The sequence below is a fragment of the Megascapheus bottae genome, chromosome 25 (assembly GCF_031878675.1).
Source record: "Megascapheus bottae isolate mThoBot1 chromosome 25, mThoBot2.hap1, whole genome shotgun sequence".
NCBI lineage: Eukaryota > Metazoa > Chordata > Mammalia > Rodentia > Geomyidae > Megascapheus > Megascapheus bottae.
Genome location: NC_143533.1, coordinates 12,900,357 through 13,117,305, shown reverse-complemented (window position 1 = coordinate 13,117,305; position 216,949 = coordinate 12,900,357). Strand labels below are relative to the sequence as shown.

Here is a 216,949-nt window from a genome sequence, read left to right as displayed (position 1 = left end):
TCTGGTAATGGTGACCCTTGGAATTCCTTTTCCTGATGTCCTGCTTTGGCTATGGGAGGTTTAAATGTGGAGTGTGGTGGCGGGCTGAGGAGTGTATGTGGACGTGAATCACTTGATGATTTATCATCTGCTAGGCAAGCACCCAACCATACCCCTCAACCCTTCAATATTTTTCCCAAGGGGAAATATATAACCTCAGCTTCCAAGCACAAAGATAAGTGCACAGAGAAAACTACGTAGCCAAGGCTTTCAAAACTTTTCAACAGTGCTAAGAGAAAACAGTTGAATAAATTTGGCAAACATTACTTAAAAATGTTTTTAAAATAGTTAATGGAGTACAATGGAACCTCAATGTATTTGTTGTTGTTTATTTTGTGCCAGTTTGTAGACTTGAACCCAGGACCTGCAGGTTGCCGCTTGAGCTCACTTACCACTTGTGAACCACAGTTCCACTTTAGCCTTTTTGGTGATTTTGATTGCAGATCAGAGTTTCATGGTATTTCCTATCTGGGCTGGAACCTGAATCCTTAGGTCTCAGCTTCCTGGGTAGCTAGGATTATAGGTATGAGCTACCTGTTCCTGGCTCTTAATGCTTTGATTTGCATTTCCTTTATGACCAAAGATGGTATTTCCTCATGTGTGTATTGGCTATTCCTGCTGCTTCTGTAAGTCTCAAGTTAGTTCGTTAAGCTCCTTGGATATTTTGCATATTAGGCCTTTGTCTGATGTATAGCTGGTAAAGATCTCCTTTTTTTTTTTGGCTAGTCTTGGGGCTTGAACTCAGGGCCTGAACACTGTCCTTGGACTTTCTTCAAGGCTAGTGCTCTACCACTTAGCCACAGCACCACTTCCGGGGGTTTTTTTTGTTTTGTTTTTTTAATGTATGTGGTACTCAGGAACCCAACCTGGGTCTTTGTGCATGCTAGGCAAGCACTCTACCACTAGGCTAGGCCAAACTCCCAGCTCAAGATTTCCCATTCTGGAAACTGTCTTTTTAGTTTAGGAACTATGTCCTTAGCTCTGAAAACACTTTTTAGTTGGATGTAATCTCACTTGTTCATTTTTCTCCAATTTGCGGGGACCCTGGAGTTATTATACTCAGTGAATTCCTGCTGTGTCAATAAGTTCTTACGTTTCTCCTACTCCTTCCTGTAATAGTCATGTCTGAGGTGGAGGTCTTTGATTCATTCTGAGTTGATGCTAGTGCAAAGTGACAGATATGGATCCAATTTGTCTTGTGTATATGGACATCGTTTTCCCAGCACCATTTGTTGAGAGGCTATCTTTTTTTCCAGTGTATCTATTTTTCTTCTATTTGTCTATTTATTTGGGGTCTATTTGTCTATTTATCTGTTAGTCTTTAGGCTGTTTGTGCCAGTACCGAGCTAATTTTTTTGTTAATATCACTGTAGTTAATTTTGAGGTATGGGATTGTGATACCTCCAGCATGGCTTTTGTATGTATGTGTGTATGTCCGTCCACGTCTGTGTGTCCATCCATCCGTCCGTCCCAGATTTTCTTAGGCTATTCAGGGTCTTTTGTGGTTTCATCTAAATTTTGGGATTGGTTTCTCTAGCTCAATGAAGAATGACTTTAGAATTTGGCTGGGTATTGCACTGAATTTTTAGATTACCTTTGGCAGTGTGGCCATTTTCACATATTCATTCTGCCAGTCTATGAATATAGGTCATCTTTCCACTAGGCCAAACTCCCAGCTGCTGATCCACATTTAAAAAAGCACCCTTGAGTCTCTGAGATTAAGCTGACTTGACTAGAGTGAATTTTTTTGTTTAGCCATTGAATTTGGTTCATTGGGGTGGGAATTTGCCTAATAGGCTTGCCTAATGTGCACAAAGTCCTGGGTTCAATTCCTCAGTACCACATTAATAGAAAAAGCCAGAAGTGGTGCTATGACTCAAGTGGTAGAATGCTAGCTAGCCTTGAGCAAAAATAAACCCTTAGGGACAGTGCCCAGACTGAGTTCAAATCCCAGGACTAGCAAAAAAACAAAACAAAACATAAAAACTTACTTGAATGATTTCTACTTGAATAACTTGAATGATTTCTGTTTTTATGTAGGTGCTTAGAGCTATGGATTTTGATCTCATACTACATTTGCTATATCCCAAAGGTTCTGGATGTACTTCTTATTTTCATTCATTTGCAGGAACTGTTTGATTTCTCCTTTTATTTCTTCAGTGAGCCAGCTGTTATTCAACAGTGTGTTGTTCATTCTCCTCCGCATGACTGAATATATTTTGTTTTATTTTTAGTGATTATAAAGATGATGTACCATTTCATAAGTAATACATACATTTCACTTTGCACAGTTTTCCCTCCCATCCCACCACAAGTTGTATCATTCATTTTCCAGAGTCTCCTGAGTCCTCTTCTGCATTTGTTCACCCTTTGTCCCTGTTTCTGTGCCCCCTTGACACTCCAAAGACAGATAAATGAACAAAAGAAAAACCACAACAAAGAAATAACCTCTTGTTTTCATTTCCAAGAGGTTTTTTTTTGCTATTTTTTTCACTTTATTAAAGAAATTATTAACATTGATCTTTACAACATATTTCAAATGATGTGTTTAACACGTATTCAAGAAGGGAATCTATATACAATCACTGGCACTTAGATTTTAGAATATAACTAAAATTAGGCTGAGGGTTTGTATGTCATAGATACATATTAATCTATGTAATAAAACATTATGTCTATAGAGTCATAGGTTTTTATGTCTATGTAGTTGTATTTATATTTCCAATTCTTTGTCCATAGCATTGAGTATGCAAATATTGAGTCCTCGCTCTTGTACTGTTTGGATCTAATAGCCACACACTAAGGATATCATGCGCGTTTTGTTCCTTTGGTCTTGACTTGTTTCACTCAACATGATTCGCTCTAGATTCATCCACTTCCCAGCAAATGGTATTATTTTATCTATGTAGAATCCATCTGCAGTAGGGCATCTGGATTGTTTCCATTGCCTGGCTATTGTGAATAGTGCAGAGATGAACATAGCTGAGCAGGTGTCCTTAACATATCTTGGGTTAGATGTGGTATGGTGGGATTGTAGGGAAAGTCAATTCTCAGTTCTTTAAGAAACCTCCACACTGTTTTACAGAGTGGCTGAACTAGTTTACAATCCCACTAGCAGTGCAGTACGGTTCCTTTTTCTCCACAACCCCGCCAGCATCTGTCATTGTTTGAGTTCAAAATCTTGGCCGTTCTACCTGGGGTAAGGTGGTATCTTTAGGGTTGTTTTTATTTGCATTTCCTTTATGACTACGGATGATGAGCATTTTCTCATATGGTTTTTTGCCATTTTAACCTCTTCTTTTGATAAGTCTCTCATAAGTTCCCTTGCCCATTTAGTGATTAGTTTGTGGGGTTTGGGGGTATTAGTTTATTGAGTATCTACAGATACTGGATATTCAGCATTTGTCTGATGTATCACTGGTAAATATCTTTTCCCAGTTGGTTGGCTGTCTTTCTACTTTAGCGGCTATGCTTTTTTTTTTTTTTTTTTTTTTTTGCGCCAGTCCTGGGCTTGAGCTCAGGGCCTGAGCACTGTCCTTGGACTTTCTCAAGGCTAGAGCTCTACCACTTGAGCCTCAGCAGCACTTCTGGCTTTTTTCTATGTATGTGGTACTGAGGAATCGAACCCAGGTCTTCATGCATGCTAGGCAAGCACTTTAACCACTAGGCCAAACTCCCGGCCCAGCGGCTATGCTTTTATCTGTGCAGAAACTTATTTTTAGGTAGTCCCATGTATCAAGTCTCTCTCCAATCTGTTGTGACCCTGGGATTCTGTTCAGGAAGGTTTTGCCCGTGCCTATAAGTTCCAGTGTCTCTCCAGCTCTATTGTGTAACAGTTTCAAGTTTTCCGGTGTGACATTGAGGTCTTTGATTCATTTTGAGTTAATGCTTGTACATGGCGAAAGGCTAGGGTCGATTTTTAGTGTTCTGCATATGGCTGCCCAGTTTTGCCAGCACCAATAATGAGTAGGCTGTGTTTGTTCCACTGTATATCTTTGCTCCTTTGTCAGATACAAGTTGACTATAGGTATGTGGTTCGATTTCTGGATTTTCTGTTGTTTTCCATTGACTTTCTGGTCTATTTTTGTGCCAATACCATGCTCTTTTTGTTATTATAGTAGAGTTGAAGTCTGGTACTGTAATACCACCTGCATTGCTCTTTTTGCCTAGAATAGTTTTGGCTATTCTAGGTCTTTTCTTGTTCCATATGAGTCTTTGGATTATATCTTCTGTTTCAGTGAAGAATGCCTTTGAGATTTTGATGGGGATTGCATTGAATTTATATATCAATTTTGGCAGTATGGCCATTTTCACTATATTGGTTCTCTCTACGTATGAGCATGGGATGTCTTTCCATTTCCTGGTGTCCTCTTTAATTTCTTTCGTTAGGCTTTTATAGTTTTCATTAAATAATTCCTTTCCATCTTTGGTTAATTCCTAAGTATTTTATTCTTTTGGGGGCTATTGCAAATGGGATCATTTTCTTGATTTGGCCTTCTGTTTGTGTTTTGTTGGCATGCAGGAAGGCTACTGACTTTTGCAGGTTAATTTTGTATCCTGTCACTTTCCTAAAGTGGTTTATTAGTTCTAGGAGTTTGGGAGTGGAGTTTATTGGGTCATTCAGGTATAGTATTATGTCTTCTTTCCCTATGTAGATCCCTTTGATGTCCTTTTCTTGCCTTATTGCTCAGCGCTATGTTGAAGTGGAGAGAATGGGCATCCCTGTCTAGTTCCTGATTTTAAGGTAAATGCTTCTAGTCTTTCTCTAATAATGGCAAAAGGAATTTTTATGTTGTACAGGTCTGTGGGGTCACTTGGTTCCTCATCAGGCTTTCCCCCCAGCTCTCTGTTGCTAGTGCCTGTTGTAGTTCCTTACTAGGATGTCATTTATTTGATTATAATTCTTCTGTTGCCTTAATAAAGGTAAAGATATGGTAAGGTGGTGAGGTTGCTACAGGATGGGTTTTGAATGTCCCTAAAGACCCAAAGGTTGAAGAGTGCTTCTGATATGTCCAAAAGCAACCATGGGTTAGAGAAGCATCTGAAATGGAGGCAGAAGGAACCTTTTTAAACTTGGTATGACCCAGGTATTGTGTGTCAGCAAGAAAAGGGTGGTACCGAGAAATAAACAGAACAGTGTGCTAAGTGGCCCCATGGTTAGTTTAACGCCTTTTGGAATTGGCTCTTGAGAGCACACATGGAATTAAAAGTTAAATGATCTTAGAGTCTGATGGGTGGTTCTGGCGAGGGTTCAGAAAAGCAAGGAAGCTTAGCGGAAGAGCCCTTGCCTGGCAAGTGCAAGGCCCTGAGTTCAGTCCCCTGCTGGGGGGGGGGGGGGGGGGAGGAAGCAAGGAGGCTGCTGGAATGTGTAAGAAAGGTATCACTGTGGAGGTTTCCCATGTAGAAAGGCTTCTGTCAGGTATTAGATGAGAAGCCAGTTCTTTACACCTTGACCAAGAACTTGCATGCTTTTTATCCTTACCCTGAGACTTTGTGTGGGAGGCTCACTGTGCAAGGTGACAGAGGGCTGGGGCTGTGGCTATCACCAATTGCTTGGTGTCTAGTTTGCTGTGAGAAACAGGAACAAAATGAAATGAGAAGCAATGCAAAAAAAAGTCACTGGGCCAGAAAAGGATCATAAAGGTTTGGTTGCTAAGGAAATTGCTATCGAACTAAAGCTCTGGCTTTGAGGATGTGTGGCCCCAGTGGTTAAGGTGCTTGCCTGGCAGGTTAGAAAAGTGTACAAGGAAAGGTATAAAAGCAAGCTGGTTAGCACCTATAATTCTAGCTACTTAGGAGGCTGAGATCTGAGGATCATGGTTCAAAGTGAGACAGTGCACAAAAGGTGTGGAGCTATGGCCTTTTATGTTTTACCTTTCTGGGTTTTGGTCTTACTTCAGTTTGATCTCCACTTGGTGCAGCCTTATTCTCTCCTGAAATTGGGACGTTTTTCTTATGCCACTGTATGCTGGAAAGTGTGTACTGTAATTTCCTTTTTGATTCTTCTAGGGGTTCACAGCCTAAGGGTTTGTCCTGAGTTGTAGGACTTCTGCACAGTGTAACAGTTAGGGGATTTTGGAGAAAGGTGCTGAATGCATTTCTTTTTACTTTGTGAGGCCTGAGCCTTAGGCATTGTCCCTGAGCTTCTTTGTACTCAACGCTAGCGCTCTACCATTTGAACCCCAGAGCCACTTCCACTTTTTTTTTTTCTTCTTTTTTTTTTGCCAGTCCTGGGCTTGAGCACTGTCCTTGGACTTTCTCAAGGCTAGAGCTCTACCACTTGAGCCTCAGCACCACTTCCAGCTTTTTCTCTATGTATGTGGTACCGAGGAATCGAACCCAGGTCTTCATGCATGCTAGGCAAACACTTTAACCACTAGGCCAAACTCCTGGCCCATACCTTTGACTAGTTTATAAAAATCTCTGGGGCTTTTTGGCCAGGGCAGGCTGGGATTAAAGGCGTGAGCCACTGGTGCCCAGCCTGAATGCATTTCTTAATGTGAGGGACGTGTTCAGGGCTAGTTTAGCTTGGTTCCTCATCTCTGGCACCTTTAGGAGGAAGTTTGGTCATTTGTGGTGGTGGTTTTCCTGTCTATAAAAAGCTCCCTAGCCATCAGTAAGCGAGCAGCTTTTCTTACTCTCTGGCTGCTGGCCCTGGTGTACTGCACTGCCATAGGCCCCTAAGCCTCTGAAACTAGGTCTCAAAATGTTTTTCCGTCTTGACACTTGTAACAGTCAGAGAAAACAGTCTTCACACACAGGGAGTTATGGACAGTCACCACCACAACAAACATCTTGGCAGAAGTGGATGGTTCACTGATGTCTTTATTCACATAGGAGGTAGGGGACGGTCACAGGAAAACAAACAAAAAAAAACTCCAGGGAATGGATTTGTTGGGATCAAGGAGGAAAGCAGTAAGTACCTGGTAGGAGATTTGGAATAAAGCCTTACCTTTTGGAATGAGTACAGTGGAATACTGAATACATTCATACACATTTCTATCATCTGGTTTTTTTATATTTATATATATATACATATACAGTATAATTTTTTTTATAAATGTACAGTTTGAGCAAAGAAAGATCCTTCTTGTAATAAGTACAACGTGACACACACACAATACCAACATGGACCAGCCACATTCCAATGGAAGACCCAGAAGAAAGGCAAAGCCCCACCTCCTAGCACAGGTAAGCCCGCCTGTCCTGGACCTTGAGAGAGTGCGTGTCCACTCACACCCAGCACACACACCCTGAGGGAAGATGGCAGACAGGAATGTGATCAGGTAGGAGAGGGAAGAAGGGAGGAAAGGAAATTTGCTCTTCCAGCAAAAGCACTGGCCAGAGAGCACTCCCTCTCGTCCCATTCACCAGGTTTAAATACAAATAAATAAATCTTAGGAAACCCCTGTGCTGCTTTTGCCCTCCTGGATTCCTTATAAACAGGCTTTTTAACCTTTTAGGGTCACTTACGGAGTGACAGCTCCCTATCCCATAAGCTATAGGTGTCAGTGTTGGGGAATGTGGCACAATAGCTCCAGGCCTTGGAAAAGTAATTGCTCACTGTGGATCAGAAAATTGTTGTGGGGGGCAGGGGGGAGTCCTCCAAAGTCTGTGCCCGGAGCACTTCTGTCTCTTGGAGTTTCTGGGTACCTCAGATCTTGCTCACGTAGTTGTTGGGGAACAGGCCTTGCTTGCCCCGCAGTCGGCCTGTCCACCAGCCTGAAGGATCTGCCAGGGAGAAGGTTCGCGCTGGTGAGCCCACACATTCCACTCTAGCCACCCCCCCCTTCTGGATTTGGTTAGTGGACAAGGTCTTGGTAAGGAGAGCCCATCACCAGGGCAGAGCTCGCTGCAGTGCAGGTCCAGGCTGCCAGGGATTTTCTGTGTGACCCAGGCTAGCCCTGAACATCTGCCTTACAGGATATGCACTCCCATCCTGCATTTCCTCTGAAGGCTGTATGTGTGGGAGGTAGAGAGATACCTGTGTCTGGGATCTCAGTTCAAATTTTGAGTCTTACCTCCAGTTAATCAGCCAAAAGCTCATAGCACCCAGGCTCAGAGTTCAAGTCCCAAGATTGGCACAAAAAAAGTAGTTCTTTCCCATTTGAATTAACAACCGTCTCTATGTGCAGCCATGCCCCAGTTTGAAGTTCTAGTGGTCATCTTTGGATAAAGTTTTTGTGAGTACCAACATAAACTGTTTTATTTCTAGGAAAATGGAAAAGTAATACTTAGAGGAGCTCTAGGCAAGGAGAATGGTGGTCACAAGATGGCAGAAAAAAGTATAATGGAGCCGAGAGTTTGGCCTAGTGGTAAGAGTACTGGCCTAGCATCTACAAAGCCTCGGTACCACATACTTAGAAAAGTCAGAACTAGTTCTGTGGCTCAAGTGGTAGAGTGCTAGCCTGGAGGAAAACCCAAGGACCCAGTTCAGGCCCAGAACTGGCAAAAAAAAAAAAAAAGGTACAAGCTGGCACTGGTGGCTTACACTTGTAATCGTAGCTACTCAGAAAGCTCAGTGCCAGCCTGGGCAGGAAAGTCTCCTGATCACCCAAAAAAAGCAGTAAGAATTTCAAGTGAGAGGGTGAGGCCTTGTTCACCGCCCTAGTACTGGCCATACACATGTCTTTCTGAAGAAACTGAACTTGAAGTGGAAAGACTTCCCATGTGCATGGATTGGCAGAAACAACTGCACACAAATAGCCGTATAGCTACCAGTTCAATGCAATACAAAAGGCCCCCTGAATAGCTACAGCAAGGGTGGAGGTATCGCAACTCCCGACTTCACATTTGAGTACACAACTAGAGGAACAAAAGCAAAACAAAGATTCAGAAATACCTCCAGTCATCTGATTGAACAAGGGAGCTGAAAATCTATTGGAAAAAGGATAGCCTCTTGAACAAATGATGCTGGGAAGTTGCGTCCCTGTCATCTTGCACTAACACCAGAATGGTATTGGTGAGACCTTGAACCTACTACGGGAAGGAATGGGAGAAACATGAGAACTGAGGCACAGTCTGTGAATCAAGTTCCCTGTGCTCAGCGAATTGGAAAGAATTGCCAACACAGGATCTCAAACTAAAGTCTACAAAATGGGAGATGGTCGTTTGCCAGCTCTGACAAAGGCCAAATAGCCAATAAGCACATGTCATATTTAACATCTGTCCATATAAGATAGAAATGCAAATCCAAACAGCAGATGCTGGAACAGATGTGGGGAAAAGGAACTGTTACCCTGTTGGAAGGAATCTAAACTCATACAACTACTTAGGAAGTCAGGAGATGATTCAACGATCCCAGAACATTAAAAATTGGGATGCAAAAAGACACTTGCATATGTGTGTTGACCACAGCCAAGTGTCCAGATGCCCCACCAGGGACGAACAGATTAAGAAAATGTGCTACCATGGAAATGGATGGACCTAGAAAAATTGACAAGTCAGCTCAGTGAGACAAATGGCACATTTTCTCTCATTTGTGGGAGATCTACAAGTCTTAAATGTGAAAATATGGACAGGATTGTATGTACACAGACAACAGGGAAGATTCCTAAACGAAAGCCAAGAAATGCAGATGGCTGAATTCACCTACCTTTCCTCTGGACATGATATTCAAATTCTATGTGGGAAAATGGGGCTGGGAAAGATGGAAAAATAAGCTGTACTGTATTCCTAACCTCACGTGCCTAACCCAAACCTCCTCGAACAATCATTTTTTAGAAGATGTATTCCAGTTGAGTAGTGGACTAACCCTCTTGAAACTTGTAGCTGGCATTGAAGGAAACTGCAGGTAAAGATTTGAGAAGTAGTTTGCTGTGTTGCCGTGGACCCCCTGCAGCCATTTGCCACCATGAAGGCAAAAAGCTGGAGATGACAACACCCAGGTGGCACTGGTAAGAGCGCGCGTGTCCGCGTGTGTGTGGAGGCTGCCTGGCTACGCACTCACCTTCCTTGATGATGTCGATGATGTCGTTGGCATTGAAGCTGAGCTCATCCGTGTCTTGAGCGTCGTAGGCATACAAAGCCTTGCACTGGGGCACCTGAGGTTTGGGCTTGGGCTGGGGCTTGGGCCTGCCCCCTGCTGGGGCGGGCCGACTGGTGGTTTGTCTCCGGACCCTGTGGAGAGAAAGCAGATGAGATGGGTTTCAGCCCTGTCCTCATGAGGTTAAAATCCACTTCCACCCTTAGAGGTGCAGGATTCCCTCCCTAAACTTTGCCAGTTACAGGATTAGAACTCAGGGCCGGGCTGTTGTCCCTGAACCCTTCTGCTCAAAGTTAGCACTCTATCACGCTGAGTGACAGCACTGCTTCTGCTTTTCTGGTGTTTCATTGCAGGTTAGTCGCATGGACTTTTCGTGCCCAGACTGGCTTGAACTGTGATCCTCAGATCTCAGCCTCCTGAGTAGCTAGGAGCTAGTGGCTGCCTGGAAATGTAATTTTTACTAATGTTCCTCCCTCCCACACCTCCTACAAGGGAACAAGCTCCACCTGTCCTCTCGCTCTGCGTCCCCACTGGGGCGAGCACACCCTGTGGATTATGAGGGTGATGTCATTTCCTGCCCCTTCTCTGCCAGAGGTATGATTAAATCCCTATAGATCAGGAACCTGTCAATATTTGGTTAAGGAGTATGAGCTGGATACCAGAAGTCATGTGACTTCCCAGCTAGGGGGGAAAAAACTGGGCGTTAGTGGGTCTGAGAGTGCTGAATGTATCCTGCTAGGAGGGAAAGAGGGCGACGCCCACTGGGCAGAGGAGGAAATGCATCCCAGAAGGAAGACATCATACCCCTAGGCCCAGACTCAACCTTCACTAGCTTCCATCTTCCTCCGTCATCCTTCACCTGCACCTGTTCAAGACCCTGCGCCATCAGTGTAGCTCAGCCTCCAGACAGTTCACCTTGTACCTGACCATCCTCTTAACACTTCTGTGCTCAAAACCATGATGTTTAATCAAGTTGTTCTCCCCGCTGCTTCACTAGCTCTGGCTAAGGGAGAGAACCGGTTACCAAAAGATGAAATGCTCTTGTCCTGTCATTGCTATGGTGGAAAAATGGGGCTAGACACAAAGCAAAAAAATCTACAGAGTGAAGAAGAGAGAAGGACTTCTGTGAAATGACCCTGCAAAGACACCATTGGTAAAAATATACCCTAGGGCCAGGAGTTTGGCCTAGTGGTAGAGTGCTTGTCTAGCATGCACGAAGACCCAGGTTCAATTCCTTGGTTCAACATACATAGAAAAAAGCCAGAAATGGTGCTGAGGCTCAAGTGGTAGAGCTCTAGCCTTGAGAAAGCCCAAGGACAGTGCTCAAGCCCAGGACTGGCAAGAAAAAATATATATACCCAAAGAGATTAACAAGCCACTTCTATATGACAATATATGACAGCATACAGATAATTTCTATGCACTAGACATGAGAAGCACAAGAGAAATCAGGAAATTCAAAAATCAAGAAAACCCCAACCCCTTATAACACATTCTATAGCATGCATGCATGCATGGCTCTCACCTGTACCCTCTAGCTGCCTGTAATCCCTAGCTATGCAGAAGGCTGAGATCTGAAAATCATGGTTTGAAGCCATGCAGGCCAGGAAAGGTCCATGACAGTCACCAAAAAGGTAGATTGGGGCTGTGACTCATGTGGTAGAGTTGCCAATGTTGAGCAAAAAATGCTCTGGGACAGTGCCCAGGCCCTGCCCAGGACTGTCATTCATAGACGGTGGAGTGGTGCAGTGTACCACTGAGTGGTACACTGCTTCTGGGGAAGATTCCAGGAAGTGGCTCAGAAGAGGCAGAGCCAGAGCCCAGCACAGCCAATCAAAATGCAGAGGGAATTCCCCAGGGAGAGTTCCCGTGCAGACCAATGGCAACTGCTGCTTTTGATGTCTTAGACCCAGGGCAAGTTTTTGGCTACAAATGGTCATAATTCTCGGTTCTATGGAGGGGGAAGAGATGGTTGCAGCACTGTGCAGCTGGAGAGCTTTAGACGGAGTGGGTTGGGGCTGAGGACAGCCAGGGACTGGTTTGATGCAGGTGGCAAGAGTTCTGCCAACTGCACCAGAACTGGGTTCCCATGGTGCCATCATTAATTGTGGAGGGGATTGTGGAGTCAAAAATCTGTTCTTTTTGCTGGGCATGGTGGCTCACGCCTATAACCCTAGCTACTCAGGAGGTTGAGATCTGAGGATCACAGTTCAAAGCCAGTCCAAGTACTAAAGACTGTGAGAGTCTAATCTCCAGTTAATCACCAGAAAACCAGAAGTGGCATTTGGCTCAAGATGTGGGGAGGTAACCTTAAGCTGAAGAGCTCAGGCCCAGAGTTCAAGCCCCACAACACCGCCCCCCCCCAAAAAAAAAAGAAAATCTGTTCTATCTCCGGGCCACCCTTCCTCTCTTCTTGTGTGTATCTTCTGGGAGTCCCTGCCTATGCCTGGATGACATGACAGCCACTCCTCAGCTAGGCCAGCTATGTACCAGATTTACTTTTGCAACTTCTGGGGAAGTGGCAAACATGGTAAGCAATGCAGTCTTCCTCTCTGCCACTAGGTGGCGATCCTGTGTCACGAGTGAACCCAGAATGACTCAGTGACAGGCCAGGAATGAGTGAGGTCTTTGAGCCCTGTGGAGCACAGCCCATGTAGCTGGTCCACTTGGCCTGATAGAAGGGGAATTATGTGCCCATGGATGAGAACTAGCTTGCCAGGTGGTGAGGTGATGGTTCAAAGTTGTAGCAAGTTTATGAGCTGTTTGTGAAACCCCTGTGATTAAACATGAAGTCGATAGACTGGTGGAGGGGGTGAAATTATTTAGAGTTCTAAGCATAGATGTAAATGTAGAGCGCTTGCTTAGCATGCATGAAGCCCTGGGTTCAGCTCCTCAGTACCACATACACAGAAAAAATGAGAAGTGGTGATAGAGCACGAGCCTTGAGCAAAAGAAGCTTAAGGACAGTGGCCAGGCCCTGAGTTCAAGGCCCAGGACTGGCAAATTTTTTTTAAATGCACTAAATATTCATATTTTATCCTTACCTAATTAAAAAAAGTTTTGGCAGCACTGGGGTTCAAATCACAGGCCTCATGTTCACCCAGTTTACATGCTCATGGCTGGTGTTCAGCCACTTGAGCCATCCATACACACTTCCACTTGTGAGTGTCATGGTGTGTATCTGCCATCCCAAGCTGCTGTGGAAGACTGAGAATCAGGAGGATTGAGGTTCCAGCCTGGGCAGAAAAGTTTGAAAAATTCCATCTCAGTAGAGGGAGGGTGGACATACTGACACACACCTGTCTTCCTGATAACTCTGGGAAGTCTAAAACAGGCGGAATAAGGTCCACACATGTGCTCACATCCAGATCAATGAAAAATAGATCTGGAATCAGGTTTCAACAATCAAATATCTGCCTAGCAAGCATGAATTTAAATTCTGGAACGCCTCCTAACACTCAGCTTCCACCCCCACCCCCACACACAATTTGTAGTGTACCGCGGTAAGTCCTGAATTACTACAAGATGATCAAGAAATTTCTTTGGAATACTGGAGGTTTTCAATTGACATTTGAGACCTCCTGGCAGCTGCTGAATCTCACAAGATGCCAAAAGCCAGAAAGAAAAGGGGAGTAGACACCTGGTTATATACATGGTATTCTACCACTTGATCCACATCTCCAGTCTGCCATTTTATTCATAATAATGCTTGTAAGCCAAGCTAGTCCGGAGGCTGAAATCTGAGCTTCAAAGTCAGCCAAGCAGGAAAGTCTGTGAGACTTTTATAATGAACCACCAGAAAACTGGAAGTGGTGCTGTGACTCAAAGTGGTAGAGTGCTAGCCTTGAGCAGGGACAGTGCCCAGTCCCTGAGTTTAAGTCCTAGAACCAAACAAAGAAAACAGGACCCCAGTGGCATCAAACGCTACCCTGGTCATTCATGTTCCTGGCTTCCCAGGGTTTGGGCAGCTGCAGCGATAAGAGGTAAGATATTCATGGGAAGTTGGAGGGGGGGATTGTCCTGCCTTATCATGCTGTCTCAAGGTTGCCCATCCTCATTACAGCTTAGCAAGGCCCACTTCTGTTAGTATTGGCAGGTCGTCATCCAGGATGGCAAGGGGAAAAATGAGACCCTATCTCAGAGCTGCTGAAATCCTAGCTATTCAGGAGGCTGGATCTGCAGAATCAAGGTTTGAAGCCAGTTCAGGCAGAAAAATGTACGAAACTATCTCCAATCTGTCAGCAAAAAGCTGCAAGTGGAGATGTAGCTTAAGTGTTACGCTTCTCCAGCCTAGGGCAGAAAATGCTCAGTGAAAACACAGGATCTTAAATTCAAGGCCTGTACCAGCATATGTCAGCACAAAGCACACACACCAAAAAAATCAAAAAGGGCTGGAGCCACCGGTCAAGTGGTGGAGTGCCTGTCTAGCAGTGTCAAAGCCCTGAGTTCAAACAATAGCACTGTTGCCCACCCCATTCCCCCCCAAAAAAAATTCTGGGTGGTTTATAGTTCATTAATGGGTACAGTATTGCCGGGTACATGAAATATCCTGAATTTTCTCTCTAGCCCTTCAAAAAGAAGAAAGCAATTCAAATTGCATTTTGACTCATTGGAAATGAGTGCTTTTCTTGGTGGGGGGGTGGAAGGGGAGGTCCTAGTACCAGGGCTTGAACTCAAGGCTGTCATATAGTACTCTACCACTTGATCCACATCTCCAGTCTGGCTTCAGATCTCAGCCTCCTGAGTGGTTTCTGGGATTACAGGCGTGAGCCAAACGCACCTGGCTATTATGTTATTCTTCTTATTCCTACGATCTATGTGAGGACACAGAGGGCAAGGTCATTAAGGGGAAAGCTGGATGAGTAAAACAGAAGGCCTAAGCAGCACAGCAGACCCACACCCAGTTTGCTAACTTCTGGACTGTTCTCCTGGCTCCTGTGGCCGTGTGGAATCTATGCCTGGGAGACCAGAGAATGAAGTTTTCAAATATCACTGCTTTGTTCAGCAGCCGGGAAATGTATGCCTTGAGATTCCAAGAAGGAAAATAATGGCATTTTCTTTCACTGGCTTTGGAAAAATATGCTGGGTTCCAAAAGACTCCCTGTCTAAACATTACTGGAAATGGGGGAAAATGCATGCCAGCAATTCCAAAACGTTGGCTTCAGTCTGGGCCAGGTTATGGCTGCCTGTTCGTGTAGAAATATTACTATTGGATATTTGCTGGACATTTTAAGCCTTCTGAAAATTTGCCTCCATTCGAAGAATCTCACCATGGGCCACAGACAGCATTTAAGTGTTGTATCCACTTATGCTTCTGGACATGGGGAAAGAAATCATGCTACTAGGTATTGCCATACATGTCTTGGTCCCTGGCTGGATTTGTTTAGATTTAGTGCTAGTCCCCGAGCTTTTTCACACTCAAGACTAACACTCTACTATTTGAACCACAATTCTGGCTTTTTAGTAGTTCATTGGATATGAGTCTCATAGACTTTCCTGCCTGAGCTGGCTTTGAATTGTGAATCTCAGATCTTTAACCTGAGTCTGTGTGTGTGTTTGGGATTTGAACTTCCTGATGCTTTCCCTGTTGGCTTGACTGCTCAGTTGGCATTCTACCACCTGAGCCATACCCCAGAGCCTTGTTGGTTAACTAGAGGTGAGCGCTCAAGGATTTTTCTGCCTGGGCTGGCTTTGAACCTTGATCCCCCAGACTGCAGCCTCCTGAGTAGCTAGGAATACAAGAAGAGCACCTAATGTGTCAATATCTTTTATTTCTCTGGGCTGGCTTCAAATCCCTATCGTATTTCTGCGTTTCCTAAGTAGTGTGAATCAGTGTTCCAGGCCCTGGATTTGACTTATCAAAAGCTTTGGTAGATTGAAGGCCAATTCTCCCCACCCCCCACATCTCTTAGTGCCATTTGAAGAGTGGTATTGAAATCATCAACAGCTACCATGGGCACAAACACCTTAATACAAGGGTAGCGCCTATGGATGGACAGCGGTTCATTTAGCAATGACTTCGTGCTCTCTCCACAACAACATCGGCTGAACCTAAAATCCACTGATCACCCTTCCTGAATTAACTTGAAGTGCTAATTATACTGTTTGATTCTTACCCATATTACATGATCCAAAAAGAAAAAAAACAAAACCTGATTGCTGCCGCTAACTACATCTATAAAGACCAATCCTTTGAGAGAAGGGAGAAAGAAAGGAAAAGATTAAAACCCAGGGTTTAAAAAAGCCCAGGAAGTAAAGGCTGGGAATGCTTTTTATAGATTTGTACATTCTCCAGGTGACAATTTAAACTTTGATCAAAATAGGGGCCTTCATGTTTATGGAAACTATAGATGAGCTCAGGATATCTAAAATGTCTGGCTTCTTCCAAAACCTCCCATGAAGGAAATGCAAATCTATTTCTTTGGCAAAAAGGAGAAGCTATTAAATTCACATCACTACAGGGGCTCATGAAATGAGACATCCAAGGTCTCTGGCCACATTTGAAACCTTTTATTTTTCTTTCACCTTTATGTGTTTTAGAAAGTAAATAGTTAGCTGGGCACTTGCTCATGCCTGTAATCCTAGCCACTCAGGAGGCTGAGATCTCAGGATCACAGTTCAAAGCCAGCCTAAGGAAGCAAGGTCCCTAAGACTCATCTCCAATAAACCACCAGAAAAACCAGAAATGGAGCTGTGGCTCAAAGTATTAGGACTCTAGTCTTGAGTAAAAGACCTCAAGGACAGCATCCAGGCCCTGAGTTCAAGCCCCACGACTGGCACAACAAGAAAATTAGGAAAAAGAAAATCATCCCTTTGGTATAACTTTTTTTTTTCCTTGGCAGTTACTGGGCTTTGAACTTGGGTCCTCACACTTTCTAGGCAGACACTCTGCCACTTAAGCCATGCTCCTAGTCCTTTTTGTGTTCGAGACAGGATCTCACTTTTGATTTTTGCTGAGGTTGGCCTCCAACTGCAGTCCTCAAGTAGCCAGGATTGCAAGCAGGACTGACCGTGCTTGCCTAAGCCTCTTTTTAAGGCAGAGCTGCCACAAGAGTATGGCCGTATGTGGGGCTCTCACTATTACACACACACACACACACACACACACACACACATATGCGTGCAGCAGTTGTTCAGGTACCCCCTCACAGCCCCCCTCTCCATCTCTAAGGGTGTTGGGGAGACAACTAGGGAAGCGTGCACTGTGGGGCTGGAAGCGAATAGTCGGGGGTGAGACGGTGCTCTCCAATTGCTACTTTGGGCTGCCAGCTGCTCCCATCTGGCCTGTGTGCAAATCTGCAGCGCAGGCTTGCAAAGCTGGGCTTGCTAACCCAAAGCAAAGCAGGCAGGAAGCTGGCAGACAGGGCAAAGGGGCTGGGTGGGATTTCTAGATTGCTTTTATATCTCCTGTCCAGGCCTGGGCATCAAATGGAGCCTCAGAGCAGGCGTGTGACATCTGCCCATCTAAGCAGTGTGGACACGCATGGGCCTGGGCACTGCACGACAGGTGCCTTTATATTACAGGCTCATCTTTCAAATGTGCTCAACACGGGCTGAGCTCAGGAAGAGAAATGTGAATTCTGGGCTGGGTCTCTCACCCTGTTGCCCTGCGCGCCTCGGGTGGATCTGGTGGGCATTATGGTTAGAGAGCTATTGACAGAGTAGGAGGCATGGGTCACATGGTAGAGCACCAGGAAAGAAGCAAGCTGAGAGCAAGGGTCAGACCACGATCTTCAATCCCAGTACCACTGGGAGAGGGGAAAGAGAGGGAATCATTGCTGGAGGTGGAGTTGCCATTGTCATTACAGTGGAAGGGACGGGGAGGGGAAAGAACAGACCTCCAGTGCCTGCAGTGTGAGGCTTGAGTTGTAAAACAGAAAAAGGACTGGAGGGAGAGAGACAGACAGACAGACAAGGAACCAAACAAGTGGCATGTGCTCTGCTGATGGCTACTCATATGAGAAAGCCAGTGGCCCGCGGGAGATGCAGGTAGATTTGTTAGGGGAAGAGAAGAGAAAAACATGGCGACGTTCTTCCAGGCCCTATGGCTGCCCCCAAACCCAGCGCAAAGCCGTTGTTTCACTACAGATCTCATGTGCACACAAGCAGAGAGAGCAGAGAGAAAGAAGGATGCAGAGGGAGGGAGGGAGGAAGAGGGTGCGGAAGATGAGCCAGCACTGTTGGGTTCACCACACCTGCAACCGCACACAGTACGAGGGGTTTCATTTTTGGTCAGTTGTGGGGCTTGAACTCAGAGCCTGTGGGTGGTTAATTGGAGTCTCACACGCTGGCTTTGAATGGCGATCCTCAGATCTCAGCTATGGAGTAGCTCTTTGCTTTCTTAGGCTACAAAGCATGGTTGCTTTTACCATTCCCTTCCTATTTTCTAGAAAGGCAAAGGCTCTCTCTCGTGTGGAAGCTATCAAGGGTCATGCCACAGACTACTGGGGTGCTCCATTAACGTAACCCAGGCATGGGTATATACACCGACACAAAGCACCCCTCACTTTCCTCCCGCAAACTATCATTATTCCTCAATCATGTCACCCAGCAACAAAGGCCCCAGCGTCACGGATTATCAGGGCCCAGGGGAATTTCCACGAGAAACCCTCTCTGGAGAATGATATGTGTTGTGTGGCATGCAGTTGGCTGCACCATTATAAACGCCAGCCACAGCCCCACAGGCTTGGGGGGGGGCGGGGAATCCGGAATCAATAGCCATGTCACCCCTGAACCATCAACACCCCGTGTAACTGAAGGAGTTGGAGCATGATTTTACCCACTCAAGTCTTATCTTACCCGGCAACACCCTGATCTGGCACCTTGAGGAAATCCAGGCTCTCCAGTGTGTGGGACACGCGGTCTGCCCCTGTGGACTGTTGTCGTGGCAGGGGAGGGCGGGCCATGGAGGTATACAGGCTTTTCTGACTGGATCTTTGGTTCCCAGGGGCGTGGGGTTGTGGCATAAATTGGTTTTTGATGATGCCATTCTGGTGGTATCCTGGACAGAGCAAAAAAGAGAAACACAGCTTCAGTTCTATGAGCCCAGGCCAAAGCGCCTTGGGCAAGTCATTTAACTTCTCTGGTTCTCAGTTTCCCCATCTGAAAAATAGAAGGGACCATATCGAATATACAGTAATGGAGCTGTAGTACTACTTTATTTTCTCACCAACTTTCCTAGGGTGAGAAATCAGACTGTATGCACTTCCAAGCTTGAATCTTGGACTCAGAAATACAACAACAACAACTCGAGGGGTTGCTGTGGCTCAGGTGGCAGATTGCTAGCCAATGAAGAAGTGTTAGATAACTGAATTTGAGTCCTGGGGGAAAAAAAAGATATGTGCACCTATGAGGTAAGTGCACAGAGGTGGTGGTGGTGGTGGTGATGATGATGATGATGATGATGGTGATGATGGTGATGATGGTGATAGAGCTAATATCATCATCATACATTTCCTAGGAAGTGGCCCCAGGGCACGGTTAAATTTGACAATAGGATCCTCAAATGTCTGGCTTTCAAAGCCCCCAGTCAAGGGCAGGGAGCTTATAGCCAACTGATAGGCATGCTTCCTATTTGGGGCGTTAACTCAAGTGGGCAGGCAGGCAGCTGTTGAAACAGCTGCACATTTAATTTTCTTTTTTCTTTGGCAGTCATGAACTCAGGGTCTGGGCACTGTCCATGAGCTTTCTTGCTCAAGGCTAGCACTCTACCACTGGAAGCCATAGCACTTGGAAAGGTAAGAGTCTCGTGGACTTTTGTGCCTCAGCTGGCTTTGAACCTTGATCCTCAGATCTCCACCTCTTGAGTAGCTAGGATAATAAGTGTGGAGCCACTGGCACCCAACTTCCTCTATATCCTTTATATTCACTCTTTCTCTCTCCCCCGACCTTCCATCTCTCCTTTCCTCTCCTTTCCTTTTACTGTCTTTAACCCTCTACCTCTGTGTCTGTCTCTGTCTGTGTCTGTCTCTCTGTCTTTCTCTCTCCCCACTTCTACCCATGATCCCTGAGGTCATCAGAGCTAAACAGTTGAAACAAATGTTGCCATCGGGCAAGTGAGATCTGATTGGCTCAGCTCAGCATCTGGAGACAGGGATCATTGAGGCCCACTCATTCCTAAGGTGCCGGGGAAAGGAGGGGCTTCCAAGTGGGGTTCACAGACAGGCCACGCCATGCACTGTTGGAAACTTGCTTGTCCAAATGAGTTAAGAAATGAAAAAGAAGTGAGCTTGTAGAAATGTCCGTGGCAGCTGGACAGATATATTTTATGCCTCTTGACTCTACCAATAGAAGTTATTGGCTCGTGTTTTGTATGCTTTTGCAATTTCATTGTTCTGCAAATTCTTTTTAAAATTTTCATTATAGTTTTGCAAAAGCGTGGTTTGGGAATGAACTAAGATTTTCTTTTCTCTTTTTTAAAATCAAAGAGATTAAAAATCCTGGTCTTTCACTTTTGGTCATTTATACAGATTTGGGACCATGTTCAAGGAAAGATGTGCCATGGTCTAACTTGGCCTGAGATGACTTTGGTCAAAATAGCTGAGAGCAAGGAATGTTCCATCCAGGTAGTCCTGGCCAGCACCAAGAAATTACATAACACAAACTGCATCTCCCAGCTTCCACTGGCTTTTTTTTTTTTTTTTTCCCTCTCACAGATAAAAGGAGAAAGGGAAGAAGCCATTTACTGGTGTCTTATCCCTAGCTAAGTGAGATTAACTACTCAGAAGGCTGTGATCAGGAAAATCAAAGTGTACAGGCAGCCCTGGCAGAAAAAGTTGCTGAGACCATGTCCAATTAACCAGCAAAAAGCCAGGCTGGAGGTCTGACTCAAGTGGTAGAGCACCAGGTGAACAGTACTGGCAAAAGAAAAAAGAAAGGAAGGAAAACAGGAAGGAAAAGAAAGAGAAAAAAGAAACTAAAGCAAAATTGGTTGGGTATCTCATGTACTTAGCAAGTGCAAGGCCCTAAGTACTACCAAAAAGGAAAATTAAAATGAGTGCCCCCCCAAAATATGCTTTTGAGGCATTTTTCTAATTCTCACAAGTATAGTTTTATTTGGGCAGGTCTCCTGGATCTTATCTTCCTTGAGTAGGTAGGTATCTTCATACTCATTTGAGAAACAATTACCTAGCTGCAAATCACCATCATGGTATTTGGCTAGAGCTTAGGTTAAGATTTTTGCGGGTATTGGGAGGATGGGACCCCAGAAACATGCGAACATCCTGCATCTGAAAGCTGACAGCCTTTGTCCTGATGAAGGGGGGCCCCAACAAAATCCCAGCGCAGGTCCTTTCTGCACAACAGTGCCCTGTGGGGGTTGACATGTGGCTGATTGACATGAATGCCCTTATTGGCTAGTGCACTGCTTCCCCAAGGAAGTGATCCCAGCCTAGGGCACATGTGCGGCTCACCTGGAGGAGGAGGCGCGGCTCTCATTGGGTAGTTGGTGTTTTGAGTTCCGCCACGCCCTCGGCATTGAATGGTGTTCCTTCTCGTAGGACCTGAAATAGGCAGAAGTGAGCATTAGGACAGCTGCTGGGTTTGATGGGCTGCTCCAGTCCCAACATCAACTTAGGCACATGCACACTAATTGAACAAAATAAGTAACTGAAAGCTTATTTTTAAAAAAAGGGGTGTGGGGGGGCAGGCACTGTGGCTCACACCTGTAATCCTATTCAGGAGGCTGAGATCTGAGGATTGTAGTTCAAAGCCAGGCCAGGCACTGAAATCCGTGAGACTCTTATCTCTAATGAACCACTAGGCTCAAGGGGTAGGGCAGTAGCCTTGGGCTGAAGAGCTCAGGGACATCGCCCAGGCCCAGTGATCAAGCCCTGTGACTGACATGAAATAAATAATAAATAAATCAAGGGAAGCGAGGGGTCTTGGAAATGTGGCTTAGTGGGAGAATGCTTGCCTCGCTTTCATGAGGCCCTGGGTTCCATTCTTTAGTATCCCATAAATAAAAGGCAAATAAATAAAATGAAAAAAAAAAAGTAAGAGACTCAAGCCCTTGGTTTTGACCTTGTGTGTCTAATTACTTATTATTTTGCCAGTCCTAGGTCTTGAAATCAGAGCCTGGGCACTGTTCCTGAGCCTCTCTGTCCTCAAGGCTACCACTCTACACTCTACCACTTGAGCGACAGTGCCAGTTCTGGTTTTTCCTGTTTATGTGGTCCTGAGGAATTGAACCCAGGGATTCTTGCATGCTAAGCAAACACTACCACCAAGCCACATTCCCAGCACCTTTTTTTTTTTTTTTTTGACATGGTTTCAATGCACAGGCTAAGTTGGCCTTGAATTCCTGACTCTCCTGTCTGGATCTTCCAAGTAAAAAGATTAGCGGTATGCACCACCAGCTTGTAAGTGCATCTTCACCCCGCCCCTAGTCCTAAGACCAGAACTCATGGCCTGGGCACTCTCCCTGGGCTTTTGTGCTCAATGCCTGTACTCTACCACTTGAGACACAGCTCCACTTTTGGCTTTTTGATGGTTAGTTGGAGACAAGAGTCTCACAGACTTTCTTGCCTGGGCTGGCTTTGAACTGCGATCCTCAGATCACAGGCTCCCGAGTAGCCAAGATTACAGGTGTGAGCCATGCACGGGTGCCTGGCTTTGCCTGTTTCCTTTGATGCTGCCTTAGTGTGAAAGTTCCCACATAGGATGAAACCACACCTGCAGCACACCACGCATCCCCACTTCCGATGCCGGAGTCGGACGCTCTGCTTGAGTAACCTGGTCCAAGGGGCAGTGGCCCCGCTGAATACTTACGGGAGTTTTTGGGCAGCCCAGGTCCGATGCTGACCTGTAGCACTTTGTTACTGGGCTTCAGGATGGCCAGGTCGCCGAAGCCTTGGTGGAACTGCACTTGCCGGGAGCCCCCTGCACTCCAGGGACCCCAATTCTCCTTTTTCAACTTTAATTCAAGCCTGCAACAAGCGCATGTATTGACATTAAGTTGGGGGTGGGGAAGGAACCAAACACTGAGAAAACAGTTCACAGAGCCCTGCTACAAGGACACTATTAAATGGACCCAGACCAGACAACCGAGGCAGATGTGGTAGTACATGCCTGTAACCCCAGCTACTTGGGGCAGTAGAAATAGGAGGACCACGGTTCAAATACAGCATGTACACAAACAAAATAATAAAAAAGGGGGCATAGAGGGATAGCTCGATAGTACAACTCCTGGCCTTGCAAGTACCAGACCACGAGTTCAAACCCTACTGTTGCCCAAATAGCTTGTCCCCTGAATCCCAGTTCCCCTTCCTTGTTTGCCTTTGTGTAAAGGATAAAATATATTACTTCACAGAAACGTAAATGTGACTGCCCAAGGCCCTAGACAACCACCCAGACAGTCTTCAGCAAGCTCTAAGATTCCACTTGGGCAACTGAGGCACCCACGACAGGGTTTATGGAAACCGTAAGAGTCAGTGAGACCTACGGTCCTTCCCACGAGCACCTCCCCTCCCCCCAGACGGCGCCAGGAGCAGGCACAATGTCCCTCTCATCCCTGACTTACGTATTGCTGAATTTCAGAGGTAGCTGCTTCTGAGTTTTCTCCTCGTAACGCTTTGCTAAAAGGCTTAAGAATTCAGTTTTGAAGACAGACTCAAGCAAACTGTCGTATTCTTGCTCATGGAGAATAAAAATGTCATCTTGCATGGTGCTGTAAAGAGAGCAGACAAACGGTGAGACCAGCACTGAGTTATTCCACCACCACTATCACCATGTCATCATTATTTGGTGCTGGGAATTGAACCCAGGACCTCATGCATGCTAGGAACATATTCCAGGCATACCATGGCACATGATGGCAGCTGTTCTTTAGTCCTTATTAAAACCTACACTGCACAGCTAGCTTGCCTTTCCCTGGCTTTTCTGTCCTTTCCCCCTCCCTCCTCAGATTGTTTTATCATCAAATCCAAAACACAATGAGCTGCATAATCAATTGGATGAAATCAGTTTTCAAAGGATTGGCCTACAGCCGAGTCAAAATCCTTCTTTGAGGAGATCTTTTTCAAATCAAGAACTGAAGGCAGCGGGCACCGTGGCTCATGCCTGTAATCCTAGCTGCTCAAGAGGCTGAGATCTGTGGACTGTGCTTCAGAGCCAGACAGGGCAGGAAAGGCGCCGAGACTCATCTCCTCTGAACCACCAGAAAACCAGAAGTGGAGCTATGGCTCATGTGGTAGAGCACAAGCCTCAAGTGAGAAAGCTCAGGGATAGAACCCAGGCCCTGACTTCAAGACTTAGGACCTGCATTACAAAAATAAAAATTAGATGAAATTTAAAAACATACAAGAAACCTGGAAAGACAAGACCTCACTGTCTCCTGGCTCCTAGACCCTTTGTTACTATTATGATTTGCCAGTCCTGGGCCTGGGGCTCAGGGCCTGAGCACTATCCTTGGGCTTTGTCAAGGCTGGAGCCATAGCACCACTTCTAGCTTTTTTTCTATGTATACGGTACCGAGGACTGGAACCCAGGTCTTCATGCACGTAGGCAAGCACTCTACCATTAGGCCAAACTCCCAGCCCCCCTTTATTATTTATTTGTGGGTCGTGGGGCCTGGACTCTGGGCCTGGACACTGTCTTGAGCTCTTCAGCCCAAGGCTGCTGCTCTACCACTTGAGCCCCAGTGCCACGTCTGGTTTTCTGGTGGTTTACTGGCATCTCGTGGGCTTTCATGTCTGGGCTGGCTTTGAACCTCAATCCTTACATCTCAGCCTCCTGAGTAGCTAGGATTACAGGCGTGAGCCACCAGAGCCCAGTTCCTCCAAGCTTTTCTAACAGTCCTTTCTCTAATCCTTTCGCTTCCAGCTGACTCAGCTTAGACAATAAATAAAATGTTCATTTCCACTGTGTGTTTTTTGGATCTATTTTTTAGTCATCTCCTCCTGACCATTTGGGCTGCATAGAAATGAGGCGGTTCAGGGCGGTTCTACCTCCTCACCAAATTACCAAGAGGAAAATAGTCTTTGCCTATTCTCTTTGCTAAACTCGCCACTTCTTGTCCTAACATCTTGTGACCTTCAGTATTTTTGTCAGATTGAGATGATGAACCCTTGGTCATCGAGCAACATCTGGATGCTTAGCTTTCCATCATCTATTTCCAAACCCCACCCTTCGGTGAGTGACCCAGGCATGCAGAAGCCAATCTCAGCCAAGCCAGGGTTCCAGCTCAACCCTGTACCCGCAGCTCAAGCTTCTAGATGGATGGATACAAAGCGTGTAGATTGATTCATCAGGGAAAAAAAAAATCAGATTTATCTTCGGCCTCTACCTCTGTCTTATTCATAGGACCAAACTACAATCCCTCCCAGACGTGTGACAATGCCCTCTGTGTTGAAAAATTCCTTCACTGGCCTCTGGTTTTGGCTCTGAATTTGCATTTGAGTCAGTGTCTTTGTGGTTTGTTGTGGTATGGACCGACCACACTAGAAAAATCTCCCTTTACTCTTGTCACCAAGAATAGATCAGCTTCACAAAAGCGTTTGTTACAAAACACTGAGTACATGCTGGTGGGGGTGGGGAGTGGTGAGAGAAGCTGAAAGGCAATGTGGAAATATAACTGCCTTGATTAAAACGTTCATAAAAAAATTGTTTTTTCCCTGTAGTCACCAGTGGCACATTGTCTGTAATCCTAACTACTCAGGAAGCTGAGACCTGAGGATGACAGTTCAAAGTCAAGGTAGACAGGAAAGTCCCAGGGAGATTTCTCTCCAATAAACTACTCCAAAATAGCTGGAAGTGGTGCTAAGGCCCAAGTGCTAACGCTACCTAGTCTTGAGCAAAAGCAGCTCAGGGGAGCATCTCCAGGCCCTGAGTTCAAGCCCCAGTGACCATCACAAAACCAAACCAAACCAGTAGCCCAGGAGAAGGAACAGTCACATTCCAGCAGGTTCTGTGAATTCTCTGTGCTCTCCCTTCCGAAGCCCTTCACTCTTCTCCACACCATACACTCACTGGGTTATTTTTAAAGTAGTGTAAAATATTTTTATGCTTCAATATTTCAGTGTGCACCATTAAAACACAGTCTCTGGCTGTACACAAAAATAACCACAATGTCATTATCACGTTTAAATAAGCCACCGATAAATCCTTCAAGTATTTAGCACTGTGCACATTTCCCCCTTGCTGTCTAATTGCTTCTGCAAGGTTCCATCATGAAAATCAGGAACTGGGGGAGGGGCCGTGCTGGGCGCTGACAATTATTGGGTGGGGAGGCGGGGAGAGTTCGAGGACCAGGCTGGGGGGATTTCGCTGTAAGATTTGATTAGGTGAAAGCAACCCAGCCAGTCAGCAACTGGGACATCAGATAAATTCTTGGAAACCTCTGCAGATGTTGTGACTTTCTTTCCTGGAGGGCAAGACAGCTGAGAAAACCCAGGTAGGTGGCAGGAGTGGGGCGTGGAGACACAGTCACCCTTCCACTGAGCTGTGCCCACTCAGTCACTGGTAGCCACAATGCATTGTACAAGCTCCATTCTGCGCCCATCAGCCCTCTTCTGGTGGCTTTCCTTATGTGCATTCCTTGGCAGGAGGCAGTCCTGAGGTTTACATGGCTAAATGCTTGCAAGGCAGATGCTCAACCACTTGAGCCATGCCTTCAGCCCTTTTTCATTCAGGATATTGCTTTTCTACATAGGATTTGGTGCCTTTTTGCTTTCTATCTCCCTCTCCCCACCCCATGGACTGCAACCTTCTTGCCTATGCTTCATGGGAGGAGTGAGGATTCATGTTCAAACTCATGCCTAGTAGTTTATTGAAATGGGCTCTTGTTAACTTTTTGACTTGGCCAGCCTTGAACCATGATTCTCCAGATCTGGGCTTCCTGAGTAGCTAAGCCATCATGCTCAGTGTCTTACTTGGATTCTAATAATTGGCCTAACCCTACATTTAAGGGAGGAAATAATTATTATAATTTTGGTTAATATGCGTCATACATAACTACCGTATGCAAAATTACAAGTTGTTTTTTTTTTTTTTTTAGGGTGTGTGTGTGTGTTGGTACTAGGGTTTACATTTAAGGCCTAGGCACTGTCCCTTTGCTTTTTTGTTCAAGGCTGGTGCTTCGCCACTGAAGCCATACCTCCAGTTCCAGCCTTTTGACAGTTAATTGGAAGTAAGAATTTCATGAATTTCCCGCTGTGGCTGGCTTCAAACCTTGATCTTCAGATCTTAGCCTCTTGAGTAGCAAGGATGACAGATCTGAGCCCCTGGTGCCTGGCTCTTAGTTGACATGTTTGAAATACATCAAACATTTCAGACACTGCCTGGCCCTTTATGCAACATAACTAGGAGCATATAAAAATGTGTCATCATAGAGACACAGACAAGAATGGACATGCTGAAATATCCTTTTCATTAGGCACTAACCACAGCAAGAATTCCAGCCTGGTGGGTCAGATGGCTGAGCACTGGAGATTCCTGCTTCCTCCTGAGCCTAGAACTTTTTTTTTGGTCAGCAGTTGGGCTTGAATTCAGGGTCTGGGTGCTGTCCCTGGGCTTTTCTGCTTGAGGCTAGTGCTCTACCACCTTGAGCCATAGCTGTGCTTCCAGCTTTCAGGTGGTTAATTTGGCTTAAGAATCTCATGGACTTTGCTGCCTGGGCTGCCTTTGAACTATGATATTCAGATCTCAGCCTCCTGAGCAGCTAGGATGACAACAGAGTCACCAGCGTCTAGCTGGGACTTCTAATTTTGTGAAGACGCTGAAATGTTCATAAGAGATCAGAACATCTCCACTTTTCTTCTTTTTGTGGTGGTGGGGTTTGAACTCTAGGTTTGGTACTTGCTAAGGAGATGCTCTACTACTTGAGCCAGCCCTCCAGATACATGGGGGATAGGTTTTTGGTGGTGGTTTTTTCCCAAGGCAACCTACCTAACATGATCCTCCTTTATGGAATGCCAGCGTTTTCTGGTAAGATGGGAGTTCTTCTCACTGCAGAAAGTGAGCTCTTAGCCCAAAGTCCTCTACAGGATTTCCCAAGCAGAGGAGCCCATGTGCCTAGGGAAGGAGTTCTGGCAGGAAAGAGCCAGGCTCTTAGGAGACTGGAGGATTTCAGAAACAAGCATTATGTCCAACCCCAGTGCACTGGACCTGACCGGGGATAAGGAAGAGCCCCGGGGGGTGGGGAGGACTCCAGGCCTCAAGATTCGGAGACCTATCCTACAGAGGGGACAGAGAAACTTCCTCTCCGGGACATCCCTGCCTGGCTTTGCTGTTCAATAGGTAGACTTTAGACTGGGCTCTGAATCTTTTGCTTCCCCTTCAGTAAGAGCAAGGATCTTCCAATCCTATTCACACAGGTCCATTTCTAGAATATCAGGCAAACATCAACTCTTGATTGGAAGGGCAGGCCAGTCAGATGGAAGCTTGTTTCTTTTTTGGTGGAAGAGATGGTCGTAGGGTTTGAACTCCAGGGCCTTATACTTTGCAAGGGAAACACTCTACCACTTGAGCCAGGCCCCTGGCTGTTTTTGCTTTATTTTCTTTGAATAGGGTCTCACATTTTTGCCCAAACTGACTTTGAATTGTGATCTCCTTACCAACGCTCTCAGTAGCCAGGATTATAAAGCATAAGCCACCCCACCAAGCCATGACTTGTTCTGGGTATCCTACTCTGGTGCTCATGGGGGAGCCCCAGGAATTTTGACATCATTCAAAGCTTCCATGAGGAGGGAATTCCATCCTCTTCCATCATGATTTTGACAAGTGTGCATGTTGGGGGGATGGACTGTGTTGGGAACAGAAACACTGAGGACAGCAAGCCGTACCACCACCTCCACCCCGCCCCTGCTCACCTAAGGGACACAGACAGAATTCTCTCCATCTCCATCTTCCGCTTTAGGACCTCCTTCACCAGGCCTTTGTCTGGGCCCTGCTTGACCTTTTCTCGTCCGATCAAGTACAAGCACTTGGGGGTGAGGAGCAGGTCTCTCTTGACACCCTGGAATGATAGGAACTGTAAGAAGGTAGCTCAGGGGGGCCTCTGCTGGCTCATGCCTGTCATCCCAGCTATTCAGGAGGCTGAGATCTGAGGCTCATGGTTCAAAGCCAACGTAGGCAGGAAAGTCTGTGAGAGTCTTATCTCCAATTACCCACTCAAAAGTTGGTAGTGGTGCTGTGGCTTAAAATGGTAGAGCATTAGCCTTGAGCAAAAGAGCTCAGAGACAGTGCCCAGGCCCTGAGTTCAAACCCTATTACTTTTTTTTTAATTGCCTATGCAGCAATTAAATAAATATTTATCCCTTTTATTCTGATAAAAAAGAAAAAGGAGAGTGAAGGATATCAAATTACAACTGGCTAAAATGAGAAATTGTTTTAAAAAATAAAGCATTCACTGAATGGAATACTGTACGGATATAGTAAGTAGCTTACAGTGATATATTAATATAGGAAGTTCAGGGGAAAATGAAGAATTCAATATATATTCTACAAAATTAAGGAGGAGGGAGGGACGAGTGAGAATGTTGAAGAGCAAAGGACTGATCAAGATCCATTGTAGTCAGAAACTACTTTGATGAATGACAACTCCTTTGTACCACAAAACAATTTTTAAAAAATTGATATACATAGGCCAGGTGCTGGTGGCTTACACCTGTAATCCTAGCTGCTCCAGTTCCCGATTCAAAGCCAACTCAGACAAGAAAGTCTGTGAGACCCTCATCGCCAATTAACCACAGAAAACTGGAAGTGAAGACCTCAGGGACAGCACCCAGGCCAGAGTTCAATCCCTACAACCAACAAAAATAAAATTAAATAAGGGGCCGGGAGTTTGGCCTAGTGGTTAAAGTGCTTGCCTAGCATGCACGAAGACCCGGGTTCGATTCCTCGGTACCACATACATAGAAAAAAGCCGGAAGTGGTGCTGAGGCTCAAGTGGTAGAGCTCTAGCCTTGAGAAAGTCCAAGGACAGTGCTCAGGCCCTGAGCTCAAGCCCAGGACTGGCAAAAAAAAAAAAAATAATAAAAAAAATAAAATTAAATAAAAATAATTACACGTGTGTGTTTGTGTGACTGTGTTTTTCCTGATATAAACAAATCCAGGATATCCAAGAATGTGATGAAATCATACTTTTTGTAAAACTAAGTTTGCAAACATATGAATACGTGAGTTAAAAAAATCTGCAGGATAAACACAAAATGTTCACAGTTGATTCTTTCTGCTTTCCTTTGGCTTACCTGTTTGTTTCTTTTATCTAATTTGCATGATCTGCTTTGACAATCAGAACAATAAACTCACAAGTTAAGAGTTTTTCTTGTCAATTTTCTTACAATACTGTTTTGCTTTGTTCAGTTTAACTACAAAAGCAAAGCGGTTTCAGTGTGGTATTTCAACAATGACTTCAGGACCCTGCATTTCTAGGCAGGGACTATATCACTTGAATCACACACACACACACACTGATCTCCTATCTTCTCCTTTGTGGCAGGGACGGTATGCATCTTGAAGCCTGGGCCTAGGCTCTGTCTCTTAGTTTTTCCTGGAGGCTAGCGATCTAACATTGACTCATGAGAGAGGAGAATCTCCTGCCTGGACTGACCTTGAACTGTGGTCCTCAAATCTCAGCTTCCTGAGTAGCTAGGATTTCAGGCATGAGCCACAGGTGCCCAGCTCTGTTTTTTTTGTTCTTGGTTTTTTTCCCCCCCCAGATCTGGGTAAATGCTCTGGGTCTGATTTTGCTGATCTCTGCCTCCAGAGTAGCTGGGATGCCAGGCAGGAGACCTGGCAAGTTATGTACGGTTCTTTCAAAAAATAAGATAAATGAGGAACGCGTATGGTGAGGCTCAGAGCGAGTGGCTGCACCTACCTTGAACCGCCTGTCGTACTTGGTGACCGTGTCGGCAAAGTCAATCTTCTCCCTCTTGCCCACAAACTGCTGGAGCTCTGGGTGCTCCTCCATTCCAATGTAGTCCCCCATGAAGTTCCGGTTAATGCTGTTTCTCCTCCTCTCCTTCTTGTTCAACAACAGGTCTGAGGCTGCAGTTCCCAGGAGAGTGGGCAAGGGCAGCAGAGAGAAAACACACAAAGAAACACCAGTGGATGTGAGATATTCATCACATGACTTCATACATGTGCGTGTGTGTATATGAGCATCGTGCATATGTACACCGTGTGTGTGTCTGTGTGTGGGTGTGGGTGTGGGTGTGTGTATGGGCACCCATGTCATTCTTGTGGCTTAAACTCAGGGTCTGGGTAAAGTCCCTGAGCGTTTATGCTCAAGGCTAGTGTCTACTACTTGTGCCACAGCTCCACTTTCACTTTTTTTTTTTTTTTTTTTGGTGGTTTACTGGAGATAAGGAGTCTCATAAACTTTCCTGCTCAAGTTGGCTGTGAAGTGCCATCCTTCAGATCTCAGTAGCTAGGATTACAGGAGTGAGCCCCCAGCACCTGGCACAAGCATATGACTCCATACATCCAATAAAATGGACAGTGAAAAGCTCAGTTAAGCAACAACTTATTCCTAAGATTCATTAAATGGATGAAACAAAATTACAAACATACCTTCTTCCCTCATTTGGACATATTTCTTCCGGGCCACAAATTTTCTCCAGGATTTCTGTATGACCCGGGCATACCCATCATACTTTCTCTCCCTCGTCTCTTCTAGAAGAAATAACTGTGAATGCAGAGAAGAGGCGTTAGCCAGGCTAGCAGACTTGACATAACTACCGAACACTGTCATCGTTTCAAGGACAGACAAGGACATGTATGAGAAGTAGCTTGTCAGACTCATGAATGAACATGAAAGCCTGATTACTATGACATATAACTTATGATCACTGTAAATCTCCTCTCAACCTCATACTTTCGCATACCCTGGGATGACAGGAATATGCCATTGTGCCCTGTGCTGGGTTGAAAAGGGGATCTTTTGAACTTTCCTGCCCCAGCTAATATTTGATTTACAATCTTCCTGATTTCAGTCTCTTAAGCAATTAGGATTAGAGCCACCAGCATCTGACTCTATACATTTACTTTTTTAATGAGAAGCAAGGATAAATGACTGAATCTGAATGGGCTATAATAGTCCATTACCAGGTGCTAGTGGCTCCTTCCTGTAATCCTAGCTGAATTCCTGAGGATGGTGGTTCAAAGCCAGCCTGGACAGGAAATTTGACGAGACTCTTACATTTAATTAACCACCAAAGAAGCCAGCAGTGGGGCTGGGGCTCAGAATAGTAGAGTACCAGCCTTGAGCAGAAAAGCTCAGGGACAGCACCCAGACCCTGAGTTCAAGCCCTAGGACAGATGAAAGGACACAGACAGACACAGACACACAGACACAGACACAGACACACAGACACAGACAGACAGACAGACACACACACACAGACACACACCCCCTACAAAACTCAGTAGGTGTTAGCTATAAATCTCCAAAGCACAAGTGAATCAGGACCAGGACAAAAACAAAAACAAAACAAAAACTAGAGGTCATTTTAATTTATACATGGGAAATTAGCAAGTCAAAAAGGAAAAGCAACAAAAAATATGCCAGGGTGCTTTCACAGTGTGCCGACACATCACTGTCCCAGTTTAGAAAGAACAGGAACTTTTCTGTGGGTTGCTTAATGGCGTATGACACAACATTTTCATTTTATATTTGGAAATGAAATGGCTGTGGAGCTACAAATAACTCCAGAGTGGAGAGGAAGAAAAAAAAAAGCCACCACAAACTTTTCCTAAATGGGTTCAAGCAATGCAGGCTGCGTATTTATTTAATCATCTTTATGGGCAGCCAAGCCATTCAGCTATAGCCTCAGACTCATCCCACAAAAAAGGCAGACAGAGTAATAATGAAGATAAGATGGATGGAAGACCAAGAAGTGCCTATTTTCCCCCAATATTCTGAGTTCTTACATTGTTCTCTCTTGGTCCAATGACTACATTTACCAGTGTCTAACTTTGAAACAGGAAGCTCATGACAGAACGGCTGCTGAATTCCACTCCAGCAGGTGCCCAATTCAGAAAGAGAGGAGGGAGCAGAATCACTAAGGGGCGCGATCAAATTCCTCCCCAGGTGCCCAAATTTCCACAGGTAGCACTACAACCAGTGGCAAAGATCAGCATGCTTCCTTCAGACAAGGCAGGGGAGGTAGCTCATGCCTGTAATCCCAGCTACTCGAGAGGCTGAGATAGGATGATGGCAGTGCCAAGTCAGCCTGGGCAGGGAAAGTCTGGGAGACTCACCTCCAATGAACACCCCCTGCCGAAAAAAAAGAAAAAAAGCCAGAAGCGGAGCTGTGGCTCCAGGTGCCTTGAGCCCAAAATTCTGGGGACAGCGCCCAGGCCCTGAGTGCAAGCCTCAAGACTGGCGCACACGCAGAGAAGCCCAGCCGGAGAGGAGATGGGGGAATGGGTATCTTGCACTCACAGATTCCGGGGCTTTGATGAACACCTTGCTTCTCCCCAGCTGGAACTGGTCGCTGTCCATGTTGACAGACTGCAGCAGGTGGAGCACGCCTTGTTTCTCGTCCCCTCGCCACATGGGCCAAGTGGCTTTGGTCAGAATGGCATACCTAACAGGACGAATCACACGGGCTGAGCTCGGGGATTTTCCACAAGAACATTGTTCCTAACGGTGAAAACAGTGAGCACAACCTAGCAGTGCACTAAATGATCAGGAACCATGCTGTGGAATATTATTCACCACCCAGAAGGCGTGGAATGCAGGCAGGCTATGATATGGATGCATGCTGACAACCCTGTTATTGGTAGAATTCAGTCACCAAAGAGATACTTGACTGTTTATACAAACAGCCCAACACAAGTGAACTATAGTAACAGAGAAATTAGAGATGGCTGAGGACAGGGCAGGGAGACAGAGAGTTGATATTTCAGGGGAGCTGAACATCTATTCAGAGTAAGAATATGTTTTAAGGTTCAAAGTCACCCCAGGCAGCAAAGTCTGTGAGACTCTATCTTTAGTTAACCACCAGAAAACTGGAATTATAGAGCACTAGTCATGACCTGAAGAGCTCAGGCGCAGAGTTCAAGCCCCATAACTGACCAAAAAAAATTAACTGGTGACAGGTGCATAGCTTTGGAAATATTGAGAGTTGCTGCAAGCTGGGCACTGGTGGCTCATGCGTACCATCCTACAATCTCAAGAGACTGGCATCACAGGATTGTGGCTCAAAACCAGTCCCAGTCAGGAAAGTCTTTGAAGACTCTTATCTCCAATTAACCACCAAAAGATCAAGGATGGAGGCACAGCTCAAATGGTAGAGCACCAGCCTTGAGCAATAAAGATAAGAGACAGTGCCCAGGCCCTGAGTTCAAGTTCTAGTATAGGCACAAAATCAAAGTTGTTGAATACCCAGGCCCTGGTAGCTTATGTCTGTCTTCCTCGTTACTCAGGAAGCTGAGATCTGAGGATCAAGATTGAAAGTCAACCAGGGCAGGAAAGGCCATGAAACTCTCATCTCCAATGAACCACCAGAAAACTGGAAGTGGTGCTGGGGCTCAAAGTGGTAACAGTGCCAGCCTGAGCAAAAGAGCTCAGGGACGGTGCTGAGGTCCTGAGTTTCAACTCCCCGACCAAAACCAACACCAACAATATATAAAAATAAACTGTGGAATAAGTATGTATGGTACGCGGTTATCTTAAAATGTGTATGTTTGTCTCACTGGTTCCTTACCTCTGTAAAAATTTCTGGAAGACGCGCCGATAAGCATAGCCAGCTCTTCTCACTCGGATATTTTCTTTTAGACCTAGGTATTCTACTTGATGTTTTACCCTAGAAAGAAGAAAGTGGATCTTGAGTATTCCTGGACAATCATTCCACATGGCTTTCTTACCATTCCCCAAACCCCAACGCTAAGCTGGAGAGAAACATATTAAAAAAGACTACAATATCTTATTGTGTACACACTATACCATAACGAAGTATCATTAAGTTAAATAACATTAATTTCCATAATATTATGAGTTACTACAAGTATCTAAGATGACATCTCTTATCGATTTCAAAGAATAGTAAATCAAAACCCAAAGCCAGACTTGGCAGTACACACCTATAATCCCAGCTATTTGGGAGGCTCAGGCAAGAGGAACTCTTGATCCCAGGAGTTTTATGCCAGCCTGGGCAACACAGATTCCTCCATCTCAAAATAATAAGCTGGATGCGGTCGCTCACGCCTGTAATCCTAGCTACTCAGGAGGCTGAGATCTGAGGATCTAGGTTCAAAGCCAGCCCAGGCACTGAAGACCATGAAACTCTTATCTCCAATCAACCTCTAGAAAACTGGAAGTGGTGCTGTGGCTCAAGGGGTAGGATGGTAGCCTTGAGCTGAAGAGCTCAGGGACAGCACCCAGGCCCAGAGTTCAAGTCCCACAACCGACAAAATAAACAAACACATCTACCTATTGTTACTGAAATTAAAAGAGTTATCTTTTTCTCCAAATGTTAAATCTAATATAGCAACTGAATTGAATCCAATTTAAAGTTAATATTGATTCCTCCACATTTAACAAAACCCTATACATCTAGGACTTGTTTTTTTCCTAATGCAAGTGAACACAGGTATACAAGGCAATTAATTTGAAATGGCCACGTCCATAGTCATGATCTCAAAAATGTCTAACAACTGTTTGAGTTGGTTTCTTTCACATATCTTCCGGAAGGGAGGTGCTAGGGACTCCAAGAAAAGCCAACACACTGGTGTTGGGTTTACTGGGCTTCTGGGATTGGGCAGCACTGGACCTGTGTATTGATTTCTTCTGTAAGGGAGGCAGACAGTTTACTTCCTTTCCTGAATCTTCCCTGGACAGCCCTGACTTCCTGTGGATGTTGTACCGCTGGTTTCCTGTAATCCAGTCCCAGAAGAAAAGTGTGGTAACTGCAGAAGGGGTGGCTTCGCCTCCATGGGAAAGATGTGGAATGGGGAATCCATTAAGTGGAATGGGGAATCCATTAAGTGTGACAGACAGCTGACATCCGGAAACATTGATTCAGGGCCTGGGCACTGTCCCTAAGCTTCTTTTGCTCGAGGCTAGCACTCTACCACTTTAGCCACAGCACCACTTCTGGCTTTTTCTGTGTATGTGGTACTGAGGAATTGAACCCAAGGCTTCATGAATACTAGGCAAGCACTCTACCACTAAGCCACACTCCTGGTCCACTTCTGTGTGTGTGTGTGTGTGTGTGTGTGTGTGTGTGTGTGTGTGTCACTGGATTTTCAACTGAGGGCCTTACACTTGTTAGGTAGATGCTTTAGCATTTGAAGCACACCCCTTCTGTCCTTTATGCTTTAGTTATTTTTTAGATTAAAGTCTTACAGTTTTCAGGGTGTGTGTGTGTGTGTGTGTGTGTGTGTGTGTGTGTGCGATCCTATTCATACCTGTCTAGTAGCAGGGCGGGGAAGTGGGCAGATCCACCTGTGCAAATCACCTCACCCAACTTGTATGTTGAGGTCTTGCCAACATTTTTGCCCTGGACTGACTTCCAACCAAGATGACCCTGACTGATCTCTGTCTCCCAAACAGCTGGGCTCACGGTAAGAGAGAGGAGGAGGAGAGAGGGAGGGAGGAAAAGAGGGAAAGGGAAGGGAGTCAAAAGTTTCCTTTTTCTCATCCTTCAAATCCCCAACTCTTCCTTCCACCTAATAAAGAAAGTCCACGTCAAGTGTACCCCCTATAGTTGTTCATTTTAACACCCATCCCCAAATTCCAGCTCACTCCAGGCCTGTGGGGCGGGTGTCAAATACTCAGGCCACTGTCGCATGCACGACATAGGCAAGAAGAGCACGCCCGTTACACCACGATGTTCACTATTGCTTCCCCCACCAGGGCATCTTCTTCCAGAAATTTCCCTCTTGGGGACAATTGGTCTCACAAACCCTTGTAATGTGTCAACATTTCTGGCTTCTAATACCTCCAGCTGCTTTTTGCATATTCCTGGAGGCCGTCCATCACCTGCTTGGTAGGCCAACACAACTGTTAACCCACACATGCCCTCTAGTGTGTGCCTCTCATGCCCCCTGGACAGGGGTGTCACAGGAAACCATCTCACCAGAAACAGAAACCAAACATTGGCTCTCATATCCTGAGCTCTTGAAACCCGTAAAGGCTTATTGTGTTCTTGCTGAAGTCACTGAAGAAGGGAAAGGAGAGAGACACAGAGAGGAGGGCAGGGAGAGATGGGGAGCAGGAAGCAGAAGGGGAGAGAAAAGGGAAGAAAAGGGGACAAGGAAGAAGGCTGAGATCTGAGCATCAAAGCTAGCCTGAGCAAAATGTCTGTGCGATTTATCATCTCCAACTAGCCAGCAAAAAGCTGCAGGGGGAAGCTGTGGCCCAAATGATCGAGGGCTAACCTTGAATGAAAAGGCCAAGGAAGAGAGTGAGGCCCTGAATTCAAATCTCAGTGCGTGCGTGCGCACACACCTTTAGACCTTCAGAGAGATTGTTGGACCTAAGTGTTCAGTTTTAGGGGACTGGTTTTTTCCCTCTCTTTTTATTCAACTTCGGTTCCTCCTCTAAGAGATCAAGTATATTTATTGCCTGGATTGAGCAAGGAACTTGCTGGCAGCATGGAAAGGGAAGAAATTCATGGGGAACCTTCAGCCTTCTCATCTCGTGGTCCCCCTTTGAGTCACCTGACAGCCTCAAATAGCCTGTTGTTTTTCCGCAAGCAAAGAGAACATCGTGGGACTGTGCTTATCTGGTATGCCAATGAGTCACCCCAGCACGGGATCTGTCTCCAGCCCTCCTTTTAGGATCTGGGAGTGGTGATGTCATACCAGGAATGGTGACGTCATGCCACCCATCTCTCAGGGCACATCTCATCAGCACACCCCTAAGTCAGCACTCATGTGAAACCCCAGCTTTCCGGCCTGTGTCAGTATTTCATGAACTCCCTTCTCAGAGCATCCTGCACCACATCCTGCAGTGGCGAGTCAGCAGCCCAGGAAACTTACACAGCATTTCTACAGAGCCTCAGACTAATTTTAAATCCATCTCTTCTCTTGGTCTTTAGACTTTGCTTTTCTTTCTTTTCTGTTCTTCCCTTGCCCCCCCCCCCCCATCTGTTTCCACACTAGCCAAGATCAACATTATAAATTGATAATTCTGCTAGGCAAGCACTCTGGCTCCTTAAGCCTCAGCCTCAAAGCAATAGCTAATTCTCAGCAGAGTAATGCTGCTAAGAATTGTAAGGGATCAGGGAAAATCCTGAAGACTTTTTACCTGGGAAAATGAATAGGACACTCGACGTGGAAAGCATGGATGAGCAATTGAACATGGCCCCTGCCTGTGAAGCAAGATGGCTTGACAGAGCTTCAAGTGTGTTATGGTCCATCAAACTTGATCTTGATCTTCACCCCCCACCCACTTGCTTGCCAGTTTCCTTACCTGCTCTCTTCCCAGTCTTTGGGCTTCTTGGTTTCATTTGGTTTTATGCAGCGAATATAGTGGGGTGTGCATTTCATCAGCGTGCTGACCAGGTCATTGGCTTGTTTCTAGACGGGAAGAATGAGGTCTGTCAGAGACCATGACTTTCCCAAAAGCATATCAACTTTCAAAAGCAGCGACTTGTGAAACTCTAGGATGGGTTTGTTCAGCAGGCCTACATGAGGGTTCCCAAACTTTAATTTAAAGATCTACTGACTTTCATGGCAATTTAACCACACTTTCGGGGGGGCGGGGTGAAGGTGGGGGAGGAAGACCGCAGAGAGAAATTGTCTCTCAGCTTATTTACACCTTCCACGCTATCACCGGAGTCACCACCCGTACGTTGGTATTTTGCCGCTTACTTAGAGATGGAGTCTCTCTGATTTGGAAATTTGATTGTTGAAAGAAATTAGGTGGGCTAGGACTTTGGCCTAGTGGTAGAGTGCTTGCCTAGCATGCATGAAGCCCCGAGTTTGATTCCTTGATGCTACGTACACAGAAAAAGCTAGACGTGGTGCCGTGGCTCAAATGGTAGAACACTCGCCTTGAGAAAGCCCAAGGACAGTGCTCAGGCCCTGAGGCCCTAAGTTCAAGACCTAGAACTGACCAAAAAAAAAAAAGGGGGGGAATTAGGCATTTTTAGTACTGTTAACAACCACGGAACAAAACAAACAAGTCAATTTTTATTTAAAATTCTTATCATGGGGAACAAGAGAACAGGTTATTTACTGAGGAGCTAAGTTCAACTTCTGAAGACATTTGCAAAAACATTGTTTTTGTTCATTTTATTTGCAAACTCGGAGCAAGATTAAAAAATATAAACCTCTCAAAATCCCCTCTATTCTCTTTCCTGGAAATATAACAAAAAAATCATCTCATTTAAAATGATGGAAATTGCTAGTTGCCATAACTAGCAATTGCTAGAAATTGCTAGTGGCTCATAACTATAATCCTAGCTACTCAGCAGGCTGAGATCTGAGGATTGCAATTCAAAGCCAGCTAGGTCAGGAAAAGTCCAGGAGACTCTGAGGTCCAACGAACCACCAAAGAGCCAGAAGAGGAGCAATGTGACTCAAGTGACAGAGCACTAGCCTTGAGCAAAAAAGCTGAGGGGCAGCACTCAAGCCCTGAGTTCAAACTCAAAGACTGGCATGTAAACACATACATGATGGAAATTCACAATTAAGGAATGAGAGACCCATCAATATTTCAGATGAAAGCATCACTCCTTACCTAGGTCTGGACTACCAAACCGAACTAAGTTCAGAATTGCTTAGGATGTATTTCAAATTGTGAGAATCTTCGACTTGGTTGGAAGAAAAATAGTAGAGTTCCCATGGGCACAACACACACACACACACACACACACACACACACACAGAGCCATACACTCTGTGGGTCCAAGGATGTGGCACAAATGCAAACTTGCTTTCTAAGCAAACCAGAGTGCAGGGAGAAAAACTTCCAAAAGAAAAATAGCCCAAAGAATCTCTCAGACCAGAAAAACCATCACGCAGTCAGCGGAAGGGACTCTGCTGGCAAGATACAACCCTTCCCTCTGTCAATTAAGGCTTTTCTGCTTTCATGCATTTAGGAAATCTGAAACCCTTGAGAAAACATTTGCATCGACTCAGGTCAAGATGTTCGTGGATGAATACAGTTCTCTGTTGAGCCATGCAGAAAAACAGCTTGCTCGGCACAGCCTGGCGTGGAAGCCAGAGTGTCAGAGGCCCCGCATCAAAGCAAAGGCCTCTGCTGAGAAAGAAGCAAATTGTCTCTTGTCTTCTTTGATGATGGAGATTGCAATCAAAAATTGATTCTGATGATCGTTGTAATAGAGAGGTGAAAAGCTGATGCAGAAAGGCATCATGGAGAGTGGTTAGGAACGAAGTTTGTTTTTTTCCCTTAAAGTCTCCAAAAGTATTTTTAACTATTTGTGCTGGTCGTAGGGCTTGAATTCCCAGCTTGCGCTGTCCCTGAGCTTGTTTCAATTTAGCCCTCCATCACTTGGAGCTCCAGCTCTACTTCTGGTTTGGGGGTGATTAATTGGAGGCAAGAATTTCCACGGAGCCAGGCACAATGACTCACGCCTGTAATCCTTGCTTCTTAGGAGACTGAGATCTGAGGACTGTGGTTCAAAGCCAGCCTGGGCACTAAAGAGCATGAGACTTATCTCCAATTAACCACTAGAAAATGGGAAGTGGCACTGTGTCTCAAGGGCTAGGGCGGTAGCATTGAGCTGCAGAGCTCAGGGATAGCACCTAGGTCCAGAGTTCAAGCCCCATGATGGACAGAAAATTAAAAAAAAAAAAAGAATCTCCATGGAGGGGCTGGGAGCATGGGCTAGTGGTAGAGTGCTTGCCTAGCATGCACAAAGCCCTGGGTTTGATTCCTTAGTACCACAAACACAGACAAGGCCAGAAGTGGTGTTGTGGGTCAAGTGGTAGAGCACCAGCCCTGAAAAAGCCCAAGGACAATGTTCAGGTCCCAGGATAGGTGGGGGAAAAAAAAGGAATCTCCATGGATGTTCCTGCCTGAATTCAAACTATGATCCTCAGATCTCAGTTTCCTGAGTTGCTAGGATAACAGGCATGAAACACCAGTTCCTCACTGGTTCATTCTCATTTTACTACTACTCTCTTCCAGCCACAGATTTAGTAAGATTTAGGGAACATCAGCATTGTTACTAAATGAAACATACATGCATTTAAAATAAATTGATGAGTGTTCCTACCAAAGGAATATTAAACATATATATATATATAGTGTGTGTGTGTGTACACTTGACTTGTACTGGGAATTGAACTCAGGACCTTGAGCTTGCAAGGCAGGCAGGATCCCACTTGAGCCATGCCTCTAGTCTTTTTGCATGGGTTGTTTTCACACACTTAAACTGCTCTAGCTGCCCAGGCTGCAATCCTTCTACTTACTGGGGGTGCCAGGTGTGGGCCATCTCACCCCACCATTGATTAAGATGGAGTTTCATGACCCTTCCACCTGGGTTAGTCTCGCATCTTCTGATCTCTGCCTTCTAAGTAGGCAAGTGTTACAGGCTTTAGCTACCACACCCAGTCCAGTTCAGATTTTTTTCAAGAATTAGAACACAGTAACACATTCACTGGGACAACTACTTTGAGTATAGATTTTACTGTCCAGAGCACAGGGGCCCTTTCAGCAATCAGCATTAAGATGACAATGATTATAACCCTAGCTATTCAACAGGCTGAGATTTGAGGATCATGGTTCAAAAGCAGCCTGGACAGAAAAGTCCCTGTGAGACTATCTCCAATGAACTGCTCACAAATAGGAAGTGGAGCTATGGCTTAAAGTGGTAAAACACAGGCGTGGTGGCTCACGAAATGCAGGAGGCTGAGATCGGAGGATTGGGGTTCAAAGCCAGCCTCGGGCACTGAAGACCGAGAGACTTTTATCTTCAGTTAACTAGAAAACCAGAAGTGGCACTGTGGCTCAAGGGATGGACAGTAGCCTTGAGCTGAAGAGCTCAGAGACAGCGCCCGGGCCCAGAGTCCAAACCCTGTGACCAACCCCTCCTCACCCCCCCACCCCCCATTCCCCCCAAAAGTGGTAGAGCACTAGCAGAAGAGCTCAGGGATAGTGCCCAGGCCCCAAGTTCAAAACAGACAACACTTACTGTCATTACAAATACTTAGGCTATAGAGGGAAGAAGAGACAGGCAATGGCTGGGTCTCTAAGAGGTTCTTAGAGGAGACAGACATGAAGAGCAGGGAGACTCACTCGTGGGAGAACACCAGCCAGACAGGGGTCACACAGGAGTTATCTCCGGGGAGGTGAGACTACAATTCCTTATTTATTGTTTTCAGCAGAACAAGAGTTTGGACTCAGAGCCTGGAGCTTGCTAAGGCAGGTACACTTCAGCCACATTTCTAGTCTTTTTTGCTTTAGACATACAGACACACACACACACACACACTAGTATTTTTTGTGCTGGTCCCGGGGCTTGATCTCAGGGTCTGGGTGCTGTCCCTGAGCTTTTGCACTCAAGGCTAGTGCTCTAACACTGAACCACAGTGCCTCTTCCAGTTTTTTGGCGGTTCATTGGAAGTAAGCGTCTCAGAGGCTTTCCTGCCCAGGCCGACTCTGAAGTCCAGAGGCTGACATCTCAACCTCTTGAGCAGCTAGGACTACAGGCCTGAGCCACGGATGCCTGGCCAGCTTTGAGTATGTTTCCAACAGAGTTCTGTTGTTTACCAGATACATGCCAGGTGCATGACACTACACACATTTTTTTTTTTTTCTGTTCACATGGAGTCTTGAGAATATTTTTTGCCCTGCATGCCGAGAACCACAATCCTCCTGATCTCAGGCTCCTGGGTAGTGAGAATGATAGACGTGTGCCACCACACACAGTGTAAGACCCCTGTAGAGCAATGTGTTCACATCATCTTTTCCAGACAATGGCCTGAAATCTAGCAACCTGCCCGTTTTGAGCTCAGCTCAGTGAGGAGGCATTTAACTAGACATGAATACATGAGAGAGAGACAGAGTGCAAAAATGAGAGACAGATGAAATCTTCAAAGGAGACAAAAAAAAAATCTCTGTTCCCTTTTAACAGAGAATAATCCAGACCACTTGAAAATGAGTCACCATGACCTTGATTCTCTGGGCCCTTGGATCTGAATGTGACAATCTCATGACTAGCTTTTCCAGCCCAGAGCCAAACCTTATCCAAGACCTGGAAGTAAAGACATGAGTCAGAAACTTCATGCAGACTTTACCATCTGGGGCCTTGTGAAAACTGAGACCAACCTGGGCAATCTAACAAGACTGCCCTTATTTTTGTTTTGGAGTTTTATTTTTGAAGTTTTTTTTTTTTTGGGTGGGGGGAGGTTGCAGTCTTGAGGCCTCAACTCAGACACTGTCCTACATTTCTTTTGCTCAAGGCTAGTGCTCTACACTTGCGCCACAGTTCCATTTGTGGCTTTTGTGTGACTACGACAAGTAGGAGTCTCATGGACAAATTTTCTGCCTAGACTGACTTAGATCTCGGCTTCCTGACTATAGGCATGAGCCACCAGTGCCTAGCTAGTTTGTTTTTAATTCTTGTTTGCTTTATATTGTATCACAATATAGGTCAGGCTGGTCTTGAACTTGTCATTCTCGTGCCTCAGCCTCCCCAGTGCTGGTAAGTACTAATTGTAATCCTGTCCAGGGTACTATGCAAAGTCAACTACCACAAATATGCCACCAGCTTTCGTGTCTGGCTTTCACTGTAACATCTGGAGGCTGCTGTGGCTAGGATTCCCTTGGAGAATCCTCTACTGCAACCAGGCCATGCACAGCTGCGGTGTTCATGGGGCGGGGTGTATGAAGGCACACATGGTGGAGGGTGTCTAGAATGGCCCCCAGAGTCAGGGAGAATGGATGGCAGGGCTCAGTACAGGCAGAGCTGGTAATGTTTTGGGATTAGGCAGAGACAAGGAGCATGGGAGATGGGGGCCAGTGCAAACCAGGGAGGATGTAAGAGGCACCTGCAGGTATCCAGTGCAGACAATGTCTCAGGTTGGCCAGACACTGGTGACTTACACCTGTCATCCCAGCTACTCAAAAAGCTGAGATTTGACAATCAACTAGGTCAGGAAAGCCAATGGAGATTTCTATCTCCAACTAACCACCAGGAACTTGGAAGTGGCACTAAGATGCAAAATGGTAGAGCGCTAGCCTTGAGGAAAAGAGCCAGGGACAGTGCCCAGGCTCTGAGTTCAAGTTCCATGACAAACAAAAGAAAGAAGCAAAGAAAATGTCTCAGGCACTATGTAAAATGCCTTAGATAAATTATTCAATGGAGACATCATAACAACCCCCTTAAGATGGTCCTATATTGTCCTTCACTTTACAGATAAGCAAAACAGACACCAAGAGTGCCATGACAAAGGCACACACGTGCACACACACGTGCACACACACGTGCACACACGTGCACACACACACACACACACACACACACACACACACACACACACACCCCAAGAGTCACTCTTGGAGTTTGAGATAGGCAGCTAAACTCCAAGTCCCTACTCAACTCTGAACTCCTCTGAATCTTTGACCTTTTTTAATTATAAAATTGGCTATCACTAATAGGATTAAAAAAACATTAACTGATTATAGGTCTTCATGGAAAAAAACCACAATGTGGCTGGACCTTGGTAGTTCATACCTGTAATCCTTGCTACCCAGCAGTGTGAGATCTGAGGATCCTGGTTCAAAGCTAGCCTGTGACACTCTTATTTCCAGTTAACCACCAAAAAGCTGGAAGTGGAGCTGAGGCTCAAGTGGGAAAGCGCTAGCCTTGCGCAAAAAAGCTAAGCAAGACTGAGAAGCAAAGTTCAAGTTCCATTACCAGCATACACATTTGCAGGCGTGCGTGTGCGTGCACACACACTGTATCAATGGGAAGTTCTTAGAGCTACGTGGCCCAGTGTGTTTAACACTACCCCACAACCCAGAGCATACTTAGGTCCCACAAATTTGCCACCCATCCCCAGGGCTCAGACAACCCCAAGCACACAAGGGACTCCAGAGAAGCAAGAAAGACTTCCTCATGCTGTTGAGCCCCATCCTGAGGGTACATCTGCAAGTGGCAGCTCGACTCGACGGGACCCAGATACCTAGCAAAGGATGGAGGTATAAAATGCACCTCCCCAAAAAAACTCACTCTGAATTTCAGACACATCATGTTCTCCACTTGATGATTTTAAAGGCCTCACCTGAAAAATCCATCAAGACCCCCAACATGGCTCTGAACCACAGAACGGTGCCAAGGAGATGAACATGGTTTAAAGTCATTTCCTCTTAGGAGGTACTTGTCACCTGTGGACTGGAAGACTCCAGGTACTTAATAACCACTAGGGATTTCATGAGAGGCCACTCAAACTCAGCTCCATCTTACAAGCTTTCCACGACAGTGACATTTGCTCCTGGGAGTGTTGCAACTCTTCTAGAAACTTTCCCCAGGAAAACTAACCTTTATTTTGCTTCCAGCAGTTGTTGGGCGTCCTTTCTTGTCGGCTTGCAGATTTTCAGGAAATAAAGACTTTATAAAAGGCCTGGGGGAAAAATGAGAAAGAGAATGGTTCAGCCACTGTGAAGTCTGAAAAGCAGAGAGCCTGTTTTCATAGACAATGGGGAGGTCACCTGACTCTCGGTGCAAGGCTAGCAAGCCAGGGAAATGAATGGCAGGCAGAAAGATGTCTAAGATACAGACATCGAAGTCTCAGCCACAAAGATTGGTTTGAAGACAGTGCCTTTGTCTGGACACTGGTGGCTTGAACCTGTAATCAAAGCTACTGAGGATATTGATATATGAGGATCACTGTTCAAAGCCAGCCCTGACAGACAAATCTGAGAGACTCATATCTCCAGTTAACCAGTGGGAAACGTTGGATGTTGAGCTATAGTGGTAAACTGTCGGTCAGGACCGAAAAAGCTAAGCAAGAGTGCAAGGCCCTAAGTTTAAGCCTCAGGTGACAGATAGACGATGAAAATAATAAAAGCAGGATGCCTGTAATTCTAGCTAGCTATTCAGGAAGCCGAGATCTGAGGATCATGGTTCAAAGCCAGCCAGTATAAGAAAATATGAGACTCAGGGCCAGGAGTTTGGCCTAGTGGTTAAAGTGCTTGCCTAGCATGCAGGAAGACCCGGGTTTGATTCCTCGGTACCACATACCTAGCGAAAAGCCAGAAGTGGTGCTGAGGCTCAAATGGTAGAGCTCTAGCCTTGAGAAAGTCCAAGGACAGTGCTCAGGCCCTGAGCTCAAGCCCAGGACTGGGAAAAAAAAAAAAATATGAGACTCATCTCCAATTAACTACAAAACTGAAAGTGGAGCTGTTGCTCAAAATGACAGAGTACCAGCCTTGAGCAAAAGCTCAGGGACAGCACGCAGGCCTTGAGTTCAAGGCTCAAACAGGTGGTAAGACCTAACAGAGGGAAAGGACAAAGGGCGTGGTAAGACAAGCTATGAAGACAAGCTTGAGGAATGACCTGCCATACCTGGGTTCAGGGAACCCACTGCTTTGCTCAAGAGCATCATTTCTTCACCTGGGTCCAGTGGTCACTGGATGATTGTTGGAGGAGGGACTTCCTCCACATAGTTTCTGCTCACTAGAGCCAGTGGTATATAGACCCCTCCGCCTGGAGAAAACCCTGCCAAAATTGCTTTGGAATATGAGTAATTCGGAGAGAAGCAGTTACAAATCACTAAGCTTTTACGTGTGGAGTGTTCTTCTTATAATTCCAGCACTGCGGCTTACACTTGGAGGCACTTTTCACTTTTCCCCCCCATGCTGGTGCTCTACTACTTGAGCCACAGCTCTACTTTTGGCTTTTTGGTGCTTAATCTGAGGTAAGAATCTCATGGACCTTTCTGCCTGGGCTGGCTTGCACACTAGGATCCTCAGATCTCAGCCTGCTAAGTAGCTAGGATGACAGGCATGAGCACCAGCACCCAGCATCACTACTGTTGAAACTTACAGTAAATAAAGAAATCCATCTAAGCTGGCGGTCTGATGATTCAACCCAAACTCATTATCCTTCCAAAGGTCTTTCTTGGGCCTCTTGGATTTTCCAGGAAGTTGCCCCAGCCATGCACTTTTATCCTGACCAGACATACTTAATGGATTTTTTGCTGCGAATACATTTATAAAAGAGTATGTCATGTCTAGATCACAGGAGTTTATATAGAACCTCCATCAACAGCTTTTGAACTTGGCAGGAACTTTAATCATTAAAGACAATCTCTGAAAAGTTCATGGTCACCGTGAAACCCACAAGCCAGGGTTTAGGGCTTGCCTGACTTTTGCAGCGAAGAGAAAATGGACTTAAATGTGTTTTGAGTGAAAAGAAATCTGATGTCTTCCAAGTGGTGGTGTGAGGGCTGGGAGGAGAGGCAGGGTAGGGGAGGGTGGAGATCGGGGCAGAGATTTAAATGCAGTTCAGTAACTTCCCATCGGGATTTTATTTGTTTTTTTGTTTTTTTGTTTTTGCTTTCAATGTAATTTTTTTTTTTGTAGAAAGTTATAAGGGTTGCTGATGCTAAATAAAACCAAGCATTGGTAGCTCATACCTATTAATTCATCAAGAGACTGAGATCTGAGGATCAAGGTTTGAAGCCAGCCCAGGCAGGAAAGCCCCTGTGAGATTCTTATCTCCAATGAAGCACCAGAAAACTGGAAGTGGATCTATGGCTCCACTTTTTGCCAGCTGTGGGGCTTGAACTCAAGGTCTAAGCACAGTCTTTGAGCTCTTCAGCTCAAGACTAGCACTCCTTGAGCCACAGCATCACTGTCAGTTTTCTGGTGGTTCACTGGAGATAAGAGCCTCACAGGCTTTTCTATCTAGGCTGGCTTTGAACTGAGATCCTCAGATCTCAGACTCCTGAGTAGCTAGGATTACAGAAGTCAGCCACCAGTGGCTGGCTGCAGAGAATTTTTTGAGATGCCCCTCTTTTTCTACCTTGGCAGCTTAGGGTATTTAAAATACCCAACCCAAAAAAACGAAGTAATCACGGGAAAATTCTTTGGCTGCTGTTGCAAGGGTGAAATATCACAAAACCAGACTATCTTCCCCCCACCCCCCGCCCCCCCCCAAAAAAATAGTGATACAGGATTGTGAGCTCAAGAGTCCCAGGCTTGCGAAGCAAATGCTCCTTACCACATGAGCCACATCCAGCCTGGACCACAATCCTCCTATCTGCATCCCCTGCATAATTAGGAGGACACACGTGGCCCATGATGTTCGGCTTTTGCTTGGCTGACATGGGATCTCCATCATTATTTCCCCCGGGGGAACCCTCACCCTGGTCTTCCCGACCTCCACGGCCTGACTAGCTGGGGTTGGAACCAGGAGCTACCGTGACTGCTTTGCTCCTCGTGGTCAGAAATGGTTCTCCCCATCCACACCTAGCATGGCAACTCCTCTTCATAATCACAGCGGAACTAATGATCCTGGTACGCACACGGCTCATGTAACTGGCAGCGTGGAGTGTTAGGGATACAAGGAGAGGCCTGATTGGAGAAAAGCTTGGGACTTTTCTTTTTCAGGTGAGAGGGCTTGGACTCAGGGCTTGAGTGCTGTCCCTGGGATATTTTGCTCAAGGCTAGCATTCTACCACGTTCAGTCATAGCTTTACTTCCAGTTTTCTGGTGGTGAATTAAAGGTAAGTGTCTCATAGACTTTCCTGCCCGGGCTGGCTTTGAACTGTAATGCAGAGATCTCAGCCTCTTGAGTGCCAGGGTTACAGGTGTGAACCACCGGAGCTTGGGTGTTCGCTTTTGGTGTGTCTGTGTGTGCATGCACGCATTAGGGCCTGGGATACCATCCCTTAGTTTATTTTGCTCAAAGCTAGTACACTACCACTTGAGCCATAGCTCTACCTTTTTCTGTCTTTCTCTCTTTTTTTCTCTCTCATCCTTTCTTTCTTTCCTGGTTATTTGGAACTAAGAGTCTCTGGAATTTATCTGCCCAGGCTGGCTTTGAATCATGGGCTACTTACATCGCAGCCTCCCAAAGAGCTAGAATTTGTAGGTATGAGCCCCCACCCACCCCTGTCCACGCTTGTTTTAAAGAAAACAAGGCAAATTCTAGTTCAGCCTCAACAACCCAAGAAAGTAAGCCAATAGGCGCTCAAAGGTCTCCATTGGTTTGTTCTAATGCCAGAAGTTTCCGGTGGCCTCGACCCTACGTCAAGAAAGGAAGACTTCACTCACAGCTCACTGCTCTGCATGAGCTCAATGAGATCCATGAAAAGCACATCACGGTTCCGTTCACAGAAGCCATCCATGTCGTATGACACCTGGGCAAGAAGGAAAAGAAATCTGGGTTTATCCCGTCAGTATTGTTTAGGATGTAAAAAATCCCACTTATTGTGAGAATGTGTATATATCTTTTTTTTGGGTCCATTGTGGGGCTTGAACTCAGAGCCCGGACATTGTCTCCTGAGCTCTTCAGCTCAAGACTAGCGCTCTATCACAGCACCACTTCAGGTTTTCTGGTGGTGAATTGGAGATAACAGTCTCATGGACTTTCCTGCCCAGGCTGAACTATAATCCTCAGCAGCTAGGACTACAGGTGTGAGGCAGCAGCGGCCAGCACTCTGTCTTCCTCCTTGAACTTGTCGAAGGCCCCAATTCTTGGAGGAATGAACCATACGAGATCTTAGGTGCCCGGGAGAAACCACCACAGCCCTGAGGGCTCCAGTTAGGGAGCCATTCACGGGAAGATGGCTTCCCCTCTCCGGCCCTACCTTGCCAGCATAGTGGTGAATAATGAAGCCCTGGTTCCAGCTGTTGAAGTGCTCATGGCTCCCGATCTGCATCTGGAGCTTCTGGAGCAGAGTCTGATCGGCCCCCTCGCCCACGGCGTGCATGGTGGCACACACGTCGTCCAGAATACTCATGATCCCTGGAGGGTTCTAGGGGGACCAAGAAGACAAGGCACCTGTCACTGATTCTTCTACAACATTCAGGGCCTACTGGGCCCTTTCTTAAGCCAAGAAGCCACTTCCTAGATCTAGATAGCTCTTTGTGTGTTTGCCCCAGACTAGCCTGGACCTCGATCCTCCTAGCCCACCACCAGGCCTGGCTTGTTTGTCGAGATGGGGTCTCACTACCTTTTTTTGGCCTGTTATCTTCTAGGTGTTTACTTCCCAGGTAGCTGAGATGACAAGCATGTACTACCATACCAAGCCCTAGATAGCATCTCAACAGTCAGCTATTCCCTTTTAGACAAGAATGCCAAGTTCCAAAGGAGCGCTGGGGATGAAAAGATGGGATAAGGGCAAGCCCATTTCAAAGAAACAATTTCGCTCCTTCATATTTGATTCAAAGTCATGAACAGACTGTTATCTCCTACTTGTAACTAAGCCGACTTCCAAACTCCAGAACAAACGAGCACATTCTTCTTTGACCCGAACTCATTGCTGAACGTTTTCTTATGCATGTAGATCTGGCTTACGTACCCTACAGCTTCTATTATTCATTCCTTGTTTTTTTTGGGTTTTGTTTTTTGTTTTTTGTTTTTTTTGCCAGTCCTGGGCTTGAGCTCAGGGCCTGAGCACTGTCCTTGGACTTTCTCAAGGCTAGAGCTCTACCACTTGAGCCTCAGCACCACTTCCGGCTTTTTTCTATGTATGTGGTACCAAGGAATCGAACCCGGGTCTTCATGCATGCTAGGCAAGCACTTTAACCACTAGGCCAAACTCCCGGCCCCATTCCTTGTTTTCATATTCATAGATTTTATATATTTCTTATTCTTATTCCATTCCTGCTCTGAAATGCTTATTTATTGCCAGTCCTGGGACTTGAACTCTGGGCCTGGCACTGTCCCTGAGCCTCTTTTGCCCAAGGCTAGAGGCTCTACCACTTGAGCCACAGTGCCCTTCCTTCTGGTTTTCTGTGGTTCACTGGAGATCAGAGTCTCATCAACTTTCTTGCCCAGGCTAGCTTTGTACCTCGATCCTCAGACTCCCGAATGATTAGAGCTATAAGCATGAGCCACTGGCACCTGTTCTATTTTGATGCCCAGACATTGATACAAAGCTCATGTAACAGCTGCATGTCTCAACAGAGCAGACTTTACGGAGAACAAGATCTCCAGCGTAAGCACGTACCACTTTATTCTCTATGAGGTCGCATACAACTTTATTGTTGAAGTACTCAATGGGTGTCCATCGTATCCCTTCTTGAACATATTCTTCCTGTAAGACAGAAGGGAGGGGATGGCATCTGTCACCACACGGGGGAAACTCAAACGCTGTCTACAAAGAAAAGTTTACAGGTTTTTTTTCTTCATTCTTCCCAGGAGGTTCCAGGAAACGAGTATTTCATGGCTTGGGGATTTTTTTTTTTCAGGGCAGATGTGGGGCTTGAACTCAGGGGGTATTGTCCCTGAGCCCTTTTGCTCAAGGCTAGCACTCTACTACTTAACCACAAGAAACCCAGAAGTGGTGCAGTGGCTCAACTGGAGATAAGAGTCTCATAGACTTTCCTGCCCTGGCTGGCTTTTGAACCATGCTCCTCAGATCTCAGCCTTCTGAATAGCTAGGATGACAGGAACGAGTCACCAGCCCCTGGTTATAGTTGGGGGAGAGAGGGTTGTTGTTTTGCTTGAACCCTATGGTGTGGCTTACCATGCAGTTTTTCTTGACTAATCAAATGAATGATGCAATATGATTTAATCTATCAAGTTCAGTTTTTTTCCCCTCCTCCCCCCCCCCCAAAAAAAAATCTCTCATGGAACAGAACCTCTAGTTGGTTAGGGAACATTTTTTTCATGCAAATTAGTTGCTTATTTAAATGAGATGCTCACTATCCTGGTTTTTCTCCTTCCATGCTGATCTTGCTTCATTGTTTTTCCTTGCTAGATCTTCCTTCTTTCCAGACCTTTCAGTGGGATGGGAGAACCTTGGGACTCAATCTTTTAACAACCTTCTATCTGTAAGTGGTTTCAGTAAGTGCTGGGCACTTACTTAGTTGCCAACTAAGGACCATGAGCTTATTTCTCTAGTATTGGTTGTGCCACCAAGTTCTTGATTCTATCTATTTTGGTCATCCTGGCATCTCCATGGTGGGTTCATAGCCAGAGCACTGTTGCAGGAGCTTCCGGAAGCTGGGAAAGGAAGAATGCCAGGATTCTTTTTTTTTTTTTTTTTTAAACAAAGGAGACTTAGTCAAGAATGTGGCTCTCAAGCTCCGAGACTGGAGCCCCAACTGCAAGAAGCAATGTCTGCACATGGAAGCCACCCCAGTTTGCTTTCTGCTTCGAGAGTCCCTGGAATCAAAAGCAATATGGCATCTGGGGAAAAGATCAAGCATGCACTGAGCTTTTAGAAGAACTATAAACAAGCCATGGGAGCTCAAATGAGAATCAAAAATCCATGCTCTTTGAGGCGAGATGGGTAGTGTGGCAAATCTGAGCAAACCAAATTTTTCCTCTGGAATAAATTGCCTGCGTAGACCAAAGGGGCTGGAATGAGGGTGGCCATGAGTCAGACTGGAGAAAAACAGCTTGTCATTTGACCAAGCGCCCAGCACCACTGCTGGAGGAGAAAGGAAACGTAGCAGATGGCATTTATATCTTTCGAGACTAAAATGTTGCATGGCATATGTTTTTTTTTCTTCCCAGTATGAATTTAAAAGATATATTTCCCAATATAAGACTTAAACCTGAAGCTATTATCTGGAGAGAAATCTGTAACCCATCAAGTCAAATCAGCAATAACAGGGAATGCAGAAAGGAAGAGGCACTGCTTACCTGTTCTGCTTTTAATGTCAGCTCAATAAATATCTGCTGTAGTTTTTCATTCACGAAATTGATGCAAAATTGTTCGAAGCCATTTTTCTGAGGAAAGAGAGGGGGGAAAAAAAGATTATTGCCTGTAATCATCTTGCAACATCATCCCCATTTCTTTTTTTTTTTCTTTTGTCAGTCTGGGCCTAGGCATTGTCCCTGAGCTCTTCAGCTCAAGGCAAGGATTCTACCACTTTGAGGCACCGCACCACTTTCAGTTTTCTGGTGGTTAATTGGAGATAAGAGTCTCACCATCTTTTGTGCTTGGGCTGGCTTTGAATCATGATCCTCAGATCTCAGCCTCCTGGGTAGCTAGGATTACAGGTGTGAGCCACTGGCACCCAGCTTCCCCTAGTCATTTTTAAGGAATTTACTCAAATGGTTGCATGTGCAAAGCTTCCACAGTAATATTTGTCAGTATAGTGACACCATGGGTGCTGGTGGCTCACACCTGTAATCCCAGCTACTCAAGGGGCTGGAATCTGAGAATCTAAGATTGAAACCAACTTTGGGCAAACAAATCTGAGAGACCTATCTTCAAATTAAGCAGCAAAATGCTGGAAGTGGAGGGGTGTGGCAGAAGTGGTAAAGCAAAACATCTTGGAGCAAACAAAATAAAACAAAACAAAACACCTAAGCAAGAGTGTGAGGCACTGAGAAGCCAGATGAAATAGGCCACCCGCTCCCCCAGCCCCCAATGTGGATTATGCCTCACCTGGAAGATTTCAAAGCCATAGATGTCCAGAACGCCTATGTTATATTCTTCGTGGTCCTTCTCCATGGCTTTATTAATGGACTAGAAGAGAGTCAAGGGCAAGTCCATCAGCTCCTATGCATTCCTTCACATCAACAAAAGGCATGTGGGCAGGGGTCATGCCTGGGACAAAGCAAGCACTGAGGCCTCTTGGAAACTAGAGCAACTTGGATACAGGGGAATTGAAGCTTTCAAAGATACACGCCTGTAATCCTAGCTACTCAGGAGGCTGAGATCTGAGGATCACAGCTCAAAACCAGTCCCAGCAGCAAAGTCCACGACACTCTCCATCTGCAAAATACCAGCAAACAGGCCTGCGAATGTGGCTTAGTGATAGAGTGCTTGCCTAGCATGCATGATGCCCTGGGTTTGATTCCTCCACACCACATATACACAGAAGGCCAGAAATGGTGCTGTGGCTTGAGTGATAGAGTGCTAGCCTTGAACAAAAGCAGCTCAGGGACAGTGCCCACGCCCTGAGTTCAGGCCCCAGAGCTGTGGGGAAAAAAATACCAGCAAACAGCTGGAAGTGGAGCTGTGGCTCAAAGCAGTACAGCAGCAGTGTTGAGTGAAAAAGCTAAGGGAACATCACCCAGGCCAAGTTGAGGCCCAAATTCCAACACACACACACACACACACACACAAAGTTGCAGTGCAATGTCAAATATTTTAGGAAACTATTACAGTATTAAAAAAAAAAGACTCTGGTAGGAGAAAAAAATGTTTGTTTCATGATGGAAACCATTAATTTTTGGCAGGGTTTGCTTTTCTCAGGAAGCTTTGACAAGAAGAAAATAACATTAGAGGATCGATGTTAAAAACCGCTTTTTCATGAAAAACCAATTTTACATCATTTGTAACGATCATTTTTGCTGCTCGTGATTTGGCAATTCTCTAATGATTGCCTCACGCAGTGTGTGACAGGGCCAGGCCATGAGGGCCTGGGAAACTGTGGGGAAAAAAGAGCTGTTTGTGGATGGTACCCGTGAGGATTTGTATTTGTGTGTATGCCGGTCCTGGGGCTTCACCTCAGGGCCTGGATACTGTTCCTTAGCTTTTTCTGTTTTTGCTCAAGGCTTGTGCTCCATCACCTGACCCACAGCTCCACTTTGGCCTTTTTGATGGTTCAATGAAGGTAAGAGTCTCCTGGACTTTCTTACCTGGGCTGGTTTTCAATTGTGATCCTCAGAGCTGAGCCTCCTGTGTAATCAGGATTACAGGCGGGAGCCGCTGGTGGCCCAGCTCTATTATTTTTTAATTGCTACTAGAGCAATATGCACGGATCCACCCTGCACGCTTGGTCACTCTGCCTGGAAACTCCCCAAGATTTATTGCAATGCGAGTTCATTCCATTCTCATAATTGCTAACCCCCATTTCCAGATGGATCCCTAAAATGACACTGGGCAACGAGGAGGCTTTGGGATTAAATATAAGCAGTAGGAAGCTGAAATCTGGCTCTTAGTTGACGAGAAGGATAGCACAATTCCATGTCTGAATGGGGTGAAGGAGGAAGAATTAGCAAAGGAGGCAGAATGGGAAGGAATATAACAGAGCTAAAAATTCCTAGAAGTGGTGAATTCTCACATTATGAATTACCAAGGGGATTTTCCCAGCAAAGAAAATGGCTCATTGCTAGGTAGGAAACACTTAATGTATGAATGGGCATTTACGATGTGCCAGACATCAGCAGAAGTTACTGTCAATCAGGTTACCATAAAGGAACTGAAGGACTGATGGCAAGAAGAAGAGTCCTTGATACTCAGCACTAAACAAGAGCTTAGGGTCTGGTCCAGGTTCTGTGCACTCATTCCCTCAATGCAGCAAAACCTCGCCAACAAGTCAGGTGCCAGTTGCTGGCTCTGGCGTTCTTGTTCTCTCTCTCTCTCTCTCTCTCTCTCTCTCTCTCTCTCTCTCTCTCTCTCTCTCTCTCTCTCTCTCTCTCTCTCTTCCTCCCTCCCTCCCTCCCTCCCCTACTATTTTTCCATGTGTGTACCTATCTCTGGTTATTCACTCTGGGGAAAGCCAAGTGTGAAGTTGTAGGCATTTTCAAACTGCCCTAAGGAGAGACTTACGTAGGAAAAAACTGAGTCTCTTGACCAGAGTCATAGGAAAGATCCACCATACCCAGCCCCAGTACATCCTGTGACAAGCAAGACCTCTGTGTTAGCATGATAGCTTCAGCCCCATCCTTGAACCAGAACCTAAGCAAACCTGATCTCAAATACCTAATCCACAGACACCATGAGAAAAAGCTTAGCTGGGGCCAGTAGCTCATGCCTGCAATCCCAGCTACTCAGAAGGCTGAGATCAGAGGATCTTGGTGCCAAGTCAGCCTAAGAGGAAAAAGTCTGTGAGATTCCATACACTCACACAGACATACTCACAGTAAAGCTTCTAACTGCAAATAGCTGTGCATGGGATCCATTTGTTACACAGCAATGTGTGACAAATACAACAGTCCCAAATCTTTAGGCTCGAAAAAACCCACAGCTCCAAAAGTCACTCATCCTGGCTCAACTGAAACATTTTTTTTTTTTTTTTAGTGCAGAAGGAACTTCACCTTATTAGATTTAGCTCATGGTTCTAGTAGCACAGAATACTGGAAGTGAAAGCCAGAGACATGTAGAAAAAAAAGCTGGAAGAGACACAGAGGAGAGGAGGGGGCGGGGTTCAGGGTTAGAAGGGCTGATCTCAAGTATGATAACAAACTTCCACTAACTTCCTTTGCTTTGTAGCAGAACATTTGAAGCCTTCCCCAATCAACCTACATTTACTTACATCCACCAAGAAATCAAACACTCGTGCGTGGAGGGCCTTGGCGAGCGCGTCCCGGGTATAGCAGGCCTGCTCCACGTTGAGGGTCACGTGGATGGACTCAGACTTTCCGCCCCACTTGCTGTCCATCTGTCGACTCGTCAGCTTCTCTTTTAGCCGCTCCTGGTTAATGCCCAGCAGGTAAGCCGGAAAAGCCAGAACTGCACAAGGAAGACAGGATCACATTTAGAACCCATCTCCCAAACCTACAGAGCCGCTGATGAGCACGTGTGTGCACAGATACACAGACTGTGGATAACCCCCAAACCCTTCCCCCCAAAAAAGTCCTTACCAGCAAGAAGAGATTCCTACCTACGCACGTTTTGTTTTCTCTGTGTGTGTGTGTGTGTGTGTGTACACTAGTACTGGATCTTGAACTCAGGGCCTGCTGCACTTGTTTGGACTTTTCACTCAAAGCTGGTACTTTACCAGTTGAGCCACACCTCCACTTCTGGTTTTTGGCTGGTTAACTGAAGAACCTCATGGACTTTGGGGCCTAGGTTGTTTTTTTTCCTGGTTTGGGTGTGGGTTTTTTTTCTTTGTTTCTTTTTATGCTGGTCCTAGACCTTAAACTCAGGGCCTGGGTGCTGAACTTAAGGGGAGTTTCATTTGGTTCTTTTTGCAGTCAGTGGCTTGAGCTCAGGGCCTGGGCACTGTTCCTGAGGTCTTTGGTTCAAGGCTAATGCTCTACCACTGAGTCACCAGTGCCACTTCTTTGTTGTTTTCCTGGTGGTTAATTGTAGGAGTCTCACAGTGTTTCCTGCCTGGGCTGGCTTTGAACCTTGGTCCTCAGATCTCTCTCTCCTGAGTAGCTAGGATTACAGGTATGAGCCACAGGTACTTGACTCAATGACATAAAGCCACTTCTAATAATGCCTTCCAGTCATATTACTTGGTAGTCTAAGAAGGCCAGCAGGCAATGCTTGCCACAGAGATGACAGTGATATGACTGAGACAGACACTTCCCCCAGCTGCAGCAATACCCTGGAAGGAAGTCAATCAAAACACATTTCCTTGGTTTCAAAAATTGTTTTCATGGGGGGGGGAGGGAGAGACTGACAATGCTTTCATGTTTTCAAAGATCCTGAAGAACCTGTTACCAGCAAATCATAACTACAGTTGATTGTCTCAAGTGTTCTTGTGTAGAATTATCAAGATGAGAGGTAAAGGATGAGAGGTAGAAGGTGCAAAATATTTAATCAATCTTCAAGACAATCTAGATGAGGTAAATATTGGTGGTTGTGCTAGTCCAATACTGGGGCTTGAACTCAGGGTCTGTCCCAAAGCATTTTTGCTCCAGATTGGTACTCTATCACTTGAGCCACAGCTCCACTTCTGCCTTTTTGCTGGGTAACAGGAAATAACTAAATTAACTGTCGTCTATATTGTATGGACCAGCATGGGTGGTGACTGATGAAAGGTTCAAAAATCAGGATGTAATGTTGGAGGTTTCTGACAGAGTAGTAGACATCAGGGCAGAAGGCAGAAGTAAGATGGGAGCTGGTGGCTCACGCCTGTAACCCTAGCTACTCAGGAGGCTGAGATCTGAGGATCATGGATGGAAGCCAGCCAGGGAAGGAAAGGCCACGAGACTCATCTCCAAATAATCACCAGAACATGGGAAGTGGCACTGTGGTTCAAAGTGGTAGAGCGCTAGCCTTGAGCACACCCACAAGAAAAGCTCAGGGACAGTGCCCAGTCCTGAGTTCAAGCCCAAGGACTGCCACAAAAACAAAGCAAGCCAATAAACAAGAAATGAAACGAGACTCAGACTCACGTCTAGAGAACATGTTTCAGGACTTGATACCAAGAAGAAGGTTGTGTTTTTTCTTAATGTCTGATCAATGTGCTCTACTGTGAATAAATAGCATTCTCAGGCCTGAGACAAAGTTCAGGATGAATGAAAGACTTCTATAGATACAAATGAAAATGGTGAATTTGGGTCTGTGCTTTCTTTTTCAGTATAAAGCTAGACCACATTTCTCTGATCGAGGGTTGTATGCAAGACCTAATGACAATACTGGGTACAGTGGTACATGAGGTCCTGAGGAGGCAGACATCAGGGGGACTGAGAGTCAAGACCAGTCCAAGCTTGTTTGTTTTTAGGGAGACTGAGAATGTGGCTTAGTGGTAGAGTGCTTGTCTAGACTGCATGAAGATCTGGGTTCCATTCTTTAGTATAGAAAAAGCCAGAAGTGGCATTGTGGTTCAAGTGGTAGAGTGCTAACTTTGAGCAAACAAAACTCAGGGACAGTTCCCAGGCTCTGAGTTAAAGCCCCAGGAGTGGGGGAAAAAAAAAAGTTAATGAGACTGTCTAAAGCAACAAAATAAATGCTGGTGGGGGGCCAGGAGTTTGGCCTAGTGGTTAGAGTGCTTGCCTGGCATGCACGAAGACCCGGGTTCGATTCCTCGGTACCACATACATAGCAAAAAGCCGGAAGTGGTGCTGAGGCTCTAGTGGTAGAGCTCTAGCCTTGAGAAAATCCAAGGACAGGACTCAGGCCCTGAGCTCAAGCCCAGGACTGGCAAAAATAAATAAATAAATGCTGGTGGTCCTGGTGTCTGCCTGTCATGCAACTACATGGCAAGCATAAATAGGAGGGTTGTTGGCCTGAATACAAAATCAACTAAGGAAAAATGGCAAGGCGCCTGGCTCAAGTGGCAGAGTACTTGCCTAACAAGCACCAGGCTCTTGTATGACCACAATTACAGATATATATATATGTGTATATGTGTATGTATATATATATATATGGACAGATGCTAATGGTAACAAAGCACAAGCTTCCCCATCAAGTCTGGGTTGTTGGAATGGCACAGGTGGTGTTGGGGTGTATTGAGCTGACATTTCTCAGCATTTAATTGCCAAAGAGATTCAGTCGGCGAACAGATTGGAAAATAATAGAATGCCAGAAAAAGGATTTATCAATTTGAATGCTTCTCCAAAATACTCTGAACAAGGTGGACACACTTGTAATCCTAGCTACTCAGGAGTTTTAGATCTGAGGATCAAAGTTCAAAACCAGTCTGGTCAGGAAAGTCCAAGAGACTCGTCACCAATGAACCACCAGAAAACCAAAAGTGGAGCTGTGGCTTGAAGTGGCAGAGTGTTAACCTTCAGCAAAAAAGCTCAGGGACTGCACCTAGGCCTTAAGTTCAAGCCACAGGACAGATGGACAGGGATGGACAGACAGATGTACACAGACACATGTACACAACACAGAAGAGTCAAGACATGCTCTATAGAACAGGGAGGGACCTGAGGGTGATGGGTGGGTACCTCCAAAAACAAGACCTGGAATTTGGCTAGGAATCAGAGCCACAAGCTTAGCAAAACAGCCAAGCAGACTAGGGAGGAAATGAGAGTTCTTGGTTTGGACAAACTCCATGCCGGGTTTTCCAAGCACAGGCTTTTATGGCCTCATATTTTCTTCAGTGGCCGGCCTGGTGCTGAAATTATAGGGCTGTTTCTCCTGACTTCCTTTAGGCTGGGAATTTCCATGAGGGTGTGTGAGTGAGAGAGAGGTCCCAGAGGCTTGGGGGAAGTGAAGGAGGAAAGAAAAGACGAATTCTTATTCAGAGTTATATAAAACAACAAGTACAGCCATTCCTAAAGAGGAATGCTTCAATGGAGATAGGTAGCTATTATCTCATGGAAGTAGAAAACAAAGTTGGATTTGATTTTTCCCCCCCATTTAAATCTCAGGTGTAGAAAAGAGAAGAGCCTCCAACGATGTGGAAAAATTCCCCTATGACATATTTAAAAGAAAAAACAGATGAGGAAATGGGGTTTTTCTGTATTCAGGTGGATTAGTGGCTCATATTCACAGCTACCATCTCCTCAAGAGGCTGGGACCTGACGAGTGAGGTTCTGACGATTGTGGTTCCAAGCCAGACCTGGCAGGAAAGCCTGTGAGTCCCTCATCTCCAATGAACCAGCAGAAAACCAGAACGTGGTACTGTCGCTCAAAGCAGCAGAGCACTAACCTTTAGCAAAAGAGCTCAGGGACAACGCCCAGGACCTGAGTTCAAGTTGCTTCTATTTGTACTCATTCCTCAGTGTTAGTAGTTTCTTCTTTCATCGAAGTTCTTAATTTGTATTTAATAAAGTTTTCTAGCAAAATATACAACCCAATACACACCATTTTTTATATTTCTGTGGCAAGTGTGGGTGGCTTCTCAGCATAAGGCTTGGCTGTGGAAATTCTGCCCCTCCATTAGCGATAGGTTAAATATGGCTATTTTGCTTTAGGAAGGTGATTGTGATTTTTTTAATCCCTCTCCTACCTCTCATAATAGCTAGGAAGAGCTATTTTCTGAAATCATAAATGTGGGCATTACTTCCCATTATAAAGTGATGTCACTGGAGCCCAGCACCTGTGGCTCACAGCTATCATCCCACCTACTTGGGTGGCTGAGATTTGGAGGACTGTGGTTTGAGGTTAGCCTAGAAAGAAAGCTCATGAGATGAACCCCCCCCCCCATTTCCTCAAAACCAAGACCTAGGCACAATGGCCAAGCTCTAAATTAGGTGGATTGTGGTTCAAGTACATGCCTGGATAGGAAGTACAATCCTCTTAAAAATAACCTGTGCAAAAATGGGCTGTAGGTCTAACTCATCATGACAGTGCCAGTCTAGCAAGCAAAAAGGCCCTGAGTTCCAATCCCAATACCACCAAAAACAAACAACAAGCAAACAAATGCCACATGATACAGTTTCTAGGTTCGCGTCCAAGATTATCCACTCTAGAATGTTCATTCTGGAGATCTAAAAACCATCTTGCAACAGGTGGTGAGTTCAGTCAATCCAAGTCAAGCAACAGAATAATACTCAGCTAACACAAGGGATCAAGCCCCTTTATGAATTGATCTAGAATCATCTCCAAGACAATAATGTCCTACGAGAAAGCAACTACACACAACACTGAGTTACCAACCTCCATCGTAACAAGGTGAGTGCAGTTGTTCTAATATCCTCGGAAACTCTGGGAAGAATAAGGCTGCGAATGTCCAGGGGTACATGGAGAGACTTCACTCAACAACCCCCTTCACCAGGTTAGTAGAGAACCCACCCTGAGAACAAAATCCAGAACTGGCTTGAATGCAGGGGCCTGGCTGCTGTCTCTGAGCTTTTGGACTCGAGGCTTAGTGGTGTACCACTTGAGTCACAGCTCTGCTTCCAGCTTTTAGGGTGGCTCATTGGAGAGCCTCAGAATTAGAGTTTCATACTTTCCTGCCCCAGTGGGCTTCAAACCATGATCTTCACATCTCAGCTTCCTGACTAATTAGGATTACAGGCACAATCCACTGGCACTTGGCAGTGGAGAATTTTGCTATTCAAGAGGTAAAGAGAGCCAATGTGTTTCCTCACATACCACCACCCACTGTGGGTTTGGTGGGAAAGCTAAGTGGAAAAGGCCTTCTATGCAATGGGGTGCATGTCTCAGCCCAAGGATGTCTGCAGACATAGCACTCCCATCAAAATACTCCTATTGCTTAGCTTTATGGACAGACACCCTGTTCTTATTTTTGTTAATTTATTGTTTTACCTCCGACTTCCTGGTGAACACAATTCATCATACTCAGATAGACATCAGAAGTTAGCAGAATTTCCCTCTTTTATGAGAAAAGCAAATAAAATCGCATCAAAGCCACCCTTATTTGGGATGGAAATATACTCAGTGCCCAGTCAGCAATGAGTGGGACACTATTTATTACTCAGGGTCTAAATTTATCATCTTGCAAGAATGCTGAGAAAGGAAGAAATGCCTTCCTGGGTGGGTTCAGGCCTGGGGTGGGGGGAGGAGAGGTGCCGGGGAGGGGGAGGGAGGGGGAGCCAAGGAGGTCACAGATGCCACGGTACATGGGGCAGTTCATAAGCAAAGGGAGTTCAAGCAAACAACGTGGAAAGAGGAACCTTGTTTTCTCAGCATGAAGGACTGGATTTCTTCCCACAGCACCACAAGAGCAAATCTCATGCCGAAATCTCAACACAATGAACAGTCAAAGTCAACTTCTTTCTGCATTCAGAAGTTGAATTCAATCCAACCTCAGGACAAAGTGGAAACCTGGTGGCTTTTCACAGCAGCCCACATTCATCCTATCTCCCTTTTAAAAAAAAATTTATCTTTTTGGTTTCCATCCTGGGGCTTGAACTCATGGCCTTGGGTGTGCTCCTGAGCTGCTCTCAAGGCTAGAGCTCTACCACTGGAACCATAGCTCCACTTCTAGCTTTTTAGTAGTTCACTGGAGATCCGAGTCTCACAGACTTTCCTGCCACGCTGACATGATCCTCAATCTCGGCCTCCTGAGTAGCTAGGATGACAGGTATGAGCCACTGTCTCCTGGGATTCACTTTTTAGATGGATGGGGACAAGTAAAAGCCAGAGGGGGGACAAGTTTAAATGATTCAGCTTTTCACTCAGCCACAAATCTAATAAAAGACATTCATGTGTATTTTTATACCCAGAAGTGAAATTCTCAGACTTCTGCAAGATTGTAACAATTGAAATTACTTCATAAGGTGTGGCTCCAGTGGTAGAGCACTTGCAGAGCAAGTACAATGTCCAGAGTTCAAATTCTGCCATGGTTCAAAAGAGGGATGGAGGAAGGTATTTTTAAAAGAAAAATAAAAATGCTAGCTAGGCACCAGTGGCTTATGCCTATAATCCTAGATACTTACGGGTCTGAGATCTGTGGATCATAATTTGAAGCCAGACTGGTCAGGAAAGTTTTTGAGACTCTTCTCTCCAATTAACCATCAAGTGAAGTGAACTATGGCTTACATGGTAGAGTGCTATCCTTGAACACAAAAAATCTCAGGGACAGTACCTAGGCCTCGAGTTCAAGTGCCAAGATTGGCACATGCACACACACATAAACAATTATTTTATTAATCATCCATAATGTGAGACATAAAGAGGCTGGAGGGGGAGAGAGCAGGTAGAGGGAAAAAGTTGAGTCTCTCTGTTGATCATTATGCCCTGCCATATTGGGACATCAAAAACATTTTGTGTGTGTATGTGTGTGTCTGGAGTTTGAATTTAGGGCCTGGGGGGAGGGGTGTGTGTATTAGAGAGAGAGAGAGAGAGAGCGAGAGAGAGAGAGAGAGAGAGAGAGAGAGAGAGAGAGAGAGAGAGAGAGAGAGAGAGAGAGAGAGAGAGAGAGAGAGAGAATATGTGTGCATGCATGCAAGTGTGCATATCCTTTGAATTTAAGGCCTGGGCCTTTCTTTTACTCAAAGCTTACCCTCTACTACTTCGGGCCACAGCTACATGTCCGGTTTTCTGGTGGTTCATTGGCGATAAAAATCTCATGAACTGTATTGCCTGGGTTGGCCTTGAAACACAAGCCTCAGATCTCAGCCTCCTGAGAGCTCCAGAGGCACCAGGCCCACTTGTCACCTTTGGCCAAGAGCTATTCCCCAGGTGGACTAGCGTGGAGCAGAGGGCAGGGCTCGGGGGCTCTCCCCCCGCCCCGCCCCGCCCTTACATACGTACACTCCTCGCTCTCCACCGCCGCGTAGTTGCCCACTTCCTTGAAGCTGATGTTCCCCAGGTGCAGGACGCCGGCCACGATCTGCAGCACCAGCGTCTGCTCTTCGGCGAAGATGCCGATGACATTCATGGCGTGCTGGGTGAGACAAGCAGAACCGCTGGGTCACCACGGCCGGGCTGGAGTCCCATCTCTGTCAACCTGCTCCCTGCCCAGGCACTCACACGCCATTCTGGGGAAGTCAGGCTGTCTTTCCAAACAACCCAGGCGCCCTGAAGAGTGTGCAGTGACAGCTGTGGACAAGCCTGCACATCTGTCACGGACACTTTCCGTCCACTCTGAGGAGACACCACCCAGCTGTGCGCTGCGTGGGGAGATCACAAAAGAATACTGTCTGGCTTGGCACCAGTGGCTCATGCTTGCAACCCTAGCTCTTCAGGAGGCTGAGATCTGAGGACCGTGGTTTGAGGGCAGCCTGGGCAGTTAAGTCCATGAGACTCTGATCTCCAAGGAACCACCAAAAAAAGGCATAAGTAGAGAGCTGTGGCTCAAATGGTACAGCACCAGCCTGGCACAAAAGCAGCTGAGAGTGCCTAAGCCTTTGAGTATAAGCCTCAGTACCAGTGTGAAACAATGACCCCAAACCAAAACCATCAAGATACAGAGTGGAAGAAAGATCGAATGCATGCTACACGTCTCCCTCTGGCCAAGTTCATGCACAAACCCTGTCTCTGGGAGGAATCGCTCACCAATGGTGCATGCTGGCCATTGGAAGGTGTTGAGAGACAGGTTTGAATGTAAGGAGTGCTTGCTGGGGCAGATCAAGCGTACTTACCAGAGTTTCCTGGAACTCTCGTCTGTCATCAATGTCATCAACCTTGTAGGACCCAGACAGGCTCAGATAATAGTAGTAGTCCATGCTGGTGATGCCCAGGCTGTGTTTCTGCTCATCAGAGGCGCCTTCAATGAGCTGCAGCGACATAGCAAGGCTCAGAGAGCCAGTGTGCGGCCTACAAGAACCCAGCCACCTCCCCCCAGCCTGGGGAGGGAGGGCTCTCCACACAAGAGGTCCTTGTCCCAAAGCACTGGGGGGTGGGGTTCACTACCTGTTCTGGTGTAGCCAATTGTTCTGTTCTATTCCTTTATTCTATTTCTATTCATTCTATTCTATTTGTTTTTATTGTATTCTATTCCTTTTTCTATTCCGATTTATTCTATCCTGTCCCATTCCATTTTAATTCTATTACTTCTATTCTAGTTATTCAATCTATTCTATGATTTATTCTATTTCTACTCATTCACCCTAATCATTCTATTCTATTCCATTCTATTTCTTTTCTATTCATTTATTCTATCTGTATTCATTCTATGTTAATCACTGTATTCATTTTTTCTTTTCAATTCTGTTTCTACTTAATTCTATTTGTATTGATTCTAGTCTGTTCTAGTCATTCTGTTTATTTTTTTCTCTTCTATTCCATTCCTTTTTTTTTTGGTCTGTCATGGACTTGAACTCTGGACCTGGGCATTGTCCCTGATCTCTTCGCTCAAGACTACCGCCCTACCCCTGGAGCCTCAGTGCCACTTTATTTTCTGGTGATTAATTGGAGAGAAGGGTCTCCCAAGCTTTGTAGTGCCCGGGCTGGCTTTGAACCGCAATCATCAGATCTCAGCCTCCTGAGTAGCTAGGATTTCAGGCATGAGCCACCACGCCTGGCCATTCCATTCCACTCTTATTTGTTTTTATTTTTATATTCTTTCTAATAATTCTGCTCATTTTTCTATTCTAATCCCATTCTCTTTCTATTTATGTATTCTATCTCTATTCATTCTGTTCTAATCACTACTTCTAGTCATTCATCCTACTCATTCTATCCAATTTTTCTATGCTATTCTGTTCTATTCCATTCTATATTTATATTCATTTCCATTCTATTTTATTCATTCTAATAATATGTACTATTCATGTTTTCTATTCAAATATACATACATGTATGCATGATGTATTTAGCAAACCCTAATTTACCAGATGCTGGTCCTTGTACTACTAATTAATTTATTGTGTATGTTATTTACTCATTTGTTGGAAGCCCTAGGGTTTGAACTCAGAGCCTCATACTTCCTAGGCAAGGGCTTTATCACTTGAGCCTCACCCTGGTCCTTAGGCTTCATTTACTTACAAGGGGCAGGTTGTACGTTTTTCTCTGGTCTGGTGTGGACCATGGCTCTCCTACCCACTGACGCCCTCGCAGGCTGGGCTCACAGATGTGTGCCATCAGACTTGGATCATGGTTGTGAACAACTATGCCCTGCCCTGGCTCTGTAAATTCTCTTTTGGGGGGGGGGGGGGCAGTCCTGGGCTTAACTCAGGGCTTGAGCACTATCCTTTGACACTTTGGCTAAAGGCTAGTGCTCTACCACTTGAGCCATAGCACCACTTCTGGCTTTTCCTATGTATGTGGTACCAAGGAATCAAGCCCAGGACCTAGTGGCAAGCACTCCACCCACTAGGCCAAACTTCCAGCCCCTGGAAATTCTAATTCTTAACTCCAATTTTTCTCAAATGATAACCAAGGAATTCCTGCCTGACTAGTTTTTGACTCTGTGTTGTGTGTGTGTTAAAGGGCATTTAGAAAGGAAGTGTGTCAGAGCTGGGGACTGAACCGAGGTCCTTGTGAATACTGGGGAAGTGCTCCACCACCGAGCTCAGGACTTCTCAAACTTGAGACGGCTGCTCCGCTCTCCAAACCCCGCACTGCATAGGTGTGTTTCTTTTGGAGCCCACTCATCCACTGCTGTGTCTTGAGGCCTACTCTATGTCTGCACGAGACATAGGGCTTCTAACCACAGAACAGATCAATTCTTGGAAGGGCAAGAAATTACTGTGCAGTGTTTTGTCAATTGCATGGCAGACATTCTGTCAGTAGGATGGATTCTAAACTTGCAAAGAACTACCACAGAAGGAAGAGGCGGGGAGAGACAGCCGTAGCCCATCAGAGACCCAATGGGCATGCCATGTGACAACCAACCGTCTTTACCAAAGAGAGGCCACATTCTGTTACATGTTTCATCTGTGTCAACCTTGTCCTGCTATCAGAGCTCATATGCCCTGAGATCTAACTTGAGCCTCGCACATGCTGGGCAAGCACTCTCACCACTGAACTACACCCATGGCTCTAAAACACATTTTCTGTCTACTCCAGAGGCTGAGATCTGAAGAGCAAAGAGATCTGAGGACCCAGCTCAGGCAGCCAAGTCAATAAGACTTTTATCTCCAATTAACTACCAAAGTGCTAGAATTGGAGTTGTGGCTCAAGTGGTAAAGCAATTGTCCTTTAGCAAAAAAGCTCAGGGACAGCAGCCAGAACCCTGAGTTCAAGTCCCAGGACCAGCACAACAAATAAAATTTACAAAACTGAATCATGTGATTGCTAAACCTCAGAATGCTAAACCCCAGATAGCTATTTTATCCACATCCTGCACACACCTCCGGGGTCTGAGTGGCAAATGCCAGGCAGGATGTCTCAGTACCTAACACTGCTGGGGACACTGGCACTGCCAACTGGCCAAGTCCTGCCTCACAGAATGGCTTTGGTTCTGGTCACCCAACTTCCCTGATGACTGTCCCTTCCACACCATACTCAGATCTGTCCCCCTCAGCACAGACCTTTCATCATCCTGGCCCAATCTCCTCACCCCCCATCCCCAGTGAGTTCCTATCTAGCTGTGAATCAAACACAGGTTCTTATTTTGAAATGACATCAACCCTTCCCTGATTATTATAAGAGACTGGTGCTTCGTCTTATTCTCTAGCAGTCAGTAGTCTAAGGCAGAGGATTGAGAACAACAACAAAGATTCTTTAAGATAAGAGAAGTGATTAGAAAAAAGAAAAATTTTAAAAGGAAAGAAACCTGGTAAAAGATGTGGAAACTTCTCTCTCCAGGGTTCCTCATAACCACTCTGGATTTTTCTAGAAGGAAGTTGGAGATCTTTCCGCCATCTGGTTCCCCACCTGGGCTGAACTGGATTTCAAAGTATTTCCCCTGCAAGCAAGGTAAGGATGTCCTGTAAGGGTCAGCAAACACCGCCTGCAGGCTCCAAGCGCTGCACATAATACAAGGAAATTCACCCGAGTGCCTCGTCCGGAACTCATGCCCAACTCTGGGCTACACTTCCCCTGGCCTTCATCTCAAACAATCAGCCCATCTGTTTGGTCCACTCCCTCTGGTCTGTATTCAAAGTGGGAAGTCTAGGGGCTCAAGGCAGACTAAATAAGGTATGGAAGATCCTGGGCCCATTTTCTTCCTGTGCAAGGCTGAGGGAAAGGGCCAGAAAAATCTCTGGGCACAAGCAGTGAACTCTGCTCTTCTGATGGAAGCAAGCTTTTCCCCTGCACACTTCATTTCAAAGCTCTGGGAAAAATTAGCCCAAAGGCAGTCCATCCTTTGTACCTCAAAGCTGCTGGAACTCACACTCAATAAAAATATTTTATTAAAAGTTGAATTATTCTTTTCTCTTGCTGTGTGTGTGTGTCCTCAAGCTTGAATTCAGGGCCTGTGCAGAGTCCCACAGCTTTTGTGCTCAAGGCTGGGACTCTACCACTTGAACCACAGCTCCACATCTGACTTTCTGGTGGTTCATTGGAGACAAGAGTCTCACAGACTTTCTTGCCTGGACTGGCTTCAAATTGTGATCCTCAGAGTTCAGCCTCCTGAGTAACTAGGCTGACGGGTGCTCTGTTATCCAGTTTTAAAAATAGCTGTGGAAGAAGTAGAAAATAATATATGGTTTGACATGCACATTTCTCTCAATGTGAAGGCATCTTTTGTTGCCTTCAGATATGGCATGGGAGGGGGAGGGAGTGGGAGGGAGGGGGAGGGTGGCACAGTGTACAAACTGCCTGCCCATTAATTCTCTTTCCCATCTATCCATCATGGGAGTATGAAGCTTTATAACCAAATAAATAATAAATGCTGGGCTTTTGCTATTTATAAAAATTGACTGAAGTACCCTCCAAGGGAAAAAAAATAAAAGAAAAATGACTTTTTTTTTGGTTTACTCTGTAAGGCAGATGAGGTTGGCTAGCTAGCAGGTTAAATTTAACAAGAAGGCTGAGATCTGAGGATCATGGTTTGAATCTAGCCTGGGCAGAAAAGTTCATGAGACTCTTATCACCAATAAATTACAAAAAACAAAAAAAAACACCAGAAGTATGAAAGCCAAGAGAAACGGGGCGGGGGCTGCACCCTCCACATTAACTAGAGAGATTTCTTTTGGAAACAGAAATTTCCTTGCAAAATAGAGCATGAGGGGCTGTGAGTTTAGCCTAGTGGTAGTGTGCTTGCCTAGCATGCATGAAGATCCAGGTTCGATTCCTCTGTACCACATACATAGAAAAAAAGCCGGAAGTGGCGCTGAGGCTCAAGTGGTAGAGTGCTAAAATTGAGTAAAAAAGTCCAAGGACAGCGCTTAAGCCCAGGACTGGCATTAACAAAAAAAAAAAAAAAAAGAGCATGAAATGGTTTTTCTTTGAAATTTCCTGTTTATTTCTCCTGCAGCCCAGAACCAGCCTCCCAGTGACTGCTCGTCCACTTTAGTGCTGGACGGGATAAATGGATGAAATAAAAATGCCTAATTCACACAAGTCAAGGCTACCGAGGGAGCATAGGTTTCTTTGGAAAGCTGGGCCAGCTTGGACCACGATCCCCGTATTTACACTTGTTACCACAGTGGAGATGGCAGACATGCGTCGTCATGCCCAGTTATTGAACTTTAATGCTTAGGCTGGCCTTGAACTGGAACACTAAGGAAGGGGTGATACTGTCATAAGCGTAGGACATTTAAGCGGCATTCTGTGACTACAGCTGTTTTTTTTTTTTTTCTCTTTTTTTTTTTTTTTTTTTGCCAGTCCTGGGCTTGAGCTCAGGGCCTGAGCACTGTCCTTGGACTTTCTCAAGGCTAGAGCTCTACCACTTGAGCCTCAGCACCACTTCTGGCTTTTTTTTCTATATGTGGTACCGAGGAATCGAACCCGGGTCTTCATGCATGCTAGGCAAGCACTTTAACCACAAGGCCAAACTCCCGGCCCATCTTTTTTCTTTTTTCTTGGTCCTGGGGCCTGAACTCAGGGCCCGAGTGCTGTCCCTAACCTCTTCTTGTTTGAGATGAGTGCTCTACCACTTGGGCCATAGCACTAGTTCTGGTTTTTGAGAGGTTAATTGGAGATAAGAGTCTCATGAATACTTTCCTGCCTGGGCTTTGAACCACTATCCTCAGATCTCCATCTGCTGAGTAGCTAGGATTACAGGCGTGAGCCACCAGTGACCAGCTAAAATTATGTTGATTGCGTTGCTGAGCTTTAAGATTAAACTTCAGCCTAGGACAAGCCAAAGGCTGACCTGCAAGCCTGCTGCTTCACAAACTGCCTTGAGGACGTGGGAAACCCCCCATTCCACTTAACCTGGGACCTAGACATCAGGGGACTGGCTGGCTAGGAGGTGGGGGGGGAGAAGGGAGAGGGCTGGGATGGGGGGCAGTGAGGACACGTACAAAGCGGCTGGAGTTGTTGTTGCGGACCGTCTTGGCATTTCCAAAGGCCTCGAGCAGTGGGTTGGACTGTAAGATGATATCCTTCACGTGCTGTGGGAGAAAACGAAAACACGAACACACACACACACACACACACACACACACACACACACACACACACACACACACACACACACGGTCAGTAAGGGCAGCTGCCACTGTTCCCTATGCTCTTGGTTCTTCAAGGCCTCTGTGTCCCCTGGGATTTGGGCACAATGTCACTTTCCCTGGTGACAGGTCTCCTTCACCCTGCATGGGTCTCCTGGTTTGATTCAAGATTCCAGAACAAAGAACTTTTTTTTTTTTTAAATGAGAATCTACCAAGATTCCTGGATTGTCTGTCTGTCCAGGCTGCTGGAGTTTGGACTCAGAACTTGATGCTTGCTAGGCAGGTGCTCTGCCACTTTGAGCCATGCCTCCAGCCCTGCTTTTGCTTTCATTCTATTTTCCAGATAGGGTTTCGTGTTTGGCTCTGACTCATCTGGATTGAAATTCTCATCCCCAACCTAGCTGGATTAAAGGCTCATGCCAGCACGCCACGCTTGTTGGTTGAGATGGGGGCTCCTTCACTTTTTCTCAGGGCTGACCTCCAATGGCAATCCTTCTCATCACTGCCTGCTACACCACCTGCCTCTCAGTCGCTGGTATTACAGACATATCACAGGACCTGGCCACTTCCTTGTTGTTCTAAGCACTGTACTTCCCAGTTACTTCCCAGGCTCCAGGACAGGCGAAAAGAGTTCAAAGAAAATGAATCCTTTTTCTCCTCTTCAGATCAGGTTATGAAAGTATAATCTAGCCATTTTTCATACTTTCCTAGGCACAAATCATCTGGAGAATGTTAAAACATAGATTTTTTTTCTGTTTTCTGGGGTTTTTTTTGTTGTTGTTATTGTTTTCAGCCAGTACTGAGGCTTAGACTCAGAGACTGATTCGTCTTCACTTGACTTTTTTTTTATTCAAGGCTAGTGCTCTACTATTTGAACCACAGATTCACTTCCAGATTTTTGCTGCTTCATTTGAGATTAAGGGTCTCAGACATTTCTGCCCAGACTGGCTTCAAACCGCCATCCTCAGATCTCAGTCTCTTGAGTCGCTAGGAATTCAGGCATGAGTCTCGAAGACTAGACTTATGTAGCCTGAATCAGCAACCTTCTTCATTATTGTGACAAGCATCATGTTGTGTTTAATAACAGATTTCACATACTTTACTATAAGCTGTCTATTTCCCTTTTGTACAGCCTTTTTTTTGTCACTCCTGAGACTTGAACTCAGAGCCTGGGTGCTATTCCTGAGCTCCTTTTGCTCAAGGCCACTGCTCCATCACTCTGAGCCTTGTATTCCACTTGTATTCCACTTTTTAGGTGGTTAATTGGAGATAAGATTCTTACAGACTTTTTCTGCTGGGGCTGGCTTTGAACCGTGATCCTCAGATCTCAGCCTCCTGAGTAGCTAGGATGATAGGGCGACCCACTAGCACTGGGCCGTATGGCTCTTCTATTCACTCGCAGAAACTCATTCTATGGGAGGCATGCCTAGCTCAAAGCACCCTATTCCTTTGTACATTCTTTGATTCTTGGCTGCAGCCTCTGAACGGTGGATAGAAAATCCTGGAAGGCAGAAGGTCCCACATGGGAGGGGGATGACTCACCTGGACCTTGGGGCCCCCTCCAGACACCCTGGAGACATAGCTCATAATGTATTTGGCAGCCACTGTCTTCCCGGCACCACTCTCTCCACTGGGGAAAGAAGGAAAAATGGCCATCATGAGAGTGATAAGAGTCAGTTCCTCCTCCACTCCATGGACCAAGAAATCCACAGAACATGCAGACACGAAGCAGGCAGGGAGAGAAGGCAGTGGCTGGGAAAGGTAGATACTGGAGGCAGGAGCTCCTGCAGGAGCTGGGGCGGTGAAGGAGACAAGAGTCGGGTACTCCGTTGCCCACCACAGAACAGACAAGAATGCCGGGATGGCCAAATGACACAGGATGGGAGGGGACGTCATGGCCAAAGGGTTGTGGAATTCCAGACTGTACACACAGAAAGGAGGCCGGATCCATGGAAATATCTTCAAAGTGCATGCTCTCAACATACAAAATCCCTGGTATCCTATGTCCTGTGGCAGGAAGAAAGGAAGGAAGGAGGGAGAGAGTGAGGGAGCAAGCAAGTGAGCAAGTAAGCGAGGGAGGGAGGGAGAAGGGAGGGAGGAAGAAGGGAGGGAAGGAAGGGAGGAGGAAGTGAATGAAGGAAGGAGGGAGGGAAGAAAGGAGGGATGGAGGGAATGAAGGAGAGAGAAAATGAAAGGAAAGGAAAATGAAGTGAAGAGAAAGGGGAAGAAGGGAGGAAGGGAAGAAAGAATCAAAGAAGGGAGGGAAGGAGGAATGGAGAGAGGGAGAGAAGAAAGGGAGTGAGGAAAAAGGTAAGACATCTTTAAGGGAAACCAGTCTGAAACTATTCATTGAAAGTATTAGAAGAAATTTGGATCAAGATAAGAAGCCCAGAGAAGCTTAGGGTTCAGTATTTGCCCAACTTGCAGTAATGCTACATTACTTCGGGGGGGGGTGGGAACAAGAGAGGAGAAGGGGGGCCTTTCTGAGATTTTAAATTGTGCCCCCTGAGCAGTGCACACTTCCTTCTATTGGCGGTTCTAAAATTAAACAATGAGGCAGTCAGCATTAATCACATCCTGAGAACTAAGCTGCCTTCCGTCACCAGTTGTGGCACAGGACCAGCCTTTTGTGTGTGTGTGTGCGCGTGCTTGCATGCATCGGTCCTGCTACTTGAGCCACAGCACCACTTCTGGCTTTTTCCGTATATATGGTACCCAGGAATCAAACCCAGGGCTTCGTGCATGCTCGACGAGCACTCTATCACTGGCTACACTCCAGGCCCAGGCATTAGGTTTTTGACTCAAGGCTGGTACTCTATCACTTAAACCACAGCTGCACTTCTAGCTTTTTACTGGTTAATTGGAGATGAGAATCACACCCACGTTCTTGCTCAGACTGGCTTCAAACAGACAAGTTAACAGCCTTATCATTCAAGTCACAAGAATTATTTGAGAATGAGAAACTACATCAAAGAATGTTCTGGCGGGGTGTTGGTGGCTCACACCTGTAATCCTAACTACTCAGGAGGCTGAGATCTAAGGATCATGGTTTGAAGCCAGCTCAGGCAGAAATATCTAAGCCTTATCTCCAATTAGTCACCCCAAAAGCCAGAAGTGGACCTGTATGTAGCTCAAGTTGCATCGCACGCTAGCCTTGAGTGGACAAAGTTCAAAGATAATCTCTTAGGACTAGGACCATACAAATAAATAAGTAAAAGCATTACAATCTTAAAAGTGAACTTTAAACAATATGGAAACACGTCTCAATTTTTCTGACAATACTCAAGATTCTTAGAACTGGCCTCTAGAAAGACCTACCAGCACTGATGGCACAGGGCAGAGAGCAGTGTAGGAGAGTTGATTCATGATCTCTAAATACTATGTCCCCTTAAAATGAAATAGTGATGCCCCTTGATGAAAAAGGGCTGAAATCTTAAACAAGAAATGTCACCAACTGACCTAGGAGATCTCCAGGAGCTCCTAAAGACCCATCAAAAGGCCCTTTAGCCAAGACAAGTGTCCTCATTCATCCAAGATAAGAACATCCCCTCAAAAATAAATACATAAATAAAAATAATCATGAACACAAACCTAGTTCAATAGGTAAGACATTTCAAATTCACTAGCTTGAGATGATACTGGCAATAAAAACACATTAGCTAGGGAAGTTGCTAGGGCAACAACCCGTGGCTTTGAAAAATGAGAGGTAATGACAATGAATCATAAATTTTATCCTCATCAAAATGGTATTTTAAGACAGTAAAATAAAAGAACTCCATCGAACACACGTAGCACGAAGCATAACATTAGAAAGTAACGATTATTTCGTTTTTCAGCCCCTAATTAAGGGAACAGATGAGTCCACCAACAATCTGCCCATCACATCAGCAACGAAAGTTCACTCAGCATAACTGATCAAGAGTTTTGGCTTACAAGTTGAATGTGAATTTGCAATTTCCAGGAAGCAAAGGGAACAGAGAAGAAAACTTAAGCTTCATCACGGGGTACAGTGCCAGACTGTAGAAAGCGAGTTATAGGACAAAGAATTCTTTCTTTCACAAATAAAATGCCCAGAAAACAAAGACAAGAAAAGAGGCTTAAAGAGACGCAGCCACCAGGGTCCATGGGTCAGCTTTATTTGGATTCTAAATTAAAAACAAAACAAACCAGCTACAAAGAAGAATGTATAAGCTAGGCCTGAAAGCAGAATACTGATGATGTTAAGTGGCGATAAAAGATTTCCTTCTGGTGTTGGTGATCAAACCTAGAGCCTTTCACATATTAAGTATGCACTCTAACACTGAGCGCTACCCATCGACAAAGGATTCACTCTCAAGGCACAGATTATTAATTCTCATTGTACAAGGTACAAAACCATCTTTTGATGGTTTTAATTATTGACAAATGAAAAGGGGTATTATTTGGAATTTGCTTTGAAGGATCATGTAGTTTAGGAAAGAAGGACTAAGAAAAACAGGATTAGTCACTGTCATCGTGTGTGTGTATGTGTGTGTGTGTGTCTGTCTGTGTGTCTGTCTGTCTGTGTGTCTGTCTGCCTGCCTGCCTGCTGTGTGCACCAGTACTGGAGCTTGTATTCAGGGCCCTTTATTCTATTTTGGGGTCAAGGTTGGCATTCTAGTGCTTGAACCATACTTCTACCTCCATGTTTGACCATATTTTGATCATGATCGATATGTACAGGAGAGCATATTATAATATTTTCAATTTCAATACATGGTTGGGGATATCAGTAATAAAAGGGTTTTTTTTTGCAAAATGCTTCAGATTAAAAAACAAAAATTAAAAAGAGGAACACTAATATACTCAACAAAATGATTGGATTGAGGTTGTGTGTGTGTGTGTGTGTGTGTGTTGGGGGGGTGGAGACACCAAACTGTTAACTGTCAGTCCACGTGGCAGTGCATCTGGACAGAAAAATCTGGGTGTGGTGGTACACACCTGTCATCCCAACTACACAGGGAAGCATAAACAGGGGAGGACTGATGCCAGGCTGGCCTGGAAAACACATAGGCACTCTATCTTATTATGAAGAGTGACTCCAGTGCTAGATCAAGGAGCGGCCTCCAAAGTACAAGGCCACAGTTCAGCCACAGTGCCACCAAAAAAAAAAAGTGATTGGCAAATTCTCAGTGATGAAAACATGCATATTTATTTGCACTGTTTACACCTACAAGACTGCAAATGCTCGTAGGAGGAAATCAATGAAAAAGTGTTTCACCCACCAACACCCAGCTTCAGGCATGGACCAGGTTAATTGAATTATGAAATCCACTTGTAGATCCCAACAGCTGACACTAGCTGCATCCTCAAAAGTCAAGGCAAATGACAAGAATATACGTGCAGCCAATTGCACCTCGAATCCCAGCTAAAGAATGGGAAGATGGCACCCTATCTCAATCACCAAGCTGCGCTTGGCAGTATATACCTGTAATCCCAGCTACATAGGACCAGCATAGGAGTGATTGTTGTCCAGTGCTGGCCCTACATCTGTGAAGCTATGAGAATTTAGGCAACAAATAACTGGAATAACAACAAAAAGGACTGTGGCATGGCTCAAGTGGCAAAGTCTTTTGCCAAACCAAGACACCAAACTCCAATCTAAAGTACTACATTGGAAACAAAGGAAAACAGTAGGATCCAGGAAAGCCTTCCCTGTGAGGATCCAGTGAGCCACCATTATTAAACTGAGGACAGAAAAGGAACTTCCAATTTCTGAGTCAAGTGGAAACAAGAAGTCTTCCACCTTTCAACATGGCATCATTTACCTTGGTAACCAGAAATGCACAACCATGAGTCCTAAAACCTGACACCCTGAGCAACAGGGGCCCAACCGGAAACCCCTGTGGCCAGGAGCAGTGGCTCACGAACATAATCCAAGCTACTCAGGAGGCTAAGATCTGAGGATCGCAGTTCTAAGCCAGCCATGGTTGGAAAATCAGTGAGACTCTTACCTCCAATTAAACACCAAAGAAGCCACAAGTGGAGGCGTGATTTAAGTGGTAGAATGTAGCTTTGAGTTAAAAAAAAAAAAAAGCCATTGAAACACACACACACACTCACTCACACACTCACTCACACACGCGTGCACGTGCGCGCACATGCACAGGAAACACCACTATCACGGAATCATAAGGATGTGGCAGGGATTCACCAGCCTGTTTACTACTTGGTCATATTAGGCAGCTTTGGACGTAAGTGGCTGATGGAAACCTGTTGCTGGTGACAGGGTGCTGAGAGGCCTGCGGGCACCAGCCCATCGTACCTGATTATGACACACTGGTTCTCTCTGTCGATGATCATGTTTCTGTACATACTGTCTGCGAGGGCGTAGATATGAGGTGGATTTTCATACTGGGCCTGGAAAGGCAAAGAACCACAATTAGATGGAGCCTGCTCTGGACTTCCTTTCCCAGAAGTCTATTTCTTAGAAATTGATCTCTCTTCATTCAGTTCTGATGGCTATTAATCTTAGCCTTATTAATATTAGTTTTAGCTGTGGCTATGCACACTGGTTCACACTTGTTATCCTAGCTACCCAGGAGGCTGAGATCTGAGGGTCGAGGTTCAAAGCCTACCTGGGCAAGAAAATCTGCGAGATTTCTTTTTCTTTTTTCTAGTTGGTTATGGGGTTTGAATTCAGGGCCTGGGCCCCCTGTTCATGAGGTTTGGAGTGATAGTGGGTCCCAAAACCTGGGTCTGATAGCAACTGTAAGTTCTCAATTCATCTTGGCACCATTATTTTCTAAAAGGCAGGAAGATGTGCCACAAAATCCAAATAGCATTACCAATGGATGAAGAGATGAAGTTAAACGTTTCTCTAAGAGGGTGGAGGTGGGATTCTAGAAAGACATGAACGGGTTCTGGAGATTGGTGTCATCCGTTTGGGAATTAGAATCCTGCTAAGCTACGCATAATTATAAAACAAACATCTCCAGCCAGATCAACACCCCATTTCCCATTCAATTCCTGCTGTCCTGGCTTTGCTACTACCTCAAAAATTACCAAAACGAGCCAGGCGCTGGTGGTGGCTCACGCCTATAGTCCTAGCTAGTCCTAGAAGTGAAGCTGGGGTTCGTGTGATAGAACGCTAGCCTTGAGTGCAAAAGCTCAAGGAAAAGCCAGGCACTGGGGGACCAGGCCTGTTAGTCCAGCTACTTAAGAGACTGAGATCTGAGAATCCTGCTTCAAAGCCAGCCCAGGCACTAAACTCCATGATACTCTTGTCTCCAATTAACCACCAGAAAACCAGAAATGGCACAGTGGCTCAAGTGGTAAAGTGCTAGCCTTGAGCTGAAGAGCTCAGGGACAGTGCCCAGGCCCACAGTTCAAGCCCCAAGACAGATCAAAAAAAAAAAAAAAAAAAAAGCTCAGGGACAGTATCTCGGCCTGAGTTTGAACTCTAGGACTGGCACCACACCCCCTCAAAGAAAGAAAATTATTCAAAGGCAAATGCAACTATATTCTCAATTACAAGAAAGAAAATTTTTCTCATTACTTACCGCTCCCTGGTACATTTCAATCTCCTTCTCGCCAAAGTATGGCATCTGCTTAAAAGGGTTGACTGAGATTAGCACAGAACCTATGTAGGTCTGGATTTAAAGCTAGTTAAGGATAATCATTCGTCTTCCTAGTAACCCATTTGCCTAGAGCGTTAGGATGTTATCAAGAATTCAAACAAAGATGGGGCCCAATGTACATCCTAGAGGTAGAGTGCTTGCCTAGCATGCATACATGGAAAATGCTAGAAGTGGTTCTGTGCCTCAAATGGTAGAGTGCTAGCCTTGAGAAAGCCCAAGGATAGTGCTCAGGCCCTGAGTTCAAGCCCCAGGACTGGCAAAAAAAAAAAATCACAGAGCTGGGAGCCAGTAGATCACATCTCTAATCCTAGCTACTCAGGAAGCTAAAATCTAAGGATCATGGTTTGAAGAAAGCTCTGGCAGAAAAGTTCCATGAGACATTTATTTTCAATTAACTACTCAAAAACCAGAAGTGGTACTGTGGCCCAAGTCGGAGAGAGCATAAGAGCTCAGGGAAGTGCCCAAACCCTAAGTTCAAACCTCATGAAAAAAATAAACAGGGGCCGGGAGATTGGCCTAGTGGTTAAAGTGCTTGCCTAGCATGCACGAAGACCAGGGTTCGATTCCTCGGTACCACATACATAGAAAAAAGCCGGAAGTGGTGCTGAGGCTCAAGTGGTAGTGCTCTAGCCTTGAGAAAGTCCAAGGACAGTGCTCAGGCCCTGAGCTCAAACCCAGGACTGGCAAAAAAAAATTTAAAAAAATAAACAGGAATTCACACACATTGTCCAATATGGATGAAAGCTCCTGTCTACAGTATGAATCCAAAGACAAAAGCAATTACACAATGAGCCCAGCCCCTGCTTCTTTCCAGAAACAATAATAAATCGAATTATCAAGGTTCTACAGGAAAGCAATTATTATTCTAAATAAACCAAAGCATATTCTTTCCAGACTGGTGATAGGTCTAGTTAGGATAAAAGCAAAACAGAAGAGAAATGCCACAAAATGGGAGGACAATGATTGTTTCTGTTCTCAAATGATGTATTTTTTTCTTTTTCTCTTTTTTTTTTTTTTTTTTTTTGTGGGTCATGGGGCTTGACCTCAGCCTGGGCTCTGTCCCTGGGCTCTTCAGCTCAAGGCTACCACCCTACCCTTGAGCCAAGCCCCACTTTCCGTTTTCTAGAGGTTAATTGGAGATAAAAGTCTCAGATCCTTTTGTGCCCAGGCTGGCTTTGAACCTTGATCCTCAGATCTCAGCCTCCTGAGTAGCTAGGATTACAGGCATGAGCCACTATGCCCAGCTTCAAATGATATATATTTTTTCTTTGCATGAATTTCCACTTTTAAAATGACTGCAATAAACTACAATTTATTTAGACTACTCATTATTCCTTGTTAAGCGTGTGTGTGCAAGTGCACATGTGCCTGCCAGTCCTGAGGCTTGAACTCAGAGCCTGGATGCTGTCCCTGGGCTTTGGGGTTAAAGACAAGCACTCTACCATTTGGGGCACAGCTCCACTTGTGGCTTTTTGGTGATTAATTGGAGAGATGAGTTTCACAGCCGTTCCTGCCTGGGCTGGCTTTGAACCAAGATCCTCAGATCTCAGCCTGCTGAATAGCTAGGATTGCAGGTGTGACACCAAGCAGCATTTGGCATTATTTGTTGTTTGTTTTGTTTTTCTCTAGGGAATTAAAAAAATATTTAAGCAGTTGTACAAAGGAGTTGCCCTTTAGCTAAAGAGTTTATGATGCTTTTTAAAAGCTGTATAAATATGTCATCTGAAAGGCTAACATTGAAACTGAAAGGAAAAACTCCAGAACGTCAGGCGTTTTCCCATGGCTGACCTTCATTTCTTATGCTTCGTTTAGGAAGCAGAAAGCTGCAGGGCAAACTGGCTAAATTGCTTTTACAATTTACATGAGGCAATTTTATGTGTCTGTGCTGGTCCTGGGGCTTGCGCTCAGGTTCCACACTGTCCTTGGGCTTTTGTGCTCAAGGCTAGCATTGTACCCCTTTGATCCACAGCTCCACGTCCAGTTTTCTGGTGGTTAATTGGAGGAAAGAGTCCCTGGACTTTCCTGCCTGGGCTGGCTTTATCCATGATCCTCAGATCTCAGTCTTTTTTGAGTAGCTAGGATTGCAGGCATGAGCTACAGGCGCCTGGCCCCTAGGTGATCTTGTTTAAGCCTGTTCCAATCTGGACTGGAAAACCTGTGTTTGTGAAATCAATGGGACTGGAAGCTCTGTAAGCCAGGTGTGTGCAGAACAATGGCAAAGATTTTAAGCTGCTAGTCACAGGCAATGCCACATCAAGGGAGCAAAGTGACAGAAGGAAAAGTTCTCTGCCAATGACCCTGAGAAATGACCCTCAGCATCATCTTGAGTCTGAACCCTGTGACACATCAAGTGCAGAACGTGAGCCTTCATCTGTCATCCTAGCTACTCAGGAGGGTGAGATTTATCACACTTGAAACACAGCCTGGGCAGAATAGTCTTGGAGACTCAGGCTCCAATAAACCAGCAAAAAAAAAAAGCTGGATTGGAGGCATGGCTCAGGTGGTAGAGCATCAGTCATAAGTACAACAAAGCAGAGCAGAACCGAGGTTCAAGTCCAGGCCCAGGAAGACGCACAAAGGATACGAAGATGTAATCATCCATGTATCTCTTCTTCAGGTTTTCCACGATGGAGCTCTCTGTGATCTTTGACAAAAGGACCATGTCGTCCACACCGCTGTGTTTGACATTGTGACTCTGCCAGTGGTACCGGAAGGCACCTTTGCTTCCCTGTGGACCAAAGCACATGACAGTGAGATGAGCGCATGGTGATTTCATAGACCTGGAATCAAGTTTCCATTCTCATTGCCTTTACAGTAGAGTCACTGACTCTCATCTTACAAATGAACAAAAGAGAAGTGTGTGTGTGTGTGTGTGTGTGTGTGTGTGTGTGTGTGTGTGAGAGAGAGAGAGAGAGAGAGAGAGAGAGAGAGAGAGAGAGAGAGAGAGAGAGAGAGAGAGAGAGAGAGAGGTCCACTTCAGAATTGGCAGAGGCTGGGCATGGGAGATCCTGCCTGTATTCCTAGCTACATGGGAGGCTGAGATGGGAGGATCCTGGTTTGAGGCCAACCAAGGCAAAGTGGGACCAACCCTCCATCTCAACATAAAATCTCTGCTCCTGTCACCCCAGCTAGATGGGAGATACAAATATGAAGATCGTGGTCCAGGCTGGTCTGAGGCCAAAAAAAAAAAAAGAAAAATACAGCCCAAAAAATATTTGGAGGGGTGGTTGTAGCTCAGGAGGTAGAGCACCTGTCACCAGACCCCGAATTCCAGCCCTACTGCTGCCAAACAGGAACAACAAAAAAACCACACGTGAACTCTGGCTGAGGATGGGAATGCAGCACAAACTGGTCTCTGATCTGTTCCATCCAATTTGACTGTGGAATGTCCCCAAGGTCAATACTGCTTGAGCCATCTAGAACACATCTAGAACATCTTTCTTCCCTGAAGTCACCATGGGCACTCTATCAAAAGCCTTTGGGATGCCAGGGGCTGGTGGCCCATGCCTGTAATCTTAGCTACTCAGGAGGCTGAGATATGAGGATTGTGGTTCAAAGCCAGCCCAACAGACAAATCCATGAGATTCTTACCACCAGTTAACTAACAAAGCCAAAAGCAGAGGTGTATGCCCTAACCTTGAGCAGAAAAAGTTGCATGCAAGGTTCTGAGTTCAAGACCCAGTGCCAACATAAAAGATAGTTATTTTGTTTTCTCTGAAGAAGATACTGTCATTTTGTGAAGCACAAATTCTAAGATCTAGGGAAGGCAGTTCTTCAAAATCCAGCCAAAACACAGCCAGGAAGCCATCCTAGAAAAAACGGTGCCATGCCACTGGGCCCGAGCTATAAAAAGAGGTTTTAGAAGATTCTACCATCATGTTCTCTTGAAGAAGAAACCTTCAGTTTGATGTGCCTGGCTTTCCCAGAACCACCCACAGCTTCAGTTCCACAAAGTGACCACAGATCTTCTGATCCTCCTCTCCCTTTCCCCAAGCAAGCCAAGAGAAACAGTTCTCCCTACAGCCTGAGCCTCCAGCTCCCACAGCACCCACAGTCCTTTCCAGGCCCCCATAGCTCATCCTCTACCTTCCTTCTCCTTTTCTGCTGTAACCCATGAAGTTAAGTCTACAGGGAAAGCCAAATCCCAGAGAACAAATCTGGAATTGCTTATATTTTTTTCTTCTCTGTTTTGGTGTCAGTCCTAGCCCTTGAACTCAGGACCTGGGCACTGTCCCTGAGCAAATACTCTACCACTTGAACCACAGCACCACGCTGCCCAGAGCCCACATGATCTTTGAATATGACTTTTCCTCCTACCACTGGGGTTTATTGGTTTTATTGGGTTTGACACTGTGGGTTTTTGTTTTTGTGTTTGTTTTTCAGTACTGAGGCTTGAACTGAAGACTTCGCTTACTAGGCAGGCATTCTACTGCTGAGCCACACCTCCAAGTCCTTTCTTCTACCAGTTATCTGAGTATGTGCGTACACACACACACACCTGTTATGAGGCTTGCATTCAATCAAGGCCTGGGGGCTGGCCCTTAGCTTTTCTTTCAATCAAGACTGGCACTCTTACACTTGAATCACGGCACCTCTTCTGGTTTTTGCTTTCCCAGTACATGTCACCTCACCAGAAAAGCTCTTTTCTTTTTCTCTTTCCTTTCTCTCCCCTGCCCTCCCCTCCTTGCTGAGGAAACTCCTTCTTTGGCCAAATCGGAAGGACACTGGGCAGGATGGAGAGGCCAGTGCTGTGGCCAGCAGCACACTGAAACTAAGAATGGCCATGCCAACACCACATGCCACTCGTCACCCCGAGGGTGGCTGGCAGTTCTGACAAGAGAAATTGCCCATTTGCTGGGGGTTGAGGACAGACTTTCTCTGGGCCTACACTTAGTTTCTACGGATGAATCAACTTAGAAAAAATGCATTTGATTCATTCAAAAGTTCTAAAAGGAGGCACACCCACACCCACACAATGGCCTAGTGTGTTGCTCATTCATAGGAGGTGTCACCAGGCCACCAGAGTCTCCCTCACATGAAGGTGGAGCTGGGGGCGGGGGGGAGAAAGGGGGCACAGGGACCTCACAGGTGACCCTCAAAAAATGGGGGTTCTTGCCAGGTACCAGGAGACTGAGATTTCATGATTGAGGTTCAAAGCTAGCCTGGAAAGAAAATTCTATTGGACTTTTAACTCCAATGAACCAGAAAACAAAAAGTTGAAGTGGAGCTGTGGCTCAAAGGGTAGGGCACTAGCCTCGAGAGAAAACGGCAATTAAGAATGTGAGGCCCTGAATCCGAGCCCACGACTTACTTTGATTTTTCTCTGCCTGAAATGCCAAACGGCACAAGATTATTTCCTAGCTCAGTCAGAGCAGTTCTAATCCAAGATGTCAAAAGAGTTAACACAGTCCATCAATGCTAAGACGTAGCTCTTCACACTTGGACATGGTGCTTTGGAGTCTGCCATGGTCGGTGGTTTGTGGTGGCTTGGCTGGCGGCTGTTTTGAATCAATACATAAGGATGGCTCTTTTCCAGCCATGGGAGATATGGGACCCAACAATATTCACTCATGAACGGATGCTGCCATGAATGCTTTACAAATCCCAACCATTGCTCAATACCACTATAAATACAAGGCATATCGTGCTACTGTTCTCAATCCAGGAGTGTGGGAGGCAACATCCCCTCCCCCACCCCCGCCAAAGATGGGGATAGCTGTGTGCATCACCCCACCATCTACCTAAGGGGGAGACAAACTTGACCACATCATGATCATGTTTCAAGCCACATTTGAGCCCCTTTAGAATGGTTGCAATCTATTTTTAGGACAAATACACCCCATTTATTTCTGTCTCCATCTTGCCACCAAGCTCCTGACAGAAGCCACACCCACGTTGATGTCTTTTCTCATCAGTGGCTGTGCCAGCCTGGAAAACTGAGCAATCCTCCGATTCACCATTATCTGCCTGACAGTGGATTTGAGTTGACAGATGTGGGTATAATCCTGCCTGCCAGTTTGCATGGCATTCTCTTCTTTACCATGACTGCAATCTAATGCATCTCTAAATGTGATTTAGGTTTTTGCACCTCTAGGGAACCGAGCTGTGTTATTAACAGTCAGGAGTCCAAGTTTTTATCAGACTATGTACCCTAATTGTTCGTTGGCTTGTGTGGCTGTGGTTCCTATTCTCACTCCTTCCCTGGCAAATCCATAGCAGTGATCAGGGCCCCTTATCCACTGGCTTGGACCTCAACGTGGCCTGAAAGAGCACAAGTTTATTTGCACAACAATTTGTATGGTTTCTGGTTGCAAAGGTGCTTCTGGATTTGTGCTTTTCAATTCTGTTTCCAAGTACACAAATGCCTTTTTTTTTTTTTTTTAACCTGAGTCCCAAAATAGGAAGAGATGCAGAACCAGGCACCCTGATGGAATTCAAGCCAACAGCACAATATTACTTACTAATTAAATAAGTAACTCCCCAGGAACACCTGCCAGTGACTACATAAACATTAAGCTTTGCTGCAATTGAAGACTCCTATGTTTGTTTGATGAAGATCACCCCATACATATAGCAAATGAGCTCATTTCAATTTATTAATTTAATGTAGCAAGGAAGAGACCAAAAGTCAGAAAAGAGGGGAAAAAATAGATCCATATGTTAAAATATAGAAGCAAATGACTTAGAGGGAAGTGGGGACAAAAACATGAGAAGGGGTATCAGTGTATGAGAAGTAATGCACCTACTACCTGGCGAATGTAACTGTAACCCCTCTATACATTATCCTGACAAGAAAGAAAAGCAGCAAATGGGGTGGGGGGAGGGAAATGGGGACCAAGACATGAAAAAGGGTATCAATGTTTGTGAAGTAATGTACCTTTTATCTGGTGAATATAATGTAACTCTTCAATTAATTACAATAAAAATATATGAAAAATCATGAGAAAATAAAAAACTGAATGCTACAATGTAAAAATATATAGACAATATAGAAAGAAATATGGATAATATTAAAAGCATTGAACATGGCTATGTTCTAATAAAACTTTATTGACAAAAAAGAAGCAAATGGTGGCCGGGAGTTTGGCCTAGTGGTAGAGTGCTTGCCTAGCATGCACATAGACCCAGGTTCAATTCCTCGGTACCACGTATCCAGAAAAAAAGTCAGAAGTGGTGCTGAGGCTCAAGTGGTAGAGCTCTAGCCTTGAGAAAGTCCAAGAGCAGTGCTCAGGCCCTGAGCTCAAGCCCAGGACTGGCAAAAAAAATGACTTAAACATGAGAAAAATGTTAAAACAGTGAAGGAAATAACCCATGATATGAACATACAACTAAGAAAAGTTGCTTGATCACAGAGCAAGCTATATGAATAAATACCATAAATGCTCTAAACAATACATTTTTTAAAAAGTTTCTTTCCAATCTCCATTCTACAGAAACCACAGCTTTTTGTGTGTGGGGGGGTAGGGGTGGTATGATTGCAGTATACATGCTATGTAATAAACTTAGCTGTATATAAAAAAATAAAAACAAAAGAACCTATTGGTACTCTCTGGATTAAGAAATGTACATGAGCTAGATGTAATGATGCATACCTGTAACCGCAGGAGGCTGAGACAGGAGCAGGCAGGTCAGCTAAGGCTATCTGACACTCTGTAGCCAAGGGGGTGGGGGAGAAAAAATAGCAAACAAAAAGAAAATCAGACAAAGGAAGAAATGGAGGGAAGAGGGGAAAGGAAGGGAGAAAAAAAGAGGGAGGGAGGGAAGAAGAAAGGAAGCAAAGAAAGAAGGCAGGCAGGAAGGTGAGAGAGCAGGAAGAAGCAAGGAAGGCAAAGAAGGGAGGGAGGGAGGAAGCAAGGAAGGAAGAGGAAAGACAGACAGGAGGGAGAAAGAAGGAAGAGAGGAAGCCAGGAAGAAGGGAGGGAGAGAGGAAAGGAGGAAAAGAAATGTATGTGAACTAGACATCCCTACTGGTGGGTACTTTTGCAGGGTAGGTGGGTTTGCTTTAATAATGGTGGGTAAAGGGATGATTTCATTTTGACTCATTTCATGGTCATATCTATTTTATTTGACTTTTTTGGTCATTTAAAATGTCTGCCCTTATCTCTGTCTAGCTTCATTCCACAATAAGACAGAGAGGCTTGGTCTCACACATTAATATAAATAAACAATAAGATAAAACTTCTGCATGGTTGTTTGACAGGAGTGCAAGGCAAAAAAAAAAAATCACTGGTGTTGCGCAAGTGCTTTAGATCTTTTCTAAACACATCCTGCTAATCCAACCCTGCCTCTGGTTCCCGTTTCCTTTTCCTCACTGAGCATCTTCTGTAGCCACCTGTTGCCCACCACGAGAGAGTGCCTGCAGCTGAAGTGTCTGCGAACCACACTTCAACTGAAGTTGCAACAGGTGAGCTGCGAATTTGAAAGTCTACTGGGGCAGCTGGGTTCAAGAGGCTTGGACAACCACCAGGACTCTGCCACAGACAGCAAGAGGAGGCAGGAAACAATGTGGAGTTACTCTCTGTTCTGTTTCACCCATTATGCTCCCAAGAGACGAAATCACCCCAGGGGACAGGGCCCCAGCTCTGAAAGGTTCCATTGTCAAGGACCAAGCTATGCAGAGCAGAGCTCAGGTTGCCTTAGTAACATTGGGGATGAATTTCCTGACCAGCGCGATGAAAATCTCAACCCAACTCTGACATTCCTTGTGCTGCACACAGGAATGCAAAATAATCAGGGCAGGGAATGGGGAATGACTCAGTGTGTGTGTGTTTGCCAGTTGTGGGGCTTGAACTTGGGGCCTAGGCACTAGCCTTGAGCTTTTTTTGCTCAGAGCTAGTACTCTACTACTTCCAACTTTTGGGGGTTATTTGGAGACAAAAGTCTCAGGACTTTCCTGCCAGGGCTGTCTTTGAACGGTGACCCTCAGATCTCACCTCCCTGAGTAACTAGGATTACAAGGTATGAGCCATTGGCACCCAGATTTTTTTTCTCCAAACCATCTTGATTATGTACCTTATGAGGAAGGCCTCAAGCTTATAATCCTCCAGACTCAGACTCCTGACTGCTGGGATTATAGGCTTGTATCACACCCTCCTCCCAATTTCTCTTGTAATAAAGAGCCCTGCACACAAATAGTTTGACAAATGCCCATTCAATGAAATAATGGCTGAAAGAAATCATTAGGGGTTGAGTCACCCTAAGAGGTTTCATTGAGGTCAGATTTGAATTTAGGATAATAAATCCAGGCAGCGAATTGGAAGAAAGGAAGTGGGGATGGGGGGGAGGAAAGGAAGGGTCATTTCTGACAAGCAAAGGCTAATGATGAGAGGCTAATGAAGCATTGCTTGGGTTTGCAATGAACTTTTCACAAGACTTGAGGACATGACTGGACTAGAAGAGGAGACGTGTATGGAAGAAATAGAAATCCTAGACCAAGTTCCCTCAGAAAAGTCCAGCCTGCACAGGAAAGCCAGGAAGGCATGGCTGAATACTTGGCATTGGGGACAGGAAGCAGGCAGCCAAGATGGAATCTCCATCAGAGAGTGCAGCCCAGGTCACACTGAAAAACTCTCCTCCTTCTAAAGGGAAGGGCCCAGAGGGAAGGGGCAGATTCCCCAGAAATTTAGTGGCATACACCACCTAGCAAGCCTGTACTGCTGCCGTGATCTTGCTAGTATTGTTCATAATTCCATGCTTGAAAGGAATACAAATAAGGGGTGGGCCTGGGGCGGGGTGGGGGAGGGAGCCAAGTTCTCCTTTGGGGGAAAGGAAGCTCTTCCTTTTAGAGAAAAGTACTTGTGAGTGGGGTGCTAAGTGGCTCACACTTATAATCCTAGCTACTCAGAAAGCTGAACTCTGAGGATCACAGTTCAGAGTCAGCCTGCAGGGGCTCAGGAGTTTGGCCTAGCGGTAGAGTGCTTGCCTAGCATGCACGAATACCCGGGTTCGATTCCTCGGTACCACATACATAGACAAAAGCCAGAAGTGGTGCTGAGGCTCAAGTGGTAGAGCTCTAGCCTTGAGAAAGTCCAAGGACAGTGCTCAGGCCCTGAGCTCAAGACCAAGACTGGCAAAAAAAAAAAAAAAAAAAGTCAGCCTGGGCAGGAAATGTCCAGGAGACTCTTACCACCAATTAATTATCAGAACACTGGGAGTTGCACTGTGGCTCCAAGTGGAAGGGGGGTGGAGGGAGAGAAAAAGGGGAGAGAGGAGAAAGAAAGAGGAGAGAGAAAAGTGCCTGTGTTTACCTATCTTCTATGTATATGCTTGCTCTGTCAGTCCTTTTATATAGGATGAGACTTGTGCGTTTATTTTTCTCGGCCCCCCTCTTTTGTGTGTGTGTGTGGGGGGGGCTTAAACTCAGGGTCCTGAGCTCTTTTGCTCAAGGTTACCACTCTGACACTTGGAGCCACAGAGCCACTTCTGGTTTCCAGGGGTTTGATTAGAGATAGGAGTCTCATGGACTTTCTAGTCCAGGCTGGCTTTGAGCCGTGATACTCACATCTCAGCCTCCTGAGTAACTAGGATTACAGGCGTGAGCCATTGGTGCGTGGCTGTGTGCTCCATCTTGCCTACTTAGAAGCAGGAAGGGGATAACAAGAAGGAATCTGAAGGAACCATGACGCTAGAATGTCTTTAACCACCAACCACAGCAGCCCTTGAAGAACGCAACTGCAGAAAAGTGTAAAGTTCTCCAAGTGCAAAAGCCTCTGTGCTTCATAATGAACCTCTACTCTCTCCCCAAACAAAGGGCAAAATTACCAAGGCATAGAAATCCAGAGCCCTCACCCTGTGGATGGTAGAATCTGTGCCAACCTCTCAGCAAGATGAGGAATTACAGTAATTCAGCCCACAGCCGTTTCCCATTTTAACTGATGTTTCCTGTTTTCTACCACTGGGCATCACAAGGATTTTCAGAGCCCAGCCCCGGGTTCATAAACCATCCCTTCACTGGGGTACATTCTTTTCTGTTCACTCAGCACGTTGTGTGTGCGATGGGAATAAACCCCAGCCAGATCTGTTTTCCTACTGACCTCAATTTGTGGCCACCAGTACCGTGAGGGAATTCCTGGCTCTGCAAGGAAGAGCAAGGGCCCTGGTGAATGAGAAGACATTGAGAGCTGGATACATGGGCAGCAGATCCCATGTCAGAGGTTCTGACAGTCAAAATGTGCTTGCTGGGCCAGGAGTGTGACCCAGTGGTAGGGTGCTTGCCTAAAATGCACAAAGCGCTGGGTTCCATTCCTCAGTGCCACACATACAGAAAAATGGTGCTGTGGCTCAAGTAGCAAAAGTGCTCTAGGACAATGCCCAGGCCCTGAGTTCAAGCACCAGGATTGGCAAAAAAAAAAAAAAAAAACAAAGGCTGGTGCTGGTGGCTCACAGCTGTAATCCTAATTCCAGGCCCTGAGTTCAAGCACCACGATTGACCAAAAATTTTTAAAAAATCTGGGCTGGTTGACAGTCTCTACAGGCACCAGACCTCTTTTTCCAGTCTCTTCAATTTATTTCATGATCAATTCTAAAATAGACAACTGTTTTTTGTTTTTGTTTTTTTTTTTGTCAGTCCTGGGCTTGAGCTCAGGGCCTGAGCACTGTCCTTGGATTTTCTCAAGGCTAGAGCTCTACCACTTGAGCCTCAGCACCACTTCTGGCTTTTTTCTATGTATGTGGTACCGAGGAATCGAACCCGGGTCTTCATGCATGCTAGGCAAGCACTTTAACCACTAGGCCAAACTCCCGGCCCCTGTTTTTTGTTTTTTCTTGGCTGTCATTTGGGTTTGCCTACAGGTTAGTGAATGTGTGAAGAATTTAGGCCTCTATTTTGAAATAGTTTCAAAAATACAAGAAAGTACACAAGAGAATCCTTAGACTCTTGACCAGGTTGTAGCATTTGTAACACTGGCTTCTGATCCTCTCCCAGGTTTTCTCTGTCTTTGTCTGATAAGATGTATCTGGAATTTTGTTCCCCTCTCCCACCCCATAACATCAGCTATAAATAGATGACTACATCATGCCTTCTTGGTGGCGGTGGTGGTCATGGGGTTTGAACTGTGGGCCTGGGTGCTGTCTTTGAGCTCTTCAACTCTAGGCTAGCACTCTACCACTTGGTGGTTAATTGGGGAGAAGAGTCTCACAGACTTTCCTGTCTGGGCTAGATTTGAACCTCAATCCTCAGATCTGTCTCCTGAGTAGCTAGAATTACAGGCGTGAGCCATCAGCACCTGGCTTATGCTTTCTTCTTTTCTTTTTTAAAAAAATACATTAATAATTCAGTGTATATTTTCCACAAAGGGAATTTTTTTCATTAACCATCATAGAGTAAACAGTGCCAGGAAACTTAACATTGATGCAAGTCAATCTCGTCAATTATCCTGAGTAATGTCCTTGATGACAATTATTTTTTTCCCATATAGCATCACATTAGTGTTGCATTAAGCGGTCAGGTTGCTTTCAGCTCCCTTCATCTGTAACCATTGCTCAGCTTTAGCTTTTGTAATACTGACATTTGAAAGGATTCAGGCCAGTTATTATATAGTCTTTCCTCTCCATGGGGTTTCTGATTATTTCAACATAATTAGATTCAGTTCTGTATTGGGAGTGAGAGTTCTAGGAAAACGACTTCAGGTTCCTCTTAAGGAATATAGGGGTATAAGATGTTGGCTGGTAACAGAGGTACATCATTTTCCCCCATACCAAAGTTTTGAATTCAGAGCTTGCCTCAGTTCTCAGTCTCCTGACCAGAAATTCTTGTGCATCCTTCTCCCCTCCTTTTTTCCCCCTTGTGATGATAGTAGGGTTTCAACTGAGGATCTTGCACTTGCACATCTTGCTTGTTCAGATGGCACTCTACCATTTGATCCTTATCTGTAGCCCTGCTTTTTGCTGGTTATGTGAACAATGGAATCTTGCAGATTTTTCTGTCAGGACTGGCTTCAACAGGGGTTCTCCAGATCTCAGCCTTCAGAATCGCTAGGATTATAGATGTGAGGTAGGATTACAGGCCGTGGTATCCATTCTTATCACTTGGGCAAGTTTGGGCCCATTTCTCCACTGCACAATTTCTTTTTTCTTTCCCCCTGTTACATCTGGCAAGGTTTTCTGTGTGTGGTGATACTTTGAGACTATATAAATATCCTGTTCCTCAAACTTTAACAACTGACTTTGATCAAATTAAAAGTTTAAATTCATGTATTTATCATTCTAAGCTTCATTGGTCCCAGTCTGACTTTTGTAGATAGAATGGGGGCATCAAGTATCTACTTGAGCTTCTTGAGGCGGGGCCTCTGAGAGGCAAACACTGCCGGGTTGCTGTTCTCCTCATGTAAAGCTATTTCCCACCTCCACAGGTCATTAAACAGGGCGATAAAGAGACTGCAGTGAGCCAGGGGCTGGTGGCTCCCACCTGCAATCCTCGCTCCTCGGGAGGCTGAGATCTGAGAAACACAGTTTGAAGCTATTCCTGGGCAGGAAAGGTTGTGAGATTTTTTTTTATGTCCCATGAACCACCAATAAGCAAGAAGTGGAGCTGTGGCTCAAAGGGTGGAGCTTTCGTCTTAGCAAAAGCTAAGGGACAGCATCCAGACTCTGAATTCAAGCCCTAGGAATGGCACAGAGAAGGAGGAAAGGGAGGAGGAGGAAGAGAAGGAAAAAGAGGAGAAGGAGGAGAAGAGGAAGAAGAGGAAGAGGAGGAGGAAGAAGAGGAGGAAGAAGAGGAGGAGGAAGAGGAGGAGGAAGAGGAGGAGGAAGAGGAGGAAAAGGAGAAGTAGGAGGAGAAGGAAGAGGAGAAGGAGGAGAAGGAGGAGGAGGAGGAGGAGGAGGAGGAGGAGGAGGAAGCAGCAGCAGCAATGAAACCAAAATGATGAGTCAAAAATGTTTCTTAATGGCCAGATAACATTGTGGAAAGGAGTAAGCAAGCCAGACCAAGCTATTATGTAAAACATTTATCTCTTGCAGCCTTCATCAGCACGCTCAGACTCTCATCCCTTTCCATTCCTTCTCTCTTCCTGAGCCACAGTGTTGACTGAGGGCTGATTTGCTTTAAGTCTGATGGTGACAAGGAGAAGAAAGCCAAGATGCAGATGAGTGAAAAGGATGCAGTCTCACCAGTTGACTCAAAGGGATTGCCAACCCAATAAATACATGGACAAATGCTCAACATCTGTGAGTATAAAGGAAACGCTAATCAAAACAACACCAAGATTCCATCTCAACCCAGTAAAGAATAGTCATCGTCAAGAATACAAACACCAGCAAACACTGGTGGGGATGTGGGGGGAAAGGAACTGTATTGCACTGTTGGTGGAAATGTAAATTAATATAACCACTATGGAAAGCAATTTGGAGGCTCATCAAAACCTAAACATAGAACTACCCTGCGATGCAGCCATACCACTTTTGGGCATTTATCTAAGATTACAAGTCTGGATACTGTAAAGATACTTGCACACCCATGTGCCTTGCTGCACTATTTACCACAGCCAATGCATACAAATAGCCTAGATCCCTACCACCAGTGAATGGATCAAGAAAATAGAATTTTAAGCCAGGCCCCAGTGGCTCCCACCTGAAATTCTAGTGACTCAGGAGGTTGAGATCTGAGGACTGTGGTTCAAAGGCACCCTGGACAGCAAACTCCATGAGACTCTTATCTCACAATAAATCACCAAAATACTACAAATGGGACTGTGGCTAACATGGTAGAGCACTAGCTTGAACCATGATCCTAAGATCTCAGCCTTCTGAGTAGCTGAGTCACCAGCACCCAGCAACAATAATTTATTTTTTTAGCAAACAGAAAATGATGGATGGCTACTCCAATTACCTACCAGAAAACGAAGTGGAGTTATGGCTCTAAGGTGGTAGAATGCTGGCCACAACCAGAAAAGTTGTGCCCAGGCCCTGAGTTCAAGCCTCACTTCCAACCAAGGGAAAAAAAAAAAGACACAAAGATTTACAAATGAATTACTTAAATCTGCATCTAGAGTTCCAGTGGGATACATGGATTTGGTTGACATAAGACTCTTAAGTACAAGTGAAATTTATACCTAACCGTGAAATGTTAACACCAGTTGCCAGGTAAGCTAAGATGACCTGAGTTCACTCAAGTAATTGATTGCCTTCTTACAGATTCCCAGCCCAATGACCTCATTTAAAGAATTCTTGCTCATTTCATTCTGGACCAACCAGCCAGCCCAAGCTTTGACCACCAGACAAACAAGAATCATTTCTCCCATTTCAACCAGGGTGAGATTTTCTTTCCTCTAAAGACATTTTTATTTTCTTTTTCTTACTTGAAAGTTGTTACCAGCCACATCTCAATACCCAGCAGAAACTTGGTGTGAAGAATCTGACACTCCTTCTCACCAGTCAGGGGTTTTAAATATCCTAATTGGAATCCAGATATCATTAACGTAATGCAAGATCTTTCTAAGAGATACACTGTGACCCAGAGAACCTAAAAGGAGTTTTCAATCCAGAATTTTCCACACACTCGTGAGCTAGCTGCTTTGGAATATATCAAGTAAAATGTTAACTAGACGGGTTAAATGTTCTGGCTTTGGGTCCTCTTGAGTTTCTTCTCGATGTAAATGTAAAGTATTTCTGTCCAACCAGTATGTCCAGCAAGACTGGCTGGTCCCTGCACAGAGGCTGTGGGTGGATGGGGTTTTCCTGTCCCATGGCTCTGCCTGTGTGGCACACACTGAAGCCACCCCACTTCCTGTCAAACATCTACCTCAGGCTCTGAACCTCTGCACCGTTCCCGCCCACCTTGACTGCCCAGCTGGCCCCCCACCCCGCCTCCCTGACATTAGCCACCAGTGGAAGTGGCTCGGTCCCCACTGCTACCACACTCAGATCTGAAGGGGCCACAGGACAGAAAAAGGAAGTGGAAAGCTGAAGATAATGAATTGGTTTGCTGATCTAGAATATTCTGTGCTTGCCTCCTAGTTCTAAAACTTCCAGGCTTCTAATTTTAAGAAAGACATCCCCAAACTGCCCCTCTTTGGTGGTTGGAAGTATGATTGTGAAGACTTTTTTTTGGTTCATAATAGGACTTGAACTCAGGGCCTGATCACTGTCCCTGAGCTTCTTTTGCTCAAAGCTAGTGCTCTAGCACTTCAGCCACAGGGCCCAACTTCTGTCTTTTCCTGTATATGTGGTACTGAGGAATCAAATTCAGGGCTTCATGCATGCTAGGTAGCGCTCTACCACTAAGCCACATTCCCAGCCCTATGAAGACTCGAGATATTCATGAAGGGGTCAGAGGTTCCCCAATGATAAAACCATAATCACAGCAACAGTTATGAAGACAAACTTTGGGGAGGGGCTTATAGTGTTGGTGTGTATGCATGCCGGTGCACACACACACGCTTGCACTTGCATGCTTACACACTAGACCCTAGAGCTTAAACTCAGGGTCTAGGTACTGTCCCTGAAGTCTTGTGCCGATGGCTAGTGCTCTACCTCAGCTCCACTCTGTCTTTTTGATGGTTGGAGGTAAGAGTCTTTCCTGCCCAGGCTGACTCTGAACCACAATCCTCAGATCTCTGCCTCCTGGTTAGCTAAGGTACAGGCAACAGTCACCCATGCCAGCGTATTTTTCTTTCTTTTTAAACGTCAGTAGTGCCAGCCAGGAAGTATTTGGGATTTATTTTTAAAGGCTTTTTATTTAATCTTATTTATCGGGAGTCAAGAGATCCACCTTGGAAACACAGTGAAGATTCAGAATCTGTTTCATAAATGCTAATACACCCATGCACACATGTACATGTACACACATTCAAGTGCACACAAACACTATCTAAACAACTAAATAAAGCTTCTTTAATTGGTAACAGCAAAAAAACAGCTTTTGTGAGGGAAAGGGCAGGGAGGAATCCATCATGGAAAACATATATTTTCTTCCAAGTACTTTGAAATAAGATAGAATTTCCCCACTTAGAATACAAGTTTTCCCTTTCCTCAGAAATATCTTCATTCCCAAGAAATATCTCCCCAGTGTGTTGGGAGCAGGTATGTCTCAGTCTCCTCCAGGGAGTTCTAAAAATCAGCCTTCAGGCTACCCTACATAATGGCCTCATCTCTCCCCCCCAATGCCCAGGGGCTTACACTAGGTAAAAGCACTCAGGACTTTTCCTGCAGTGCAGATGAAAGGCCTCTTGGAAATGGCAGCACTTCCCTTCTTGCTGGGGGCAGTGATGTGATTCCTAAAGGGGACACTCCTCCAGGACCTAGCAGGCAGCAACTGCTGACATGTGGAGAAGACAGGAATTTCCTCTTGGCCTAGCAGAATGACTGGCTGCACCTTCCCTGGACAGAGAAAACCTATGGGTGGGGGAGGGGGAGAGAGAGAGAAAGAGAGAGACAGAGAGACAGAGAGAGAGAGAGACAGAGAGAGAGAGAGACAGAGAGAGAGAGAGACAGAGAGAGAGAGAGACAGAGAGAGAGAGAGACAGAGAGAGAGAGAGACAGAGAGAGAGAGAGACAGAGAGAGAGAGACAGAGAGAGAGAGAGACAGAGAGAGAGACAGAGAGAGAGACAGAGAGAGACAGAGAGAGACAGAGAGAAGGAAAGAATCTAAGATAACATTGCATTGATTATCTTCATATTAATTACCTCACATTTCAAGGGAAACCTCAAATCTATTAAAAATAATCTTAGCAAGCCAGGCCTGTAATCCTAGCTACTCAGGAGGCTGAGATCTGAGGATCAAGGTTCAAAGCCAGCCTGGGCACAAAAGGACCTGTGACTCTCCAATTAACCTCTAGAAAATGGGAAGTAGGGCTTGGCTCAGGGGTAGGGTGGTAGCCTTGAGCTGAAGAGCTCAGGGACAGCGCCCAGGCCTAGTTCAAGCCCAGTGATCCACAAAGGAAAACAACAACAACAACAACAATCTTAGCAGACCATCTCTATAAAAGTACTGGGCAAAACAACACAGACCAGGCAAGAGTAAGGGATAGGCATGTGTTAGGGCAGAAATTGCCAGGATGGCAGAGAAAGTCAGGCCACTGCTGATATGTAGCTGGTTGACCACTGCTGTCATTTCAAGCCACTTGGTCTGAGCTTTCAAAGTCAGTCATAATCTAACTCATAGGGCCACTAAGAGAGAGGAACTTAGCCAAGCTCTCATCTCTAGCTCACCCCTGTAATCCCAGCTACTAAGGGGGCTGAGATACCAGCATCATGGTTCAAAGCTAGCCTAGACAGGAGAATCCTTGAGATTTATCATTAGCTACAAACAAGCCAGAAGTAAAGCAGTGGCTCAAGTGATAAGGCACCAGCCTTGAGCACAAAAGTTCAGACAGTGTATACACACACACACACCCACAATTTATTGGAGCAATCGGCCAGGCCACCAGGCCAAAGGAGAAACTTGTTGAAGCAACCATTTGGAGAGAAAAGACTCAAATTCCTACAACATCACAAATCATCTGACACAAGGCCAAGACCCCAAAGCTGCTTGCATGGACCTTTTCCACTAAAATAAGACCACAGCTGTAGGCCACCATGGTTCCACTCTGTGAATGTCACCTTAATTGTCCCACACCTTATCTTACTAGAGTGAGGCCCATTTTCACTTTCTTCCAGGAGGCGGCAAAGGTCAGGAATCTAGTCAAGATCACAAACAAAGCAAAAGGCTGACGTGATCTTCACTCCACAGTAGCCCTTCGGTGAGTGGTGATCACACTGAGAATACCTGTAGTTGAGCCAGGCCCTGGGGACTCACACCTAATCTAGAAGGTGAGATATGAGAATCATGGTTTGAAGCCAGACTGGGCAGGAAGGTACATGAGATCTTTATCTCCAATAAACTCAAAAAAGGGGGAAAAAAAAAAAAAGCCTGAAGTGATGCTTTGGCTCAAGTGGTGAAACCCTAGCCTTGAACCCAAGGAGGCCCAGGGACGGCACCCAGGCCCTGGGCTGGGGGTGTGGCCAAAATCACCTGCCTGTCCAATGAAAGGCCAAGTTTAAAATCTAGTATCAAAAAAAAAAAAAGGAACAAAATAACCAACCCATGGGGTTGGAGGCATGGCTCAGTTAGTAGCATGCTTGCCAATTAGTGAAACCATCAGGTTAACTGAATTTCAGTTTCATAATCTAGGGGGGGGGGGAGACAAATCCTAGGACAATGTAACTGAGGCTATAAAATGAGCTACTCATTGACTTTGCCCCACATTAAATCCTAGAAAAATAAAATTATTGTTCTTCCTGCCATAAATAGAATTAAATGCCTAAATTTTGTCAAGTGTTTCTGTATTTTTTTTCTGTGTGCCTGTGTGTATTAGTCCTAGGACTTGATTTCAGGGCTTCAAGCATTTGCTCAGCTTTTCCTATTCATAGCTGGCACTCTACCCCTTGACTGTATTTTTTTTTTTTGCTAGTTAATTGGAGTCTCACCAACTCTACCTGCCCTTGTTTTATATCTTAATCATCAGATCTCAGACTTCAGGGTGGCTAAGATGATAGAGGTGAGCTACCCAACTCCAGCTACCAGTTCAGAGCCAAAGCCAGAGCCTAGCCATGTCAGACCACTTGTGGGGTGCTGAAGGTTTGTCCTTTCCTGTTCTAGCCCAGAATCTACAAAGATCATTCAATAATGTCAGTGAAACACCCCTTCATGAGAACAAAATCCATCCTTCCCTCTCCCTAACAGATTAGGCAAATTTGGGCCTGCCTTTTCCTCCAGGCAGGTTTCCTCCTTCTGAGCACCTGGCTTGTGAATGGAACTTCCATTCCTTCAGTCCTACAGTCTCTGGCTCTCTCCTGGATACCTGGCTGCTCAGAATCAAGTGTGCTTTCTCCGGCATCCAGGTGTACTATGGGATGTTTTAACTAGTGTGTGTGTGTGTGTGTGTGTGTGTGTGTGTGTGTGTGTGTGTGTGTGTGTGTGTGTGTGTGTGTATGTATGTATGTGTGTATGTTGTATGTGTAGTTTCAGACTTATCATGATCTGGGGAGAGTGAGGTGGGGCCTTGATTTCCTCTTCCTTGCTCCATCCTGGATCTGTAAGGTCAAGGACCACACCCTATATAAGCTGAGCAGAAAATAGGATCAGCCTGTACCCAGAAACCTGCAGAGCTCCTCATCAGTCTTGCCCTGTGGACATCCAGTGCTAGGCAGGAGAAAAATAGATACAGACCCCCAGAGCAAGAAATAAAACCTTCTTTGAGCACTGGTGGTTCACACCTGTAATTCAAGTTACTTAGAAGGCCGAGATCTGAGGATCAAAATTCAAGGCCAGCCTAGACAGGAAATTCCATGAGACCCCCTTAATCAACATAAAGCCACCAAGTGGAGCTGTGGCTCAAAGTGGTAGAGCATCAGCTTTGAGAGGAAAATGCTCAGGGACAGTGCCCAGGCCCTGAGTTTAAGACCAGCATTCACATTCATTCACACACACACACACACACACACACACACACACACACACACACACTCACTCTCTCTCACTCTCTCTCTCTCTCACTCTCTCTCTCACTCTCTCTCTCTCTCACTCTCTCTCTCTCTCACTCTCTCTCTCATTCTCTCTCTCTCTCACTCTCTCTCTCTCTCTCACTCTCTCTCTCTCTTTCTCGCTCTCTCTCGCTCTCCTGGGGCCAGCATACACATACATGTACACACATACCTCAGAAGAGCCCTAAGTTATTTATCCTTGGGGAAACTTGTATGGGGGGGGAGTCTGAAATAGAACTGCTGGTTGGGGATTTGAGAATGGGAAAGAAGCAGGCAGAGATAGACTCCAGGAAACAATTCTCTGCAAGGAAATAAAAAGAGCACCAAGCTATCACATAGCTTTTTCTTTCAAGGCTGCTATTCTACCACTTGAGCCACAGCTCTATTTCTACCTTTTTTTTTTGCCAGTCCTGGGCTTGAGCTCAGGGCCTGAGCCCTGTCCTTGGACTTTCTCAAGGCTAGAGCTCTACCACTTGAGCCTCAGCACCATTCCAGCTTTTTTGTACGGATGTGGTACCGAGGAATTGAACCCGGGCCTTTGTGCATGCTAGGCAAGCACCCTACCACTAGGCCAAACTCCCGGCCCCTACTTCTACCTTTTTGCTGGTTAATTGGAGTTAAGCATCCCCGAGGTTAACTTTGAACTGCAATCCTCAGATCTCTGCCTCTTGATTAGCTAGGGTGTCTGGCACCAGCCCCTGCCACCATGCCCATGCCCCACTTCATTTCAGCATTGCTAGAGCTGAAAATGTAGGCCAGTTCTTTTTCAACCTCAGAGTGACATTGATCTGAAGTGGACAACACCCAAGAGAGTGGCCAGTGAAGGCTGTGAGTTGGCCAGCAGCAGGAGAATGTGGCTTCCTTGCCCAGATCTACCAGCTTCTGCCTGGGCACCTGAGCTTCTGGGATTGGCTACGAGGGACAGAAAGCAACAGCTGGGTAGCTAGAACCCCAGCTGGATGGCCCCCGTGGGAAAACCAGCCAGAGCAACACCCATCTGCCTCTCAAGTTCCCACTGCATGCATTCTGATAATCTCGCCCTGGTCCTTCTCCCCTTCTTGCTCCAAGTCCATTTTCTACTCCTCAAAACCCCTCATCTACTGTTGAAGTATGGATGCCTTTTGTCATCAGGTCCAATGAGTTCAATAGTACCCCTTGGGGGCCAGGCATGAGTAGCTCACGCCTGCAGTCCCAGCTACTCAGGCGGAGGCTGAGATCTGAAGATTGCAGCTTGAAGCCATGGGGACTTAACATTGGGTCTGGCAGATACAGAAGAGTTGGTCAACCCTTGGGAGAGAGAGGACTTCCCCAAGGATACAGTCACAGAATCAGAAAAAGTCAGGTGTTTATGGGGGTGGGGGAGAGAGGAACCTATGCCCACAACACCAGTTTTAGTTTTATTATCTCCCGGCAGTACTGGAGTTTGAACTCCAGAGCTTCATGCTTACTAGGCAATCACTAGGCATACAAGTCTATGACTTGAGCCACACCCCCAGCCCTTGCAATTATTTTAATGTTTTGCTCTGGTGTGCATTTTAGGTAGAGCCTTGGATTCTTTCTCTTTCCGCCACCCTCACCTCCAGCTAGCCTCAAAACAGTCCTCCTCTGTCTACCTCTCCAAGAGCAGGGTCTGTAGGCGTGTACTACCACGCTCAGGCTTACCACTATTGACTTCATTTGTTTTTATGGTGTTTGGGGTGGAACTGTCCCTTGGTACATAAGCATTCCATCACAGAGACTGACACACCCTCCGCTTCCCAGCACTATTGCTCCATGGGTCTGTCACTAGATTAAGAGTTTCTGGGAGCTGAGAGGGTGGCCTCGTGGTAGAGTACTTGTCTAGCATGCACAAAGACCTGCCTGGGTTTGAGTCCTTGGTAGCACATACACAGAAAAAACCAGAAGTGGTGTTGTGGCTCAAGTGGTAGAGCTCTAGCCTTGAGGAATGCCCAAGGACAGTTGTCAGGCCCCGAGTCCAAGCCCCAGGACTGGTTTAAAAAAAAAAGTTTCTGCAAGGCTGGGAATGTGGCTTGGTGGTAGAGTGCTTGCCTACCATGCATGAAGCCCTGGGTTCGATTCCTCAGTACCACATAAACAGAAAAGTCCAGAAATGACACTGTAGCTAATAGTAGAGTGCTAGCCTTGATCAAAAAGCATCCAAGGATAGTGCCCAGGCCCTGAGTTCAAGCCCCAGGACTGACCAAAAGAAAAGTTTCTGCCACGTTTAGACCCTTATTACAAATGAAGTCTTAGGGCCCCCCCACCCTGCGGAAAGGGGAGAGGTGTTGTTTTGTTTTTGTGCTGGCCATGAAATCTCATTCCTGTCTGCCACTGACTTACAAGGGCTGAGATTACAGACATGCCCCATCAAGCCTTGTTTGGTACCACTTAATTGGCAAGACAAATGAAGACAGACAAGTATGTGCCATCTGACCACCACGAAGTAATTAGGATACATCTAAGAGAGATCTACAAAAGTTCTTTATGCCAAGTACCAGTGGTTTATGACTGTAATCCTAGCTACTTAAGGAGCTGAGATCCGGGGATGGTGGTTCAGTCATTCAGAGCAGGAAAGTCTATGAGCCTCTTATTTCCAACAAACTACCAAAAAGAAAGAAAGAAAAAGCCAGAAATGGAGCTGTGGTTCAAGTGGTAGAGCACTAGACTTGAGCAAAAGGAAGCTCATGGACAGTGCCCAAGCTGAGTTCAAATCCCAAGACTCGCGTGTGTGTGTGTGTGTGTGTGTGTGTGTGTGTGTGTGTGCACAGGTGAGTGCACGTGCACGCGCACACACACACACATGCACACAAACACACGTGTGCACACGCACACACACAGTTATTTAAGGCAGCAACACGGGATGTTGTCTTATGGGGCAGAGCTTGTCCTAGGAGACAAGAAATTATACATACTGAGATAATTGTGGTTACCTAGGCACCAGAAATAATCAAAGGAGGATAGACACAGTTACTGGCAGAGAGATGACACCCTTGCTGGGGTTCTCATTCTGCACATGAAGGCCTCCTCCCTCCATGTCCGCCCAATCCATTTCCATCTGCATTGGCTCCTCAGCCCCTTGTTAGATAAAGCAGCACTGTATGGCTCGCCAGTACATTCAAGAGAGAAACCCAGAAGGAATGGAGATGGAATTTTCAAGAAGAAGACGGGGAGAGGGAAGGGAGTACCCTGAAACTGTCTAAAAGTAGGAACCAAGGATGGTTATTTTTGTCTTGGGGACTTTTCTGCAGCACACAAAATAAGGAGAATGACATAATTGCTCCTGTATATTTAAAACCAAAAATGGCTGGGTTATAATCCGCACCCACTAGAGCCAAGAGTTAAGGCAGGATAAATTCCTGCCAGCCCAACCTGCGCTGACTTCTTGCTCAGTCTCCCTAGCATAGACAGGATGGGTGTGACAAGCCACTGAAGCTGAGGTGGGCTAGCCTGAGGACAGGTGAGCTGTTCAGAACACAGGAAACTCAGCTGGGTAGCAATCTTTACATTTGTCAAAATTCCTTACCTAACTTACTCCAGGACAAGAGCCCAAGCCTTAAGTATCCACTGAGGAAAGGCAGAAACAGAAGGAAAAAAAGCAAATGCAGAGATAGATACAAAGTAGCAAAATACAAAGTAACTACAGAAACAGATGTGAAATACAAAGTAACTAAATAGGAAGTAACTACAGAGATAAATACAGAGTCTAGAGATACAAAGTATCTATTCCTATATTCTTATATTTACTCAAAGTATCTATTCCTATGTTTACTTAGTATAAATAGGAAAAGGAAAGAAATGTAATCAGTTCTAGTTCTTCTAGGCTCTATTTTTTTTTTTTATTTTGGGGGGGGGGGGGCTAGGGACTGTTTGAATCAAGACCTAAGCTCTGTTTCTCAGTTTTTTTTCACTCAAGGCTGGTGTGCTACCACTTGAGTCACAGCTTCAATTCCAGCATCCTGTTGGATAGAGATAAGCATCACACAGACTTTCCTGCAGAGGCTGGCTTTCAACCATGGTCCTCAGATCTCAGCCTATAGAGTAGCTAGGATTACAGGTATGAGCCTCAAGAATCAGGCTTCTTTCACTATCCTTTCAATCATTTCCCCGCCCCCTCATATTCTATATCAGATCCTTACTGATGACACAGCAGGTCCCTCCTGGACCTTGGGTGAAAGGTGGCATTTATGAGTGTCAGTATCACCCAAGCACTTGGCCACAAGACACGAATCCTGGCCCAAACCAGGTCGGTCGAATTGCACTCCAGAGATTCATAAAGCAGACACTGCACCTGGGCTGTCAGATGGTGGTTTCTACATTCCCTAGTGCTTTGTACCCAAGGATGGTTTTGTCCTTTTGGCAAAATACAAAACTTTTGATTCACTTTTGAGTGTCACACGGATCAAGGACTATATAATAAATACTTCCTCCAATAAGCACCACAGAGACCCACTCACATGACAAAGAATGACTTAATCCAATAAGACCAGTTGTGTGCACTGGGTACTGGTGGCTCACGCCTGTAATCCTAACTACTCAGGAGGCTGAGATCTGAGGATCACAGTTCAAAGCCAGCCCAGGCAGGAAAGTCTCTGAGACTCTTATCTCCCAAGAACCACCAGAAAACTGGAAGTAAAGCTGTGACTCAAGTGATAGAGTATTAGCCTTGAGTGAAAAAGCTAAGGGACAGAGTTCAGGCCCTGGGTTCCAGACCCAGCACCAACGCATACCCACACAGTAAAAATGATAGTAATAATAGTGTCAGCACAAATAGAAACAACAATGTACAGGTCAAACGTGGGTGTTAACTCAAACTTTCTCAGTAACAAGCAAGCTGGGCATCATCTATCCCTTTGACTCCTTATTTTGGAGCATTTTGTGGACAGTTAAGAAATACTTCGAAGCCAGGTCCTGAGGGCTCATGCCTGTAGCTACTCAGGAGGCTGAGATCTGAGGGTTGTGGTTCGGAGCCAGGCTAAGCAGGAAAGTTCATGAGACTCTAATCACAGAAAAACCTGGAAGGGGTGTTGTGGCTCAAGTGGTAGAGTACTAGCCTTGAACACAAAGAGGCCCAGGGACAGTGCCCCAGAGATCTAGCCCCAAGACCAGAAAGAAAAAAAAAGGAAGGAAGGAAACAAAATGAAATTTCAGTTCATTGAGGCACCACTGGTGCATTATGTGCCAAGATAGGCTGGTTCATGATTGATTTGTAAAAAAAGGCCTAAGCAGTAGGAAAGCCAGGCAGGGCAGAACTGTCAAACCATCAAACCCCTAGTTTCAAGAAAGAAAATCCATACAAGAAATTCTTGGGCCAGCATACAAGCTGTCACTATCTCAAGAATTCTGTGCATGCTGATTTGTGGCTGATCTAACCCGTCACACGGGGTGGCTGTGGCATTCTTTACCAAAGCCAAGTCTTTTTGGCCTGAATCCTTGCTGGAGCGAGATGACCCTCATAAAAGTCCTTGAGCCGAGTGGCTGCCACTTTCCTCTCTGCTTTCAAAAGCTGCCTGCCCATCACTCCATTCCAAAGAGAATAGACTCTTGAGCTTCAGACAAGAGGCTAAAATGCTAGTTAACTTGTCCCCCAAGTCTGCCAAAAAAAAAAAAAAGAAATTGTGGGCAGCACTCTTTCTTGTCAGTATTAGAGGGAGAAGAGAAAGAAATGCAGAGGAATAAATGCCCGAAAGAATTCTGATCACAGTTTTTATTTTGAACATTCATTCCTTCCCATTCCCTGACCATTTCTGTTAGTATGAACTGTCCTTTAATTACAGAATCTGAATTCCTTAGGTAGGGGTTTGTTCTGGAGCTCATTCTGCATGGGAGGATTCACTTTCAGCTCCTCTACCATGTTGCTTTTACGATTTCTATGAAAGCATGGTGCTAAGTAAGGAAGATCACATACAGAGCACGCACAAGTTGGAAACTACATAGGGGATTCATAAACTCCAAGTCCTCATGAAAGGTGTTATCATAAAGATGTGGCTCCCACGGGCTGGGAGTTTGGCCTAGTGGTTAAAGTGCTTGCCTTGCATGCACGAAGACCCGGGTTCAATTCCTTGGTACCACATACATACAAAAAGCTGGAAGTGGTGCTGAGGCTCAAGTGGTAGAGCTCTAGCCTTGAGAAAGTCCAAGGACAGTGCTCAGGCCCTGAGCTCAAGCCCAGGACTGACAAAAAAAAAAAAAAAAAAAAAAGATGTGGCAAAGATGTGGCTCCCAGCTTGTTACTCATGCCTCATGCCTATAAGCCTAGCTACTCAAGAGTCTAAGACCTGAGGATCACAGGTCAAAGTTAGCCTGGGCTGAAAAGTCCATGAGATTCTTCATTCCAATTACCATCAATAAGCTGGAAGTGACAGTGTGGCTCAAGTGGTTGAGTGCCAATCTTGAGCAATGAAGCCTAGTAGGAGTGCAAGGCCCCGAGTTCAAACCCCAGTTGCAGCACACATGTATGTATGCATGCACATACACATACATATGTGTGCAACACACACACACACAATCTGGCTTCCAAATGCTAAGAATTAACTTCATAGTTTTACCAACAGCTCAGTCAAATGAATAATTCCAATAGCCTACTGCCACTTCCAGTTTATTGGTGATAATTGGAATGAAGAGTCTCTTGATTGCCCAGTGTCTTTGAAGGTCACCTTTCCAATGTCAGAAACTACCACCAGGATGGGAAATCTCTACCCAAGAAATTGCCTTGATAATTTTTTCTGAATGCCAGTTCTTCACACTGAAAAGTGAAGCTAAAGGAGAAATGGAAATGGATGGCATTTGTTAAAGATACAAAAGCCCAAATCTTTTATGATGAACAATGCAGACCACATGAACGTTTAGTCAAATGTGTCTGAAGTTCAAAGTGCTTACCCAGCAGGGGTGAAAAGGACGAAGAAACAGAGATGAGAGATGGGCTGAGAGGAAATTACCTTGCTATTTTAAAAACATAAGCAGTTCTGAACAAGAGAAAGTGAAATCTAATCAAGTCATGACCTAGATTTGATTGATTTTTTTTTTTAAAAAAGCACATTTGTCTTTTTGTTATTTCTGCATCGTATATATCTTAAATCAGGATGTACCTTAGAACTGATGCAATCCCTAAATTTAGTTCCCAATGCCTTTTTTCCTCAGTGGCATTATGAAGGCGCTGGTGGCTCATGCCTACAGTGCTAGCTATTTGGGAGGCTGAGATCTGAGGATCAGAGTTCAGAGAAGCTAACCAGTCAGGCAAAGGCTCTGAGTCTCATCACCACCTAAACACGAAAAAGCCAGAATGCTGTGGCTCCAATGGTAGAGCCCTAGCCTTGAACTTGAGTACTACAGGACAGCAGCACCCAGGCCCTGAGCTCCAAATCCCAGCACTGGCACCAGCACAGGTATTCAAGCACGTGCACGTGCATACGTGTGTACGTGCATGTGCATAGATACACGTGCATGCACATACACACACAACCCACTTCATTTTTCATTTGTCAGATGTGGGATATAGAAACATCTGGACTCTTCTAGAAGCAGAGGCAACACCTAACCACCCCACCCCTCCCCCGCAACAATGGAGACAAATGTGCAGCACTCATTCCTCTCTTTTTTTTTTTTTGCCAGTCCTGGGCTTGAGCTCAGGGCCTGAGCACTGTCCTTGGGCTTTCTCAAGGCTAGAGCTCTACCACTTGAGCCTCAGCACCACTTTCGGCTTTTTTCTATGTATGTGGTACTGAGGAATCGAACCCTGGTCTTCATGCATGCTAGTCAAGCACTCTACCACTAGGCCAAACTCCCAGCCCCAAAGTCCTTATTTTCTTTAGACACCAAATACAAATCAAGCTCAAGGGATTGGTTCCTCTTGTACAGAGGTACATTTTTCTTAGCAGGTGTTTAAAAAGAATAGAAAGAAAGAAAAAACCCACAAATACACAAATTTCACTTCCCTTGGAAAATTGCACAGTAGAATTCATTGGGGTGTTTTTTTGGGGGGCAGAGGGGCGGAGGCGATGAAGTAGAACTAAGTTCTCTTAGTTATATTCTAAATCATGAGTTATTTCTCAAGGTCACAAACAGCTTCACATTGATGTTTAGTATTTTGAGCCTGACTCCCACACAATGGATTTACATTTCCATGATTATATCATCCTATTTTTGTCTACAGACCTTCCTTTTGTGTTCAAAGAAGATATTGCTACTTGTGTATTTTATAGCTCTGCTTTAACTAAAGATGATGTCATCACCACCACCCCCACACACAAATCCCTCCCATGGTCAGAATCTGTCCTTTACACACTGAGAGACTAGGACCCACCCTCCTCCCTAACCAATGTAAACCAGGTACCCAGGGAACAAAGGGCAAAGGGCAATGTGAATGTCAAGCTTCAGGCAAGCTTGGCTGCCTTCTCCTAGGAATGTGAAACTGGGTGGGGCTTATAAGGTGGGGTCTGAGTTGGTAGAGAAATAACATCATCTTTGTTTTGTGGGGGTGGGGGGTTCTCCCTTACCCCTTCTTTCCTGAGGATTGAACCTGATTCTAGGGCAGAGTGTACTCCATCATTAAGCTGCCCTACTTTTGTTGTGGTTATTGTTTTTAGCACTGGGGTTTGAACTCAGGGCCTTGTGCCTGCTACCAGTGAGCCCTTCCATCCAAGCATATTTGTTTTGCACTGGTTATATGGGATAGGGTCTCACTTTCTCCCCCATGGCCCCCACCCCCAGATATGCATCTAGAACTCAGTCGCCAACTTTAGGCTTTATTATCTCCTTTGAGATGAAGTCTTGTGAACTATTTTTGACCAGACTAGCCTGAATCTTGGATCCTTCCCATCTCAGTCTCCCAAGCATCTAAGATTATAGGCTTGAACAACTGGCACCCGGCTTTCATACATGGGACCTTAAAAATATATACTTTGTAAAACTTTCAGGAAATTTAGTTCTAAATACCCCTTGCTAGGCTGACACTGAGTGCACATTATGTAAATATTTGCATTGATTTACTTTAAAAATAGCGCTGAAGTGGAATAAGCCTGTAATCTTAGCATGAAGGGGCAGAGGTAGGAAGACAGAGTTTGGGGGCAAGCTGTAATACATACTAAGAGCCTGTCTCAAAATAATAATAATAATAATGTCAGACACTGGTGTCTCATGCCTGTAATCCTGGCAACTCAGGAGGCTGAGATCTGAGGATCGCAGTTTGAAGCCATCCCAGACAGGAAAGTCTATGAGATTTTTATCTCCAATTAACCATCTAAAAACTCAAAGTGGAGCTGTGGCTCAGGTGGTACAGCATCAGCCTTGAGCAAAAAAGATTGGGAACAGTACCAAAGCACTGAGTTTAAGTTCTAGGACCAGCACAAAAAGAAAGAAAAGTAGTAAGAAGCCAGGTGCTGCTGGCTCACGCCTGTAACCCTAGTCACTCAGGAGTTCAAAGCCAGCCCAGGCAGGAAAATCTGTGAGTCTTACCTCCAATTAACTACCCCAAAACTATAAGTGGAACTGAGGCTCAAAGTGGTAGAGCACTAGCCTTGAGCAAAAAGACTCAGGGACAGCACCCAGGCCCTGAGTTCAAGCCCCATGACCAACAATCAATAGACAAATAAAACCAAACACTACAAAAAAGCAGGAGTGGAGGGCCAGCTGAGAATAGTCTGCGCCACTATTGCAAGAATCACTAGAAGACAATTTTTTAAGAGACAGCGGCTATATTGATGCAACACTGTTTCTATGCATCGCTATATAAGAATAAGACAGGCTGACATCTTGAGCATGGGGGTGGGGAAAGGAGGGAAGACAATGCTGCCATTTCCTTTTCCAGAACCATCTCTTGCAAGGCTAAGAGGTGAGGCCCCTACGTCTTTGCTAGAACCTCGGTATCAGGACTTGAGGCAGGAATGCTGCTGGCTTGCCCTCTTCCCATAAAGAGCCGGTCAAGATGACGATAGGGACATCACTATATTTCATAGCACATGACATAAGATGTAGGATCAGTAGGATTTTATGACATCATCATAGAAAACTCAAGGATACAACTCCAGCCATTCAGATCTGAGCTTGATCACTGAAACTGCTGTGTTAGGTTGGAGGTAAAGCTCAGTGGTAGAGAACCTGCCTCTGGCATGTGTAAGGACCTGGGTTTGACTTCTGGTGCCACAAAATCATGAACCCAAAAATACAGAAGTGATCTTAATATTGTTGGAGTTTTTATTTGTGTTGTTTCTGGGGCTTGAACTCAGGGTTTGGGCATTGTCCTTCATCTTTGTGCCCATCCCTTGAGTCACAGCTCTACTTCTGACTTTTTGATGGTTAACTGGTGATAAGATTCTCATGGACTTTCCCGCCTGGGCTGGCTTTGAACTTCAGATTCTCAGATCTTACCATCCTGAGTAGACAGGATTACAGGAATGACCTTCTGGTGGTTGGCTGACATACAGCTTTTATTGATATTGAGGGAACAGCTAACCACTATGACAAAAACAAAACAACAACAACAAAAGGCTGTCCTGTGTGGAGGGGACATCACGTACTGAGCAGTCCGCAATGAGCTATGTACAATATACAATTATTTGTAGTTATACATGTAAAAATCCAAGAAATTTGGGCTTTGTTGGTTGGTTTTTGGTGGCAGTGAGAACTGGATTCAGATCCCCACACTTGCTAGGCAAGGAAATCTATCAACTTCAGCCACACACAGATCCTCAGTTCTTTTGCATTTAGTTTAGTTTTTGTTTGTTTCCATATAGGGTCTTGTGCTTTTGCCCAGTCAGCCTACGATTTTCCTGCCTCCACCTCCAGAGTATCTGAGATGATATGCATAATCCATCATGTCTGGTTGTTAAGGATAGATTCAAGAAAATGCAGGATAGATTCAAGAAAATGAAGGACTATTACCTACTTCAACTTTTTGACCAGGTCTTACTCTCTACACTTAACTGCAGAGGAAACCAGCTTAGAGAAGTTCAGCAACTGTGCACATAGCTCAACAGGAAGGGATCAGAACTTGAACCTACTACCCTGCTGCAATCAGTGATTGATTGCTTTCTTGATTAGAAGGTAAGACTCCAGGTGGACCAAGCTCACTTCCTGAGCTCTAGGCACTGTTGAGACAGAGTCTCAGCATAACTGGCCTTCTAATGCATAAGACTCGAGGCCAAAATGACTCACTCTTGTGTCAAGCAACAATAGGATGGATAAGCTCGTGTCATCCCACAAGATAATAGCCAGGTGCCAGTGGCTCATACCTGAAATCCTAGCTACTTAGGAGGCTCAGATATGAGGATTGCAGTTCAAAGTCAGCCCAGGCTGACTACCCAGAAAGAAGCCGAAAGTGGAGCTGTGGTTGAAGTGGTAGAACACTAGCCTGGGGCAAAGAAAAAAACATTCAGGAACAAAGCCCAGGCCCTGAGTTCAAGCCCCAGGACTAGCACAGAAACATGAAGAAAAAAAAAGAGAGAGAGAAAAAGAACAGCAAGTGACTCACCTAATAAGGGACCAAATCTGGATAAAGGTACACATCCAGGGCCAGAGATCCTGAAAGCTTTAGAAAGCAGTCAAATTCACCAGATGCCCAAATAGTCAACCTAACATACATACTGTTGGGTGAAAAAATGGACCCAGAAACTTAGAATATAAACATTTGGCCTGCACCAAATGCAAGAAAGAATTTTGACATCTGTGCCAGAGAGCTGCAGTGAAAAGTGCAAAGTGAGAGGATATTCTAGAACCTCTCAAAGTTGGGGGTGAGGGGTAGGGAAGGGGGAGGAAGCAGAAGCCCACCCAAACTTTCCCACGATGTCATGTTCCTTCCAAGTTCATGACAGACATCATGTGACCAGATCTGGACCCTACCAGTTATCTAACACCCAGCAAGCCCACGTCCTGTGTAACCACAGTTGCTTTTGATTCTCTCTTATGGTCTTGAGAAGAGCAAAAGCCCAGCTTATTCTAGCTTTCCAGAACTCTCTGCTGATTACAGCCTGAGATCAAATCCCCACAGAGAGGGTGGATTGGTATTTCAAACAGGAAACATTGCAATGAAGATTAATAATTTACCAACGACCTTAAAGAAATATTGTTCACAGAGGATGGAGAGGGGAGGACAGCAGGCCATTTTTCAGTGGGAAAGTGAATCTGATTGCCCTAACATGTTAGGGAACAAATTATAAAATCTTTCTCAAATCCAATCTTTAATGCTGATGGTTCCTTCATTAAAAAAAAGAAAAGGAAAAAGGATTAATCATTTCCACCTTCAGAATATTCATGTGCATATTCTCTGCTCAGGAATACATTAGCCAGCCAGAGGCCAAGATCAATGAAAAACCACAACACATTCCTAAGCAGTAATAGATATTTTGCATGGCTTGAAATACTTCAAGAAGTTTTTTTCTTTTTCTTTTAAAGGTTAAGAACCAAAGTACTGAAATTAAAGATCCCAGAAATCAAGCAGCTGGGTTTCTCAGAGTATTCAATGTTGACTTGAAGGATCATTTAAGGTAAACCTCCTTGCCCTCTTGAATCCACTGGTTCGAGCTCTGAGAGTCATTTTGTATTAAGTTAAACTGACGGTGTCATGTCAAAAATGGCAGGCTAAACATACAGACTAAATTATTCATAAAATACAAGAATCTGCAAATGGTCCCAAACTCTGCCTTACTCAACTTCAACTACAGGTATACAGGGCATGAAAGTACTGAAAATTGTGAATATCTGATCGCTTTTTCCCCCAACAAGATTCTTAAGCATGTGGTTTAAAAAAATATCTAGGCCTGGAATGTGGCTTAGTGGTAGAATGCTTGCCTAGTATGCACGAAGCCCTGGGTTCAATTCTTCAGTATCACATACACAGAAAAGAGCCAGAAGTTGTATTGTAGCTCAAGTGGCAGAGTGCTAGCCTTGAGCAAAAGAAGCTCAGGGAGAGTTCCCATGCCCTGAGTTCAAGCCTTCAGACAGGCAAGAAAAAAGAGAAAAAGAAAATAATGCAGAACTGGAATCAAACTATAGCCCAGGGTTCAGATTGCTTATTTTTGGTAAAGTCTTGTACTGTTTTACTGAACTATAAGCACACTTTGTGTAGTTTCCAGTTAATTTTGCGGGATCATAGAGGGCTGAAGTAGTTGCAACTTGACACTGTGTGGTCCACAAAGCCCAGAACATTAAGTACCAGCCTTTTACTGAAGAAGTCTGCTCATCTCATCTCATGTATTCACACATTGAGGGGAATCAGTAGGTAGAGATGGGCTTTGGGGCAGAGGGAGGGTGGGGAGAGGGGATCCTGGTACCAAAGCTTGAGCTCAGAGCCTTGAGTTTACTTGTTTGCTTGGCTGGTGCTCTGTCATCTGAGTCATGCTTCCAGTCTAGCATTTTGCTGGATAATTCAAGATGGTGTCGTATGGACTCTTCTTGGGCTGGCTTTGAATAGCCATCCTGAAGGTCTCAGACTCCTGAAAAGCTAGAATTACAAGTGTGACCCACCAGCCCCCAACTAGAAACCCCATCATTAAACTAAGGCCACAGCCCTGACTCGTGCAGTTAACAGCACCCAATGTCACAAGACAGAAACCCTTGGGAATCAAATACCTGCGACTATTTTAGGGCTAGAAAGAGGTAAAATAATGCATACATTGTAGGAAGAGAAAAACCACCACACACCTCTCATCTTCAGATTGTAGATTAGCATCAGCCCCAACCTCTTTAGCTTCCCTCCTTTTCTGTTCTTTTTTCTTTTTTTTTTTTTTTTTTTGCTAGCCCTGGGGCTTGAACTCAGGGCTTGAGTGCTGTCCGTGGGCTTTCAAGGCTAGAGCTCTACAGCACTATTTCCAGCTTTTTTCTATGTATGTGGCACTGAGGAATCAAACCTAGGGCTTCTTGCATGCTAGGCAAGCACTCTACCACTAGGCCAAACTCCCAGCCAAGAGTTTGCAACTTTCTTATTATTGCAGGGTAGGTGCAGGTAATGTTCAAAGGACAGAAGAATCAAAAGGCTAATTTTTTTTAAAGTAAGGATAATGTAGCACTAATTAAGATCCAAGGAGCTCCAAAGCTCTTTGTTAGCTTAAAATCTAGGCACTAGATTAAAACTGACATCTAAGTATACATTAAATTTGAAAGCAAGAGGTACCCTACAATTTTGCAATGTGGTAGTACTGCACCTTTCTTGTGACCTCAAAGCATCCTGGGAGCAAAGCAGACAAAGCAGCCATTATTTCTAGTTGGTAGGTGGGGTTGGTAGGTGGGGTCCTGGAGTTCCCAGCTCAGATTATCTATTCAAGCCCTTCACAATGTGAAGTCTTGGAATTGCTGGTTCAAGAATCCAATCCCTTTAGTGGAATTGAACTCTGGATTTCTTACACTAACAAATACCCTGACCTAGTCAAAATTAAAAGTAAATCCAGCTGAGTACTCAAGAGGCTGAAATCTAAGGATCCCAATTCAAAGCCAGCCTGGGCAGCAAAGTCTCTAAGGTTCTTATCACCAATTAACCAGCACAAAGTTGTAAGTAGAGCTGTGGCTCAACTGGTAGAGCACCAGCTTTGAGCACAAAAGCTCAGGAACAGTTCCTGGGCCCTGAGCTCAAGCCCCATGGCATGCATGTGTACACATACACACCCTACAAAGGTAGGTAGCTGTGACAAAAACCAACTTCATTTAACCAAGGTGAACTTGACCATGAGTTTTCTAAATACAAACATACATCCAACAAAGCTTTTCATAATGCAAAGCACATGGTTTGGATTGGGTTCTACTATTTCAAGTTTGGCAGAAAACTGCCTTAGCCTACAGTACCAGACTTAAAAGAACATTCACACTCTAGAAGTCTAAAATATCTTCTTCATAAAGTTCTTACAGGACAAAATAAAACCCAAGCTTAGAAACATTCTCACTCAAGTACTCGCTTAGACATGCTCTCTGCCTTTGGCCTTCTGTGATGGTTTGAATGTGGTCAAATGAATCTCTTATTCCCTTCCTTCTCAACTGAGAAGTGTCACCCAAGAGTGCATGAAAATTAATCAAACTAAGCCCTTGTGAAGTGACTTCTCTGAGATCTGTAGATGCAGCTACTAGAATCAACTGAAGTAGCCCCTGGCCATAACTGCATGGTGGAAGAGGAGGAGGAAGAGGAAGAGGAAGGGGAGGCGGAGAAGGAGGAAGAAAGGAGGGAGGAGGAAAAAGGAGGGGGAAGGAAGGAGGAAGGAAGGAGGGGGAAGGAGGAAAAAGGAAGAAAAGGAGAAAGAGGAGGAGTGGCCGGGCGCTAATGGCTCACACCTATAATCCTAGCTACTCAGAAGGCTGAGATCTGAGGATCACAGTACAGAGCCATGCTCAACAGAATGGTCTGAGACTCTTTAACTAGACCAAAGATCCTAAAGCAGAGCTATGGTTCAAGTGGTAGAGCATCAAAAAGGGAGGGGAAGGAAGGAAGGAAGGAAGGAAGGAAGGAAGGAAGGAAGGAAGGAAGGAAGGAAGGAAGGAAGGAAAAGCTAAGCTAAGATAATTGGGGCTGAAGTATGCATCACTGGACATTAGGCCCCTGCCAGTAGTCTGCTCAGAAATTGAGCAGCAAGCTGGGCGCTGGGGGCTAGCTACTTATCTAGCTACTTAGGAGGCTGAGATCTGAGGATTGCACTTCGAAGCCAGCCCAGGCACTGAAGACTGGGAGCCTCCTGTCCTCAATAAACTACTCAGAAAAAGCCAGACATGGAGCTGGGGCTCACTGGTGGTGGAGTGCTAGCCTTAAGCAGAAGCAGCCCAGGGACAGAGTTCAAGCCCCAGGACTGGCCAATAAAAAAAGAAATGGAAACGACAAAAAGAAAGGAAATGGAGCATCAGAGTGGGCCCTGCTCCCACTGCTCCATCTACCCAGAGCCTGCACAATAAAACACCATGGCTCCTCTTTTTCCCTGGGAGCATGAGAGCCTCATGCTCACTCAAGCTTACTTGGCTTGGTGCTCCACTCTTTGAGCCATGCCTCCAGCCCTGCTTTTAAAAAAAAATTCCAGAAATGTATTTGACATTGGCTGGAATACATTTTATATAGAAAGTCTGGGATTGCTAGTGTTTTGGGAGCCCTCATAAATCTCATGGAGGCACTAAAATACGAAGGGCGTCAATCTTGTGACATAAGAAATGGACACCACAAGCCCACTTTTAAGAACGGTTTTAGCTTAATTGTTTGTCTCTAGTCAAATTCAGCCTTGTTTTTTGTTGGTTAGTTTGGAGATAGAATCTCTTGGACATGTCTGCTGGGCTGAGACGATTCAGATGACAGCCTCTTGAGTAATTAGGATTGCAGGCCTGAACCAGCAGCATCCTCATTCATGTTTGTCGTACTGGGAAATCAAAAGCAGAATATTGCACATGCTAAGCACAAACATAGGGTAGCATCCCCAGACTCCACATTTCTAAAGACACTTTGCTTCACAACCTGGTCACTCTGACACTGTTTTTACTGGAAGAGAAAAGCAAAAGGAATTGCCCAAGAAACATAATGAGGGATGTCTTGTCTATATAAAAATATAAGGATGTATTCTCAAACTAGAGTAATTACATAGCTACAGTACTACTAACCGATTTAAGATTAGAGGAAAGCATTTATGGAATAGAAGCAACTGGAAACAAAGTATAGGTGTGAGTTCAACATATGCTGAAGATGATACTTCAGAGACAAAAATATCTTTTTTTTTTTTTTACTTTATTGTGGGAGAGGGCAGAAGTCAGGGTCTCACACTCGCTAGGCTGAGGAGGCTCAACCCTTGTTACTTTTGCTATTGCTCACCATCCCTGGCCTGTCTCTGCCAACCAGCATAGCCGGGATCACAGGCATGTACCTCTACCCTGCTCAAGAAATGTATTGAGTTTTTTTGCCAGTCCTGGGCTTGAGCTTAGGGCCTGAGCACTGTCCTTGGACTTTCTCAAGGCTAGAGCTCTACCACTTGAGCCTCAGTACCACTTCCGGCTGTTTTTCTATATATGTGGTACCGAGGAATCGAACCTGGGTCTTCATGCATGTTAGGCAAGCATTCTACCACTAGGCCAAACTCCTGGCCCCAAGAAATATATTCTTTAATAAATTATTATTATTATTACTTAAAACAAGTAGCTATCCATTGGGAAAAAGTTTTGTCTCACACATCATAAAAGTAAACTTCAGATGCCATAAAGAGGTTTTTTTTTTTTTTTGGTCAGTCATGGGACTTGAGCTGAAGAGCTCAGAGACAGTGCCCAGGCCCAGAGTTCAAGGCCACTGTCCTACCCTTTGAGCTACAGCACCACTTCTGGTTTTCTAGTGGCTAATTTGAAATAAGGGTCTCATTGACTTTAGTATCCAGCTGGCTTTGAACCATGATCCTCAGATCTGAGTAGCTAGGATTATATGCTTGAGCTACCATATCCAGCAAGAGGTAAATTTTATTTTAGTATTTTTATTGTAATTAATAGAAGGATTATATTATATTCACCAGATAGAAGGTAGAAGGTACATTACTTAATAATCATTGCTAGCTCTTCTCATGTTTTTGTCCCCATTTCCCTCTCCCATCCCTCCCCTCCTCTTGTTTGAGCTAAATTTTTAATAGACCTCAAAGACCTGAAGCAAATATAATTTAGTTGTATAATTTGGGGGATTATAAAAGATTATTTAGAAGACGGGCATGGCAAGATGAGAGTAGGCAGGAGTGGGGGTGGGGAGGAATAATAGTTTCATCTGAAACCTTTTTTTTTTTGGCCAGTCCTGGGCTTGAGCTCAGGGCCTGGCACTGTCCTTGGACTTTCTCAAGGATAGAGATCTACCACTTGAGCTTTAGTACCACTTCCGGCTTTTTTGTTTTCTGTGTATGTGGTACCAAGGAATCGACCTGGGCCTTCATGCATGCTAGGCAAGCACTCTACCACTAGGCCAAACTCCTGGCCCCTGAAACCTTATTTATTATATTTAGTAACTTACTTTCCTTCTATAGTTTTTCTTATGTCCCCTCCCCGTCCCCGCGCCCCATCACCTTAATATTAAGGCAGTAAAGGGGGTTTTTACCCTCTTAGTAATGCATGAAGAATTCTCTATCAGACATGGAAAGGTGAACTGAAATCTGTATTTAGGAAATGTCAATTCAAAAGCTTTCTTGAAATTACTCAAGTGGGGGGAGGTGGGGAGGGTGGATGGATTTGGTCCAGAATTTTCTAAATAGCTGGGCACCTGTGGCTCATGCCTGCAATTCTAACTACTTACAAGACTGAAACCTGGAGAACCTCCCTTCATATCCTAGAGAAGTTTGCCATTTCATTCCAATTAGCCAGCAAAATGCCAGGCTGGGAGCATGGTTTACCCTTAGGCCCACCAGGCTATCCCATCCCATCCCCAGTTGCTTTGGTTTATGTTCACTGTCATCTTATTGACAGCCCCAATAACTGAGCAAGAGAGAAGGAAAAGAATGCAGATACAAACACAAAGGACAATGTTTATAACACACCAAGAAAGCAAAGCCAAGGGTAGGGCACTTGTCTGGTACTGGATTATATCCCTGGGTGATAGGGGGCGAAAGATGCAAAGACAGAAATACCAGATGATACACTCAGAGAGGAGGGGAGGGGAGGGGAAGGATAGAACGAAAGAGAGGAGAGAGGAAAGAAAGGAAGGGGAGAGAGCAAGGCAGTAAGGGAGGGAGGGGAGAGAGGGAGAGAGACACCAGGTGATACATTCTCTGCCTCGGGGGTCACTTGAATGCCTAGAGGGAACTTAATGCCCCCACTGAGGTATTGGAAGAACAGGAAATGAGGCTGAATTCTAGAAAATACCAAAACAGGTCATTCATTTCTCCCCTCAGGAGCTCATCTAGGTCCAGAGCAAATAACCATTCAAGATTCCCCATCAAGGCCTGGAGTGTGGACTAATGGTAAAGTGTTTGCCTGGCAAGCAGGAAGCCCTGGGTTCAATTCCTGAGTACCATACACAGAAAAGGCCTGAAGTGGTACTGTGGCTCAAGTGGTAGAGTGCTAGCCTTGAGAAAGCCCAAAGACAGCGCCCAGGCCCTGAGTTCAAGCTCCAGGACTGGCAAAAAGATTAAGAAAGATTCCCTTGTCATTTTGTCTCACCCAAATAACCACAGCAAAGAACACAATGGACCCATTCTTTGATGTAAATTATTCAATGTGCCTGGACTGTGAGTCTTTTCCTGTTCCTCTTAAGGATTCAGCCAAGTGGCAGGTACAGGAAAACTGGTTCTGGAAATTCCAGTATAGGCTCCCAATAGGGCCTATCCTATAGTCAGGGCCCATCCTGTAGCCAGCCCTAAACCTTCACAGGAGATTCAGCTCATTCATTTAGTCAACCAAAATGGATTGAGTACCTATTGTATGCAAGCCAGTAAAGGAGCAGGATATCTTGGCTGCATTTTACACATTCCAGAAAGATTACTGCAACCCACTAGCAGTTTTGAGACTGTGATGCCATTTTGGTTCCTGGTACCTGGTTTGGGAAATTGAGTCTCACCTACTAAACATACTAAGCATGAATCCTACCACTGAGCTTTAGCTCTATGAAGCTTTAGCCATTCTTTTTTGACCCCTTGTAACACAGAAGTTTATGAGTGACATGTAGCCTGGCCTCAGTGGATCACTCCTATAATCTCAGCTACTCAGGAAGCTGAGATCTGAGGATCATAGGTTCAAAGCCAGCCAGGGTAGGAAAAGTCAGACTCATCTCCAATTAACCAGGAAAAAAAATAAAAATAAAACAAGTGGAGTTGTGGCTCAGGTGAGCACTAGAGGCTCAGATGAGCACTAGTATTAAGAGAAAAGGCTGAGACAGGCGTCCCCACTCCTCCACCCTGGCCCCTAAATAAGACGACATTTAACACATTAACCAGCATAGCTTTATACTTGGAACTCTGTCACAGGTAAGAAAGTAATCTTCACTACATTTACTATGTGTGTTGTGGACATAGTATCTATAGTTTTGTTATTTTTCTTAAGTCTCCTCTCTGCCTCCAGGTCTCTTACTTTTTCTCCAACACACTCTCAGGAAAACACCTATTGAGAGAAAACCACACCTAAGTTTAAGTACTCTAACTACCAGACCAGAAACTTAAGAGCAAACACTAGGCCATTCAACACCAAAGGAAAAAGCAGCAACTGCAGGGAAACCTGCAAGGAAACGTTCTCTAGATGCAAATTAAGGTGACAGGAACTTTCTACAGGGCAGAATCAACAGAACAATTAAGCTATTAGCTTCACTCCAGGGAGACAACTGCCCTTAGGAGGTGAAGGGCCCCAGGTTCCGCCCCGCAGGTGAGGGCTCAGCTTGCTGGTGGAAAAGTAAGGACAGTAAATTCCTTTTTCTTCTTCAATTCCTGGGGCTTGAACTCAGGGTCTCTTAGCTGTCTCTAAGCTCTCTAAGCTGTCTCTAAGCTCTTCAGCTCAGGGCTAGTGCTCTAGCCCTTGAGTCACAACACCACTTCCGGCTTTCTGGGGGTTAATTGGAGATAAGAGTCTCACAGATCTCAACCTTCTGAGTAGCTAGGATGACAGGTATGAGTGACCAGTCCTGAGCTTGATCTCCAGGCCCGAGCCCTGTCCTTGGGCTTTCTCAAGGATAGTACTACCACCACTTGAACCACAGCACCATTTCCAGCTTTTTTCTGTATATGTGGTACTGAGGAATTGAGCCTGGGTCTTCGTGTATGCTAGGCAAGCACTCTGCTTGCTTAGGCCAAACTCCCAGCCCCCAGAGTGACTTTTATTTTTCCTCCTGCAAAGCAACAAAGGGCAGCTCCACCCCTCGAGAGAAGACCGAGAGGGAATGGGACAGCCCCAGGACAGGTTGGGTGACTTTGGGCCATTACTTGGCTCTCATTGGAAGGGCTGAAAAGACAGGAGGAAAAGTCAGACTCAAAGCCTTCTCCCACCACAGAGCTTCCTCCCTCAGCCCCACGCATCCTGGTTCTATTAAAAGAAAACTGAAAGGAAGCCCCGAGTGGTTTTATTTGAGGGGTTTATTTTTATCTCGGAAAAAAAACATTTCCAGTTTACAATCAGATGACCCCCCAACCCCCACCACCAGCCTATCATCCATCATCTACTCAATGGAGATACAGTTGCTGGGTGGGGGGAAAAAGCAAATCAAGCCACCAGGACCACTGACTATCAAAGTAGGACAGAATAAGTAGATACTTAAATAGCTTAATTAAATATGGACTGGAGGGCCCCAGGCTGTCTTGCAACCCTCCATTGCTGAGCTCTGAGTACTCAAAATGCCTCATCCTCTTCCTGTGGCTCCTGCCTAATCCTAGCTACTCAGAAGGCCGAGATCTGAAGATGCAGGTTCAAAGTCAGGCAAGGCAGAAAAGTCTGGGAGACTCTTTGCTCCAATTAGCTAGCAAAAAGCAAACATGGAGGTATGGTTCAAGTGGTAGAGGGCTAGTCTTAAGCAGAAAAAAAAAAACCCTGGAAGGGACAGGAAGTGATCCACACTGGTGATCCTAGATAAGAAGGAAGTCACATGCTAATGGTGGTGGAATCCACCAAAGTTGACAACTGGTAGAATTGTTCAGCTCCCAGCATCTTATATTCCTCGTATAGAAAACACATCCTTATAGCTGGGCCCTAGTGGCTCACACTTGTAACCCTAGCTGCTCCAGAGGCTGACAGGTGAGAATTGTGGTCCGAAGCCAGCCTTGGACCAAACAATCATGTGACTGTTACCTTCAGTTAGCCACCAAAAGGCCAGAGTGGAGCTGTGTGCTCAAGTGGTAGAGGGCTAGTTATGTAGGGGTGGGGGAAGCTCTCAGGGACCACACTCAGGTACTGAGTTTAAGCCCCAGGACTGGCAGAAGAGAAAGGGAAAGAAGGAAGGAAGGGGGAAGGGGGAGAAAGAGGGGAGAGAGAAAGAGAGGGGGGATATACACTGTTACCAACTGCCAACTACAACTGCTATAAGATACTGGAGCCTCTGATTCATAGCCTTATGAAGAGGACAGGGATTCCTTGTCTCCAAACAATGCCTGTCACACACACTGGGCTGAACAGGAGAGTCTTTTGTTATGATGGCCTCGATTGGTTCCCTTGTGAGCAGGTACAGACTGCATCCAGTCCTCTTCCATTCCAAGATACAGGTACTAATGGAGAGACATAAATAGCCATGCATTCTTTCCACTAATTGTACCTAAAGGTGGAGGAGGTATGACTCAAGTGGTAGGGCTCGTACTTGAGCTGAAAAAGCAAGGCAAGAGTGCAAGGCCCCAAGTTCAAGTCTCGGTACTGACACGTGCATGTGTATCTCTCACTCACACACACACATAATGGAGGTATTTGTGGATGAAACAATGATATCTATCTCTGCCTCAGTGATTAATGAATAATTCTGGAAGTCCTGTGCCCAAAGCAAAATTAATTCTATTCACTTTGCATCTTCTACAGGAGCCCACAGATGGTTTGGGGCCCACACACTATGGAATTGACATGGGGTTATTTTCAGAATCATCTTACAGCCCAAAAGATATGACTTTCAATCAAGAGAAAAGAAACATTTTTTTGACTATGTAGAGAAATATCTTTTCCCACCTAGTTGGCTTGATGCTGGCTAAAAAAGCAGAATTAAGCCAGGCACTGTGGCTCACATCTGTAATCCTTGCTACTTATCTCCAGTTAATCATCAAAAAGCCAGAAGTAGAGCTCAGGCTCAAGTGGTAGAAGCTAGCTCTGAACAGAAAAATCTCAGGACTGTGCTCAGAATCTGAGCACTGCCCCAGAATGGGCCTCCCCCCACCCAAAAAGAGGCAGAATTAGGGTAGCAAAGTCTTCTCCCTACCTAGGGACTCATGAGTTCCATGGTCCACTTCAAAAAAAAAAAAAACCAACTAATCCAGTCTAGTTTGGCATTACTTGTGTCTCTTAAATCTGAGTTTGAAATATTTCCAGAAAGCTTCACTAACAGAGGGTAAATGATTGCTTTCTGTTTTTAGGTTTTGCTTTTCCTTTTTTCTCTTTGTTTCTTCAGCAAATTTGGAATCCAATTGATTTTCCATCAACACAAAACAAGTGTAGCTGTAATCCTCAGGACTTGGGAAAACAACTGAGGATGTACCAGGAACAAGGCTGGCTCTTGTGTCATAACAAAAGCTTTGAAAGATCAGCCAGGGGTAAACTGGCTACTGGTGAATTTTTTCTTTCCTCCATGTATTCACCCAATTAGGAAAGCTAAACACGGTGCTATGACTCATGCCTGTAATCCAAGCTACTCAGGAGGCAGACATCTGAGGATCACAAATCAATGCCAAGTCATGCAGAGAAATTTGAGTCTTATCTCCAATCACCCCCCCCCAAAAAAAAAAAGCTGATTGTGGAGCAGTGGCTCAAGCCTTGGGCAAGAGAAGCTCAGCAAGAATGTGAGGCCCTGAGTTCAAGCCCCACTACTGGCACACAAATAAACAATGACCAAAAAAAAAAAAAGCTGAAAGAAGAAAAGTGGAATCCTCCCAGGATTCCTTTCTCATACTGACCTTCGATTTAGCCGTGCTCCTTTCCCCAATGAGGACAGTAGCAAATATAAACCAACATTTTAGAAATTCCTGTTATAAAAGCTCACCATCTTTTGCTGTGCAGCGTAATGCTGCCGTGGTTCCGCTATTACTACATAAACAAGCTGCACCCAGCCTGTTGTGACAGGCTTCAGAAATCTCCATTGCCCCAACAGGGAGCCAGCCAACTCCCAGACCTGTGGGCCAGGCCACCCTGGCTCAGCTTAGTCCCAGCTAAGCCACCAGCTGACCACAGACATCAAATGAGACAGTCTACTGGGAAATTGGCCAGCCAGTACACAAAATCAGGAGAAAAAGGAGAAATATAAAAGCCACAAGGTTTGGAACCATCTGGTAAACCCAAGGATGATAAGCTGTATTTAGGGAATGTCTTAGGATGATGGCTCTTTATATACATTCAGTGAGATTTGATTGCTTTGATGGCATGTTGGTAGTTATTAATATTCCATGACACACTATGTGCTGGTGGTTCATGCCTATAACCTAAGCTACTCAGGAGACTGAGATCTGAGAATCACAGCTCAACGTCAGCCCAGGCAGGAAACTCTTGAGACTCCAGTGAATCACCGGAAAACTGGAAGTGGAGCTGTGGCTCAAAGTGATAGAGCACTAGCCTTGAGCAGAAGTGCTCAGGGACAGCACGCAGGCCTTGAGTTCAAGCCCCAGGTACTACTAATGTGTTTTAATACACAGCAGATAGGTCTCTTAAGTATGGCTGTAACAAAGATGCATTTGAAAAACAAAAACAACAAAAAACCCCTCTGCTAGGATGCCCCAGAACCTTTTCTGTCAAAGTAAATTCTGAGGTTGAAATTCAAAACACACTCTGTGCACCGTTACTACAGAATGTGCTTACTAAGGCTGAGATGTTTATTTTTAATACCTTTGGAATTAAAAAATGTTAAGCTTCTGGTGTCTCACACCTGTAATCCAAGGTATTCAGGAGACTGAGCTATGAGCAGAGTTCTGAAGCCAGTCTGGGCATGGAAGTTAAAGAGACTCCTATCCCAATTAACCACCAAAACCCTGGAAGTAGAGCTGGAGCCTAGGGGTAGAATGCCAGCTTTGAGTAGAAAAGCTCAAAGAATGTGAGGTCCTGAGTTCACCAGTACATGTACACACAAACACACAACAGACGACAAGCATCCTCCAAAAAGGATTGTACTCTTTATGTCATTGTAACCCCTTGCACATCACCTATAGCTCAGTCATTTTTTTTCAAATCACACTGAAGCTGGGCACCAGTGGCTCATGCTTGTAATACTAGTTCTTCAGGAGGTTGAGATCTGAGGATCATGGTTCAAAGACAGCCCAGGCAGCAAAGTCCATGAAACTCTTATCTCCAGTTAATCACTAGAAAACCAGAAGTAACACTGTGGTTCAAACAATAGGACTGGCGAGAGAGAGAGAGAGAGAGAGAGAGAGAGAGAGAGAGAGAGAGAGAGAGAGAGAGAGGGAGGGAGGGAGGGAGGGAGGGAGGGAGGGAGGGAGGGAGGGAGGGAGGGAGGGAGGGAGAGGGAGGGAGAGAGGGAGGGAGGGAGAGGGAGGGAGAGGGAGGGAGAGGGAGGGAGAGGGAGGGAGAGGGAGGGAGAGGGAGGGAGGGAGGGAGGGGGAGGGGGGAGAGGGAGGGGGAAGGGGAGAGGGAGAGGGAGAGGGAGAGGGAGAGGGAGAGGGAGAGGGAGAGGGAGAGGGAGAGGGACAGGGAGAGGGAGAGGGACAGGGAGAGGGACAGGGAGAGGGACAGGGAGAGGGACAGGGAGAGGGACAGGGAGAGGGACAGGGAGAGGGACAGGGAGAGGGAGAGGGACAGGGAGAGAAACCCAGTCCTAGGGCTGGAACTCAGGGTCTGAGCACTGTCCTTGGGTTTTCTCAAGGGTAGAGTTCTACCACTTGAGTCATAGCACTACTTCTGGCTTTTTCTATGTATGTAGTATGGAAGAATCAAGCACTCTACCACTAGGCTAAACTCCTGGCCCCTAGATATCTAATATAAAGTACATTATTAAAAGATATATGTAATTTATAATATACTATACTATATGAAAATCATATACTACAGATGATATAATATACTGTAATATAGAGTTTCATGGCTGTACACATTGGTAAATACCACTATGAAATGCATAATACCTTGCAGTTGTCTGAGGTTTCCAATATATTTGTGCATGTTGACTGTAAAATCCCAGCTACTCTAGAGGCTGAGATCTGAGAATTGCAGTTGCAAGTCAGGCAGTCAAGTCCAGGACACTCTCCAATTAACCACAAAAAAGGCCCGAAGTGGAGCTGTGGCTCAGGTGATGAAGTGCTAGCTAGTCTTGAGCACAAATACTCAGGGACAGAGCCTAGGCTCTGAGTTTAAGCCCCAGGACTGGCACAAAAAAATTTTGAATGCTTTGTCTTTTTCAGTTTTGGTTGGTTGGATTATGTTGTTTTTGGCTAGGAGACTTCCAGCAATGTGATAAACAAATCAGGAGACATGAACTACGTTACCTTCCCAGAAAACATTTGAAATGGATTTCACACTCCCTAAATACATGCCAGCAATCATCCTCAAGGAGCTTGCCTACCTCAAGTCAGCACTCCCACATCAGAGTCCTGTGTTCCCATGCCTTGTGCTATGTATCTGCATGCATAATACCTGTAACTTATTCTCAGGAATATTCAAGTAAGGGGAAAAAAATAACATTGATATTTTCTGAAGCAGTGGCCAGTTCATATTTATTCAAATGTTTCTACATATTGTTCACAGAAACCATATGAATTTGACTATTTCTGAAGTAAAAGCAGACGTGAACTTTGTATCTATCAGTCCAAATTTCTACTGCTCATGTCCACAAAAGTTCCTTTGCATGCCACTTAAAAAAAGGGGGTGGAGGGTGGCTGGGAATTTGGCCGAGTGGTAGAATGCTTGCCTAGCATGCATGAAGACCTGGGTTCGATTCCTTGGTACCACATACACAGAAAAAGCCAGAAGTGGTGCTGTGGCTCAAGTGGTAGAGCACTAACTTTGAGGAAAGCCCAAGCATAGTGCTTAGGCCCTGAGTTCAAGCCCCAGGACTGGCCAAAAAAAAAAGATGGGGGGAGGGAATGTGGACAAAAACATGAGAAGGGGTATCAAGGTTTGAGAAGTCATATACCTACTATCTGGCAAATGTAACTGTAATCCCTCTATACATTATCCCGACAATACAATTTTTTAAAAAAGCCACAGTTAGCTGGGTGGTAGTGGCTTACATCTGTAATCCTAGCTACTCAGGAGGCTAAAATCTAAGGATTGCAGCTTGAAGCCAGGCCAGGCAGGAAAATCAGGGAGACACTTCCCTCTAATAAGCTACCAAAAAGCTGGAAGTGGTGTTGTAGCTCAAATGGTAGAGCTCTAGCCTCAAGCAAAAAAGCTCTAGGGGACAGCATCTAGGATCTTAATTCAAGCCCTAGGACTGGCACACAGAAAAGAAAAGGATACCAGTAACTATTGTCTAGAAGTGTTCTTGGTTTGACCAAGACAGCCAAGGCCCTACAGTGAGTTTTCCAGAGGGAGATAAGAACTGGAAACTGGGCCTTGTGTTCATGAATCATAATGCCTTCCTTGTGAGTCACAACTGAACCACTGTCTGTAGGGCTTTGGGCGCAGGTGGAGAAGTTTTCTAATGGGCTACCAGGCCTCCTAAAATATGTGTGTGTGTGTGTGTGTGTGTGTGTGTGAGAGAGAGAGAGAGAGAGAGAGAGAGAGAGAGAGAGAGAGAGAGAAAGAGAAGTGAGAGGGAGGGGAGAGAGATGACAGCAGCATACAGGTGCTCTTCTAAGGGCTGTTGTTCTCCATGCCAGTTCCCGGCCACACCCACTGACATAATGTCCCTTCCCTTCCGGTTCTCAGTTAGGCAGCTGAGGACATTCCCTAGCTAGGCAGGCCCAGACAAGGACTAGAACAACAAATGAAGCTACCTGTGGCTCGACTCTGTCTTAAAGAAACATACCACGAACAGGGATTGCTAATCACATAAGATGTTAGTACTATCTTTAAGGCAATGTCACATTAGAATATTCTAATAAACAGACTTAAATTTTTCTTTTCTCAAAATCAAGGAAGAAATGATTCATTTCATCCAAATGACTCTGGATGTCCAGGAGATTCACCCATGGTTACTTCTTCTATTTCAAGCCAGCCAGCAGTTTCCTTTGTGTTTTTCACCGGTGAATGGTGGCCTCAGAAAGTGCATCTGATAGTCTCCTGGGAGCCCACACACATGCCCATCTGCACTAATGGCTGGAAGCCCAGCAACAGGTAAGTCACACCTCGCCCCGCCATTCAGTCCCTCCACCTTCCTACAATGCTTCCTTCAGATTCACTAGATCAACCATCCATCTACAGCAACAGCAATCAACTAAGCAATGGCATTCCCAGATCTCAATTTAAAAAGGGAGGGGGGAAAGGTCAGGTGCTGCTGGCTCACTCCTGTAAACCTAGCTACTCAGGAGGCTGAGATCCGAAGATTGATTCAAAACCAGTCTGGGCAGAGAAGTCTGAGAGACACTTGCCTTCAATTTAAACATCGAAAAGCTGGAGGCAGAGCTGTGGTTTAAGTGGTAGAGCCATAGCCTTGAGCTTAAAAAGGGGGGTGGGGTAGGAGTGTGGCCTAGTGGTAGAGAGCTTGCTTAGCATGCGCAAAGTCCTGGATTCAATTCCTCAGTGCCACATACACAGAAAAAGCCACAAGTGGTGCTGTGGCTCAAGTGGTACAGCACTAGCTTTGAGAAAGCCCAAGGACAATGTCCAGGCCCTGAGTTCAAGCGCCAGGATTGGCAAGAAAAAAAAAAAAAACGGAGGGAGGGAAGGAGGGAGAACCACTTGTTGGTCTGTCCTAAAGAAAAAAGACCAATGGAAGAAATTCAGTCTCGTTGTGATTGTGATTATCATCCAAGTAGTTAAATTCTGTAAGATCCTTTAAACTCTTCACATAAACACATTGATTTTTAATTTTTTTTTAGAAATATTGAACCATGGAAAATAATTACAGCCCTTCTAAAGTGCCAGGCACACCATGAATCACATTGTTCAAGTTTAAGTGGTCAGATGCCCAATTTAGTAGTTCCCAAATGCATGGTTGGTATGATTTTTCTTTTTTTTTTTTGGTAGGGATTCCAAAAATATTCGATGATAGTCTGACTTTCTAATCACCAGGGGTGGAAGTTTATTTATAGCTCAAGTATTCTCTTAGGGGCAAAGGTGATACAAATTTGGACTGTGTAAAATATATAAAAGCTTTGGTCAAACATGCCATTTAAGGATGTTGTTGTTGTGATTGAAGTTGATATATTTGTCTTATCTTTAAGTATTTGTACAAAGGATTTAGTTTCTTAAAAAATCACTTTTGAATGAATAGGGGAGGTCACGAGAGCTGAAGACATTTTTAAAGAATTGCTGTGGGGAGGGAAGTGTCTCTTGTGACTTACTTTCCCCCTTAAAGCCATTAAGCCACAAGGAATCAGAGCCCCTGATCATAGAATAATAATCAGGATTTTTTTTTTTAAGAAGGAAGTATGGAAAGCCCAAAGTCTTGTAGAACTTTTTTCTGTCTTTTGGCGGGACTGTGACTCTCTCAAAAATAGCATCTTCACTTTCAGGAGGAAAAATGACCCCGCAGCACCAAAGCTCAAGGGGATGTAGCTAAGGTTATTGAGGAGGGGGGCGGGGTACGGCTGGCAGTCAGCGCCATACATTCCCAAAGTGTCGGAGTTAAAAGAGCAATGAGCAGTGGTACCAGGGGCTCACTGCCTGTAACTACTGCTGAGGCTGAGATCTGAAGGTCAAAGCCAGACTAGACAGGAAAGTCCACGAGACTTATCGCCAATGAAACAACAGAAAGCTAGAAGTGAGGCTGTAGCTCAAGTGGCAGAGGGGAAAGAACTCAGGGACAGCACCCTGGCCCTGAGTTCAAGTCCCAGGATTCACACATTCACACACATTCACACACACACACACACACACACGCAACAACTATCGTGAAGTTGAGAACTTATTGCATATAATCCAAATAGCAATCGCCTCACCCTGCAAGTCCAGGCCGAGTGACTCCAACCTGCACCCAGGTCACTTGCTCAGTGGCTGTCACCAGGTACTCGCCCTACCTGCGTCCCTGCCTGCCTTTGTGTGGGAGGCGCCGGGCTCCCAGCCAGGGCCGCCGGGCCGCCCCGCTGGGCGATGCCAGGAAGAACAGCTGGGGGCTCTGCCCAGCCTCCGACCCTGCACAAGGCAGGAGATCACAGGGCAGGGAGGCGATGCCAAGCACAGGGCCAGTCTTCGCAGCTGGGGCTGACGGGAAGGTGGGGTGCACAGCGACTCCCCTGCCACCCCCCAAACTTCCCAGCAAGAGCAAAGGCTCCTCCTGGCATGGTTGTGCCCCCTCTACACATGGATCCACACTCCGGCTCCCCACAGCTGGCAGCCATAGCAACCCGGCCACAAAAAGTTACGCGACGCAGAAAGCAACTTGAAAAAGTTTTCCTTGCTCTCCCTCCCCCTCGATTTCTAACTTTCCCCTCTCCCCGCCCCCCCCCAACCACCCAGCATTGAAAGAAAGCCACAGGCAACCCGAGCCCAAAGACGTGCAGATTCCTGCGTCCACCTTTCTCCACCCGGGGCCTGGGCAGCGTGCCCAAGGTGGGTGCCCCCCAAGACTGGGGTTTCCTGTCCCCTCCCTTCCCGACTCATTCCCCGGGTTGGGTCAGGCGTCCTGGGACGCGGAGCGGCCAACTCACCATGGTGACTCGATGGGCAGGGCTGGCTGCCTGGGAGCTGGGACTGGAGCGCGCTCTCCGGGGGGACTTCAAAAGTTGGTTCCCTTGGTCCAAAAAAAAAAAAAAAAAATCCCCAAACCACACCAGGCTCGGGACAGCCAAGCACTCACACGAGCCAATGGGAGCCCAGGGGTGACTCCATCCAGGCTGGATCCGCCGCCGCCCAGCGCGCTAGGTGAGGGCGAAACCCGGGGCGCCGCGGCGAGGAGGGGCGCGCGCGCGCGCACGGAGACCGTGGGAGCCGGGGACCCACTCGAATCTCAGGAGCGTCCAGAGGCGCCCCCAGGTGCTCCGCGTCGGCCCCGAGCCCTCGCTTCTCTTTCTTCCAGCCACTTTAGTTAAGTCGGTTAAGTCCGCTCTGCCTCAGCCTGCGCTCGGGCCGGGCAATCTGTCCATAAATGGAGAATTCAGCTCCGGCCTGGCCAATCAGGGTTGGTGTTCCGCGCGTCACTCCTCGGGGAAACCGCGGCTGGCCAACCAGACCGAGGTGGGGGGAGTTTCCAAAGGCCTCTGGATCCTGTAGTCCTCCCGTCCGGCCTCGCCCGCTCGCCGGCTACTCCGGAGGCCGGAGTGACGCGGGCGCGCCAAGACTCACAGGTGAGGCCCGCTCGCCTGCTCGCCTCCATCGACCACTTTGTTGATGGGAAAGAATAGATCTAAGCCGAGCGCCGGTGGCTCACGCCTGTCGTCCTAGCTGCTGAGAGCAGAGGAATCGCGGTTCGAAGTCATCCGGGGCAGGAAAAGTTCACAGTCAATAAACCACACACACACAAAAAAAAGTGGAGCTGTGGTAGAGCGCCAGCTTTGAGGGAGGGAAATGAAATCTAGCTTCCAAACTGAAGTCCCATGATCTTCCTAGAAAGTTAAAAAAAAAAAAAAGGAAATATTTTAGATCAGAGTGGTGGCAAAGTGCCCAAAGGAAATCTTTTCCTTTCCTATGTCTGGATTGTAAGGAAAGTCAAAAATGTCAATGTCATCCTTCCTTCTTTACCTAGTTTCCTTTAGAAAAACAAAAGGAAACTTTTTTTTTTTTCCACTGCTAGGGGCAAGGTGCAAGGAGCAGTGGAGTTAAGGAGGGAGGAGAAAAAGAGGAGGGGAGGAGGGTGGAGAAAAAGGACGGAGAGGAAGCTAAAGAGAGAAGGAGCAAAAGCCTGGAGCTGGTGACTCACACCTGTAATCCTGAGATCGGAGGATCACAGGTTCAAAGTCAACTGGGGCAGGAAAGTCAGTGAAAAACTGTAATCTCAAAAACAAAAAAACAAAAAACCAGAAGTGATGCTATGCCTCAAAGTGGTAGACTGCTAGCCTTGAGCAGAACAAGGGCCAGCATTCAGTCCCTGAGTTCAAACTTCATGACACAAAAAGGGGAGAGAGGGGAAAAGGGGAGGGGAGAGAAAAGATAGGAAGGGAGGGGAGAGACTGTGGGAAAAAGCCATCACCAGCCTCTGGCCACACACCTATGAAAAGCAGTCAGGAATGCAGGCAGAGCTGTGAGTGAACTTTGTACTCCTTTCAGGAACTCTGCAGAGAGGAAGGGAGAGCTAAAAAGGAGGCAGAGGGAAATGAAAAGAGGGAAGGGAAGGAGTGGGGGGAAGATTAGTTTAGGAACCTCAATTCTCTAGGGAGCTGAGGAAATAAACTCAGGAGTGGAGAGTGGATTATCACCAGATCACTCTGCACTCTCTGCAGGTGAGATCTGAACACAGGACTTCAAAAGACTTACAAATGCTTACTTGAATTCTGCATGATGGGCTGTGACTAGGGGATCATGGTTGAGAAAGAGACATCAAAACACATTTTAGGGGCCAGGAGTTTGGCCTAGTGGGAGATTGCTTGACTAACATGCACAAAGCCCTAGGTTCAATTCCTCAGTACCACATACACTGAAAAAGCAAGAAGTGGTGTTGTGGCTCATGTGGTAGGGTGCTAGCCTTGAGAAATCTCAGGACTGGCTCCAGGACTGGCAAACACACACACACACACACACACACACACACACACACACACAAAATGCATATATGTGAATGACATGATGAAAACAGAGTGCAAAAAAATTATGCTAATAAAATCTGTGGAGTTTTTTTTGTTTGTTTAAACCAGTCCTGGGGCTTGAACTCAAGGCCTGGGCCCTGTGTACCTGTAGTCCCAGCTTCCCAGGAGGCAGAGGCAGGAAGATGGCTTATATCCAGAAATTCAAGGCCAGCCTGGGCAAAAGGGAAGTTCTACCCCCAATAATATGAACAAGAACAATAATTACAGCAAAGAAATACAAATGAGAAGCACCAGCAGTTCTGTACAAAGAGATACCCCTCAGGGTAGAAAATCAGCCAACCAGGCACTGGTGGCTCACACCTAAAAACAAAAAATCCTAGGTACTCAGGAGGCTGAGATCTGAGGGTTGTGGTTTGAAGCAGCCTGGACAGGAAAGTTTATCTCTAACTCATCACAGAAAAACCTGGAAGTAGAGCTGGGCTAGACTTGAGCACAAAAGCTCAGGGACAGAGCCCAGGCTCTGAGTTCAAGCCCCAGAACTAGTACAAAAATAAACCATACATAGAACATGCAGAAAGGACAGCTGGGCTCTAAAGCATCTCCTTGCAGTAGACAAAGGAGGGCACGCACACGTAACATTTTGTATGTTCTCACGAAAGTCTGGCTTCTCTCTTGCAGACATGCCAATGTTATAACAATAAGTTGCTGTTGATTTGGGGAAGAAATGGAGGGGAGAGGCACTGAAGAAAGTTTCCATGGACATGGATAGTGAAATATGATGCCACTGCTAATTACTATAAAATTTCCCATACTAATTACTTGATTGCAATAAATGAAATTAGTTCAATGTGTGCTTAAATCGCATATTAAAAGCACATTGATACAGATCGGTTATTAGTCTTCTGATTTGAATCCGTATTTTCTTTCATGCAGTTGAATTTGATTTGACCTTTTTCCATATTCAAGAATGAATTCTAAGCCAGGAGCCAGTAACTCAGGACTGTGATCCTAGCTGCTCAGAAGGCTGAGATCTGAGAATGGAGGTTGAGGCTAGCCGAGGCACAACAGACTCTGAGACAGACTCAAAGACTCTTAGCTCCAATTAATTACCAAAACACCACAAATAAGAGCTACTGCTCAAGTGGCAGAGCTCCAGCCTTAACCAAAAAAACCTCAGAGATGGCACCCAGTCCCAGAGTTCAAGCCCTAAGACCAGCATGCACACACACACACACACACACACACACACACACACACATAAATCCACACAATATAAAAACAAAAAATAAAAAGCATAAAACAAAATGCTATCACACAATCCTTGCTTTAAAACTCAGGTCATTGCCATAATACACTAATTTCCTGCACAGGGTTGCATACAGAACTGAGAAGCTTGGTGCCATCCAGTGAAATGACTGGCATTATACTTTGTATCCTGAGATGCTTTTTTTTTTTTTGCCAGTCCTGGGCTTGAGCTCAGGGCCTGAACACTGTCCTTGGACTTTCTCAAGGCTAGAGCTCTACCACTTGAGCCTCAGCACCACTTCTGGCTTTTTTTCTATGTATGTGGTACCGAGGAATCGAACCCGGGTCTTCATGCATGCTAGGCAAGCACTCAACCACTAGGCCAAACTCCCGGCCCCTGAGATGCTTTAATTTAAGAATAACCCCCATTGGGTCAGGAGTGTGGTTTAGTAGTAGAGCGTTTGCCTAGCATGCATGAAGTCCTGGATTCAATTCCTCAGTACAGGAAAAGCTGGAAGTGGCATTGTGGCTCAAGTGATAGGAGTGCTAGCCTTGAGCAAAAAAAGTACAGGACAGCACCCAGGTCCCAAGTTCTGGCCCCAGGATTGGTATAAATAATAATAATATGATATTAACCCCGATGCTTTGAAAATAGCTTTAGGAAAGACAACCAATTAAAATTGCTTTCACGCTTTGTCTTTGTTTTTTGAAAAACAGCAAACAAGCTTTGAAGAAAATAATACAAATATTTACCTTGCTGGGATTTGGATGGTCAGGCCTTAGAGAATTTCTTCTTTCAGATGCTACTTAATAGAAACGAAGTATCTTTGATCATAAAGACTGAAAAACGCACGTATTTCAAAGCTTTATGGATGTAGCTTGAGTCCGGCCTGGATCAATTTGCAAGCAGTCCTGGAACTTTACTGTAGCTGACCTGTTTCCAGAGACATGAGCATTCACCCAGAGGTTTCTACCTTCTCAGTGCTAAGGAGGGGGAAATAATAAGGCAAGCCTCCAATTCCACTTAATTAGATCACCTGAAAACACCCAGGCCCTCTGTAGCTTTGGCTCTTACCCTAACATCATCCTCAGGTGTGTATGAGAACGCCCTCCCTCCCTCGCCTTCTTCTAAAACAAATCCAACTCCATTCCGAGTTTTCTGTGAGGAAAGTTAACCATAGTCCTTCGGGTATACCAGCGTTTCGAAAAATTCCTACCTAAGCTGGGCATGGTGGCACATACCTGTAGTCACAGTAGTCAAGAAACTAAGGCGGGAGGAGCATGATTTCAAGGCCAGCCTACATTGCATATGATAACCCTGTCTCAAACCACCAACCAATCTGAGTATATTCTGTTTTCTTTAAACTCTGTCCTAGCACTTACTACATGACTTTCTTCTATAAAATAATTTCTCCGAGTCTCATGAGTCTGACATGGGTCCTTAATTTCCCTCTCCTGGCTCACACCAACATTAGCACAAACAAAATGCACTGGCAAAGCGCGATCTCTATCTCTACCTGTTTTTCCCGCAAGTCTGTAACTGAAGTTCCATGGTTGTTGCTGAGGGCTGGGCAAAGCCTGCTATTCAATGTAATGACCTCTGCAGTGCAGTCCCCACAACTAAGCCACATATTACTGGGAGTCCCTAACAGTGCTCAGGGACTCAGTGTTCCTGAGTACTTACAGCAGACAAACAGGGCAGAGGGGAGTGATGTGACACTGTGCAAGCAAGAGGGGTCAGCCAGACGCTCTGAGTCAAGCAAGCAAAAATTTAGCAGGATGAGACAGGCCAGGTGTGGGAGTGCACACCTGGAATCTTCACACTCAGGATGTGGGGATAGAAAGATAAGGAGTTCAAGACTACCTTGGTTATATAGCAAGACCTTATGTCAAAACAACAACACAAACACAAAACAACAAAAATCAACCGGAATGCAAATGGAAGCTTACAAACCTGAGATGGCTTCCTTTTGTGTAGGTATTGAAGCTTGAATTTAGGACCTTGAGCTCTTGCTTGGCTTTTTCAGCTCAAAGCCAGTGCCAGAGCAGCAGGGCCATACCTCCACTTCCAGCTTTTTGTTGGTTCATTGGAGATAAGAGTCTGGAAGATTCGTTTGTCAGGGCCGATTTAGAACACAGCTCCTCAGACTCCAGACTCCTGAGTGCTTAGTATTACAGGCAGGAGACAGGCACTCCGCTTCAGACCTCATTTCTAAATATTTTAAAGTTCTAAACTGAGCTAACCAATAATATCAAAATAGGTTCTGCTGGTGGAGCTTGCCCTGCGACTCCTGGAGTTGATTTGTTGCAGCAACAGGTGAGTTTTCTTCGGTGCCTTCAAGATTATAAGTGGGCCAGGTGCTGGTAGCTCTCACCTATCATCCTAGCCACTCAAGTGGCTGAGACCTGAGCATCAGAGTTGGAAGCCAGCCCAGGCTAGAAAGTCCATGAGACTCTTTTCTCCCCCCCCCCAAAAAAAAAGCCAGAAGTGGTGCTATGGCTCAAAGTGGTAGAGCCTTGAGCAAAAGAAGCTCAGCGATGGTGCCCAGGCTCTGAGTTCAAACCTCAGGAGGAGAGAGAGAATAAAAAGATTATAAATGGTAGGACTGATCAAGTGTCAGTAAGGCCCAATCAGCAGAGGCTGTCAGCTGACAATGGACAGATGTGCCTGTGACTGGAAATAAGCCATCCCGGCTCCATCTACATGGAAAAAAGTATCAGGGACAGATGGGAGCAGAAAAGGAGGGTTGGGGTGGCAAGCAGGCTTGAGTGAAGGAGGAAGCACGTCTTTAATGTCCAGTCTTCGGGCTTGCTGAGTCCATGAGATCATTTGGTAGATGATCATCACGGCTGGACACATTCCTCTCCTCTTCCTCCTGCCCTTCCTTCTCCTTCTCCCTCTCCCTCCCCCCCTCTCCCCTCTCCCCCCCTCTCCCTCTCCCCCCCTCCCTCCCCCTCCCTCTCTGTTGGTACTGGAGCTTGAACTCAGAGCCTCACACTCTTACTTGGCTTTTTTTTTTTTTTTTGCTCAAAGCTGATGCTCTATCACTTGAGCCACAGCCCAATTTCCAGCTTTTTGGTAGTTAGTTGGAGATAGTCTCATGGATGTTTTCTGTCTGGGCTAGTTTTCAACCTCCTGAGTAGCTAGGGTGATAGGCGTGTGCCTCTTGAATGCTTCTTGTCAGCTCCCTGCAGCCCTCTGCTGGTACTGATAATGTCCAAATGCCAAATGGTCCTCAATGGGAAAGACTCCCATTTGCTGGGTACTGGTGGCTCAGGAACCACGAGAACTGAGGCTCTGGGTTTGAGGCCAGCTTGAGCAGAAAGCTTTAAGACTCTTATCTCTAAGTAAGCACCCCAACAGCCAGAAGTAGAGGTATGGCTCAAGTGGTAGAATACTAGCCTAGAACAAAAATTCAGGCCCTCAGTTCAAGCCCCAACACACACACACACATGGTTCCCCACTCACTCCTGTGCCAGGCTTGGGGCACATACACTCCCTGGCCTTAGAGCCTAGCATGTTTTGGGGTGAGGCAGACAGAGAATTTCAGGAAAGGGTTCAGGTGTGCTGAGGGCCCTCTCCTCACTTGGCTTGTCCTGGTCGAGGCGTGTTATCCCTGTCCCTCCTGCTGATCGTGAGGGACCAGGGAAGAAAAACCCTGACATTCTGGCGCCCCACGTTGGCCCACTGACCACCTGCACCCAGCCCTCCTTCTCTGGAGGACATCAGATGCATCAGGGAGGTTCGTCAAGGCAGGAATCTCTAACCCCCAAAACCCTCTTGAGGAAGTCCCTCTAGCTAATGTACCCTCACTATAGGTCTCAGCAGAAAGTGATAAAGCAGTAACACATTTGTAACCAATGGTAATCAAGTCTTGCACCCTGCCCCTTGCCTCTTGCGTGTTACCTTGCCTCTGAGCAGGAAGTTATACACCATACCGATGCTATAGCTCAAAGTTAGACATGGCATTACTTGGCTCCCAGCATACCCTCTGTTCCAAGGCATGGAATAGCTCAGAATATGCTTCAGAAGGTCCCTGAAAAGTATACAGAATTAGGCCAGGGCCAGATCTGGAGTGTTATTTCCTAGGCAGAGGCCTGGACTTCTCATTAGACTCAGAGAGCATCTCATGTCAGTGAAGGAAATACAGGGCGTACCTGGGATTCCCCGGGTTTCTCTGGGGAAACGGGTATAGTACATGGGAGGTGAACAGTAGAAAGCTAGTCTATAGAATCACCCACAGGCATGGCTGATTGCCTCTGCTCACCTACCCCTATCTCTACCTTAATCCGATCATTTGAAATCTTAAGCTTTTGAAAATTGGTACTCATCTACCTCTCAAGGCCTGAGAGACTGCCCTGTGCCTTCTGCTGTGACTGTAAGGCCAAGGCAGCTCTTCTGTGGTGGCCTACATGATGACTGACATCCTGAGTTTACTGTCTCACGTTAGGCCTGTACCCACCCACTTAAGTCTACATGTAGCTCTGTGGTGGGCACAGGCTGGGCTCGTGGGCAGATCTGACAAAAAGGTTCCAGCCCTGGCCTAGAGCTTCAAGCCTGAGATGGTCTCTACAGACAGCCTACCCTGCTTCTTCCTCTCCCTTCCATCCTAGGGAGGGCAGGTACCTCAGTTTCCCCATGTAACTGTCCCCTGCTCGAGACAAGTCTGTTGAGGTAATTGGAAGTTTCCCCTCACTATAGGTCTCAGCAGAGAGTGATAAAGCAATAACACATTTGTAATCAATGGTAATCAAGTGTTGCGCCTCCCCTCGTGCGCCTCGCCTCTTGCGCCTTGTCTTGTTGCCCCTTGCCTCAAAGCAGTAACACTTGCGTGTTACCTTGCCTCTCAGCAGAAAGTTATAGCTCAAAGTTGGACATGGCGTTACTGGGCCCCCAGCAATGAATACAGCCACAGAATTCTTCCTGGAGTCTCCCCTCTGTCCTCCATTTTGCTTCTACTCATGGCTAACTGGACTTAAGGAGAAGATGCTCCCCATCAGCTCCTGCCCTGAGAATTGAACCTGCCTTCTCTGCTTCCCTGCTAGGGATGCAGTCAGTCTCATACCTGCGGCCCAGGACTCTGCGCCCTCACCACTCCTCCAGTCACAACTCCAGTTCCACAGCACCTCCCCACTTCCTTTCTTGCTATTCCTTCTTTGCTCTTTCTCCCTCCTCTTCCTCCTCCTCTTCTTCCTCTCTCCCTCCTCCTCCCCTTTCTCCTTTTTGCTCTCCTCTTTTTCTTCATTTCCCCTTCTTCCTTTCTTTTGTTCTTTTTCTTCTCTCTCTCCACCCTTTCCTTCCTCCTCCTCATCTTTCTCCTTCTCCTCATTTTTCTTTGTTTCTCTCCTCGTCTTCCTCTCTCTTAAAATTATATTCTACAACACGACAAAGGCAGAAGGGACAAGTCAAACTGTAGCTTCTTTGTTGTTATTGGTGTTTCTGTTTTACTTTTCTCCTTCCTTTCCCCCCTCCTCCCTATCTCCCTCCCTCCCTTCATTCCTTCCTTCTTTTTTCTTCTTTCTCTTTTTCTTTCCTTCCTTCCTTCCCTCCCTCCCTTTCTCCCTCCCTCCCTCCCTCCCTTCCTTCCTTCCTTCCTTCCTTCCTTCCTTCCTTCCTTCCTTCCTTCCCTCCCTCCCTCTCTCCCTCCTTCCTTCCTTTCCTTTTCTTGTCCTGGGGCTTGAATTCAGGGCTTCAGTGCTATCCCTGAGCTTCTTTTCCTCAAGGCTAGTGCTCTACCACTTGAGTCACAGCACCATTTCCAGCTTTTTCTGAGTAGATTATTGGAGATGAGAGTTTCATAGCCTTGGACCGGGAGTTTGGCCTAGTGGTAGCGTGCTTGCCTAGCATGCACGAAGACTGGGGTTCAATTCCTCGGTACCCCACATACATAACAAAAAGCTGGAAGTGGTGCTGAGGCTCAAGTGGTAGAATGCTAGCCTTGAGAAAGTCCAAGGACAGTGCTCAAACCCTGAGCCCAAGCCCAGGACTGGCAAAAAAAAAAGTTTCATAGCATTTACTGCTTCAGTTGCCTTCAAACTGCCTAAGTACCTATGTAAGAGCCATTGGCATCTGTTTTTTTTTTCTTTTTTTTTTTTTTTAAAGAATCTCATAATGTGCCCCACAACAAACTGCAACTCATGTAGCCCAGGCTAGATTGGAAGTAGCAATTTTTTTTTTGCCTCATCATCCTGTGGCAGCATGTGCCATGCCTAAGTAAGCCTGAGGTTTGTTTCTCTTTTTGTTTTTCATTGCTTACTTATTTTTTCACTACTGGGATTTGAACTCAGGACCTTGTGTTTGCAAGGCAGGTGCTCTACTACATGAGCTGAGTTTCAAGCCCCCTACACCTGAGTTCTATAAGAAGATAAACTGACATCCATGTAGGATTGACAAATAAAATGTAAGATACCTTTATTTTTGTTTGCTAAACCTAGCAAGCTTGTATTTGTGTCATTAAATCTTCAGTCTCCTTTGATTTCTTTAGTAAAAACTCTTAACTGTATAGAATTGTTAATTCAGAGACATCTGAGATCATAGGGAAATGTCCACAAGATCATACAGAAAAAATGAGACAAGAAATGGTTATCAAAATCCAGAGAGCCTAGCCTTGAGAAAGTCCAAGGACAGTGCTCAGGCCCTGAGCTCAAGCCCAGGACAGGCAAAAAAAAACAAACAAAACAAAATCCAGAGAGCCTCAAGAATAAGTTTCTGCCACCCATGACAAAATGCAAGTACCTGAGGAACATGGTATGAACTGAAATAAGTTAGATACAGAAGGACTAATGCATATGATAAAAGAGGTCTTCCAGGATCCAAGTATGAAAGTGGTCCCCAGAGGTGGTGAAGGTGGAGAGGAGAGGAGTCATGGGCAGAAGATGATTAATGGAAAGACAGGCTTGTGTGGTACCTGCCTGAAATCCCAGCATGAGGGAGGCTGAGATAGGAGGATCATGAGTTTGAGAACAGATTGGGTTACATAGTGAGATCCTGTCTGAAAAAAAATAGGAGGAAGATCAGAAGGGAGGGGAAGAAAGAGGAAGATAAGGAGAGGAAGGAGAAGGAAGAGGAAAAGGTTAATGAGTGCAGGCAAATAGAAATAATTTCTAATGATAACCATTGATTATGTATTGCAAAATACCATTAGAATTTTGAATGGTCCTCAATACCACACCAAAATGACAACAATCTAAGATGATAGATATAGGCCTTTGTACCTATTCTAGTTGCTACATATTTTATAAATTGTTTGAAATATTCCACTATACACATAAAATATATACAACCATTATGTGCAAACTGTTTCTTTTTCCAGTCCTGGAACTTGAACTCAGGACCTGAGCACTGTTCTTGGTCCTTCTTAAGGCTAGTGCTCTACCACTTGAGCCACACAGCACCACTTCTGTCTTTTTCTGTGCATGTGGTACTGAGGACTTGAACCCAGAGCTTCATGCATGCTAGGCAAGTACTCTGTCACTAAGTCATGCTCCTGGCCCCCAAGCAGACTCTAAAATTTTTTATTGTATTTTATTTTATGGGTCAGTTGTAAGGCTTGAATTCTAGACCTGGAGCAAAAGAGCTCTACCACTTTGAGCCATAGCTCCACTTTTGGGTTTCTGGTGGTTAATTGGAGATAAGAATCTCATAGACTTTCCTGCTTGGCCTGGCTTTGAGCTGTGAGTCTCAGATCTCAGCACCCAGCTCCAAGCAAAGATTTTGAAAGAAAACTGGAGAATGTCATACCACAACACTTTGGTGTTTTACTTCCTTGTCATATAATAGGCCTGTATCAGAACACTTGTTTTGACTGCCAATCAACATGGAACGTTCTTGACACCAGTAGAGAATGACACCCACTCAGTGAACTGCAAAGCATTCCATGAGTTCTATATTATCTTCTTCTTCCATCCTTCCTGTATTCTTGAACATAATGATTTCTCACTCTTCAAAACAGAGATAAAGAAATCTGAGGCTTATAAACGTTAGGTAACATCCCAGATGAAAGGGCTTATTTTAACTTTATTTCAGATGTTGTTTAGGTTATGTCTCTACCTCTTCAGTATTTTTACTGTGTGTGTGTGTGTGTGTGTGTGTGTGTGTGTGTGTGTGTGTGTCTATAGATACTGAGGGTTGAACTCACAGCCTGGGTGTTGTCCGTTAGTGTTTGTTTGCACAAGGCTAGTACTCTACCACTTGAGTCACATTGCCACTTGTGGCCTTTTGCTGGTTAATTGGTGATCGGAGTCTCACATACTTTTCTACCTGGGCTTGACTTCAAATTATGATCCTCGGGTCTCAGCCTCCTGAGAAGCTATGATTATAGGTATGTGCCATCAGCACCCGGCTATTATTACCTTTTGCTTGTACTGATTTTTCTTAGTGCCTTCATGCATTACAGATAAGCCAATGAACTCACAGCTGTAAGGCTGTGAATCCCATCCCACAAGATCTGACCTCCGGTAGTCTATGGGAGAAAAGTGAATTAATTGGTATAGACTCACCGCTACATTCTGCTACAGGGCAGGGCCTCAGAGCTCATTAAAGCCGCTTTAAGTGAGCTTATCCTGCAGACAGATACTCGTGCTCCTGTGATCCTCATAACTCGTCCTGACCATCTGTTTCTGCAGCTAATGATGGAGACACAAATATGGGGTTCTCATGATTTCCCAGATTGCTTTCAATATTCCAAATGCCAAACCATCAGTGTTAAAAATTACTTTTTAAGCCATAGATGTCAATTGGAAGATGTATTGTGTGTGTGTGTGTGTGTGTTTGCTTCGCTATTTGTTGTCACTTTATTGGTGGTATTAACTGATGATTCAATGGGGGGGAAATGGTGCTGTAGGAGAAATGGATGCAGTTTTTGCTATAAGAGCACCAGAGACTGAAAAGCATTGCTTTTGGATAATTGAGTGAGCTTTCCTGGGCTTGGTGGAAATTAATTTTTGGCCAGGTGCTCGTGGCTGGTGCCTGTAAACCTAGCTAATCAGAAAGCTGAGATTTGAGGATTGAGGTTCAAAACCAGCCTGAGCAAGAAAATCCATGAGACTCTTATCTCCAATTAGCCAGAAAAAAAGCTAGAAATGGAGCTGTGATGCAAGTGATAGAGCACTAATCTTGGTTAAAAAAAAAAATCTAAGAGACAGCGCACAGGCCTTAAGTTCAAGCCCCAGTACCAGTATACAGTGTGTAGACACACACATGTGTACAAGCATGCTTTTGAACACACACACCACCATCACCACCACCACCACCACCACCAAACACATAGAATAACTTCAATAATCTCTATCTAACAAAAAAATCTTTCAAGATTAGGGATTACAGTTTAAATACATTTCAATATTTTTGACTCCCGCCCTCCTCAGCCCTCTTTTTCTTTATACTCCATAGCCCAGGACTGACTCAGATGGTCTAGTGTCTTGTGTATTCTTGATTGATCCGTGGAGAGTTTACCTGAAGTGATGGTTGAGAAAATACATTGTAGGATGAAAACAGAGAAGCAATCCTTATGGAGTAATCATCATCATCATCATCATCACTGAGGGCAAAAATCTTCCTACTGGGAAACAGAGAGGCAAAAAGCAAGCACAAGCAAGAAACACATTGCCATGTGCAACCTTTTCATTTTGTTTGTGCCAATACTGGGTCTGGAAATCAGGGCTTTGCACTCTAGTTTGGCTTTTCTTACTCAGTGCTAGTACTCTAGTACTTAAATCACATCTCTACTTCTGGCTTTTAGATGGTTGATTGGAGATAATACTCTCACAGCCTGGGCTGGCTTTGAACTGTGATCCTCAGATCTCAACTTGCTAAATGGTTAGGATCACAGGCATAAGCTACCAGCGTCTGGCTCCTTCCTCTCCTCCTCCTCCTCTTCCTCCTTCTCCACTTCTACTTCCCCTTCCTCTTAGTTCTTTATCTTCTCCTCCTCCTCCTCTTCCTATACTGTCTCCAGGTCCTCTTCTCTTCCTTCTCCCCTTCCTTCCTTCTTTCCTTTTTTCCTCCTCCCCCCCCCCAAGATTTACTTTAGTGTAACAGAATAAATAGGGAGAAATGGCAAGAACATGAGATGAACATCACATCCTGCCTGTATCTTAGGGACAGGAGACATTCCGAAATGGTTGCCTGTAGGTGGGTTTTGTGCATTCTAAGCTGGAATGATACACGTTATGCCATCAAGGAACTCATCGTAACTCATCGTGAGGAACAGTGTTCTTTCTGGCTGAAGTAACTATTGTTCATTATTCACAAATGGAGGTGTGAGATAGGCCTAGGCCAATATTTTTACAGGGAATCTTACTAAAATGCAGGTCCGGATTGTGTAGGCCCACAGTGAAAGTCCTGTTTCTTCCTTCCTACTCCAGAAGTGGGGCCCAGGCTCAGGATGAGAAATGACACCTCTGGAGCCATTATGCTCTCCAAGGAACTGGAGCTCAGTAAACCAACCAAGAGTCCCTGAGACTGTGGCTACACCTGCGAGGGGGACCATCACAGAACATCACAAAGGCTCTGAACTTGTCCTTGATGCTTACAACACGCTGGGGAAAGAAGCCATAAGGCAGATAGGTTCCCTGGGAGTAGTGGCCGGCTGGGAACTCTCCTTGGTACGGCTTCTGCTTCTGCCATCTTCGTCTTCCTTATGGGACCTCTCCTGAGTTTCTATTTTCTTTTTTTTTTTTTTTTTGCCGGTCCTGGGCTTGGGCTCAGGGCCTGAGCACTGTCCTTGGACTTTCTCAAGGCTAGCACTCTACCACTTAAGCCTCAGCACCACTCCCGGCTTTTTTCTATGTATGTGGCACTGAGGAATCGAACCTGGGTCTTCGTGCATGCTAGGCAAGCATTCTACCACCAGGCCAAACTCCCAGCCCCTTGTTCTATTTTCTTTTCTTCTTTCTTTTTAATGCCAGTCTGGTGACTTGAACTCCAAGTCTGGGCACTGTTCCTGAGCTTTATTTGGCTCAAGATTCAGTGCTCTCCCACTTGAGCCACAGCTATTCTTCCAGCTTTTTGGTAGTTAATTTGAGACAAGAGCCTACCTGACTTTCCAGCCCAGGGCTGACTTTGAACTGAGATCCTCACATCTCAGCCTTCCAAGTAGCTGGGATTTCAGCTGTGAGCCACTGGCCTCCAGCTTGGAGTTTAGGTTTTGAGATAAGAAACCACAGGGAGGTTTAAGCAGATGCTTGGGTTTTAAACACTTCCAACCAATTTTGGCAATAACTTATATGTCACCCAGACCTCTTTGAAAGAGAATTCACAGACTGTTAAGTACCAAATTCAACAAATTCTATTTCCAAGTATAAAATAAAGTCATTGAGCCAGGATTCATTAGGCTCTCATGCTTCTGACTGAATTTAGAAAAAAAAAAAAAAAAACAGGGTAGGAAGCGCTAAACTTCATGTTTTTTTTGTTTTTTGTTTTTTTTTTTTGCCAGTCCTGGGCTTGAGCTCAGGGCCTGAGCACTGTCCTTGGACTTTCTCAAGGCTAGAGCTCTACCACTTGAGCCTCAGCACCACTTGCAGCTTTTTTCTATGTATGTGGTACCGAGGAATCGAACCAGGGTCTTCATGCATGCTAGGCAAGCACTTTAACCACTAGGCCAAACTCCTGGCCCTAAACTTCATGTTTTGATGTAAGATATTTGGGCAGAGGTCCTTAGCCAGGACCTGGCCCACCCCTGAGGCTGAGAATCGGGTAGGCAGGTAGCAGGAGAACTTGGCAGTTGATGAAGGGCTGAGGATTCTGCACAGTGCAGAAGCATTTGCCTCCCATGCACAAAATCTCTGATTTGAACCCCTGTACCACAAAGAAATAAAAGAAAATAAATAGAAAAGAACTGGGGCTCATGCCTATAATCCTAGCTACTCAGGAAGATGAGATCTGAGAAGGCAAGCCAGCCTGGACAGGAAAGTCTAGGAGATGCTTATCTCCAACCAACTATCAAAAAGCCAGAGGTGGAGCTGTGGCTCAAGTAGTAGAGTGCTAGTCTTAGGCAAAAGGGTTCAGGGACAGTGCCCAGAGTTCACACACTAGACAGAATCTGGCTTTCACGTCCCCAAAACACAGAGGAGTTGATCTTTTGGGTTGTGGTGATGCTTTAGAATCTTCCTTTATTAAGAACCAGCCAGAGGCCGGGAATGAGGCTTAGTGGGAGAGTGCTTGCCTGACATGCATGAAGCTGTGGATTTGAATCATCAGTACCAAATACAACAGAAGAAGCAGGAAGTAGCACTGTGGTTCAAGTGGTAGAGTGATAACTTTGAGCAAAAGAAGCTCAAGAATAGTGCCTAGGCCCTAAGTTCAAGCCTCAGAACTGACAAAGAAGGAGGAGGAGGAGGAGAAAGGGGAGGAAGAGGAGGAGGAGGAGGAAGAGGAGAAAGAGGAGGAGGAAGAAGAGGAGGAGAAGGAAGATGATGAGGAGGAGGAAGAAGAAGAGGAGAAGAGGAAGAGGAGGAGGAGGAGGAGGAAGAGGAGGAGGAGGAGGAGGAGGAGGAGGAGGAGGAGGAGGAATAAGAAGCAGCTGCTACCAAAATACTGAAAGCAGGGACTAAGCTTCAATCTTGAGGTGGCAAACACTGATCGCATGGCTGGTGACATTCTTCCTCAGCCATGGCCCTAGGAGGATGAACATTTCACTTCACAGTGCAAGTAGGGAGGCTGGAACCCGGATTCATCAAGTACATAGCTTCTGTGGCCTCTTTCTTTCTTTCTTTCTTTCTTTCTTTCTTTCTTTCTTTCTTTCTTTCTTTTCTCTCTTTCATTTTTGTGCGAGTGCTAGGGCTTGAACTCATAGCCAAGGCATGTTCCTTAGCATTTTCACTTAAGGCTGGCACTTGACCAATTGAGCCACAGCTCCACTTTCAGCTTTTTGGTACTTGATTGGACATAAAAGTCACAGAGTTTCCTGACAGCTTCAAATCCAGATGTCAGCCTTCTCCTCGATGTGCCCTGTTTACTCTCTGCCATTTTGCTGGTGGACTGAAGATATATAATTAACTTTGTTTGCAACTGGAGATACAATTTCATAGACTTTACTGCCTTGTCTGTCTTTGAACCTTTGGTCCTTAAATCTCAGCTTCCTGAGTAGCTAGGACTATAGGTGTGATGCATTGGTGCCTTGCTGTAATTTTTTAGAAAGGAAGTAAAAGCTTAAATAGAAGGGTGTATGCATGTGATCAGAGCCTCTTACCTTCTAGATCTTCCTCTTCCTTACCTGTGAGTAGGAAATAAAATATCCAATCTGCTGGGAACTGGTGACTCATGCCTAAAATCCTAGCTACTCAGAAGGCTGGGATTTAAGTTCAAAGTCCATGAGAGTCTCATTATCAGTTAACCACCAAAATGCCAGAAGTACTGCTGAGGCTAAAGAGCTGGCCTTGAGTGAAAATTCTCAGGGACAGTGCCCAGGCAAATCCTAGTCCCTGCACTTGCACACACACACACACACACACACACACACACACACACACACACACACACACAGTACCTAAGCTATGCTTTAGGGATGAACAGAATAGGAAGAGAGAGGAGCATAAAGAGTCACCTTTCTGGGAAGCCAAGAGTACATATGCATCTTGCTTTTGACCCAAAGGGCTGCTGTCAGGATGGACCCAGGGTTAGAATGTGGAGTAGAAAGGAGAGAGAAATGAGTCACAGAGGTCTGTCAGGTGTCCATCTGAAATGTATAAGCCTATGTGAAAACAGGAAATGGTAGCAATTTAAACCTTTTAAGGAACTTTGCATGATAGGCCAACGTTTTGGATGAGTGCTTTCTGCTTACCTGTGTGCTCCCAGACAATGCTTCTTTTTCAAATGTGTTTTGAGTGGCAGAAAGTCATGGAGAAACTCAGTGAGCCTGTCATTACTGAGACAGAAAATGCAATTGAGTATATTGCAGAGCACACATCATGTGTCAGGCCATGGAAATCTAATGGAGAGTAGAGGGGAAAACTCAATCATGGCATTATTTTATGCAGGGAAAAGGGGTGTGTCAGGCCACATCTCCAGATCACAGGATGTAAGACCTTGACTGTTGGTCACAGCAGGCAGTATGACATGCTTTCATCATCAAATAGATTAACATATGTCAGTCTGTAAGTTCCCAGGGGAGAAGAGTGGTGTGTGTGTGTGTGTGTGTGTGTGTGTGTGTGTGCGCGCGCGTGCGCGCGCACTGGTCCTAGGGCTGGAACTCAGGGCCTGGGCTCTGTCTCTGAGCTTTTTCACTCTAGGCTGGTACTCTACCACTTGAGCCACGGGTCCACCTCCAGCAGTTTTGGTGGTTCATTGGAGGTAAAGATCTCACAGACTTTCCTGTCTATGTGCTGGCTTCAAAGGGTCATCCTCCTATCTCAGCCTCCTGAGGAGCTAGGATTATAGATTTTGAGCTAACAGTGCCTGGCTGGTTGTTGGTGCGTGTGTGTGTGTGTGTGTGTGCGTGCGCGCGCGTTTCATTGTGTCTGAGAGCTAATCCCTTGGCAGGCATAAGAGAGATACTTACCCGTACACACAGTAAGGACATATGCATTCGCCCTTTGTGGGAGGAGATATTATTTGAAGCTACACTGGAGGAATCGCCACTGAATGCCGCACACAGAAGACTGCCGGGGTGAGGACCGCAACCCTGACTCCATAGCCCCCCCCCCCCCACCTTCTTACCGCGTCACGTTTCTTTCCCTGGGTTGGAGGGACGCAGGCAGATGGGGAACCAGACCACAACTTGCCCTGCACCGGATTGTGAGGTATGAGCCAGATCCAGGAGGCGGGCCAAGGTGGGGTGCTCCCCAACTCCCCTTAAATCCCGCCCACAGAGAGGAAGCAAAATTCTAGGTGACTTCACACACGGGGAGAGCGAGGTGGAGAGGGGAAACTGAGGGCTGACTCCCGGGGAGGCGGGAGGGGCGCGGGAAGGGCTGGGGAAGAAGTGGGGTGCAGCAGCGTCCTTTCTGGGCGCCCTGTCTGTCGCTCAAGCCCCGTCTTGGGGGCCCCCGGGGCAGGGGTGATGGGCGAGGGGATGCTTGGCGCCCTTCACCTGCACAGGTGCTGCGTCCGCACCCTCAGGGGGACGGGGGTGGGTGGGGAGGAGGCGCCTTGCTTTAGTAAATTAGGGGGTGCTAGGGATACTGGGAGGGAGGTCAAGGGCAAACCTCCCCGCCCCAGCCCCTCTGGCGACGACCCTTCCCAGGCATCATCTCCACCCTTCCCTCGGCCATCCAGTCACCCAGACTTACGACAGGATTTATTTTTCCAATAAAAGCGAAATCCCCGCCCACCAACTCCGGGGTGCAGAGGGTAGGAGGGAGGGAGCGAGGCGGCGGTGGGGCGGGGCGGGGGGGGAGGACGCGAGCTGTGCGGGGAACCAGCAGCGTTGCCTCCGCCGCCGAGAGGCTATTTTTGGGGTGTGGGAACGCGGTGGAGGCTGGGGCGGCGCCGGGCCGGGCGCCGGAGCGCGGGGAAAGCCTCCAGCTCCGCTGCCACGGCAACCGCGTCCAGGCAACGCGCCCGGAAGACGGGCGGCCCGAGACCCTTCCCCTCCCCCGCCGCCCCCTCCCACCTTTCCCCCTCCATTCCCCTCCCTCCTTCCCTCCCCTCTGGTCTTCTTTCTCCCCCCCCACACTTCGTCTCCCCTCCCCCTCCCCGCCCTTTCCCCTCCCTCCCCTTCTCCCTCCTCCCCCTCCCCTCTTCCCGCCTCCCCCCTCCCTTCCTGGAGGAGCCGGGAACCCAGACGCGCGCTGATTGGACGGAGCTCCCCGCGGCGCGGGCACCGCACCCGGGTGCCCCGCACAGCCCGCCCGCCCGCCCGCGCCAGCCCGGCCAACGCACCCAGAGCCGCGGGGCGAGGACATGGGTACCCCAAGTGCGCCCACCCCTGGGGCCGGTGAGTGCTGCGCCCTGCGCCCCTCGACTGGGCATCCTGCCGACGGCTGGTGACCTTGGAGCCGCCCCTCCGTAGATAGATGGGCGCGGGGTTGTCGGGGTGGGGTGGGGAGGTGGACGGGGAACGGGGACGGGGCCCACGCGGGGCTCCCCGGGTCCCGCGTGACATCGGCTGCCCACGAGAGGGTTAACCGCACGCTGACGCCGCCGCCGAGGGCTGAAGTTGGGCCGGGAGCGCACCTGGCGTCGCGTGGTGGCGGGGGCGGCGTGGCGTGCCAGCAGAAGCGGGGAGCCCACCCCCCGGGGGGGCTGCCGAGAAAGGGGGAGTCAGCCTGGGCGCCCACCACACGCTGACCTTGGGCAGGTGAACCCTTCTGCTCCTCGCGTTCTTCGCAGTTGCTTTTGCGTGTTTTCTTCTTTTGTATTGCAAGTGGGGAAAGCCCCCCCCCCCTTGTGCGGGAAGTGGAGATAAGGAAGACTTACCCATGTTTGTTTATTCTGCAAGGTGCTTCCATTAACTGGCGTGCAAAGTAGCAAGAAAGGTTACTATGGGCCGGGGGCGGGGGGGTGGGTAACGGAGAGAAGGAGGCTGGGTGGATGGTCAAGAGTGGCTTCTGAAGATGCAAACGTTGGTGCCCTAAAGTCCTGAACAAAATCAGGGCGACTGTTCTTGAAGTGCTTGTTTCCTGCCGCTGATCTCATAGGAAACTTTGTGTCTGAACAGGTAAAAATCGAAACCCCGTAGTGGCAGGCAGCAGCAAATTAAGTGAGTCATTTCTTCAATGTGCCTGAGGGTGTGTGTGTGTGTGTGTGTGTGTGTGTGTGTGCGCGCGCGCGCGCACGCATATATGTGCACACATGCGCACTCTGAAGTCTGCCTGCAAGGGCTGGAAATTACTTCATAGGCATAATCTAAAAGGATACTGGACATGAAATCTGTAGGAGCTCTCTTTCTAAGCAGCTTGCTCTTGAAGTAAGAAATCAATTTTAAGGCCCAGAGCTGGTGGTTCACACCTGTGATCCTAGGCACTCAAGAGGTTGAGATCTGAGGGCTGTGGTTAGAAGCCATCAGAGGCAGGGAAGTCCATGAAACACTTACCGCCAGTTAACCAGCAAAAAGCTAGACGTAGATCTGTGGCTCAAGTGGTAGAACCCAAGCTTTGGTGCGTGTGAGTGCATGCACTCGTGCACACGCACAAACACACGGTGGGGGGGGGGCGAGATCTTAAAAAAAAATTCTTATTTAAAAAACAAATCCCCAAAAGAAGAAATAGCAAGGCAGACAGGAAGACAGGAGGAAGAGAGAAAAAATGGCTCCTTGGGTAATTTTTTTTTTTTTTTTTTATGGTCAGTGTTGAGGTTTAAGGTCAGGGCCTCACACTTGCTCAGCTTGCTTGGCTGGTGCTTTACTCCTTGGGCCATGCTTCCAACCTGTTTTTGGCTGGTTAATTGAAGGTGGGAATCTTGCAAGTTTTTCTGCCTAGAATGGCTTTGACACTCCATTCTTCAGGTCTCCGCTTCCTGAGCAGCTAGATCTGTAGGTATTGGCACCTGTGCCCAGCGCCCACAGGCCATTCTGATGCTTGCCTCTTGCTAGCAACATTGGAGTTTCTGTCCCTGCTCTCTTCGTTCCCTGACCTTGAAAATGGTCGACATCTGCTCCGATGGCTCCATTTTCATTTTACGTCAACCACGAAGATCTCCCATGAGCTCAGCGTGGGATGGAGATGTTTCCACTCTTGAGATAGAGAGCTTGGACGTCTGCCTGTTTGGTTGAGTCTTTCCATCTTACTGTGGCTTATTTTCACCATCACTAAGGACTGGAGTCTCTTACCCACAGAGCCCTTTCCTGCTCCGGGTCTGTACTTGGAGCGTACAGAATCTGGAATCTTTGTTGTAACACATTAGCTTCTTAGCCCTATAGCCAAACTCACCCTCATCATCTCCACATGCTGCCTCCATGGCTCAAGAAAGTCTTTCAACATCTTCCAACTGGTCCCACTGCAAATTTGTTCTGTCTTTAATTTCTCTGGGGGCTCTGTGTGTGGAGGTGTGTGTGTGGTTCTGGGGGAACTTTAGCTTTTTCACTCAAGGTTCGTGCTCTATAACTTGAGTCACAGCTCCACTTCTGGCTTTTTGCTGGTTAACTGGAGATAAAAGTTTCACAGAGGGGGCCGGGAGTTTGGCCTAATGGTAGAGTGCTTGCCTAGCATGAAGACCCAGGTTCCATTCCTTGGTACCACACACTTAGAAAAAGCCGGAAGTGGTGCTGAGGCTCAAGTGGTAGAGGTCTAGCCAAGGACAGTGCTCAGGACCTGAGCTCAAGCCCAGGAATGGCAAAAAAAAAAAAGTTTCACAGAAGGACTGGGAGTTTGGCCTAGTGGTAGAGTGCTTGCTTAGCATCCACAAAGACCCAGGTGTGATTCCTCCATACCACATACACAGAAAAAGCTGGAAGTGGTGTTGTGGCTCAAGTGGTAGATCTCTATCTAGCCTTGAGAAAGCCCAAGGACAGTGCTCAGGTCCTGAGTTCAAGTCCCAGGACTGGCAAAGAAAAGTTTCATAGATATGTTTCTGCTTGGGCTGGCGTTGAACTGCCGTCCTCAGACTTCAGCCTCCCGAGCAGCTAGAATTATGGGCATGAGCTACTGGTGCTCCGCTTGAGGGCTGTTACTTATGGTGAAGAGACTGAAGTTGAGGGAAGATAGAATGATTTAGGGGAGTTGTTGTTTGTATGGAGTGAAGTTGAGAAAGGATTCTGGCTGCCCATCTGACCTTGGAGAGCCTTCAACTCTGGTTTGCTTGGCTTCCTCCTAACTTCTTCCCAGATTTCATTCAGTGTACAACTGGGAATCTTGACTTTCTTTTCACCTGGGCTGCCTTCATCAGTGTGTCTCCCTTTCTTAACTATCAGCTCTCAAAGAATGAGGATTTGCAGAAGTTTTAGAAATAACTTGAATAATTCTAACATGTCTTTCCACTTAATTCTCTATATAATTTTTTATCTTTCTCACTCTATCAATATGGGAAGAGTATATACATATATCAATGTATGCATATATATGTGTAATGTACACACATATATAAATGTGTGTACATATATATAGTAATTTTTCTGAACTATTTCAGAATAATGAAGACATAATATACTCTTACTCTAAATGATTAAGTATACATCTCCTTCCTAAAAGTACTTGCTTTTGTACAATAGATGTCAAAAGCATTAAATTAACATTGAATCAATGCTATCGCAGAGGCTATAGTCTTTATTCAGGTGTCACCAATTGTCCTAATAACATCCTTTATATGTTTAAAAACAAAACAAAGCTTTTCTTCTGGATCCAACATTGCTTTAGCTTTGTGACCCTTTCCCTTTCTTCTTTCGTTCCTTCATTCCTTCCTTCAACCTATTTATTTATTGGTCCCGGGGCTTGAACTCAGGGCTTAGGCATTATCCCTTAGCTTTTTTGCTCCGGGCTGGTGCTTTCCACCCCTTGAGGCAGGTGCAGGTCTTTATTTCCAGGATTTGTTGGTAAACTGGAGATAAGAGTCCTCTGAACTTTCTTGCCTGGGCTGACTTTGAATCCTCATACTCAGATCTCAGCGTGTTGAGTAGCTAGGATTTACAGGCATGAACCACCAAGGCCTGGCTGTCCACTTATTTACGAGATGAGGACTTACTATGAAGCCCACACTGTCAACTCCCAGTCCTCCTGCCCTCTGCTTCCCAGCTCACTCTCTTTCACCTCTGTTCCTTTGGGAGTGGCTCCTTCGTTGATCTGTCTCTCTTGACTGGAATGCTTTGGAAGGCTGCCCTCTGGGCTGGCTGGCATGTCCTCTACTTGGCAGTTCCTGGGTTCAGGGCTGTCACCCCGGTTCTCTGCAGCCCACGCTTCCACGCGGTGGGTTGTGCTGATGACTGCTCTTCACACACCCACATCCCTTGGTCACTGAGTGCTGAGGCTCTTCCTGCATGTTCTCAATTTCTTCCTTCTTTCTCTTGCCTCCTGTTTCTCCTGCTTGTGTGTGTGTGTGTGTGTGTGTGTGTGTGTGTGTGTGTGTTGTGTTTTTCAGTATTGAGGATGTAGTTTGGGGCCTTGTGCCTGCCAAGCCAGTGCTCTACTGCAGGGTACCATTGCCATCCCTCTTCCTCTGTTTTTCTTTTTCCTGGGGGTGGGGGTGGGGTGTCTGTGGTGGGGCTTGAACTCATGCCCTGGGCATAGTCCCTGAGCTCTTTTGCTCAAAGGTAGTGTTCTACCACATTAAGCCCCAGCACCACTTCTGGTTTTCTAGTGGTTAATTGAAGATGAGAGTCTCATGGATTTCCCTGCCCAGGCTGGGTTTTGAACTGAGATTCTCAGCTCTCAGCCTCCTGAGTAGCTAGGATGACAGGCATGAGCCACAGCACCTTACTTGCTGGCTCCTTGTCACTTGGCTCTGCTTCCTGTCCCCCTCTGTTGTTCCTCATGCTGCTCTAGCTTCCCTTAGTCCACATTCTGGCAGATTTGATGCAAATATCTGCTCTTCAAATGTTGTTTTTCCTGATGGCCAAGTGCAAATGGACTCTGTGTTCTGCCTGGTACCCTGCAGGCTTGGTTCTTTCCCAGCCTCTCCACTCCTGCATGGTGCCTGGCTGATGTTGTTTGTTGATGAAGTTGGATCTCCTCTGATGCGGGGGCTGTGTATTGCTCAGCACTGGAGAGACTCTGAATATTTGCTCTCTGGATTCAAGGATTTGGTTAAATCACTCAGCCAGTGTACAGGATGACCTAGCACTACCTGCGAGCTTCCTGAGATCCAGGCTGAAAACAGGACCTTTTAGTAAAGCAGTGGATATTGTTAAAAGGCTGATTTCAATGTTGTAAGGGCAAGAGATGATTTTTCCTAATAGCATCTTCATTTTGTGTAGATATCCAGACATAAAAATGAACTTATTTAATTGAAAAAAATAGAGTAAGCTTGGCACTGATGGCTCATGTCTGTAATCCTAGATACTCAGGGGGCTGAGATGTGAGGATTTTGGTTCAAAGCTACACCCAGGCAGGAAAGTCTAACCTCCAAAAAGCTAGAAGTAGAGCTGTGGCTCAAGTGGTAGGACACCAGCCTTGAGCTAAGGAAGTTTAAGGACAGAGCCCAGGCCCTGAGTTCAAGCGTCAGTACTGGCACACACACACATACATGGAGAAAAGAAAATCTAACAGTGTATTAAAAATGGCCTGTCTAGTTTTTCACACCCCAAGTGAGCAGCTCAATGTAAGAAAAGTCTTTCTGCAAGCTCACTTCTTCCTGCAGAGTCCCTAACCACCAGTTCTACTTATTGTCTGACCTCTTTCTCCTCTGGGCTGTGCTGTACTGCCTCCCCTTCCTCTACCCACCACCTGCTGGCCTGCTGTCATTTCCCTTCACCTGCCTGGTGCTGCCTTTTTTTTCCTTAAAAATTTAAAATTGTTATTATAAAGGTGATGTATAGTTACATAAGTCAGATAAAGAGTACATCTCTTTTTGGGCAATGTCACTCCTTCCCTCACTCTCTCCCAGTTGGTCCTGTCTTTTTATCACTCTTCACTTTTTAAACAATGATATCTTTTCATTATCTTGAAGTAGTTGTACAAAGGCAGGTTAACCATTCAGTGTGTCAGTCTATGAGGACAATGCATCTGGATCAGTGTTGCCCTTTCCATTGTTCTCCCCATCTCTCCCAATCCCACACACTCATAATTCTTCTAGACCCTCTGTCTACTTATTTATTTATTTAGCCAGTCCTGGGGCTTGAACTCAGGGCTTGGGCATATCCTGGAGCATCTTTTGCTCAAGGCTAGCACTCTACCACTTGTGCCACAGCACCACTTCTGGCTTTTTCTGTGTATGTGGTACTGAGGAATCGAAACCAGGGCTTGGTGCATGCTAGGCAAGCACTCTACCACTAGGCCACACTCCTAGACTCCAAATCCTTTTTTATTTTTTTTATTTTAAATATATTTATTTATTTTTCCATATATTTTTTATTGTAATTAATAAAAGGGTTACATGATATTTGCCAGATAGAAGGTGCATTAATTCACATATCCAAATCCTTTTTTAAAAAATAAAATATTTTATTAACATTTTTTGTTGTTGTTTTTGATGATAGACGTATGACTGGGCTGATACGGACTCTCAGGTTATTGTTTGTTTATGTTAGGGGTTTTTTTGGCTCCCATTTTATTTATTTTTGTGGGTCATGGGGCTTGAACTCTGGGCCTAGGCTCTGTCCCTGAGCTGTTTTTTTGTTTTTTTGCCAGTCCTGGGCTTGAGCTCAGGGCCTGAGCACTGTCCTTGGTCTTTCTCAAGGCTAGAGCTCTACCACTTGAGCCTCAGCACCACTTCCAGCTTTTTTTTATGTATGTGGTACCGAGGAATCAAGCCTGGGTCTTCATGCATGCTAGGCAAGCAGTCCACCACTAGGCCAAACTCCCGGTCCTGCCCTTTAGCTTTTTATTATTATTTTTTGCTCTGCCACTTGATCCACAGTTCTACTTTTGGCACTTTACTGATTAATTGGAGGTAAGGGTCCTCAGAATTTCCTGCCATCGGCTGACTTTGAATCTGGATCTAGATCTCAGCCTCTTGAGTAGCTAGGATTCCAAGCCACTGATGCCTGGAACATCCTGACTTCCTTCTGTAATAACAGGTTGAAGGTCACTGAGAATGTCCTGCTAGACAGGACATCCAGATAGCCCAGAGTTCTTAGTCCTTGCTCATCTATCACTGGGTCTTGCTGTCACACATCAGATCTTTGGGAATTTTATTAAGCTAGATGATTGGGATATACAGGATATGTGTACCTTTGCTGGTTAGTGGTCAGCTGTCTGCTCCTTGATGCTTTGGTCAAATGATGTCTTGTCTGAGTGATGTCACTAGCGAGGGAAAGGCAGACTGCAGCTCTTCAGAGTGGCTTAAATAATGAGCATGTTTGTGTGGGAGAGAATGTGTGGGGGTTGCATTCGCATTATGGAATTCTTAAAATTGTTTAACCGGGAAGATGCTATTCACAAACCCCTGCTGCCTTCAGCTTGTTCTATTTGTTTATTTCAGATGTCTTTCCCCCCCCCCTTTCTCTCTCATTTTTAATTATCTCTGGAAGGGCTCAGAAGTCCTCCCCTGATCTTTTAAAATAGCTATAAAATTAATGTACTGAACTCCCAAGTTGTTGTTCCAAATAAAAGAGTATCTCTGAGACTCCCAGGGTGGGCAGAGGAGTCCAGCTTCCCCTGTGTGGATGAGGAAAAGGCAGTGGGTAGGGGCTGACACTTTCCTCCATGCCCTCATTTTCCTAACTTTTCAACTGGACATATATTCAGGATATGCCCTCCAAGGCTCACAGCTAGCCTTGCCTCTATGTGGGCCCTAAGAATATCTGGGAGTATATGTAGAGTTTGTGATAGTGTGTGTGTGTGCATGTGCATGCCAGTCCTGAGATTTTAACCCGGGGCCTGAGCACTGTCCCTGAGCTTTTATGCACAAGGCTAGCACTCTACTACTTGAACCTCAATTCCATTTCCAGCTTTTCTGGTGGTTAATTGGAGATAAATGTCAAGGACTTTCCTACCCAAGTTGGCTTTAAACTGAGATCCTCAGATTTTATCCTCCTGAATAGCTAGGATTACAGCCCTGAGAATACATACATACAAACGCATGTGTGTATATATATACATATATATGTTCATACATTTACATGTGTTGTTCTGTGCTTGCCATTGCATTTGGTAGATTCACTTTTTAACATTTGGTGATGTGTTCTCTCTCATGTTAAAAAGAGAAGTTGGCAAATATAGATGTTAATAAAAGTAATATTAAGTGCCTATAATCCCAACCACTCAAGAGTCTGAGATATGAAGGTTGAAATTCAAAGCCAGCCTGGCAGGAAAACCTTAGACTTTATGTCCCACTAACCAGCAAGTAGCCAGAAGTGGAGCTGTGGCTCACGTGGTTAGGCTTGAGCATAAAAGCTCAGGGACAGCACCCAGGCTCTGAGTTCAAGGAAAAAAAATGTAATATTAGGATGTGTGTCTTCTGCTGTGGATGAATGGATGTGTGAGTACCCCTGCCTGCCCTGCAGGGATGACCTGGGATAGTCTTTCAAGCCAGCGCCAGAGTGGCACTTTGGATTACCCACCAATATGTCATTGATCCAAACAACTTGATAATTAAGGAAAGGAGACTTTCCAAACCAGACAAATAAAAGGCAAATGAGCCAGGCTGGTGACTTGCACCTGTAATCCTAACTACTCAGGGGGCTGAGATCTGAGCATTGTAGTTCAAAACCAACCTGGGCAGAAAAGTTCATGAGACTATCATCTAGAATGAACTACCAAAAAATGGGAAGTGACGTTGTGGCTCAAAGTGGCAGAGCACTAGTCTTGGGGAAAAAACAAAACAAAACAACAAAAGCTCATGTAGGATGTAGTTCCTGTGCAGCCACCCCAGAGAAGCTCAGCTGGGCAGACATAATCCACCAAAAGTTCAAATAACAATAGAAGATTTAAATAGCATTTCAAACTAGCTGTTACTAATAGGCAGAGAAGAAAAACTGATCTGTTTTTCCAGGGGTTCTCCAAAAAGACATGAACGTTCCACACTCTGGAGAAAGTGGGGGGTGGGGGATATGAAGTGTGAGTCCTTCAGCCCTGAGGGTTTGTTTGTGAGTTTCCATGGACCAACAGAGGACAGGTGTAAGACTGCAGGACGACAGGGTCTTGTGAGGTGTGTAAGCAATCACTGCCCTGATGGGAAGATCACTGGGCGTGGTATGCGCTTTTGGACACTCATTTCTTAGGAATCAAACAAAATCACCCAACCCGTGGCGCCCACATGGTGGAGTTCCTATAGTGAACATAATAGGAGCAAAGGAAAGACATGAGCCTTGCTATATGGGATCAAAGCCAGGGTCCTAAGGACAGTAGAGCAGATGTGGGGCCTTGTGGAAGGAAGTAAGGCATTGCCTCTGTGCTGGTGTCACTGTATCTATGCTACTGGCCTGGTCTCTGGGGACAGGTAATTCAGGCCATCGTCCTAGCTTTGAAGAACACACAAGATCCAAGCCTCATTATGTGCCCACAGGGGGAGTGGGAGAGAAGGTTAAAAATCCACAGTACATTTGTTTTAATTGAACCAACCATGCAGTCTTTTAAACTCAGAGGCAGCCTTGTTTCTTTCGTCTTTTCTTTTTTTTTTTTCTTTTTTGCTTTTATGCCAGTCCTGGGGCTTGAACCCAGGACCAAGGTGCTGTCCCCAAGCTTTTGTGCTCAAGACTAGTGCTGTGCCACTTAAAAGCCAGTTCCTCTTCTAGCTTTTGGGTAGCAAATTGGATATGCGAGGCTAGCAGACTTTCCTGCTCAGGCTAGCTTTGAATTATGATCCTCAGCTCTCATCCTCCTGAATAGCTAGGATTATAGGTATGAGCCACCATGTCTGGTCTTTTTGCTCTTTCAATGCATGAGTAAGTCAAAGGAGATCCAGTGGCTGGGAGTTTGGCTTAGTGGAAGAGTGCTTGACTAGCATGCACAAAGACCTGGGTTCAAAGAAGGAGACCCACCCCACTTGCTTATAATGATGTTCACTGTCCCATACTTTCTGTGCCACTCAAAACAATGCTGCTTTAAATATTCTTGCAAATATCACTTTATGAACACATTTGGAAATATTTGTGAGTACTTCTCAGCAGTAGAATTATTGGGCTGTGGGATTTGTACACCATCGTCTTTATTAGCTATTGAACATTGTGTTACAAAGCATACCATCCCCACTGGTCTCTCTCTTCTTATAGATCATGTAAATTCTTTGTTTTTGTGCTAGTCCTTGGGCTTGAATTCTGGGCCTAAGCTTGTTCCTGAGATTTTTTTGCTCAAGGATAGCATTCTGCCTTGAATACTTAAGCCACAGCACTGCATCTGGCTTTTTGGCAGTTAACCAAAGATAAGAGTCTCATGAAGGGCTGCGAATGTGGCTTAATGGTAGAGTGCCTACAAAGCCCTGGTTCAATTCCTCAGTACCACATAAGCAGAAAAGGCAAGAAGCGGTCTTGTGGCTGCAATAGTAGGGTGCTAGCCTTGAGGAAAAGAAACGCAGAGACAGTGCCCAGGCCCTGAGTTCAAGCCCAAGGACCTGCACACACACACACACACACACACACACACACACACACGTGCGTGATCCTCAGATCTCAGCCTTCTGAATAGCTAGGATTACTGGCATGAGCCACCAGCACCCATCTTATGTGTGAATTCTTGTCGGTGGTTCATCTTACCATATTTGAGGTATTTGGTGGGATGAAATAGCATCTCATGATTTCTCCTGTGGCAAATTAGATTTGTTTTTATAATTTGCTTTTCCTGCCAGAACAGAACCAATGAAAAAGGCAAACAATTCTTTCTTCAACATCCTTTTGAGATATTTCTAAGCAAGGCAACCATTTGGAAATCTTTGAAATGACTTAGAAGTTGGATTATAAAATAACTATTCTGAACAACAACAACAACAACTACTACTACTATTCTAATCAGGTGCTAGTGACTCATGCCAGTGATCCTAACTACTCAGGTGGCTGAGATCTGAGGATCATAGTTCAAAGCCAGCCCTGGCAGGAAAATCAGTGAGATTCTTCTCTCCAGTGAACTACAAAAACAAAACAAGCTGGGCAAGGCGGCTCCCACCGGTAATCCTAGCTACTCAGGAGGCTGAGATCTAAGGATCTCTGTTCAAAGCCAGCCCAGGCATTAAAAAGCCTGTGAGACTCATAATTAACCACCAAAAAGCTAGAAGTGGCACTGTGGCTCAAGAGGTAGGGCAGTAGCCTTGAGCTGAAGAGCTTAGGGATAACTCCCAGGCCCAGAGTTCAAGTCCCATGACTGAAAAAAAAAATTAACAAAACAAAACAAAAACAGAAGTGAAGCTGTGGCTTGAGCAGAAAAGCCCAGGGACAATGAATGCCCAGCCCTGAGTTCAAGCCCAAGGACCATAAAAAAAAACAAAACAAAACAAAACAACAACAAAAAAACCCACCAGTCACAAGAAAGGCTGTTCTAATCCTCATAATCAGAAGCACATTTGGTGTGATCTGGTATCTGAACCGTAGCTTTCTACAATTGGCCATAGAGCACAAGGGATTGTGACATTTCTGGTCTCTGGGTGTGTGCTCTGATGGTCACAAGCAAGCCACAAGTCCACAGGGAGAGGGTGATGGGAAGAGTGAATGCCATGAGGCAGTGGTGACATGACCACTTGGTAATCATATCGCCACCCTGTCAGGTACATATTGTAGCCACTATATTGGGTCTCTATATCTCAGCATCCTGCCGGAGATTGTGTAAGCACTCATTGTTTAGACCTCTGAGCACTCCCAGGAACACTTCCATACAATGCTTTGATTGTGTGTTTGTGCCAGTCCTGGGCTTGAACTCAGGGCTTGAATGCTGTCCCTGAGTTTCTATGATCAAGACTATCGTTCCGCCCCTTGAGTCACAGCCTTACTTCCAGAGTTTTGGTTTTATAATTAATTGGAGTAAGACTGTCACAGACTTTCTTCCTGGGCTGGCTTTGGATCACAATCCTCAGATCCCAGCCTCCTGAGTACTAGGATTACAGGTGTGAACCACCCGCACCCAGCTAGGGACTACTCTTACTGCTCTATCATCTGCTAAGAGGCCAGGAAGGAACAGAGAGTGGATACCTCCCCCTCATCCACAGGGAGATGATGGCGAATGGAGAAGTATATCTGGTCTTGTAGCTATAGGTGCCTTTCCCTTCCCTGGCTAACCTGGCTAATGTTTTCTTCACATCCATTTCATTAAAAAAAAAAAAAGAAAAAGCCAGGCACCAGTGGCTCATGTCTGTAATCCTAGCTGCTGAGGAAGCTGAGAGCTCAGGATCAGAATTCAAAGCCAGCCCAGGCAAGAAAGTCTGTGAACCTCCTGGCATGAACAACGTGGAAGCTGTTTGGTGGCTCAAATGGTAGAGCCCTAACCTTGAGCAAAAGGAGTCTAGGGAGTGTCCAGGCCCCGAGTTCAAGCCTCAGGACTGGCAAAAAACAACAAAAAAGTATATGTAGGGCTGGGCTAGTAGTTGAATGCTTGCCTAGCATTCACAAAGACGCAGGTTCAATTCCTCAATACCATATACATAGAAAAAGCCAATACTGGTGCTGTGGCTCAAGTAATAGAGCTCTGGCTTTGAGTTCAAGCCCAGGGACTGGCAAAAAAAGTCTCTCTCTCTCTCTCTCTCTCTCTCTCTCTCTCTGTATATATATATATATATATATATATATATATATATATATATACATATATATGGTTCTAGTAGTCATGCTTTTTGCTTTTTATTTATTTATTTATTTTTGATTCAAGGTAGAGACTCACACTCTCACATTCATACTTGGTGTTTTTGCACATTGGCTAGCTTTCTACCAGTTGAGCCACATCCCCAACCCTGTCCTTGATTTTAGAGAGATATTACATCATTTACTGCTTGGGATCTATGGAAAGTCATGTCATATCTTCTCTAGCCATTCCATCTATCTGTCCCCTCCAGGACAGTGAGGATCAAGGTTATACTGGATTGAATCAGGTGTTTCTGGTGGCAGATGGCTTTCCAAACCAGAGTTCACATATGAAAAGAATGATTTGTAACATATTTTGCTAAACACAGTGGGATATTTTATGAAATGCCTTTTCTTTCTAGAAATATAAAAAATAAATAGTAATGGGGTTTGAACTCATAAACTTGTTCTTTCTAGGCAAGTGCTCTGCTACTTGAACCACAACCCTAACAGTAAGAAACACCTTTTCTTTGGTGAGTGTAGTGGTATACATATATAATCCCAGCACTCTGGAGGCTTAGGCAAGAAGCTTGTGAGTTCAAGGCCAGCCAGGGCTACGTAATGAGACCAGTCTTAGTAAAACCACAAGAGAAGAGGGGAGGGTAGAAGGGAGAGGAGTAAAGGGGAGGAGAGGCTATCTTCTCTCATCTCTGTTTAACTATAAGGACCTAGGCATTTCCTTCCCACTGTCAAATTGTAACGACTTTAGTCATAAATGTTTTTCCTGTTTTGTTTCTGTTTTTGTTTTTTTGGTCATGGGGCTTGAACTTATGACCTGGGTGCTGTCCCTGAGCTTTTTCATTCAAGGCTAGTGCTCTACCACTTTGAGCCACAGGGCTGGTTCCGGATTTTTAGTGGTTAATTGGAGGTAAGAGTCTCTCAGACTTTCCTGCCAGAGCTCGTATCTGCAATCTTTACATCTCAGTCTCCCGAATATCTGGGATGACAGATGTGCCTGGTTCGCTACCTTCCTTCCTTTCCTCCCTCCCTCCTTCCTTCCTTCCTTTCTTTTTCTTTTTTTGCGAGTCCTGGGGCTTGAACTCAGGGCCTGAGCACTGTCCTTGGGTTTTGTTCAAGGCTAGTGCTCTACCACTTGAGCCACAGCACCACTTTTGGCTTTTTCTATGTATGTGGTACCGTACCGAGGAGTTGAACCTGGGTCTTCGTACATGCTAGCCAAGCACTCTACTAGCCAAACTCTTGGCCCCTTCTTTTTTTTTTTTTAACTTTTTGCCAGTCTGGGGGCTTTAACTCAAGAGTCTGAGCATTGTCTCTAAGCTTCTTTTGCTAAAGGCTAGCACTCTACCACTTGAGCCACAGCACCACTTCTGGCCTTTTCTGTTTATGTGGTACTGAGGAACTGAACCAAGGGTTTCATGCATGCTAGACAAACACTCTACCACTAAGCCACATTCCCAGCCCCAAGTTTTGTTTTGCCTTGTTGGACATAGAGCTTGAACTCAGGGCCTGGCCATTGATCAAGTTTGGCACTCTACTATTTTGAGCCATAGTTCACTTCCCTTTCTTTCTTTTTAAAATAGTCAAACACTCAGTACAGTATATCAGTGCTATACTTTAACAGTGAAGTGAAAAATGTTTTTACATGACTGATTCTTGGTTTTATTTAATAGAAATTGTCATTTTGGTTGGTTAACTTTATCTGTCATTTTACACTAAAATGGTACTCTAGAATTCATTCCTACCCAGTGTCACATTAGTTATAAAAACATACTTATTGGCATTAATGTCTCTATATGTCATTAAAGTGTTAAAAATACTTGTGTCTTACCTGTCAGATTCCTCAAAATCACAAATATTTTATTTATTTATTTAGTTGGTGCCAGTCCTAGGACTTGAACTTAGGACCTGGGCATTGTCTGTGCTTTTTTTGCTCAAAGATAGTGCTCTGCCACTTGAGCCACAGTTCCAGTTATTGTTTTTTTGGGGGGCAATTTATTGCAATCCCATGGGGTTTCCTGCCTGGGCTGGCTTTGAACTGTGATCCTCAGATCTCAGATTCCTGAGTAGCCAGGATTACAGGTATGAACCACTGGTGCCCAGCTTACTACAATGAAGTATGAAGCACCTATGTTTCAAATACCATTTTTCACATTTGGCTTAATTTTATTTACTGTCACTGGTAGAAATTCTTTGACACTTAAATATTCTTTGGGCATTGTACCTTATTTGGTATGAATTATTCTTTCTTTCTTTTTTTAAAATGTAATTTGTTTAAATCTTGAAATTCTTTGTCTAGGAAAGTGAAATGTTCACACTTTGAAACTCTAAAAATAAAACACCAGAGAGACAATGATGCCAAAACAATGGTGTCAATCAGAAAGCTCAGTGAAGTCAGTATAGAATGGAGAGCTAATTACTGAGCACAATCACTGTTTCTAGGCATTTATTATTGTAAGCTTGTTAGCTGCTGGATTGAAAAACTAAGTCATGAAATCTTTAAAATTTTCTCCAGTTTTCAAATGAGTTAGGGGAATTGAATGGTGCCCCTCATACAGAAGAGGCAATAAAAATGATTGCATCATATAATAAAGTGTATCTTTTGTGTGCAGGGAAGAGGCTTGAACTCATAAGTTAGAAATATTAGGTGTGAGCCTTAAGGATCTGTAGACATTCAGTAAATGCAGGTATGGATACAAAGTAAATGAAGAAAGAAATACAAAGCATTGAAATAAAGTACAGAAGTAGATACAAAGTAAACAGAAAAGTAGATAAAACATATCAAGATGCAAAGTAAACTCAGTAGATGGATACAAAGTATATATACATATATAAATAAATAGATACAAAGTATCAAGATGCAGATTATATATTTACTTAGTATAAATAAATACAAAGAATCTGCTTTGGAAATGGAGGAAATGAGATATCTTCTAGTTCTTCCTAGGGTTTCTCTTTTGCTCTTTTGAATCTCTTTTTTTTTTTTTGCCAATCCTGGGCTTGAGCTCAGGGCCTGAGCACTGTCCTTGGACTTTCTCAAGGCTAGAGCTCTACCACTTGAGCCTCAGCACCACTTCTGGCTTTTATCTATGTATGTGGTACCGAGGAATCGAACCCGGGTCTTCATGCATGCTAGGCAAGCACTTTAACCACTAGGCCAAACTCCCGGCCCATCTTTTGAATCTCTTAATATCTTTTGAGAGTATGTGCTAGCCCTGGGGCCTAAACTCAAGGCCTGGGTGCTTTCTCTGAAGTTTTGTACTCAAGGCCAACATTCTACCACTACCACTCTACTACAGTACCAGTTCTGGCTTTTCGGTAGTTAACTGGAGATAAGCATCTCATGTACTTTTTTTCTGTAGACTGGCTTTGAACCTGGCTCCTCAGATCTCACCTTCTTGTATAGTTAGAATTACAGGCATGAGCCACCAGCAACCAGCTTGTAATGAAGTGTTCAGGAAGAAAATGATTCTCATAGATACATTCTGCTAAATCAAATCTTAATGGTCATGTGCTGTTTTTATTTTTAGATTAATTTAGAAATAAGTGTTCTTAATTGCCATGGAAGTCACTAAAATGAAATTTACTGATATAGTTTACTGAAAATTTCTACAGAGAAGCTGAAGAGACCACCTTGTCCTCTGAGGATGTTATATAGCTCAGTGGCAGAATACTTGCCTACCCTGGGGAACAGCTTGGGTTCTATCCCAAGACTAGGGGAAAACAAAGAGGAGGGGAAAGAAGCAAGGGCAGGAGGGAAGAAAGAGTAGGAAGGAAAGAAAAGAGGGAAGGAAAAAAGACACTACAGGAAGAAAGGAAGGAAAGAAAGAAGGAGGGAAGGAAGGAAGGAAATCTTGTTTGTGGAAAATTGATTCTTTTTCCCAAGTGTGGTATGTAGATGGGATATAAGGAAACTTTATTTCACTATCCTTGTTGATCTGTCTAGGGAGGATTAGCAGTATTCATTTCAGGCAAATTTGGTTTCTGCAAGATTCTCTTCTCCTTTTTGGGCCCATTTGCTGTTGATTGCCACTTTAGGAACTCCACACTAAGCTTTGGAGGTCATTGGAGCTTGAGGTGTGAATTGTTCCATGCTTTTAATGCTTGTGTGTCCCAACAGATGTGAATTCATAAAAATGGCCAGACGGAGCGCTGCATTTCCCACTCGAGTCACTGAGGAAAGGTAGAATATTTGGAAAATATGCATCTAAGGTATAGTTCCACTTCCCAGCACCCCAGTGGGCTCATGGGGTGTGGTACCCATGGGAGAGGAAACCACGTGGCTGCCACATATACCAAGAATAGTGTGTGTGTGTGTGTGTGTGTGTGTGTGTGTGTGTGTGTGTGTACGTGCCAGTCCTGGGACTTTAACTCATGGCCTGATCTTGAAGTTCATGGTTGAGCCACACACAGTTCCACTTCTAGCTTTTTGATGGTTACTTGAGAGTCTCCCATGAGACTCTTTCCTGCCAGGTCTGGCTTCAAACCAGGATCCTCAGATCTCAACCTCCTGAGTAGCTGGGATTGCAGACAGGAGCCACCAGCATCTGGCTGAATGGTGAAAAATGAGATGACTTCACTTACAAGTCTGAGTCTCCTTTCTTTCCTTTCCTGCCCTTCCTCTCTCTTTCTAATTGTGAGATGATGAACATTTAAGACTGAATTCCAGATGGCCATTCAAGGGACGGGCATTGTTGTAACTCCCTTTAGTTGGGGGAATGCTCCTTCCACTTTCCCAAGGCCCCTACAGCTTCCCACTGCCTTGTGCATGGAGTGCTTCACTCATTTCTGTCCCCTTTGTAAGCATGGCTGCAAGAAAGGATGGAAGAGAAGTCCGCTTCTACTGAGGAGATAGCTCCATGTGCCCAATTTTGCTGGCCTCTGGCTCCTAGAGATCATGGACTCTCATCAAGATCTTGGACACAATTATCTGCATATCCTGTCAGGCACACACACACACACGCCAGAAATACTGGGATAGATAATTTGTATTTCCTTCTTTGGGAACTCAGTCTCTGTGTGTGTGTGTGTGTGTGTGTGTGTGTGTGTGTGTGTGTGTGTGTGTGTGTGTGTGTATACACCACACACATATGCACACATGCACATGTGCACATGCATACATTCACAGACATGCACACAAGTCCCAGGGCTTAAACTCAGGACCTGAATACTGTCCGTTAGCCTTTTAGCTCAAGGCTGGTGTTCTACCACTTGGGCCACATTCCACTTTCAACTTATTTTTGCTGGTTCACTGGAGATGAGTCTCATAGACTTTCCTGCATGGACTGGCTTCAAGCCATGATCCTCAGATCTCAACTACTGCCACTTTTGGTTCTTTTTGGTAGTTAATTGGAGATAAGATATGTTACAGACTTTTCTGCCCGGACTGGTTTTAAAGCACGATCCCCAGATCTCAGCCTGCTGAGCAGCTAAGATTGCAGGCATGAGCCACTGTGCCAGGCGTGTGTCGGAAGTCTTCTATGTGGCTTTACATGTGTTTTGTTTTCCACATTGACCAGCCCTGTCCCATGGCTTCCCATGCAGGCGTGTGAGAACCATGCCAAGACACAGCCAGTCCCTCAGCATGGCTCCCTACCCATCGGTGAGCCTGGTGGAGCAGCTCGAGGACCGGATCCTCTGCCATGAGAAGACCACAGCTGCCCTGGTGGAGCACGCCTTTCGGATTAAAGATGACATCGTCAGCAGTCTGCAGAAGATGCAGAACAAGGGTGGTGGGGACCGCCTGGCCAGGCTTTTCCTGGAGGAACACATCAGAAACATAACCGCCATTGTGAAGCAACTGAACCGGGATATTGAGGTACGGTGGGTGCCAGTCACAGGATTGCGGTGCACTCCCAGAAGTGCCTGTCCAAATCCCCTCACCATCTGATTTGTATGTGTCAGTCCTGGGGCTTGAACAGGGCCTGGCTGCTGTCCTTAACTTTTTCCACTTGAGACTAATAATGCTCTTCCAGACTTTTGCTGGTTCACTGGAGATGAGAGTCTCACAGACTTTTCTGTCCTGGCTGATTTTGAACCTTGATCCTCAGATCTGAGCCTCCTGAGTAGCTGGGATTACAGGTGTGAGCCACCACGCCTGGCTTCATCTGATCTTGTTTTAGATTTTTTTTTGCCAGTCTGGGGCTTGAGCTCTGGGTTGAGCACTGTCCTTGGACTTTTTCAAGGCTAGAGCTCTATCACTTGAGCCTCAGCACAACTTCTGGCTTTTTTTCCCTATGTATGTGGTACCAAGGAATTGAACCTGGGTCTTCGTGCATGCTAGGCAAGCACACTACTACTAGGCCAAACTCTTGGCCTCTTCATCTGTTCTTAATGATCACCAAGGAAATGACTTTACTTCAGCAATGGAGAACAGTTCCTGTCAGTTATATTTCTGGTTATTCCACATTTCCCTCACTGATTAGGAAAATGGAGAGAAAGAAATAGATGAGAAAGTTTAATAGCTGTCTCATGCTTTGAAGACAGCTATTCAATGAATTACTAGGTCAGCCTTCACTGTTCTGGATGAAGTGTTTCTAGCCTGTAATTATTAGGTATAATTATTAGACATTATACAGTTTCATCTCCAAACAGCTTAGGTGTTTCTTGGTCTGTGCAGTAGCACACTGGTACAGCATACCTGTAGCATGGGCAAAGATGCAGGTTTGGCTCCAGCCTTAGTAGGGGGAAAGGAAAGGAAAAGAAGGGAGGGGAGGGAAGGGAAGTAAAGGCCAAGATAGTCTATGAATTTGTAGTTTACTGTGACTTTTATTTGAGCAATATATATTTGCTTGTTTATTTAGAAATTTAATTTAGGCTGGGCACTAGTGGTTCATGCCTGTAATCCTAGCTACTCAGAAGGTTGAAATCTGAGGATTGGGGTGCAAGGCCAGCCCAGGCAAGAAAGTCCATGAGGATATATGTGTAATATAAATATATACTATGTTTTTAAAATATATAATATATATATGTATGTGTTTTTGTCAGTTGTGGGCCTGGGTGCTGTCCTTGGGTTTTTCAGCTTAAGCCACCACCTTATCCCTGCACCTGGGCATTTGTCCCTGAGCTCTTCAGCCCAAAGCTGCCACCCTACCCCTTGATCCACGGCCCTACTTCCCATTTTCTAGTGGTTAATTGGAAATAAGAGTCTCATGACTTTCTTGCCTGGGCTGGCTTTGAACCTCGATCTTCAGATCTCAGCCTCTTGAGTAGCTATGATTACAGGTGTGAGCACCATCATGCCTGCCCAGCTTGAGACTTATATTTTCAATCACGCTAGAAAAGCCAAAAGTGGAGATCCGGCTCAAGTGATAGAGCGTAGGTGTTAAGCTCAGGGACAGCACTCAGGTTCTAACACCAAAAAGAAAAAGATGGAGATAGACAGATGGCTGTGGGCAGCCAATGAGAATACATATCTGTTGATCATGTCTTTAGTGATTTCTTAGGTGCAATGTCTCAGGTTTTCCAAAGGCCAAAGACATAGCAAGAACCAAAGACTCCAGGGGAGTCCAAGTCTGTAGACTAGCAGGCAAAAGAACTATCACCATCTACTCACCACCCACTACTGGCCAGGGTTGGTCTTCTGGGAGAGTGGTAATGACTTTAGCCAGCCACTATCGATAATCCATAATTTATCATTGCTTATGTGACAGCTCTTTTAAATTTATAATGATATGCTTTATGGACAGTTTCTGAGGACTAAATATTTAATGATACATTCTACATCAAAAACCAACCGCTAACTAGGCATTGGTAGCTCCTGCCTATAATCCTAGCTGCTCCAGAGGCTGAGATCTACGCACCGCTGTTTGAAGCCAGCCTGGGCAGGAAACTCCATGAGACTCTTGAGCAAAAGAAGATTGGGGACAATGCCCAGGCCCTGAGTTCAAGCCCCCATGTCTGGCAAAGAAAAACAAAATAAAACAAAACAAAATGACTCCTATACATACAAAATAAACATTCAGATACCCAAAGTAAACATTTTTTGCCCAAATTAGATTTTACTCAGTTTTCTCTCTCTACAATAGAAATAATCTTTTTCATCTCAAAAATTTGCATACTCCAAAAATATATGTAAATGGAAAGGAGGGCTGTCTGCCTAGACAAGAATAATCATTACATAAAATGCATTTCAGATGTTGAAAAACAACAAAGCTGCAATTTAAAACATACTGCACTGTAAACTGTTCAAACAGTGTCTTTAAAAGGGCTGGGGATTTTGGCTCCAGCGATAGAGCATTTGTCTAGCAAGCTCCGGATTCCATTCCCCGCTCCACAGAAACCAAAACGAGGGCTGGGAATGTGGCTTAGTGGTAGAGTGCCTGCCTAGCATGCATAAAGTCCTGGGTTCAATTCCTCAATACCACAGTAAAAGCCAGAAGTGGTGCTGTGACTCAAGTGGTAGAGTGCTAGCCATGAGCGAGAAATGCTTAGGGACAGTGCCCAGGCCCTGAGTTCAAACCTCAGGACTGGCAAAAAGAAAGGAAAGAGGGAAGGAAAGAAGGGAGGGAAGAAAGGAAGGAAGGAAGGAAGAAAGAAAGAAAAAAGAAAAGAAAAACGAAAGAGGAATGTGCACAGCATCACTGAGTTGGCTCTGGTGAAGCTCAAGGAAGGAACTGAGAGAGGCAGGGGAGGAAGTGGGTGGATTTGGGGGTGAGGAAGAATGGATGACTGGACTTCCTGTGTGTTGGAGGGCCACACTTCTATTTGGGGATGCAGCTCTGCAAACCCAGGTGGGAACAAATGCCATCCATAAGGCTGGAGCTCTGGGGAACTTGCAGCTCCCATGTAGAACTGCGGAGGCAGGAGGGCCACTCCCTATGAGGAGCTGCACGGTGCAGGTGGGCCTGTCTGTGCCATATTGGAATTATGCTATCCCAAGTCCTCGCCAGTCCAGGAAGAACTAGAAGGAGAGCTCCTTCTTTCTCTGGTTGTTTCTACGCACTGATGCCCTGCCTGAGGGGTTGGGGAGGGCAGGGGGAGATCCTCACCATGGTGGCTGACACATCATCTTTGACCATGGCAACTTTGAGAAGGAAAGCTCTTTAGGGAGAGGTTAGATCTTAGAAAAATATAAAGATGTCTGCTAAGATAGGTAATCTGTAATCCTAGCTACTCAGGAGGCTGAGATCTGAGGATCACAGTTCAAAGTCATCCTGGGCAGGCAAGTCCATGGGAATCTTATCTCTAATTATCCACCAGAAAGCCTGAAGTGGAGCAGTGGATCAAGTGGTACAGCACCACCCTTGAGTACAAAAGCCTAGGGACAATGCACAGACTCTGAATTCAAGCCCCATGATTGGTGTGCACATGCACATGCACACACACACACACACACACACACACACACACACACACACACAGTCTCCTTTTCAAAATGGTAGCCTGTTCTCTTCATGCATGCATGGGTTTGGTCATGCACTTACCTATCTACAGTCTCTCTTGCTGCAAATCAGCTTCCTACTCAGGACTGTGCATAGAGCAGGCAGGCAGGCAAAACACAGTTTCTAGAACTGGCAATAGTGGAGTCATAATAAGCTATTTATGGACACACTAATTATCAAGTGAATGTATGAGGATGCTGTATTATTGTCCAGTGACAAATTCAGACATGGTCCTGTTTTTCCTATGCTTCATTCTAGAATTACCTTAAATTTGAAACTCTGCTTTTCATGTATTTTTCAGTCTTGTGACTACTGTATGAAGCCAGATCTAGTGGTGTTTATTGTTGTGTTTGCATTTAATTTCTGTATAGTTCAAAGCATCTCTAATACAATACCTTGTTTTTCTGCGTAAGAACTCTAAAACTCAAATGGGATTTTCTTGTTTCAAATCATTAAAAAACATTCATTTTTCCCCTCATTGGTTATAAAAGAAATGTATGTTCTCTGTGGGAAACATAAAAAATAAGGAATCTGGCATAATTTTCCTCCAGGGAAAAACAAAACAGGAACATTCTAGTACTTTAAGGGTTCTTAACATGTAACTCGCATCATACAATGGATTTATTTTGTGCTCTTTATGCTTAATAGTAAACTATATATTCTTCGTGTGTGTGTGTGTGTGTGTGTGTGTGTGTGTGTGTGTGTGTGTGCACATGCATCTGCCTATCCTGGGGCTTGAACTCAGGGTCTGGGTGCTGTCCCTGAACTTTTGTTTGCTCAAGGAGCTGATGCTCTCCCACTTGAGCCACAGCTCCATTTGTGGCATCCAGTAGTTTAGTAGAGATAAAGGGTCTCATGGACTTTCTTACCCAGACTGGCTTTGAACCATGATCCTTAGCTCTCTGCCTCCTGAGTAGTTAGGAAGACAGGCATGAGCCACCAACGTGAGGCTGAGGTCCTCTGTTTTAATGTTATAATATGGACAAACATTCGAAGAGTTCCATAGAGAATAAATGTGTTCCCTGCTATAAACTGGAACTCATAGGTGTTGCTTGCTATTAAGGGAGAGAGCTCACTCGCCATGGCTGTCTAGCCAGTGGGTGAGTGCCAGAGAATTAGTCAGATCTGAAGTTCCCTTGCAGGAATATGTTCAGATGACTAATGTTTTGTCATTCAGAGGTGACTGTAGCTCGTTTTTCATTCTTACTCCTTGAGTAAGTTCATTCAGAAAAAATTGGGCATTGGTAATCCCCAGGCACTTGAGAAATGGGAGAATTGAGGTTTGAGGCTAGCTTAGGCAAAAAGTTACTGAGCCCTCCTCCCTTCTCAGTTAATAAGCTAGCACCATGGAATACATCTGTGATCTTAAGCTGTGGAGGCATGAGTAAGGAGGATGATGGTCAGAGGCCAGCCAGTACTGGACAGAAAGAGAGACTATCTGGGAAAGAAAAAGTAGCTGGGTGCTGGGGGCTCATGCCTGTAATCCTAGAAGAAGCTGATATCTGAGAATCAAGATCTGAAGCCAACCTAGGCAGACAAATCTGAGAGACTCTTATCTCCAATTTATTAGCAAAAAGGTGGAAGTGGACGCATGGCTGGCTTCCAACTGTGATCCACAGACCTTAGTTTCCAGAGTAGCTAGGATGACAAGTGTACTTTTCCAAATACAGAACAGACCTCCAAAAAAAATCAAAAGAAAAATCACAAATTATTGAGAACAGGAACACAAAACCAGTTGATGTCCACAAACTTACACCGCGTTAGGTTGGCTTCCTGGTTTATGGAGAAGCATTACTGATCATGATTCCTAGTCACAGACAGATAAGCAGAAGTACATGCTTAAGAAACCCCTGCATTGCTGGAGACTGGCGAGATCCTGATTCCAGCAATAGGGAATAAATTGTACAAACTTTCAGGTGCCAGTGGTTGAGGCCTTCATTCAGTTCAGCCATTCGACCTGTCCAGCCCTGCCACCTCGCCCAAGTTATAAGACAAACAAACTGGTGGTAGCTCATGAGATCTAAGGTGGAAACTGAGGTCTAAGGACCATGGTTCAACACCAGCCTGGGGGGAAAGTCTATAGGTTGCTCTTATCTCTAATTAACCCCCACAATGCCAGAAGCAGAGTTGTAGTGCACACATGTGCGCGCATGCGCGCGCGCGCGCACGCAGACACACACACACACACACACACACACACACACACACACACACACACACACACACACACACACACACACACACCATGCTTGTGTGGTCTGAGAATGTACCAAGAATCCTCTGTTGGCATTTGCTGTTGTCCAGGTCCTCCAGGAACAGATCCGTGCCAGGGACAACATTAGCTATGGGACGAATTCTGCCTTAAAGACCCTGGAGATGCGCCAGCTGTCTGGTTTGGGAGATCTCCGAGGAAGAGTAGCCAGGTAGGGGATCAACTCTGGGCACTTCTGCTTATCAAGATCTGTTTGTCAGGTTGGCTGTGACTAAGGCAGTACGATCTCAAGTTCAACACCAGCCTGAGCTACGAAGAAAGACCAGGTCTCAAAAAACTAAATAACAACAACGAACACTATTTTTGTTCTCTATAAACAATATTTTAGTGGGGAATATATGCATGTGCCCTCAATCATATACCTATAATCTTTCTTTTTTTTTCTTCTTTTTTTGGAGGGGGTGGGGATAGAGGGGAAGCATAGTAAAATTTGAACTCAGGGCCTGCACTTGCTCTTTTTTGTTGTGGTTGTTTTGCTTAAAGCTGGAAGACTACCACCTGAGCCATGCCTCCAGCCTAGATTTTTTTGCTGATTATTTGAAAATAGAGTCTCAAAGACTTTTCTACCCAGGCTGGCTATGAATTGTGATTCTCCAGACCTCAGTCTCCTGAGTAGCTAGATTGTAGGTATGAACTACAACATCTGATTTCCTAAACTTTTTTTTTTTTCTTGCCAGTCCTGGCCTTAAGCTCAGGTCCTGAGCCCTGTCCTTGGACTTTCTCAAGGCTAGAGCTCTACCACTTGAGCCTCAGCACCACTTCCGGCTTTTTTCTATGTATGTGGAACTGAGGAATCAAACCCAGATCTTTGTGCATGCTAGGCAAACACTTTACCATTAGGCCAAACTCCTGGCCCTAAACTTTTTTTTTTTGTCAACCATATGGCTTGAACTCAGGGCTTAGAAGCTGTCTCTCAGCTTTTCTTCTCAAGGCTATCCCTCTATAACTTTGAGCCACAGCACCACTTCTGGTTTTCTGGTGGTTAATTGGAAATTAAGAGTCTCACAGGGGCCTAGTGGTAGAGTGCTAACCAAACATGCAGGAAGCCCTGAGTTTGATTCCTTGGCACCACCACACAGAAAAAGGCCAGAGGTGGTGTTATGGCTCAAGTGGTACAGCTCTATCCTTGACAAAGCCCAAGGACAGTACTCAGGCCTGGAGTTCATGCCCCAGGACATGGAAAAAAAAAAAGTCTCACAGATTGGCTTCAAACCAAGATCCTCAGATTTCAGCTTCTTGATTAATCTTAGCTAGGATTACAGGTGTGAGCCTACAGCACCCAGTCCTCAACTTCTTTTTGCTATATCCATTTCTCATTTTGCTAATAAAAGCTAGTGGTAGAGTCAGCCTTGGTTCCAGTTTCTTGGGTTTCTAGAGCTAGCCCTGTCTTTGTGGGAAGGAGTGAGCAGAGATCTCCCTCCACTGGTGTATAATTTAGTAAGGTGATAGTATGTTTACTGAATTGAACAATTCAGAGTTGGACTTAAAATATTTATGTATTTTTGATGGCACTGGAGTTTGAACTCAGAGCTTCTTCACAAAGTACTTCATGCACTGGGATGGAGTCCAGGTTCAATGATCTACCCCACTTATGGGCCTCTCCTGCCTCCTGCTGTTCTTCCGGGGCAAGTACAGGAAAGTGCTTGTTTGTAAGTGAATCTGGAGTCAGCCTTTGTGATAAGGAATGAGTCCTTGCAAAGAGTCAGAGGGGAAGAAACCAGAGGGTCGATGGAAGCAGGGTATATCTTTGCAGACTCCAGGCTTTAGGGTCTTCAATGCTAGGTATATGTGCCTAAAAGCAGGGTTTTGTGTGTGTGTGTGTGTGTGTGTGTGTGTGTGTGTGTGTGTGTGTGTGTGTGTGTACTAGATTTGGAACTTGAACTCAGGGCCTGGGCTCTGTCCTTTAACTTTTGTGCTCAAAGCTAGCACTCTACCACTTGAACTATAGCTCTACTTCCACCTTTTCGGGTGGTTAATTGGAGAGAGGAGTCTCCCAGGCTTTTCTGCTTCAGCTAGCTTCAAACCATGATCTTCAGATCTCAGCCTCCTTGAGTTGCTAGGATTACAGGCATGAGCCACCAGCTCCCAACTTCAAATTATTCTTATGACACTGGATCTAATGCAAACTAGAGAAACTAACTTAAATATGTTCAGGGATCATACATTCTTCAGTTTCTCTGAAGTTGTCATTCTTTTCTCGTCAACTTGCTCCTTCTCTGTAACAAATACTTTATCCAGAAACCATCAAAAGTGTTTATTATGAGCACCAGATATTCTTTGTTTTGTGACTATATTTGTCTTTCCCTTGGAATGCTAATGAGACTTTGATGGTTGACATGAATCTATGTGAAAGAAAAAGTCTGGCAGAAGTTTGACTTTCTTGCATTGATTATATAATTGTCTTAAAGGAGTATGGATTAATTTTTTTCTTTTTGGTGCTAGTATGGGGGCTTGAACTTAGGGCTTGGATGCTATCCTTTAGCTTTTTTTTTTTTTTTTCACCTCAAGTGTTCTGTCACTTGAGCTGTATAGTAAAAGACAGGGCTAGAGGTGTGGCTCAAGCAGTAGAGCAAGAAAGGCAAGAAAGAATGTTACATAACTATAGGGCCATGAGTTCAAACTCTAGTACTTCCAGGGGGTAGGGAAAGAGATGTTAGAATCTGTCAAATGCTTTTGTTCCATGGCTTATTTTTCTATTGACATGGCTTATTAAATTAATTGCTTTCCTATTGTCAAAATGAACTTGCATTCCTGGAATAATTCTCACTCGATCATGGTACCTAGTGGAGGGCAACTCCGTGAAGGCTCTAGAACCTTGGTAAAATAAAAAGCTTGGTGGAAGCCAGGTACTGGTTATTCACATCCATAATCCTAGCTACTCAGGAGGCTGAAATCTGAGGATCACAGTTCATAGCCAGTCTGGACCGGAGTCTGTGAAACTCCTATCTCCAACTAACTATTGGAAAACTGTTAAGTGGAGCTGTGGCTCAAGTGGTAGAATGCTAGCCTTAAGTGCAAAAGCTATGCAAGAGTTCAAGGCCCTGAGTTCAAGTCCCAGGAACACACACACACACAGGTTGTGTGTACAACCTGAAGGACTGTACAGTTTGTCTGACTGGGGCTTTGTACTTCCTAGTCTGTGCATGTCTTAACATTTTCATAAGAAGCAACTTAGCTGTTTCCTATGCAGGTGTGATGCCAGCATAGCTAGACTTTCAGCTGAACACAAGACAACCTACGAAGGTCTCCAACATCTGAACAAGGAGCAACAAGCTGCCAAACTGATCTTGGAAACGAAAATCAAAGATGCTGAAGGACAGGTAAGACTGTTTCAGGTAGCTTTTAAAAGTGGGGAATTGATTCTCAGCTAAGAATATCATGACGTGGAGTTTTTCTTGCAGAAGAAATGGGCTGGGACCCCCCCCCCTGCAGCATGGGTTTATGCAAGTCAACAAATCAAAGCGTCTCCTTTCCCTTCTCCCTTTCTTTCATTCACTGGAATCCCCTTCCTGAATCTGACAACTATACTACCAAGATTTTCCAGTGCATTTCTAGTTGTAAAGATGATTTTCCCCTACTTCTTAAGACAATTATTGTACCCCCAAATTGTAAATTTCACCTCTAAAAGTATCTCTTAGCCAGGGGCCAGTGGATCACACTTATAATCCTAGCTTCATACACAGGAAATTGAGATATTTAGATCCAGGTTTGAAGCTAGACCAGGCAGGAAAGTCATACCGCAAATTTATCACTAAAAAGCCAGAATTAGAGCTGTGGCTCAAGTGGTAGAGTACTAGTCTTGAAAAAAAGCTCAGGGAAAGCACCAGATCTAGAGTTCAAGCCCTAGGACTGGTACAATAAAAAAAAGGAAGTAGGGATAGGGAGCATGGTCTAGTGGTAGTATGTTTATATAGCATGCACAAAACTGTGGGTTCAATTACTCCGTACCATATACACAGAAGAAGCTGGAAGTGGTTCAAATGGTAGAGTTCTATCCTTGAGAAAGTCCAAGTACAATGGCCAGGCCTTGAATTCAAGCCCCACGACTGCCCCCTCCCCCCAAAAAAGGAAGGAAGGGAAAAATAAACTTCTCTTAACTCCCTTCCGTAAGGATTTCAAGCTATCATATAAAAAACTCAGATTTTATAAAACTATTATGAAAATATTAAAAGATCCTTTTTGTTTTTAAAGAATAAATGAGGGGGCTAAGAGAGTGGCCTAGTGGTAGAATGCTTGCCTAGCATGCACAGAGCACTGGGTTCAATTCCTTGGTACCACATACACAGAAAAGCCAAATGTGGCACTGTGCTCAAGTGGCAGAGCACTAGCCTTGAGCAAGAAGTATCCAAGGACAGTGCCCAGGCCCTGAATTTAAGCCCTAGGACTGGCAAAAACAAAAACAAAACCAAGGATGCAATTATTATACCAGAAAATGAATGCAAAGGAAATCTTAAGTCTGCCTGTAACCAAGCCAAGTAAAATACAGCAAACCATCAGAAAAGGCACATGCTTTGTTCTTTGTTCCGAATAGGATGGCTGTCACAAATCTTTAAAGAATCTGGAACATTGTAGTTCTTGGGGAAAATGTGAACATTTTCACATGATTTTAGTTTTATAGTAAGTGTTGGTAAAAAGTCAAGGGACAGGGCAGGTAGGCAGTGGGAGAGGTGCAGGGGCTTTGCTGCGGGGTAGACTTGATCTAGACCGAGACTGTCACCTAGATGGATTTGTGTGTATGTATGTGTATGTGCTGGGCAGCAGAGGGCCCATTAGGGAACTCTGAAGTTTAGTGCTGAGGATGTGCAGTGTTTGGCAGGGCTCCAGTCCTGGCTTTTCATGGGTGTTTAAGAAGGAAAACGGAGGTGGAAACATGAGGTGAATTCATAATGAATTCACTGAGTTGGATCTTAATACCACCGGTTAGCATGGAGCTTATGAAATGTTTTCCTGAGGTGTGATATTTATGAGAAAAACCTTCTCTTCCAGATTTCTCAGCTACTGAATAGAGTGGATTTGTCAATCTCAGAGCAGAGTACCAAACTGAAGATGTCCCACCGAGATAGCAATCACCAGCTTCAGCTTTTGGATACTAAGTAAGAAATTGATTCATTAAAATCAGTTGTCTATTATATAAACTCTGACTTTATGTCACATTTGTGGTTTTTTTTAATTTAATTTACTTATTTACTTTATTGTCGGGGTAATGTATAGAGGGGTTATAGTTACTTTGCTGGGTAGTAGGTGGATTACTTCTCACACATTGATACCCCTTCTTATGTTTTTGTCCCCATTTCCTTCCCCTTACCCTCTCCCAATAATCTTGTTTTTTTTTTTAAATTTCTTCCAATATCATGTGATCTAATGGGATGCACCCAATCTGATACCACCTGAGATAATCTGATAGAACACACACACATGACATTTTTTGCCAAAGGATAACCTGGATTAAATGATGAGAAATTATTCAGATAAATGTGGTTCCTAGGATATTCGGCCCTGGTTGGAGTTCTAGGTTGTAAGCTGACTGGGTGATATGTGGCTGTATTAGTTCAGGAACAGGCTAGATCCATTGCTGTGGCTGCAACATAACTCTAACATCAGTGGTTCTAGGGCAGGAAGCCAAGAAACTGGGACAGTGCAGTGTGGTGGTGTATGATGCACCAGCCCCAGCTGGATATAGGGAGAATTGGTTCATGTGCACTTACACATGGCATGTGTCATATCTAGCTGTAAGCAAGTCTGATAAACATAGTCTTTGCCTAAGTATTCTTATACCTTATTGATCATACATAGCTTCTTCTTTCCTGGGTGTATGTATAGTGTGTGTGTATATGTGCCAGTTCTGGGGCTTGAACTCAGGGCCTGGGTGCTGGGCACTGTCCCCGAGCTTTTTTTCCCTCAAGGCTAGAGCTCCACCATTTGAGCCATACCCCCACTCATGGCTCTTTTTGGTGGTTAATTGGAGATAAAAGTCTCATGGACTTAACTGCCCAGGCTGGCTTTAAATTATAATTCTCAGATCTCAGCCACTGGTTCCCACCTTTTTTTTTTTCTTTCCTGGTTCCAGATCTTGAACTTTGGTCCTGATTGCTATCCCTAAGCGCCTTTTTCTCATGGCTAATGCTCTACCACTTGAGCTACAGCACCACTTCTGGCTTTTTCTGTGATTAATTGGTGCTAAGAGGCTCGAGGACTTTCCTGCTCCGGTTATCTTTCAACAGAGATCCTCAGGTTTAGCCTCCTGAGTAGCTAGGATTACAGGTGTGAATTACTGGCTCTCTGCTTTGATAGCTTCTTATAAACAACAACAACAAAACCAGATACCACAAGATAGCTGTACTCCCATGGGTGTTTGTAATTATTACAGTCGAATCACCTACACTGTATATATTATCCCATGCTATGATTACATTTCATAATAACAATAAGAAAAACATTATTAAGACTTTGGAAAGGGAGAGGACTAGAGTAATAAAAGTTTGGAGAATTCATATTTTTCTTCTTATTTGTTGATGATGCCAATACTAGGGCTTGAACTCAGGCATGGGCACTGTCTCTTATCTTTTTCATTCATGGCTGGAAATAAAAGTCTCACAGACTTTCCTGTCCATCTGTCTTGGAACTGTGACCTTCATATCTCAGCCTCTTGAGTGGCTAGGATTACAGGTATGAGCCACTAGCATGTAGCTCATCAGGTTCTTTTATTTTTTATCCTCCTGGCCTCCCCACTTCCCAACTTAGTGCCATGGACAATCCTAGAAAACTTAAATGGGACAAAGTTTTATGCATGTGTATGTATTAGTCATCAGAAATCTGATAGACATATATGGAAGTTTGTTTAATGTTACTTAAAATTCATTTAACAATGAACTTATTTACCTGATTCTCATTTTATTTTATCATCTTATTTTAGATTTAAAGGTACAGTTGAAGAACTCAGTAACCAGATTTTATCTGCAAGGAGTTGGTTGCAACAGGAACAAGAACGGATAGAAAAAGAACTTTTACAGAAAATCGAACAGCTTTCCTTAGTTGTAAAGGAAAACAGTGTAGGTATTGATGTTTACCAATGATTTAGCAGTTATATCCAGTGGTGGGGGGGGGGCTCTCAAGATTGACATATACCTAGAAACTAACTACTAACTTATTTGGAACCACTTAAATTAAGCAGACAATTGTTTCTTGCCTCTGATTCTGTTTTCAATGCTTACTTGTGTGTGTGTGTGTGTGTGTGTGTGTGTGTGTGTGTGTGTGTGCATGCATGTGCATGCCTGCCTGCCTTCCCGTACTGGGGCTTGAACCCAGTACCTAGGTGGTATCCATGAATTTCTTTTCCCCAAGGTTAATGCTCTGCCACTTGAGCCACAGCTCCACTTCCTGCTCCTGCTCCTGCTCCTGTTCCTGCTCCTGCTCCTGCTCCTCCTCCTCCTCCTTCTTTTTTGGTGGTTATTTGGAGATATGCGTCTCACAGACTTTCCTGCCCAGGGCAGATCCTCAGATCTCAGCCTTCTGATTAGCTAGGATTACAGGTGTGAACACAGTACTGGCTGTGTTTCTGAAATAACCAAGTATAATTCTTTCTGTGCATCTCAGGGAGCCAATGAAAGGGACATGGAGAGGAAGCTCAGCCAGATGTCAGCCAGACTTGACAAAATTGAAGAGAGTCAAAAGAAGAACATGGAAGGACACAGGACAAAGCAGGAGGAAGAGAAGGTACAGGGGCGGATCAACAAGCTGGAGCTCCAGATGAATGAAGACATAAAGGAAATGAAAGCTGAAGTGAATGCAGGTATTTGCTTTTTTATGTTCTTTCTTCTCTTCCGTCCCTCCTTTCCTCCCTGCCTCCCTCCCTCCTACCTCCCCTCCTCCCTTCCACCCCCCCACCTTTCCTCTCTCTTCCTTCCCCCCTTCCTTCCTTCCTTTTCTCCCCCTTTCAACCTTTCTTTGCTTCTTTCTCCCTCCACATTTTTTTTTTTTTGCTAGTCCTAGGGGTCTTGAACTCAGGGCCTAGATGCTATCCCTGAGCTTTTTTTTTTTTTTTTTTTTTTTTTTTTGCTCAAGGCTGGTACCCTGCAACTTGAGCCACAGCTCTCCTACTGGCTTTTTGGTGGTTAATTGGAGGTAAGAGTCACACAGACTTTCCTGCCCAGGCTGGCTTCAAACCATGATCCTCAGATCTCAGTCTTCTGAGTATCTAGGACTATACAGATGTGAGCCACCAGTGCTCATATTACTTTTCAAACATTAACTCTTGAAATTTCTCTTTTCTCAAGGGTTTACAGCCATCTACGAAAGCATAGGATCCCTCAGGCAAGTTCTTGAGGCCAGGATGAAACTGGATAAGGATCAGCTTCAGAAGCAAATTCAACAGATGCAGAAGACCGATGGGCCCATGTGAACAGAGCTGGGCCAGGGACCTAAGAGATGGTTTTGCCAGTGAGGCTTAGACCCAGATACCCCATTAGCCAGGCCATCTCTGCATTCAGGACAGCCCCATCCATGGCATGCATGTGCCAAGAAATAAGTTTTCATGGGTCTCAATGTTTACTTTGAGTCTTGGAAACACTTTTTCTTTATAAATATACGAAATACAATTTTTACCACTTGATTTGACTTCTTTTAATTCAGTGGACCTTCTTCATCCCTGTCAGATTTCTTTTTTGTGTGTATGTGTGTATGTGCCAGACCTGGGACTTGAACTCAGGGCCTGGGCACTGTCCCTGAGCTTTTTTGCTCGAGGCTAGTGTTCTACCACTTGAGCCATAGCTCCACTTCTGGCTTTTTGGTGGTTAACTGGAGATAAGAATCTCCTAGACTTTCCTGCCTAGGCTGGCTTTAAACTTTGATCCTCAGATTTCAGCCTCCTGAATAGCTGGGATTTCAGGTGTGAGCCACTGGCACTGCCTGGCTCCCCATCAGATTTTGAAAGGCTTTAATCTTATTTATTTTATGAACAACAAGACTTCATTGATTTTTAATGCTGGATGCTCTAACCAAGATGATTTACTGTTTTGGAAAACAAATGCTGTGGAGAACTTTTTTTAAATGAAGAAACTAAAAGAGATGCCGTAGAACTGTGTTGTTCCTTTCCCTAAATTAATAGAATAGTTCCAAAAGATTCAAATTCAATTTTTGAGTCCATGTTTGGATTTTATTACTGTTCTCTGTGTGTTTTGTACATTGGTTATCTTCCTGTAAATCTTCTGTGTTTTGTAAGAGAAGAGATTTAACACTTTAAACGACAAGCCTACCATTTATGTAATGAAAATAGTTAAAAAATTGATAAGTGCCATGTAAATGAAATGGAAACATAAGACAATTATCTACATAATCCGAGGCACAATATTTATCTCTACCTACAGATAATACCAGGTTTTAATATTTAAAACTATTTTTGATTTATCTAAAACCTGTATACTGATAGCCATATATTTAATATTGGAGTGGTGGGCCACAATCAGTTTATTGTAGAACCAGTGATTCCTCTATTATAACAGAATAGGAGAATTTTTCAGACTTCATGATGTCTCTAAATATTTCCAAAATTGGTGCAAAGTGCTGGAGTTTCTAAACACTCTTTGTAACTATGTTCTTGTGCCTTGGTTTTATCATGCCAGAGCATCACACCTGATAAAAGCTTTGCCAACAAAGTCAAAGGCTCCATAATACATCCAAGTTACATAAAAAAGAAAATTTATGTAGTGTGTGTGTGTGTGTGTGTGTGTGTGTGTGTGTGTGTAGATACTGGGGCTTGAACTCTGAGCCTGGGCACTGTCCCTGAGCTGTTGTTTGCTCAGGCTAGTGCTCTACCACTTGAGCCACAGTGCCACTTCTGGCTTTTTTGGTGGTTCACTGAAGATCAGAATCTTACAGACTTTCTGCTCCAGCTGACGTCAAACCGTAATCCTCACTTCTCAGCCTTAAGGCTGAAATTACAGGTAGGATTACAGGTGTGAGCCACCAGTGCCCAGGCTTTTGTCTTTTTTTTTTTTTTTAATGTCCTAAAGTTTGATTACTGTTAAGATGAAAATCTTTCAGAACTGTTAATGGAATAGAAATTCATACTTTTTGTTGTGGTTGTCAGTTAATTGGGGATAAGAGTCTCACAGACTTTCATGCCCAGTCTGGCTTTGAACTATGATCCTAAAATCTCAGCTACCTGAGTAGCTAGCATTATAGGTGTGAGCCATTGGCGCCCAGCTTTAGAAATTCATACTTTTGTATGGGCCATGAATTCAATGGATATTGCATTTTTAAAGAAAATGTGTTGATACTGGGGTTTGAACTCTGGGTCTTGCATTCTTGCTTGGCTTTTTGACCTTAAGGCTGGTATTTTAGTACTTGAGTCATAGCTCCACTACTAGCTTTTTGCTGGTAATTGGATATAAAGTCTTAATAGACTTTCCTGCCCAAGCTAGTTTCTGATCCTCAGATCTCAGCTTCCTCTAGGATTACAGGCATGAACCATTAGGCACCTGGCTCTTGCATTTCTACTTTAAAATGTTCACTTTAAGCAATGTTGTTTTGTCAAATGCCATATTTAATGAGTCACTGAAAACTTGGCCTGTGACGTTGGTTAGGCACCCTGGGATATAGGAATATTGACAACATTGCTTTCACGTTTTGTGTTAAAATGAAACAACAACAACAACAAAAGTCCCCATCCTATTTTGTCATTGTTTGTAAGGACTCAGGAAAATAAAAAACAATTTTCTACATTTTAGGACAAATTAAAGTGAAATATTGAACTGGCTCTTACTGTTGACTCCTATAAAATGTACTGCTAACATACAGAATTCTTTTTTTTTTTTTTTTTGGTCTGTGTGCAGGTACTGGGGCTCAAACTCAGGGCTTCTTAATTTCACTTTTTTTTTTTCTGCTCAAGGCTGGAGCTCTACTATTTGAGCCATGGCACTAGCCAGGTTCTTTTGCTGGTTAGTTTGGAGATAGGAGTCTTGTGGCCTCTTCTGCCATGCTGGCTCTGAACTATGATCCTCCAGATCTCAGCCTCCTGACTAGCTAGGATTACAGGCCTGAGCCACCAGCTCCTAGGCTATTTTACTTTTAGTCACTTGTTAATTTTTTTTCTAACTTGAATTCAGGAGAAGTGGTATATGGACCCAATTATCCAGTATGTTTTGTCATTCTTTGTCACAAATTTTGTCATCTCACTATAAAGCTACTCTGAGGACAAAAGGTCAATACTTTTTGCTTTCTTTCTGTGGTAGGGTAGCCACATTTCATGGTCTTTTCCACAATTAAGCATGAGCCACAGCAGAGAGCCATGCCCCCCCCACCTCTCTCTTCTGGGGTTTCTATGGAGGGAGGCTCAGTGTTTCTGATACCTGGGAGGGTGTGGGGGGACACCAGCTGACTGGGTCCAGGGGGTGATACAAACAGATGACTCAGTTGTTGACTGATTTTCTCAGGTGCGCCCCTATTTTGTCAGCCCATGTTATGGGCTGTCCTGGGGATTTCCCACCTGGAGTGTGTGGGGTGGGGTTAAAAGGCTATAGATGCCCAGAAGTCCAGACCTCATTAAGTGGTAGAGGCAGGCATCAGAGTGTGTCAAGGCCCACTGATCCCCTTGAGGGTGGTGGTGGGGGGTGTCACCCAGCCACACCCATAGACTACTCTGCTCCCCAAAGTTCCCCAAACAATCAGCTTCCATGTTCTTTCCTTTACCACAAATTTACAATAAAAAAGAATAACATTTCCAAAATGAATGTGGTCTGTGTGATTTGTTAAATTTAATCTGAGGTGCAATGTCAGGTAAATTGCTTTGGGAAAGAGAGCTGTTCCCTCCTACTCCGGTACTGGGGCTTGAACTCAGGCCCTGGGCCCTGCCTCTTCCCTTAAGAGCTGTAAGATGGTGGTGTTCTATGCTTGAGCCACAGCCCCACTTCCAACTGTCTGCTGGTTAGCTGGAGATAAAGAATCTCACAAGCTGGGTGCTGGTGGCTCATGCCTACTCAGGAGGCTGAGATCTGAGGATCATGGTTCAAAACCAGCCTGAGTAGCAAAGTCCATGAGACTCTTACCTCCAATTAACCACCAGAAAACTGGAAGTGGCTCCAAGAGGTAGAACACTAACCTTGAGTGAAAAAGCTCAGGAACAGTGTCCAGGCCCTGCATTCAAGCCGCATGACCAAAAAAAAAAAAAAAGAAAAAAAACAAACAAACGGTCTCAAGGACTTATCTGCCTGGAACCCTGATCCTCAGATCTCACCCTCTAGAGTAGCTAGGATTATAAGCTGATCTTGTCCCTGCCTAGAGGTCTAGAAGTTTGGAGCTAAATTCCTAGCCCTGTGATTGTAACTAGCTTATCTCTATCTCGGGTGTCTCAGACAGTGGTGGATGGCATCTGATGATTTTGCTCTTGATCACCAATGATTATATTTGTTTATATTTTCAGACTTATGACTCAGCTTGATTGAGCCCTAAATAAAGCAAAGATCTAATGGAGACTTGGAAGGGAGAGGAACAAGGATGTTCACAGATTTGCCTCCTTGCAGTTCAGCTCCACTGGATCGCTTCCCTGAATCTTGTGAGATTCACGGACTGTTGCTGCCTCCTGGTGGTCAGCAATGGGAACTACAGTGGAATTTTTCAAGAGGTAGGACCCAGGACCTAGAACATACCTCAAAAGCTCAACCCTCCTCCCCCTACCCCCAGCAGGAAACAAGTGTCAGACATGTGGCAACTGGGCTTTGCAGGAAGGTAGAAGAAGCAGGTGGCATCCTAATACTGACCTTGCACAGCTCTTCTTTGATATGACAGAGTATAAAACAGACAACAAATTCCACCCTCATGGAGAATTTCAGTCTAGTGAAAGGTGAATACAAAAGAAAATTAACCAGGGAATAACAATACCAGGTAAGTGCTTTGGAGAGCAACAATTAGGAGGCAGAGGAGGTACCAGGAGAGGAGGTGAGGGTCAAAACAGGATGGTGAGAAGAGGTTTTTGGATGGGCACCAGTGGTTTATGTTTGTAATAAAAGCTACTCAGGAAATTGAGATCTGAGGATTGTGGTTTGAAGCCAGCCTGGGAAAGAAAGTCTGTGAGGCTCTATCTCCAACTAAGCACCAAAAAGGCAGAAGTGGAGCTGTGGAGTAAGTGGTAGAGTGAGTGGTAGAGCTAGCCTTGAGTGAAAAAGTTTAGGAGACTGTATCTAAGCTCTGAGTTCAAGCCCCAGAACCAGCATCCCTCCCTGCCCCCCAAAAAGAGGAAAAGCTCTATGTGTGTGTGTGTGTGTGTGTGTGTGTGTGTGTGTGTGTGTGCATGTGTGTGCTTGTGTGCATGTATGTGTTGGCACTAGGGCTTGATCTCAGGGCCTGAACACTGCTCTTTAGCTTTTTCACTCACTCGGCCACTTGAACCACAGCTCCACTTCTAGGGTTTAGTGATTAACTGGAGATAAGGATATCGTGGACTTTCCTGGTAAGGCATGCCTTGAATCAAGATCCTAAGATCTCAGCTTGCTGAGTAGCTAGGATTATGGGCAAAGTAATCTTATTTTTTTGTTTTGTTTTGTTTTTTGCCAGTCCTGGGCTTGAGCTCAGGGCCTGAGCACTGTCCTTGGACTTTCTCAAGGCTAGTACTCTACCAGTTGATCCTCAGCACCACTTCCGAGCTTTTTGCTATGTATGTGGGGTACCGAGGAATCGAACCCTGGTCTTCGTGAATGCTAAGCAAGCATTCTACCACTAGGCCAAACTCCCTGCCCATGTTTTGTTTTTTTTTTATTACTGAGGAATTGAGCCCAGGGCCTCATGAATGCTAAACAAGCACTCTACCATTAAGCCACATTCCCAGCCCCCTCTAATTTTTTAAATTAATTCTTCTGAGGAGTCTGTGTTTAGGGGTTCTGGAATGTTGGTGACCACTGAATCAATCCCTTTCTGAACACATGATTCCAGGAAAATCGTGTTTGTGCATATTACCTCTTTTCATATTTCTGGGAGTGTGAAGAACAAATACTATTCCAGGCTTCTCTTTCACAAGTGTTTGTTCCAGAAATTAGAAGGTCTCCATTCATCTGGTTTTACAAGACTCAGGAAGCAGAAATCATTTCAGTTTAACCTTATCTCAGTTCTTTCTCTAAAATAAGCCCAGTGCTGTTGTGCTCTACCAGTAGATGGAACAATGAGCTAAAAATTTAAGTGCCTGGTACTGTTGCTCCTTTGAGAGAAGGTTTTAAATGAGGATGAACCGGCACATGTATCAGACTTTGCCCTCATTTTATCCAAAAGAATAAGCCCATTTACAGCTAAAGAAGCCAGGGTTGTTCATTTTAACTAAGCTTTGAGAGAGAGGCCCTGAATTCAAGTCCCAGGACTACACCAACAAGGAAAACAAACAAACAACAAAAAAGGGAAATTCTTGTCAGTGGTAAAAATTTCCTCTTTATATTGTGATGCTTGATTCCTCAAATCCTGAATCCTCCTCTGAATACAAATGATATTATAATTCATAGAGAATAGTCAAGTATTAATAGATAATAAGTATTGTTGAATACATGATCATTACAGCAGCCCCCCTCCTACATTCACCAAGGATCCGTCCAAGGCTTGCAGTGTCTGCCTGAACCTGACAGATACTATGTCTATATGCTCATGCCTGTAATTCAAGCTCTGTAATTCAATTCTATTCATGAGGCTGAGATCTCATGAACGTAATTCAAAGCCAGCCTGGGCAGGAAAATCCTTGAGACTCTCATCTCCAATTAACCGGTAAAAAGCTGAAGTAGAGCTCTGGCTCAAGTGGTAGAGCATTAGCCTTGAGTGAAAAAGCTAAGGGACAGCATCTAGACACTGAATTCAAGCTCTAGGCTCAATACACACATACACACACACACACACACACACACATATTAGGGCTTATAGGCTAAGTGTGTAGCAATTCCCAGACCAGACTGCACCAGAGGTCATGAATGCTTTCCTGCTCAGACCAGGATGTAACTGGCATGGGTGCTGTGGGCTCTGGCTGATTCTAACAATGAGTCCAGATTACCAATCTGGGTTGTCTTTGTGGAGCTTGGTAAATCACAGTAAGGTACATATAAGAGACCTATTTCCAGAAAGTTCCAGTGATTCCAAATCTTACTAATGAAAGATTTGGGCCAACAGCCTCTGCATCACTGGTTTGAAGTTATGAGGGCTTCAGAGCCCAGTGTGGCTCACGGACAGGCCCCACATTGCTGGTGGACTGGGTGCCTGGGGATCTCTTCCATTCCCACCATGCATTCTATCCAGAGCCTTGGCCCCCCCTTTGGGGAAGGGATATCACCTTTCCCAGCATCCCTACTGCTAGGGAGCTCACAATCATTGTTCTGCAATGCGAGGCAATAAAAAGTGCTCAAAACTCTCTATGAGGCTGAAGAAATAGCTCAATGATACAGTGCTTGCCTAATATGTACAAGGACCTGGGTTTGATTCCCTGCTTACCATGAAAAATAACAAAAATCCCCAAACAAAGCCAAACGACTCAGACATGAGTCTAAGGACCTGACTCAGGAAGCTACGGCAGGGAGGTCATGTGTTAGAGGCCAGCTGGGGCTATATAGTGAGTTTCTCACCAACCCCCTAGCTACACAGTGAGACTGTGTCTCACACTGCTCCCTGTATTCCCAGAATGTGGAGTGTAGATAAAAGGAAGGGACTCTCCAATAACATAATGCCTTTATGGGCTCATTATACCATGTGAACACATGTGGTAGTTTTACAAAAGCAGTGACGGGTAGAGAGCTTGGGCTTGCCTGGGCCATTAGCCCTCAAACAGCAACAGAACAAATCCTGCTAAACAAAGGCCACCCCTGTAGGCTGCAAGTCTGCATGTGTGTGCATGCCAGGCCATCTGGTGTTGGAGCCCTGACTTTCCTTGAATTATCAATAAGGATCTCAGTGGAGAAACTCTCATTCCTTCTTTCACAGGGTCTCACGGAAGCAGCTTGGTCACAGAGGCTGCTTGTGTTGGCTCCCATCAGTAATCTCAGCTATTCAGGAAATGGGAATTAGGAGGATCATGGTTCAGGGGCCAGCCCAGGCAAGAAAATGTGAGCAAGAGACCCTCTCGTCATCTCAATCAATAAGCCAGGCTACAGTGGCATACATCTGTGATTCTACTGGTGTGGGAGCAGAAGTAGGAGGATCCTGGCGTGAGATTGGCTCTGGATAGACGTATGAGACCCTAATTGAAAAATAAAGCAAAACCAGTTTTGGAGGGTGGCTTGAGTGGTAGAATGTCTTCTGGCTAGCAAATACAAAGGCCCTGAGTTCAAGCCCTAGAGCTGCAAAGAACAAAACAAAACAAAAACAAAAACAAAAACTGGTTTTGGCCTGTGAACTTTGCCCATTCTGAAGATACAATGAAAATATCACACTCTACGTAAAGGACAATGCTTTCTCAAATGGTAGCACATCAGGAGTATGTTTCTTAAGCAGTTCATTTATTTTGTTATTGTCAGCTAGAAAGCTGAGAGTTGAATTATTGGCCCTTTTTTATGTATGTGTGCTGGTACTAGGGCCTGAATTCATGGCCTCCTGCTTTCACTTGGCTCCCCCTCCACACACTCAAGGCTGGCACTAACTTGAGCTAGACCTTCATCTGACGTTTTGCTGATGAATCAGAGATAAGAGTCTCACAGAACTTTCCTGCCCAGGCTGACTTTGAACCACAATCCTCAGATCTCAGCCTCCTGAGTAGATTACAGGTATGAGACACTAATGCCTGGCTGGCAAATACAATTCTGAGGCTTTGGGGACAGAGACCCTCCTACTAAACCTCTCCTCCCCTGTGACATTGCAGGAGGAGAAGGAAGTTCTGGATTCTAATCTTATTCTATCTATATCTTAAAATCCCCAGTGTGTCTTCCACCTTCATATTCCGCTAATACATTATTTATTTATGTATTTATTTAATGCCTGTCCTAGGGCTTGAACTCGGGATCTGGGTGTCATCCCTCACCTGTTGTGCTTGAGGCTAGTGCTCTACCACTTGAGTCACAGCACCACCTCTGGCTTTTTTGGTGGTTCATTGGAGATAAGGCTCTCATGGACCTTCCTGCCTAGGCTGGCTTTGAACTGACATCCTCAGTTCTCACCTTCTTGAGAAGTTAGGATTACAGGTGTGAGCCACAGGTGCCCAGACAATCCATTTATCTTAAAACAAAAACAAAAACCCCAGAGTATTGTCTTGTAAGTCTCACTGTTGCATTGGTTCACCCTTTGTTGTCACCATTTTGTACATTGAAAGTAAACTTTACAACTTGGGCGGAGGAAGGTGAAAGAAAAATGAGGGAGGGGTAACAACATTCAATAAGAAATAAAATATGGGGGCCAGGAGTTTGGCCTAGTGGTAGAGTGTTTGCCTAGCATGCACAAAGAGCTGGGTTCGATTCCTCGGTACCACATACATAGAAAAAAGCCGCAAGTGGTGCTGAGGCTCAAGTGGTAGAGCTCTAGCCTTGAGAAAGTCCAAGGACAGTGCTCAGGCCCTGAGCTCAAGCCCAGGACTGGCAAAAAAAAAAAAAAAAGAAATAAAATATGTACACATTACCTTAGGTATGTAACTGTACCCACTCTGTACGTCACCTTGGCAATAAAATTAAATTAATACAAACACAGAGTCAATGTTTAACCTTGTTCTTTTTGTCTTGTTTATCATCATATTTATTCTAATTCCTATATTGATTCTGTGTTCACTAGGACATGAGGGTTGCTTCTAGTCCTCCCCCCGTCCCCTGCCCCAGGCCTGACAGCTATAGGCCCCTTATGACAATTAATAGCAAGGCCATAACTCATGTCTGCCCAGAAACTCTTGTTGACTTAGATGACTGATTCATTACTTTTTTCTTGCTGGTTCTCTTCCTACTTGCACTAAGCTCATACATTTACCCACACTTGTTCAGACTTCTAATTATCAAAGGATGCCCTTAGAGAGTGGTGACACTTTCCTATTCAAGTGTTTTTTTTTTTTGATAGCAAAGTAAATGGGTACAACACAAAATTCTGTCTCTACGTGGCCATAATCATCAAAAAGTCTTCAGAGGGTTGGCGATATGGCTTAGTGGTAGAGTGCTTGCCTAGCATGCACGAAACTCTGGGTTTAATACCTCAGTATCACATACACAGAAAAAGCTGTGTAGAGGGCTAGCCTTGAACCTTGAACAAAAGAAGTTCAGGGATAGAGTTCAAGCCCCAAGACTAGCAAAAAAAAAGTCTTCATGAATTGGGTGTGGTAGCTATGCCTATGCTATTCAGGAGGCTGAGATCTCAAGATTTTGGTTTCAACACATTGTGGGCCTGTCTGTGACACTCTTATCTCCAACAAAGTACCAAAAAGTCAGATGTAGAGCTGTGGCTCAGGTGGTAGAGCACTAGCCTTGAACACAAAGGCTCAGAGATAGTATCCAGGCCCTAAGTTTAAGCCCTAGGACTGGTGTGTACACGTGCATGCATGTGCACCCCTCCCCCCAAATACTAGAAGACATAAGAAGAATTCCTTTATATGCTGGGCAAGAACTTCCTAGTTATGACTGAAATGCCAGAATCTAAATTTGACTCTATTTCAAATGAGAGACAACCCAACCCTAATATCCTCAGATTTGGGGAAAGAAAACATATGCCATAAGAAAAAGAAAAAAAAAAAAAACAAATGGCAACCTGGGCAGTACAGGTGCCACTTACCTCACAAGGTAATGGAGAAGAGCTCAGCTGCCTAACATGGAAAGAACTCAAAGCCCCAGAAAAGAATTAAAACCTCAAAGAAAGATATGCAAAGAATGAGGACAAATAGTTCATAGAAAAGAAAATAGAAATGGTCTTTTTAAAAATATTTTTATTGTAATTAATAAAAGGGTTACATGATATTTGCCAGATAGAAAGTACCTTAATTCACAAGAAACGGTCTTTTAAACATCGGGAAAGGTGGGGTTCAATCTTATACAAAGGGGAACTATAAATTAATACTCGGACAAGATACTATTTTTCACCTGTTGAATGGCAAAGTTGTTGAGTTTGATAATAATGAACCCTTTGAAAAAGGTATGGACTAGCAAGCATTTCTCACATACGTGGCTGGTGGAAGTGAAATTCCATTCTGTAGAAGAAATATGGACGCTATCTGTCGAAGTTACCAATGCATCTCTGCTGTGAACCAGCAATTGGTTTCTGGAGACAGAAGGCTACATATGTGTGCACTCCTCTGCACTTATGTATATGAAAAATTATTCATCATTGCTTTCTTTGGAATAGTGGAGGATTAGGAACAAGTCCTTTAGTAGAAGGCTAAGTAGGAAAAATAGATACAATGCAAAACAACACTGTTGTAGAAGGCAATATTCATGCGAAAGATCTCCAAGAAAGATCTATTGTCAAGTAAAACCTATGTCAAACCTCCGGTTGGATCAACAAGCATCAAAGTATACTAGAACATATGATTATATTGCTCAGAAGTTAGAGTCATAAGAATGTATACTGACGTATCCCTATATGTCCACTTTAAGAAGTTTTAGAAGGAACATAAAAAAACTAATGAAAGTGGCTTATGTCAAGCACAATGTGAATAATGGATGCTAGAGGAAAAAACGGGTGCTAGACATAAAGATTTTTCATTATGGTGTGCACGCGTATGCAGAAGAGATGGTCCTGAGGCTTGAATTCAGGACTTGGGTGCTGTCTTTGAGCTTGGCTCTACTTCTGGCTTCTCGGTGATTAACTGGAGATGAGAGTATCATGGACTTTCCTGTCTGGGCTGATTTTAAAATGTGGCCCTCAGATATCAGCTTCCTAAGTTGCTAGGACTACAGGTGTGAGCCACTGGCGCCCAGCTCTGGCTGTTAATTCATAGAAAAGCCCCAATATTACCTTCTCATTTAGGATGCCTTAAACACAAGAATGAAAACATATGATTGCCTAGGAATGAGTAAAGGCATACTACTTTTCATTTCATACCAGGTAAGTAAACGTGTATGAACTTAATTGCTTTCACTGATGAACTATTAAAACTTCATGATAATATAAACCCAAGTGTTTCTATCACTTAAACTCAGACTTCATGAGACTTTGAACTCAGCAGTTACCTGGGAGTTGGCTTTCTAATTTGGAGACATTTCAAATCAGTGCCATAAAGAGGTTATATTACTTAGTTCAATGAGGACTCTCAATCTGTCAAAGTTTATCAGCTCTGTCAAAGTTTATCTAATCCTCTTCTTATTCTTTTTTTTTTTTTTTGCCAGTCCTGGGGCGTGGACTCAGGGCCTGAGCACTGTCTTTGGGCTTTCTCAAGGCGAGAGCTCTGCCACTTGAGCCACAGCACCACTTCCAGCTTTTTCTATGAATGTGGTACCTAGGAATTGAACCTGGGTGTTCATGCATGCTAGGCAAGCATTCTACCGCTAGGCCAAACTCCTGGCCCCCTTCTTACTTGTCATGCTACAGTGCTTTTTTCAAAGTATTTTTGTTTTCTTGCTGATATTGGGGATGGAACCCAGAGCTCAGAAATGCTTTGTGTATTTTCTATCACTGAGCCACTCTCTAATCCCTAGTTTGATATTCTAGCACTCTACCACTTGAGCAACAGTGCCATTTCTGGCTTTTTCTGCTTATGTGGTACTGAGGAATTGAACCCAGGGCTTCATGCATATTAGGCAAGTACTCTTATCACTAAGCCACATTCCCAGCCCCTAAATGGGTATTTTTGAAAATTTTATTCTTTGACAAGGGAATGAACTCTGTTGACTTTTTTCCTGATAACTAACCTGTGACAACTAACCTTTGGGACATATTTGCTAAAGGCTGAGAAGTGCAACATCTAAGTTTCTACGAATTATTAGTCAAGCTACACCCATATAATGGCGGATCATAATAAGGGATGGGCTCCCTATGCCATAATTCAAATCATGTTTGCATAGAGTCATGTTTGTTCAGGGTACAGATGGCTGCTTGGTGTAGAATATTCAGGGAAAAGAGCAGACTACAATACATACAGTAGGCTTGCTGGGGATTAAAACAACACTAGGTACAGACCAATATGGTTTGAGATTATGAGAAAGACATGCAAACTTTCTCTTCCTTTGTTCTTATACTTTCCAAGTTTTTTTTTTTTGTCAGTCCTGGGGCTTGAACTCCGGGCCTAGGCACTGTCCTTGGGCTTTCTCAAGGCTAATGCTCTACCACTTGAGCCACAACACCATTTCTGGCTTTTTCTGTGTATATGGCACTGAGGAATCAAACCTAGGGCTTCATATATGCTAGGCAAGCAAGCTACCAGTAGGCAATGCTCGTGGCCACTTTTCAAGTTTTTATAGTAAGTCCCTTTCTTCTCGTCCTCCCTGCAATCTTCTTTTTATTGACTCTGTATATCGCTTTTTTTTGTTCAAGGCTGTCACTTTATTGATGGTACTCTACCATTGGTACCACAGCTTTACTTCTGGCTCTGTGGCAGTTAATTGGAGATGAACGTCTCATGGATATTTTTCTATCTATCTTTCCATTTGTCTATCCATCCATGCACCCATCATCTATCTATGTTTTGATATGTTTCAGCATTGGATGTTGTTCTTGGACATTAAGTATATTCAAAACATAGTAGTAATAATGAAGAATATTTTTCAAACCAATCCAGCTTTTATTTTGGTGGTTAATTGGTGACAAGAATCTGACAAAACTTTCCTGTTCAGGCTGGCTTTCAATCGCAATCCTCAGATCTCAATCTCCTGAGTAGCTAAGATAACAGGTGTAAGCCATCAACACAAAGCAGGATGCTTTTCTGGAAGACAGGGAGATCCATCTTTCTCATGTTTAGGAGAAGAACAGCCACTGGAGGGGAAGGTAATGGTCAATGAAGAAGGAGAACCTGGGAGCGAAGCTGGTATTTTTTTTTTTGGCCAGGGGCTGGCCTTGATTTATGATTCTCCTACCTCCACCTCTCAAGTGTCTAGGATTCTGGGTACAAGTTCCTCATCTGTCCTCACAGCCCTTTGTCTTGTGAATTCCCCAGGATCACTGACCTTGTTTGGGCCTTTACTGTTGCCCCTGGTCTAGTGCACTTCTTCCAGGCTGGCTTCTTCACTTTTCTAATCTTTAGCATTTACCTTCCATTCCCAGGTAAGCTCTGCTGTCACACAGGATTCCTGAACTATAGCTCAGATGTGTCACTCTTACAGCAAGGCTAGGGAGCAGGATAAGAGGAGGTCTGAATGGACACAGGTAGTCTTTCAGACTCAGTGATTAGAGGCTCAGGGTTTTATACACAGACAAAAGGAGGAAAAGCCGGGCATGGTGGCTCATGCCTATAATCCTATCTACTCAGGAGGCTGAGATTGAGGATCATGGTTCAAAGCCAGCCAGGGCACTAAAAAGTCCATGAGACTCTTATCTCCAATTAATCTCTAGAAAACCAGAAGTGGTGCTGTGGCTCAAGGGGTAGGGTGGTAGCCTTAAGCTAAAGAGCTCAGGGACAATGCCCAGGCCAAGTGGTAGGGTAGCCTTGAGGTGAAGAGCTCAGGGACAGTGCCGAGACCTAGAGTTCAAGTCCACGACCGACCCCATCCCAATAAAAGGGATGAGAATATATATATATATGTATATAATTTATTGCCAGCCTGGGAAGTGTCCCTGAGTTTGTTTTGCTCAGGCTAGCACTCTACCACTTGAGCTGATATTAAAGAATTGAACCTAGGGTTCATGCATGCTTCATGCATGCTAGGTAAACACTCTACCACTAAGCCACAGTCCCAGCCCGAGCATATTTAGAGTATTGTTTTAAGAGGCTTGTATCTGTCACCAGTGGCTCATACCTGTCATCTTAGCTACTCAGAAGGCTGAGATCTGAGGATCTGAGATTTGAAGCCAGCCCAGGTAGGAAAGCCTGTGAGACTCTTATCTCCAATTAACTCCCTAAAAGCCAGAGTAGTGGCCCAAGAGATAGTGCACTAGTCTTGAGAACAAAAGCTCAGGGAGAATGCCTAGGCTTCATGTTTTAAGCCCTAGGATTGGCATGGAAAAAAAAAAGAAGAAAGAAAAAGAAAACAAAAAAGACATGACCAGGTTTAACATGCTCTAGCTATTTCTCTGGATATTGACTTTTGAGTATAAATCCTGATTAAGATGCCATTCCCTATTCATTTCCTTTGCAAACTACAGGGCAGAGAATGTTTTCATTAAGGATATGAAAAATGAGATGCTGGGTAATGCAGGCCCTTCTGGATTCAATAAATGCCTTTCCTGGCGGTCCTGATGTGTTGGCAATCATGTCCTGCCTGCTTTCATCTCAGAAAGGCCTGGCTTCGTCATTCTGCCATTCATTTGATTATTTAGGGTTTTTTCCTCTTGATATTCTCAACATTAATTCTGTTTACTTTTCATTGTACGTCTGGACATTCTTTCAGTGCTCTCACTGCCTTTCCATTTTCCTCCCCTAACAATACCTTCTAACTTCTTTTTTATTGGTTCTTCTATGGACTACCAACTAATGAGTCAGGCCTTTTTTTGTGCCATTACATAGATTAACTTAAGTATGGTATTGGTTCTATTTTGAGCAGGAAGTTGATTAGAGTATCTTATTTAAACAGAACACAAAAGTCATTTAAGTGGAGCTGAGATTAGATGCTTCCTAATGGAGGTAATAAAATCCTATAAAAAAAAGATTGGCTTGCTTGCCTGTGTGTGTGTGTGTGTGTGTGTGTGTGTGTGTGTTTATTTTTCCCACAAAGGAAACATACTCCACTGAGGGAGTATGTTTTTCAGAATCAGTGTTGCCTGTTTATTCCCAGGTCCAGCATACTTTGGAATTCAGTAACACATCAAGGCATCTACATACTCTCATTCTACCTGTGACTGTTCGCATTTTGCAGGAAGCTGTATCTCAAAGCCTAGCTCTGTTTAGTCCTAGTATAATCATCATCTTCCCTAATAAAGTCCACATGTTAAAAACTTAAGTGTTAAAAATAAGAATGCCAGGTGCTGATGGCTCATGCCTGTAATCCTACTCAGGAGGCTGAGACCTGAGGATCTCCAGTCAAAGTCGCCTGGGCAGGAAAGTCTCTTCTTTTCAAAGAACCACTGAAAAGATTGAAGTGGGAGTGTGGCTCAAGTGGTAAAGCACTAGCCTAGTGCTCAGGCCCTGAATTCAAGCCCCAGAACTGGCACCCACATGTGCATGCGCGCGCGCGCGCACACACACACACACACAATTAAGAAATATTAAACTTAGGCATTAGATTGTCCAAGTTAAACGTGGCAACAGAGGCAAGGTAAATGTCCCAGGGACAATGGGAACCAGAATTTTCTATAGTCCACCAGCACACCAACTTCTAGGAAAGTCTTACTGACCTTTGCTCCAAGACTAAGTTCATTGCAAGGGCTAGAGGAGTTACATCCACATTATTTGAGGGCAGGAAAGTGGGAGGAATCAAACCAGTTTGTATGAGCATCCGCTTCAGTCTACCTCCATCTTGCAGGTGGGTGTGTGAAGTATCAAAGCCTTGCTTCCTTCCTCTCCTTGTATTTCTGAAGGTACAGATGGTTTCTCCACAAGTCAGGTGCTGGTAGCTCATGCCTATAATCCTAGCTACTCAGGAGGATTTCAGTTCAAAGCCAGCCTGGGTATGAAAGTCTGTGAACTTTTACCTTCCAAGAAACTGGAAGTGGTGCTGTGGATCAAGTGGTAGACCACTAACTTTGAGTTGAAGAGCTCAGGGACAGTGCCCAGTCCCAGAGTTGCAGCCCCATGACAGACTGAAAAGAAAAAGGAGAGCCAGAGGTATTTGTTTATTTAAAAGATCAAGGAAATAGAAAGGTACTTATACATGGCACTGCAATGATCTGTTCTCAAACGTTCTTCCCATACAGGGCTTTATGAACTCTGAGAGTCAGAGGCTGCCTTTCCTCCATCAGTTCTGTATCGTTAGCACCAGCAACTTATATGTTCAATGCAACAGAAGGATGAATAAAGCATCGCTCAGCTCACATGCCATTTTGTTAGAGGTTTTGTTTAGAACCTATGTGACAACAGGAGGACACTTAATATCACTAAAAATATTCCATCTCAGGTTATAATGGAGAATGTCTATTTCATGCTAGGCACAGTGGTAAACACCTAGAATCCCATCATTCAGGAGACTCAGCCAAGAGAAACACAATTTTGAGGCCAGTGTGGGCTATTTAGCAAATTTCAAATAACCTAGGCTACATAGCAGGGCCCTGTTAAAAAAACAAACAAAAAAACCTTTGTAATGTTTGCTAAGCAAAATAGATTCCTTTACCATTACTTGGATCTCAATATATTTGTTTATTTGTTTCTCCAAAGCCTGGGCACTGTCTGTGAGGTTTTTTTTGCTCAAGGCTAGCACTCTGCCACTTGCGCCATAGTGCCACTTCAGGTTTTTTCTGTTCTATGTGATACTGAGGGATTGAACCTAGAGCTTTATGCATGCTAGGCAAACAATGCACCACTAAACTACATTCCCAGCCACTCAGTTCAGCTTTATGGATATATATATATATATATATATATATATATATATATATATATATACAGAGAGAGAGAGAGAGAGAGAGAGAGAGAGAGAGAGAGAGAGAGAGAGAGAGAGAGAGAGAGGGGTCCTATAAAATAAAGAGATATTGGAAAAATATAGTGTTTTTTTTTTTTAGTCAGTTGTAGGGCTTGAACTCAGGGGCCTGAGTGCTGTCCCTGAGCTCTTTTGCTTAAGGTTACTGCTCTACCACTTTGAGCCACAGCTCCACTTCTAGTTTTCTGATGGTTCATTGGAGATAAGAATCTCCTACTTTTTCCTGCCCAAGTTGGCCTTGAACTGCAATCCTTAGATCTCAGCCTCCTGAGTATCTAGGTTTACAGGCACTGGCACCTGGCTAAAAAATGTGTTTTTTGAAGATTGGATTTTGTAGCCAAAGTAATTATCTTTGAATCACTGCTTCCCTCCCCTTCATTTTTATTTTATTTTATTTTTATTGTTGGGGTAATGTATAGAGGGGTTACAGTTACATTCCCCAGGTAGTAGGTGCATTACTTCTCACACATTGATACTCTTTCTCATGTTTTTTGTCCCCATTTCCCTCTCCCCACCCTCCAAATCATCTTGTTATCTTTGAATCATTCTTACCCTTCAAATTTTTTTTTTTTTCATTCCAACAATAAAGACCCACTGAGAATGTGAGGATGGGGAGCTGACAGAACACGGAGCCTGTGAACTGGGAACAATAAACGTAGGGTGTCTACATGGTTTAGTACCTTTGGCTAAGTTTTCTCACGGCCTTAGGCACCGTCCCTGAGCTTCTTTTGCCTAAGGTTTGTTAGCCACACACAGCTCCACTTCCGGCTTCTTCTGCGCATGCGGTACCGAAGAATGGAACCCAGGGCTTCGTGCAAGCTCGGCAAGCACTCTACCACTAGGCCCCGCTCCCGGCCCCCTTTGGCTAAGTTTTTAAGTGCAGTCGGAAATGAGTAAAGACCAAAAGGTGGAGCGAAGCCCTAGATTTCTTGGCGCTCTGAGCATTGACGCGTGGCGGGGAGAAGGGATACACAAGCCATGTACAAAGAAAACAGCTCTGTGTCACTGTCTCGAGCCACTTACCCCTTTGGACGCTGTTCTGTGATGCTGAAGGTGAGAAGGGGGAAAAAAAATCCTGTTTCCTCGTTGACAACAATTCCCCGTGAGACCTATAGGGGGCTCCGGGGTGGGGAGAGAGCCAGGCGGAGGGCACTTCCGGTTTCCGGCCGTTCGACTTCCGGTTCCGGTTTGTGTCGCCATGTCAACTCCTGATGGCCTCGCAGTTAGCCATCTGGCCTGTCTTCATTAAGGAACGATTCCTCCTTACAGAGGTCTGGAGCGTGGCTATTCAGGGACGGGGGGGACGGTGGTGGGCTTCTGCATTCAAAGACCCCAGACCTTGTCAAACAGCTTTTCGAAAATCTTTTATTTCACTTGTTTTTTTTGGCCAGTCCTGGGTTTTTAACTCAGGGCCTGAGCACTGTCCCTCGGCTTTCTCAAGGCTAGAGCTCTATCCCTCGAGCCATAGCACTACTTCCAGCTTTTTCTATGTATGTGGTGCCGAGGAATCGAACCCAGGTCTTTGTGCACGCTACATAAGCACTCAACCACTAGGCCAAACTCCAAGCCCCTAATCTTTTTTTTCTTCTTCTTTATTTGTGCTGATCCTGGTACTTGAACTCAGGGCTTGGGAGCTGCCCCTGGGCTTTTTTTTTTTTTTTTTTATTCAAGGCTAGTGCTCTACCATTTGAGCCAGTTTTGGATTTTTTTTTTTTCTGGGTAATTGGAGATAAGACGCCCATGGATTTACTTGCTCGGGCTGGCTTTGAACCATGATCCTCAGATCTAAGCCTTTTGAGTAGCTAGTTCGGATTACAGATGTGAGCGCGCTTCAGTGTCTGGCCTAAGATCCCTATTTTAAATCGCTCCATTTGGATATTGAATCGTGAATGTTGCGTTTGTTTTTGGAGAGGCAGCTGGGTTCGGGTAGCAAAAGGCAATGTAACAGCTCTAAAAAAATAAAAAGTCATTTCACACATGCTGTTGCTAAAACTACACCGTGGAGTTTTTCACATAAGCCCAATAACCTGCAATGTCATTCATGCTTAAAACGGCCCACTGTTCCTAGACATTCAGACATTAGTAAGGTAAAACCCTACTAAGAACCTCTGTAGGTTTTTGTTGTTGTTGTTGTTTTGCCAGTCCTGGGGCTTGAACTCAGGGCCTGGGCATTGTCCTTAGATACTTTTTGCTCAAGGCTAGCACTCTGCTACTTGAGCCACAGCACCACTTCCGGTTTTTTCTGTGTTTGTGGTTCCAGAGAATCGAATCCGTGCATGCTAGAGCGCTACCACTGGGCCACATTCCCAGCCCCCTTTGTAGGTATTTCTATAGCCTACAGATTACTATAAAGCGTCCTTGACAGACAAATGAGATTCTTTTCTCTCTCTCTCTCTTCTTTCTTTCTGTCTCTTGTACTTGACTTTGAAGAATTAACTTTGGTTTCTACTGAGTGAATGGTATCTATATATCTATGTATATTTGAGTAAAATACCAAGGGGAAAAAAGAAGTCTTTGAAAGATCTTTTCAGTGCCTTACTTTTGTCCCAGGAACAGGAAAGAGTCACGGTTTTTATTCTCAAAAGGAGTTTCTGTATTTTTGTGGTTGATTGTTTGGTGGGGAATTAAAAGGCTTTTATATTCTGGTGAGTAATGGCAGGTTCTTCTGAATGGTTTTATGGCATGAAAATTTAGGTACAAATTTGGCTGTTCTGGCTGCAATACTTGCTTGCCTTTTCAGATATTGCCAACATTTTCCCTTACCTCCTCCATAAAATGGGTGTTTGAGAATATGATTGAATGATTTAGCTGAGCTTATTTCCTTATCTGAGGGCAGGAAGCCAAGAGGAAAGCATAGAGTCACCTGCTTCTACTTTGCAGAGATCAAACAGGAGCCTGAATTAGTTTCTTGGACATCTTGTAAAAATCAGAAAATACATGTTGGAGGGTTAGAAGACCAAGAACTATGGGGTCGTTGGTTATTTCCAGTGAATCCAACTAGTCTTTACGTGGAAACAGAATCAGACAGGCAAAGAAAATATTCCCTACACAGGAAAGGAACTATTAAAGGTAAGAGTTTTCTTAGTTTTTAATTTTTCTTATGCTTAGATTACCCCCTCCCAAATTACTAAAGAAGATATCATCTTAGGCTTATAAAGAGATACAGTCCTTACTGTATTGATTGCATAAGAATGTTTACATTTTCTTTACTTATTTTTTATTTGTTGTGGGCTTGAACTCTGGGCCTGGGCTCTTCAGCTTAAGGCTACCATCCTACCCCTTGAGCCACAGCACCATGTTCATTTTCTATTGGTTAGCTGAAGATAAGAGTTTCATGGATTTTAGTGCCCAGACTGGCTATGAACTGTGATCCTGAGATCTCAGCCTTCTGAGTAGCTAGTAGCATGAGTCCAGCCACATTTTCTTTCTTCTAGAAATTCTTTCCTCAAACCACTATCTTGTTTTCTTTGGTGGTATCCTTTATTCTGTATTGTATTTAAAAAGTAGGTGTGATTGTCTGCATTATGTTTGCAGGAAAGAGGAAGGGAAGGAAATCCTAGATGTGTGATATTTGATAAGTTATTTAGCTTGTTTGCCTGTCTGTAAGAGAAACCTAGTAATGATACATTTGGGGTTAGCTGTAAAGATTAAATGGGACAATGTATACAAATTTTTCAGGTGCCCGTTAAATATTATATACACACAGCTGTGTTTGTGTATACATATGTTTTAAATCAGATGAACTCTGAGGGGTTGTGGTGCAACTTGGGAGATTAAAGAAAAATCTGCAATTTGTTAAGAACTTAATAAAAAAAAAGATTGGCTAGATACCAAATCATACCAGTGAATTTTGTATGGTAAAAGGTATCTTAATAAATCAATTGTTAAATAGAAGCAAGAAATATTGGTTTGTTTTTAAAAGAACTGAGATTTCTAAAATTGGTTCTGGGAGTCTTTGATGGATTTTTGTCACCAGATCTAGTAGAAATTCCTGAGCCTGAGTAAGAGCTATATTCTAGAATAGTAAGTGATGGGAGGCAAAAATAAGGAACAAAGGTTAAGGACTCCCTTCTACTAATTGTACCTTTACGTCAATGAAAGTGCTCCATTGTTTTTCCTTCTCTCCTCTGAAGCGGATGTGGAGCCGGATTCTGATCACTGTGTAGTAAGCTATTTGGCAGAGTCAGGCTATAAAGATCTTCATTAGCAAGCTAGCTCTAAGTGGCTCCTAGGCTCTGGGGACGAATATCTCTCTTTATTCAAGAGATATGATGATATTTGTCCAGAGAAGAAATAGGTGTTTGCTATTAGTTTGGAGTTGACTTTCCTGGGAACTTGTTCATGATTGGTTTTTAATGAAAGCATTCTATTCTAAGGTGTCCATCTTCGTCTTCTGCCTCTTCTTCTCCTGATGGTTTCCAATTCCTGGAAGAGGATCCCCTGGAAGAAACTGTGTGGGCGCTATCACATGTGGGCTATGGGCTTTTATATGCTGTTGGCCGTTGTTGCTCTGAAACTTTCTCTCAGATTAAGGTGTGATTTGGACTTCAGAGAATTTCAAAGCCAGAACTGCAAGGATATCTTGTATAATTCCCTGAAGCTCCCGGCAAAGCGTTCCATTAACTGTTCAGGAATCACACGAGGGGACCAGGAGGCAGTGATCCAAGCTGTTCTGAATAATCTGGAAATCAAGGAGAAGCGGGAGCCTTTCACAGATGAGGACTACATCGCTGGAACCAGAAACTGTGAGCTCTTTAAGACCGAAAGGAAATTCATACAGTTTCCACTGAGCAAAGAAGAGTTAGCCTTCCCGATTGCATACTCAATGGTGGTTCATGAGAAGATTGAAAACTTTGAAAGGCTGCTGAGAGCTGTGTATGCCCCTCAGAACATATACTGTGTCCATGTGGACCCGAAGTCTCCAGCAAGTTTCCAAATGGCAGTTAGGGCCATTGCTTCATGCTTCCAAAATGTCTTCATAGCCAGTAAATTGGTTCCGGTGATTTATGCCTCTTGGTCTAGGGTGCAAGCTGACCTGAACTGTATGGAAGATTTGCTCCAGAGCTCAGTGCCATGGAGATACTTCCTAAATACATGTGGGACAGACTTTCCTCTAAAGACCAATGCTGAGATGGTCCAGGCCCTGAAGCTTTTGAATGGGAAGAACAGCATGGAATCAGAGGTACCTCCTGAGCACAAAAAACTCCGCTGGAAGTATCGCTTTCAGGTGACAGACAAGATGCACATAACCATGGAAAGGAAGACTCCTCCCCCTAAAAACTTAACCATATTCTCTGGTAATGCCTATATGGTAGCTTCTCGTGACTTTGTTCAACATGTCTTTAATCACTCCCAATCCCAACAACTGATAGAATGGGCAAAAGACACCTATAGCCCTGATGAATTCCTCTGGGCCACCCTTCAGCGTGCCTCATGGATGCCTGGCTCAGTTCCCCTTCACCACAAGTATGATATCTCAGACATGAATGCCATTGCCAGGCTGGTCAAGTGGCAGGACCACGAGGGTGATATCAATGAAGGGGCACCTTACAAGCCTTGCTCTGGGGTCTACCAGCGGGCTATCTGTATCTATGGGACTGGGGACCTGTATTGGATGCTCCAAAACCACCATCTGCTGGCCAACAAGTTTGACCCAAAGGTGGATGATAATGTTCTTCAGTGTTTAGAAGAGTACTTACGTCATAAGGCCATCTATGGGACTGAACTGTGAGAGACACTGTGAGGAGATCGTTACCTCTGTGGCAGGAACACATACAGATATTCCAGGAAGTTCTGGGATAGTGTGGGGTGGGAGACCAGGCTACTGGAATTCATGGTGCCCCTTAGGGGAAAAGGGGATTGCTAGTGGAATGTGGGTAAGTAGATTTGTTGTCTTATAAATTACTATTCTGGATGAATGTTGCTTATTCTTCCACTTCCATCCCCAATAGTGTTCTCTGGCTTTCTCTTGAGAGTGAGATGAAGAATGACTGTTATTTTGGGACAGCAAAGGAGGGACATGTAGCAGGGGCCCTGTATTTTGGCCCAAACCATAGTATTATGTTTTCAACGTTATGGAGATACTGTTAATAATAATCTTAAGTTTGGTAGTGATGGAAAGAGAACCTTACCTTTGTACTATTAACTTGAAGATAAGTAGCTCCTGATTCAACACCCCTACCTCTGTTTTAATAAAGCAGAAATAATATGAACAGATGAACTGTGTGACCTCTTTGCTCATACCTATCGGTGACATTTAACAGTCTTGATTTAAATGTGTCCATTATCTCAAATTGAAAACAGAATATAAAGAACGGAGCTGATTTTTTCATTGAAGAAACCCTCATTCTGTTTACATTGCCTTACTCGTGACTTGTGTGAAGAGACAAGGCAGGAAGACTTGGCCAGTTTTCCCACCCATGTCCTTATTGGAAAATTATGGCACTCATTTTGCCAGCTTCTCAGGGAAAGTTTAATGTTCCTTTAGCCATTTAGATAAGGTCATATATGATTTATTATGCAAACTGGAACAGGTTTTAGTTGAGGGAGAAGCTGCAGTGCTGACAATCATATCAAGGGAAAAATAAACCATGATTATGTAGCTAAACTAGTATGTCTAATTATTCTGTGTTTAGGCTTTATGAGTCAAAGCTCCCTTATTTCTCTTTTTTTTTTTTTTGCCAGTCCTGGGCTTGAGCTCAGGGCCTGAGCACTGTCCTTGGACTTTCTCAAGGCTAGAGCTCTACCACTTGAGCCTGAGCACCACTTCCGGTTTTTTTCTATGTATGTGGTACCGAGGAATCGAACCCGGGTCTTCATGCATGCTAGGCAAGCACTTTAACCACTAGGCCAAACTCCCGGCCCAAACTATTCTTTTTTTTTTTTTTTTTTTTTTTTTTTGCCAGTCCTGGGCTTGAGCTCAGGGCCTGAGCACTGTCCTTGGACTTTCTCAAGGCTAGAGCTCTACCATTTGAGCCTCAGCACCACTTCTGGCTTTTTTCTATGTATGTGGTACCGAGGAATCGAACCCGGGTCTTCATGCATGCTAGGCAAGCACTTTAACCACTAGGCCAAACTCCCGGCCCTTCCCTTATTTCTCTACGGGAATGGAAGGGTTACTATATGTGATTTTTCAGATTCTTGTGGTGAGACAGTATTGAATTTATATATACAAATATGTATGTATAAGTATGTACTGGAATGCACATATTCCCTAATTCCCAGATGTTACTTAGAAGAACAGATTCCTCTCTGATATTTCAGAGATAATTGTTGGCCATGGTGTAGTGTTCTGAAATGGGCAAAAAACTACATGTACTGATCTTTTACAGATCTTTGGCTCAGGGCTAGCACTCTACCACTTGAACCACAGCACCACTTCTGGTGATTTCTGTGTATGTGGTACTGAGGAGTTGAACCCAGGGCTTCATGCATGCTAGGCAAGCATTCTACCACTAGGCCACACTTTTGGCCCATGTGTGTGAGACTCAGTGAGTGGATTTTCTAGTTATATAAGTTGTTATGACTAATTCTGTGCCAAGTCCTTTTCACCTCACTTCCAGCCTGAGCAGAGAGTGATTGATGAATCACTCGATGCTGTTGCTAGCAGTGATGACTGCCCTTCCTCTCTCCCTCTTCCCCAGAAGATGGGAATTGGGTTGAAGCATCCATGATATACATGTGCTGAAACAACAACTGAGGTCCTTGACCTCATCATGGTCAACTTGCTCTAAAAGCTTTATCTGAAATGTTGTCATTTCTCGTATCAATACATTTAGGAGATCAGTGTGTGAATGTGCTATTTTGGGGAAAATAAGTTGCCGGAATTTTTTTCAAGCACTGAAAATTTTCCTAGAAATCTATTCATGTAGGTAGAGACTGTTCCTTTATCTAATAACCTATGGTCTTCATAGCAGAAGGCTCAAATTTCCTTTAGTCAATGTATTTTATTTTTTGCCAGTCCTGGGCTTGAGCTCAGGGCGTAAGCACTGTCCTTGGACTTTCTCAAGGCTAGAGCTCTACCACTTGAGCCTCAGCACCACTTCTGGCTTTTTTTTTTTTCCTATGTATGTGGTACCGAGGAATCGAACCCGGGTCTTCGTGCATGCTAGGCAAGCACTCTACCACTAGGCCAAACTCCTGGTCCCTGAACTTAATTATATTTTTGTAGCACATTCTGTTCAACACAATTTTTGTTTTTCTCTTGGTTAAGTGAAAAAAGTTAAAGTGAAGGAAGAGAAGGCATTTGATAAATCTGGGGACATATAATTTAGAGAAATCAAGTACTTTGTTTAAAAATGAAAGGCTAATAGATCGCCTGTGGTCCTAAGTACCTTAATATGCTCCAGGACCTAGTCTCATCTCTTCTGGTTAGTTATTATAAAGTAGTTCTTGCCTTTTTGAAGTTTGCTATACCAATAAACAATAAAATAAACTCATTTATTCTACAAATGTGAATTGAACTCTCACTAATGTTATACAGTGGTCTTAACACTAGGAACTGAGTAGTCAGTAAAACATGAAGATCATTCCTTTTACTCACAGGCTAACAAATAGATTATGAGTAATTATTAGTAGGAGCCAAGTGCTAGAGAGAAATGCAAGGAACTGACAGAGACCTTGGAAAGGTGGAAGAAGGGATCCTTAAAATTATAAACATGGTTATTAACAGAGAGAAAAACATTATGCTTCGTTTCTGTATTTTGGATTAAACACTGAACTACAGGATGGGGTTGCCTCCTTGAATTAAATGACAATAGGCTGAGTGTTAGATGGTTTTGGTTTATTTAGATAGCTACTAAATTCTAGTCACTCAATTGATTGGCCTGTCTTCATTACACTTTCCTAGTTTGAAGAATAGGGGAAACTTATCTTTTATGTATACTGAGAAATGGAAACAAATGATATATATTTAGTAGGACTTTTTTGTTGTTGTTATTGTTAATTGCTGCCTAATAATTAAGAAGGTGTTTGGTAAGATCATTTAAAAATGTCTGAAAATTGATCAATATGATCAGCTGAATGTCATGGGATCTATTTCACGTTGCTGGGTAGCTTTGCTACTCCTGAAGCTGTCAAAAGGTTGTCTAACTTTTCTTATTCAAGTTGCAATTATGTTTTCTCACACCCTTGGTTTTGTACTATGAAAAAAAGGGCATTTTCTTAGCAATATTCCACCCAGATTTTGGGTCTTCCAATTGATACTCTCATTAAGTACTTACAGTTAAGACAATGAGTAAGACCTCGTTAAAACAAATGTATTTTCTAAGGTTTTTTTTTTTTTTTTAATAGATCACAATATACTTTCATAATGCTTAGCGTCTCCATACTTCCTGTTTAACAGCCAACCGATTATAACTCTCATGGAGTTTTTAAAATGAATTTATTAAAGAATTCTCAGGAAGACAACCACTTTTCATTTGTCATAAAAAAAAGGTCAAGTATCTTCATGCTGTATAGTAAAGGTAATGTATGAGAACACAGAGTTATAAGCTTCTTTCTGCTGGTATTCTCTGATAGGATAGCACAGTGTAGTCATTTTTGCAATGCTAGAATAAATTAAAAAAGTCTCTTCTATGCTTCTCTTCAAAAAGCGGTAATAACAGGAGATGGCATAAAAAAGCCTTTTTCTTCCTACTTATTCTGTAGTATTAGAACCAGTATCTAGGAAACAGAAAAGAGAAAGAGTTAATTCAAAGGATAACTTAGGCTTTTTTGTTGTTGTTGTTGTGAACCCAAGGCCTGGGCATTGCTCCTGGGCTCTTTTGCTCAAGGGTAGCACTCTACCACTTTGAGCCACAGCTCCACTCCCAGTTTGAGTAATTAATTACAGATGAGTCTCATGGGCACTATTCTGCCCTTGGCAGGCTTTGAACCTTGATCCTCAAATCTCAGCCTCCTGAGTAGCTAGGATTATAGGCATGAGTCACCAGTTCCTGGCCTGACTTTACATATTTTATAAGTATCTATAAAAAAAAAAAAAAAAAAAGGAATGGTGGTGAGGGCTTGGGGAGGGGGAGAAGGGGAATTGACAATGGAAATATTCCAGAGAACAACCACCACCTTGCTTTTAGGCAAAGAGAAAAAGATAACACTGAGCCTTCATGTATTTGCCAGAGAGAAAAGGTAAGTGGAGGTAAACTTGGTTCTTACCACTTACAGAGCTACCTCTTTTCTCAGGTCCTATGCTGTCTTGTTGAGAAAAAGATTAAAAGCAAGCTATTGTCATTCTCCTTTTTTTCTGCTTCTGTATTAAGGAGCACAATTTTAGAAAGCTAACTTTTACGTGTCAGTGGAATTATTTTATAGCAGTACCTCCCTTACCACTAAGGAATGGAGTTTTAAAATAATTACTCTAAATGCCATACTGTATTACAATTTTGAAAACAATTTCTAGACTGTGTCTTTTTCTTGCTGAGACACAGCAAGTAGACTAGAATCTAAGTATTCCTTAGATACTCTGTTTTCATTGAGGGCATATATTGTTCCTTGCTCTAAGTGAAGCGTCTCAGGACCATGGAAACACTAAGAGTGATTTGCTACTTGTCACCCCATAGCAGAAGCACCTATAAGTGAAACATGGACTGCTTGCTCTCATATATGTATGTATGTATGTATGTATGTATGTATGTATGTATGTATGTATCTATCTATCTATCTATCTATCTATCTATATTTTTTTGCAAGTCATGGGGCTTGAACTCAGGGCTAGTAGGCTAGTGCTCTACTACATGAGCACCACTTTCAGCTTTTTTTCTACATATGTGGTACCGAGGAATCGAACCCGGGACTGTACATGCTAGGCAAGCACTCTACCACTCTGCCAAACTCCTGGCCCCTGCTTGCTCTCATTTAATTTGCACAGAGCCCTTTTTTTTTGGTTCTTGCCTATCACTGAAACTGACCAACTTCAGTCTATAGCTCTGCTATCTGATTTGACAGGCACTGGCCAACCACATGTGGTGCTGTTCACATTTAAATTAATATACATTAGTTAGGGAAATTTTAAAAAATGTTTTACAACTTTAAAAATTTTAAATAAGTCACTTACTTTTACCATCACAGGCTACAATTTTCACTTTATCCACTTTAATAAGCTCTGTCACCTCTCTGAATTCAACATCATTCAATACAAAAGTCCACACATTATCGCAGAATCTGTATGTATTTAGAGAGCCCTTTAAAACAAAATATTTAGACATGCCATGAAAAGTCATTCTCTCCTTCATATTTTGTAAAGCAATTTAAAAGTCAACTACCAAGCATATAACAAAATAGTATGTTTAATATTAGCTTCTTTAAGACTTTGCTTAATTATCTATTTAAATGACAAGTGAAATGAAAACCCAGATAAATTTGCTAAGGGAAGAATTCAATAATTTTTTAATTAACATATTTTGTATAACAAAAGAATATGTAAATTACTTACCAGAAAAGAACGACTTAATGAAAACCTGAATTTGTATTTATACTGCCCTCCTGTGGCTAAACTATGGAAGCTTATTTGATTTTTTAAAAGTTTAAAGCTACATATTTTACCTATTTTATATGTTTATTTTCTAATCTTGTACAAAAGCAGAAATTTCTTTTCTTTTTTTTTTTTTTGCCAGTCCTGGGCTTGAGCTCAGGGCCTGAGCACTGTCCTTGGACTTTCTCAAGGCTAGAGCTCTACCACTTGAGCCTCAGCACCACTTCCGGCTTTTTTCTATGTATGTGGTACCGAGGAATTGAACCCGGGTCTTCATGCATGCTAGGCAAGCACTTAACCACTAGGCCAAACTCCCGGCCCCAAGCAGAAATTTCTTAACAATGCTAACAATTTAACCCTGTGACTTGTGTCCAATGCATCACTGTAGCTACCAACACTACAATATTCACTGTTCTACACAACTGACTTTATTCCAAATGTTTTGCTGTTGTTATGGAGGCATGATTATATACTTGAACATTTTATATATAGTATAAAGTAAAAGTGCAAAGACAAATGCCAATAGAATACAATAACAACCTCAGATCTATACACATATACTCACGTAGGAAAGTTAGTATGAGGCATGATATTTAAATACCTATAACCCTTAATTCAAGAAGAGCATCAAATACATAAGAAAAAAATGCTTCCTGCACAGTATTCTTGAAATAGTGAATACTCAACAGCTCAAATACGTTATCAAGTGAGAATGATTATAAAAACAATGATGGCTACGAATGAATTAATGAACATAATTATGAACAATAGATGAGTAAATGAACAAGTAGAATGGAGGTGTACAAAAGTATACTACTTGTATGGTGAGGGCACTGAAGAGCATGAAGGTCAGAAGGCAAAGAAGCTCTTCTCATAAAGTTTAAGTTGAGCCTTGAAGAAGTTGAAGTGGGACAACAGGAAAATTTGAAACATCCCAGAAATCAATGTTTCTGGAGGTATTAAGGTGAAGGAGACCCCACAGAAACCTGGGAAACCTTTGTCTTAAAAACTAACATTATTAGGAGGTTAATGAAGGGCTTCAAGCAGAGAAGTCACATGACTAAATTTCCTTGCTTGGTGATGGTATGAAAAATGGGTTATTACAAGGCAATAATGGCTGGAAGACTTTCAGAAATTTATGTCTCAGATGGAGGAATCAGAGCTGAAAATAGCTTTATTTAGAAGTATGAAGGGGATCCCTAGAAGAGAGACTTTAAAGGTGAAATTCCTAGAACATAGCGACAATGGGAATTCACAGAAAGCCAGTTCTGAAGTTAAATTTGGAGCTTGCTGAGTTTAAGCTCTCTCTGAGTCATGATGTTCAAGAAGCACGCAGTGGGAGTTAAGGAGAAAGAAAGGGAAATGGGTCTATCAACTTTCACTGAGGTCTCATGGGTGAATAAGATTATGTGGAGACCCTAGGTATCTCTGTGGGGTACCAACAACTGTGACAGATGGACTGAAGAGAGCTACAAAGCCTGACAGGAAGACACCATGGAGGGGAAAATATAGGAAGCATGAATTCTAGGAACTATAGGTTTCAAGGAAGAATGAAATCATTAATAGGACCTGGAAAAAAAAAATGAAGTTTAAGATCTTTTATACATGTACTTTTTTTTCTTTTGTCTTTTTGGTACTGGGGAATCGAACCCAGGATGTTGCACTAGGTAGGCAAGCGCTTTGCCACTGAGCTACATCCCAGCCCAATACATGTACTTTTAAATTTGCTTAATAATACATCTCACATATAAATAAAGCCTCAGCTCCCATATTCAAGTCATTTCTCATATACTATCTTACTAAGTACTCTCACATGGAATTAATAAAAGAATTTAAAGCAAGAAGAATAACATGCTATATATTATTCTATTCTTTTAATGAGTACCTAATCTTATTGTGAGGCTACCAATGTAGCTTTGAAAATAGGTATTATCAACAAATTACCTCTTTTCTCTTTACTATATGATAAGACCAATCTAACCAGAATGGTATTTGCAAATATTCTTGACTAAAAATGTTTCTTAAACTGTTTTTTTTTTCCTAAGACAATCTTCTTATGTTGCTCAGGTTGGCCTCACATGTGTGATTCTATCACTTGGCTTCTCAAGTGCAGGCATTACGAGGTAGAGCTCTAGCCTTGAGAAAGTTCAAGGACAGGGCTCATGCACTGAGCTCAAGCCCGGGACCGGCAAAAAAAAAAAAAAAAAAAAAAAAAAAAGATAACCATTACACTAAAACCTATTCATACACTGATTTTTATCTATCTTAACCTAATTCTTAATAAGCATAGATAAATATAATAACCAAATATCATGACAAACAATAATATCTGAGTCTATCAACAGCATAATGTGGTTAAATGATTTGTTTCAGCACATTCAGTAAAGGTCAATACAAAATAACAATAGACTGTATTGTTCAGCTTCATGAATCTTTAATTTCTAAAGAGATTCAATATCTGTAGAGATGATGTTGTTATTTACCTTCACTCTTGCAGTTAATGCTTGCAGGTGTTTGAAATCGCAATTCTTCAGGGAAGGTGAAACAGTGGAATAAATATCTAAAAACAATTCTATTTCTCACATTAAGTGGTTGTAAGCATACGCTGATTTAAAAGTAAAGTGTAATTAAATTATTACAAAACAACCTCCAAAAATCAGCCATCTCTTCCTCCTATGATTAATAAATATGTACAGATCTCAAAACACTGTTGTAAAAACAGTACTAGATTAGAGTACTAGATTGAGGAAAATATCCTTACCCTGAAATTGACTCTGTTCCTGACCCTCTGAGCCAATGCTGAATTTATAGCCTTATCAAACTGAAGTAGAACTTGAAGGGCAAGTTGGGGGGTGATCTGTTGAGACTGAGAAAAAGTAAAGGTCATAAATCCTCATAAGTAAGAATATTAAAATTATCATGTAAAATTTAACAGAGGTTAACCAGAAGCTCTAGGCTAGGACTGGCAATTCTCTTTTGCCATAATTGACAATGAAGAGGCAAAGTCTGAAAATACCTTTTGCACAGACAAAGCTTTGTTTTTTTCCAGTGTTTTGAAAAAAGGTGTTCAATAATTTGAGGGAACCAAGCTGCTTCTAAATTTAAAAAAACAAAAAAGTAAAAACCAAAATAAGCACTAATCTTAAGTCTACATAATATCAAATCAAATGCAAATGTTTCAGGTGTCCAGAGTTGGGTGGCTCAAATAAAATATTAATATTTTGAAATAAAAATTCTAGCTTTCATTTCAAAATTTTAAGCTGATTAAAAAATTAACTTTTAAAAATAGTAATTTCATGATTATTTACTAAAGTAAAGCTATACGGAATATGCCCTTCTAAAATATAAAAAGGAGGAAATTAATTTTAAACTCTTAGTGAAATTTTTGACAATTTCCATGAATTTAAATACAAGAATCATCTTTTTTTTTGTTCTGTTGTCATGACAGTGCGAGCCATAGGAATTTGAAGTGATTCCTCTGTCAGTGATATTGACTTCCTGGGTCCCATCATGAGAGTTACCTCATACATGTTTGCCTGGGATAAGGGATGTGACAAAAATATTGTGGACCCACCCAAATGGCAATTTCAGTCCCTACCTGTATGAGCTCATCTAGGCTCTCTTGAAGACTGTTTCCCAGCGTGGTATTTCTGTATAACTGATATGCCATGGCTTAGGAGGAAAAAACTATTTTCTTCAGGCTTGCATTGATGTTCTAAAATGCAAAAATATAAAACTGTTAGAAAAGATCATGCTGTAATGTTGCTACTCATGTATGTATATAATTTGCTTCATATATTTTAATACAGAACTACCAGAACTCTTGATTACAAATCAATAATATATCTAATAATTATAGATGGGCTCTGTTGGCTCATGCCTACAATCCTAGCTACTCCGGAGGCTGAGATCTGAAGATTGTGGTTCAAGTCAGCCTGGGCAGGAAAGTGTGTGAGACTCTTATCTCTAACTACCAGAAAACTGGAAGTGGCTCTAAATGGTAGACTTAGTCTTGGGCAAAAAGTGCTCTGTGCCTGAGTTTAATCCCTGTGACCGATAAAATACATTAAAAACACAAAATTATAATGATTAATATAATAATTTTAGGATTTCAAGGGATAGTCCAAAATTACTTTTCTAGTTGGTTCTGGGGTTTTGATATGGGCATTTTATATCCTTTTAAATATAGTGTAGGTATTATTCAATTAAATTGTGTATCTGTACCATTTGTTTCAAAAGTGTGCCTCTTAGTCTAGAATTTTCTCTTAACCATCCTTTCCACTTGCTGCCAAGTCCCTGATCCATTCTTTAGCTCACATTTGCACAGCCGTCCTCTTACTTTTCTGTTACTTTAAAATTTAGTGTTTATAGGGTACCTGCTGAGAGGAGGACACTATGATAGCATACCAGAAAGGAAGATGAATGAAGATACCCTCCTGAATCTGAAATGTTGAGCCACCAGTCTTCAAATCACATACTTCATCAGCATTTGAGACAACAAACTCTCCTTGCTGTCTCCACACACTTCTCTGGATTGTGAGGTTGTTTTCCTCCTACCTTGCTAGGTATTACCTACTTTTCTCATTTTTTCAGCTCCTCTGCTTCATCTACTGAATTGCCCTAAGGTTTTTTTTTTTGGGGGGGGGGGAGGGTCAGACATGGGACTTGAACTCTGGGCCTGGGCGCTGTCTCTGAGCTCGTCAGCTCAAGGCTACTGCCCTACTCCTTGAGCCACAGCACCACTTCTGGTTTCTGGTGGTTAACTGGAAATTATAGTCTCATAGACTTTAGTGCCTGGGCTGGCTTTGAACTGAGATCCTCAGATCTCAGTCTCCTGAGTATCAGCTAGGGACTACAGGTGTGAGCCACTGGGATTTTATGTTGTTTGCTTTTTTTTTTTTTTGGGCAGTCCTGGGATTTGAAGTCAGGGCCTGAGCATTGTCCTTGGGCTTTCTCAAGGCTAGAGCTATACCACTTGAGCTGCAGCACCACTTCTGGCTTTTTCTATGATTGTGGTACCAAGGAATCAAGCCCCAGTCTTTGTGCATGCCAGGCAAGCACTCTACTACTAGGACAAACTCCTAGCCCCGATCCAGACATTTTAAAAAAAGCCTGAAGCATCTCATCTGGATCAAGGCTCAGACCCTGCCCCCCCCCCCAGACCAATCAGCTGACCACCAGGAAAGGTCACGAGTGGGAAAGGCACCATGTAGGTACCTCATAGGGCTTGCTGGGAAGGCCCACATTCTTCTGTTCCTTTCAGCAGTATAATCTCCTTGGAGCCATCTGCAACCACTGTTTCTCATTCTTTTTATCTCCTACTAACACTTGGCAGCTTTTTGCTAAACACTTCCATCTAAACAGATGGGTGATTGCCATCAATAGCACTGCTGAACCTGATCCTCACCAGACTACAGCATTTGATCCAGCTGACTATTCTTCCTCCATTGTTCATCTTTCTTTGGCTTCCAGAACATTTTACTTTTGGGACTGTGCTCTTAACCCGCAGTTTCATCCTTGTTTGTTGGCGGATTCTCTTCTTCCAGAACTTAAGTCACATAATACAGTTGCCCAGGGCCTGTCCATACCCATTGCTTAGAGATAATATTTATCTATCTATTTAGCCAGTCCTGGAGCTTGAACTCAGGGCTTGGGCACTGTCCTTGAGTTTTCTCAAGGCTAGCGCTCTACCACTTGAGCCACAGCACCACTTCCAGCTTTTTCTGTGTTATGTGGTACAGAGGAATCAAACCCAGGGCTTCATACATGCTAGGCAAGCACTCTGCCACTAGGCCACATGCCCAGCCCAACATTTATTTGTATAACGTTAAATACCATTGATGATGATTCTCAAATTCACATACCTACATAAAACTTCTCATTAGTGTATCTAGCTTCTTATTCCCATTTCAATTGAAGTTGGTCAAAACCTCTGCAGCCATCCTTCACATCCATTTCTTAGCATAGCCTGTAAGCTCTACTTTGAACTCAGACTGCAACTAGTTCACACCATTTCCGTTATAATCAACTTGATCTATGCCATTACCAATTATTTGCATTATTGCAATAGCATTCTAATTTCTCCTTTTCTGGTTCTACACTGGCTCCCTGCAGTCTAACATTAACTCATGGCTAGGATAATCTTTTAGAAGTAGCAATTATAACATGTCTCTTCTCTTTCTAGCCTCCCACTGCTTCCAGTGGTCCTTTAGAGGCTCAAGCTACCCATTATCTCTATTGCCTTATCTCTCATTCATTTCCCCCTCTGCTCATACAAGTACAGTGGCTTCTGTGCAGTTTTCCAGCACATGACAGCTGTGTTCTTGCCTAAGAGTTTTGTGATGGGATCATCTTTCTGTCTGGAATGTTCTCCAGATATTTACTTGGCCAACTCTCTTCCAATTCTTTGTCTTTGCACAAATTGCTCCTTCTCAGAAGGCCTAAACTGACCACCATATTTAAAATTCAATTCCCACAACTCTGAAATTTCTTGGTATCTTTTTTTCTTCTTCTTTTTTTTCCCCCCATGGCATCAATCACCTCTGACACATTGCATAATGTACTTCTTTTAAGTGATATATATATAATATTATATGATACATGTATAATTTTGCATCCTCAATTAGCATATAATTCCATGGGGGTAAGGTTCTTGCCATTAAAGCACACTGGGCATTACAGCAATACCTGACACATACTGGTAAAGAAAAAGTATGTGCTGACTAGAAAGTACCCATCAGTTACTGATGGAGGGGAGGGGCTAAGGCGGACGGAGAAATACCCACAGATCATGTCATGCCCTCATTTGACCTGTGGGAATTATCTAGAAATTAGCGACGTGGTTAAAAACGAGTCGGCTTAATCATCAATCTGGGCTTGTTAAAAATTCCTCGCAAGAGCGCAAATTTCAAACGGGAGTATGAGCCACAGAAGTTCAGTAATCCTCCCCGTCCCATTTAAGTTTAGGTTCCATTCTGGAGTGAAGCACCTGAGCTGAAACTCTTTCTTCGGTGAAAGTTCGCCGGAGCCAAGTAGGAAGCAAGTGTGCCAACGCCGAGCGACGCAGCGCCAGGGACGCTTTCCCACGGTGGCTGAGACCTGCCGAGCGTTGGGCCTTGCTTCTCCCCAAGGCCGCCCGGCCCGCGCCGCGCCGCGCCGGGGCTTCGGCTCCCGCCCGTCGGCCTCCTCCCGAGGTTCGGGACCGGGGCGGGCCTCCTCCCCAGGTGCCGCCCGCCCGGCGGGCTGTGAGGGCCAACTCCTGCCAGGCCCCCCCTCACCCCCCAGCGACACCTCGGAGCCCACCCAGCCTACCCCCCCTCCCACCGCCCGGTACTCACCACTCCCTGCGGGGAAAGGCGATTTCCGCCGCTGATGGCTTAGGAATGGAGGGGCCAAGAGCCGGGAGAAGCGCCCCCTTTGCCGACCCCCGAAGTCTCCGGCCGTCAGAAGCCGCGGAACCGGACCGCCGACCCGGAAGTGCTTGCGGTACCTGGAAGTGACACCAGGGAGGAACAGAGGCTCCGCCCCCTCCAGCCCCGTGCGTCAATCAGCTGGAAAGGGAGGGGCCTTGGGGAAGGAGGCCCTGGCTGGCTGGGTTAATCCCAATTACTGGGAAGAGATGGGTAATTTCTGGGGCCTGCTGCTTCACCTTAGAAAACTAAAGCAGAGCATTCAGGTGTTATTTTATGCCTGGATTTTCTTCAGTGTAATGCTATACAAGACTGACTGAACTCTGAAGATGGCAGAACATTCCTCACCATTCAAATTAGGAACAGAATGTAATTCCACACTTTTGCTATTCCTTAATGTTTTTAATTCATACTTAAAATTTGTGTCTAGGGGCAGGGAGTCTGGCCTAGCGGTAGAGTGCTTGCCTAGCATGTACGAAGACTGGAGTTTGATTTCTTGGTAACACATACGTAGAAAAAGCTGGAAGTGGTGCTGTGGCTCAAGTGCAGAGCTCTAGCC

General features: G+C 44.6%; 4 protein-coding genes across 7 annotated transcripts; 2 read left to right on the top strand and 2 right to left on the bottom strand.

Moving 5' to 3' along the window:
• Positions 1 to 5,723: 5,723 nt before the first annotated feature.
• On the bottom strand, positions 5,724 to 132,940 carry Myo1e (myosin IE). The gene is made up of 29 exons (XM_090358289.1): positions 132,858 to 132,940; positions 128,829 to 129,722; positions 80,690 to 80,833; positions 78,028 to 78,117; positions 76,791 to 76,885; positions 72,050 to 72,137; positions 70,360 to 70,449; positions 67,722 to 67,853; positions 64,645 to 64,779; positions 63,815 to 63,947; positions 56,280 to 56,476; positions 53,462 to 53,542; positions 52,711 to 52,797; positions 51,068 to 51,154; positions 49,703 to 49,870; positions 49,167 to 49,252; positions 45,427 to 45,508; positions 38,385 to 38,491; positions 34,675 to 34,773; positions 33,408 to 33,552; positions 31,535 to 31,649; positions 30,840 to 31,009; positions 28,831 to 28,976; positions 23,544 to 23,690; positions 22,793 to 22,950; positions 21,436 to 21,525; positions 18,824 to 19,025; positions 9,989 to 10,158; positions 5,724 to 7,770 (listed from the first exon to the last, which is right to left on the bottom strand). Exons 2-29 carry the CDS (start codon positions 128,829 to 128,831, stop codon positions 7,694 to 7,696), a joined length of 3,324 nt encoding a protein of 1,107 aa, XP_090214415.1. The 5' UTR covers positions 128,832 to 129,722; positions 132,858 to 132,940; the 3' UTR covers positions 5,724 to 7,693.
• A 13,685-nt stretch (positions 132,941 to 146,625) lies between these two features.
• Fam81a (family with sequence similarity 81 member A) lies at positions 146,626 to 183,743 on the top strand. 4 transcript variants are annotated; one of them, XM_090358288.1, is made up of 10 exons: positions 147,774 to 147,979; positions 164,409 to 164,500; positions 165,833 to 166,106; positions 171,976 to 172,094; positions 175,134 to 175,263; positions 176,930 to 177,036; positions 178,857 to 178,992; positions 179,537 to 179,732; positions 180,005 to 180,064; positions 180,217 to 180,291. In XM_090358288.1, exons 2-9 carry the CDS (start codon positions 164,490 to 164,492, stop codon positions 180,022 to 180,024), a joined length of 993 nt encoding a protein of 330 aa, XP_090214414.1. In that variant the 5' UTR covers positions 147,774 to 147,979; positions 164,409 to 164,489; the 3' UTR covers positions 180,025 to 180,064; positions 180,217 to 180,291. The 4 variants fall into 4 exon arrangements, with proteins under 4 accessions (XP_090214413.1, XP_090214414.1, XP_090214410.1 ...); XM_090358287.1 differs by lacking the exons at positions 147,774 to 147,979; positions 180,005 to 180,064 and adding an exon at positions 146,626 to 146,710 and having other exon boundaries at positions 180,217 to 183,743; XM_090358284.1 differs by lacking the exon at positions 180,005 to 180,064 and having other exon boundaries at positions 180,217 to 183,743.
• Positions 183,744 to 200,495: 16,752 nt separating this feature from the next.
• On the top strand, positions 200,496 to 203,728 carry Gcnt3 (glucosaminyl (N-acetyl) transferase 3, mucin type). Its single transcript, XM_090357751.1, has 2 exons — positions 200,496 to 200,583; positions 201,891 to 203,728. The coding sequence occupies exon 2, from the start codon at positions 201,926 to 201,928 to the stop codon at positions 203,243 to 203,245; it is 1,320 nt and encodes a 439-aa protein (XP_090213877.1). The 5' UTR covers positions 200,496 to 200,583; positions 201,891 to 201,925; the 3' UTR covers positions 203,246 to 203,728.
• A 3,151-nt stretch (positions 203,729 to 206,879) lies between these two features.
• Gtf2a2 (general transcription factor IIA subunit 2) lies at positions 206,880 to 216,451 on the bottom strand. Its single transcript, XM_090358283.1, has 5 exons — positions 216,319 to 216,451; positions 212,580 to 212,696; positions 211,743 to 211,847; positions 208,565 to 208,691; positions 206,880 to 207,177 (listed from the first exon to the last, which is right to left on the bottom strand). Exons 2-5 carry the CDS (start codon positions 212,649 to 212,651, stop codon positions 207,152 to 207,154), a joined length of 330 nt encoding a protein of 109 aa, XP_090214409.1. The 5' UTR covers positions 212,652 to 212,696; positions 216,319 to 216,451; the 3' UTR covers positions 206,880 to 207,151.
• Positions 216,452 to 216,949: the final 498 nt, after the last annotated feature.

Bases quoted from the DNA above. Each gene is read 5' to 3' on its own strand.
- Myo1e (XM_090358289.1), bottom strand. The intron at 72,138-76,790 runs GTACGATGGGCT...TTCTTTCCCCAG, and splicing joins AACCAGTGTGTCATAATCAG to TGGAGAGAGTGGTGCCGGGA. The intron at 70,450-72,049 runs GTGAGTCATCCC...TTTCTCCCACAG, and splicing joins GAGGGGGCCCCAAGGTCCAG to CACGTGAAGGATATCATCTT.
- Fam81a (XM_090358287.1), top strand. The intron at 172,095-175,133 runs GTAGGGGATCAA...TTTCCTATGCAG, and splicing joins CTCCGAGGAAGAGTAGCCAG to GTGTGATGCCAGCATAGCTA. The intron at 178,993-179,536 runs GTAGGTATTGAT...TGTGCATCTCAG, and splicing joins TAGTTGTAAAGGAAAACAGT to GGAGCCAATGAAAGGGACAT.
- Gcnt3 (XM_090357751.1), top strand. From the start codon at position 201,926: ATGGTTTCCAATTCCTGGAAGAGGATCCCCTGGAAGAAACTGTGTGGG.
- Gtf2a2 (XM_090358283.1), bottom strand. From the start codon at position 212,651: ATGGCATATCAGTTATACAGAAATACCACGCTGGGAAACAGTCTTCAA. The intron at 208,692-211,742 runs GTAAGGATATTT...TTTGTTTTAAAG, and splicing joins GGAACAGAGTCAATTTCAGG to GGCTCTCTAAATACATACAG. The intron at 207,178-208,564 runs GTAAGTGACTTA...TCTGTTTCCTAG, and splicing joins TGTAGCCTGTGATGGTAAAA to ATACTGGTTCTAATACTACA.